This window comes from Bos indicus, chromosome 15 (genome assembly GCF_029378745.1).
Source record: "Bos indicus isolate NIAB-ARS_2022 breed Sahiwal x Tharparkar chromosome 15, NIAB-ARS_B.indTharparkar_mat_pri_1.0, whole genome shotgun sequence".
Classification (NCBI taxonomy): Eukaryota; Metazoa; Chordata; class Mammalia; order Artiodactyla; family Bovidae; genus Bos; species Bos indicus.
Window position 1 is genome coordinate 50,094,229 of NC_091774.1, and position 288,358 is coordinate 50,382,586.

General features: G+C 37.5%; 14 protein-coding genes, 2 long non-coding RNA genes and 5 pseudogenes across 16 annotated transcripts in view; 9 read left to right on the plus strand and 12 right to left on the minus strand.

The window, feature by feature from the left end:
* The window catches only part of LOC109568958 (olfactory receptor 51H1-like), a 1,429-nt gene extending 573 nt beyond the window's left edge, over positions 1 to 856 (minus strand). Inside the window, exon 1 of the mRNA XM_019974307.2 lies at positions 1 to 856. This exon is cut by the window's left edge and continues 573 nt beyond it. Coding sequence (XP_019829866.2) covers positions 1 to 828 — 828 coding nt within the window. The 5' untranslated portion in view covers positions 829 to 856.
* A 17,734-nt stretch (positions 857 to 18,590) lies between these two features.
* On the plus strand, positions 18,591 to 19,529 carry LOC109568959 (olfactory receptor 51L1-like; annotated as a pseudogene).
* A 13,241-nt stretch (positions 19,530 to 32,770) lies between these two features.
* Positions 32,771 to 33,718, plus strand: LOC109568960 (olfactory receptor 51G1-like). The gene has a single exon (XM_019974308.2). The coding sequence runs from the start codon at positions 32,771 to 32,773 to the stop codon at positions 33,716 to 33,718; it is 948 nt and encodes a 315-aa protein (XP_019829867.2).
* An 8,423-nt stretch (positions 33,719 to 42,141) lies between these two features.
* LOC109568961 (olfactory receptor 51G2-like) lies at positions 42,142 to 43,101 on the plus strand. Its single transcript, XM_019974310.2, has one exon. It carries the CDS (start codon positions 42,142 to 42,144, stop codon positions 43,099 to 43,101), a length of 960 nt encoding a protein of 319 aa, XP_019829869.2.
* Positions 43,102 to 45,552: 2,451 nt separating this feature from the next.
* Positions 45,553 to 148,147, minus strand: LOC139187164 (uncharacterized). Its single transcript, XR_011570781.1, has 3 exons — positions 148,068 to 148,147; positions 50,615 to 50,744; positions 45,553 to 45,997 (listed from the first exon to the last, which is right to left on the minus strand). It is a non-coding gene; the product is annotated as an uncharacterized lncRNA (long non-coding RNA).
* LOC109568964 (olfactory receptor 51L1-like) lies at positions 56,614 to 57,860 on the minus strand (annotated as a pseudogene).
* On the minus strand, positions 61,740 to 73,883 carry LOC109569402 (olfactory receptor 51G1-like; annotated as a pseudogene).
* Positions 103,412 to 104,605, minus strand: LOC109568944 (olfactory receptor 51L1-like). Its single transcript, XM_070803170.1, has one exon. The coding sequence runs from the start codon at positions 104,369 to 104,371 to the stop codon at positions 103,412 to 103,414; it is 960 nt and encodes a 319-aa protein (XP_070659271.1). The 5' UTR covers positions 104,372 to 104,605.
* LOC139187163 (olfactory receptor 51G2-like) lies at positions 116,663 to 117,983 on the minus strand. The gene has a single exon (XM_070803171.1). It carries the CDS (start codon positions 117,710 to 117,712, stop codon positions 116,753 to 116,755), a length of 960 nt encoding a protein of 319 aa, XP_070659272.1. The 5' UTR covers positions 117,713 to 117,983; the 3' UTR covers positions 116,663 to 116,752.
* LOC109568967 (olfactory receptor 51G1-like) lies at positions 125,015 to 126,218 on the minus strand (annotated as a pseudogene).
* On the plus strand, positions 141,729 to 142,673 carry LOC109568968 (olfactory receptor 52E8-like). The gene has a single exon (XM_019974316.2). The coding sequence runs from the start codon at positions 141,729 to 141,731 to the stop codon at positions 142,671 to 142,673; it is 945 nt and encodes a 314-aa protein (XP_019829875.2).
* Positions 148,148 to 148,288: 141 nt separating the features above from the next.
* On the plus strand, positions 148,289 to 150,063 carry LOC139187324 (uncharacterized). Its single transcript, XR_011570875.1, has 2 exons — positions 148,289 to 148,360; positions 149,742 to 150,063. It is a non-coding gene; the product is annotated as an uncharacterized lncRNA (long non-coding RNA).
* Positions 150,064 to 166,382: 16,319 nt separating this feature from the next.
* Positions 166,383 to 173,384, minus strand: LOC109569398 (olfactory receptor 52A1-like). The gene is made up of 2 exons (XM_019974746.2): positions 173,348 to 173,384; positions 166,383 to 167,350 (listed from the first exon to the last, which is right to left on the minus strand). Exons 1-2 carry the CDS (start codon positions 173,382 to 173,384, stop codon positions 166,383 to 166,385), a joined length of 1,005 nt encoding a protein of 334 aa, XP_019830305.2.
* Positions 173,385 to 182,285: 8,901 nt separating this feature from the next.
* LOC109569453 (olfactory receptor 52M1-like) lies at positions 182,286 to 183,281 on the plus strand. Its single transcript, XM_019974810.2, has one exon. It carries the CDS (start codon positions 182,286 to 182,288, stop codon positions 183,279 to 183,281), a length of 996 nt encoding a protein of 331 aa, XP_019830369.2.
* An 8,467-nt stretch (positions 183,282 to 191,748) lies between these two features.
* On the plus strand, positions 191,749 to 193,179 carry LOC109568970 (olfactory receptor 52D1-like). Its single transcript, XM_070803172.1, has one exon. It carries the CDS (start codon positions 191,795 to 191,797, stop codon positions 192,746 to 192,748), a length of 954 nt encoding a protein of 317 aa, XP_070659273.1. The 5' UTR covers positions 191,749 to 191,794; the 3' UTR covers positions 192,749 to 193,179.
* A 10,207-nt stretch (positions 193,180 to 203,386) lies between these two features.
* On the plus strand, positions 203,387 to 204,949 carry LOC109568971 (olfactory receptor 52K1-like). Its single transcript, XM_070803173.1, has one exon. The coding sequence runs from the start codon at positions 203,956 to 203,958 to the stop codon at positions 204,898 to 204,900; it is 945 nt and encodes a 314-aa protein (XP_070659274.1). The 5' UTR covers positions 203,387 to 203,955; the 3' UTR covers positions 204,901 to 204,949.
* A 9,291-nt stretch (positions 204,950 to 214,240) lies between these two features.
* LOC109569475 (olfactory receptor 52A1-like) lies at positions 214,241 to 215,188 on the minus strand. The gene has a single exon (XM_019974836.2). It carries the CDS (start codon positions 215,186 to 215,188, stop codon positions 214,241 to 214,243), a length of 948 nt encoding a protein of 315 aa, XP_019830395.2.
* A 12,416-nt stretch (positions 215,189 to 227,604) lies between these two features.
* Positions 227,605 to 228,555, minus strand: LOC109568918 (olfactory receptor 52A1-like). The gene has a single exon (XM_019974277.2). It carries the CDS (start codon positions 228,553 to 228,555, stop codon positions 227,605 to 227,607), a length of 951 nt encoding a protein of 316 aa, XP_019829836.2.
* A 19,513-nt stretch (positions 228,556 to 248,068) lies between these two features.
* LOC109568974 (olfactory receptor 52K2-like) lies at positions 248,069 to 249,100 on the plus strand. Its single transcript, XM_019974320.2, has one exon. The coding sequence runs from the start codon at positions 248,141 to 248,143 to the stop codon at positions 249,098 to 249,100; it is 960 nt and encodes a 319-aa protein (XP_019829879.2). The 5' UTR covers positions 248,069 to 248,140.
* Positions 249,101 to 263,459: 14,359 nt separating this feature from the next.
* LOC109568975 (olfactory receptor 52E4-like) lies at positions 263,460 to 264,436 on the minus strand (annotated as a pseudogene).
* Positions 264,437 to 284,449: 20,013 nt separating this feature from the next.
* On the minus strand, positions 284,450 to 285,388 carry LOC109569333 (olfactory receptor 52E4-like). Its single transcript, XM_019974672.2, has one exon. The coding sequence runs from the start codon at positions 285,386 to 285,388 to the stop codon at positions 284,450 to 284,452; it is 939 nt and encodes a 312-aa protein (XP_019830231.2).
* Positions 285,389 to 288,358: the final 2,970 nt, after the last annotated feature.

A 288,358-nucleotide genomic window follows, 5' to 3' on the forward strand; every position in this document is an offset into this window, starting at 1 on the left:
GGTGAATAGAATCGGGGAAGTGTTCTGGGTGTAGTGATGCAGCACTGCCAAGCTGATGAGGGGCAGGTAAAACACAAATACTGTGCATAGGTGACAGGCACAGGTATGCAGTGATTTCCAGTTTCTGTCTTGATTCCCCAGCTTTATAACAGTGGCCAAGATCTTCATGTATGAAACTAAGATGAAGACAACGTCTACTGCAAATGTGAAGAGTACAAACACCAATCCATAGACACCGCTAAAAATGATGTCCCCACAGGCCAAGTTCAGCATATCAGGGTAGTAGCAATAAGAGTGTGAGAGGATATTGGCCCCACAGAAAGGAAAGGTCCTGAGGAGGAAAGGCAGAGGGGCCACCAGGGTGGCACCGCGTATGACAGCAGCTCCACTAAGGCAGGCGACAGTAGAGTGCGTCAGGATCCTGGTGTAGTTCAGTGGAGCACAGATAGCTACCAAGCGGTCAAAAGCCATGGCTACCAGGACACCTGATTCTACTGAGGAGAGGGTGTGGATGAAGAACATCTGGGTTAAGCAGGTATCCAGGCTGATGGAGTGGACATTGAACCAGAAGATAGCCAAGACACTAGGCATTGTAGACAATGAAAGGCCTAGGTCAGTAAGGGCCAGCACAGCCAAAAAATAGAACTGAGGTTCATGAAGATTATGTTCTGCTTTAACCAGGATAAGCAGAAGAGCATTTCCCATAAGGGCTAGGAGATACAGGAGACAGAAGGGAATGGAAATCCATATTTGGGCAGCCTCCAGACCAGGTATACCAATGAAGGAGAAGGTGGGCCAATTAGAAACAGTGTGATTAAAAGACCACATGGAAAGGTGTAGGTCAGACTGAAGTCCAAGATGCTTCTCACCCTATAAAAGAGAGATTGTGTGTCAGGAAATCTGATTAAAAGCAAACTGATTGCCTATACATAGAGTTACAAAATTAAGACATGAAAAACTCAAAATTTGGTTTATAACTTCATAATTATTCCTCTTGATATTATGAATGGCAACTAAGCACATGAAAAAATGTTCAACATCTTTATTTATTTAGAAAATGTAAATGAGAAGTAAAATAAGATACCATTAGAATAGCTAGAATTAAAAATACCTGAAAATACTGTGTTGGTGAGCATATGGAACAACTGAAATTCTGATGGGATACAAATGGTACAGAGCCTCTTTGGATATCAGCTTGGCAGTTTCACATAAAGTCACACGCACTCTTATCAAACATTTAACAGTACCCAGCAATTTCACTTCTAAGAATTTGCCCAAGAGAAATAAAAACACATATCCATAGAAAGACTTGAACATAATCAAATAAGCTTTATTCATGATAGCAAAAAAAAAAAAAAAAAGAAAAAGGAAAGAAACCAAACATACACCCAGTGTTGAATTGATGCACATATTGCAAAGATCCATAAGCTTTAATTTGAAAAGGAAATAATTCCTGATAGAGGCAATAGCTTGAATGGGTCATTTGTGCTCTGTGAAAGAAGGCAAATACAAAACCCCACATACTGTATGATCTCATTTGTATGAAATTTTAGAAAAGCCAAAATCAGTGATAGTTGACCAGAGATTTTAGAGATGAAAAGGGAGTATAAAGAGACTGAGTACAAATAGGCAGGAAACAACTTTTTGGAAGATCAAAATGTTCCATATCATGGCTGATGTACTAATCACATGATTTTACATGTTATTGAAAACTCATCAAATTGTAGTTCATTAAAATGTATCTCTTTAGGGATATCTTCTGTAATTATTTCCTTTCAGTCAATTCAAAAAGGAAATGTCACTGTAGTTTGTGAAATAATTTGATCTCCATTACTAGAAATTGATTAATATCTGGAATGGGTATCAGGCTATTTCGTTTTATACATTCACCTATTTGATTCCCTCTGGTGATGGACAGGGAGGCCTGACGTGCTGCGATTCATGGGGTTGCGAAGAGTCAGACACGACTGAGCGACTGAACTGAACTGAACTGAACTGAAGTGGTCCATATACTACATAGAAAAAAACATTAATTCTATCCATTTTTGTGAGCAGTGACTTTCGTTTTTCCTCTATTTCAAAGGGCTCTAAATCTCTATATTTATTTTCTTCCTTAGAAACTTAGAGTATTTCTATGTTACTCTTTGGCTTACATTTATGCTTTTTCTCTTATGTTATGGTTCATATAAAATTTCTGAGCAATTTGAATATTCTAAAGTCTCCAATTAACTTTCAAATTTTCATACTCAATCCAGATACCTTTTCTGAACATGTGTTCAACCGATACAAAGACGTATCTAGCCAGTTGCTTCACAGGAAATTCAAATATATGCCCTAAGCATAAGAGTTAATTTAACCCTTTCCAACCCATACAACTTTTTCATGTATTTTATTCAAAAATACTATTGATGGACTATGCGCTCAGTCATGTCTGACATTTTTGTGACCTCATGGACTGTAGCCTGTCAGGCTCTTCTATCCATGGAATTTTCCAGGCAAGAACACTGGAGTGAGTTGCCATTTCCTTCTCCAGGGGATCTTCTTAACGGAGGGACAAACCCGCCTCTCTTGTGGCTCCTGTATTAAAGGTGGATTCTTTACCACTGTGCCACCTGGGAAGCCCTAGTATTGATGAGACTATCGTAAATGTAATGCCAGTTTATTTTACTGTTGGTAATGTAGCTGTGAAAAGCAAAGTCAGGAGCCAGACTGTCAAGTTCAATAGATGGCTCCATTCTAATCAGTCATTTGTCTTTGGCTGTTATCTTTCTGTGCTTCCTTCCCTCTTTGTGTAATGAGGATATCAGTATCTACTGTCCATAAGGTTCTAATGGGAAATGACTAAAAAAAAAAAAGCCTCACTATATAAAAGAAGCCACTTGCAATGTAGGACACCCAGGTTCCATCCCTGGGTCAGGAAGATCCTCTGGAGGGGGAAACGGCAACCTACTTCAGTATTCTTGCCTGGAAAAGTCCACAGTGAGAGGAGCCTGGTAAGATCCAGTCCATGGGGTCACAAAGAGTTGGACATGACTGAGCGAGTAACACTTTCAGTTTTTTCACTTCATATATGTAGATCTACATACATATATATGTATACATATAGATATATCTATACATAGGCTTCCCAGGTGGCACAAATGGTAAAGAACCTGCTTAAAAATGCAGGAGACTCAAGAGAGCCGGTTCAATCCCTGGGTCGGGAAGATCCCCTGGATAAGGGCAGGGTAACCTACTCCAGTATTCTTGCCTGAAGAATCTGCTGGACAAGGGAGCCTGGTGGGCTACAATCCATGAGGTCACAGAGAGTCAGACATGACTGAACACGCACAAGACAGATATAAATGCTGTTTAAAAAGTGAAAGTGAAGTCGCTTAGTCATGTCTGACTTTTTGTGACCCCACGGACTGTAGCCTGCCAGGCTCCTCCATCCATGGGATTTTCTATGCAAGAGTATTGGAGTGGGTTGCCATTTCCTTCTCCAGAGGATCTTCCCAACGCAGGGATAGAACCCAGGTCTCAACTCAAGGCTACTGTTATTAACTCTTAACATTGCTCTTTACCTTAAACAAACTAGTCATTTCTTATCTGAAAGCTCTACCCCTAGTATTTCTCCTTTAATACATTGTTCCTACAGTTTTCATAGTAAGTTTCTAAAATGTCAACAAGACTACATTGTACCCTTTTAAATATTTTCTCATAAGCAACAAAATAAACTTAATTTCCTTTGCTTCTTTATTATGAGGCACAATACGTTTACAAAACAGATGTGCAAGGTTCTCTAAGTTCATCACTAATATAAATGATATCCCTATGCTCTGTATTTTGTTGCAATAATTCTGAAGGTGCTGGGAGCCCTAGCCTTATGCATTATCATTCTGTGTCTTTATACCTTTGCTCAAGACAAGCCCTCTGGCTGGATCACTTGCTCCTCCCTCTCTCTTACATACCCAGTGAATTTCTATTTAGTCCTGAAAAATTAATCTCAGATACTGCGTCTTCTAGAAAGTATTTCTTATATTTCTACCCTATCAACTAATCTGCAAGTATTTGAGATCACATGCCTCTTTCTCTAGTGAGATTTTTTTCTGAAAATATTTTATGTATTATGATAAATTTTTTTTATAAATAAGTGACTTAGCAAAATGACTGACACAACTTGTTTGATTTCAATAATTCCAAGCTTTCTTTTTAATAAATTTATAATAAAGATGCTATATTAAATGTTGCTATGAGGATTAATTATATAAGACAGAGCACAAGCACACCGCATATTGCCTAAAAGTTAGTCAAAGCATTTGTTTTTGAGCTTTTACAGTATTCAGTTCAAAACAAATACATGTGTAAGTAAATTGTAGATATTATAAAATAAAATCCCATGCTGATTTGACAAGAAAATACTAATTGGTAAGAAATTGTAGTTTATCAAGCCAATGTTCCAGCTCAATATATAGCAGCTTAAACATGTGTTGGATAAAGTAAAAAAGCAGCAGGAGCAGCAAGAATGGCAGAATAAGACAGTGATACAGGTGGAAAGCAAAACGGAAGAAAAGAATGGAGAGAGGGTGAGAGGAAGGAAGGGAGGTGGTAGGAAGAAAGGTGGGAAACTTTTAGAAAAAATAATTAAGGAACATCTGATGCTCACTGCAGCGCTGAAACCAGAACACATTTACTAGATCCTAGTACTTGAATTTCCATAAGCAAACAAAGTACTTAATATATATAAAAAAGTGTACATCAAAATACTATATGAATGTTGAGTGTTTTATGTGCCGTGTGTTCATTTTTCTCTTCAAAGCCCAACTAGAAGCCAAGTTCTTACACAAAGTTTTAAAAAGTGCCACTTTGATTTTAAACATTCTACCTTATGCAAGTAAAAATGACTAATGCCCAGGTAGAAGCAGGTTAAAATCACGTAATGCATCTTGTTATAAAAATATCCTACATTTACACATAAACATATATATAAACATACTCATTCACATACATATGTCATGCATATATCTTTGTTATTAGCATAAAATCTTCTTGCTTTATCATAACCTGAGCTTCAAACAGCTAATAGAATATAATCCTTTTGATTTCAGCTTTTAGTCATGTTTTGTCTATTTTTTTTTTTTTTTTTTTTTTGGTTTCTTTACTTATTTTGGTCAAAGAAAAAACTTGGTTCTAAACCCATCTTTGTTACAGCTTCTGAAAGGGAAATTCTATTTTGCCTGCTTTCCCATTTATATCTTGTTCTGTCATGTTGTTATGTTATGTTTTACCTCCTTGTACCAATCATGCAGTTTTTAATGAGAAGCCCTGCTTGTGTCAGGTACTGTTCTAAACATTAGAGAGTCAAACATGTGTGAGAAATAAAGCAGTATTATGGAAGAAACTTAACTATTATGATTTAAAAATTAGCTTTATCATTTTTTTTCTCATATGATCCTGAGGGTAATTCAATCTTTCTGAGAACTTGTCCAAATATGTGCAATTATACCTATTTTAATGGGTACTTAGAAAGATTAAACATAAAACAGAAAAGAGCTTATAATAACGCCAACACAATTGGAAAACAAAGTTTACATAAAAGTTATTACAATATGTCAAGGTCTGATTTAGAGTTACACACCAAGTTTACATCTATATCTAGATCACTATATATATTTTAACTTGGGAATCTAGAGGAAGGCTTTTCTGATAAGTTGGCATATAGGAAGTCTGAAGAAGCATTAGTTGGGATAAGACCAGATATACTGTTTGTGTAAGAATGACACCATTAAAATTACAGAGATTTTAAAGAGAACTTGGATAAAAAATATTGTTGCTGTCAAATTTTATTACTGTTTCAAAATACTAGCAGAACAGTTCTTCACCTATGTCAATTCTTTATTTTTTTAATCTGGAAAATTAAGTTTGATTTTGAATGACTATTTTTCTAAAGCACAAATTCTCATTCAAATATCTTAGAACTTGTAAAAAAAAAAAAAAAGATGACAAATACTTCTAGTGAGCACAAGCTCAATTTAGAGTGGAAAAAAAAAATAACAAAACTGTTTTGTTTAATGAGGTCAGGTGGAGAGGACAAAGAAAAACCTGCAAAATTTGCAAAAGCATTTATGTTCTTCATGGTTCACAACCTAAAAACAAAACATGCTGATTTAGTTAAATCTAATGCATGTCTGCAAATTATATTTATGAGACTCTGGTCTCAGGACTCAGGGAAAGCTATCAAAACAAGAAAAACAGTTCTTAAAACTTGGAAATCTAAAAATGTAGCTTATGTAAACACATATGCACACGTAGCACTAACAAATATTCTTTAAATTGGTCATGACTATAGTAATTATTAATTAGGAGAAAACAAAAATAAAATTAAACCAATTATTTAACTTTAAAATTTACTGATTATCAAATGAAGGATTCTCCAAACAATTTAATCCCACACATCCTAACTCATCAACACTAGCCATTCCTGTTGGTCCCTTTATCCTGGAAAGCTGGTTGTTACTGTACTACTTTACTTGAATGGACATCCTCAAGTTTGTAATTGTAGCTGAAATTATTTATGTCTGAAGTACTTTACTTACTGTGCAATGAATGACTTTTTCACTCTTGGATGTACTTGGTGGCAAGACTCCCTGTAAGGCACAGAACCCCAGAGGATGTTCTGTATTAAGAAGGAGAGCCTTACATCTAGTACTGGGTTGTTGAACGGCACTTTACAAACCAAGAGAGGGTCTCCTAGGTGCCTAAACCTGTGCTAAAATTTAAAAAGCCCTGGGAATTCCCAACTTTCTGAGCCAGGGGCTTAAATTTATTTTCACCCCAAGGGATCTTTGAGAAACAAGAGACCATGTCTTAAATATTATACATCATAGAGCACCTTCTGTACTGGAGAAACACAAAGCTCTCATTTTATTGGAACCCACTGGGTCTGAGCCATTTCTTTCTATATTGTATAAAAAACAAATTGGAATGACAGCATACAAATAGAACTATATGATATTGACTGTTTCTGAAACAGTAAGCTCTTTAGTAAATAAAATAATAAATATCTAAAGAATATGCAATGAGAAAATGGCAGTCTCTTCAGCAAGTGGTGTTGGGGAAGTTGCACAGCTGCATACAAAGCAATGAAATTAGAACACATTGCCATATCATACACAAAAATAAATTCAAAATGGATTAGAGACTTAAATATAAGACATGACACCATAAAGCTCCTAGAAAAGAACATAGGCAAAGCATTCTGTGCTGTAAATTGTCCCAATGTTCTCTTAGATCAGTTTCCCATGGCAATAGATATACAAGTAAAAATAAACAAATAAAACCCAATCAAACTTACAAGCTTTTGCACAGCAGGGAAACCATAGGCAAAGTGAAAAGACAACCTATGGACGGGGAGAAAATACTTGTGAATGATGTGACAAACAAGGGCTTAAATCCCAAAATATAGAAATGGCTCATACAATTGAATAACAAAAAAACAAACAACCCAATCAAAAAATGAGCATAAAACCTAAATAGACATCTCTCCAAAGAAGACATAGAGGTGGTCAGTAGGTGCATGAAAATATACTCATCAACATAATTTGTTAAAGTGCAAATCAAAACTAAAATGAAGCACCACCACACCCCAGTCAGAATGGCCAACATTAAAAAGTCTACAAATAATAAATGCAGGAGAGTATAAAGGGAACCCTCTTACACTGTGGATGAGAATGTAAATTGGTGCAGTCATTATGGAAAACAATATGGAGGTTCCTCAAAAAACTGAAAATAGAGTTGCCATAACATCTAGCAATTCTACTCTTGAGTATATACCCAGACAAAACTATAATTTGAAAAGAAACATGTACCCCTATGTTTATAGCATCACTATTTAACTAAATGTACATTGATTGATGAATGGATAAAGATGTGATACCCACCCACACACAGAATATTACTCATCCTTAAGAAAGAATAAAATAATGCCATTTGCAGCAACATGGATAGACCTAAAGCTTATCATACTAAGCAAAGTAAGTCCGAAAGAGAAATACAAACACCACATGATATCACTTATATATGGAATCTAAAACATGACACAAATAAATATATCTAATAAACAGAAATAGACTCACAGACACGGAGAACAGACCTGTGGTTGCCAGTGGGGTGGGGTGGAGGAGGAAAGGATGAGGAGTTTGGGATTCACAGATGCAAATTATTATATATAGGATGGATAAACAATAAAATCCCACTGTAAAGCACAAGGAGCTATAATCAATATCATGTGGTAAATCATAATGGAAACAATATAAGTATATATATATATATATATATATGTGTGTGTGTGTGTGCATATATGTATATATATATATATATAAATATTTAACTAAATCATTTGGCTGTTCAGCAGAAACTAACACAACATTGTAAATCAACTATAGTTCAATAATATAAAAAATAATAATTGTCTAAAAGTATTCTGTACAAATATTCACTTGCACATTGTCAAAATTTAAAATATGCAGAGTTGATTCATGTAAGTTTGGGGCAAAAACACCAATTATTTTCCCCAGAAGTAACAAAACAAAACTCTCTAAATTTATTTTCCTGAGTAGATAATAAAATATATTAAAGTAATTTAGTACAGGACATCAGTTTGTATTCTACTAAATCTTGTTTTTTTCTTCTCTCAAGAACTTATTATAGATGTATTTCCTGACTATAAAAAAGTCCCTGTGAGTTTTAAAAAGATACTAAATATTAAATAACAAGAAAGTAATATAATCCATTAACTATTTTCCTGAATTTTAAATTGTTTCTAGTTCACCAATATGAATAATTATGCCATCTTGGTACATATGATTTGTGTGCACTTTTTGTATGTTTCTATGGGATAAAATGTTCAAATTAAATTGCTGGGCCAAAGTATATCTATTTTATAAATTCAATTCTTGTCAAATTGCCTTTCAAAAATGTTAGCTAATTTGAAAAATGTTAAAATATAGTATGTACAGAAGTATAAATATTTGTCTACTTTCTTTCATATTTGTCAAACCTTTAAATTCTCTATCATGAAAAAACTACAGTGTTATTCCCTTAATTTATATTGTTATACTGATTATTAGTGAAGGTAGGGATGTTTTGTATATATTGTATTGTGCATTGTGTGTGTGTATTGTGTGTGTATTGTGTATGTTGTATTTGTGCATTTTCTTTTGTAAATTGTCTGAACAGGCATTTCAAAAGATTAAAATGGATGCTTCACCTTAGCTCAGGTATACTTTTTAAAATAATTAATTAACTAATTTTTGGCTGTGCTGGGCCTTCGTGGCTGCTTGCAGATCTTCTCTAGTTGCAGCGAGCAGTGGTTACCCTCTTCGTTGTGGTGCATGAGCATCTCATTGAGATGCCTTCTCTTGTTGCAGAGCATGGGCTCCAAGCACACGGCCTTCAGCAGTCGCAGTATGCGTGCTTCAGTAGTTGCAGATCACGGGCTCTCTAGATGGTGGTGGTATACTGGCTTAGATGCTCTGAGGCATACGGAGTCTTCCCAGAACAGGGATTGAACCCGTGTCCCTGAATTGGCAGAGATTCCTCTCCACTGTACCACCAGGGAAGTCTAGGTCTTCTTTTATATTACAAAATAGGGGCATATCAATTATTTTGCAAAAAATGAGTCCATGTACTTATTTGATTAGGGAGCATGCTTAAATCCAGACTTCAAAACCAGGACGCCCTTCATAATATCCCTCACAATCATTTTATATCTTCATATCCTTGTCTTGATTCTGCCTCAATGGTAACAAAATATTTGCATTTAAGACTATCTGGGGAACACTGTATGATAAAACTCATAGTTATTATCTCTTTTAAGAACAGTTTATTGAGATATAAATGTAGTAAATCTCAGTATTTGTAGGTGCACAATTCTGACTCTTAACAAATATGTGCACTTTCACATAAACATCATTAAGTTCAAATATATATATTTTAATCACACCAAAAATGCCCCATGTGCTGCTTTGAGGAACCCATTCCCCCACAGACTCTTGGCTTTGGAAACTACTTCTTTCATTTCTGTCTCTACAGCTTTAGTGTTTTCAGAATATCATACAATGGAATTCTACAGTATATAGCTATTCTATTTTTATTTCTTCACTTAGCATTATGATCTTAAAATTCATCCATGTTGTTGCATGTTTAAGAAATTCACTGATTTTTTTTTTCCTACCCAATAACATGACAATATTAGCTACAAAATTATTTGTTTATTCATTTACCATTGATAGATATTTGTGTTGTTTTGAGTTGGGGCAATTATGAATATTTGAGTAATAGGTGTTTCAATGAATATGATTTGATTTGTTTTGGTTAAATACCAGTGAGTAAGGATACTATTTCTGACATACCATTTTGCATTCTTATTATAGATATGTAAGTGTGAGAGGTGCTCCAAATTCTTTTGAGATTTTACTTATAAAGTAAATCTGAGCACTGCAAAGAGGTAGTAGTTTTAATTTGTATCTCCTTAATGACTAACAATATTGAGTATCTTTTCATATTTTATTTTCTCTTGGTAACTTTGCTACTGAGCAAAGGGCTAATAGAAGTCAATACTACAGCACTATCTGTTGAGGAAAGAAAATACTTTATTGAGTGGCCAACCCCAAAGGAGACATGAGACAAGACTCATCAGAAGTCAAACTTTCATGATTTAGGGGAGGAGGATTGGTATGCAGAAGTATTGGCTGAGCAAGTTCTGATTAAGGGCTCTGGGACCTTGCATTTATGGTAAGGGGTGGTAAAGGGGCTCTGGCCCAGAATCTTCCTGGATAATGGACCCTTTGCTGCTGGAAGGGTTTCAGTGTTTATATTCAGGCCATGTCGCAGTTCTTTGACTCCTTGCAGAAGAAACTATGGTTCCAGGTGTTTGAGGTCAAAATTTTCTCCTCTTGCTCATCCTATGGCTGCATGACTTAAGGTTTTACTCTGTTGAGTCAGAAAAACAAGTCATCATCTTGTTAGAAACAGGATACAGCCAGCTTGGGGCTTGTTCTGCAGTTACACCTTTTCTTTGGTAAAGTTTTGTTTTTTTTGTTTGTTTGTTTTTCCCATTTTATGGTATTTATTTTCTAATTATTGATTTGTGACATTTTATTACATTGGATTGATCAAAAAGTGCCTTCAGATTTTAAGCAAAAAGACACATTTTTCATTTTCACCAAGAACTTTATTAAACAACATATTTACTGTTTTGTTCTACTATCTTCTGCCATTTTTCAGGCAACTTGATAATTCTATGTTCCCAAAACGTTTTATCTTTTTGAGTAGAGATCTGTTCCAGGTGCCTTTTCTAGTTTCCTGGGATTTGAAATTATTATTTTTTTTCACAATGAGAATTTTGTAAAGACCAAAATAAATGGAAATCCAAAGTTGCAATATCTGGTGAATATGAATGAATCAGAACTACCATTGTTTGGTTTTCTGGAAGGAGCTCATAATAGAGGACTCTCTTCCAATTCCGCCATATACACAATTCTTTGGATGAAGACTGGACTTTGATGTGGTAGATGGTGGTTCATTTTGCTTGTTCCACGATATCTTCTCTTCTACATTATTGTACGTGAACGTGAACGTGAAGTCACTCAGTCATGTCCGACTCTTTGCACCGCATGGACTGTAGCCTACCAGGCTCCTCTGTGCATGGGATTTTCCAGGCAATAGTACTGGAGTGGATTGCCATTTCTTTCTCCAAGGGATCGTCCCAACCCAGGGATCGAACCCGGGTCTCCTGCATCATAGACAGATGCTTTACTGTTGTATAATATCCGCCTTTCATCACCCATCACAATTTGTTTTAAAAATGGAATTTTTTTATGTTTAAGTAGAGAATTACATGCAGAAATATGGGCAAGAAGGTTTTCTCCACCTATGTGGAACCTAAACATCAAAGTGATGAACATAACCAAGCTAGAGCAAACACTTTTCTTTTTTCTTTTTTAAAATATTAATTTATTTATTTGGCTGTGTTGGGTTTTAGTTGTAACATATGGGATCTTCCTTGTGTTGCACGGACTCCCTAGTTGTGCTGTGTGGGCTCCAGAGTGAGTGGGTTCAGTGGTTGTGGCCCTTGGGTTTAGTTGCTCTGCAATATGTAGGGTCTTACTTCTCCGACTAGTGATCAAATCCACGTCTCCTGCATTGCAAGGTGGATTCTTAACCACTGGACCACCAGGGAAGTCCCCATTTTCTGTATTCTTAATAAAGAAACTTTGCAACAATGGAAAGCATTCTAATTCATTTAAGTATTAAAAGTTTACTTAAAAACAAATGTTCCTCATTTATAATAAAACAAATAATCTCATTTTCCAGGAACTAAATGCAAAGAAACTGGACCTCGCACACATGAGATTTAACCTACTATTACATCATGGAGATACCTAAACAAGTGACTCAAGAGTTATGGCTCTTGAACCAGAGTAGGAAGGCAAATATAAATTATATCCATAATTTGGTAACTGCACTAAGAGGGAACACTTAAAAAAAAACTTATTTATTTTTAATTGAAGGATAATTGCTTTACAGTATTGTGTTGGTTTCTACCAAACATCAATATGTATCAGCCATAGATTAACCCATGTCCCCCTCCCACTTAAATATCCCTCCCCCTCCCTCCTCATTACACCCGTCTAGCTGGTTACTGAGCCCCAGTTTGAGTAAGGGAACACTTTTTTTTAACAGTTTCATGAGTGTTTTAGAAGAAGGTGGTTCAGATATTTGTAGGGTTTGGAAATCTGGGCTCAAGATCTGAGATATTGCTTTTAATGTGGGAACTGAAAGGCAGTGGATAAAGTTTATGGCATAACAGCTTAGACTTGGTGAATAGGATGTGCTCTGGAAGGAAAAGGTCATCTTGATAAATTAATTAGCTGTTGTCTAAGTGATCTAAGCTGTTTTTCTTTCTTTTTTTTTTTTTTTAAAGTTGTTCTTCTATGTGAGAAATCTATTATTCTCAACTAATTTTCACTTGTCCAGAAAAGCATATTAAGTATTTGAATAAATTTATATTCAGGAATTCAACAAAATGAATGATGATGTTATTTATCGTTTTACATCTTTATCTTTTGGGGCAAGAATTTGCTTGAACAAATAAGAAAGTTGACACAAGTATTCTAAGTTCATAATCTGGATACAATCTATGTGGGTGTGGGTGTACTCAGTTCTGTTTATCATTTCACTGATAGGAACAGAAGTTTTACATTTAGTAGAGATGGAGTTGGATGGTATATGTTGTCTAGTCCAATTCCAAGATTTTGTATATTTTTAGTTATTCTCAACAGTTCCCAAGAGGTTAAATCTATTGATGAATTCTGTAAGGCTATTTCATACAGTCACTGTTCACTGCAATGTCTCAAATATAGTCATATTATTAATACATTAAGACACACAAGTGTTCAGTACATATTGTGAACAGTATATTCCTGAATTTGTAAGTGTCAATATAAAATTTAATATCTTCTCTGTGCTAGGCCTTGATATATCTGATAAATGGGCAAAATAATAAAATATAGGAATAAGAAATATTTCTTTTTTTGGAGGTGATCAAACTCTATAAATTTGAACATCTCTTCAAAGAATTTGTCCTCGCATTTTAGGAAGAATTTATATGGAAAATCTCTGCCTTGTACCCAGGTTTTTTCTTTAACTTACACTTTTTCCAAAGGTCATGGGTCTTTAACAATTTTGAGTAGAAAGGAAATTACTTATTTATATTACTCTAAGACATGAAGAAAATTTAATGAGTTAAGAGTTTATGAATATAATGCATATTTCAATATGGCTACTTTAATTAGACAAACAGCAACAAAAGTACCTTTAAAAATGGCAAGCTGTTTCTTCTTTTTGGATGATACACATTTCTTAGTGGTTTCGATACTTTATTTTACATACATTGCTGCTGCTGCTGCTGCTGCTAAGTTGCTTCAGTCGTGTCCGACTCTGTGCGACCCCATAGACGGCAGCCCACCAGGCTCCTCTGTCCATGGGATTCTCCAGGCAAGAACACTGGAATGGGTTGCCATTTCCTCCTCCAATGCATGAAAGGGAAAAGTCAAAGTGAAGTCGCTAGTCGTGTCTGACTCTTAGCGACCCCATGGACTGCAGCCCACCAGGCTCCTCCGTCCATGGGATTTTCCAGGCAAGAGTACTGGAGTGGGGTGCCATTGCCTTTTCTTTACATACGTTAGTGGCTTCAATTCCACAGTGTTCGTATGGCCATAAAAAGCCTCAGCTTGAGAAGAACCAATGGAGACAACTAATCAGCCTACATTTTCACTGATTTCCTTATAATTATTTCTCCTCCACAAAAGAGAAAAATAAATACTCTTCAATCAGGGAGGAGATACTTTACGAATAACATTCAGACCTACACCAATGATAACATCAATGTTATTTTAAAGTGTATTTTGATAGAAGGGAAAAAATGCTCTGGATCATAAATGAACTTTGAAACACAGACCGCCTACATATTTACTGTCTGATATGAGGTAAATAAATTAATTTATTTTAATTTTTGTTTCTTCAAATATAGCAATAATTTGGTTGATGTGAGGAGAAAGGGTGAATTTATATGTGAAAAAGTAAATGACAAAAAACACATGAAAATAGCTTTTAAATCCCTGGTGTGACTCATCATAAGGACGGTCTACTGCTATAGTTACAATATTCCTAGCTGAATCCGTGAAAATTTAAACACTACTGTCACTGAACTGTGGTTTTGCTAGCCTAACAGGTTATTTTTATTTTAAACAACATAACAAAACTCCCTTAACATTCAGTTGTGTGTTTGTGCTTGTGAAAAATGAGTTGTGTGTATATGAATAGGGTGTGGAATAATGACAGGAAAGTATATATAGTTTATTATTTCATAAGTCTAAGGCAATTTCTATATATATTCAATTTGGTTTCATATCTTAAAACATATAATATGAATTCAAAAATATGTGGTGTACTTTGGACTGTAGCCCACCAGGCTCCTCTGTCCATGTGACTTTTCAGGCAAAATACTGGAATGGGTTGCCATTTTTCTCCTGTAGGGAATCTTCCTGACTCAGAGATAGAAACTGCATCTCCCGTGTCTCCTGAATTGCAGAGCGATTCTTTACTTGCTACGTTATTGGGGAAAGGAGAGTTCAAATGCCTGTAATTCAGTTACCTTTTGAGAAATCTCAAAATATATGATAGAAAATATTAATAACTCCAAAAAATAGATATTACAATTAAAAAATAACTTTCAAGTAAACTGAGATGACACCAAAACTTAATGAATGATTTTCAATTTACTTGATTTTAAAAACAACCCAGTACTGGGGCCGTTTGTGGAACATTCCCTGCTAGCCATGAAAGGTAGACTTTAAATCAAGAAGGGGACTTCCCAGGAGATTACTATCCTCAGGGGATAGCTGCATCGATAATAAAGAAGTTCAAACTCGGTCACAGGGATTCTTAATTTGAATTTGGAAGCGAAAGCTGCCCCTATTGGACAATATCAAACACCCTGCCTTGAGATGCCAGGTAAGATAGGAAACATTATTTACTTGGATTTGGGGTGGGGGGGGGGAAACTAAGACTAAAGATATTTTGAATAAATTAGTGAGTAGAGAAAAATCCAGCCTGCTATACAAGGAATTACAAAGGCCTAGAGGTGTTTCTTTCTGTGAAAATATCCCTAAATTATTTCCTTCAAGAACATGAGGTATTAGGACAATAATATTGAACCAAATAAAAGGAAGCAGGTTTAGAGTAGTCCTGAATAGGGGAAGTACAGAATTATCTAGATCCATGTCATCAGTGAACCTGGTATTTGGCCTTATCCCAGAACACCAACACCCTTCTACTGGAATATCGATCCAAAAAGTGCTTAAAGATTCATGGATAAGAAAAGGCATTGAAAAGACATCTGGCACCAGATCTTTAACACTGGAAAGCACAGTGAGTGATCTGAGCAGAATGTGCTCTTATCCAACAAAGGGTGAGCTTCCTAGAGCCTCTCTCACCTTTTCTACTTATTGTAACAAAAGTCAAGATTAAAAAAAAAAAAAGCTAATAAGGATTTTGAGGTTAATTCTAATTGTCTTATTTTCTAAAGATAAATGTGTAGAATTTTAGTGGATACCTTATTATTTCTGAAAGTCTCATTCAAATTGACTCAGATTGACATTTTTGAAAAAATGACCAGCCTATCAGGTAAGGCAGGGACAGGTAGACAGGACCCTTATGTTTCTTGTCCCCAGTGTTAGAGCAAGCAGTGAGACTTAAACAAACAAGAACAAAAAAATTTTGTTTGTTTTGTTATTTTTCCTAAAGATCTTACCCTCACCAAAGATTAGACTTGTGAGGAAGTTTCAATAGGAACAGCTGGGAAATACTCAGGCCACCACAGTGAAAGTCTGTACGCTCCATGCTGGGAACAAAGATTTCAAATTGTTTATCCCTACAAAGACTCAGGAGTAATATGAAGAATGACATTAGTGAGTGAGAATAGGTGAGACTTGGAACAGTTTGTATAAGCAAAATTTGTAAGGTTTGTTATTTAATTTCATAAACACAGAATGTGGTGAGGGATGGTCTCAGAAAAATATGTGTACTTTGCTGTCTGTGGGAAGGGCATTCAGTGTGTCCACAATAGATTTTATCTGGATAAATAAGTTTGGGTAAAAAGACCATGAAAAAGGTCTCATCTCTGACATATGGCATATTACATTTGAATGTTAAACAGATTTCTTGCTTAATCAATAAATATTACTAACTGTGCTTTATTGTATCTTTGCTATAATCTCAAATACAGTAGAAAGCCAGGCATGTAGAAAAAATCATTATTGAATTTTGGGTAAATAACCATACTCATGTTGAATTGGATCAACAAAATATGCATTCTACACATTCTATAAAATTTATTGGTACTAAAAATGAGCTATTTGCTAACACAAGTATACAATAGCTGTGCAAAATGTCTCTGATGATGTTTAGTTACTATGCCATATTCAACTCTTTGTCACCCCATCAACTGTAGACCACCACGCTCCTAAGTCCATGGAATTTTCCAGTCAAGAATACTGGAGTAGGTTGCCATTTCCTTCTCCAGGGTATCTTCCCAACCCAGGGACTGAACTCGAGTCTCATGCGTTGCAGGCAGAAGTCCCTAGATCTTATTAATTAAAAGAAAGTTTTTATATCTCTAAAAAGAAGGTGAAAATGATTTAAAAAATAATCTGCTAGAGATTTTACCTTCTTTAAACAAACAATTGTTATTCAATATATTAAATTATAATTTTTTATGATCAATTGACAAAATATGTTTATATTTAACAATAAATTATCATAAAATGGTTATTCATAAACTATGTAAAGAAGGATCATTTTTAAAACTTTTGATTAATCACAAAATAATTTTAAAAATATAACTAAAATATTTAAGAAAAATGAAATAAAAACACACCCAAATATGATAATATTAGTATTATACACTAATAATACTGTGCACTAATAATAACAACTGTTATTATTGGATACTAAAATAATGTTATTAAATTCAAGAAGCAAATTTTGTCAGATTAATGTAAAAGTTTCCAAATGTTCAGCTTAAATCTCAACACTGTTCTCATTGCAGAAGAATTAGGATATAAAATGCATCCATGAACTTCAATTTGACTTGCTGTTGCTTAGTTGCTAACTCCTGTCCAACTCTTTGCAATCCCATGAGCTCTAGCCCACCAGGCTTCTCTGGCCATGGGATTTGCCAGGCAAGAATACTGGAGTGGGTTTTCATTTCCTCCTTCAAGAGATCTTCCCAACCCAGGGATCAAACCCACGTGTCCTCCATTGGCAGGTGGATTATTTATCAGTGAGCCACGAGGGAAGCCCCCTGAGTTTGAGTAGCACTATCTAATATGTTGGAGAAGGAAATGGCAGCCCATTCCAGTATTCTTTCCTAGAGAGTCCTGTGGACAGAGGAGTCTGGTGGATTGCTGTCTATGGGGTCGCACAGAGTCGGACACGACTGAAGCAACTTAGTATGCATGCATGCATTGGAGAAGGAAATGGCAACCCACTCCAGTATTCTTGCCTGGAGAATCCCAGGGATGGAGGAGCCTGGTGGGCTGCCATCTATTAGGTCACACAGAGTCAGACACGACTGAAGTGACTTAGCAGAAGCAGCATCATCAAATATGTATCATGGCTGATGAAGGCAGTAAGAAATATCCTAGAATGATATACTACTGTAATTAAAATTACATAAAAAATTTGCATAAAAGAAATTTATTTAAAGGACATTCTTTTTGACATATCACTTTAAAATGCCATTATATCAATTAAATGGTTTAGGTACATTAAGTATCAAGTGTATTTTTCTCATTTTTATTCAATAAATTACAATATCTGTGGAAATTTATCGAAACAAAGTCTCACTTTCTAGTCCAAAGCCTCAAATGCTCTATCTTGGGAAACATCATTTACTTTCATAGTAGACACATATCAGGGCCAGCTTAAAAGAAGCAGTATTATAAATAGTCAAATGTTCAAGTAAAATTTTAACATCTGTGGAGGCAATGCATTTCATTTTAGGAAAGACATGCAGTTCTGGCATCAACCGCACCAGCTCCACATTCTCCACCTTCCTGGTGACAGGCATACCTGGGCTGGAAGCTGTTCACATCTGGATCTCCATACCTTTCTGTGCCGTGTTCTTGGTAATCCTGGTGGGCAATGTGACCATCATGACAATTATCTGGAAGGAACATGCCCTCCAAGTGCCTTTGTACCGCTTCCTAGTCATGCTAGCTGCCTCCGATCTAGGTCTGTCCCTCTTCACCTTCCCCACAATGCTGAGGATCTTCTGGCTGGATGCTAGAGAACTCACCTTATCTGCTTGCTTCACCCAAATGTTTTTTATTCACACTATGCAGGATTTTGAGTCAGTTATCATACTGGCAATGGCCTTTGACCACTATGTGGCCATTTCTCATCCATTGCACTATTCTTCCATTCTCACCAGGACTGTAATTGCCAGGATGGGTTTGGCCATTGTAGGGCGAGCCATGATGCCCAAGTGCCCCTTCCTATCCTCTTGAGGAGGCTGTACTTCTGTCATTTTAATGTACTTTCTCATTCCTACTGCCTGTATTCTGATATCCTAAAGCTTTCTTGCTCCAGCACTAGGATCAATAGCGTTGTTGGACTCTTTATGGTGCTTTCCAACATGGGCATTGATTTTCTCCTTTCTTACCTGTTGATTCTGAAAACCACCCTGAGTATTTTATCCCATGATTGCTACCTCAAAACTCTCAACACCTGTATTTCCCACCTCTCTGCTGTAGCCCTCTTCTTCACACTGTGATCTGCTTGTCTATGCTTTACCAATTTGGCCCAAGACTTTCTCAAACATCTTTGTACTCATGGCCAACATGCATTTTCTCATTCCTCCTGTGATGAACCTCAAACATCTTTGTAACTCATGGCAAACATGTATTTTCTTATTCCTCCTTTGATGAACCAATTAATTAGGTGAAAATCAAGCAGATCCAAGATAAAATATTAAAACTCCTCATCAAAAAAAGACCTGAAGAATCCTGAGCAAAATTTATAACATGAATTTTGGAAAAGATATATGAGTAAATAATCATTATCCCAACTCTTCCAGCTGAAGTGACTTTTCTTCATTGCTATATACATAAGAAGGCAAGTAAAAGGCCTGAATGTGTTTTATTTTCACAACCTACACTGGCCATGATTCTCCCTTTCAGCACCAGCCTTCGGTTTAATTTATCATGATAATTTTCTGTGCCCAATTACTGTATGAATTGATGATTACTTTCACTTCAAATATTGGCAGTTGTTTACAGTTTTTTTGTGTGTTTTTCTTCAGTTCTATAAAAGACACATTTTTTTTCCATTATCCCTTGTCCCATGCTTCTTTATCATTATAATATAATAACAGTTCCATTAAATACTTCAGTACTTCAGATTTTCTACACATGTAAAATTCTCTCTTTCTTGAATTTTCACTATTCATGATAATTAAGTTTGAGACATTTCATAAAGTGACACTGATTGATTAGATCAGGTAAGTAGAAGCTTAGGATGTAGTGTAGTTATATGAAGTGAAATTGGGATGTTAACTCTGGTGGGGACAAAATGGCAAGGTAAAATTAACACAATAACTCAAATAACAGAAAATTGTTTCAAAATGATAATAAAGTCAATTACACAAAAATTGTAGTCTCTTTCTTTTTGATCAAAAACAAAAAAAAATATTCTTGATTGTACAGTAAGATTTGTCACATTAGATGTGGCCTGATTATTTCCATAGTTGCATCGAGTATTAATTTATTGTATGTATCTTTTAAAACTGCTTTAATGGAAGTTATCAGAAGTAATTTTAGTTTGGACTTTTGAAATCCTCTTTATAGGCTATACTGATGCTAGGAAACCAAGATAAGAATTTGTCATCAGGTTCTACCTACAATATAAGTAAAATTGGGAAAATTACTCTTTTCTTGCAATCCCCCAAATACCCTAAGATTTCAATGTTTGAGAGACAGTAAAATTCCTTAACTCACAGGTTAGGCTAGAAACTGTATGTTGAGACACCTGCCAACTAATTTAAGATACCTTAGCAAGCATTGGCTACCTAATGTTATCCTTGGTTTCTTAAAAGCTTCTTTCATATCTGATTAAATGAGAATCATTTCAAACATGATATTTTAGCAAGGGGGTGATTTCATTACCAATATTTCCAGTTCAGTTCAGTTCAGTTCAGTCGTTCAGCCATGTCCGACTTTTTGTGACCCCATGAATCACAGCACTCCAGGCCTCCCTGTCCATCAACAACTCCCGGAATCCACCCAAACTCATGTCCAATGAGTCGGTAATGCCATCCAACCATCTCATCCTCTGTCGCCCCCTTCTCCTTCTGCCCTCAATCTTATATCATAGTAAATAAAAAAGAAGAAGCTAATGGAGGTGATGGAATTCCAGCTGAGCTATTTCAAATTCTAAAAGATGATGTTGTTAAAGTGCTATACTCTATATCTTAGCAGATTTGGAAAACTCAGCAGTGGGTACAGGACTGGAAAAGGTCAGTTTTCATTCCAATTCTAAAGAAAGGCAATGTCAAAGAATTTTCAAACTCATTTCTTGTGCTAGCAAGGTCATTTTCGAAATTCTAAAGCTAGGCTTCAACAAGACATGAACCGAGAACTTCCAGATATAGAAGCTGGATTTATAAAAGGCAGAGGAACTAGAGATCAAATTGCTAACATCTGTTGGATCATAGGGGGAAAAAAAAAGGAATTACAGAAAAAAAAAAATCTATTATTGTTTCATTGGCTACGCAAAAGTCTTGACAGTGTTCAGTTCAGTTCAGTCGCTCAGTCGTGTCCAGCTCTTTGCAACCCCATGAATCGCAGCATGCCAGGCCTCCCTGTCCATCACCAACTCCCGGAGTTCACCCAAACCCATGTCCATTGAGTCGGTGATGCCATCCAACCATCTCATCTTCTGTCACCCCCTTCTCCTCCCACCATCAATCTTTCCCAGCATCAGGGTCTTTTCCTGTGAGTCAGCTCTTCGCATTAGGTGGCCAAAGTACTGGAGTTTCAGCTTCAACATCAGTCCTACCAATGAACGTCCAGGACTGATCTCCTTTAGGATGGACTGGTTGGATCTCCTTGCAGTCCAAGGGACTCTCAAGAGTCTTCTCCAACACCACAGTTCAAAAGCATCCATTCTTAGGCACTCAGCTTTTTTTATAGTCCAACTCTCACATCCATATGTGACCACTGGAAAAACCATACCTTTGACTAGACAGACCTTTGTTGACAAAGTAATGTCTCTGCTTTTTAATTTTTTTTATTTTTTAACTTTACAATATTGTATTGGTTTTGCCATATATTGAAATGAATCAGCCACAGGTATACCTGTGTTCCCCATCCTGAACCCTCCTCCCTCCTCCCTCCCCATACCATCCCTCTGGGTCGTCCCAGTGCACTAGCCCCAAGCATCCAGTATCATGCATCGAACCTGGACTGGCGACTCATTTCATATATGATATTATACATGTTTCAATGCCATTCTCCCAAGTCATCCCACCCTCTCCCTCTCCCACAGAGTCCAAAAGACTGTTCTATACATCAGTGTCTCTTTTGCTGTCTCGTATACAGGGTTATTGTTACCATCTTTCAAAATTCCATATATATGCGTTAGTATACTGTATTGGTGTTTTTCCTTCTGGCTTACTTCACTCTGTATAATAGGCTCCAGTTTCATCCACCTCATTATAACTGATTCAAATGTATTCTTTTTAATGGCTCAGTAATACTCCATTGTGTATATGTACCACAGCTTTCTTATCCATTCATCTGCTGATGGACATCTAGGTTGCTTCCATGTCCTGGCTATTATAAACAGTGCTGCGATGAACATTAGGGTACACGTGTCTCTTTCAATTCTGGTTTCCTCAGTGTATATGCCCAGCAGTGGGATTGCTGGATCATAAGGCAGTTCTATTTCCAGTTTTTTAAGGAATCTCCAGAGTGTTCTCCATAGTGGCTGTCTCTGCTTTTTAATATGCTATCTAGGTTGGTCATAAGTTTCCTTCCAAGGAGTAAGCGTCTTTTAATTCCATGGCTGCAGTCACCATCTGCAGTGATTTGGAGCCCCCAAAAATAAAGTCTGACACTGGTTTCCACTATTTCCCCATCTATTCGCCATGAAGTGATGGGACCAGATGCCATGATCTTCGTTTTCTGAATGTTGAGCTTTAAGTCAACTTTTTCACTCTCCTCTTTCACTTTCATCAAGAGGCTTTTTAGTTCCTCTTCACTTTCTGCCATAAGGGTGGTGTCGTCTGCATGTCTGAGGTTATTGATATTTCTCCCAGCAATCTTGATTCCAGCTTGTGCTTCTTCCAGCCCAGCATTTCTCATGATGTACTCTGCACATAAGTTAAATAAGCAGGGTGACAATATACAGCTTTGACGTATTCCTTTTCCTATTTGGAATCAGTCTGTTGTTCCATGTCCAGTTCTAACTGTTGCTTCCTAACCTGCATATAGGTTTCTCAAGAGGCAGGTCAGGTGGTCTGGTATTCCCATCTCTTTAAGAATTTTCCACAGTTTATTGTGATCCATACAAAGGCTTTGGCATAGTCAATAAAGCAGAAATAGATGTTCTTCTGAAACTCTCTTGCTTTTTCAAAGATCCAGTGGATGTTGGCAATTTGATCTCTTGTTCCTCTGCTTTCTCTAAAATCAGCTTGAACATCTGAAAGTTCATGGTTCACTTTTTGCTGCAGCCTGGTTGGAGAATTTTAAGCATTACTTTACTGCATGTGAGATCACAACAAACTGGAAAATTCTTCAAGAGGTGGGAACTCCAGACTACCTTACCTGTACCCTGAGAAACCTATATACAGGATAAGAAACAACAGTTAGAACTGGACCCAGAGAGATGGTATGGGGAGGGAGGAGGGAGGAGGGTTCAGGATGGGGAACACATGTATACCTGTGGAGGATTCATTTCTATATTTGGCAAAACCAATACAATATTGTAAAGTTTAAAAATAAAATAAAATTATAAAAAAAATAAAAAGAACTGGACATGGAACAACAGACTGGTTCCAAATTGGAAAAGGAGTACATCAAAGCTATACATTGTCACCCTGATTATTTAATTTCTATGCAGAGTACATCACATGAAATGCTAGGCTGGATGAAGCACAAGCAAGAATCAAGATTGCTGCCAAAGACATCAATAAATCAGACAGGCAGATGAGACCACTTTAATGGCAGAAAGTGAAGAGGAACTAAAGAGCCTCTTGATGAGAGTGAAGGAGGAGAGTGAAAAAGCTTGTTCAAAACTTAAACAGAGGTCAGGGCATCTGGTCCCTTCACGTCATGGCAAACAGATGGGGAAAAAGTGGAAACAGTGATAGATTTTACTTTCTTGGGCTCCAAAATCACTGCAAACAGTGAGTAGAGCCATGAAATTAAAAAAAAAAAAAAGTCTACAAATAATAAATGTTGGAGAGGGTGTGGAGAAAAGGGAACCCTCTTACACTGTTGGTGGGAATGCAAACTAGTACAGCCACTATGGAGAACAGTGTGGAGATTCCTTAAAAAACTGGAAATAGAACTGCCTTATGATCCAGCAATCCCACTGCTGGGCATACACACTGAGGAAACCAGAAGGGAAAAAGACTCGTGTACCCCAATGTTCATCGCAGCACTGTTTCTAATAGCCAGGACATGGAAGCAACCTAGATGTCCATCAGCAGATGAATGGATAAGAAAGCAGTGGTACATATACACAATGGAGTATTACTCAGCCATTAAAAAGAATTCATTTGAATCAGTTCTAATGAGGTGGATGAAACTGGAGCCTATTATACAGAGTGAAGTAAGCCAGAAGGAAAAACACCAATACAGTATACTAATGCATATATATGGAATTTAGAAAGATGATAACAATAATCCGGTGTACGAGACAGCAAAAGAGACACTGATGTATGGAACAGTCTTATGGACTCTGTGGGAGAGGGAGAGGGTGGGAAGATTTGGGAGAATGGCATTGAAACATGTAAAACATCATGTATGAAATGAGAGGCCAGTCCAGGTTCGATGCACAATACTGGATGCTTGGGGCTAGTGCACGGGGACGATCCAGAGGGATGGTATGGGGAGGGAGGAGGGAGGAGGGTTCAGGATGGGGAACACATGTATACCTGTGATGGATTCATTTTGATATTTGGCAAAACTAATACAATTATGTAAAGTTTAAAAATAAAATAAAATTAGAAAAAATAAAAAAAAAATTAAAAAAATTAAATTAAATTAAAAAAAAAAAACAAAAACACTTGCTTTGTGGAAGAAAAGCTATGACAAACCTAGACAGCATATTAAAAAGCAGAGACATCACTTCACAGACAAAGGTGCATATAGTCAAAGCTATGGTTTTTCCAGTAGTCATGTACAAATGTGAGAGGACTATAAAGAAGCTGAGCACCAACGAATTGATACTTTTGAACTGTGGTGCTGGAGAAAATTCTTGAAAGTCCCTTGGACTGCAAGGAGATCAAACCAATCAATCCTAAGGAAATCAGCCATGAATATTCATTGGAAGGACTGATGCTAAAGTTGAGGCTCCAATACTTTAGCCACCTGGTACAAAGAGCCGACTCATTGAAAAAGACCTTGAGGCTGAAAAATATTGAGGGCAGGAGGAGAAGGGGGCAACAGAGAATGAGATGTTTGGATGGCATCACCGACTCAAGGACAGGAGTTTGAGCAACTCTGGGAGATAGTGAAGGACAAAGAAGCCTGGTGTGCTGCAGTCCACAGGGTCATAAAGTGTCAGACGTGACTTAGCAACTGAACAACAACAACAACAACACAAAGAAGACAGACACCTACTGAACCTTCACAAATAATCACTGCCCTGAAAATAAGATATTCACTGGTCAATATTTGACAAGATTGACTGTTGACTTGTTCTTAGATATCTGTGCTTTCTCAGCAACTCCAACACCTCTCTATGCTGGTTATTCTCTGGTTTCTCTGGATAAATCTACTCATTGCATTTTCTGGTCAGTCTCCAAATACAAATGTTGCCTTTTTCAATTCCAAGCACCTCTTTCTACTAAGCTACACACAAATTGACACCTGACTTTGGTATAATTATATGTGTCTGCTATACAGAAATCTTAAATTCCACAAGCCCAAGATAAAATTTATTCTCTGCTGCTCCATCCTCAACTGCTACTTCCTCTTGCTCCAACTTTAGAGTCCTCCATTTAGGTGAATGGCATGTCTGTTCTCTTCTTCACTCCAGTCAAACTATATGAACTATTGGCCCTAGATGATCCTCATTTTCCCATAATTTCCAATCACTTACTAATATTTTAGATTTACTTTCTTAATATTTTTCCATAAATCTTCACTTCTACATTTCCATTGCTCATGCCTCAATTTTGATAGGGAACAGTTGCCTCAATTTAGATATTGAACCATTCCACTGGTTGGTTTCCTTGTCTGCATACTCAAACCACTCCAAACAGAACTGAAAAATCTAAGTATGATTATGCTGCACATGTATTTAAGCTATTCCATCATTCCTCTTCCCTTGCAGGTTTCTCTTTGCTCACAACTACCACTATTACTCATTGATAATTTTCTAGCTCAAAATGTTCATTTCTGATTATATATTCTATGTTATGAAATAAATAACCTTCCTATTTACCCTTCTCATGATCTCTAGCAAGGTACTATAATTGTTCCTGCTATACTCTCTTCTTTAAATATGTTCCTTATTATTTAGGGGTCCACAAGGGAGCCTGGTGGGCTGCCATCTATGGGGTCGCACAGAGTTGGACACGACTGAAGCAACTTAGCAGTAGCAGCAACAGCAGCAATAGATAGCATTCAAAAGCAGAGACATTACTTTGCCAACAAAGGTCTGTCTAGTCAAGGCTATGGTTTTTCCTGTGGTCATGTATGGGTGTGAGAATTGGACTGTGAAGAAGGCTGAGTGCCGAAGAATTGATGTTTTTGAACTGTGGTGTTGGAGAAGACTCTTGAGAGTCCCTTGGACTGCAAGGAGATCCAACCAGTCCATTCTGAAGGAGATCAGCCCTGGGATTTCTTTGGAAGGAATGATGCTAAAGCTGAAACTCCAGTATTTTGGCCACCTCATGCGAAGAGTTGACTTGTTGGAAAAGACTCTGATGCTGGGAGGGATTGGGGGCAGGAGGAGAAGGGGATGACCGAGGATGAGATGGATGGATGGCATCACTGACTTGATGGATATGAGTCTGAGTGAACTCCAGGAGTTGGTGATGGACAGGGAGGTCTGGTGTGATGAGATTCATGCGGTTGCAAAGAGTCAGACACGACTGAGTGACTGAACTGAACTGAACTGAATAGTATTCATCTAGCTTTGAATTGATGTCATGTTAATTCATAGTCCTTGACCAAACTCTGAGAACTAATCCTCTGAAATGTTCATATGGTTATTGAGTAATACATCATTATCTATGCCCAAAGTAGTAACCCAGGATGCACCAGATTGGCAGCATGTTTAAGATAAACATAGAATTTATTATGTACACTTGTTGCTTAGTGGGGTCATATAACCAGAAAGTTTTAAGACATCTCTCACTCCAGGCTTATCTAGATAGAGACATTTCTCATATGTCTCTGAGATTTGCTGCTAGACTGATCCTTCAAAAAACAGGAACACTGAGAAGACTCTTATGTGACCTCTCTAGGCTTCCCTGGTGGTAGTAGTGATCAAGAAACCACCTGCCAATGCAGGAGACATAAGAGATGCAAGTTCAATCCCTGGGTCAAGAAGATCCCCTGGAGGAGAGCATGGCAATCCACTCCAGTATTCTTGCCTGAGAATCCCACGGGCAGGGGATCCTGGGAGGCTACACTCTATAGGGTTGCAGAGAGTCAGACAGGGCTGAAGCAACTGAGTACTCATGCATGGATCCTTTCTAGCCTTCACCAAAGTATATCTTTTTCCCGGCGTCCTACAGAGTGTCCCTTGCTACATTAAATCTCAGCCACAAGACCAGCTTTATGGTGAGTTAAACAAGTGCTTTCAGTGAACCACTGAACTAGGGACTGGGTGTGGGACTCTTGAGATGGCCCCTCTATATCATGTCCAATTTGGTCTATACATTACTTACCAAACCACTTCTATATAGCTCCACACATTCTGTGACCAGGATCTGTATCTTATATCTCTCTCCTTTAAAACAAAACCCAGACCCCATTTCAAATGCTCCTGGTGAATCCTTTTAATCTCTTCCACCATCATAATCATTTCTTGGGAAAAATAAAGGACTCACTTTTAGGAAGGAGGGAAGAGGATAGGGAACTCTCAATGGAAAAGTAAACTGTATATTATTGTATCAAAGATCAAGCAGTATTAAATGAACTTATCTTGGAGGATATCTATTAAGATTACCACTTAAGGAAGTAATGCTCTAGATATTCAACTCTCACCCTTCTGGATATTTATAACTTAAGAAAATATTATCTGGAGTTGGAGGAGGATGGTTGGAGGATATAAAGGATTGTATGTACTACAGATCTAAAATGTATATGCTAAGTTGCTTCAGTAGCATCCAACTCTTGCCCAGACTGTAGCTTGTCAGCCTCCTCTGTCCATGTGATTCTCCAGGCATGAATCCTGGATGGAGTGGGTTGCCATACCCTCCTCCTTAAGGAGATCTTCCTGACCTAGGTATCAAACCCACATTGTTTATATCTCCTGTATTGGCAGGTAGGATCTTTACCACTTGTACCACCTGGATCTAAATATGATGTCAGATATTTCTGGGGCCAGAAAGCTATGATCTGTATAATGACTTTCATCTGTATGGAGTTAAGAAAGTAAGCCTGAAGCAGAGCTGGCTGTGTGTTCTAATCTTATACCATACATCCTTTGGAGAGCTGGCAAAGATTCACAAAAATTAGCAATGGACAGTTCTGTCTGCCACATGCACGTGTGATGCTTCTCTGAGAACCTATACCACAGGGACTGAATGTAAGCCTCCAGAGAGAGCCAGAATCAGTGCTTTATAAACCTGCTCACTTGAAACTATGCTCAAGGCAGGAGCCATACAAGGTCCCAGCTGCACTTGATTTGCAGAAGTTGTGTCCCTGCACTGGGGTCAGGTGAGTGATCAATAACTTTGAGCTGCTGCTGCTGCTGCTGCTAAGTCGCTTCAGTTGTGTCTAACTCTGTGCGATACCATAGAGGGCAGCGCACCAGGCTCCCTCCATCCCTGGGATTCTCCAGGCAAGAACACTGGAGTGGGTTGCCATTTCCTTCTCTAGTGCATGAAAGTGAAAAGTGAAAGTAAAGCCGTTCAGTCGTGTCCGACTCTAGCTACCCCATGGACTGCAGCCTACCAGGCTTCTCTGTCCATGGGATTTTCCAGGCTAGCTTAGCTCAAATCACAGTGTATGTATATTGGGAATGGCAGTCAAGAGAAGTCATGGGCTATCCTAAATATGGTTGCAAACTCGATTGTGAACATTTCTGAGGCAGGAGGGACATTTGTTGGAGGTATATCTTTTTCTCATATATGATACATTCTATATCTGGGAAACCATTCCTGGCCCCTTTTTCCTCACTCAATTCTTGCCATTTAGTTTAAGATCAACTGCAAGTCCATAATTAATGTAAGGCAAAAGTAATACCTAAAAGAAAAGAAAAGGAAGGCAAGGAGGCAGGGAGGGGGGCTTTCCAGGTGGCTCAGTGAGTAAAGAATCTGCCTGTAATACAGGAGATGCAGAAGATGTGGGTTTGATCCTGAATTGGGAAGATCCCCTGGCAGAGGGCATGGCAACCCATTCCAGTATTTTGCCTGGAGAATCCTCATGGACAGAGAAGCCTGGTGGGCTACAGTCCACAGGGTCCAAAAAGTCGGACATGACTGAAGCTACTGAGCACACATGAGGAAGAAGGAAGGAGGCAAAGAAGAAAAACTGGAAATATGTTTTGTAATTCTCACACTACATTATAATAGAGGCAACATAAAGTATTTATCAATGAAGCCCTCATGATGAAGAGCTATGTAGAGGTCTTCTCTTAAAAGAAATAGTTTAAAGAACTGATAATATTAAATCTATACTATAAGATTTTTAAAAAGCACAACAGCTCTGCATTTATGCTTTGAAGAACTGATATAATTTAGTTTATGTAGCATTTCTCAGGGCAGTGCTAGAAACTCCAGGACTCTGTGCAGCTTTAGTGCTCTGAAGCAGCACTAACACTTTTAAAGATCTGTATAGGCAGAAAGCCACTTCACATATTGGCAATGTAGCAACATTTTTCAGAAAGTTGTACATTCAAAAATAAAAAAAAGACTTTTGAAATTCGACTTACACTATTTTCTGTAACTATTAGACACAGATCAATAAAATGTCATAACCCTTTGGTTTAAAATGATGAGATACTTAAAGAAGAAACTATGGGTTATCCAGAGAGAAGCATGCATTGGTTTGTATTTCAAGCTCTGACCTTTGTCCAGATGTGCTCTGTCTTCCATTGCCTGGTAACTCCTATCATTTTAGCATTTCTTTGTGAGAAAGTCCAGACATTTTTAGTGTATCTCTCTTCTCCACGTGTAAATGAATTCTGAAACTGTATGACTGTTGTTGTTGCTCTGTGTGTGTGTGTGTGTGTGTGTGTGTGTGTGTGTGTATGTGCTCAGTTGCTTGATTGTGTCTGACTCTTTGGGGCCACATGGACTATAGACTGCCAGGCTCCTCTGTCCATGGAATTCTCCAGACAAGAATATTGAAATGGGTAGACTATCCCTCCTCCAGGGGATCTTCCCAACCCAGGAATTGAACTGGGGTCTCCTGTGTTGCAGGCACATTCTTTTCCAGCTGAGCTACCAGGGAAGCCCTTGTATAACTATACTTCCTCAGAATTTGCTTCATATATACCACTACCTCTCTGCAAAGCCCAGCTATACAGCAGACCCATAATAATTACTGAATTATGCTGGAAAAAATTAGTTCATACCACTAACCAAATGCAGTACCCACTGCTGTTTTTCTTTTATACATTCCCTTCTCTGGTAATTCTCTGCATTCCTAGTGTACCTGTGATTTTAAACACACTGTGATTAAAAGCGTGTGTAGCACAGGGAATTCTACTCAATGCACTGTGGTGTCCTCAATGGGAAGCAAATCCAAAAGGCAGGGAGATATTCATATATTTATATGTATGGCTTTTTCATTTTGCTATACAGTAGAAGCTAACACAACATTGTAAAGTAACTATACTGAAATAAAATTTAATTAATAATAAAATAAGTAAAATTTGTCAAAGCAGGTGGATGGATACTAAGTCCACTCATTGCCCATCTCTCCCTCTGTAACCACAACTCAGAAAAATTGTATTAGGACAATATAGATAAATCACAGCACTCACCCACCCTCAGATTTCAGTAGTTTACCCATTAAAAAAAAAGATTAAAAAAAAAAACAAAACAGCTTTCCTTTTTCTATTACAGATCCTTTCTCAAATATAATAACACAACACCTGCCATCTTTGCTTTTCTTACAGGTGTTTCTCCTTCTTCTTCTCTTTCTTTTTCTTCCTCTTCATCCACTACTTGTCCTACCATCAGTGCCAATATGATTTTACTATTCAATTGCCATGACTTGTTTTGGTTTTGACAACATTGCTCAGCTTTCACACAATATCTTTTCTGGATTTTCCATAGACTAAGAGTTAACATGTAAAATGGGGACTGCAGGTATTCTTCATGACTTTATAGAGCAGCATTATAGTTGGTTTATGAAAAAGAATTAGACTATAATGGAGATTAACTGTTCATAATTGCCACATACATAAGACTGCTCAAGGAGATGTTGACAAAGAGAAGCATCATTCAATGTGAACAAAGTCTCATTTGAACTCCATAAACTGAGATTCCACACTTTATTCTGTTCTTTAATAATCATCTGTGAGGGAATCAGGATCATTAAAAAGGTGAGTCATGGAGAGCAGGATGCAGATAGAGAGTTGGAATCTTTTATGTGTCTCATAGTCAGTGCCCTCATGAATTAGTTTATGGATGTGTTCTCTGTTGACCCATGGGTTAGTGGACCTTCAAAAACATTAGCTATACATCATCTGTCAGTATATTATTTAAACTGAGTATGTAGCAGGAACTCAGTAATTGTGCATGGCATTGAGATTATACTATATTTCTAATGACAAATATTATTTAGTTTTGACCTTCCTTCTCCCACAGATCTGTACCAGATATTCAAATATTTTTCAGAGATCTGTAACTAGGATTAAGAAGGGACATAAATGCAGGAAAAATACAGATAAAACTCAAACTCTTCTTGGTATTTGTCAAAGGTATTAGTTCTGATGTCCTGTCAGAGCAAAAAATAGATCTGGTTATATCAGGAGTTCAAAGTTACTGTTAACATTCTTATATACTTTATTTTCTAACTACCAAGAAGTCATTAAATACAATTATCCAAATCTAGGTTTCTTTAGAACCCTATTGCTGCTGCTGCTGCTAAGTCGCTTCAGTCATGTCCGACTCTGTGCAACCCCATAGACGGCAGCCCACCAGGCTCCCCCGTCCCTGGGATTCTCCAGGCAAGAACACTGGAGTGGGTTGCCATTTCCTTCTCCAATGCATGAAAGTGAGAAGTGAAAGTGAAGTCACTCAGTCGTGTCCGACTCAGTGACCCCATGGACTGCAGCCTACCAGGCTCCTCTGTCCATAGGATTTTCCAGGGAAAAGTACTGGAGTGGGGTGCCATTGCCTTCTCTGTAGAACCCTATTATTATGGTACAAAAACTGATTTAGATTATGTACAAGGACACTGCACTCTCAATACAGAGTTTCACTTTGCCTTTTTTATCCATTAAAATATCTGCATATGAGAAAGAAATTTTCTATAAACAAAAGGCCTAATTTGCTTCTGTAAACTAGTCTCTTTGGACAAACTAGTCTCAAGCTCTCTTTTGACAAACCACCCAAAAGAGAGTGTAGCATTATACCCTAGGGTAATGTGTAAAGGAACAGGATTCAGTATTGTGAGGAGAAAAGAAGAGCAATATTTATATGAAGGCATGGGTCAGGGGTGCCATATGGGATGAGATGATAGAGAATGCTATAAAATAGTAACTTTTTGCTGTCTCCATAACTTTTAAAGGGCAAAAATCTCTCAGAGATATGGCAGTTCCTATCAACAATAGTGCCAGCAATTTCTTCTTCATACTGATGGATTTCCCAGGACTGGAGACTGCTCATTGCTGGACAGCTATTCCTGTCTGCTTCATCTATGTTCTCTTTCTGCTGGGCAACACCACCATACTGTACATTGTCAAGTCTGTTCCCAGCCTCCACACTCCCATGTACCTCTTCCTCTCCATGCTCTCAGTGGCTGACCTGGGCCTCGCAGTTTCCACACTCCCTTCCATGGCAGCTGTTTTTCTCCTGGGCCAGAGGAAGGTGGGAGCTGCAACCTGCTTTGTGCAACTCTTCTTCATCCACACATGCTCAGTAATTGAGTCAGCTGTGCTGTTGGCCATGGCTTTTGACCGCTGTGTGGCTATCCGAGAGCCCTTACGCTATGCCACCATCCTGACAGCCAAGTGCATCGGGGCCACTGGGCTGGCCAGTGTGACCCGTAGTGCTGCCCTCCACCTGCCCCTGCCTGTACTCCTTGGAAGACTGCAATTCCCACCTGTGAATGCACTGTCACATTCCTACTGTGTTCACCCTGATGTTCTGAGGCTGGCCAGTTCCAGCACAGTTGTGAACAGTGGCCTTGGGCTCTTTGTGATGCTCTCCACATTGGGGCTGGATGCGGTCTTCATTCTCCTCTCCTATGTGATGATTTTGAAGACAGTATTGAGCATTGCTTCCAATGCTGGACGACTGAAAGCCCTCAATACTTGCATTTCCCATATTTGTGCTGTACTATTATTTTACACCCCACTGATCAGCCTGTCTGTGATCCATCGCTTTGGGAAAAAGAAGCTGCCAGTTCAGATATACATGCTTCTCTCCTATTTGCACTTTCTTGTACCTCCAATGCTCAACCCAATTGTCTACACTGTCAAAACCAAAGAGATTCGAGCACGCATTCTGAAGATGCTCCAACCCAGTAAACTCTGAGCCTCAGGGTTGAAATCCTGGTTATGATTACCAGCTTGCTGACTGAAGATTTCTCAGAGAGGAGGCAGAGAATTCTTTTCATACAATCTATCAATTAATTAGTCAGAAACACTGACCAAAATACTTTTTGGTGTTTTTCCAGCCTGCTTAATAGTGCCTGCTTAATGAAAAACAAACTAACCAACAGATGTGTTTCTTGTTTGACAAAGTCATTATCACTCTGCAGACTACTCAGATTATTGCAGAGGAAACCGACAGCCTCCTGAGAATATCATTTTCATGTAAAAGCAAGCAAATTAGAAGAGTAGGATTCCAAATGACATCTAATGATGCCTTCCAACTAAAAACCTAGAACCATACAAAATTAAGCTCGAGAGCCTCGCTTTGTTGTACTGTCTGAGAATTTGACAAATATGTGAAATCAAAATATATTTTTCTTATGATTTGCATACTAACTCGAGATGTGGGTTACACTGGTTAATGTAAACCAAGTAGAATATTTCAAAAAATTGAAGTGCATTTTGAATAAATAAATACATTATTATAATAAAATTAAATGTATTACAATGTGAATATTATGCAGATAAGTGTTTTTTTAAGCTTCATGAGGTATAAAAAGCATATACAGACTCCAGTATTCTTCAGCCCTCTGAATGTAATTAAAGCACTGCTCTTCACTTTCTAATAAAGACATGGGATATTCTGAGACTTCACAAACTATCGTGTTATAGTCTTTGAATGATGAATACCATGTACAACTGAATTTTCTCTGAATTTTAAGGAGGATTTAAAAGGTAAGCAGAGTTGTCATCCTGCAAGGCCATTTTTATGAGAATTGACTAGGCTTTCATAGACAAGTCAAAGCTAGAAAAACTGGTTTGCTTTGGTGTCATGGTTTCTTTCTTTCAAAAGTAAATCTTGAGTTAACTTCTTTGATAGAACTGCTCTATCAGTTACAAACTGATTATATTATATTATTACAAACATAATCTGTACTAGTGATATAGGGAAGAGCAAATTCTGACTCTATATTGCATCTGTTTCTTTCATTTTAATATTTGCTTACCATTGCTTTTGTTCACTAAAATGATATTGTCTGTACATAATGGTCTGCCATAGGGAACCCTGCCCCTCTATCTGAATGTTAAACCAAAATGCCTTTGTTCAGGACCCTGTCCACATGTAGATATCTACAGGAAGGAAGACATTAACACATCACTTCCCTGAGACTGGCCATTCCAGCAGATATTTGTAAGATTAATGACCTTCTCCTTTTACTTCCTCACCTTCCCCCTCCCACATCTGTGTTATATGAAAGAATCTGGCATCCAGACCCCAATAAGATGTTATTTTTAGACAGTAGTCTGCCATGTTTTACAGCAGCCAGCTTCCTATATAAGGTTGTATTCCTTGCCTCAACACCTAGTCTCTTGGATTTATTGATTCTTTATGTGGTGAGCTTCCCTGATAGCTTAGTTGGTAAAGAATCCTCCTGCAATCCAGGAGACCCTGGTTCAATCCGTGGGTTGGGAAGAACCCCTGGAAAAGGGATAGGCTACCCACTTCAGTATTCTTGGGCTTCCCTTGTGGCTCAGCTGGTAAAGAATACACCTGCAATGCAGGAGACCTTGGTTCATCCCTGGGTTGGGAAGATCCCCTGAAGAAGGGAAAGGGTATCCACTCTAGTAATCTGGGCCAGAGGATTCCACGGACTAACTGTATAGTTCATGGGGTCCCAAAGAGTTGGACAAGATTAAGCAACTTTCACTTTCATATGTGGTAAGCAGAGGGAGCTTGGGTTTGGTAACACTAGGTAACATTAGGTCAAGCAAGTCTGTCACTCACAGGCTAATACTTTCCTCCATTAGGAAGAGAACTGCTCTAAATTTGCATTCAATTTCCCTGTCTGAGCTTGTAAAATACAGTCAGGCAGAAAGCCCAGATGGATATGAATTTCACATCTTGTTTCCTTTATCACAAGAAATCAAAGATCTTCCTGCTTGTTTTTCAAGGTTTGGTATATTTTACATATCTTGCCCAGAGTTAGAGTTATTTATTTATTAGTTGGAATATGTTTAATACCTATTATTTCTTTATAACATATAACATGAAGGTGGAAATATAAGTGGAAAATTTTTCAAGCCTCTATTTTTCTGCATTCATACTCAGGGATTTGACAAGTAAGTGTGTCTACAAAAATTAAGCTTTCATTTTATTTTGCCTATACAGTGAAACAAAGAACTTTACAAAACATTATTTCATAGTAGCATTAGTTGTCTTGGTTTTCAATGCTGTGGCTAAATTTCTAATTTCTATTTAACTACAGAGACATTTCCTCAAAGTTAGAAAGTCTTTCATTTTATTGAACTTTAAAATTTCTGTGGCAACAATACAAAGTTTCTTTGCTGCATTTGTATGACCATCATTATCATATAATTTATTTAATGTTGAATACATGCTTTTAAAATAACTTACTAGTGATTTGTATGTTATTATATTAAAAACTCATTGTAATATTATAAAATAATAATCATATTAAAATAGATAATTATTTGAATATTTGAATAACAACAAGCAATGTTTTAAATTTTTTAATGGAGTACCTGGTTTAATACTCAAAACTATGGTGAATTAGCTCTTTTCACTATTCCAATTTCATGGATAAGGAAACTGAGTCAATGAGAGATTAAATAACATACCCAAGTATTCTGAGCTATTAAGGGACAGAGTTAAGATTCAATCCTAGACAGTTTAACGCTAGGGCCATTGATGTTAATCATATATCCGTTACTTCCCAATGGTAGTAATATTATATTTTAGGGACATGAGAAATGAGCCCCAAAAGAGCCTGCACATTAGACAATTACCAGTAAAGACTTTTTTCAACTCAGGCCTTTCTGATGTTGAAGCTTATACTCTCAAAAAGGCCAATTGCTTTTTAACTGTAATATATAGGGACTCGGTAACTGAAAAATTCAGCCTTGGCAGGTCCGAAGAACTTTCAATCACAACAGAGTCTTTGGCCCATTGCAAAACTTGTTTGGCAGTGACATGGTTAAAGGTAGTGCTTCCCCAAAGCCCAGAGTGTTTAGCAAGGGAGAAAATTCAGGAATGTACCCAGGAGAGGGGTGGGAAAGGTTCTCAGATCTTATCTCCTTCTGGGTAAGTAAACAATCTGTGGGGTTTGGAGGGGAAAGAAGGAGTAAAACCAATTTGCCAAGTTTCCTTATTAGTGCTAGTTTAAGGACTTGTTAATATGTTTTGAATTAAGACCCTGAAAAAGGATATTATACTGAAGATTTAGAGGAAGAAAAGGGGCTCTTCATCTTCAGATACTATCTAGGAGCTATTGGGTATGTTTTCTAAAGAATTTCTCAAAAGTTTAAAAATAAAATAAAACTTAAAAAAAAAAGAAATAATAAACAATCTATAATAGGAAAAAAAAAGTGTTGTCATAACAGATAGAACTAATTAAATAGCAAGTAGGAGCTGGCAACTTATTTTCAAAAGCCTCCACTGTCTTAAATACAGGTTGATATGTGTATACCTGAATTTCTAGGAAGATGGATTCTATGCTTCTTAAGGTAGATAAGCTAAAGTGAGGAAAAGTTTAAGGAACAGATTGGTATAGGGATTGCTGGTTTGTGAAGACAGTTTGAAAAGATGGTCTGTTTCTCCTTACAAGATGGAAGTGAACAAAAAGATGTGAATTGATAGGCCTAAGGTGATCAAGATTAATTGCAATTTTGTCTAAATCTCTAAAGAATCAGCATTGAAAAAGTGCCTTGGATTTTGAGTATGGTAAGTAAATTTTCTAAATTAAAGGATGGACAAATATTCACAGTTATTATTTACTTTCTAAATACTTTATAGAATACTAGGAACTCTTCTATCCACTGTCTTAGTTTATCTTCAAGTAAAACTATCAGATTGACAAAGCGAAATTAGCATAGTATATGTGAGTGTGTGTATGCAGTGTGAGAGGAGAATCCTTTATGAACATGAAGCCTATTCTTTGATTATTACTATCATGGCAGAATATTCTCTCTCAATGCTGTTGATCTGAATCCTAATGTGCCTAAGGATTCTATGGTCATTCCCTGTGGCTCAGCTGGTAAAGAATCTGCCTGAGATACAGGAGACCCAGTCCCTGGGATGGGAAAAGTCCCCTGGAGAAGGGAGAGGCTATCCACTCCAGTATTCTGGCCTGGAGAATTCCATGAACTGTATAGTCCATGGGGTCGCAAAGAGTCAGACATGACTGAGCAAGACTTTCACTTTAATGTGCCTGCAGAAGAAAGTAAATATTGGTGTTAGAAAATCCAGTGTGGCTTCCCACTTTGTACCTTGATGCCACAGGTTTTCTCCTAGTTGGAAATCTGTGGACAAAACAAAAGGAGGCATTCCCATGAGGAAGAAGCTCACAGTGCATCCTTAACTCTTGTGGAAGCAGCTCTTGTTTAAGTTCAAGTTTTGTCCAAGTTGCTTTGTTTGTTTATTTATTTAGTATTTTATTGCTGGAGCCTGAACCAGAGGCAGGTACCCAGACTTTTATTCTGCTTCTTACAATGAAATCCCTTCACTCAGAAAATACTTTTTTAAAAAATATTAAAACAAGAAAAATCATCACATACACGTGAATACACACACAAAAAAAACAAAACTTTCCCTCTCCTAAGCAGTCAGTTTAGTACAAAACATAAAAAAATAATAATACACACTACATATATGAGCATCTCAGTGTCTTCTTTCAGAACTCCATTTTCTCAAAGACTAAGTAAGTGAAATAATGCCAGGAACCCTGAATCTGCTTATTTTAGAGGCATTCATTGTACTTTTACCTATACATGTAAAACCTGTGAGTGAAGCAAAGGGTCTTTCAATCTGTTAAAGAAATGTTAAAGATTCTTCTCTAACTTTGAAGAAACCCCAGGGTGAAGATAAGATGGAATTCAGTAATTGTCTAGAAATTTCATAAATCTGTATGTAAAAAGGATAAAAAAGCATGTCCAACTTTCTACAGCAGCAGACTTTAGTGGACAGATTACTTTAATAACAATGCGATACTTTTCAAACAGATTCTTTACCCAGTGAGCCATCAGGGAAGTCCTGAAAAAAAATTTTTTTTTCAAATAGTATTCTTATTTACTATAATCTCTACAGGTTTCTTTAATCTTTAATGCTCTATGGTAAACTCATTTGGTAGAAAGAAAATGAAAGTGAAGTTGCTCAGAGGCGTCTGACTCTTTGCGACCCCATGGACTGTAGCCTACCAGGTTCCACCATCCATGGGATTTTCCAGGCAAGAATACTAGAGTGGGTTCCCATTTCCTTCTCCAGGATATCTTCCCAACCCAGGGATTGAACCCCGGTCTCCCACATGGTAGTCATTGTAGGCAGATGCTTTACGGTCTGAGCCACCAGGGAAGATCCAAACTCATTTGGTACATCCTACTAAAACACTCTGTTTGTGACTGTCTTTGTTGATCCCATCTCAGAATTTGGCACTAAGATGCAAGGTTTCTTTCTTTGTCTAAGAGTGTTCCTTTTCTCTTAACTCATGACTTTTGATTCTCCCCCACTTTTTTGTTTTAATGAGACTTCAAGAGCACTGCACTTATCTGTTTACTAAGCAATAGTATTCCCAAGAATGTACCACAGTGACCCTCAGACTTCGGTTTGCATCAGAATTACCTGGAGAATTGGTTAAAGCACCTTAATTCTGGGCTTCTTCCTGAGAAACCATCATTCAGTAGGCGAGGGTGGGACCTAATAGTTTGTACTTATTACAATTTCTCATGCTGCTGATACCACTAGCCCAGGGTCCACACTTTCAGAGCCACTTGCTATATATTCAGCACAGAAGTGAATACCACCCTGATCCCTGAAGCCCCAGCAAATGGAATACAGTTTTCTTAAGTGATGGTATTGGCTCTAGAAGGTTCACATAACTCTCTTATTTCTTATTGCAATTATATCTATCGTAGATATCTACCTCTCTTCCTTGGTACATCTGTATAGGACAGGAAAGACTGGCATGCTGCAATCCACAGGGCCACAAAGAGTAGGACGTGACTGAGCGACTGAACAACAACAACAAAAAAACCCAAAGACTTAATCACATACACAAAAATCTCCAACTTTCTTGCTCCTTTTCATCCTTCTGCTTTCTTCAATTGCCCACTCCTCAGAGAACTTTGACCTAAACTGGCAGTCTAAAATAACACCCCCTTCTCTTTCCACATTGTTTTATTTTCTTCACATATTTGAAATAATATTGACTCACGCATCTCTTTTTATTGAGATCTTATTATTTTTTTCATCATTCTATTTCCTGGATCTTGAACATTGCCTCAGACAGTTTAATTACTGACTGAAAATGCAGGCATCTAATCTGATGGTAAGAAAGTAGATTACAATAGACAAACCTGAAGCGGCCATTATGAAGGAATTTAAAAAAAAAACAGGAATTCATGAGAGTTTTTAGTTTACTTTGATTTAAAGATAAGGTTTGTGAGTACCTCAAGTCTGTTTGACGGGCATTTGTCTTCCGAACAACAATATTCAGAGTAAAAACCACTGAGTCAGAGAGACTCACTTCCAGTCCTGGATCCTCCTTTCACTTATTTATTTTTAAAATAGTTCTATTTATTCCTTTATGGCTGTGTTGGGCCTTTGTTGCTGCATGGGCTTTCTCTAGTTGCAGCAAACTGGGACTACTCTCCAGTTGCAGTATGCAGGCTTCTCACCACAGCAACTTCTCTTGTTGTAGAGCATGGGCTCTAGAGCAGGCTGGCTTCAGTAGCTGCAGTATGTGGGCTCAGTAATTGTGACTCCTGGTCTCTAGAGTACAGGCTCAGTAGTTGTGGTGCACGGGCTTAGTTGCTCCATAGCATGTGGGAACTTCCTGGACCAGGAATCAAACCCATGTCCCCTGCATTGGCAGATGGACTCTTTACCCCTGAGCCATGAGGAAAGCCTCCCTCCTTTTATTATCTATGTAAACTTAGGAAAGTTAAGTATTTGAATTCTTCATGATTAAGTTGCTTTGTCTGGAAAAACTGATTTGCTACATTCTGAAGTTTGAATTGCTTTAAAATGGTATATATGAAAATGTTCTATAAAGTACTTAAGTGAAATAAAAAGGTAATGAACTATACATTTTTACCTGCAGAAGAAAAAGTGAAAGAATTCACAAATATGCAGACCTCCTTTTCAAAGAGAGAGTAATACTGGATTGCACTTCCCCTGGCATATAAAATGAAATGTGATACAGAAAAAATATCAATACCATCTGAAAAAAAGTCTCTGAGTATAAGATTTAGTAAGATTCCTCAAAATTAAATTACCCTTTTCATTGTGATTCTTTAATGTTTTGTATTTCTGGAAAACTATAGTAATCTCCCTTTGTTTATGATTAGGAAGGAAAGTGAAAAAACTTTCAAATTGAGTTCTCTTTCACTGTATTCTCAAAAATGGAACTCATAATGGGCAAAGTATCGGAAGGTGGTTGAGATGGCATGGAGTGACACAGTGGCCAAAATTCAAGGCAGAGAACAATGAGAAAACAAAAGACCTACTCTCAGATTTTTATCCTCCTCCAGAAATTACTTTTTAAGTGGAGCTAAATCCTGATTCCTTGGCAAACAAATGTCTTTTTCTAGTTTCTATAATTTCATAAATATAATGCTGAATAGTTACTGATGATATTTAAAGTGTCTGTTCAATATGCAATGAGTTAGGAATCATTCTATTTATATGTTATGCTTGTTCATATAAGACATTGAATCATAGACATTAGACAATGAATAATATTTGGATAAATGTCCATAACTTGGCAGTTTAGATTGTATGTAGAAAGGCTTCATTTGTGTGCTCACATGGGTGTGTTAATGTGTTAAAGGGAACCATGTTTTAGTATGTATGAAGGTATCTCTCTGCAAAATTCTCATGTTCACCTTATTCAAGAAGTACTTACTGAAAAGTATGTGAAGGAGATCCTGACAGGGAGTGAGGAAAACTGAACTGTGCTTTTAGATCAGACACACTGACTACATTGGAACCTGGATTTAATTTCCCAGTATGTATAATGTAGAGTTAGAATCAATATGGTCTAACTCCCTTTCAAGAATCATGATTCAAACTCTGATTTAGGGTTAAATTTTGTTGTGTGGCTCCAGAGCCAATCTTACTACATATGCATGATTTCTTCTAATAATTCAAACTCACTTTTTTTTTTTTTTAAGTGTTTCTGATCTATGAACTAGGGGGAATACTTGGAAAAATTAAAAGGCTGTAATTATCAGAGGATTATTTTGGAGTGTCTTTTCAATATATTAATTTACAGAACAGGTTCTGACCCAGTAATCTTTTAATTCTAGGGCATGTGATTGTACTTTTGGAGTTCCACCCCTCAGGTCACCATGGCAGACTCCAACCACACTGGCACCTCCTTCTTCCTCACAGGCCTGCCAGGCCTTGAGGCTGGGCACACGTGGCTCTCCATTCCTCTGTGTGCCATGTATGTGGCTGCTCTGGCAGGAAACAGCCTGATCCTGTGGGTGGTGAGGTCAGACCCCTCCCTACACCAGCCCATGTACTACTTCCTGTCCATGTTGGCTATGACCGACCTGGGGCTGTCTGCCTCCACCCTGCCCACCATGCTCTCCATCTACATGCTGGGAGTCAGGGAGGTGGCCCTGGATGTGTGTCTGGCCCAGCTCTTCTTCATCCACACCTTCTCAATCATGGAGTCCTCTGTGCTGCTGGCCATGGCTTTTGACCGTTTTGTAGCCATCAGCAAGCCCCTGCACTACGGTACCATCCTCACGAGTCCCAGGATTGCCAGGCTGGGCCTGGTCATTGTGGTACGCAGCATCGGTCTCCACATCCCAGCCCCCATCATGCTGAAGCAGCTGCCTTACTGCAGGACTCGCCTGCTGTCCCACTCCTACTGCCTGCACCCGGATGTCATGAAGCTGGCCTGTGCTGACACCCACACCAACAGCGTCTATGGTCTCTTTGTGGTGCTGTCCACACTGGGGGTAGACTCTGTGCTCATTGTCCTGTCCTATGGGCTCATCCTCCAGACAGTGCTGTCCATTGCATCCAAGGCCGAGCGCCTCAAAGCCCTCAACACTTGTGTCTCCCACATCTGTGCTGTGCTGCTCTTCTACACACCTATGATTGGCCTGTCCATGATCCACAGATTTGGCAGACGAGCTTCCCCTTCCAGCCATGTGCTGCTCTCTTATCTGCACTTTCTCACACCTCCATTGCTCAACCCAGTGGTTTATACCATTAAGACCAGGCAGATCCGACTGAAGATGCTGCACCTTTTCCGCTCAGACAGGACCGGCATCAGAGATGTTCAGGATCGTTAAGTCTTTGGTAGAGAGAGAAAAAGCATGCAAGACTCCATCATAGTTTTCTAATGAGCCACTGAACATAAAGTAAGTCCCATAATGAAAAGAAGAAGACAGGGATGAGACACACAACGTCTTCCACAGAAAGTTCTCAGTCATGGGAAGAAATAACCACATCAGTGACTTATTTTTCATTAAACAAAGTTCAGCCTCTGCTTTAGAAGAAAAGTTCATAAAATTTAAGGCTCAAGGGGAGAATTGCCATTCTAAATGGAAAAGGAACTCTAAAGAATTACTTGCAAACTTTACAAATGTATTTAAAAAAAAAAAAGGACATAAAAAAGCTTTTCCTGGGAGTTTAGGAGAATTTGGGGCAAATAGGGTTATCAGTATGTTTGGAATTCAGTGATAATAGAAGTATTTTGGAAAATCTTCATTAAATATAATCTTCATGAGGAAATGAATTCTTTATCTATTGTTGACAATTACATCCCCTTTCTTTAACATAGCACTTGCTATTTATTAGGTGTTTGGCTGTATTTATTGAATTAAAGGATAAATGAATGCCTGGGTTATATTTTTGAGGAAGACTGGCAAGAATGAAGTATTCATAAGGCAATAAATGTAATTCTAGATACGTGAAAATCAAGCATAGGAGTACTTCTTAGTTTTCCTTTTAGGGCATTTCAGGATTTTGCTGTTTCCCTCTATTTTTCAATATTAATTTCAAAGATGGTCTCAATATTCTGCTTTTAAACAGCAAATATGTTTGGCCAGAGTTATAATCCCATTTTTTGAAAAATGAGAATGAAAGCAAGAAGATTGTTCCTTCAGAAGGCTCATAATATATAATTTTAATAGGCTTTGATCAAACATTTTAAAAGCAAAAGTATTCATACTAATGATTATATGATAAATGTTGCTATGGTACTTTCTCCTGAAGTGTTTTTTGGTGCTTTTAGGACCTCATTAATAATCTAATAGGTAAATATCCTCTTAATCATGAAAAAAATATTCTCAGAAACTAGTTTTTTATGATCAAGAAATTAGGGAATGAGAGAGACCAGGAGAACATTCATGGTTCAAATTGTTGTTAATTATAACTGCAAATCATCTAATAATAAAGGTATTTTCATGTCATGAACCATGAAATTTCAGCTTATTAGTCACTATTTGAACTGAAAATGGGAAGCAGAGAAGTGAGATTCACCTGAGAAGTGGTATTACTTTGCCACTTTTTATGATATACTGTGATAATAGTCATTCTGTAATTGACGTACACAATACACTCACTGCACTCAATATGCCAAAAATTTGGAAAACTCAGCAGTGGCCACAGGACTGGAAAAGGTCAGTTTTTATTCCAATCCCAAAGAATGGAAATGACAAAGAATGTTCATACTGCACCGTTGCACTCATCTCACATGCTAGCAAAGTAATGCTCAAAATTCTCCAACCGAGGCTTCAACAGTACGTGAACCAAGAACTCCCAGATGTTCAAGCTGGATTTAGAAAGGGCAGAGGGACCAGAGATCAAATTGTCAACATCCATTAAGTCACAGAACAAGAAGAAAACAAGAGAATTCCAGAAAAATATCTACTTTTGCTTCATTAACTACACTAAAGGCTTTGACAGTGTGGATCACAGCAAACTGTGGAAAATTCTTAAGGAGATGAAAATACTAGACCACCTTACCTGCCTCCTGAGAAACCTGTATGCAGGTCAAGAAGAAACAATTAGAACCAGATATGAAACAATAGACTGGCTCCAAATTGGGAAAGGAGTACTTCAAAGCTCTATATTGTCACCTAGTTTATTTAACTTATATGCAGAGTATATCATGTGAAATGCCAGGCTGGATGAAGCACAAGCTGCAATCAAGACTGCTGGGAGAAATATCAATAACCTCAGATATGCAGATGATACCATCCTTATGGCAGAAAGTGAAGAGGAACTAAAAAGTCTTTTTTTTTTTTTAATTTTTAAATTATTATTATTATTTTTTTACTTTACAATATTGTATTGGTTTTGCCATACATCAACATGAATCCACCACGGGTGTACACATGTTCCACATCCTGAACCCTCCTCCCACCTCCCTCCCCATACCATCCCTCTGGGTCATCCCAGTGCACCAGCCCCAAGCTTCCTGTATCCTGCATCAAACCTGGACTGGTGATTCATTTCTATATGGAAAATTCTTTTTTTTTTTTTTTACCTTGGGCAAGTTATTTATTTATTTATTTATTTTTTTAAATTTTTTATTCCTTTATTTCTCATGTGTTCCCCATCCTGAACCCTCCTCCCTCCTCCCTCCCCATACCATCCCTCTGGGTCGTCCCAGTGCACCAGCCCCAAGCATCCAGCATCGTGCATTGAACCTGGACTGGCATCTTGTTTCATACATGACATTTCACATGTTTCAATGCCATTCTCCCAAATCTTCCCACCCTCTCCCTCTCCCACAGAGTCCATAAGCCTGTTCTATACATCAGTGTCTCTTTTGCTGTCTCGTATACAGGGTTATCGTTACCATCTTTCTAAATTCCATATATATGCGTTAGTATACTGTATTGGTGTTTTTCCTTCTGGCTTACTTCACTCTGTATAACAGGCTCCAGTTTCATCCACCTCATTAGAACTGATTCAAATGTATTCTTTTTAATGGCTGAGTAATACTCCATTGTGTATATGTACCACTGCTTTCTTATCCATTCATCTGCTGATGGACATCTAGGTTGCTTCCATGTCCTGGCTATTAGAAACAGTGCTGCGATGAACATTGGGGTACACGTGTCTCTTTCCCTTCTGGTTTCCTCAGTGTGTATGCCCAGCAGTGGAATTGCTGGATCATAAGGCAGTTCTATTTCCAGTTTTTTAAGGAATCTCCACACTGTTCTCCATAGTGGCTGCCTTTTGATGAAAATGAAAAAGGAGAGTGAAAAGCTGGGTTAAAACTCAACATTCAAAAAATGAAGATCATGGCATCTGGTCCCATCAATTAGTGGCAAAAATAGATGAGGAAACAATGAAAACAGTGACGGACTTTACATTCTTGGGCTCCAAAATCACTGCAGATGACTACAGCCATGAAATTAAAAGACACTTCTCCTTGGAAGAAAAGCTATGACTAACCTAGACAGCATATTACAAAGCAGAAGCATTACTTTGCCAACAAAGGTCCATATAGCCTAAGCTATGGTTTTTCCAGTAGTCATGTATGGATGTGAGAGTTGGACCATAAAGAAAGCTGAGCACCAAAGAATTGATGTTTTTGAACTGTGGTGTTGGAGAAGACTCTTGAGAGTCCCTTGGACTGCAAAGGGATCAAATCAGTCAATCCTAAAGGAAATCAGTCCTGAATATTCATTGGAAAGACTGATGCTGAAGCTGAAGCTCCAATATTTTGGCCACTTGATGTGAAGAACTGACTCATTGGAAAAGACCCTGATGCTAGGAAAGATTGAAGGCAGGAGGAGAAGGGAATGACAGGATAGATTGTTAGATGTATCCCCAACTCGATGGACATAAGTTTGAGCAAGCTCTGGGAGTTGGCAATGGATTGGAAGCCTGGTGTGCTGCAGTCCATGGGGTCGCAACAGGTCGGAGACAACTGAGCGACTGAACTGAAATGAACTGAACTGAACTGAATTGATGTACTCGGGCTTCCCAGATGGCACAGTGGTAAAGAATCTGCCTGCCAATCCAAGAGATGCAAGAGACATGAGTTCAATCCCTAGGTTGGGAAGATCTCATGGAGTAGGAAATGGAAATCCACTACAGCATTCTTGCCTGAAAAATCCCATGGATTTAGAAACCTGGTGGACTGCAGTCCATGGGGCTGCTGAGAGTTGGCCATGAGAGCATGCATGCAACTGATTTACTAGAGTATGCAAATTATTAATTCTATACCCACATCTAAATAACAAAAACAGTAGGTGTATATGGTACAGATATTTAGATTCCCTTCAAACATACTTTTGCAAAAAAATTTTAGTCAGTTCTCTCCAGGTGGAATAAGACATAGTATGTATTCTCAGGACTTCCAAATGCAAGATCAAAGGAGCAAAGGGAACTCAAGACACATTGACAAGAGCTGCCCAAGCTAAACTGTAAGGAATTAGCCAATGTGTTTTGAATTGTCCTTTGAGAAGCTGTGACACAGAGTACTCTTCATAGGAAATTGTATAGAGGAAGAGAGTAGGTAGGAGCTGTAGGGGAGCCCTTGACAGAGGATTTATCTCTTTAACATTTATCTTTCCTCAGTATGAGACAAACTCTCTATCTTCCCAATATACAAAATATTTTCTCTGCAAATTTTTTATGCTTTTTTTTCCCAGGTGCCATAGGCACAGGGCAGGTCTGAAATTTCATCTTGTAAGATCCATTGGTTATTCTTATTCATAAACTATTAGAAGTTTGAGAATAATAACTATATGAAGGAGAAAGAAGTTATATAAGATGATTATAAAAAATACATGTTTGTTGGAAAAATTAAGAAGCTATATTTTAAACCTCAACTAAGAATTTTCTACGTCCTAATTACCCCCAGTTGTGCTTAAATGGAAAGAGAAAGCATTTAACATAAATTTAAAAAAAATTTTTTTTTTAGTTACAGTGGCTTTATCTTTAAGCCACAGAAAGGTATGAGAGAAACTAAAGTGTATATGGGAATGGAAGAAGTCAATATTAAAGGGCTGCAATACTGTATGATTCCAACCAACTACACGACATTTGGGAAACAAAAAGCTATAGACACAGAAAAAGATCAGTGGTTGTCAGAAGGGTTAGAGGGAAGGAGAAATAAATAGGTGGAATACAGGGAATCTGTAGAGCAATGAAACTATGGTGTATGATGCTGTAATGGTAGATGCATGTCGTTTGTCAAAGCTCAAAAGATGTACAATAAAAGACTGAAGTCCTAAACTATGGACTGTACTTAATAAAGTGCCAATATTGCCTCATCAATTGTAACAAATATATTACACTAATGCAAAAGGTTAATATTAAGACACAATTGGGTGGGTAGGGTTAAGGGGATATATAAACTATGCACCTTCTCATTTTTTCTTTAAATATAAATCTGCTCTATAATGCAAAAGTGAAGTAGCTCAGTTGTGTCCAACTCTTTGCAACCCTGTGGACTGTAGCCTACCAGGCTCCTCCCTCCATGGGATTCTCCAGGCAAGAATACTGGAGTGGGTTGCCATTTCCTTCTCCAGGGAATCTTGCCGACCCAGGGATCGAACCCAGGTCTCCTGCATTGCAGGCAGATGCTTTAACCACTGAGCCACCAGGGAAGCCCACTCTATAATGTAATATATGTTAATTTTTAAAAGCTTCATTTCAAAAGTGAGAGTCCTCCAAATATTATCACATTTTTCTCTCATTGAAACTTTAACATATTTCAATAAAGGACAATTGGTAATATACTGACATATTTTAAAATAGTCTCAATAGTTTGTCACAATAGATGGTCATGTTTAAAAGAAGTCACGATACAGGAAAATTCTTTATATTTTATAGTATGGGCTTCCCTGGTGGCTCAGATGGTAAAGAATCTGCCTGCAATGCAAGAGACCTAGGTTTTATCCCTGGGTCAGAAAGATCCCCTGGAGAAGGGAATGGCTATGTACTGCAGTATTCTTGCCTGGAATACTCCATGGACAGAGGAGCCTGGGAGGCTACAGTCCATGCGGTCACAAAGAGAAGGACATGACTAACTAACACTAACAAGTTTGCAAAATGAGCTGGAAAAAAGTGCAGAATTGTTGCTAACAAGCTGTTCTGGGATGGAAAACTATCAAATGAAATTTAAAACTGGAAAATCCAATTATGAAATAAGAAAGATAAATTTAGTCAGCTAATCCAAATGTTGACTGCAGGTCTCTGTTATAAAAGCAGTTGCTCAGCATGTAAAATACCCAAAAGACTTCTCAGCCCAGAGGTTATTCCCTGGGCTGTTTTTCATGGACATCTGTGTACAATACAGATGCATCTATAAACATATATCTTTCTACACCCCTATTAGCTAGACATGACTTTTTGCCTATAACCTGGGAACATCACTGTGGGAATTCAAGATCTTCCTTTTTAGGGTCTAAGGGTTTAGAAAAACCATGTATCTAAAAGGTAAATTAGAACAGTTTCAAGCTTATAACTCTGGGTTCTGCAGGCCTGAATTTTAAAGCAGGCTTTCCATACTCATCATGTATGTAATGTGACCTTGAGAAAATCCTTCAAAGACTAAATTCCTTTCTATGTAAAACTGTGATGCTAAAATGACTACTTTATATGGTAGTTGTGACTGTTAAATTGGATAATTCATTTAAAGTGGTTAGAATAGAATTTAGGAAAATGCTGAGCACATTTTAGGGACTGATAAATACTTGCAATTATTATTTTTACCATTACTATTTTATTGTCCATTCCTGTGCTGATATCTGATATGTCTTCCATGTAAACCCGCTGACATTTTCCATGTGCCTGCTGTACAGCAAAGTCAGGCCATACTTGGGGACATTCAGATACATGAAACAAGACTTCAGTTTAGCAACATTAATAATATTGTGGCTATACCTCCATATTTTTAATGAACAGACATTCAAAAACCTCTCAGAGTTTTCAGTAAAAGTACTTTTACTTATTCTATGGGTTTGCTTCTTGATAAGGAATTTTGTTTTTTTCTTCCTACTGGAATTTCATGAAAGGGGTGAAAGAGAGAGAGAGAAGGATCAATTTGTGTTGATAATTTGGTAACGTGCCTTAATTCTTTGGTAAGTATTGGGATAATTTGAAAAGGACTTCAGTTAACTTAAGGGAGTGCAGCTAGATATCTTGAAATGCAGAGTAGTTTTCCATTTGCTAGACGGTGTGACAATCTCACATGAAAAGTAAAGATTGTGAATTCCAAATTTTGTATTGTTCTTTTTAGATGAAATAATATTTATTATTCAAAACTTTGAAACATGCTAAGTTTCAGTCAAATATTGTGAATTTATATATATGTTGCCTTTACCAAAAATATTAATTTTGACTGCAAACATGACTGACTAAATTTATGTTTTAAATGGGCTTGAAACATGGATAGTTTTTAATTTGAGGGTTTTTTTTCCAGAAAATATTTTATATTTTTTGATATATTGAAAAGAATTGCTGCTATTGAGAAAAAGTTGCTGAAATTTGATCTTATTATTTTGTTAGTGAATATAAAAATTGCATTCACTCTGTTCTTTCAAAAATGTTTTCAGTAATAGATAGTGAATAACATTGGGCCTTGACATTTTTCAGGGACTTTCTTGTTCTGAATGAGAACATTCTGTAATATTCTGAATTTTGTGTTCATTGATTCTATTTCATGATCCCTGAGAATTAGTCTTAAATTATGGTATGTTTAATATTATAATTTTTGTACAACAGTTTAAATGTCATGTTAATTTGAACATTGTCTTCAAGAGTTTAGATGAGGGGCAGATGAGTAAAGGTTTTTTTTCTTTATTGTAAAAAAATAGACCAAAGAAAATATCTTACCCCCTCAGGACTGAAACAAGAATTAAACCTTTTATGCTGCCTCCAATTCTATGTCAGACCACCGTTCCATCTCCTCCCAGTCAATCTGTCCACTGAACAATGGAATATTAATTCTCTCCAATCTTCATTTCTACCAAAACAAAGGAGAGAGGAAAATTACCTTTTCAGTTTTAAAAATTTATTATCAAATTAGAGAGAAACACTATATACATAGAACTCTTAAAGATTCAAAAGACATGTGCATAAATCATATAGTTATAACCACTGGCATTACAAAAAATAAAAATTTTATCTCAACATTTCTGATTCACAAATTTTTCAGAGATAAAAAGATTTCCCATAAAAAGGGAGCAATTTGCCAATGATCATTCAGTTATTCAGTAACTTTTCTTAGACCACGTTCTTCTAGTTTACAGTACTAAAATTAGTACTTAAGACTTGACTTAGTTGAAGGAAAAAGTGCTCTTTTTTACTGTTATTTACTCTGGCTCTTTTCCTTGTTTTTCACGTAATAGATTTTGGCCACTTCTTTAGAACAACATCAAACTATACATCCGCTCCCTTCACTGCCTTCTTGCTGACTGGTGTCCCAGGATTAGAAGACTTCCAAATTTGGATTTCCATCCCTTTCAGCTTCATGTACCTTTTGGCTGTAACAGGCAATGGCCTGGTTATGGCGATGGTGATCTGGGACAGAAGCCTCCATGAACCCATGTATCTCTTCTTGGCCATGCTAGCTCTCAATGATGTTCTACTTTGTACTGTCACGGTGCCCAAAATGCTTCTTATCTTTTGGCAGGGCCCTTCCATATCAACATTCCCTGCCTGTCTCACACAGATGTTTTTTGTTCATGCTCTGTTTCTCTCTGAATCTGCTGTCCTACTGGCCATGGCTTTTGACCGCTATGTGGCTATCTGTGCACCACTCCATTATAGCACCCTACTTACAGGCTCTCTCATGAGCAAAATGGTCCTGGCTCTGGTGGCTCGAAGTGTGGCTGTGGTCACCCCTGGCATCCTACTTATTCTCCGCCTGCACTTCTGCCGGAGCAACATCATTCACCATACTTACTGTGAGAACATGGGCATTGCCAAATTGGCTTGCAATAGCATTGTCCCTAATAGCATTTATGGGCTCACTGCTGCTCTCCTCACCACAGGACTGGACTTTGTCCTTATCTCCCTGTCCTACTGGTTAATCTTGAGAACAGTCTTCCGACTGCCTTCTAGGGAAGCCCGGACAAAGGCCTTTGGAACTTGTGGAGCCCATACATGTGTCATCCTGATATTCTACACTCTGGCCTTCTTTTCCTTCTTTACCCATCGCTTTGGACACCATGTACCCAGGCATGTCCTTATCCTCCTGGCAAATCTGTACTTACTGGTGCCGCCTACCATGAACCCCATTGTTTATGGGGTAAAGACAAAAGAGATAAGGATGCGACTGCTAGGACTCTGTGCCCAACCTAAATGATCCAAGAGTAATAAAGCAACAAGGAACAGGGGAGTCCAGGACTGAGAAACAGGGTTAAATATCAAGTCTAAATAAATCTGGACAGATTTACTCCTGCAACATCTATGCAATGAATAATCTTTAAAAATTTGTATTTCTAAATGGTATTTTCCTAATATTGGGTAAAAAGGAAGCTAACAAGGTACTGCTCAAGTACCACCAAGAATTATCTGAACATTTAGGTAACGTGCCACTGTAGCTACATACATGTAAATATCCTTTGGATAACAAATAATGCCTCTTCCACTTCAATTTTCTATGGATAGGACAAAATGTAAACTCTATATATTCACATTTTTTTTTTTATTCTAGTCTTACCATAACATCCACGGGGCCCAGAATATACACATAATTAATAAACATTTATTGAATGGATAAGTATCTTAATTAATAAAAATGCTAATGATTTTATGTAACAAACCCCCAATATACCTTATGCAGTATATATACCTACAATTTAAATATTTCATTTCCTTTCCTATCAAAAAACTTTCCTTTTGCTTCCACAAAATATGAATTTCTTATCTCTTTCAATACCTTAGTGTATTAAAGATTCTTTTGGTGACAAACAATAGAAATTACCTTTGGTTAGATAAAGAAAACAAAAAGCAGGATATTTCATGGTAACATTCCATGGATGTCATGAGAGCCAAGGATAATTTGAATATCTATATCTCAGGTAGGATTAAAGTCAGCCTTCTATAAGACCTCACCAGCAGGAATGGATGACCTCTTTATTGAATCTGGTGACACTATCTGGTCTTAGCTACAATATCTGTAGGATAAGATGCATAATTTCCCTATATTGGGTCAGATTATTCAACCTGGACCAAACAGTTATATCCCTTATTCTGATTTAATGGGGATGAAATTGTGTCAGGGCAATTCTGAAGAAAAGGAAAGTATGACAAGTGGTCTGGATTCTGTTCACTGGATTCATGTGGTGTGTTTATATTTAGCACATGCAATTGTCCTAGTTTAGCTCTTCCTACACTAAATATTCTTGCTAGCTGCATTCCATTGTATTAGGACAAACTTTATCATCTGTGAACTCGCATAACATAATTACTGCAAAGTAACTCCTTATCTCCACTAGAAAACATTCATCTCTTGATTTATACAGGAGCTAAAATATTTCTCTGGCATCAAACAGTAAAAAAGTGCATTGTGAGCATAATAGAAATATATACATGGTCAAATGCTTGAAGCATTTTGACTGTCTTGAAAATATTTATATTGTTATAATTCTTTTTATAAATATATATGGCTGTTTCTAGGTATTCTGTGTAATCACATACTTATCCATGTTATAGGTTTTTTTTAAGGAAATTATGTTTTAATATTTATTCAATTGAATGAGTGAATGACTCATTCATGTTAATGAGTCATTGCATTAGCTATGCATTAGCATTCATAGCAAATGAATGCTAATGAAGCATGCTAATGAAATATTTTGCAGCAACATTTTATATAGAAAAAAAAGCTAAATACTTTTAGATGGTAAACTGGATACTGATATCCTCTGCTCTGATTTTTTGCTTTGCTATCATGTTTTGCTACAAAGGGCTTTCTGCAGCATAAAGATGATCAATGCAAAGTCCAAATATTAACATTTGACACAATGAAAACAATATCATTGCATTTTTGCCTAATGATAGGGGATTGGAACACAATGATAAATTATTATTTGGCCTTCTAGATATCTTATAGATTCTTCAGGTAGGCAGAGAATGCTTTTAGAAGGCAAATAAATACTCATGACTTTATCAAACAATAAAAAGCAAAGACATCACTTTGCCAACAAAGGTCCATATAATCAAAGCCATGGTTTTTCCAGTAGTCATGTATGGATGTAAGAGTTGGACCTTAAAGAAGACTGAACACTGAAGAATTGATCTTTTCAAATTTAGTGCTGGAGAAGATTCTTGAGAGTCCCTTGGGCAGCAAGGAGATCAAATCAGTCAATCCTAAGGGAAATCAACCCTGAATAACTCATTGGAAGGACTGATGCTGAAGCTGAAGCTCCAATACATTGGCCACCTGATTTAACAGCCAACTCATTGGAAAAGACCCTGATGCTAGGAATGATCGAAATCAGAAGGAGAAAAGGACAGCAAGGGTGAGATGGTTGGATGTTTTCACCTTTTCAATGAACATGAACTTTCACAAACTCCTGGAGATGGTGAGGAACAGGAAGGCCTGGTGTGCTGTAGTCCATGGGGTCACAAAGAGTCAGATACAACTTAGCGACTGAACATTCTATATATTACAATATGAGTAAGAGTGTCTCAATTTATAAACCCATGTACAAATAAGATAGATGCTTAGATCATATTATTGTGAATTTAGGGAAGAACAAGAGGCCTTCCTCTTTCAATAGCACTATCTATTTGCTGGGATTTCAGCTTTCATTAAATTATTAAAAACAAGATAGTATTTCTGTTCTCAATTCATTATACAAACTTGCGATCATAGAATAATAAAAAATGCTATTCATTCATTTGTTTATTCAATCACTCATGTCTTCACTGACTATATTTCACTGGAAGAGTTATCTTAATTTTGAGACTATGTGTTTTCTGAATGTTTTTAGTAAAGTATATTTTATGAATATAATGTAACTTATAGTACATATTAAGAAACATTAGAGGTAATAATACATAAAGTCAAAAGTTGGCTTGCATATTTAGATATTCATTTGTATATTTTTCTTTGTGAGTGAAATGAAAAGTCTAACATTCAACAGTTTAAATATATTTCTGTTAGCCAAAAAAATGATAATTTTTTTTCATTTTTTGGAGCAGAAGCATTATAATAGGTGTGTTCAGCAAGCAGACACTAAAAATATATTTTGAATTTGAAGGTTTTATAGAATGGCTATAGTTAAATGCTATTTATATGACATACAGCAGATGATAATGTTCACATTTTCTTCTAAAATTTATTTCTATTAATTTTATTTTTCTTATCTACTTCAGGAAATATTAACGGAGTCTGATGTTCATATATCTTGCTTTATTTTTACTTGATATCCCTTTGGTCAAAGTGAATATGCTGAAGGAGAAGGGTAATTAGAAATAGAATTAAGAAATAGGATAAGGAGGGATGGGAACAGACATAATTGAATTTAAACTAGGCAAAAGAAATGTCATGTGAAGACATCCGTCACATGCTTGACATTTGAAATATAATTTTAAGTTAATAATACCTCTTTTGTTATATGAAATGTGGGCTCATGACAGGTGAAATCTTTCTCTCCAAGACTTTTTTAAAAATCTTGGAGAACTAGTTCTTCTACATCCAATGATTGATTCATTTATTAATCAATTATGCATTCAATAATTATTAAGTGCATAATTTAACCAACCTAGTGTTCATTCTCACAAGTAGCAAGCTACATGAGACACAGTTCCTATAGTAGATAAAGATCTGAGAAAACATATTACTTATTATTAAAACCAATATACATACTGAAAGTTATAAAGCATTCTTAAATCTTTTTTTTCCTGCTTAATTTATTTGTCTTTGAAAAAGTGTAGACATGTGAATTAAGAAATTTCAATGAGAAGTATAAGTTTTTTATACAACTCTATGCATACATGAAAGTAGATCATTTGAGTTATATGAAAATAGTTTGTATGCTAAAAGAGTCCTGGATAAAAAGATTTATATTTTGTTTCTTGCTATCACAAATGTAAGTGGTTATACCTTAGTGACTTAGAATTTTCACATTTGAATATTATATCCTAAATTATTCTTAGATACATTTAATCCAATGGATTATAAACCCTGACTTCACAAGACATTATCTCAGGGATTTCAAAAGGTTCTGAGTTGCAACTTTCTGAAAGATTAAAATCATTTCTGAAAATTAAGTAAAAACAAACAGACTATGAAGGTTGACTGTTTCTATTCCTGGTGAAACTAAATTTCCTCAGAAAAGACTTAACACGTGTATAAAATTTTAAAATATGCTACTAATGCACCATGAAGATAGATAAAAGGCTGTGAGCTCTAATAAGCTCTTATATCAACATATGATTTTTTCAATCTTTAATATAGGAAACTTCAGCAGATTTATAAACACTTATGAGAAAGGTAATATAATAATCGTGGGCAAATACAGTATGTCAAGAAGCAAAAAAAAAAAAAAAAAAAAAGATTTAGAATACTCAGGGAAAATGTCATGGATGGGTAACCTTGAATCACAGTTAGGATTAGAAATGAGAGACAATAGATGGAAATGATTTCCAAAACTTCACTCCATCCAACAATTTCATACTTAAAGGAGATTTATGAAGCACATGCCAAGTCAGGCTTTATAATACCAGTGGACATCAATTCTCTCCTTTAGATCAACGGTCAGTTCTATTTCTCTTTATAAAGTAATCTTTTATTGGTAACTCTGGTGCCAACATGGAGTGTAGACATTCACTTATATATTTTCACACTTAAGGTTGATGCCATCATTGACTTGAGGACATGTCTACATCACAGAAGAACTGATTCTTAGGGGGAAAAGCAGGTGGAGAATTCCTTGGTGGATCTTCTTGGTCTTCACACTATAGATGACTGGGTTGAGCACAGGTGGAACTAGCAGGTAGATATGAGCCATGAAGATGTGGATGAGAGGGGATGAGTGTTTGGCAAAACGATGGACAATAGAGAGCCCAATCATAGGCACATAAAGAATAAGTACAGCACAGATGTGGGATGCACATGTGTTGAGGGCCTTAAATCTCCCCTCCTGAGATGAAATTTTTAATACTGAGTCAAGGATGAAAACATAAGACACAAAAATACCTAAAGAGTCCATTCCCCACAGCAAAGATCAGAACTAACCCATAAATAACATTAAACTTAGTGTCAGTACAAGCAAGGCAGATCATGTCCTGATGTAGACAGTAAGAATGAGAAAGGACGTGAGAGTGGCAGAAGGGAAAGAAAGCTAGCCGGGATAGAAGTGGAATCATGGCAAAGGCACTTCTAAGCAGGGCTACAATTCCAATTTTAGTGATAAGTGTAGGAGTGAGAATGGTGGCATATCTTAGTGGGTGGCAGATGGCCACATATAGGTCAAGAGCCATGGCCAAGAGCACAGATGATTCAGTGAAGGAGAAAGTGTGAATGAAAACATTTGGACCACACAGGTACTGAACTGGATCTCCCTGGAAATGGACAACAGCACCCTGAAGAGTGATATCATTGTGGGCAAGGACATGCCCATGTCAGTGATAGAAAGCATGGCCAAGAAGTAGTACATGGGCTCATGGAGCCTGGGGTCTGTCCAGACAACATGTAGGATAGTACAGTTACCCATGATTCCAAGAAGGTAGAGGAGACAGAATGGGATGGAAATCCAGTGGTGAAATTCCTCATATCCAGGGATATCTGTGAGAAAGAAGGTGGACGACAGGATATTGCTGGAGTTTGCAGTTTCCATAGGGCTTACTGTTAAACCACAATCCCGATTCACAATCACACTCCAGAGGGGAAACAAATGATAAGATCAGCACCTGTGTCACAAAAACAAAACAAAGCTTCAGTCTGTCCTATAATCTCTCCTAGATTCACCCTCACAGTTTTGCTTTGTTTTTATTCATTTCACTGCTGACTGTCATCAATTACGGAAAACATTCAGTTTTATAACTATAAGGACTTTCCCTTCTCCTCACATGAAGAACTATTAACAAGCTGTCTAAATATACACAATTTCCTTCTAAAGACACTGCCCGCAGAGCAGCACACACAAAACCATTGTAGATTACATTATTAATTTTATACTTTTCTTTTTTTTTAATTTTATTTTTAAACTTTACATAATTGTATTAGTTTTGCCAAATATCAAAATGAATCCGCCACAGGTATACATGTGTTCCCCATCCTGAACCCTCCTCCCTCCTCCCTCCCCATACCATCCCTCTGGGTCATCCCAGTGCACTAGCCCCAAGCATCCAGTATCGTGCATTGAACCTGGACTGGCATCTCGTTTCATACATGATATTTTACATGTTTCAATGCCATTCTCCCAAATCTTCCCACCCTCTCCCTCTCCCACAGAGTCCATAAGATTGTTCCATACATCAGTGTCTCTTTTGCTGTCTCATACACCGGGTTATTGTTATCATCTTTCTAAATTCCATATATATGCGTTAGTACACTGTATTGGTGTTTTTCCTTCTGGCTTACTTCACTCTGTATAATAGGCTCCAGTTTCAGCCACCTCATTAGAACTGATTCAAATGAATTCTTTTTAATGGCTGAGTAATACTCCATTGTGTATATGTACCACTGCTTTCTTATCCATTCATCTGCTGATGGACATCTAGGTTGCTTCCATGTCCTGGCTATTAGAAACAGTGCTGCGATGAACATTGGGGTACACGTGTCTCTTTCCCTTCTGGTTTCCTCAGTGTGTATGCCCAGCAGTGGGATTGCTGGATCATAAGGCAGTTCTATTTCCAGTTTTTTAAGGAATCTCCACACTGTTCTCCATAGTGGCTGTACTAGTTTGCATTCCCACCAACAGTGTAAGAGGGTTCCCTTTTCTCCACACCCTCTCCAGCATTTATTATTTGTAGACTTTTGGATCGCAGCCATTCTGACTGGTGTGAAATGGTACCTCATAGTGGTCTTGATTTGCATTTCTCTGATAATGAGTGATGGTGAGCATCTTTTCATGTGTTTGTTAGCCATCTGTATGTCTTCTTTGGAGAAATGTCTATTTAGTTCTTTGGCCCATTTTTTGATTGGGTCATTTATTTTTCTGGAGTTGAGCTGTAGGAGTTGCTTGTATATTTTTGAGATTAGTTGTTTGTCAATTGCTTCATTTGCTATTATTTTCTCCCATTCTGTAGGCTGTCTTTTCACCTTGCTGATAGTTTCCTTTGATGTGCAGAAGCTTTTAAGGTTAATTAGGTCCCATTGGTTTATTTTTGCTTTTATTTTCGATATTCTGGGAGGTGGGTCATAGAGAATCCTGCTGTGATGTATGTCGGAGAGTGTTTTGCCTATGTTCTCCTCTAGAAGTTTTATAGTTTCTGGTCTTATGTTTAGATCTTTAACCCATTTTGAGTTTATTTTTGTGTATGGTGTTAGAAAGTGGTCTAGTTTCATTCTTTTACAAGTGGTTGACCAGTTTTCCCAGCACCACTTGTTAAAGAGATTGTCTTTAATCCATTGTATATTCTAGCCTCCTTTGTCAAAGATAAGGTATCCATATGTGCGTGGATTTATCTCTGGGCTTTCTATTTTGTTCCATTGATCTATATTTCTGTCTTTGTGCCAGTACCATACTGTCTTGATAACAGTGGCTTTGTAGTATAGCCTGAAGTCAGGTAGGTTGATTCCTCCAGTTTCATTCTTCTTTCTCAAGATCGCTTTGGCTATTCAAGGTTTTTTGTATTTCCATACAAATTGTGAAATTATTTGTTCTAGCTCTGTGAAGAACACTGTTGGTAGCTTGATAGGGATTGCATTGAATCTATAAATTGCTTTGGGTAGTATACTCATTTTCACTATATTGATTCTTCCAATCCATGAACATGGTATATTTCTCCATCTATTAGTGTCCTCTTTGATTTCTTTCACCAGTGTTTTATAGTTTTCTATATATATAGGTCTTTAGTTTCTTTAGGTAGATATATTCCTAAGTATTTTATTCTTTCTGTTGCAATGGTGAATGGAATTGTTTCCTTAATTTCTCTTTCTATTTTCTCATTATTAGTGTATAGGAAAGCAAGGGATTTCTGTGTATTGATTTTATATCCTGCAACTTTACTATAGTCATTGATTAGTTCTAGTAATTTTCTGGTGGAGTCTTTAGAGTTTTCTATGTAGAGGATCATGTCATCTGCAAATAGTGAGAGTTTTACTTCTTCTTTTCCAATTTGGATTCCTTTTACTTCTTTTTCTGCTATGATTGCTGTGGCCAAAACTATGTTGAATAGTAATGGTGAAAGTGGGCACCCTTGTCTTGTTCCTGACTTTAGAGGAAATGCTTTCAATTTTTCACCATTGAGGATAATGTTTGCTGTGGGTTTGTCATATATAGCTTTTATTATGTTGAGGTATGTTCCTTCTATTCCTGCTTTATGGAGAGTTTTTATCATAAATGGGTGTTGAATTTTGTCAAAGGCTTTCTCTGCATCTATTGAGATAATCATATGGTTTTTAATTTTCAATTTGTTAATGTGGTGTATTACATTGATTGATTTGCGGATATTGAAGAATCCTTGCATCCCTGGGATAAAGCCCACTTGGTCATGGTGTATGATCTTTTTAATGTGTTGTTGGATTCTGATTGCTAGAATTTTGTGAAGGATTTTTGCATCTATGTTCATCAGTGATATTGGCCTGTAGTTTTCTTTTTTTGTGGGATCTTTGTCAGGTTTTGGTATTAGGGTGATGGTGGCCTCATAGAATGAGTTTGGAAGTTTACCTTCCTCTGCAATTTTCCGGAAGAGTTTGAGCAGGATAGGTGTTAGCTCTTCTCTAAATTTTTGGTAGAATTCAGCTATGAAGCCATCTGGACCTGGGCTTTTGTTTGCTGGAAGATTTTTGATTACAGTTTCAATTTCGGTGCTTGTGATGGGTCTGTTAAGATTTTCTATTTCTTCCTGGTCGAGTTTTGGAAAGTTGTACTTTTCTAAGAATTTGTCCATTTCTTCCATGTTGTCCATTTTATTGGCATATAATTGTTGATAGTAGTCTCTTATCATCCTTTGTATTTCTGTGTTGTCTGCTGTGATCTCTCCATTTTCATTTCTAATTTTATTGATTTGATTTTTCTCCCTTTGTTTCTTGATGAGTCTGGCTAATGGTTTGTCTATTTTATTTATCCTTTCAAAGAACCAGCTTTTGGTTTTGTTGATTTTTGCTATGGTCTCTTTTGTTTCTTTTGCATTTATTTCTGCTCTAATTTTTAAGATTTCTTTCCTTCTACTAACTCTGGGGTTCTTCATTTCTTCCTTTTCTAGTTGCTTTAGTTGTAGAGTTAGGTTATTTATTTGACTTTTTTCTTGTTTCTTGAGGTGTGCCTGTATTGCTATGAAGTTTCCCCTTAGGACTGCTTTTACCGTGTCCCACAGGTTTTGGGTTGTTGTGTTTTCATTTTCATTCCTTTCTATGCAAATTTTGATTTTTTTTTTTATTTCTTCTGTGATTTGTTGGTTATTCAGCAGCGTGTTGTTCAGCCTCCATATGTTGGAAGTTTTAATCATTTTTCTCCTGTAATTGAGATCTAATCTTACTGCATTGTGGTCAGAAAAGATGCTTGGAATGATTTCTATTTTTTTGAATTTACCAAGGCTAGCTTTATGGCCCAGGATGTGATCTATCCTGGACAAGGTTCCATGTGTGCTTGGAACAATCTTGCCCAGAGTTACTGGTCTTATGTGCTATGCTGTGCTTAGTCGCTCAGTCGTATCTGACTCTGGGACTGCATGAACTGTAGCCCTCCAGGCTCCTCTATCCACAGGGATTCTCCAGGCAAGAATAATAGAGTGGGTTACCATGCCAAAAGGGATCTTTCCAACCCAGGGATCAAACCCAAGTCCCTCACATAGCAGACAGATTCTTTACCATCTGAGCCACGAGGGAAGTCCACTGGTGTTATTTTAGCTGTGTAAAAAAAAAAAAAAAAAAAAATTACTTTCTACAATACTCCAGTATTCTTGCCTGGAGAATCCTGTGGACAGAGGAGCCTGGCAGGCTACAGTCCATGGGGTCACAAGAGTCGAACATGACTTAAAGACTAAAGAGAGAGAGAGAGACAATGACTTGTATAAATGTCTTCGTCTGAGCTTGATAGATTTTTCAGCAATACTTGAATATGCAAGGCATCAGTACAGTATTCAGGCAAGATTGGTCAGGATGGTGCTTATTCTTACTAAACATAAGTTTGACTACATGATTGATACCCCAGGGATGGTATCCACGTATGCATGCTAACTGGCTTTAGTCAGGTCCAAATTTTTGGGGCCCTATGGACTGGGATCAGGCAAGCTCCTCTGTCCATGGGATTTTCCAGGCAAGAATACTGGAGACAGTTGTCATTTCCTGTCCAGGGGATCTTCTTTACCCAGATACAGAACCCACCTCTCTTAAGTCTCCTGCACTGGCCGATGGGTTCTTTATCACTAGTGCCACCTAGGGATTATATCTACATAGAGTCAACTCTAACATCAATATGTTCTGGGATGAGCATCCCCCTGAGGTAAATACAGGTTAAGATGATTTAGAAGAATATGTGGATTTTAAAACTTTTAATTATAAAATATATAATATATGGAATGTTAAGCAAACTATAATTGATTCTGAATCTGATTTAAAAGATTCTGAACATTCTTCCTCTTATGTTACAGAACTGATTAATCATTTAGAGACTAGTTTTTTTTTTTCCTGTAAAAAATTACAAAACAATAGTTATAGGGATTGTTGAGAGATTGGAAACTTATCCATCAAATCAAAAATAAGAGAAAACAACAACAACAACAAAAATAAAATGCACAAAAAAGTGCCTACTGGCATCTGACCTTCACACTAAAACTTTTATGCTCAAATGAGAAAATATATCTTCCCCCACTAGATTCCAGGATTCCTTCTGTGGTCAAGAAAGAAATCTCTGTATTAAGAAAGGTGAGCCACTTCTCAAAACCCACTCGCTCATCAACTGCCCAGCCTCCATGCTCACCAAAATATTGGTTTAAGAATTTAAAGTCTATGGGACAAATTACCTTCCACTGTAAACTAATAAATCAGCATCTTCTGTCTTGGAAAGTCTTCTTTGATGTTCTGGGAAATGAAATCCCCTCAGTCTCCTCTAGTTCCATGTAAATACCCTTGATTACAGAAGATATTCCCCAAATTGTTTAATAATTTTCTAAGAAATGCAAGATCCATAATCAAGACATCCGATAAGTAAATTCTAGAAACAAATTCAATCTTCCTGACTGTTCATATTACACTTAAGTTCTACCCACTTACTGTATGAACTGATATTTCTTATGGTCCTGCTATTAACTTCTCAAATTCCTGTCTATCTCCTCACCTTCCTGTCTAAAATTGCACTGGTTATTACTTTCAATGCTCAGATTTTCCAATATTATCCCTTCTCTTTGTTGATTCTTTTCCAATTTCTATTCTATAATCAAAATTTTAAAATCTGGTTTTTATCTCACTGCTTAGTCAATTCAGACCATTTTTTGTTCTTTTATAAATGTTCTCTCCCTTTGACATAAAGTAGTAAACATGAAGTTTCATTGAAAACTGGAAGATACCTGATCTAGAGGTCATCTTTCATCATATCACTGACTTTTTTCTGAGGTTTTAAAGAGACAGAGATCTAACATCTCCCTTATGTAGAGTCTGTTTCTCTGGTTCTGCAATCACATTAACTTAAGTTATATTCTGGTTTCAAAGCTTACTCATTTTAATTTAGACAAAATGACTCTTTTTCCTCTGTACCAAAGTTGCCTCCTCTGTAAACTGAAGATACTAATAGTTTGATGGGATATGCTAAGGTGAAGGAGATATTGTGTGTGAAATACTTGGTACAGAGTCTTTTCTGTGATGATGATAGTGATGAAAATGAGAACAATGATGATGACATCAACAATGATGATGATAACAATAACAGCAACAACGACTGAAGTATAATGAGAGGAGGAAGACAAGGGGAGACTATTAATTACTCTCCTCTAGAGGAAACACCATGAGTGGCCATCTTACAAGTGACCTAGATGCTCTGAGAAGTAGAAAATGAACTATATCAGTTTAATCTCCTTCTCCTCCACTAAAATTTCAGTATAGCAAGAAATATGAATTGCTCCTTAGTATTTTTTTCTACCCAGAAATTCCTCTGATCATCATGATGAAACTACATATATACATTTCATTTTAATCAGTGCCAATATTTGGGGGTGGTAAGAAGAGTCCAAAATAGAATGAGAAATCTCACCAAGAGTAAGAATGAGATTTTGGGGACTTCAGTGACCTGGAGCCTGAGTGAACTGGAATCTTCAGTCAACTGGAATATGAGCAGTCACATTAGCATTCTGTTATCACAACATAAATATTCATTACTCTCCATATTCACTAGTATCTGGTTCATCTATTATTTCACAGCCCCCATGTTTTAGCTCCTGTTTGATTTGACAATCCAATACCTCTTTGTCCTGATACTGCAATTTCAAATTCATTCACATAGCTTTTGATATCTTCTACATCCCCAGAGAAGGAGGTGGAGTTAGGTAATAAATTTAAAAATCTGTAAATTTTGAGGTTTAGAACATAATTAATAGAGTGAGTGAAGTCACTTAGTCATGTCCAACTCTTTGCGACCCCATGGACTGTAGCCTACCACGCTCCTCTGTCCATGGGATTTTCCAGGCAAGAGTACTGGAGTGGGTTGCCATTTCCTTCTCCAGAGGATCTTCCCGACCCAGGGATAGAAACTGGGTCTCCCACATTGTAGGCAGACACTTTACTGTCTGAGCCACCAGGGAAATTCTAAATTACAAACTTTTTTTTAATTTAAAGTTTTTAATTAATAGTTAATATCATGTTAAAAATCACTGATACATGGTATTAGAAGGGACCTGAAATGTTATCTGCTGTAATCCCACTCTTATTCTGGATTCCTCTTCTATTATGTCTGGTAATATTCCTTTATGCTGTGTAAACAGTCATGCGCACTGACAGACAGGGGACTACTTGCCATGAAAGTCTAGGGTATATTCACTTCAGTTCAGTTCAGTTCAGTCGTGTCTGACTCTTTGCAACCCCATGAATCGCAGCACACCAGGCCTCCCTGTCCATCACAAACTCCTGGAGTTCACTCAGACTCAGGCAAGTTCTATCTGAAAAACCTATGTCTGGCTTGAATCCTCTGTCTATGGGTATGGACAATAAAGATCTGGAGAAAGTACGTACTCTAATCACCTGAGAACCTCTTCCTTCTCAAACCATTCCCCTGGTCCTTCTTCTCACACTTTGGGTGTCTGCCTGGCTCTCTCTGATCTCTCAAGCCCCCTCTGTATTTTCCTATTACCTCCCAGTTTTACTTCTCCCAATCCTCACCTAATGATAGAATAGTTGCTCTTGTCATGAGTGACTGCTCTAATTCTCAAGGAAAGAAGGATGAGTTCATAAGTGTTTCTCCAGTCCTTAGGGGTGTGAGTCCCCATGAGAAATTCAAGACTGCACCTGTAACCCTGTTTGTGCCACCCTTGTAGTTTTTGGCCCTTTTCCAAATCCTCTGTTTTCTATTCCTTAAATCAGTCCTGAATATTCATCGGAAGGATTGATGCTGAAGCTGAAGCTCCAATACTTTGGCCACCTGATGTGAAAAACTGAGTCATTGGAAAAGACCCTATGATAGGAAAGATTGAAGGCAGGAGGAGAAAGGGATGGTAGAGAATGAGATGGCTTGATGCCATTGCCAACTCGATGGACATGAATTTGAGCCAGTTCCAGGAGTTGCTGATGATCAGGGAAGCCTGATGTGCACAGTCCATGGGGATGCAAAGAGTTGGACATGACTGAGCAACTAACACACACATAGCCTTCTTGCCTTTGCATTCCCAAGCTGCATTATCAGTGCAGTTCACTTGCTCAGTCGTGTCTGACTCTTTGTGATCCCTGGGACTGTAGCCTGCCAGGCTTCTCTGGCCATGGAATTCTATAGGCAAGAATACTGAAGTAGATTGCCATTCTCTTCTCCAGAGGAACTTCCCAACCCAGGAATAGAACCCTGGTATCCTACATCGTAGGCAGATTCTTTACCATTTGAGCTACAGGCAAAGAACCATGAAGGTTATAGAGAGTCTCAAATATTGATCGCCTCAATATCTGGAACAAATGTGGTAGTGCAACATGTGATGAAATAGTAGCTTGTATCCAGAATATAGCTGGCTAATAAAGATGTTGGGCTTCCCAGGTGGCTCAGTGGTAAAGAATCCACTGGACAATACAGGAGATGCAGGTTTGATTTCTGGGTTGGGGAGATCCCCTGGAGTAGGAAATGACAACCCACTTGTATTCTTGCCTAGAAAATTCCATGGACAGAGGAGCCTCGAGGGCTACAGCATACAGAGTCACAAAGAGTCGGATAAAATGAGTCACTGACAGGCATGCATGCATGTGATAAAGAATGTTAGCTATGGAGTAGCCAATGAGAAGAACTTATTAAGGACTTAAACTGTTGTGGGACATAGAATCTACAACTTAAAGGCTGGGAATGACTCTAGTTCAGTTCTGTTACCAAATACTAGATAAAAATGAAACACTTATGTGAGTCACCTCCCTCAAAACTATTACAATACAAAATATGTGAGAAATGTCTATTAACTTCCACTCAATTTTGCTGTACTCTTAAAATTACGATAAAAAAATAAAGTGTATTTGAAAGATCATAAACAATAAAGTCAATGCGATCACTCAAATCTTGATTCTCTGGAATGGTACTTTCTTCACCGTGTCATTGAGCTCTTCCTGCTGAATAGATTATATACATTGGATCAGACTATGAAGAGAAGCTTTCACTCAATGAATAAGGTTCCCTATGTCTGTCAACAATATTCTAAATGTCTATTGGTAATTATACCATGCAGCAGGGTTGGTATGTGGACTACTCAGGGTGAATAAAACTGTGTCCACCAACAATACTGACATTTAAATGCTTAGTACAGGAACTCTTTTAAAAATGTGTTCTACTTTTAATCTTTGCAATTCTGGTCTTGAGACTGGTAATATTGGTTTAATTATAAGTCTTAACACTATCACTGATTCACTCAACTAAGATATTGTAGATTGCACATATTTCATGGCTTAGTAATCTTCCAGTATTTAAGATACCCATTGAGAACTGACTCTCTCAGGAATTGAAAATAGAAGTAATTATGTAAATAGAAGCAACAGCTTTCATATGAAAAATTACTTATTAAGAAATTCACCATCTACTAATAGTCCATGAAAATACTGGCTATTTCTGTCATCACTAGAAACCCTTTGCAACTCCAAATTAACACAGCTCTTTTTTAAATTACCAGAAAACAATTTGAATTTACCTGATTTCATTGACACCAGATGCCTTATACTTTTCCTATACTTACTTTTTAAATATGAACTTAAATCACTTTGACGTCATCTAAGCTTGATATGATCAAATATCCCAAATTCAGAGGATTATTAGTTGGTGCAACCATATTACTTTATCATGAGGTCTATATATTTCTCATGTATAAAATAGAGGGAAATAAACAATTTCAACCTCTCATTGTTGAATTCTTTGGCAACCTAGGTGTAAGCTCAATTATAAATGATTCATTCTGATGATGAGAAGGTAATGGACAAATGTTCACATTAACGATTATATAGAGAGCATGGCAACGGCACCCCACTCCAGTACTCTTGCCTGGAAAATCCCATGAATGGAGGAGCCAGGTGGGCTGCAGTCCATGGGATCTCTAAGAGTCAGACACGACTGAGCGACTTCACTTTCACTTTTCACTTTCATGCATTGGAGAAGGAAACGGCAACCTACTCCAGTGTTTTTGCCTGGAATATCCCAGGGATGGGGCAGCCTGGTGGGCTGCCGTCTATGGGGTTGCACAGAGTCAGACACGACTGAAGTGACTTAGCAGAGAGCACTACCTAGACCACAAAGCCTGAGAGTAGATACAACTATGAAAGGAAGACTGGTTGCTCTGATTACAGGAAGAAGGGCAACCTTAAGCTCTCTTCCAGATCTGCTATGTTCTGTCTCCTGACCACAGTGAGTTGATCAACAGGCCACTTTGCCCTCTGACTTCTGGTTTGATTTGATCAACAACAGAAATGGCACAAAACAGGAATACAGAAAAACATACAGCTGGAGGGTTTACTCCCTTGATTCCCCACCAACCCTCACTATGGCTTCCTCATGGTGGCTGCGTCTGTCTACAGAAAGGGAAAACTCATGCTGAGTGTCCTTCTCTATATCCTTCCTGCCCCTTCCATATTTTGGTAAATACCTTTTTTTTTTTTCTTGACACTTTAGGACTAGTGTTTGCAGCAAATTACCTTCTGTAATACTATAATACATACATCATCTATATAAGACATACAAATAAATATTTCTTTTTGGTTTTCATAAATCCTGCACACATATTTTCAGTAACCCCCTGATGCTTTTATCAAAGTCTTTATGCAGTTTGAGAATGACTTTTCTTCCCCTGCTGCTGCTGCTAAGGCGCTTCAGTCATGTCCAACTCTGTGTGACCCCATAGACGGCAGCCCACCAGGCTCCCCCGTCCCTAGGATTCTCCAGGCAAGAACACTGGAGTGGGTTGCCATTGCCTTCTCCAATGCATGAAAGTAAAAAGTGAAAGTGAAGTCACTCAGTCCCGTCTGACTCCTAGCGACCCCATGGACTGCAGCCTACCAGACTGCTCTATCCATGGCATTTTCCAGGCAAGAGTACTGGAGTGGGCTGCGATTGCCTTCTCTGTTTCTTCCCCTAATAGAACCTTAATTAATACAAAGGAGAAATTTGTACCTTATATATATGTGTATGCCTTCTGTCAATTTCTATCTCTGTCTCTGGTTTATCATCATGACTATCCACAAGCTTATTATATAGTCAAGATTTAATATGTGCAATTATCATTTTTTAATAAGAAGCTTAATGTTCATTTCTTGGTTAATCAGACCAAAAAGTTGCTTTTTCTTCCAAAATTGGGGGATTCAACTCAAGAACATCAGCTTCCCAAGTGTAAGAGAGAAAGCTTCAGGTAAATCTTTGCATATTTAGTTTTTCTACATATAACAAAGAGAAAAAACTGTGACTAATGAAGAGTAAGGAGAGGACAGAGTGCAAGTAAGCCTAGATATGAAGGAGAAAAGAAGACTCTTTTAGAAAGGGATGTTAAACAAATTCCTTAATAGGCAAAGAAAATATGACAGGTTTGCCCTGGAGCTCAGCCTGCACATAGTTAGGATGAAGAAATAATGCTACCATCACGTGCAAATCTTAACAGCACTTTTTAAAAATTCTTTTTGGTATTCTCCAGTGTTCAGTGACTCATTTTGGTAAAAAAAAATCTGTCCTTTTATCTGATTTAATTTTAAGGTATATTTTGGCAGAATTTTTTCTGTTTTCAATTCATTTGGAACTGCAGAGTTTGTTGTCTATTGTAATTCTTCTTCTTGAGTTTATGTTACTTTTTAAAATAATTTTTGAAAACTATGGTTCTGTATAGTTTGATTTTTAAAGTTACTTTCTGTATTTTTCTGCTTTTCAATTATCTAGCCATTGTTGTTCAGTCTCACAGTTGTGTTTGACTCTTTTTGACCCCATGGACTGCAGGCTTCCCTGGCCTTCACTATCTCTTGGAATTTGCTCAAACTCATGTCCATTGAGTTGGTGATGCTATCCAACCATGTCATCTTTTGTCACCCTCTTCTCCTCCTATCTTCAATTTTTCCCAGCATCAGGGTCTATTCTAATGAGTCAGTTTTTTGCATCAGGTGGCCAAAAGTATTGGAGCTTCAGCTTCAGCATCAGTTCTTCCAATGAATATTCCAGCCATACCCTTGCATAAAATATTTAATTTTTTTTTTTTTGCTTCCCATAATTTAACAAAGCAGGGGTGTTGGGGTGCTTTAAAATAGTGTTTGTACAAAAATTATTAGTTAGCATTCTCTTTAAAATTCTCCAATTGCCTGGATCCATTTTGATTCTTTCATTAAAATGTGTACTTTAAGCTTAGCTGTTGAAAATGTCTTTCTTCTTATTTTCCAGGCAATTGTGAGAGACAGCAAAGGGTGGTGGGCAGTTACAATTCATGGTGATCTGGAGGGAATCTCTCTTGCTTTATTTTTGTTCAAGTTTCTGCAAATGTTAGTTCAGTTCAGTTCAGTCACTCAGTCGTTCCCGGCTCTTTGTGTCCCCATGAACCACAGCACGCCAGGCCTCCTTGTCCATCACCAACACCCGGAGTCCACCCAAACCCATGTCTATCGAGTTGGTGATGCCATCCAATCATTTCATCCTCTGTTGTCCCTTTCTCCTCCTGCCCTCAATCTTTCCCAGCATCAGGGTCTTTTCCAATGAGTCAGCTCTTCACATCAGGTGGCCAAAGTATTGGAGTTTCAGCTTCAACATCAGTCCTTCCAATGAACACCCAGGACTGATTTCTTTAGAATGGACTGGTTGGATCTCCTTGCAGGCCAAGGGACTCTCAAGAGTCTTCTCCAACACCACAGTTCAAAAGCATCAATTCTTCTGCGCTCAGGTTTCTTTATATTCCAACTCTCACATCCATACACGACTACTGGAAAAACCATAGGCTTGACTAGACTGAACTTTGATGACAAAGTAATGTCTCTGCTTTTTAATATGTTGTCTAGGTTGGTCATAACGTTCCTTCCAAGGAGTAAGCATTTTTTAATTTCATGGCTGCAATCACCATATGCAGTGGTTTTGGAGCCCCCCTAAAATAAAGTCTGACACTGTTTCCACTGTTTCCCCATCTATTTCCCATGAAGTGATGGAACCAAATGCCATGATCTTAGTTTTCTGAATGTTGAGCTTTAGGCCACCATTTTCACTCTCATCTTTCACTTTCATCAAGAGGCTCTTTAGTTCTTCTTCACTTTCTGCCATAAGGGTGGTGTCATCTGCATATCTGAGGTTATTGACATTTCTCTCAGCAATCTTGATTCCAGTTTGTGCTTCCTCCAGCCCAGTGTTTATCGTGATGTACTCTACATATAAGTTAAATAAGCAGGGTGACAATATACAGCTTTGACGTACTCCTTTTCCTATTTGGAACCAGTCTGCCCATGTTCAATTCAGTCAGTCGCTCAGTCGTGTCCGACTCTTTGCGATCCCATGAATCGCAGCTCGCCAGGCCTCCCTGTCTATCACCAACTCTCGGAGTTCACTCAGACTCACATCCATCGAGTCACTGATGGCCATCCAACCATTTCATCCTCTGTCATCCCCTTCTCTTCCTGCCCCCAATCCCTCCCAGCATCAGAGTCTTTTCCAATGAGTCAACTCTTCGCATAAGGTGGCCAAAGTACTGGAGTTTCAGCTTTAGCAACATTCCTTCCAAAGAAATCCCAGGGCTGATCTCCTTCAGAATGGACTGGTTGGATCTCCTTGCAGTCCAAGGGACTCTCAAGAGTCTTCTCCAACACCACAGTTCAAAAGCATCAATTCTTTGGCGCTCAGCCTTCTTCACAGCCCAACTCTCACATCCATACATGACCACAGGAAAAACCATAGCCTTGACTAGACGAACCTTTGTTGGCAAAGTAATGTCTCTGCTTTTGAATATGCTATCTAGGTTGGTCATAACTTTCCTTCCAAGAAGTAAGCATCTTTTAATTTCATGGCTGCAGTCACCATCTGCAGTGATTTTGGAACCCCCCCAAAAATAAAGTCTGACACTGTTTCCATTGTTTCCCCATCTATTTCCCATGAAGTGATGGGACCAGATGCCCTGATCTTCGTTTTCTGAATGTTGAGCTTTAAGCCAACTTTTTCACTCTCCTCTTTCACTTTCATCATGAGGCTTTTAAGTTCCTCTTCTCTTTCTGCCATAGGGTGGTGTCATCTGCATATCTGAGGTTATTGATATTTCTCCCGGCAATCTTGATTCCATCTTGTGTTTCTTCCAGTCCAGCATTTCTCGTGATGTACTCTTCATATAAGTTAAATAAGCAGGGTGACAATATACAGCCTTGATGTACTCCTTTTCCTATTTGGAACCAGTCTCTTGTTCCATGTCCAGTTCTAACTGTTGTTTCCTGACCTGCATACAGATTTTTAAAGAGGCAGATCAGGTGGTATTAGACTTAATAGGAGTGTACATTAACCAAAGGATTTTTACTTTTTTTCTACCCCATTTCATGAGTAGAGAGCCCCTTTTGTGTAAAGTCTGGATTTGTCTTGTGAGTTTTCTCCACTGATGAAAAGTATGTCTAGCTTTTTTACTGTCTAGCTTTTTTTCTGAAAATCATTTGAGTAGATGTAAAGGAGATAAATGCAATATTTTCATTTATCACATCTCTAAAATAAAATATTCATTTGATTATTATGTGAATTAAAATATGGAGAATGAAGTCTAATTTGCCTCAATGGAAACAAAATGTACCTAGCTATCAACACCTACTGTACTCTATATTATCTCTTTTTCCTTTGAATAGTTAACTTGTCTTAGTTTTAACATGGAAACTTGATTTTATCTTAAAATCTAAATGGAAAATATCACCATAAAATAGCTGAATGAAATAAATTCCCTCTTACTAAATCTCCTGACACAAAGATTTTGAGATGATATAAAGCAAGGACGTAATGATAGAAATAAGTACACTTATTTTTCTTGAGGTGACATGTAAAAAGTATTGACTATCATGGAACTATATGTACAAAATGTGTCTAAGAATTTCTGACAGGTTATCTTCAGGATGAAGAATATGAATGTAAAGGTTGAAAGGGGATCATATGTCTTCTAAGTGTGAGCAAGCCTGATCGTTTTGGATAATAATATCCCTAAGAAGCATTTGGAGAAGGCAATGGCACCCCATTCCAGTACTCTTGCCTGGAAAATCCCATAGATGGAGGAGCCTGGAAGGCTGCAGTCCATGGGGTCGCTGACGGTCGGACACGACTGAGTGACTTCACTTTCACTTTTCACTTTCATGCATTGGTGAAGGAAAAGGCAACCCACTCCTGTGTTCTTGACTGGAGAATCCCAGGGACAGGGGAGCCTGGTGGGCTGCCGTGTATGGGGTCACACAGAGTCGGACATGACTGAAGGGACTTAGCAGCAGCAGCAGCAGCGGCAGTAGGAAGCCTTGGCAAATCTGTTTTTTCTTGATGCTATAAATAATTGGGTTGAGAATTGGTGGAACTAACAGGTAAATATCTGCCATGGTAATATGAATAACGGGAGAGGAATGTTTTACAAAACGATGCACTAAGGACAACCCTATCATTGGCACATATAGAATGAGCACAGCACAAATATGGGAGACACATGTACTGTGGGCTTTGAGTTTCCCTCCCTGGGATGCAATGTGCAACATGGAGCAGAGGATGAGAGCATAAGATAAAAAGATTCCTAGAGAATCTACACCCCAATAAAATGCAACAACAAACAAGCCATACAAAACATTGAATGAGATGTCAGAACAGGCCAATAGGATGACATCTTGATGTTAGCAGAAGGCGTGGGAGATAACATGGGAGTGACAGAAAGAAAATGCGGGGATACGAACAAGAACAACAGGGAGGACAGTGGAACATCTGATTACAATGAAGACCCCTATGTAGACAATGTGTCGTGGGGTAAGTTTGCTGGAATACCTCAAAGGATCGCAGATGGCAACATAGCCGTCAAAAGCCATGGCTAGGAGCACAGCTGATTCCATTAGAGAAAAAGTGTGAATAAAATACATCTGGGCTTCACAAGTATTCATCTCAATCTCTTTAGCATCAAACCAGAAGGTTCTCAGTACTGTGGGCAGGGTGGAGATGCACATGCCCATGTCCGTGAGGGACAGCATGGCCAGGAAGTAGTACATGGGCTCATGGAGACTCTTGTCAGTGTGGATGATGTGAAGAACTGTACAGTTGCCCACTATTCCAATCAGATAGAACACACAAAAGGGGATAGAAATAAAGTGTTGAACATCCTTGCAGCCAGGAATCCCAGAGAGGTAGAATGAAGCCAACTGTTCAATACTTGAATTAGAGCTTGTCATGAGACTGTCCCACAGAGCCATTTTTCTACCACAAAAATGTGAACTCCTAAAAGGAATAACACACAATCCTAAAGCATTCATTTTCTCTGACAAGGATACTAGGTTGAAACATTTTATAATGTATGACATAAAAAGTTAAAGCAATGAATGAGTGGATTTATTTTAACCAATAGATAAAGCCCACAGGAATAATCAAGTAACACTATAAGATATGAACTGTCCAGCAAGTGTGCATAGTTGAAAGAGGCACACAGACTGGCCCTCAAACTGGTTTAAATGGGAATCAGATCCAAAATCTTCCAAGGGTAAATAGGGTTGACCTAATTTACAGTCTCGGAGAAGGCAATGGCACCCCACTCCAGTACTCTTGCCTGGAAAATCCCATGGACAGAGGAGCCTGGAAGGGTGCGGTCCACAGGGTCGCTGAGGGTTGGATGGGACTGAGCGACTTCACTTTCACTTTTCACTTTCAGGCATTGGAGAAGGAAATGGCAACCCACTCCAGTGTTCTTGCCTGGAGAATCCCAGGGACGGGGGAGCCTGGTGGGCTGTCGCCTATGGGGTCACACAGAGTCGGACACGACTGAAGCGACTTAGCAGCAGCAGCAGCAGCAATTTACAGTCTAGAGTATTTGGAATTTGGTTTCTCTTTCATATTCTCTACCAAGGTTTCTTTATGTACTCACCCTGAAATGATCACTCAGGTGGTAATGAATCTGCCTGCAGTGTGGGAGATCCTGGTTCAATCTCTGGGTCAGGATGTCAGGGAAATCCCTTGGAGAATGCAATGGCAACCACTCCAGTATTCTTGCCTGGAGAATTCCATGGACAGAGGTACAGTCCATTGGGTTGCAAAGACTAACAGTAATACCCTGCAATGAAGCAAGAGTTTTATTTAAGTGAATTTCCATTATTTGTTCCATTGATAATAATTGATATGAGAGTTATGTTAGTTTGTTGATCGATCCCTTTTATTGTCACTGGAATTCACAAGTTTTCTGATGTTGCCATCTATGGACATGGTCTTTGGCCATCTCTGAAAACTACAAGAAAAATATCAACCATCACAGTCTCATCATCCCTAGATATTAGAATGAAATTAACTCACCCACAGACTGCGATTCAGTGGTCCACTATAATTGCAATAACATAATTCATTCTCTTGATGTTTTTGTTTTGCTCCTCTGCTCATTGTTTTAATGTACTTCATTGAAAAAGATAACAAGCCTTGTCCCACAATATTGTATAGACAATTAAATTATTTATAAAAATGCTTACCACAGTCCCCCTTAATTTTGAATTTTTACATTATGGTAATCATATTTGTACCATAAAGTATCTCAGTGATGTGAACAGAAAGAAATATTATAGATATGTAAATGGAGGCTTAGAGACTCGAATGGTTTGCCCAATACTCCATAAGTACAATAATAGCTTTAATGGATATCAGTTTTAGGGTTCTGCTCATGTGGATGGTGATTTCCCAGAACAGTGGCTAACCCATCTACATGGTTGCTGCAGTTATGTGACTGGCTTGGTCAATGTTTGAAGATTCAGTCATATGCCTGACATCATGTGCTATTCCTAATGCCACAATGATATTAAAATAAACAACAACAACAAATCAGTTCCCTCAGACATTTAAATCCATCACTACTTAACTAGTCTATATGTTTACTGCCAGGCTGTCTGTCACAACAGCCATATAGCATCTTAGGTATATTACCAAATCCCCTGAAATTTCATCATCTGGGCTTTTTTCTGCATGATTCAATGGCTCTTTCATGAGTAGTTCAGTTCAGTTCAGTCACTCAATCACGTCCGACTCTTTGTGACCTCATGGACTGCAGTGTGTCAGGCTTCCCTTTCCATCACCAAATTCTGGAGCCTACTCAAACTCATGTCCACTGAATTGGTGATGCCATCTGACCATCTCATGCTCTGTCGTCCCCTTCTCCTCCTGCCTTCAATCTTTCCCAGCATCAGGGTCTTTTCCAAAGAGTCAGTTCTTCACATCAGGAGGCCAAAGTATTGTAGTTTCAGCTTCAGCATTAGTCCTTCCAATGGATACTCAGGATGATCTCCTTTAGGATGGACTGGTTGGATCTCCTTGCTGTCCAAGGGACTCTCAAGAGTCTTCTCCAACACCACAGTTCAAAAGCATCAATTCTTTGGTGCTCAGCTTCCTTTATAGTCCAACTCTCACTTCCATATATGACTACTGGAAAAAAACACAACTTTGACTAGATAGACCTTTGTTGGCAAAGTAATATCTCTTGTTTTTGATATGCTGTCTAGTTTCGTCATCACTTTTCTTCCAAGGGACAAGTGTCTTTTAATTTCATGAGTAGAGATTTCTCTTATTAACACAGATCTTTTCATAGCTTAAGAAAAACAGACACTATTATTCAATTCTTTAAGTTTCATTCATGAAAAATATTCAGGTCCTAATATCTAAGAGAACTTTTAGAATCTTAAAATGATTTGTGTATTTATTATCTTTTTTAAGCCACTAAATATTTATATGAGATCAACATGCATTGCCCTTTGTTATTCAAATCCACTAACATGTCCTCTTGTTTTGATGCCCAAAATATTTTAACTTATTCACTTTTGCTGTTTACCACTGTCATGATTTCTCTTCTAAACTATTTTATTAGCCACTTATCTCATCTAATACTTTCCACTTTTGTGTCACTCCCCTCAAACCAAATCTCCTTAGAGCAGTGAATTTTTAAAGACATAAACAAGTTAGTTCATTTCTGTGTTTAAAATATATTAAATGACCTACTGATCTCTGAATGAAAGGGAAGCCATTTCAGTACTTATAAGCTCCTTCTTCCCTGTGTATGGAAAAAGAGAGGTGGATTATACACGTGATTTTTCCCTTGCTCCCTTCCCTGTCCATCTTTGTGCTCTCATTCTCAAATCCCCTAGATTGCCTCTTACACATTGTACTACTTCTGACCACATTGCCACTCCTGTTCACTAAAATGCAGACCTTCTTTCCTTCTTTCAATTTGTATAATCAAGTTTCTTTCCTCATCACTCTATCCAAATACTCTTTTCCAAAGTATTTAAAATAACAAAACACATTTCATCTAATATTATTGCATCACATGATATATTTTTTCCCTGTAAAATTCACTATTTTTTTCACTTCATTCAAATTCTCTATCTCCAACTATCCAAAGCCAATCTTTTACTTTTGACCCACAGTTTCTTCCCTTCTTTCCACTGAGAAATTGGGAGTGATTTTCCCTCCCAGATCTGCCCTCCTCCCCCATAATCGACTTACTCCTATCTGTAGGCCACTTGTGTTTCTCTGTCACTTGATTAACTTTCACCACTTTGCTTTCTTGCTTATAGTTAAAGTGCTCAATTTGGAAATAGTGTTTTCTAAGGAATATAGAATGTTTCCAGCTTATACATCTGTGATAAAAGAAGCTCGTCATTTTTCCTGGTATTATTGGTCTCTGGAAGCCTGAGGGAATCACAGACACTAGTGGTACATTAAGGAGTAGGGAGCTGTGAGCCTAAGGGAGGGATATTGTTCAGGATGAGACATCAGGAATTTCCACAGGAGCAGAGAAAGCCTAAGGGAGCAACAAGTGGACAAATGCAAGTAAACTCTGACTCTACCTCTAATGGCTGCTGAGTTTAGATACACAATGGGAGGTTGGAGGGTTCCAGCTGAAAAACACTTTGGTGGAAAAAAAGAACTATGAATACTAAAACTACACAATAAAATAAAGGGACTTCAGAACTAAAATAGATATTAGTTCTGGAGAGGTGCTAGAGATTACCCAGGTCCTAGAGAATACCCAGACCATATGGGATCTTCCCTAGATGTATGGGTGAGTCACAAATAGATAAGTTTTCAGAGGGACTAACATAGGTGAAAATAACCTCAAATTCTGATTTTATTAAAGAGAAATGAGATTATCAGTGCCAATTACCATCTACCAGAAGTGTATACATATCCTGCAAACTTATATAATATTATATGACATTATCCTAGACTTAAATTATTTCTAGTTTATTTTCACACAAAATATTTGGCTATAGCATAACCAAGCAGAAAAATAAACAAGTATATGTGTTATAAGATTAATATTAAAAATAATAATAATACAAGGATAAACATAGAGGATCCAAAAATAAAAAATTTTAGATAGGCTTTAAAATAATTAAGTCACAAGCATGGAAATTGAAACTGTAATCAGAAAACTTCCAGCAAACAAAAGCCCAGGTTCAGATGGCTTCACAGCTGAATTCTACCAAAAATTTAGAGAAGAGCTAACACCTATCCTACTCCAACTCTTCCAGAAAATTGCAGAGGAAGGTAAACTTCCAAACTCATTCTATGAGGCCACCATCACCCTAATACCAAAACCTGACGAAGATGCCACATAAAAGGAAAACTACAGGCCAATATCACTGATGAACATAGATGCAAAAATCCTTAACAAAATTCTAGCAATCAGAATCCAACAACACATTAAAAAGGTCATACATCATGACCAAGTGGGCTTTATCCCAGGGATGCAAGGATTCTTCACTATCCACAAATCAATCAATGTAATACAACACATTAAGAAATTGAAAAATGAAAGCCAGATGATTATCTCAATAGATGCAGAGAAAGCCTTTGACAAAATTCAACGTCAATTTATGATAAAAAAAAAACCCTCAAGAAAGCAGGAATAGAAGGAACATACCTCAACATAATAAAAGCTATATATGACAAACACACAGCAAACATTATCCTCAATGGTGAAAATTTGAAAGCATTTCCACTAAAGTCAGGGACAAGACAAGGGTGCCCACTCTCATCACTACTATTCAACATAGTTTTGGAAGTTTTGGCCACAGCAATCAGAGCAGAAAAAGAAATAAAAGGAATCCAAATTGGAAAAGAAGAAGTAAAACTCTCACTGTTTGCAGATGACATGATCCTCTACATAGAAAACCCTAAAGACTCCATAAGAAAATTACTAGAGCTAATCAATGAATATAGTAAAGTTTCAGGATATAAAATCAACAGACAGAACTCCCTTGAGTTCCTATACACTAACATTGAGAAAATAGAAAGATAAATTAAGGAAACAATTCCATTCACCATTGCAACGAAAAGAATAAAATACTTAGGAATATATCTACCTAAAGAAACTAAAGACCTATATATAGAAAACTATAAAACACTGGTGAAAGAAATCAAAGAGGACACTAATAGATGGAGAAATATACCATGTTCATGGATTGGAAGAATCAATATAGTGAAAATGAGTATACTATGCAAAGCAATTTATAGATTCAATGCAATCCCTATCAAGCTACCAACAGTATTCTTCACAGAGCTAGAACAAATAATTTCACAATTTGTATGGAAATACAAAAAACCTCGAATAGCCAAAGCGATCTTGAGAAAGAAGAATGGATCTGGAGGAATCAACCTACCTGACTTCAGGCTCTACTACAAAGCCACAGTTATCAAGACAGTATGGTACTGGCACAAAGACAGAAATATTGATCAATGGAATAAAATAGAAAGCCCAGAGATAAATCCACGCACATATGGACACCTTATCTTTGACAAAGGAGGCAAGAATATATAATGGATTAAAGACAATCTCTTGAACAAGTGGTGCTGGGAAATCTGGTCAACCACTTGTAAAAGAATGAAACTGGACCACTTTCTAACACCATACACAAAAATAAACTCAAAATGGATTAAAGATCTAAACGTAAGACCAGAAACTATAAAACTCCTAGAGGAGAACATAGGCAAAACACTCTCCGACATACATCACAGCAGGATCCTCTATGACCCACCTCCAAGAATATTGGAAATAAAAGCAAAAATAAACAAATGGGACCTAATTAACCTTAAAAGCTTCTGCACATCAAAGGAAACTATTAGCAAGGTGAAAAGACAGCCTTCAGAATGGGAGAAAATAATAGCAAATGAAGCAACTGACAAACAACTAATCTCAAAAATATACAAGCAACTCCTACAGCTCAACTCCAGAAAAATAAACGACCCAATCAAAAAATGGGCCAAAGAACTAAATAGACATTTCTCCAAAGAAGACATACAGATGGCTAACAAACACATGAAAAGATGCTCAACATCACTCATTATCAGAGAAATGCAAATCAAAACCACTATGAGGTACCATTTCACACCAGTCAGAATGGCTGCGATCCAAAAGTCTACAAATAATAAATGCTGGAGAGGGTGTGGAGAAAAGGGAACCCTCTTACACTGTTGGTGGGAATGCAAACTAGTACAGCCACTATGGAGAACAGTGTGGAGATTCCTTTAAAAACTGGAAATAGAACTGCCTTATGATCCAGCAATCCCACTGCTGGGCATACACACTGAGGAAACCAGAAGGGAAAGAGACACGTGTACCCCAATGTTCATCGCAGCACTGTTTATAATAGCCAAGACATGGAAGCAACCTAGATGTCCATCAGCAGATGAATGGATAAGAAAGCTGTGGTACATATACACAATGGAGTATTACTCTGCCATTAAAAAGAATACATTTGAATCAGTTCTAATGAGGTGGATGAAACTGGAGCCTATTATACAGAGTGAAGTAAGCCAGAAGGAAAAATACAAATACAGTATACTAACGCATATATATGGAATTTAGAAAGATGGTAACAATAACCCGGTGTACGAGACAGGAAAAGAGACACTGATGTATAGAACAGTCTTATGGACTCTGTGGGAGAGGGAGAGGGTGGGAAGATATGGGAGAATGGCAATGAAACATGTAAAATATCATGTAGGAAACGAGTTGCCAGTCCAGGTTCGATGCACGATGCTGGATGCTTGGGGCTGGTGCACTGGGACGGCCCAGAGGGATGGTATGGGGAGGGAGGAGGGAGGAGGGTTCGGGATGGGGAACACATGTATACCTGTGGCAGATTCATTTTGATATTTGGCAAAACTAATACAATTATGTAAAGTTTAAAAATAAAATAAAATTAAAAATAAATAAATAAAATAAAATAATCAAGAAAATAGCTACATTCAATAAAGATTTATGACTGAAAAAAAAAAAATCTAAATGAAGACCAGAAACTATAAAACTCCTAGAGAAGAACATAGGCAAAACACTCTCTGATGTAAATCAGAGCATGATTTTCTATGTCCCACCTCCAAGAATATTGAAAACAAAAGCAAAAATAAACAAACGAGACTGAATTAAACTTATAAGCTTTTGCACAACAAGGAAACTATAAGCAAGGTGAAAAGACAGCCTTCAGAATGGGAGAAAATAATAGCAAATGAAGCAACTGACAATTAATCTCAAAAATGTACAAGCAACTCTTGCAGCTCAATTCTAAATAAACACCCAGTCAAAAAATGGGCCAAAGAACTAAACAGACATTCTCCAAAGAAGACATACAGATGGCTAACACATGAAAAGATGCTAAACATCACTCATTATCAGAGAAAAGCAAATCAAAACCGCAATGAGGTACCATTTCACACCAGTCAGAATGGCTGCAATCCAAAAGCCTATAAGCAATAACTGCTGGAGAGGGTATGGAGAAAAGGGAACCCTCTTACACTGTTAGTGGGAATGAAAACTAGTACAGCCACTAGGGAGAACACTGTGGAGATTCCTTAAAAAACTGAAAATAGAACTGCCATATGGCCCAGAAATCCCACTGCTGGGCATACACACTGAGGAAACCAGAATTGAAAGAGACACCTGTACCCCAATGTTCATCGCAGCACTGTTTAAAATAGCCAGGACATGGAAGCAACGTAGATGTCCAACAGCAGACGGATGGATAAGAGAGCTGTGGTTCTAATGAAGTGGATGAAACTGGAGCCTATTATACAGAGTGAAGTAAGCCAGAAAGAAAAACACCAATACAGTATACTAATGCATATATATGGACTTTAGAATGATGGTAACAATAACCATCAGGAGTACTTCAAGGCTGTATATTGTCACCGTGCTTATTTAACTTATATGTAGAGTACATCTTAAGAAACGCTGGGCTGGAAGAAGCACAAGATGAAATCAAGATTGCCGGGAGAAATATCAATAACCTCAGATATACAGATGACACTACCCTTATGGCAGAAAGTGAAGAGGAACTAAAAAGCCTCTTGATGAAAGTGAAAGAGGAGACTGAAAAAGTTGGTTTAAAGCTCAACATTCAGAAAACGAAGATCATGGCATCTGGTCCCATCAATTCATGGCAAATAGATAGGGAAACAGTGGAAATAGTGTCATACTTTATTTTTGGGGGCTCCAAAATCAGTGCAGATGGTGATTGCAGCCATGAAATTAAAAGACGCTTACTCCTTGGCAGGAAAGTTATGACCAACCTAGATAGAATATTCAAGAGCAGAGACATTACTTTGCCAACAAAGGTCCATCTAGTCAAGGCTATGGTTTTCCCAGAAGTCATGTATGGATGTGAGAGTTGGACTGTGAAGAAGGCCGAGTGCCGAAGAATTGATGCTTTTGAACTGTGGTGTTGGAGAAGACTCTTGAGAGTCCCTTGGACTGCAAGGAGATCCAACCAGTCCATTCTGAAGGAGATCAGCCCTCAATTTCTTTGGAGGGAATGATGCTAAAGCTGAAACTGCAGTACTTTGGCCACCTCATGCGAAGAGTTGACTCATTGGAAAAGACTCTGATGCTGGGAGGGATTGCGGGCAGGAGGAGAAGGGGATGACAGAGGATGAGATGGCTGGATGGCACCACTGACTCGATGGACGTGAGTCTGAGTGAACTCCGGGAGTTGGTGATGGACAGGGAGGCCTGGCGTGCTGCGATTCATGGGGTCACAGAGAGTCGGACACGACTGAGTGACTGAACTGAACTGAACGATAACCCTGTAAGCTAGATAGCATAAGCGACAGAGATGTATAAAACAGTCTTTTGAACTCTCTGGGAGAGGGTGAGGGTGGGATGATTTGGGAGAACGGCATTGAAACATACATGTTATCATATGTGAAATGGATTGCCAGTCCAGGTTTGATGCATGATGCAGAATGCTCAGGGCTGGTGCACTGGGATGACCCAGAGGGATGGTATGGGGAGGGAGGTGGGAGGGGGGGTTCAGGATGGGTAACATGAGTACACCCGTGGCGGATTCATGTCGGTGTATGGCAAAACCAATGCAATATTGTAAAGTAATTAGCCTCCAATTAAAATAAATAAATTTATATTAAAATTTTTGATAAAATAATTACAAATAAACATACTGAAAAAAAAAAACCATGATTTCAATATTCAGGAAGAAACTGGAATATTTTTTAAAAATTCAAATGAAAATGGTATAATTGAAAATTAAAAGCACAGATTAACAAATGAAGTCTTCAATGGTATCAATGCTCTGAGGGAGCTATAAAATTGAAAAGGTAAGTAAATGCCCAAATCACAGATTCTTATGTAGTAAATTCTAGATTTAAGTTCAGGCAATGGTGTTCAGGATGAGACAGCAGGATTTTCCACAAGAACAGAAGAACGCCTAACAGAGACAAAAGTGGAAAAATTACAGGAAATCCTGACCCTACCTCTTCTGGCCGCTGAGTTTATATATACAATGGGAGACAGGAGGGTTCCAACTGAATAAATACTTGGTGGAATAAAATAACTATGAATACTAAGACTATAAAATAAAATAAGGGGACTACAGAACTAAAAAGTAAACAGAATTGGCAGTTCCTGGAGATTATGCCGGTCCTAGAGAATACCTGCTTCCAATGCAGGAGACACAGGAGATGACGGTTAAATCCCTTGGTCAGGAAGATTACCTGGAGAAGGGAATGACAACCCACTCCAGTACTTTTGCCTGAGAAATGTCATGGATAGAGGAGACTGGCAGGCTACAGTCCATGAAGTTGCAAAGAATTGGGCACGACTGAGTAGGCAGGTATGTATGTCAACTATATCGGAAAATAACTAGAAGGAAAAAACTTTGCTATTATGTCATTTGAGATCCATACATGAGGGGACACTGCCATCTGGTGCTTGTAAGCAGGAAGGAACCCTTAAAATTTTGCAATTATCAAACCAGTACCCCTTTATCACTATGTAAACCAATGGAAATTATTCTGTTCCCTTTCTAAGTGAGGTATTTACGCAAGAATGGTTATTACTCTTCTCTGACTTAGATGACACCTGAAAGGGAAAGTGTTAGTTGTTCGGTTGTGTCTGACTCTTCGATATGCCATGAACAGTAGGATTTCCCAGGCAAGACTATTGGAGTAGGTTGCCATTTCCTCCTCCAGGGGATCTTCCCAACCTCGGAATCCTTTTGTTTAAAATCACTATTAAGATAACATCTCTATAACATCTCTTAACTTTCTTCTCTCAATTTTATACATTCATATATGATACTTGATAACATCTTAGTGCATTAGCATCTCTATGTTATTATCATTTATGTATTAATCATTATACTAGTACTTATCATACCCATCCTGATTCCTTATTTGTTTAACACTAGATATTTTTTGGACAGCTACTATCTAGTAGCTTTCTACTTTGCAAATTTTGTAAATGTAACACAATTTTATTGTCAATAATAGCAACATTGATTATTTATTTCCTATGTCTTCTCCACTAAGTTTTAAAACTGCTTTATTGAGATTGATTATATTTTTGCACTCCAAGATTTAGAAGCTCTATACAGTCAGCAAGAACAAGACCTGGAGCTGACTGTGGCTCGGATCATCAGCTACTTATTGCAAAAATCAGGCTTAAATTGAAGAAAGTAGAGAAAACCACGAGGTCATTCAAGTATGACCTATATAAAATCCTTTATGATTATACAGTAGAAGTGATGAATAGATTTAAAGGATTAGATCTGGTAGACAGAGTGCCTGAAGAACAATGGACAGCATTTCAAAGCACTGTATAGGAGGCAGTGACCAAAAGCACATGAAATAAAAGGAAATGCAAGAAGGCAAAGTGATTGTCTGAGGAGGCTTTACAAACAGTTGAGAAAAGAGAAGTGAAAAGCAGGGAAGAAAGAGAAAGATATACTCAAATGAATGCAGAGTTACAGAGAATAGAAAGAAGAGAGGCCTTCTTAGAAGGCCTTCTTAAGTGAACAATGCAAAGAAATAGAGGAAAACAATAGACTGGGAAAGACTAGAGATCTCCTCAAGAAAACTGGGGATATCAAAGCAAAATTTCATGCATGATAAAGATCATGGCATCTGATCCCATCACTTCATGGCAAATAGAAGGGGAAAAAGTGGAAGTTGTACAGATTTTATTTGGGGGGGCTCCAAAATCACTGTGGACAGTGACTATAGCTATTATATTGAAAGACACTTGCTCCTTCTATAACATCACTGACTCAAAGGACATGAATCTGAGAAAACTCCAAGAGACAGTGGAGGACAGAGGAGCCTGGCGATCCTCATGGGATCACAAAAAGTCAGACACTACTGGACAACAAAATTGAGATACCTATGCCACAAAATACATCCATTTTAATTGTACATTTTGATGCATTTTACTTTATTGAAAGACTTATTCAACTATTGCTGCTGCTAAGTCATTTCAGTCGTGTCCGACTGTGCGACTCCATAGACGGCAGCCCACCAGGCTCCTCTGTCCCTGGGATTCTCCAGGTAAAAATACTGCAGTAGGTTGCCATTTCCTTCTCCAGTGCATGCATGCATGCTAAGTCGCTTCAGTCATGTCTGACTGTATGCGACCCCATAGGCAGTAGCCCACCAGGCTCCTCTGTCCATAGGATTCTCTAGGCAAGAATACTGGAGTGGGTTGCCATTTCCTTCTCCTCTGTCTTGCCTACTGTCCATTATATCATAATGCATATTTACTTGTTTACAAAAATCACACACAAGTGAGCTGATGGGGGCAGTAGCCCTGGAGGCAACACTTCTAGAGAAGAATTTGGCACCATGTGTCCAAAGTCTTAAAAAATGCAGACATTTGACCCAGAGTTCACTTCTTAGGAATTTAACTTAAAGAAATAATTAAGAATCTATGTAAATATTCAACTATTACCACACTAATTTTAAGATATTTCCATCATTCCCAAAATGAACCACTTGTCCATTAGCAGTAACTTTCCATTCTCATCCTCAAGCCTAGGTAACCACTTATCCACTTTCTGACTCCATATATTACCTTTACTGGATATTTCATATAAATAAAAACATATAATAGCTGGTCTTTGGTCTCTAGTTTCTTTTACCTACTGTAATGTATTTGAAGTTCATCCATGTTATAATATATGTTAATACTTTGTTCTTTTTTATATCAACAAGAAGCATTTAATTTTGGGGGTAGACCACATCTTATTTATCCATTCACCAGTTGATGGACAATGGGTCACTTCCCCACTGGGACAATTATGAATAATACTCCTAGTAAAATTAATACACAAGTCCATGTGAATGTGTCTTTTAATTTCTCTTGGTTAGATACCTAGAGGTGGAATTGTGAACTGTGTGATCACTCTGTTTAATATTTTAAAAAACTGTCAATGTATTTTTCCAAGTTGGCTTCACTCTTCTATATTCATAGCAGCAATGAGTATTTCAGTTTTTTTCATAGTTACCAATACTTTTCTGTCTTCATGATTATAGGCATTCTAATGGGTATGAAGTAGTATCTCACTGTTATTTATATTTGTATTTTTCCAATGACCTGTGATGGTGATGGACAGGGAGGCCTGACGTGCTGCGATTCATGGGGTCACAAAGAGTCGGACACGACTGAGCGACTGAACTGACTGATTCAATGACCTATGATGTAAAGAGTCTCCATTGGATCATTTGTTATTTTGCATTCTTTGGGAAGTTTGGATTAACAAATTTTAATGCCATTTATTTATAATGATTTTTAAAGATGTGAGTGAAATTTAACAACACTTTAGGAATTTTTAAAAACGTAATGTTCCCTGGTCTTTGTATTTCTCAGTTTGTAAAGCAAGTTTCCAGCCATTTCCTTCCCCATGATCCTCCCGTCAGCTAATTGACAAAGGCAGAGCGGATACTGGTTGTTGCATGGTAGAGATGAATTAATGAAGGGCGGGCAAGAGACACTGCTGCAGAGGACGAGCCGGGTGCAGGAAGACATTAACGCTCCAGTTGCTAGATGGTATGAAAGATGGAAATTTCTGGGGCAAGTCTAAGGTAAAGGGATTGGGAGGTTGTGACAATGACTACCTATTTATGTCATGATTTTAACAGCCAGCATAGCCAGCATTATGCTGTTTCCTGTTGAATACCAGCCCCATTTCCATGGAATATAGATTGAAAATACTTATGGACATAGGGAGACAGGAAAAGAGGTGAGATGTATGGAGAGAGTAACATGGAAACTTACATTACCATAGATAAAATAGATAGCCAATGGGAATTTGCTCTATGTCTCAGGGAACTCAAACATGGGCTCTGTATCAACCTAGAGGGGTGGGATGGGGAGGGGGATGAGAGGAAAGTTCAAAAGGAAGAGGATATATTTATACCTATGGCTGATTCATGTTGAGGTTTGACAGAAAACAACAAAATCCTGTAAAGCAATTATCCTTCAATTAAAAAATAAATAAATTTTTTAAAAAAGAAAAAAAACGTATTGTGTATAAATCATGCCATATTTTCTCTTAGCACAGCACAAGATATTCTGAGGAAGGATGGACATGGTTTAAACTTTCATGTCCAAAAGGGCATAAAAAGTCGTAGTCATGGTAGCAACTCTTCAGCTCTCAGCAGGGAAATAGTATACGTATTGAATACTTACTGTATTCCTATATAGAGCTGTAGGGGGAAAACTGCTTCAGGGATAGCTTCTTATGTCTTTGGAAATAGAAAGTAGAGAAATAAATATCAAATACTGATGAGTTACATATAAAAGTCAATTCTATAAAGGATATAAATTGTAACAGTTTTAATTAGCCTTGAAGGTTAGTCAGGGAGAGTCTCTCAGATGTATGATGGAACAGACCACTCAGATGTATGATGGAACAGACCACCATGTATCATTATGTCTGAGATATGAAAGGAAATCTTAAAGTTGGTGAAAGAAATAAAAGAAATGAGGGAAGTGAAGGAGGAAGGGGGGAAGAAAAGTAGTGTCTGTAGATGAAAATGCAGCCCAGCAGACACACTGACAGCAGCCTTAGAGATTCTGAGTAGAGAACCCAGCTAAGACTGCCTGCAATCCTCAAAATAATGGATCTGGATGAACTTGATATTCAGGATCATCTCAGAAATAATCACATTTGAGCTGGTTTGTAGACAAGATCACATTGTACATAGTTCCAAGGGTCAAGACTCAGATATTTGTGAGTGGTCTAGATATCTTAGAGAGGCGAAACTAACCAACTGCCCAGCCAATTACTTCCTCATAATAGATAAAATGCAGCCTTCTGTTGTCCTCACTTAGTGGCCTAGCTGACATTATATTATCTAGCTGCAAGGATTAATGAATCCGGTGATTAAAAACATGGCTTGCTAGGATATTAAGGATAATAAGAAAAAAAAACCAGTTATATTTTGTTAACAAATTACAATGCATCTGCATACTTTGCTAAATGTTTCACTTTTGTCATATTGTGAGTATAGCCCCAAAGTGGATATGGTTTATTATACCCCATTTACAGAAGATAAAATTAAGCCTCAGAGGACTATCCATTCTCAGACCTAGAGCTATGATTAGAGTACTTGCCTCTTACATTCTTGGAGAAGGAAATGGCAACTCACTCCAGTATTCTCACCAGGAAAGTCCCATGGACAGAGGGGCCTGGTGGGCTACAGTCCATAGGGTCACAAAGAGTAGGACACAACTGAGCAGATACACACACTCTTTCATTCCAAAACACAGTCTCTTCATAGAACACCATGAGGAAACAGGCTGAAACTAATAATGAAACTTCTATTAAAGGGCAATAAGTTGAGATCAGTTCCCAAACCAGATAGGTGCAATCTCTCCTTCTCCTACTTATCTATCTACAAAGAAAATTCCTTACACAATATTTTTTAAAGAAATGAAGACCAGATATTTTTCTCTAGATAAATGGATAAATTCTGGTATACCGATACAGTGGAATGTCATTCAGGAATAAAAATAAGTGAGTTAATCAAGCCATAAAAGATATGGGAGAAATTTAAGTGTATATTGCTAAGTGGAAGAAGCCTATATGAAAAGCCCACAGTACAGTATGATTCCAATCAACTACAGAACATTGTGGGGGGAAAAAAGCTATAGAGAATGAAAAAGATCAGTGGTTGTCAGAGGGGTTAAAGGGAAGGAAGGATAAGTAGATAGAACACAGGGGATCCGTAGGACAGTGAAACTATTTTGTATGATGCTGTAATGGCAGATGCATGTCATTATACATTTGTCAAGACTCAAAGAATATATAACACAAAGAGTGAATCCTAATGTATAAACTATGGATTGTAGTTAATAAAGTGTCTATATTGGCTCTTCAATTGTAACAAATGTATCACACTAATGTAAGAGGTTAAGATTAAGACAGAGCTGGGTGGATAGGGTATGGGGGACATACATAAACTGCAGATTCTCATATTTTCTGAAAATCTAAAACTGCTCTAAAAGGTAATATATATGAATTTTTGAAAGCTTCATTTGAAAAATGAGAGTTCTTCAAATATTCTATCATACTTTCACCTCAGTGAAATGTTAACACATGCTGATAAAGAACAAGTGGTAATGTACAGACATATATTTTGTCTTTGTTGTGAAAGTAATGAAAGTGAAAGTCGCTCAGTCATTATCCGACTCTTTGCAACCACACGGACTATATGTAATCCATGAAATTTTCCAGGCCAGAATACTGGAGTGGGTAGCCATTCTCTTCTCCAGGGGTCTTCCCAATCCAGGGATCAAACACAGGTCTCCTACATTGCAGGAGGATGCTTTACCAGCTGAGCCACCAGAGAAACCCTCGCGCCTAACTTTTTGCAACTCCATGGACAATACCATGGAATTCCCCAGGCCAGAATACTGGAGTGGGTAGCCATTCCTTTCTCCAGGGGATCTTCCCAACCCAGGGATGGAATCCAGATCTCCTGCATTGAAGGTGGATTCTTTACCAGCTGAGCCACCAGGGAAGCCCCAGGGAAGCTTAGGTTGCAGAGAAGTCAAGCAATAGGAAACCCTCTGAGTGTGTGTGTGTGTGTGTGTGTGTGTGTGTTGTTGTTGTTGTTTTTGTATTATTTCAGGCTTGAATATTAAGCTGGCAAAATGGCAGAGCTGTTGCTCAGAAGTGGCTCTGGGGTAGAAATTATCAAATGCAGTTTAAAACTGGAAAACCTAATTTCCCAAGTATGAAAGGAAAGCTTAGTCAGCTAATCCAAATACTAACTGTGGGTTTCAGTTATAAAAGGAGTCACTCAGCATGTAAAATACCCAAAAGACTTCTCAGCCCAGAGGTTATTCCCTGGTCTGTTTTCATGGATATCTATGCACAATACAGATAAACCTATAAATATATTTATTTTTCTGTATCCTTATAAGCTAGACATTTCTTTTTGTCTATGACCTGTCAATACCACTGTGAATATACAAAGAGTATATTTAACACTGTCTTTTTTTATGTTCCAATCATTTAGAAAAACCATGCATCTGAAAGGTAAATTAGAACAGTTTCGTGGTTATAACTGTGAATTCTGTCATTAGGATCCCGGGATTTTATAGCAGGCTTTACATACTCATTAGTGATGTGACCTTGAGAAAGTCCTCCAATGTCTGAGTTCCGTTCAATGTAAAACTGGGATACCAATAATAACTAGTTTATCAGGCATTTGTGATCATTTAATTAGACAATCCATGTAAAGTGGTTAGAACAGATTTTAGGGAACACTTAGCACATAATAAGGCTGGATACAAATTTGAAATTATTATTTTTACCAGATCTGTTGTACTGTCCATTCCTATGCTGGTATCTGATATGTCTTGCATGTAAACACGCTGATATTTTCTGTGTGTGTTATACAGCAAAGCCAGGCACTACTAGGACATAGCCACAAAAAAGAAGGAAAGCTTCAGTCTAGTGAAGTTAATAAAATTATGGATATACCTCCACAGTTTTAATGAAACAACCATTCAAAATATCCTTTCTTGGAGTTTTCATTAAAAGCTCCTTTACCTAATCTGTGTGTTTGCCTCTTGATGAGAAGTTTTGTTTTTTCTTCCTCACCTGAATTTCATGAAAGGAGGGAGAGAGAGAGAGAGAGAGAGAGGAGGATAAATTTATGTTGATAATTTGGTAATGTGCCCTACGTCCTTCATAAGGATTCAGGTAATGTGAAAAGGATTTCAGTTAACTCAAGAGAGGATTGTCAGGTATCTTGAAATGCAGGGTAGTTTTCCATCTGCTAAATGGTGTGACAGCCTCACATGAGAGTGAAGCATGGGTAGATCCCAGATTTTTGTTGTTGTTCTTCTTCTTTTTAGATGGAATATTGTTTATTATCCATCACTTTAAACATGCTAAGAGTTGCAGTCAGAAAGTGTTGATTTATGTATATGATGCTTTTACCAAATGTACCGCTTTGGGCTACAAACATGACCAACTGAATTTATGTTCTATGGATCTGAATAATGGATAATTTCAAATGAGGGATTTTTGAAAATCTACTTTATAATTTTTGATATATTAAGAGCAAGAACTGCTACTACTAAAGAAAAGTAGCTGAAATTATGTCTTAATCTTTTATTTGTGAATAAAAGATTGCAGTCACTCTACTGTTTGGAAATTTCTTTCAATAATGCTACTACTGCTGCTAAGTCACTTCAGTCGTGTCTGACTCTGTGTGACTCCATAGACGGCAGCCCACCAGGCTCGCCCGTCCTTGGGATTCTCCAGGCAAAAACACTGGAGTGGGTTGCCATTTCCTTCTCCAATGCATGAAAGGGAAAAGTGAAAGTGAAGTCGTTCAGTCGTGTCCAACTCTTCGCAATCCCATGGACTGCAGCCCACCAGGCTCCTCCATCCATGGGATTTTCCAGGCAAGACTACTGCAGTGGGTTGCCACTGCCTTCTAGGTACTGAATAACAGTGTGCTTTGACTTTTTTCAGTGATCTACTTGCTCTAGTAAGATCATTCAGTACTTTGTTTGTGTTCTCTGAACCATTTCTTGTATCTTGAGAGCTAGTGTTATGATGGTATAGATAACACTACAACTTTTGCACAGCAGTTTAAATGGCATGTTAATATGAACATTATCATCAAGAGTTAAGATGAAGGACACATGAGTAAATCTTCTTTTTTTTTTTTTAATTGTGGGAAAACTTAAACCAAGGGAAATACCTCATACCCTCAGGATGGAAAATAAGAATTCAACCTTTCATGCTGCCTTCAATTCTTTCTTTATCAGTCTACCATCCAACCCATCTCCTCCCATTAAATTTGTCCACTGAAGAATAGAATATTAATTCTCTCCAATCTTCTATTCAGTGTCACCAAGACAAAGGAGAGAGAAAAATTACCTTTTCAGTATTTAAGAATTTATTACCAAATTAGAGGGAAACACTATATACACAGAACTGTTAAAGGTTCAAATGACATGCATAAATTGTATAGTTATAACAACTGGCATTACAAAAATTCAACTCAACTCTTTTTTGATTCACAAATTTTTTTCACAGATAAAAAATGTTCCATAAAAAGGAACTGGTTTGCCCATGATCATTCTTTTTTTTTTTTTTTTTCATTACTTTGCTTTCGTCCATTATCATGCCAAAATTAATGGTTCAGATTTGACTAAGCTGAAGGAATAAATGCTCTTTTTTGCAGTTATTTACTCTGGCTCTTTTCCTTCTATTTTTCACATAAAAGACTTAGGCCACTTCTCTACAACAACATCAACATACATCCCCTCCCCTCACTGCCTTCTTGCTGACTGGCGTCCCAGGATTAGAAGACTTCCAAATTTGGATTTCCATCCCTTTCAGCTTCATGTACCATTTGGCTGTGACAGGCAATGGCCTGGTTATGGTGATGGTGATCTGGGACAGAAGCCTCCATGAACCCATGTATCTCTTCCTGGCCATACTAGCTCTCAATCATGTTCTACTTTGTACCGTCACAGTGCCCAAAATGCTCCTTATCTTTTGTCAGGGCCCTTCCATATCAACATTCTCTGCCTGTCTCACGCAGATGTTTTATGTTCATGCTCTGTTTCTCTCTGAATCTGCTGTCCTACTGGCCATGGCTTTTGACCGCTATGTGGCTATCTGTGCACCACTCCATTATAGCACCCTACTTACAGGCTCTCTCATGAGCAAAATGGTCCTGGCTCTGGTGGCTTGAAGTGGTCTGGCTGTGGTCAGCCCTGGCGTCCTACTTATTCTCCGCCTGGACTTCTGCCAGAGCAACATCATTCACCACACTTATTGTGAGAACATGGGCATTGCCAAATTGGCTTGCAATAGCATTGTCCCTAATAGCATTTATGGGCTCACTGCTGCTCTCCTCACCACAGGACTGGACTTTGTCCTTATCTTCCTGTCCTACTGGTTAATCTTGAGAACAGTCTTGCAACTGCCTTCTAGGGAAGCCCGGACAAAGGCCTTTGGAACTTGTGGAGCTCATACATGTGTCATCCTGATATTCTACACTCTGGCCTTCTTTTCCTTCTTTACCCATCGCTTTGGACACCATGTACCCAAGCATGTCCTTATCCTCCTGGCAAATCTGTACTAACTGGTGCTACCTACCATGAACCCCATTGTTTATGGGGTAAAGACAAAAGGTTGTACACAGAAATCCCTTGCATTCCTATACACTAATAATGAGAAAACAGAAAGAGAAATTAAGGAAACAATTCCATTCACCATTGCAACGAAAAGAATAAAATACTTAGGAATATATCTACCTAAAGAAACTAAAGACCTATATATAGAAAACTATAAAACACTGGTGAAAGAAATCAAAGAGGACACTAATAGATGGAGAAATATACCATGTTCATGGATTGGAAGAATCAATATTGTGAAAATGAGTATACTACCCAAAGCAATTTATAGATTCAATGCAATCCCTATCAAGCTACCAACAGTATTCTTCACAGAGCTAGAACAAATAATTTCACAATTTGTATGGAAATACAAAAAACCTCGAATAGCCAAAGCGATCTTGAGAAAGAAGAATGGATCTGGAGGAATCAACCTACCTGCCTTCAGGCTATACTACAAAGCCACAGTCATCAAGACAGTATGGTACTGGCACAAAGACAGAAATATAGATCAATGGAACAAAATAGAAAGCCCAGAGATAAATCCACGCACATATGGACACCTTATCTTTGACAAAGGAGGCAAGAATATACAATGGATTAAAGACAATCTCTTGAACAAGTGGTGCTGGGAAATCTGGTCAACCACTTGTAAAAGAATGAAACTAGAACACTTTCTAACACCATATACAAAAATAAACTCAAAATGGATTAAAGATCTCAACGTAAGACCAGAAACTATAAAACTCCTAGAGGAGAACATAGGCAGAACACTCTCTGACATACATCACAGCAGGATCCTCTATGACCCACCTCCCACAATATTGGAAATAAAAGCAAAAATAAACAAATGGGACCTAATTAACCTTAAAAGCTTCTGCACATCAAAGGAAACTATTAGCAAGGTGAAAAGACAGCCTTCAGAATGGGAGAAAATAATAGCAAATGAAGCAACCGACAAACAACTAATCTCAAAAATATACAAGCAACACCTACAAGCTCAACTCCAGAAAAATAAATGACCCAATCAAAAAATGGGCCAAAGATCTAAATAGACATTTCTCCAAAGAAGACATACAGATGGCTAACAAACACATGAAAAGATGCTCACCATCACTCATTATCAGAGAAATGCAAATCAAGACCACTATGAGGTACCATTTCACACCAGTCAGAATGGCTGCGATCCAAAAGTCTACAAATAATAAATGCTGGAGAGGGTGTGGAGAAAAGGGAACCCTCTTACACTGTTGGTGGGAATGCAAACTAGTACAGCCACTATGGAGAATAGTGTGGAGATTCCTTTAAAAACTGGAAATAGAACTGCCTTATGATCCCACTGCTGGGCATACACACTGAGGAAACCAGAAGGGAAAGAGACACGTGTACCCCAATGTTCATCGCAGCACTGTTTATAATAGCCAGGACATGGAAGCAACCTAGATGTCCATCAGCAGATGAATGGATAAGAAAGCTGTGGTACATATACACAATGGAGTATTACTCAGCCATTAAAAAAAATACATTTGAATCAGTTCTAATGAGGTGGCTGAAACTGGAGCCTATTATACAGAGTGAAGTAAGCCAGAAGGAAAAACACCAATACAGTATATTAACACAAATATATGGAATTTAGAAAGATGGTAACGATAACCCTGTATACGAGACAGCAAAAGAGACACTGATGTATAGAACAGTCTTATGGACTCTGAAAAAAAATAAAAAATAAAATAAAAAAAAAAGGTTGTGAGTGCTATGACTCTGTGCCCAACCTAAATCATCCAAGCGTAATAAAGCAACAAGGAACAGGGGAGTAAAGGATTGAGATACAGGTTTAAATGTCAAGTATAAATCAATTTGGACAGATTTATTCCTGCAACACCTACACAATGAATAAAGCTTTAAAAATGTGTATTTCTAAATGTCATCTTCCTGATATTGGGTAAAGAGGAAGCTAACAAGGAACTGCTCAAGTACCACTGAGAATTATTTCAACATACAAGGCAAACCATTCAATATCACAGTAATCCAAGTCTATGCCCCAACCACTAATGCTGAAGAAGCTGAAGTTGAACGGTTCTATGAAGACCTACAAGACCTTTTAGAACTAACACCCAAAAATAATGTCCTTTTCATTATAGGGGACTGGAATGCAAAAGTAGGAAATCAAGAATCACCTGGAGTAACAGGCAAATTTGGCCTTGGAATACAGAATGAAGCAGAGCAAAGACTAATAGAGTCTCACCAAGAAAATGCACTGGTCATAGCAAACACCCTCTTCCAACAACACAAGAGAAGACTCTACACATGGACATCACCAGATGGTCAACACTGAAATCAGATTGATTATATTCTTTGCAGCCAAAGATGGAGAAGGTCTATACAGTCAGCAAAAACAAGACCAGGAGCTGACTGTGGCTCAGATCATGAACTCCTTATTACCAAATTCAGACTTAAATTGAAAAAAGTAGGGAAAACGACTAGACCATTCAGGTATGACCTAAATCAAATCCCTTATGATTATACTGTAGAAGTGAGAAATAGATTTAAGCGCCTAGATCTGATAGAGTGCCTGATGAACTATGGAATGAGGTTCATGACATTGTACAGGAGACAGGGATCAAGACCATCCCCATGGAAAAGAAATGCAAAAAAGCAAAATGACTGTCTGGGGAGTCCTTAACAAATAGCTGTGAAAAGAAGAGAAGTGAAAAGCAAAGGAGAAAAGGAAAGATATAAGGATCTGAATGCAGAATTCCAAAGAATAGCAAAAAGAGATAAGAAAGCTTTCCTCAGTGATCAATGCAAAGGAATAGAGGAAAACAACAGAATGGGAAAGACTAGAGATCTCTTCAAGAAAATTAGGGGTACCAAGGGGATATTTCATGCAAAGATGGGCTCTATAAAGGACAGAAATGGTATGGACCTAACAGAAGTAGAAGATATTAAGAAGAGGTGGCAAGAACACCCAGAAGAACTGTACAAAAAAGATCTTCATGACCCAGATAATCACAATGGTGTGATTACTGACCTAGAGCCAGACATCCTGGAATGTGAAGTCAAGTCGGCCTTAGAAAGCATCACTACAAACAAAGCTAGTGGAAGTGATGGAATTCCAGTGGAGCTATTCCAAATCCTGAAAGATGATGCTGTGAAAGTGCTACACTCAATATGCCAGCAAATTTGGAAAACTCAGCAGTGGCCACAGGACTGGAAAAGGTCAGTTTTCATTCCAATCCCAAAGAAAGGCAATTCCAAAGAATGCTCAAGCTACCGCACAATTGCACTCACATGCTAGTAAAGTAATACTCAAAATTCTCCAAGCCAGGCTTCAGCAATATGTGAATTGTGAACTTCCTGATGTTCAAGCTGGTTTTAGAAAAGGCAGAGGAACCAGAGATCAAATTGCCAACATCCGCTGGATCATGGAAAAAGCAAGAGAGTTCCAGAAAAACATCTATTTCTGCTTTATTGGCTATGCCAAAGCCTTTGACTGTGTGGATCACAAGAAACTGTGGAAAATTCTGAAAGAGATGGGAATACCAGACCACCTGACCTGCATCTTGAGAAATCTGTATGCAGGTTAGGAAGCAACAGTTAGAACTGGACATGGAACAGACTGGTTCCAAATAGGAAAAGAGTGTGTTAAGGCTGTATATTATCATCCTGCTTATTTAACTTATATGCAGAGTACATCATGAGAAACACTGGACTGGAAGAAACAAAAGCTGGAATCAAGATTGCCGGGAGAAATATCAATAAGCTTGGATATGCAGATGACACCACCCTTATGGCAGAAAGTGAAGAGGAACTACAAAGCCTCTTGATGAAAGTGAAAGAGGAGAGTGAAATAGTTGGCTTAAAGCTCAACATTCAGAAAACAAAGATCATAGCATCTGGTCCCATCACTTCATGGGAAATAGATGGGGAAACAGTGGAAACAGTGTCAGACTTTATTTTTCTGGGCTCCAAAATCACTGCAGATGGTGACTGCAGCCATGAAATTAAAAGACTCTTACTCCTTGGAAGAAAAGTTATGACCAACCTAGATAGCATATTCAAAAGCAGAGACATTACTTTGCCAACAAAGGCCCATCTAGTCAAGGCTATGGTTTTTCCTGCGGTCATGTATGGATGTGAGAGTTGGACTGTGAAGAAGGCTGAGCACCGAAGAATGGATGCTTTTGAACTGTGGTGTTGGAGAAGACTCTTGAGAGTCCTTTGGACTTCAAGGAGATCCAACCAGTCCATTCTGAAGGAGATCAACTCTGGGATTTCTTTGGAGGGAATGATGCTGAAGCTGAAACTCCAGTACTTGGGCCACCTCATGTGAAGAGTTGATTCATTGGAAAAGACTCTGATGCTGGGAGGGATTGGGGGCAGAAGGAGGAAGGGATGACAGAGGATGAGATGGGTGGATGGCATCACTGACTCGATGGACGTGAGTCTGAGTGAACTCCGGGAGTTGGTGATGGACAGGGAGGCCTGGCGTGCTGCGATTCATGGGGTCGTGAAGAGTTGGACATGACTGAGCGACTGAACTGAACTGAATGAACTAAGGTAATGTGCCACTGTATTTGCATATGGCATTTAAATATTCTTTTGGTAATAAACCATATCTCTTCTACTTCAATTTGCTATATGCAGGACAACATATAAACTGTTTGTACTCAGAAACTAGTTCTGATTCCATTCTTACCATAACATCTGTAGGGCCCAAAATACGAAAGAAAGAAAGTGAAAGTGGCTCAGTCGTGTCGGACTCTTTGTGACCCCGTGGACTATACAGTCTATGGAATTCTCCAGGCCAGAATACTTGAATGGGTAGCCTTTCTCTTCTCCAGGGTATCTTTCCTACCTAGGGATTGAAACCGGGTCTCCTGCATTGCAGGCAGATTCTTTATCAGCTGAGCCACAAGGGAAGACCCCAAAATATACAAATAATTGATAAATATTTGTTGAATGGATACATATCTCAATTAATTAAAAATAAATTCTAGTGATTTTATGTAACAACCCCCGATATATCTTTATGTATTATGTATGACATACAATTAAAACATTCATTTCCTTTCCTCTCAAAAAAATTTCCTTTAGCGTCCACAAGTATGACTTTCTTATCTCTTCAGGACCTTGGTGTATTAAAGATTCTTTTGGTGACAAACAATAGAAATTACCTTTTGTTAGTTAAAGGAATCAAAAAGCAGGATATGTCACGGTAACATTCTGTGGGATATTATGACAGCCAAGGATAATTGAATTTCTATTTCTCAGGTAGGACTAAAGTCAGGCTGCAATTAGACCTCACCAGCAGGAATGGATAGCTTCTTAATTGAATTTGGGCTTCCCTGGTACCTTAGCTGGTAAATAATCCTCCTGCAATACAGGAGAACCCATTTGATTCCTGGGTTGGGAAGATTCCCTGAAGGGGGACATGGAAACCCACTCCAGTATTCTTGCCTGGACAATACCCATGGACAGAGGAGCAAAGAGGCCTACAGTCCATGGGGCCGCAAGGAGTCGGACATGACTGAGCAACTAAGCACACATACCTGGTCTTAGTTACAATGACTGTGGGACAAAACATATGATTTCTGTATATAGGATCAATTGCTAAACTTGGATCAAACTGTTGTATTTCTTATTCTGATTTAATGGGGGTGAAATTGTGTCAGGGTAATTCTGAAAAAAAGGGAAGTATAAGTGGTCTGAATTCTGTTCACTGGATTCATTTGGCATGTTTATATTAGCACATGCAATCGTCCTAGTTTAGCTCTTCCTACACTAAACATTCTATTGTATTCCATAGTATTGGGACAAACTTTATCATCTATGAACTCTCATACCATAATTATTGCAATGTAATTCCTTATCTCCCCTAAGAAATATTCACCTCTTGATTTACAAAGGAGATAAAATACTTCTCTGGCATCAAATAGTAAAGACATGCATCATGAACATAATAGAAACATATACATGGTCAAGTGGTTGAAGTAATTTGACTGTCTTGAAAATATTTATATTGTTTATATTTATATAAATATAAATATTTATATAAATATAAATATTTATATAAAAAGCTGTTTATATAAGCTTTTTATAAATTATCTATATAATCATGTAATTATCCATACTGTAGGTTTTTTTAAATTGTTTTAATAGTTATTCAATGGAAATATTAAATGACTAAGTGTGCTAATGAAATATTTTGCAGCAATATTTTATATAGAGGAAAATGCTAAACACTTAGATGGTGAAATTGGTACTGACCTCCTCTGCTCTGACGTTTTGCTTGCTATCATGTTTTGCCACAAAGTGTTTTCTGCAGCACGTTGTTGTTCAGTCACTCAGTCGTGTCTGACTCTTTGCAACTCCATGGACTGCAGTATGCCAGGCTTCCCTGTCCTTCACCACCTTCTGAGTTTGCTCAATCTCATGTCCATTGAATCACTGATGCCACCCAACCATCTCACCCTCTGTTATCCCCTTCTCCTGACTTCAATCTTTCCCAGCAGCAGGGTCTTTTCCAATGAGTCAGCTCTTTGCATCAGGTGGCCAAAGTATCGGAGCTTCAGCATCAGTCCTTCCAATGAATATTCAGTGATGATTTCCTTTAGGATGGACTGGTTGGATCTCCTTGCAGTCCAAGGGCCTCTCAAGAGTCTTCCCAACACCACAGTTTGAAAGCATCAGTTCTTTAGTACTCAGCCTTCTTTATGGCAAGAATACACAGAAGGACTATACAAAAAAGATCTTAATGACCCAGATAACCATGATGGTGTGATCACTCAGCATAAAGATGACCAATGCATAGCACAAAGGTTAATGTTTGATATAATGAAAATAATTGCATTGCATTTTTGCTTAATAATAGGGGATTGGAACACAAAGATAAATTATTATTTGGCCTTCTGGATATATACACATTTTTCAGGTAGGCAGACAAGGCTTTTAGAAGGCAAATAAATAATTATGACTTCATCAAACAACATAAAAAGCAAAGCCATCACTTTGCTGATAAAGGTTCATGAGATGTGATGGTTGGATAGCATCACCCATTCGATGGACATGAACTTAGATCAACCCCGGGAGATGGTGAGGCATAGGGAGGCCTGGTGTGCTGCAGTCCATGGGGTCACAAAAAGTCAGACAAGACTTAGTGACTGAACATTACTATATTTTACAATATGAGTAAGAGTGTCTCTTAATTTATAAGTCCAAGTACAAATGAGATAGACACTTAAATCATATTATTGTGAATTTGGGGAAGGACAAGAGGCCTTCCTCTTTCAATAACACTATCTACTTGCTAGGACTCTAGCTTTTGTTAAATTTTTGAAAACAAGATAGTGCTTCTGTTCTCAGTTCATAATACAAACTTGATATCCATTCATTTGTATATTCAATCACTCATGTCTTCAATGACTATATTTTATAGGGAGAGTTATCTTAATTTTGATAATGTGTTTTTTTTAGTGTGTTTAGTAAAGTATACTTTATGAATATGTGTGTCGACTGCTCAGTCATTTCTGACTCTTTGCAACCCCATGGACTATAGCCTGCCAGGATCCTCTGTCCATGGGATTTTGCTGGCAAGAATACTGGAGTGGGTTGCCATTCCCTTTTCTAGAGGATCTTCCCAACCCAGGGATCAAACCTGGATCTCCTGCATTGAAGGCAGATTCTTTACCATCTGAGCTACAAGGGAAGCCCCATTTATGAATATAAAGTACCTCTAATAATATATCTTAAGAAATATATAGAAGATAGCAATTTGTAAACTCAAAAATTGGCCTGTATATTTACATACTCATTTGTATACTTTTGTATTTACATGCAATGCAAAATCTAAGATTCAATGGTTTAAATATATTTGTTAGCTAAAAAAATGATAAAACTTTTCATTTTTCAGAGCAGAAGCATTATGATAGATGTATTCAGCAAGCAGACACTAAAAATATATTTTGAATTTGAAGATTTTATAGAATTGCTATAGTTAAGTGAAGTCGCTCAGTTGTGTCCAACTCTTTGCGACCCTGTAGACTGTAGCCTATCCAGCTCCTCTATCCATGGGATTCTCCAGGCAAGGATACTGGAGTGGGTTGCCATTTCCTTCTCCAGGGATCTTCCTGACCCAGGGATCGAACCCTGGTCTTCCGCATTGCAGACAGACGCTTTACCATCTGAGCCACCAGGGAAGCCTGATATACTTATATGGTATACAGCAAATGATAATGTTCACATTGTCTTCCAATATTTATTTCTATTAATTTTATCTTATTTATTTACTGTAGGAAATATTATCTAAATTTGATGTTCATATATCTTGCTTTATTTTTACTTGATATCTGAAAGTGCTGAAGGAGAAGAGTATTTAGAAGTAGAGTCAAGAAATAGGATAAGAGGGATGGGAACAGATATAACTGAATTAAAACTAGGGAACAGAAATAAGTCATGGGAAGTCTTAGATGTCCTTCACAGGTTTGACATTTGAAATGGTAATCTCAAGTTAATAATACCTTTTTTGTCATGTGAAATGTGGGCTTATGACAGGTGAAATCTCTTTCTCCAAGATTTTTTTTTTTTAATCAAATAAAACTAGTCGTTCTTTATCCAGTGATTGATTCATTCCTTTTCACTTATGCACTCAATAATTATTAAGTGCATAATTTAAATAAAGATAGTGTTGGTTCTCACAGGTAGCAAGCTGCATGAGACACAGTTCCTAGTGTAGATAGAATAAGATTTGTGAAAATTTATTATGTATTATTAAGATCAGTATACATAAAGTTATAAAGCATCCTTAAAGGCTTTTTTCTTTTTCACTTATTTGTCTTTGAACAAGTGTAGACATGTGAATTAAGAAATTTCAACTAGAATTGCAAGTTTCTTATACAATTCTATGCATAGCCATGCACTAGATCATTTGAATAATATGAAAAGACAGTTTATATGCCAAAAAATTGTAGAAAAAGATTTATATTTTATGACTCTTACTGTCATAAACATAAGTAGCTACACTTCAGTCAGTTAGATGTTTTATGTTTGAATACTATATCCTAAATTATTGTTAGATACACTTAATCCAGTGGATTATAATTACTGGCTTCATAAGACATCTCAGGGATTTCAAAAACTACTGAACTTCAGCTTTCTATAAGATTAAAATTATTTCATAAAATTAAGTAAAAAATGAAGGTTGCCCATTTCTATACCTCGAGAAATTCAACTTCCTGAGAAAATACAGAGCATGTGTATAAAATTTTAAAAGATGCTTCTGATGCACCATGAAGATAGATAAAATGCTTTGAGCTCTAATATACTTTTATATCAAGATATGGTCATTACCATCTTTAATAAAGGTAACTTCAGCAGACTTACAAACACACTTATAAGAAGAAAGATAATGTAAGATTCCCAGACAAATGCAGTATGTCAAAAAGCACAGAAATATGGGTTTAGAATGATCAAGGAAAATTTTATGGACAGGAAAGCATGAATCAGGGTTAGGATTAGAAATGAGAGACAATAGATTTACATGGTATCTAACACATTGCATTCCAACATATTCATGCCTAGAGGAGATTTAGGAAACATGTGTTAAGTCAGTCTGTATAATCCCAGTGGACACCAACTCTCTAATTTAGGACATCTGCAGGATGTAATGTCAATTTTATTTGTGTCATTTTCAGTAATATTTTATTGGAAATTCTGGTGCCAACATAGCATGTAGAAAAATCGCTATATATTTACAAACTTAATATTTATGCCATCATTGTCTTGAGGACAAACCTACATCACAGAAGAACTGATTTTTAGGGGGAAAAGAAGACACAGAACTCCTTGGCGGATCTGCTTTGTCTTCACACTATAGATGACTGGGTTGAGCACAGGTGGAACTAGCAGGTAGATATGAGCCATGAAGATGTGGATGAGAGGGGATGAGTGTTTGGCAAAACGATGGACAATAGAGAGCCCAATCATAGGCACATAAAGAATAAGTACAGCACAGATGTGGGATGCACATGTGTTGAGGGCCTTAAACCTCCCCTCCTGAGATGAAATTTTTAATACTGAGTGAAGGATGAAAACATAAGACACAAAAATACCCAGAGAGTCCATTTCCCACAGCAAAGTGATCAGAACTAACCCATAAATAACATTAAACTTAGTGTCAGCACAAGCAAGGCGGATCACGTCCTGGTGCAGACAGTAAGAATGAGAAAGTGTGTGAGAATGGCAGAAGGGAAAGAAGGCCAGCTGGGCGAGAAGTGGAATCACAGGAAGGGCACTTCTAAGCAGGGCTGCAATTCTAATTTTAGTGATACGTGTAGGAGTGAGAATGGTAGCATATTGCAGTGGGTGGCAGATGGCCACATATTGGTCAAGGGCCATGGCCAAGAGCACAGATGATTCAGTGAAGGAGAAAGTGTGAATGAAAAACATTTGGACTACACAAGTGTTGAACTGGATCTCCCTGGATATGGACCACAGCACCCTGAAGAGCGATATCATTGTGGGCAAGGACATGCCCATGTCAGTGAGAGAAAGCATGGCCAAGAAGTAGTACATGGGCTCATGGAGCCTGGGGTCTGTCCAGACAATATGTAGGATAGTGGAGTTGCCCACGATTCCAAGAAGGTAGAGGAGACAGAATGGGATGGAAATCCAGTGGTGAAATTGCTCATATCCAGGGATACCTGTGAGATAGAAGGTGGAGGACAGGATGTTGCTAGAATTTGCAGTTTCCATAGGGCTTACTGTTAAACCACAATGTATATTCACAATCACACTCCAGAGGGGGAACAAATGATAAGATCAGCACCTGTGTCACAAAAACAAAACAAAACTTCAGTCTGTCCTATAATCACTCCTAGATTTACCCTCACAGTTTTGCTTTGTTTTTCTTCATTTCATTGCTCAATGTCATCAGTTAAGAAAAACATCCACTTTTATAACCATAACAACTTTCCCTTCTCCTCAGATGCAGAACTATTAACATGCTGTTTGAGCATGCACAAACTCCTTCTAAAAACACTATCCCCCAGAGCAGCACACACAAACCCACTGTAGATTACATTATTAATTAATACTTTTCTTTAGAACAATCTTGACCAGAGTTACTGGTCTTATATTAGTCTGCTTTGAAAAAAAGAAAAAAGACTCCTGCAATGACTTACATGAATGTCTTTGTCTGAGCTTGATAGCTTTTTCAGCAATACTAGAGTATCATGCAAGGCATCTCTACAGTATTCAGGCAAGATTTGGTCAGGATGTTTTTTATTCTTACTAAATTTATCTCAGACTATATAACTAATACCACAGTGATGGCATTCACATATGCATGCTAAGTTGTTTCAGGCATGTCCTACTTTTTGTGACCCTATGGACTGGGACCTGCCAGTGTCATCTGTCTAGGTGATTTCCCAGGCAAGAATACTGGAGTGGGTTGTCATATCCTCCTCCAGAAGATCTTCTTGACCCAGAGATCGAACCCACAACTCTTAGGTCTCCTAATTTGGCAGGCAGGTTCTGTAACACTAGTGCCACTTAGGTGATGGATAACAAGGGAATGGTAGCCACATAGAATCAACTCTGATATGAATATGTTCCTGGATTAGCATCTCCTTGAGACAAATATAGCTTAAGATGATTTAGTAGAATGTGTAGAATTTAAAATTTATAATTATAAAATAAATAATTTTATATGTGATGTTAAGCAAACTATAATTGATTTTGAATCTGATTTAAAAGATTCAGAACATTCTTCCTGTTATGTTTCAGAACTAATTAATCATTTAGAGACTGATTCATTCTACTGAAACTACAAAACAAAAGATATAGGGGTTTTTGAGAAAGTAGAAATGTATCCTTCAAAGCAAAAACAAGAGAGAAAACAAAACAAAAAAAAAAGTAAAATGCACAAAAAATGTCTACTGGCATCTGACCTCCACACTAAAGCTCCTCTGCTCAAATGAGAAAATATATCTTCCCCCTCTAGATTCCAGGATTTCTTCTGTGGTCAAGAAAGACATTATTAAGAAAGGTGAGCCATTTCTTAAACTCCACTTGCTCATCAACTGCCCAGCCTCCATGCTCACCAAAATATTGGTTTAGGAATTTAAACTCTATGGGACAAATTACCTTCCACTGTAAACTAATAAATCAGTATCTTCTGTCTTGGAAAGTCTTCTTTGACGTTCTGTGACATGAAATCCCCTAAGTCTCCTCTAGTTCCATGTAATATCCTTGATTACAGAAGATATTTCCCCCAATTGTTTAATAATTTTTTTAAAAAACACAAGATCCATAATCAAGACATCAAATAAGTAAATTCCAGAAACAAATTCAGTCTTCCTGACTGTTCATATTACACTTAGTTCTATTGACATACTGTATGAACTGATACTTCTTATGGCCCTGCTATTTAACTTCTCAAATTCCTGTCTATCTCCTCACCTTTCTGTCCAAAATGTCACTGATTATTACTTTCAATGCTCAGAGTGCCCAATATTATTATTTCTTTTTGATGATTCTTTTCTAATTTCTATTCTATAATCAAAATTTTAAAATCTGGTTCTTTTTATCTTACTGCTTAGTCAATTCAAACCATTTTTCCAATTTTATAAATGTTCTCTCCCATGGCCAAGAAGAAGTAAACATGAAGTTTCATTGAAAACTGGAAGATACGTGAACTAAAGGTCATTTTTCATCATATCACTGACCTTCTTCTGAAGTTGAAAGGAGACTTATATCTAACATCTCTCTTATGTAGAATCTATTTCTCTGGCTCTGCAATCACATTAACTTGTTATATTCTGGTTTCATAGCTTACTCACTTTAATTTAGACCAAATGACTTCTTTTTCTCTCTCTCTTCTGTAGAGGAGTTGTCTCTACTATAAACTGAAGATAATAATAATTTGATGGGATGTGCTAAGGTGAAGGAGATAATGTGTGTAAACTTGTTGGCATAGAGCCTTTTCTATGATGATGATAGTGATGAAAATGAGAACAATGATGATGACAACAATAACATTAACACCAATGACTGTTTGATGTATAATGAGAGGAGGAAGACAAGGGGAGACTATGGAGTATCCTCCTCTAGAGGAAACACCATGAATGGCTATGTTAAAAGTGACCTAGATGGTCTGAGAAGTAGAAAGTGAACTATATCAGTTTCATTTCCTTTTTATCAACTAAATATTTAGTATAGCCAGAGATATGAATTGCTCCTTAATATTTTTCTACCCAGAAATTCCTCTGATCAATATGATGACACTACATATACACTTTCCATTTTATTCAGCACCAATTTTGGGGGATAAAAATGTCCAAAATAGAATGAGAAATCTCACCAAGAGTTAAAATGAGATCTTTGGGATTTCAGTGAAATAGGAATCTGAGCAATCACATTAGTATTCTGATGTTACTGCAACATATGTATTCATTATTCTCCATATTCACTAGTATCTGGTCCATCTATTTTTTTCACAGCCCCCATGTTGCAGTACCTGTTTGATTAGATAATCCAATATCCACTGGTCCTGATGCTCTAGTTTCAAATTCTTTCACATTGCCTTTTGATACCTTCTACATCCCCAGAGTAGGACAGTAGAGTCTGGAATTAGTTAATAAATTCAACAATATGAAGGTCTTAAGGTTTAGAAAATAATTAATAATTAATATCATGTTAAAAATCACTGATACATGGGATTAGAAGGGACCTGAAATCTTATCTGCTGTAATCCCACTCTTATATTCTGGATTCCTCTTCTGTTATGTCTGGTAATATTCCTTTACGCTGTGTAAACAGTCACGTGCACTGACAGACAGGGGACTACTTGCCATGAAAGTCTAGGGTATATTAGGCAAGTTCTCTCTGAAAAACCTATGTTTGGCTTGAATCCTCTGTCTATGGGTATGGACAATAAAGATTTGGAGAAAGTATGCACTCTAATAACCTGAGAACCTCTTCCTTCTCAAACCATTCCCCTGGTCCTTCTTCTCACACTTTGGGTGTCTGCCCTGCTCTCTTTGATCTCTCAAGCCCCCTCTGTATTTTCCTATTACCTCCCAGTTTTACTTCTCCCAATCCTCACCTAATGATAGAATAGTTCCTCTTGTCATGAGTGACTGCTCTAATTCTCAAGGAAAGAAGGATGAGTTCATAAGTGTTCCTCCAGTCCTTAGAGATGTGAGTCCCCATGAGAAATGCAGGACCATGCCTGTAACCCTGTCTGCACCACTATTTTACTTTAGGGCCCTTCCCCAAATTCTGTGTTTTCCATTTCCTATAATGCATTTTGGGAATGCAAAGGCAGGAGGTTATAGAAAGCTCCAAATATTTATCACCTCAATGTCTGGAACAAATGTGGTAGTGTGACATGTAATGAAATACTATCTTGCATCCAGAATATGGCAAGGTAATAAAGATGCTGGGCTTCCCAAGTGGCTCAGTGATAAGGAATCTGCCTGCTAATGCAGGAGGCACAGGAAATGTAGGTTTGTTGCTGGGTCAGGGAGATCCCCTAGTTAGGAAATGGCAACCCACTTGTCATTCTTGCCTAGAAAATTCCATGGACAGAGGAGACTGGTGGGCTACAGCGCATTTAGTCACAAAGAATTGAGAGAATCAATTTCTAGGTAGGTTGATAAGAAGTCCAGGGTCCCTGAGGAGGAGAGAGGGGTCTGGGGCTTTCAAAGAGGAAATAGGGGTCTGGAGTTCTCAAGTAGGAAAAAAGGACAAACATTTTTTTCTACATTGTTTTGTTTTAGTCAATAGAACAATGTAGCTTGCTCGAGGACATGTTTTTCCTTCTTAAGATCCTTCTGACTAAGCCTGTCATTTAAAAAATGTATATTGTGGGATTGGGTCTGATAAGATCTTTTTCCTAATTCTGTTATATTAAAGTGCAAATTGTGGAATTGGGTCTGGTAAGACTGTGGAATTGGGTCTGGTAAGACCTTTACAACCTTGAGACATTCTTTTGATTTACTGTAATAACCAATTGAAAAAGTATATAACTCCCTTGCTAAGACTATCAAGGGGGGCACTCTACGTCCCCTTTCTGATGTCTGTGTGAGAAGCTTTCTCTGTTCCCTTTTATAGTTTAATAAAATTCTGCTACACAAAAGCTCTTCAATGATCAAACCTGGTCCCTGGTCGCAAAGCTAAATCTTCTTTGAAGATCAGGAGTCCTTCACCCTGAGCTATCAGAGTCAGATAAGCCTGAGTGACTGACAGACACGCCTGGACTCAATAAAGACTGTTAGCTATGGAGTAGCCAATCAAAGGGACTTATTAAGGACTTAAACTGTGAGGAACATAGAGTCTATAACCTAAGGGCTGGGAATGACTCAAGTTCAGTTCTGTCACTGTGCTTAGTTACTCACTTGTGTCCAACTCTTTGTGACTGTAGCCCACCAGGCTCCTCTGTCACGGGGATTCTCCAGGCAAGAATACTAGAGTGGGTTGCCATGCCCTCCTCCAGGGAATCTTCCCAACCAAGGGATTGAATCCAGGTATCCTGCATTGAAGGTGGATTCTTTACTGTCTGAGCCACAAGGGAAGCATGCCACCTGGCTAGCCTATCCAACCACCACAAAACAGGACATTTCATTGAAATATTCTGCAAATGTCATGACAGCCAAAGGTAATCTGAATGTCTACAACTTAGGTAGGAAAAGGAACCAGGCTGCCATAGGACCTCAACAGCAGGAAAGGATGAACTTTTTTAGATTTGGTGACCCTATCTGGTCTCAGCTACAATCATTCTTGGACAAGGAGTTTAACTGCTCTATATTGGGTCAGAGTGCTAATTTGAATCAATATATTTTATTCCTTCTTCTGATTTAATGGGGGTGAAATTATGTCAGGACAAATTCCAAAGAAAAGGAAATTTGTGGTAATGATCAGGATTATGTTCACTGGATTCATCTGGCACTTTTATGTAAGCACATGCATTTTGTAACTTAACTTTTCTCATTCCAAACATTCTTGCAAATTGCATTCTATGGTTCATGGGACAAGATTTATCATTTATAAACTTAGTTGTCATAATTCTTATAATGTACTTTCTTATATCCACTATAAAACATATTTACCTCTTCTTCATTTATAAAAGAGCTAAAATATTTCTCTGGCATTAGACAGTAAAAAAAATACATGATGAATATAATAGAAACCTATATATGGTCAAGTTGTTGAATTAAATGAATTGGGTGTCTTAAAAATATCTGTACTATTATTCTCTTTATAAATGCACATGGCTTTTTCTCGACTTTCTGGGTAATGAGGTGGTTATCCACACTGTACTTTTTTAAAGGATAATGCTTTTATGGTTTAAGTTATTCAAATGACTGAATGACTAAGTGTGCTAATGATGTATTTTGGAACAATGCATGTATAAAAGAAAACACTAAACACTTAAATAGTGAAGGGTGTTATTCTCTATTCTGATTTTGTGCTTTGTTAATTTTTTTGTGTTTTGCCACAAAGGGCTTTCTGCAAATAAAGATGATCAATGCATAATCCAAAGAATAACATTTGACATCATGAAAATAATTGTATTGCATTTTTCCTAGTGATAGGAGACTGGAAAAAATGAATTATTATTTGGTCTTCTGGATATCTTACAGATTTTTCAGATAGGTAGACAATACTTTTAGAGGACAAGCAAATACTCATGGCTTAATGAAGCAAAACAATATGTGTAAGAGTGCCTCAGCGTGTAAGTCTATATAAAAGTGGGTTAGATGCTTATACCATATTATCATAATTCTAGGCAAGAGTAGGAGGGCTTTCACTTTAAGAGAGATAGCTACTTGCTGGAAGGCTGGACTGGACAAATAATGCTTCCCTTCTCAGTTCATAATATAACTGTGGCATCTATTCATTCGTTCAGTCATTCATTCATTTGTATAGTCAAAACTCACCTCTGATTCAACAATTGTACTCCTGGGCAAACACCTGGAGAAAACATGGTTTGAAAGGATACCTGAATCCCAATGTTCACTGCAGCACTATTAACAATTGCAACAACGTGAAAGCAACATAAATGTCCATAGACAGATGAATGGATAAAGATGTTGTACATACATAAAATGGAATATTATTCAGCCATTAAAATAACAAAATAATGCCATTTGCAGCAACATAGATGGACCTGGAGATTATCATTCCAAATGAGGTAAATCAGACAAAGGCAAATATATGATATTGCTTACATGCAGAATAAAAAAAATACAAATGAACTTATTTACAAAACAGAAACAGACACACAGACTTAGAGAACAAACTCATTGTTATAAGTTGGGGGAGAAAGGGAGTTTGGGATTGACATGTATACATGGCTATTTTGAAAATAGATAACCCAGTATAACACAGGGACCTCTGGTCAATATTCTATAGAAACCTAATAGAAAAAGAATTAAAAAAAGAATAGATACATGTGTCTGTATAACTGAATTACTTTGCTGCAACATTATTAATCAAATATACTCCAATAAAAATACAAATTAAAAAATGAGAAGAATAAAATACTTAGGAATAAATTTACTTAAATAAACAAAAGACTTATATATTGGAAAAACTATAAAACACTGATGAAAGAAATCAAAGACACAAATAGATGAAGAAATATACCATGTTTATGGATTGGAAGAATCAATATCGTGAAAATGAGTATACTACCCAAAGCAATCTATAGATTCAATGCAATCCTTATCAAGCTACCAAAGGTGTTTTTCACAGAACTAGAACAAATAATTTCACAATTTGTATGGAAACATAAAATACCTCAAATAGCCAAAGAGAAAGAAGAATGGAACTGGAGGAATCAACCTTCCTGACTTCAGACTATACTAAAAAGCTACAGTCATCAAGACAATATGGTACTGGCACAAAGAGAGAAATATAGATCAGTGGAACAAAATAGAAAGCCCAGAGATAAGTCCACACAGCTATGGACACCTTATCTTTGACAAAGAAGGCAAAAATACACAATAGAGAAATTGTATATTTTATACATTATGTAAAATTAAAGAGATTATTAAATTATTATATTATATTATATAGATTATTATTATATAATCTCTTTAACAAGTGGTGCTGGGAAAACTGGTCAAGCACCTGTAAAAGAATCATACACAAAAATAAACTCAAAATGGATTAAAGATCTAAATGTAAGACTAGAAACTATAAAACTCCTAGAGGAAAACATAGGCAAAACACTCTCTAACATAAGTCACAGAAGATCCTTTATGATCCACCTCCCAGATATTGGAAATAAAAGCAAAAATAAACAAATGGCACCTAATTAAAATTAAAAGCTTCTGCATAACAAAGGAAAATATAAGCAAAGTGAAAAGGCAGCCTTCAGAATGGGAGAAAATAATAGCAAATGAAGCAACTGACAAAGAATTAATTTCCAAAAGATATAAGCAACTCATGCAGCTCAAAACAAGAAAAATAAATGACCCAATCAAAAAATGGGCCAAAGAACTAAACAGACTTTTCTCCAAAGGAGACATACAGATGGCTAAGAAACACATGAAAAGATGTTCAACATCACTCATTATCAGAGAAATGCAAATTAAAACCACAATGAAGGACTGTCTCACCCTGGTCAGAATGACAGCCATCAAAATTTCTACAAGCAATAAGTGCTGGAGAGGGTGTGGAGAAAAGGGAACCCTCTTACATTGTTGGTGGGAATGCAAACTAATACAGCCACTATGGAGAACAGTGTGGAGATTCCTTAAAGAACTGGAAATAGAACTGCCATATGACTCAGCAATCCTACTGCTGGGCATACACACAAGGAAACCAAAATTGAAAGAGACACATGTACCTCAATGTTCAACACAGCACTGTTTACAATAGCTAAGACACGGAAGCAACCTAGATGTCTATCCACAGATGAATGGATAAGGAAGCTGTGGTACATATACACAATGGAATAGTACTCAGCTATAAAAATGAAGAAATTTGAGTCAGTTCTAATGAGGTGGATGAAACTGGACCCTATTATACAAAGTGTCATGTCCGACTCTTTGCGACTCCAAGGATTGTACAGTCCATGGAATTCTCCAGGCCAGAACACTGGAGTGGGTAACCCTTCCCTTCTCCAGGGGATCTCCCCAACCCAGGGATCGAACCCACGTCTCCCACAGTGCAGGCGGATTCTTTACCAGCTGAACCATAAGGGAAGACCATACAGAGTGAAGTAAGCCAGAAAGAGAAACACCAATACAGTATATTAACACGTATATATGGAATTTAGAAAGACAGTAATGGTGACCCCATATGCAAGACAGCAAAAGAGATACAGATGTAAAGACAGGCTTTTGGACTGTGTGGGAGAAGGTAAGGGTGGGACGACATGAGAGAATAGCATTGAAACATTTATATCAACCATAAGTAAAATAGATGACCAGTGTAAGTTCAATGCATAAAGCAGGTCACTCAAAGCTGGTGCTCTGGGACAACCCAAAGGATAGGGTGGGAGGGAGTGGGAGGGGGATTCAGGATGGGGGGACACATGTTTACCCATGGCTGATTCATGTCAATGTATGGCAAAAACCACCACAATATTGTAAAGTAACTGTCCTCCAGTTAAAATAAATTAATTAATTTAAAAATAAAAATAAAAAATAAATAACACTTCTACACCAACTAAATTCTTCTAGGAAGAATTATCCTAATTTTGAGAATAGGTATTTCTAAATGTTTTTTGTAAAATATATTTCATGAAAATCATGTAACTAATGATACACTGTAAGAGTTAGAATATGCTCAGTTGCTCAGTCATATCTGACTTTTTGAGACCCCATGAACTGTAGCCGGCCATGCTGCTCTGTCCATGGGATTTTCCAGGCAAGAATATCAGAGTGGGTTGCCATTTCCTTCTCCAAGAGTTAGTATAGAGTGTGATATTTTGTAAATTCAAAACTTAGACTATCTATGTAGATGTTCATTTAGAATAATTTTACTGGCATGCAAAATGCAAAATTTAAGATGCAATGGTTTGAATATATGTTAAGGAAAAAACTTAAAATGTTTCATTTTTTGGAGCAGAAGCATTAGGAAAGATATGATCAGCATATGTTTTTAAAAATGTAAAATTAAAAAAAAATAAGATATTAAAAATACATTTTGTATCTGAAGGTATCATATGAAGGATGACTATAAATATTTAAATGTCACTTGTACATCTAAAATTAATGTTCACATTTCTCATTTTTTATTTTTCATATTAATTTTATTTTACTTATTTACTATAGGGAATATTATCTGACGTTCACGTATCTTTATTTTTATTTGTTGATGTTTCAGACAAGGTGAATGTGCTAAAGGAGAGGGGTAATTAGAAGTAAAATAAAGAATTAAGATAAAGAGGGATAGGAACAGACATAACTGAATTGAAACCAGGGAAAAGATATAAGCTAATGGAAATTCTAAGTGTATTCCATATGCCTGACATCTGAAATCATAATTTAAAGTTAGTAAGATTTGTTTTATTATAGGAAATATGGGTTCATGAGAGGTCAAATTTTTCACTCCAAGTTTTTTTTTAAAATCCAATCCAAATGAGTCAGTCTTTATTCAATGGTTGATTCACTTCTATGTAACTTATGCATTAAATAATTATTAAGTGACTCTTTTACACTAAACATAATGTTGATTTTCACAGGTAGCAAAATCCTTGAGACACAGTTCCTACAGTAACAGAATAAGATTTGTGAAAATATACTACCTATCATTAAGACCAATATAAAAACTGGGAGTTACAAAGCATTCTTAAAGTTTTATTTTTTGCTTCATTTCTTTCTTCTCTTTCAGTAAGTACAGACATTTGAACTAAGACATTTCAATTAAACTTGCAAGTTTGTTAATACAACTCTATGCACAGCTATGCATTCAATAATTTCAGAGAAATGTGAAGACAGTTTATATATTGAAAAGAGTTCTAGATAAAAATTGAGATTTGTATTACCTGTTTCCTACTACTATAAACTTACAAGTATCTACACCTCAGTGAGTTAGACTTTTTTATGTTTAAATACTATATCTTAAATTATTATTAGATACATGTAATCCAGTAGATTATATAATCACTGGCATCACATGACATTATTTCAGGGACATAAAAAATCACTGAGTTTGGCTTTCTGAAAGAGTAAGATTAATTCTAAAAATTAAATAGAACTATGAAAGTTGTCCCTTTCTATTCCTGATGAAACTAAATGTCCTCAGAAAGAACAGAACACGTGAGTAAAATTTTAAAAGATGATGCTGATGGACCATAAAGTTCGAAAATTTCCTTTTTGAAACCTAATATGTTCTTACATCAAGGTAAAGTTTTTTTCCATTTTTAAGAAAGTTAGCATAAGTAGATTTACAAACACACTTACATAATGAGAAAGGTAATATAAGATTATCTGACAAATATAGTATATCAAGAAGCAAAGAAATATGGGTTTAGAATAATCAAGGAAAACTTCATGGACAATCAGCATTGAATCAGGATAGGATTACAAATGAGAAACCACAGATGGAAGTGATTTCCAACACACTCCGCTTCAACATGTTCATCAGATTAGATCAGATCAGTCGCTCACTTGTGTCCGACTCTTTGCAACCCCATGAATTGCAGCACGCCAGGCCTCCCTGTCCCTCACCAACTCCCGGAGTTCACTCAGACTCACGTCCATCGAGTCAGTGATGCCATCCAGCCATCTCATCCTCTGTCGTCCCCTTCTCCTCTTGCCCCCAATCCCTCCCAGCATCAGACTCTTTTCCAATGAGTCAACTCTTCACATGAGGTGACCAAATTACTGGAGTTTCACTTTAGCATCATTCCTTCCAAAGAAATCCCAGGGCTGATCTCCTTCAGAATGGACTGGTTGGATCTCCTTGCAGTCCAAGGGACTCTCAAGAGTCTTCTCCAACACCACAGTTCAAAAGCATCAATTCTTCGGCGCTCAGCCTTCTTCACAGCCCAACTCTCACATCCATACATGACCACAGGAAAAACCATAGCATGACTAGATGAACTTTTGTTGGCAAAGTAATGTCTCTGCTTTTGAATATGCTATCTAGGTTGGTCATAACTTTCCTTCCAAGGAGTAAGCGTCTTTTAATTTCATGGCTGAAGTCACCATCTGTAGTGATTTTGGAGCCCAGAAAAATAAAGTCTGACACTGTTTCCTCATCTATTTCCCATGAAGTGTTGGGACTGGATGCCATGATCTTTGTTTTCTGAATGTTGAGCTTTAAGCCAACTTTTTCACTCTCCACTTGCACTTTCATCAAGAGGCTTTGTAGTTCCTCTTCACTTTCTGCCATAAGGGTGGTGTCATCTGCCTATCTGAGGTTATTGATATTTCTCCCAGCAACCTTGATTCCAGCTTGTGCTTCTTCCAGTCCAGCGTTTCTCATGATGTACTCTGCATATAAGTTAAATAAACAGGGTGACAATATACAGCCTTGATGAACTCCTTTTCCTATTTGGAACCAGTCTGTTGTTCCATGTCCAGTTCTAACTGTTGCTTCCTGACCTGCATACAAATTTCTCAAGAGGTAGATCAGGTGGTCTGGTATTCCCATCTCTTTCAGAATTTTCCACAGTTTATTGTGATCCACACAGTCAAAGGCTTTGGCACAGTCAATAAAGCAGAAATAGATGTTTTTCTGGAACTGTCTTGCTTTGTCATGATCCAGCAGATGTTGGCAATTTGATCTCTGGTTCCTCTGCCTTTTCTAAAACCAGCTTGAACATCAGGAAGTTCACGGTTCACATACTGCTGAAGCCTGGCTTGGAGAATTTTGAGCATTCCTTTACTAGCGTGTGAGATGAGTGCAATTGTGTGGTAGTTTGAGCATTCTTTGGTATTGCCTTTCTCTAGAGGGAATTTAGGAAGTTCGTGTTGTCAGTCTATTATAAATCCAGTAGACACCAACTCTCTCCTTTAGGATTTTTCACAATGTACTGTCAGAGCTATTTCAGCTTTTTTTTTTTTTTTTAAGTAATCTTTTATTGGTAACTCTGTGCCAACATAGAGAGCAGACAAATCACTATATATTTACAAACTTAATATTCATGTCATCACTGTGTTGAGGACATGTCTACATCACAGAAGAACTGAGTTTTAGCGGGGAAAGCAGGTTGCGAATTCCTTGGTGGATCTGCTTGGTCTTCACACTATAGATGACTGGGTTGAGCACAGGTGGAACTAGCAGGTATATATGAGCCATGAAGATGTGGATGAGAGGGGATGAGTGTTTGGCAAAACGATGGACAATAGAGAGACCAATCATAGGCACATAAAGAATAAGTACAGCACAGATGTGGGATGCACATGTGTTGAGGGCCTTAAATCTCCCCTCCTGAGATGAAATTTTTAATACTGAGTGAAGGATGAAAACATAAGACACAAAAATACCCAGAGAGTCCATTCCCCACAGCAAAGTGATCAGAACCATTCCATATATAACGTTAAACTTGGTGTCAGCACAAGCAAGGCGGATCATGTCCTGGTGCAGACAGTAAGAATGAGAAAGTGTGTGAGAATGGCAAAAGGGAAAGAAGGCCAGCCGGGCGAGAAGTGGAATCACAGGAAGGGCACTTCTAAGCAGGGCTGCAATTCCAATTTTAGTGATGAGTGTAGGAGTGAGAATGGTGGCATATCTTAGTGGGTGGCAGATGGCCACATATCGGTCAAGGGCCATGGCCAAGAGCACAGATGATTCAGTGAAAGAGAAAGTGTGAATGAAAAACATTTGGACTACACAAGTGTTGAACTGGATCTCCCTGGATATGGACCACAGCACCCTGAAGAGCGATATCATTGTGGGCAAGGACATGCCCATGTCAGTGAGAGAAAGCATGGCCAAGAAGTAGTACATGGGTTCATGGAGCCTGGGGTCTGTCCGGACAATATGTAGGATAGTGCAGTTGCCCATGATTCCAACAAGGTAGAGGAGACAGAATGGGATGGAAATCCAGTGGTGAAATTCCTCATATCCAGGGATACCTGTGAGATAGAAGGTGGAGGACAGGATATTGCTAGAATTTGCAGTTTCCATAGGGCTTACTGTTAAACCACAATCCCAATTCACAATCACACTCCAGAGGGGGAACAAATGAGAAGATCAGCACCTGTGTCACAAAAACAAAACAAAACTTCAGTCTGTCCTATAATCACTCCTAGATTTACCCTCACAGTTTTGCTTTGTCATTCTTAATTTCTTTGCTCAGTGTTGTCCGTTAAATAAAACATCCACTTTTATAACCACAGGGATCTTCCCTTCTTCTTCTCAAATGCAAATATATTATGTTCTATGAATATGGGTAATCTCCTTCTAAAGACACTACCCAGAGCTGTACACACAAAACCCATTCTAGACTACTACTTTAATTTCATACTTTTCTTCAGGAAGATCCTCAACCAGAGTCACTGGTCATACATTAGAACATTTTCTTTAAAAAAAAAAAAAAAAATGACCTTGGCAGTGACTTACATGAAATGGCTTTCCTGTATTAGCTTGATAGATTTTCCAGTAATACTAGAACACCATGCAAAGCATATTACAGAATTCAGGTAAGTATTGATCAGCATGGTTTTTGCTCTTACTAACCTATCTCTGGCTATATAAGTGATGCCACACGGTTGGTACCCAGTGAAAATCAACTCTAATATCAATTTAGTCTCAGGTTAGTATCCCCAAGAGCTAAACATAAGTTAGGATAGACAGAAGAATGTATGATTTTTTAAAAGTATAAATATGTAATTTTTTATGTAATATAAGCAAAGAACAATTGACTGACTCTGCATTTAAAGATTCCAAACTTTCTTCCTACTATGTTTAGGAACTGATTTATTATATATAGAGAGGTTCTATCTGCAAAAAAAAAAAAAAAAAAAAGGCAAAATAATAGATATATAGGGATTGGGGAAAGATTTGAGTAGAAAATCATGATTCATAGCCAAATCAAGAGAAAACAAAATAACAAAAAGATTGAATGACCAAAAAAAAAGCCTACTGTGCCTAATCTTGACACTAAATATTTTATACTTGGATGAATGAGTTAATATATTTTCACCTGTTAGATTCCAGTACTTCTTCTGTAGTCAATAACAATGCCTCTGAAGTAAGAAGATGACCTTCACTTGCCCTTCTCTTGACAAGCATCCATGCTTACCAAAATTCTAATCCATGGGACAGATTGCCTCTAACTGTAAATTAATAAATTGTCATCATGCTATCTTGGAAAGTCTACTTTGGCTTTTAGGAGATCAAATCCTCTCAGTCTCCTCTTGCTGTTGTTATTTTAGTTGTTAAGTCAGGTCCGACTCTTTTGTGACCTCATGGACTATGGCATATCAGGCTCTGTCCATGGGATTTTCCAGGCAAGAATACTGGAGTGGGTTGCCGTGTTCCCCTTCAGGGGAATTTCCTGACCTAGGGATCGAACCTGTGTCTCCTGCATTGGTAAGAGGATGCTTTACCATTGAGTCACCTGAAAAGACCGCAGTCTCCTCTAGTTACATGTAAATAAACCCTGACGGCAAAAGATTATTTCCTTGGATGTTTAATAACTTTCTAGGAAATGAAAGATTCATAAGCAAGACACCAAATATGTATATCACAGAAACAATTTCAGGCTTTTAAACTCTTATTACAATTAAGCTGTACACACACACATAGTATGAACTGATACCTCTTACAGCCCTGCAATTTAACTCCCCAAATTCCTATCTACTTCATCTTCCTGTCTACACCTGCACTAATTATTACCTTTAATGCCCAGATTTTCCAATATTATCCCTTCTTTTGTTGATCTTTTCCCAATTTCTACATCATAATCCAAATTTAGAAATCTGGTTTTCATTTCACTGCCTACTCGATTCAGACACTTTTTCTGATTTCACAAGGTTTCTCTGAATCATCAAAAAGGAGTAAACATGAAGTTTAATTGAAAACTGGGAAGATACCTGATCTAGAGTACGTCTTTTGTCGTCTTACTGACTCTTCACTGAGATTTTAAGGAGACAGTTATTCAACATCTTCCTTATTTAGAATCTGTTTCTCTCCTTCTGCAATCACTTTAACCTAAGCTGTATTCTAGTTTCAATGCTGTGTTCAGTTTAATTTTGACCAAATCACCTTTTCTTCTCTCTGTACCAAAACTGCCTCCTCTCTCATCTGAAGAAAGTAACAATTTGAAAGGATGTGCTAAGGTAAAAGATATATTGTGTGTAAAATACTTAGCAAAGAGCCTTCTGGATGATGATGATAATGACAACAATGATGATGACAACAGTAACACCAACAAGAATTGTTTAAAGTATAATGGGAGGAGGAATATATGGGGAGACTATGAAGTATCCTCCTTTAGAGGAAACCATCATGAACAACCATCTCACAAGTGACTTAGGTGGCCTGAGAAGTAGAAAGTGAATTGTATCAGTTTCATTTCCTTCTCATTCAGTAAATTTCAGTATAGGCAGTATGGCCAATTCATTAATGAATTGCTTCTTAATTATTTTTTTTCTATCCAGAAACTCCTCTGATCATTATGACACCACATACACTTCTCATTTTATTCAGTGCCAGATTTGAAAAAAGCAACAACAAAAACTGAGTCCAGGATAGAATGAGAAGTCTCATCAAAAGTAAGCATGAGATCTTTGGGATTTCAGTGAATTAGGACTTTGAGATATTAGCATTCTGAAATTACCACGACATAAATATCCATTGTATTCCATATTCACTATAATCTGGTCTGTTATTTCACAACCCCCTTCAGGTAGCACCTGTTCATTTTGATAATCCAATTCCTATTGTTCCTGATCTTACAATTTTAAATGCATTCACATTGCCTTATGGTATCTTCCACATCTCCAGAAGAGGAGGATGGAGTTTGTGGAGTTAGTTTATAAACTCAGAAATCTGAAGGTCTTAATGTGAATTTAGACCATAATTAATTTCATATTTAAAATAACTGGTAATAAGCAACTTCACTTTCACTTTTCACTTTCATGCATTGGAGAAGGAAATGGCAACCCACTCCAGTGTTCTTGCCTGGAGAATCTCAGGGACGGGGGAGCCTGGTTGGCTGCCGTCTATGGGGTCGCACAGTCGGACATGACTGAAGTGACTTAGCAGCAGCAGCAGCAGGATTAGAAGGGACCTCAAAGGTTATCTGGTGTAATCCCACTCATATTCTGGAATTCCTCTTTGTTATGTCTGATAATAGTCCTTCACCCTGTGTAAGCAATCATGTCCACCAACACAAAGCAGACTACATGTCATGCAAGTCTAGGGTATATTAGGCAAGTCCTATCTGAAAACTCTGAGTCTGGCTTGAATGCTTTGTACAGGGTATGAATAATAAAGATATCTGGAGAAAGGATATCCTCTAATAAACTAAGAATCTTTTTCTTCTTGAACCATTCCCTTGGTGTTTCTTCTCACACTTTGGGTGTCTGCCCTTCTCTCTCTTGTCTCTCAAGCCCCACTTTGTGTTTTTCTATTACTTCCCACTCTTACTTTTCCCAGTCCTTACCTACTTGGTAGAATAGTTCCTCTTTGCATGAGAGATTGTTTTAATTCTCAAAACAAGAAGAATGAGTTAATAAGTCTTCCTCTAATCCTTAGAGATATGAGTCTCCCTGAGAAATGCAAGACTGTGCCTGTAACCTTGTCACTGTCACTATTTTAGTTTATAGCCCTACCCCCAATCCTCCCTTTACCATTCCAGATATTGCAGTTTAGAAATTCAAAGGCAAGAAGGCTACAGAGAGTCTCAAGTATTTATCACTTCAATGTCTGGAACAAAGTAGGTAGTGCAACATGAGATGAAATACTAATTTGTATCCAGAATACGGTAGAGTAGTAAAGGTTGTTAGCCATGGTGTAGCCAATGAGAACTTATTCAGGACATAGAGGTGGAAATGGCTCTAAGTTGGTACTGTTACCACATACTAGATAAAAATGAAACTTACTTGTGTGAGTAGTTTCCTTCAAAACTATTGTAATAAAGAATATATGGGAAATCTCCTTAGCTTTCACTCAAATTTGCTGTAACCTTAAAACCACAATGAAAAAAGAAACCCATTTTAAAGATCATAAACAATAATGCCAAGTGTGATTCTCTGTGCCATAGTTTTTACTGATGGATTGTATAAATTTGATTTGATTATGTATAGATGCTTTCATTCAATGAATGAAGGGCCATATGTCTGTCAACAATTTTAACTTCTAAATATCTACTGGTGATTAAGCTATGTAGCAGAGTTGGCATATGGATTACTGAGTGATAAGAAATCTCCTCTCAGGGTGAATAAAACTGTCTTAAAAAATACTAATTTCTAACTCTTTAGTACGGGAATTTCTTTTAAAAATGTGTTTTACTGTTAATCTTTTTTGACTCTGGTTTTAAACCTTGTAATACTAATTTAAATCTTAACAAATCTATCATTGGTTCACTCAAATAAGATATTGCTGATTACACATGTCATAGCTTGCTAATCTTCCTGTACTGTTATATTTAAGATACTAATTGACAATTAGCTTTTTCAGGAGTTGAAAAATACAAGTAATTACTACAACAGAAGTAATAGTTCTCATAAATAATATTTACTCAGTTATTAAAATAAATTCACCATCCAATAACAGTCCATGAAAATAAGAGGCTATTTCTATCCCACCTCTAGAAAAACCTTCACACTTCCATCTTCCAATATCTTGTTGTGAAATTACCAGAGAAATGATTTGAACTTACTTCCTTCACTGGCATGGGATGCCTCAGAAATATCCTTACACTTAGCTTTTTGTAATATTAACTTAAATCATTGGAGAAGGAAATGGCAACCCACTACAGTATTATTGTCTGGAAAATCCCATGGACAGAGGAGCCTGGGTGGGCTAAAGTTCATGGAGTTGCAAACAGTCAGACACAACTGAACAACTGAGCACAATTTAAATCACTTTGACATCATCCAAGTTGGATATATTCAAAGATCTCAGATTTAGAGGATTGTTATTAGTCAGTGAAACCATACTCCTTTACTATATGGTCTGTATATTTGTCATGTAAAAAACATAGGAACAAATTTTTTAAAAAAGCAATTTCATCTCTCATTGTTAAATTCTTTGACAACCAAGATCATAAGCTCAATTTTGAATGATTCACTCTAATGGCAAGAAAATAATTTACAAATATTCATATTTACAGCTACAAGATAAAGCACTACAGAGACCACAAAACCTGAACTATACATGCGTAGTTGAGAGCAGATACAAATATGAAAGGCAGACTGCTTGCCAAAGGGCATCCTTAGGCTGTTTTCCAGATCTGCTCTGCTCTGTCTTGACCACAGTGAGCTGAATCAACAGGTCCCTTTGCTCTCTGACTTCTGGTTTGACTTGATTGCTAACGGAAATGCAGGAAGCAAGATACAGTTGGAATGTTTACCCCTTTGACTCCCCAACAACCCTCACTGTGGCTTCCTCATGGTGGCTGCATCTTTCTACAGAAAGGGAAAGCTCATGCTGGGTGTCCTTCTCCACATGCTGTCCTTCCCATGTCCTGGTAAAAAATTTTCTTCCCTTGCCACTTCAGGACTAACACTGGCATCTAATTCCCTTCTGTAGTACTATCTACGTCAATGATATATTTATAAAATATGTATAAAAATATTTCTTCTTGGTTTTACCAAATCTTGTCCACATATTTTCAATAACCCCTGATGCCTGTATCAAAGTCTTCATATTATCCAGTTTGAGAACAATTTTATTTTTTTCCTGACAGAACCTTAATTAAGACAAAGGAGAGGTGTCTACCTCATATACATATGTGTACCTCTGATACTTTCTATCTCTGTCTTTGTGTTTATCACCATCACTATCACAATTGGCCAACTTAATATATGTTGAAGCTCTAATATGTGTAATTTTTTCCCAATTTTTACAGGAAGCCCAATGTTTATTTTTTGGTTAATCAAATGAAAAAATCTTTTTTCTCCCACAATGGGGAATTCACCTCAGAAATGATAGTTGCTCAAGTGTAAGAGAGAAAGCGTCAGGTAAACCTTTGTATATTTAGTTTTTCAACACAGTTGAACACAGTTCAGTAGATCCCTTTGCTATAAAATCTACATTCATATCTGATTTATTGTTAACATAATTTTCACAGATTTTTTTTTTCTGTTTTCAATTCACTTGGAACTGCAGAGTTTGTTCTCTATTTTTATTTTTATTCTGTTCCCTAAGCTGGTTTACTTTCTAAACGAATTTTTAAAACTATGATTCCTAATAGTTTTAATTTTTAAAATCATCTTATGTATTCTTTCTTTTCAGAGTATCTAGAAATAATTCTGAAAAAATGTGTTTATTATGTTTTTCAGCTTCCCTTTATTTAACCAAGGTGGGGGGGTGGGTCTTTGAGGGTGATTTAAAATAGTATTTGTACAAAACAAATGTGTTCTCTTTGAGCCCTCTTTCTAACTACCTTAGATCCATTTCTATTCTCCCATTAGAATATATACTTTAATCTTGGGTGTTGAAAACTTGTTTCCTCTTATATCCTAGGGAATTGGGTAAGACAGCAAGATCCTCAGACGATTACAGTTTATGGTGATGGGGGGAAAGGTTCTCTCTTGCTCTATTTTTGTTTAAAGCTCTATACATGAGATATTACACCTAATAGGAGTGTATGCTGATCAAGGGATTTTGATGTTTTCACTACATTTCATGAATACAGATTCCCTCTATTGTAGAGTTTGGATTTCTCTTCTGGTTTTCTCCATTAGATAAAACTAACTTTATTCATAGCCCAGATTTTTTTCTGACAATCATTTCAATAGAAGTAAAGGAAATAAAAAAATGCCCAGAGTGATGGTACGGGAAGGGAGGAGTGAGGGGGATTCGGGATGGGGAACACGTGTATACCTTTGGCAGATTCGTGTTGATGTATGGCAAAACTAATATAATACTGTAAAGTAATTAACCTCCAATTAAAATAAATAAATTTATATTAAAAAATAAAATAATAGCAAAAAAAAAAAGAAATGCAAAAGTTTCATTTATGCCATCTCTAAATTTAAATATCCACTTGCTTACAATTTGACTCAAAATATGGAGTGTGAAGTCTACTTTGACATAATGGAAAGAAAATGTAATGAGTTATCAACATCAGTTCTGCTGTGTATTATGTCTTTTACCATTGAATTGTTCAGTGAATTTCTCTATTTTAGTTATAACATAGAAAATTGTACTTCCCTTCAAACTTGAATGGAAAATATCTTCTTAAAATATGTGAATGAAATTATTCCCTCTTACTACTTCTCCTGACACAAGGGTTTTGAGATGATTTAAAGCTAGGAAATAATGATAGAAACTGAAATATTTTTCTTGAAGGGACATGTGGAATTTGTGAACTATCATGGAATTATTATATACCAAATGTGTCCAAGAATTTCTAACAGGTTACTCTTTAGGATGAAGGCAATGGATGTAAAAGTTGAAATATCAGAGAATCTAAGTTTGAGCAAGCCCTATCCTTTTGGATAATAATATCCCTAGGAAGCCTTGGCAAATCTGCTTTGTCTTGATGCTATAAATAATTGGGTTGAGAACTGGTGGAACTAACAGGTAAATATCTGCCATGGTAATATGAATAATGGGAAAGGAATGTTTTGCAAAACGATGCACTAAGGACAACCCTATCATTGGCACATATAGAATGAGCACAGCACAAATATGGGAGACACATGTACTGAGGGCTTTGAGTTTCCCTCCCCGGGATGCAATGCACAACACAGAGCAGAGGATGAGAGCATAAGATAAAAAGATTCCTAGAGAATCTACACCCCAATAAAATGCAACAACAAACAAGCCATACAAAACATTGAATGAGATGTCAGAACAGGCCAATTGGATGACATCTTGATGTAAGCAGAAGGAGTGGGAGAGAACACGGGAGTGACAGAAAGAAAATGTGGGGATACGAACAAAAACAACAGGGAGGACAGTGGAGTATCTGATTACAATGAAGACCCCTATGCAGACAATGCGTTGTAGGGTAAGTTTGCTGGAATACCTCAAAGGATCACAGATGGCAACATAGCGGTCAAAAGCCATGGCTAGGAGCACAACTTATTCCATTAGAGAAAAAGTGTGAATAAAATACATCTGGGCTACACAAGTATTCATCTCAATCTCCTTAGCATCAAACCAGAAGGTTCTCAGTACTGTGGGCAGGGTGGAGATGCACGTGCCCATGTCCGTGAGGGACAGCATGGCCAGGAAGTAGTACATGGGCTCATGGAGACTCTTGTCAGTGTGGATGATGTGAAGAACTGTACAGTTGCCCACTATTCCAATCAGATAGAACACACAAAAGGGGATGGAAATAAAGTGTTGAACATCCTCACAGCCAGGAATCCCAGAGAGGTAGAATGAAGGTGCCTGTCCAATACTGGAATTAGTGCCTGTCGTTACATTGTTCCAAGAAGCCATTTTTCTACCATTAGAATATGAACTCCTAAAAGGAAGAAAAACATACAACATTGAGAAGATAGCAGGTCATGTTTTTACATTAGGTTTTTTTTTTTTTTTTTCTTAATGCTTGCTTTGTAGGGCATTATTCATACAGATTTGGAAATTACTTTGAATCATGTTAATATATTACTATTTAATCCTTAAAATGATTTGTGGTTATTATACTGTTATCTGTCAATCTTTTAGGCTGCTGATTCTGGATTTTGAATGATTCATGGAATGCCCTTTCCTCCCCTAAGTGTATAATATAGTTTCCTCCATTTTCTACTATTATTTTCTTAGGTTAGTTTATTTTTATTCACTTTCAGTTGTATCATTTACCTTTATTTTTGATTGTGATGTAAAGTAAGAATATTTTCCCAGACCCTGACCTCTCTATGTTAAGCATTCATTTAGCATTCATTTCACTCTGACAATGACACTTGGTGGAGGCATTTTAGAAGGAATGTCAGAAAAAGCTTAGGCAATAAATGAATGAAGTTTGTTTTATCCAATGGAAAAAATCACACAAGACTAATCAAGTCATATAGGATATAAAATTGATATTTCAAAAAAAAAAAAAAAAAACACTGCATATACAACAAGTATGGTTATCAATTAGAGAGGTACATAAATCAGCCCTCAAACTGATTTAAATGTGAACCAGAAGTTTCCAAGCATCTAAGGGTAAATAAGTGCCTACCAAATTGACACAGTCTCAGGGATTTGGAGTTCAGTTTCTCTTTCATATTCTCCACCAAGGCTTATTTATGTGTACCTACCCTGCATTAAGGCAAGAGTTTTAAGTAAATTTCTATCATTTGTTCCATGGGTATAATTGATTTGTGAACTATGTCAGTTTTGTTAATCCTGGAGCCTCCCTTCAATTGTCAGTGGAGTCCCAACTAGTTTGCTACTGTTTCCATCTGTGAACACAGTCTTCAGACATCACTGACAGCAAGGAAAACATCAGCCATCACAGCCTCATGATCCCTAAGATATTAGAATGAAGTTAACCCACCCTTAGGCTGTGATCCCATGGTCCACTATAAGGGCAGTAATCTAGTGTCCTGCTTTTTTTTTTTTTTTTTTCCTGCTTCTTTGCTCATTTTCCCTCATGATTCAATCTTTCTTTCATAAGAGTAAGTTGGCTATTAATGGAGATCTCCTCATAGAAAAGGTAAAACAGATGTTATTATCCAATTCCTTAAAAGTATTCATGAGTCACAATCACATCATAATAAATAAGAGTACTTCTAGACTCATATTTATATATTTATTATCATATTTGAACCTTGGAATATGAGATCAACAGAGACTTGGTTATATATGAGTAACCTGAAGTTCAGAAATACCATTGATCAAACTAAAGACTAATTTTGTTTAGAATCCAAGCCCCTGATTCTAAAACATTACTAAAATATTTTAACTCTATGTTCAGAAAGTAGCCCCAGTTCTGTCCTATAATGACCTTCCATAGCACACTAGGAAGTATGTATTCTTGCCACCTTTTAAAAGGCCCTTCCTCCTTAGACTGCAGGATATTTTTACCAGGTTTCCCTGAGTAATCCTGGGAATTACTTATCTTTTTCTGCATTGCTTCCAAGTTTTACCTGAAAATGCACAGTCTTCTCACTTTCCTTTAGAGTTTTAACCAAACAGTGGCTTAGAAGAAAACTGAGAGAGATAAGTCTTAAAACAAAGAACTTTTGCTGGACAGAGAATGGCAAAACAGAAATCAGACTGATTATATTCTTTGCAGCCAAAGATGGAGAAGCTCTATAGTCAGCACAAGACTGGGAGCTAACTGTGGCTCAGATCATGAACTCCTTATTGCCAAATTCAGACTTAAATTGAAGAAAGTAGGGAAAACCACTAGATCATTCAGGTATGATCTAAATCAAATATCTTACAGTTATATAGTGGAAGTGAGAAATAGATTCAAAGGATTAGATCTGATAGACAGAGTGCCTGAAGAACTATGATGGAGGTTCGTGACACTTGTACATGGAGGCAGTAATCAAGACCATCCCCAAGAAAAATAAATGCAAAAAGGCTAAATGGTTGTCTGAGGAGACCTTACAAATAGCTGAGAAAAGAAGATACGCTAAAGGCAAAGGAGAAAAGGAAAGATATAAGCATCTGAATGCAAAGTTCCAAAGAATAGCAAGGAGGGATTAAAAAAAAGCCTTCCTCAATGATCAATGCAAAGAAATAGAGGAAAACAATAGAATGGGAAAGACTAGAGATCTCTTCAAGAAAATGAGAGATACCAAGACAATATTTCATGCAAAGATGGACACAATAAAGGACAGAAAGGGTATGGACCTAACAGAAGCAGAAGATATTAAGAAGAGGTGGCAAGAATACACAGAAGAACTATACAAAAAAGATACTCATGAGCCAGATAACCATGATGGTGTGATCACTCACCTAAAGCCAGACATCCTAGAATATGAAGTCAGGTGGGCCTTAGGAAGCATCGCTACAAACAAAGCTAGTGGAGGTGATAGAATTCCAGTTGAGCTATTTCAAATCCTGAAAGATGATGCTGTGAAAGTGCTGCACTCAATATGCCAGCAAATTTGGAAAACTCAGCAATGGCCACAGGACTGGAAAAGGTCAGTTTTCATTCCAATCCCAAAGAAAGGCAATGCCAAAGAATGCTCAAATTACCACTCAAATTACTGCACACGCTAGCAAAATAATGCTCAAAATTCTCCAAGCCAGGCTTCAACAGTATATGAACCATGAACTTCCAGATGTTCAAGCTGGATTTATAAAAGGCAGAGGAACCAGAGATCAGATTGCCAAAATTTGTTGGATCATCAAGAAAGCAAGAGAGTTCCAGAAAAAATTCTACTTCTGCTTTGTTGACTATGCCAAAGCCTTTGACTGTGTGTATCACAACAAACTGTGGGAAATTCTTAAAGAGATAGGAATACCAGACCACCTTACTTGCATCCTGAGAAATCTGTATGTAGGTCAAGAAGCAACAGTTAGAACTGAACATGGAACAACAGACTGGTTCCAAATTGGGAAAGGAGTATGTCAAGGCTGGATACTGTCACCCTTCTTATTTAACTTATATTCAGAGTACATCATGCGAAATGCCAGGCTGGATGAAGCACAAGCTGGAATCAAGATTGCTAGGAGAAATATCAGTAACCTCAGATAGGAAGATGATACCACCCCTATGGCAGAAATTTAAGAACTAAAGAGCCTCTTGATGACAGTGAAAGAGAAGAGTGAAAAGTTGGCTTAAAACTCAAAATTCAGAAAACTAAGATCATGGCATTCAGTCCCATCACTTCATGGCAAATAGATGGGGAAACAGTGGAAACAGCATCAGACTTTATTTCTGGGGGCTCCGAAATCACTGTAGATGGTAACTGCAGCCATGAAATTAAAAGACACTTGCTCCTTGGAAGAAAAACTATGACCAACCTAGATAGCATATTTAAAAACAGAGGCATTAATTTGCCAACAAAGGTCTGTCTAGTCAAAGCTATGGTTTTTTCAGTAGTCATGTATGGCTGTGAGAGTTGGACTATAAAGAATGCTGAGTGCCAAAGAATTAATACTTTTGAACTGTGGTATTGGAGAAGACTCTTGAGAGTCCTTTGAACTGCAAGGAGGTTTAACCAGTCTATCCTAAAGGAAACAGTCCTGAATATTCATTGGATGGACTGAAGCCAAACTTGAAACTCCAATACTTTGGCCACCTGATGTAAAGAACAGACTCACTGGATCAGACTCTGATGCTGGGAAAGACTGAAGGCAGCAGGAGAAGTTGATAGCAGAGGATGAGATGGTTGGACTTCAACTCAATGGACATGAGTTTGAGCAAGCTCTGGGAGTTGTTGTTGGACAGGGAAGCCTGGCATGCTGCAGTCCATGGGATCACAAGAGTCAGACACGAATGAGTGACTGAAATGTACTGAACTGAACTGCAACAAGAATGCTACCTTATGAAGTTGTGGTCTACAAAATATACACTCTTATTACTCTAGCATCCTGCCCAAAATCCTCCCCAAATGCAACAGTTCTAGTCAAATTAATCAATAATCCCTAGTCACCAAATCCAAAAAATGTTCCTGTTCTCATTATAACTCTCAGCAGTATGCGAAACTGTTGACCATGTTCTCCTCTGAAAATATTTTACATATATATTATTTTTGAAAACATGCTTGCTTTATTTCCTCTTACCCTACAAAAAGTCCTGGGTGTTCTTTGGAAGGAATGATGCTAAAACTGAAACTCCAGTACTTTGGCCACCTCATGCGAAGAGTTGACTCATTGGAAAAGACTTTGATTCAGGGAGGGATTGGGGGCAGGAGGAGAAGGGGACGACAGAGGATGAGATGGCTGGATGGCATCACTGACTGGATGGACGTGAGTTTGAGTGAACTCTGGGAGTTGGTGATGGACAGGGAGGCCTGGTGTGCTGCGATTCATGGGGTCACAAAGAGTCGGACATGAAAAAGCGACTGAACTGAACTGAACCCTACTAACTGATCTATTTTATTTCACTGCAAGGAGATTCAACCAGTCCATTCTGAAGGAGATCAGCCCTGGGATTTCTTTGGAAGGAATGATGCTAAAGCTGAAACTCCAGTACTTTGGCCACCTCATGCGAAGAGTTGACTCATTTGTAAAGACTCTGATGCTGGGAGGGATTGGGGGCAAGAGGAGAAGGGGACGACAGAGGATGAGATGGCTGGATGGCATCACTGACTCGATGGACGTGAGTCTCAGTGAACTCCAGGAGTTGGTGATGGACAGGGAGGCCTGGCGTGCTGTGATTAATGGGCTCGCAGAGTCGGACAGGACTGAGCGACTGATCTGATCTGATCTGATTTCTTTAAAACTTCATTGGTTCCTACTCCAGTGCCAGATTTCTAAATACTAAAAGTACCCCAGTTCCTTTTGTTTTTATTTGTAATATACAGCTACACTTTTTCCTAAAATATTCTGTTCAGTAATTGCTTTTAAAAACTACCCACTGGTAACTTCACCACACATCTCTATCCTTAACTCTCTACTGATCTCCAGAGTGATATCAAATAGTCTATCAGATGTCTCTGTTTTATGTCTAAAAGACACAAGAAAGATCACATGGCCAAGAAGGAACTCTTGGCAATAGCCTTAATATTTCCGTCGTAGTAAATGTAACTCATGCTACACAATTGATCAAATGTAAAAACTAGGCTTTGTCCTTGATTATTAAAATCCATGTCCTCTCATTTCAAGGTCCAGAGTACTTTAACCTATTCACTTCTGTTGCTTACCTCAACATTCCTCTTCTATTTTGTTGGCCACTTAACTAATCTCATTTCTTCCATTCTTATGTCATTCCCTCAAATCAAATTTTCTTAGAGCCAATGAATTCTTAAAGACACAGGCAAGTCAGTTCATTTCTGTGGTTAAAATGTATTAATTGCTGCCTACTTATCTCTGAAGAAAAGGGAAGCCATTGTCATTATTTATAAGATCCTTCTTCCTTGTGTATAGAAAAAGGGAGGTGGATTATACATGGGATTTTGCCTAGACTCTCCTTTCAGTTCATTATGCACTCTCATGCTCAAATGCCCTAGGTTGCCTCTTACACAGTTTACTAGTTTTGACTTCATTTCCACTCTCATTCCCAAATTCCATTCTTTCCTTCTTTCTTTTTGTATAAAATAACCCAAGGCCCTTTCTCAGGACTGTATTCAAATATGCTGTTCTGCTTATCTAAATACCCAAACACATCTCATCTCACATTACTGCATCACGTTATACAATTTTTTCCCTACAAAATTCATTACTTTTTCACCTCACTCAAATTCCCTGTCTCCAACTACCCATAACCAATCTCTTTCCCTGAGCCACAGTTATCCGCTTCTTTCCATCAACAAAAGTGATAGCTATTTTGCCTTCCAGCTTTGCCCTTCTGCCCCATAACAGACTTACTCCTGTCTGTTGGCCACTTCTGTTTATTCGTCAGTTAAACAACTTTCAATGCTTTGGTTTTTTGCCCATATTAAAGTGCTGAAGTTGGAGACAGAGTTTTCTAAGGGGTATAGAACGTTTCCACTTACACATCTGTGATGAAAGAAGCTTTTCATTTTTCCTGGTTATATGGGGTCCCTGAAAGCCTGAGGGAACCAGAGCCACTAATGGTACATTAAGGAGTAAGGGCCTGTGAGCCTAAGGGATGGATGTTGTTCAGGATGAGACAGCGGGAATTTCCACAGGAACAGAGAAAGCCTAGGGAGGCACAAGTGGACGAATGCAAGGAAACTCTGACTCTACCTCTGATGGCTGCTGAATTTAGATACACAATGGGAGGTTGAAGGGTTCCAGCTGAAAACTCCTTAGTGGAATAAAATAACTAAGAATAGTAAGACTACACAATAAAATAAAGGGACTAAGGAACTAAAATAGATATTAGAGCTGGGTGGCTTCTAACACCCGGCGTATATGGGATCTTCCCTAGATGGACGGGTGAATCACAAATAGATATGTTCTTAGAGGGACTAAAATAGGTGTCAGTAACCTCAAATTCTGATTTTATTAATGAGATATGAGATTATTAATGCCAATAACCATCTGCCAGAAGTGTATACAAATGCTGTAAACTTGTGTAATATTACGTGTCATTAACCTAGGCTTAAATTATTTCTAGTTTAATTTTACAGAAAATATTTGGCTGTAGCATAACCAAGCAGAAAAGGAAACACAGATATGTAACATAAGACTAATATTAAAAAATAATAATACAAGAATAAACAGAGAGGATTCAAAAATATAATTTTTAGATAGGCTTTAAATAACTGTGAATAAACATATTCAAGAAAACAGAAAGTAAGATATAAATATTCAGGAAGAAACTGGAATATTGCTTAAATTTCAAATGAAAATTGTATAATTGAAGAAAGATAATTATAATTGAAGACAAAATGTTCTTTTTTATAAGCATTAGGTATCATTACTTAACTCATCTTAAACATTTTAGTGGTATAAATATATGTTTACTAGTAATTTTCTGTCAAATGGATACTAAAATAAACATATATTTGAATCTTTTGAAACAAAACAAATATACATAAATTAATTATATATATATATATAAAATTAGCTGTTGCTGCTGCTGCTCGGAGAAGGCAATGGCACCCCACTCTAGTACTCTTGCCTGGAAAATCCCATGGACGGAGGAGCCTGGTGGGCTGCAGTTCATGGGGTCGCAGAGTCAGACACGACTGGATGACTTCACTTTCACTTTTCACTTTCATGCCTTGGAGAAGGAAATGGCAACCCACTCCAGTGTTCTTGCCTGGAGAATCCCAGGGACAGAGGAGTCTAGTGGGCTGCTGTCTATGGGGTCACACAGAGTTGGACTGCTGCTAAGTCACTTCAGTCATGTCCGACTCTGTGCAACCCCATAGACAGCAGCCCACCAGGTTCCCCCGTCCCTGGGGTTCTCTACATATTATAATTATTAATCAATACATATACGGACTGTAGTCCACCAGGCTCCTCTGTCCATGGGATTCTCCAGGCAAGATTATTGGAGTGGGTTGCCATGACCTCCTCCAGGGGATCATCCTGATCCAGGGATCGAACCCAGATCTCCTAAGTCTCCTGCATTGGCAGGCAAATTCTTTACCAATGGCACCCCTCTCCAGTGCTCTTGCCTGGAAAATCCCACGGATGGAGGAGCCTGGTGGGCTGCTGTCCATGGAGTCGCTAAGAGTCAGACACGACTGAGCGACTTCACTTGCATTTTTCACTTTCATGCATTGGAGAAGGAAATGGAAACCCACTCCAGTGTTCTTGCCTGGAGAATCCCAGGGACGGTGGAGCCTGGTGGGCTGCTGTTTATGGGGTTGCACACAGTTAGACATGACTGAAGTGACTCAGCAGCAGCAGCAGCAGCAGCACCACCTGGGAAGCACATAACTAGTTACAATTATACAACATATTGTATAATTACTTACATATATAGATATATAGATATATATAAGTAATATACATATTTATATAATATATAAGTAACATTATATATATTACATATAATATACTATATATACTATATATATCAATTATTAATACATAATCACTGCAGATGGTGACTGCGGCCATGAAATTAAAAGACACTTACTCCTTAGAAGACAAGTTATGACCAACCTAGATAGCATATTGAAAAGCAGACACATTACTTTGCCAACAAGGTTGCATCTAGTCAAGGCTATGGTTTTTCCTGTGGTCATGTATGGATGTGAGAGTTGGTCTGTGAAGAAGGCTGAGTGCCGAAGAATTGATGCTTTTGAACTGTGGTTGTGGAGAAGACTCTTGAGAGTCCCTTGGACTGCAAGACGATCCAACCAGTCCATTCTGAAGGAGATCAGCCCTGGGATTTCTTTGGAAGGAATTATGCTAAAGCTGAAACTCCAGTACTTTGGCCACCTCATGCAAAGAGTTGACTCATTGGAAGACTCTGATGCTGGGAGGGATTGGGGGCAGGAGGAGAAGGGGACGACAGAGGATGAGATGGCTGGATGGCATCACTGACTTGATGGACGTGAGTCTGAGTGAACTCCGGGAGTTGGTGATGGACAGGGAAGTCTGGCGTGCTGACATTCATGGGGTCACAGACTCGAACATGACAGAGTGACTGAACTGAACTGATACATATATTTTTGAAATCTATACTTGAGACAAAACATAAACACACTTTTAAAAAAATAATAAAAGCAACCCCTTTAGCAGGGAGAATACTGGCTTCCTAAATAAATGGAGGAAAACAACAGAATGGGAAAGACTAGAGATCTCTTCAAGAAAATTAGAGATACCAAGGGAACATTTCATGCAAAGATGGGCTCAATAAAGGACAGAAATGGTATGGACCTAACAGAAGCAGAAGATATTAAGAAGAGGTGGCATGAATACACAGAAGAACTGTACAAAACAGATCTTCATAACCCAGATAATCATGATGGTGTGATCACTGACCTAGAGCCAGACATCCTGGAATGTGAAGTCAAGTGGACCTTAGAAAGCATCACTACCAACAAAGCTAGTGGAGGTGATGGAATTCCAGTTCAGCTATTTCAAATCCTGAAAGATGATGCTGTGAAAGTGTTGCACTCAATATGCCAGCAAATTTGGAAAATTCAGCAGTAGCCACAGGACTGGAAAAGGTCAGTTTTCATTCCAATCCCAAAGAAAGGCAATGCCAAGGAATGCTCAAACTACCACACAATTGCACTCATCTTACACACTAGTAAGGTAAGGTAAGTCACTTCAGTCGTGTCCAACTCTGTGCAACCCCATAGACAGCAGCCCACCAGGCTCCCCCGTAATCTGGGATTCTCCAGGCAAGAACACTGGAGTAGGTTGCCATTTCCTTCTCCAATGCATGAAAGTGAAAAGTGAAAGTGAAGTCCCTCAGTCCTGTCTGACTCTTAGCGACCCCATGGACCGCAGCCTATCAGGCTCCTCGCTAGTAAAGTAATGCTCAAAATTCTCCAAGCCAGGCTTCAGCAATACATGAACTGTGAACTTCCTGATGTTCAAGCTGGTTTTAGAAAAGGCAGAGGAACCAGAGATCAAATTGCCAACATCCGCTGGATCATGGAAAAAGCAAGAGAGTTCCAGAAAAACATCTATTTCTGCTTTATTGACTATGCCAAAGCCTTTAACTGTGTGGCTGACAATAAACTGTGGAAAATTCTGAAAGAGATGGGAATCCCAGACCACCTGATCTGCCTCTTGAGAAATGTATATGCAGGTCAGGAAGCAACAGTTAGAACTGGAAGTGGAACAACAGACGGGTTCCAAATAGGAAAAGGAGTACGTCAAGGCTATGTATTGCCACCCTGCTTATTTAACTTCTATGCAGAGTACATCATGAGAAATGCTGGGCTGGAAAAAACACAAGCTGGAATCAAGATTGCCAGGAGAAATATCAATAACCTCAGATATGCAGATGACACCACCCTTATAGCAGAAAGTGAAGAGGAACTCAAAAGCCTCTTGATGAAAGTGAAAGTGGAGTGTGAAAAAGTTGGCTTAAAGCTCAACATTCAGAAAATGAAGATCATGGCATCTGGTCCCATCACTTCATGGGAAAGAGATGGGGAAACAATGGAAAGAGTTTCAGAGTTTATTTTTTTGGGCTCCAAAATCAGTGCAGATGGTGACTGCAGCCATAAAATTAAAAGACGCTTACTCCTTGGAAGGAAAGTTATGACCAACGTAGATAGCATATTCAAAAGCAGAGACATTACTTTGCCAACAAAGGTCCGTCTATTTAAGGCTATGGTTTTTCCTGTGATCATGTATGGATGTGAGAGTTGGTCTGTGAAGAAGGCTGAGCACCGAAGAACTGATGCTTTTGAACTGTGGTGTTGGAGAAGACTCTTGAGAGTCCCTTGGACTGTAAGGAGATCCAACCAGTCCATTCTGAAGGAGATCAGCCCTGGGGTTTCTTTGGAAGGAATGATGCTAAAGCTGAAACTCCAGGACTTGGCCACCTCATGTGAAGAGTTGACTCATTGGAAAAGACTCTGATGCTGGGAGGGATTGGGGGCAGGAGGAGAAGGGGATGACAGAGGATGAGATGGCTGGACGGCATCACTGACTCAATGGACATGGGTCTCAGTGAACTCCAGGAGTTGGTGATGGACAGGGAGGCCTGGCATGCTGCAATTCATGGGGTCACAAAGAGTCGGACATGACTGAGCAACTGAACTGAACTGAAATATATCCACATCCAAGTCCTAGGAACTTAATGTTACTTCACATGGTAAAGGGGTATTTAAGTTACTGATGTCTAATAATCACCTGATCTTAAAATATGGAGAATGCTCTAGCTTATCTAGGCAGGTCCAATGTAATCATAAGGGTCCTTAAAAGTGGAAGTGGGAAGCAGCAGAGAAATCAGTGTTTTAGTGATACATGGTGATAAAAACTTAATTATCCATTGTCAGCCTTGAAGATGCAAGGAGACTCTGATCTAAGGATTAGGAGCAGATTCTAAAAGCTTGAAAGTCAATAAAATTTATTCTATCCTAAAACCTCTGGGAAAGAATGAAATCTTTAGTCCAGTGACATATGTGTTGAATTTCTAACATACAGAATTAAAAATTTTATGCTGTTTTAAGCCATTAAATCTGTGGTAACTTACTATGGTGGCCATAGGAAACTTAATTCTGATAGGATTCTAAAGAGTATTTGGGAAGAAAAAAGACAATTAGTAGAACTGATCTAGTCACTATTTATGAAACTGCACATAAAAATATAATTTTACTTTCAAACACACACCCCTAAAAACTGGCAGGTAACAGATCATAAAATAATTATGAAATTACTAATTAATAATCATCAGAAAATGGAAAAATTTGAATAGTTGGAGGAGTGAAGTAGAATCGCCAAAAATACATATATCAAGAAAGGTAGAAAAAGGTAAATAATAAATGAGAGGAGAAAATATTTTACAAATGAGTAATAATTACTAGAATTAAGGAAACACAAAAAAATCCAAACTTATACGACACATGGTATAGAAAAGTAAATAGATTTTTTTAAAACTTCAATGTTAAAGAAACTTACTGCTATCAAACTCAAGATAAAAATTCTAAGCTTTGTAGACAGCAAATTCATGTTGGAAAATAACTTTTTATTTCCTGAAATATTATGTTCCCTTATTTGTCTATTGTTGATTTTAATTACTACACCAAATATTCCTAAAATGAAGGACCTTGTCTGCTTTATTACATTTCTAGTCTCTATACTATTACTATGTCCTAGTACATGTAAAAGAGTTGATTTGATGACTAAAATAGTTGTTTTTATGAATAAATTCAGGAATGTGAAAAATTTCCATATGTATGATAATGGAGCTAGAGATCATAGTTTCTTAGCACAGCAATGTTCAGAGCAGTAGATGCACATGGTTTTGTGAATTTTTTATTATTTGTATCATACTACATGAAGAATTAATCTTGATAATTTTTCCTAGTTAGTAAAACAATAAAATAATACATATATTCAGGAACTGGAGAATGGTTAAGTAAACTATGCAACAAAATTCAATGACATATTTTGTGACCATTATAATTACAATTATGAAAACTCTATCATTTCTTTAAAAAAAGATCTCTGTTCCATTATATTTTCTCAGAGGAAATTAGGAATACATGTACTCAAATAAGTCATAAATTATTACATAAAGCCAATGTTGTCAAAAACTTGAAAGAATTTTGTGAAACAAGCATATCTTTAAGTATTTGTGACCAATCAATATATCCCTAAAGAAATTACTTATACAGTGAGACATAATCCACTGAAAAAATTATCTATTTATTCCTATCTTCCTGGCTCTTGTCAAAGTGGTGTGAGAATAACCCAATCCCCTGCTCAAGAAGCTCAACTCTGGTATATCTTAGACTCCACAGGGAATCCATGCACACGTGGGCCTCTTTCTTGGCTCCTGGGAGCCTGTGATCCTAGAACTATTAATATAATTGAGGTTAGTTGAGAAGAAGTAGATTTGAATTATGACAAACCTGTTCTGATGATATAGGACAGATGGGGTGAAGGATAATACAACCACCTCAGCATCTTTTTTCATTACTAGAGTTGTGGAGCAAGAGGCCCTGGTTTTTTCCATCAAGGCCAAAGGGATCATAAAACAGAGTGATATTAAAATTAGTTTAAAATTAATGATTTAGAATAGTAGGTTGTGAGAAAATAATTGAGTGATGATTAGTATCTTCTATAAATAAACATCCTCATTGAATTGACAAGATGTTATAAAATATTTTTCATTACATCTCTCTCCTTATTTCTGTCAATTCATGGTTTGAATCAAAGCTGATATTCCTTCACCACTAGATCTTACTCCTCTAGGATTTTCCTTTTCTCCAAGAATTTGGACTTTCTATCTGATCATATCTCTAGGAAAGGCATGGCATTCAGTTGAGGTTCTCTAAGGATAAGTAATGCCACTGAAAAGAGGAGACCTAAGAGTAACTGCTCCTTGACCTGTTCAATCAAACTCCAGGGCGAAGTACCCACATCAGCATTTGGTATGTACAACAAACTCAAGATAAGCCATGTTATCGAATCTATTTATCTGGGAGATAAGACTGAAGAAATTTAGGCTGTGCTGCAGAGAGAGGTACCTGGGAGGACAGAAATTGCGTAAGTATTACTTTCTTCTCAGATTCTGCAACAGGGATGCTACTTGCACATGAAGTCTAAGTATATATTATTATTGCTGAAGTGGAAGCAGGAGCTTTGTGATCCACTGAGAAAAGTCAGTTCCTACAGTGGCAATGTGACAAAGAAAAAAAAAAAAAAAAATTCTAAGCAAGTATGTATGGGCCTGCTCTTACTTTTTTTTTTTTCCTCACTTGTTTGCTATATCCCACTCTTTATATTTTTCTCTTTCTTCTCATCATTTATTTCTTCCTGTTTACTCGAAATTATTACTGGTGTTATTTTAAAATTTCTAATTCAAGGTTTTGTTATTTGATTTTATCATTTATATAACAAAAACAATGCAGACCAGGAATTTATTACAAATTTTAGAATTGGAATTATGCCATACAGATGGCATGTTTTCATATCTTATAATCACATAAGGGGGTGTTGCTCTGAACTTGATTTACTCTTTAAATGAAGAGCTATTCTGAAGAGGAAACTTAGCTGCACAATAATGTACGTGTTTTGCCTATCCTTTACATGCTAATATCTACTTTCTAAACTTTTATTTGCTGAAGTAAAGCTATTATTCAAAGTAAATCTTAAACCATATGTATTAAGACAATTTACAGCTTCATTAGCAAATAATTTTAGATTTCCCTTATTGTCTTTTCTCTTATTCAATTTCAAATGAGAAAGCTCCTCAGTGGTTGCCAACTCCAAAACTGAGAGATATGTTTATTTCTGCCCCCATGCCATCTTCTAGATGTTAGGACTTCTAGTCCTTTTTAGCTCCCTGGCCTACATTTGAATTAGGCAAACAGCACTGTTATGAAAAGTTATACATCTATATATTTCCTAACAGAAGTGTACTTATCTGCTTAATTATCTCTCTAGTCATCTTGGAATATGAGTGATAAAATATGCACTTATTATTTTGCAGGCTCTACTCCCTGTATTTTCAGCTGGTTTTCCTTGTTTTGATTTGTATCTCTCCATGGGCAAATGTGCTGCCACTGTTGCTCTTATATAGCTGGTGTCCTCAGAATTAACAGTGGTACTTGTCAGCACGACACAATTTAGCTATATATTGCTAAATTCCGATAGCTCCAGAACTCTGAAGTTTGAACTCATCAGATGGAAAGGATGGAGAAAAGAGGCGATGTTTGAAGGAGAAATGAGATATTGGTTGAAAGAGGATGATTATTACCTGGTTCAAAATAGTTACCTTCCATAGGAGGAGGGTGGCTCTTAATTTTAACATAATCTGAGGAGACAGATGCAGAATCTGTCCTAATTTAGAACCTTCTGCTATCACTTTTAGAGTTCTCATTCTGTGGAAAAAGAGTCTAGAATATGTGCAATTAAAATTATTCATCAAAGCATGCTAATTGATGTGGCACCGTGGACAGTCAAGTGAAATTTAGGACAGAGTCTTGTGTTCTCTTCATTCTGTAATGTCACTGCCATTTCAAGGGACAATTGACACTTGAATATGAGTTTGAACTGCACAAGTCCACTTGCACACTGTTCTTTTCAATAAATACATGTACTGCTACTACATGATCCAGGGTTGGTTTCATGTACAGACGTGGAACTGAGGATACAGATGGCTGACTAAGGGATTTGAGCATCTGAGGATTTTACTGTCCATGGTGGGTCCTGGCACCAATCTTCCATGCATACTGAGGGAACACTGTATTTCACAAATGAAAGTATTAGTCACTTAGTCATGTCCAGCTCTTTGTGACTCCATGGACTACAGCCCAGCAGGCTCCCCTGTCCATGGAATTTCCCAGGCAAGAATACTGGAGTGGGTTGTCATTTCCTTTTGCAGGAGATCTTCCTGACCCAGGGATCAAACCCAGGTCTCTTGTATTGCAAGAGGATTCTTTTCCATCCGATCCACCAAGGAAGGCCCATTTCACAAATAGTCTTGAACAAATTAATTTTCAAGAGGGTTAATACAGTTAAGGTTACCGTCATCTGATTGTGAATTTACTTATGTTACAATTTTTTCTTTATCTTAAAGGTCCAGAGTGCTTCAGAACCAAGACTAAACATCTTATCTGTGAATCCTCTGACTCACAGAAGTAGAATAAATATCTCTACCTCTTTGTTCATAAACCTTTTACCGCATTGATCACATGGGAAATTAATCACTGGTTTATATCAGTTTCTCCCCATTAGAATGTTAATTTGAAATTAGGAATTACGTCCTATTTATCATTTTATTTTTAGAATATAAAAATTTTTCAAGATTTATATTAATTAATAAATGCAGTTATCAGTAAATAAATGGTCATATGAATATGAAAGTATAGACATATTCTGCAACTGAACACAGCCCGTATTTTTCATCATGTCACTGCCAAACAACATCAGCTTTCATCCCAGTACCTTTCTTCTCATTGGCATTCCAGGGATGGAGGCCATCCACACTTGGATATCAATGCCCTTCTGCCTTATTTATTTAACTGCTCTCCTGGGAAATTTCTCCATTCTCTTTATTATCAGAACAGACTCCAACCTGCATGAGCCCATGTACTTCTTCCTCTGTATGCTCTCTGTGGCCGACTTGATCCTTTCCACTACTGCTATGCCCAAAATCCTCAGCATTTTTTGGTTCCATGACAGGGAGATCTATTTTGAAGCCTGCCTTGTTCAAGTATTTCTCATTCACTCACTATGCAGCATGGCCTCAGGGTTTATCTTGGCCATGGCCTTTGACAGGTACGTGGCAATCTGCAATCCTCTGAGACATTCCATTATCCTGACATACAGAGTCATCCAGAACTTGGGGCTGGCTATCGTCTTCCGTGGAGTCGTGCTTTTCTGTCCTCAACCCTTTATGCTTTGGTGGCTTCCCTACTGCAGAACTAATGTCATCCCTCATACCTACTGTGAATTTATGGCTCTGATCAAGCTGTCTTGTGCAGAGACCAGGATCTGCAGAACATACAGCCTAACTGCTGCCTTCCTCACTGGAGGTTTAGATTTCCTATTAATCCTCTGTTCCTATGTTGTCATCCTTTACACTGTCTTCCATCTTCCATCCAAAGCTGCTCGGCTCAAGACCCTGGGCACTTGTGGATCCCATGTGTGTGTGATCCTGGTGGCCTATACTCCAGCCTTTTTCTCCTTCCTTACTCACAGATTTGGACATAATGTAGCTCCTCATATTCACATCTTTGTGGCTAACATCTATATCCTTGTTCCACCCATGGTGAACCCAATGATCTATGGCATAAGAACCAAGAGGATCAGAGAACGATTCCTCCAGGTTTTGACTTCTCACAAATTCTAAAACAATCAACTTTTTGTAACAATTTTCTAATATTTATGAAGAAAAGAGATATTAACCCTCTTTCTAGAAGACTGAATCTCTACATCTTCTATTTGTAATATAAAGTATTAGTTAGCACTGACTAGACTTACTCTTAAAAAACTTGCTTTAGATGATAGCTGACATAGATGATTTATTTTTAATATATTTGCTTGGTAATGAAATGTCTCCACAATTACGTCATCTTATTCACTATGTTCACTCATATAAGATTACTCTGTTGTTCAGTCTTATTAGCTTTATTAGAAGTGTTGTTATTGACTTACTACCTCTGACTTTCATTAAGCTGCCATGCATTTGTAGGTTTCAGTGAATGGGGCTATCTATATCTCTGCAACAGTAACACTGAACTTATTTTAACTTCATAACATTGGAAATTGAGATGGTTTTTAGCAAAACGTCTTCGGAGAAAGCAGATGCAAATTTTAAAAACTGTCATGATATGTCTTCCAGAGGCCTTCCTGTAATCTCTTTGTAACATATTCTTACATGTTTAACTTATTTAATTATGTTGCTACAATCCTTTGAAACTTTCTAAGTAATATACATTCCCACAAATACTCCTCCAGAATGCTTAATGATTTTATAATTGCCCCACCATTTTTCCTATTTTTGTTTCTTCAGTTTCAAGTCGATTCAGTATATTCTTTGAAAATGTCTATAGCTCTCTCTCCCATTAATTGATTATCTTCCATACACTAATCTTATTTGCTACCAAACTATACTGTAAAATAGAGAAATATTCTCTCTTGGCATTTCCTCATAAATAATCTTTCTTGCTACTATTGACTCATATTTGTATAGAATATTGTGTAGGATTATTCATTAACGGTCTGTAAGTCATCATGGGTACACCAAGTCATTATGAGTATATATTACAATTATGTTTCCATTAAGATCTAAACTCTTCCTGATTATTATTCAAATAGTTTTGTCATCAGGACACAGTAGTATATTTTATCAATCTCTTCTCAGTCTGAGTACCTCTCTCAGTTACAGTTATTCAAAATCATGCCACTTTTTCTCTTTGATTTTTAATTAATTCTTTCTAAGCAAGTGGGTTATTAGGTATTGGGTACTACCTGACCCATTTCTATTGACTGTCCTATGATTTCACACTTTCTCCCTCAAAATGAAAGTGTAACTCTGTGCTACTATTTCTGATTATCTAAACTTATGTTATTGTTGTCCATTTCAAATTGTCTTATTTAATATGGAAAAGACCAGAATATCTAAAATTCTGAGAGGTAATAAAAGGTAGCATTTAAAACAACTGGCTCTCAAGCCATACTGCTCAGCTGACTCCAACAAACACTTACTAGCTGTGTTGATCCTCATCAACTTATGCCACCTGTCTGCCTCAGTTTTCTGTATGGTAAAATGGAGAAAATTGATAATAGCTACTTCAGAATATAATTCTAACACTTAAAAGAATGCCTGTTGTAATTTGGTTCCACTGGGGTTAATTTATCAAGAGCTTAAAATTTAAGCCTAGAATTAAGAAACATTATCCAGCAAGAATGTTTAAATTGGAATCCAGTAAATTGGAAATAATTTTACCATTTGTGATCTATTTTCATTAATTTCGAAACCAAATGATTAGAATTTGGCAGTGAATAAAAAATAGATTCAAAGAAAAGGAAAAGGGTCCAATTAGAAAAGCTGGGCTCATAAGTTCTTAGAACCATCATCATAGTTATGCTTATATTGAACTTACACAGGTCTACATAAAAAGAAAATGGGGCTTTCACTCATGGGTCAGCTCTTATAGGTAGTTTTTATTTGTGTGAATTTTATTTAATATTGAAGGACTATCTTCACTTATTTCTACATCAATGACAACACATATTCTGGAGTAGTCAGGAAGCTAAGCTACCAGTCACACTGTAGTTCAGACAGGTGCTTAATTGAAGAAGATTCATTCAGTGAATGAATACTTGAATTCTACTATGGCCCAGACATGTAAGCAGTAACACACAAGATTAATATGCAGCACACAGGCCCCTTGAATTATATAATGTGTATCTTGGAAGGAAAGGGCATTTGATAAGGTGCTTAAAATAAGTGATTTAACACACAGTGAGAAAATAATTTCACATTATGGAAAAATAATATAAAAAATATAATTAGTGCTCTGCAAGAACAGAAGAGGGTTCTTCTCTAGAGGGTGTATTATATTCCCTCTCAGAATAAAATATAGTGAAATAAATAAATTAATTAATTAAATAAATAAATACTATAAATAAATAAATAAAATAAAAGATAGTGAAAACATTTTTTGAAAAGGTGGGAAAAAATTCATGCAAAGGAAAAAGTAAAAAGACCTGAAGGTAGAGAATAGGTTAAGGACAATTAGAAGAACTGTGCTTGGGGAACAAAATGGACAAAGGAAAGAGTCATAACATATGCATTTGGAGAAGGCTACAAAAACCAAAACCATTAATCATAATTCTTCAGAGCACAGAATTGTGTGACCATCCTGGGGACCACTGATGACATGGAAAAATGACAATGAAATTAGAACATCATTATCCATTAACTTAAGGTAAAGCTGGAAAGTCAGAGGACATCCTTGAAAGAAGGTGACTGACTTTCATTACCATACTTGGAAAGCTGAGAATGCTTAGGAATAGTGAAGCTCCAGGGAAGGTGAAATTCTCAAACCTAGTAAGTTTTCTATGCCACTTCAGGGCCATGTTTGGGAAAGAGTGGGACAGCGAGTCATAGAATGAAGATATCTGAGCTGACACACCTAAAAATTTTGAAACTTTTGCTTAAAAAATAAAAGAAAATGACAATATCAATAATCGGGGGAGGCACATTAAAAGTTGGTTGGGGAAATCTTATTGATATAGGAGCAATCCCCTATGATATAACATTTTTTGTAAGAACCTTTGAAATGATACTATTATGTGGCTAGTTTGATTCTTGGAAATTTTATTTTACTAACTGAAATAAAGATGCTAGAAATGCCATCATCTCACATAACACAGAAATGTATAAAAACACTCAGAGAAAATGCCAATAAACCAGTAGCCAATTATATGTTATGAAAGGCAGTAGAGAGGATTTATCAAGTGAATCCAGAAGTAATACACTGATGAGAGAGGGACTGCCACCACTGAGAATCTAGTGATGACTGGCCTCTATAGCCTGTAATAAGGGAGGCATGTACTATTAAGGACTGTATGCCTGCTCAGTTGTATCTGACTCTTTGTGACCCAGTGGTCTGTAGCCCACCAGGCTTCTCTTGTCCATGGAATTTTCCAGGCAACAATACTGGAGTGGATTGCCATTTCCTTCTCCAGGGGAATCTTTCTGACTCAGGGATTAAACCCATTGCCCTGCATTGGCAAGTGGGTTCTTTAGAAGCTGAGTCACCAGGGAAGCCCTTACGTACTATTATAGAACTAGGAAATACAAGATAAAATAATATCACCTTAATAGAACTTAGTCACATGAAACAAGGTGGTAAGTTTTTCTTTGTAGTGAAAGTGAAGGGCACAGTAATGGTCAAGGGTCCTGATGCAGAAAGAAATATGGAGATGGTTAATATAATATGGCATTCCTGGAGGCAGATAAATGTCATCTAAAAAAAAAAAAAAAGGTATTCTTCAATATATACAACCAAAAGAAACCAAAGATAGGTCATCAGGAGGCTGAGGGCAACTACTTCAGTGGAAATGTCACAATACTTTGCTCAGTTTTCAACTTGAGACAATTTCCAGATCCAGAATCCAGATGGAGACTACAAGAGAAGCTGTGTTTCCAAGAGCAAGAATATTGCAATAGTATTGCAAGTTTTCTTTGAAATGAATCTCCTAGTCCTTCTACAAAGGAGTCCAGTCTTATTACAAAAGATATCTGTAGCTGACATGATACCACAAACTCAAAGTATCATTATACCCCCTAATTACAATGAGAAAAAAAAAAAACAGGGAAAAGGCTAAAATGGAGGCCTGTTTCAACTTTGATTCACAGAGGAATCAAAATCCAATCACATTCACAAAATCCAGTAATCATTTACTCCCTTCTCAAAACTATAATTTAAAAGGACATATGTAGCAGATAGCAGAAACTCCACATTCATTTCTTGAACAATGGGTGAAACTGTACAAGAGAAGATTAAGTGAGAGACTTTCTAGTGGTCCTTCTGCAGATAGTAAATAAAAATAACATTGTTTCTTGTGAGGAAAGGTAGAGAACAAATTACTCATTGCAAACATAAATGTTGAAGAATGATTACCCTATTCATATCCTCATTTAATTCACCAATCTGGCCCCCACACAAGTCTAACATAGTCAAAAGTTTTGTCTCTATTTAAACAAACCATGAAGGTGGAGAGGGAGTTAATGGACTACTGAAAACACAACCAATGAATGGCACCAATTGCACTACTGTGCCGCAAGTTTTTTTTTTTTTTTTTTTTTTTCTTCTTCTGTTTGTTTGTTTTTGGCTAGATTCCTCAGGTATATAACAGATGGACATTGATCTGGCAGATTCATTATTTTCCAATTCTATTAGGAAGAAAGTTAAACAGTTCACATACATGGGGGGAAAAGAACAAATGTGGCAGAAAAACTCAGGCATGCCCAGGACTTGTTAATTCTCCTACTGTTCTGATACAGTTCAAAGGACCCTGAACAATCAATAGATTCTGGAGAATATAAAACTAGTTTATTTTAATGAAATAGTTGAACCATTAATGGAAATTTTATTGGAGGCCTTGGTAAGACACATTTGTTTCAAACAGTGGGAAATAAACCTTATGAATATTAAATAGCCTACCTCATCAGTGAATTTTTAAAAAGCCTATTTATTGCTCTGAGATATTTTTTTAAAAGACATGTTTTAAAATAAAGGATGAATGTTGGCATCTCACACCTCCCATCGCCAAAATAAAGCACAATTTCTGGTACACCTTTTCATCTACTACGAACAACTTGTACCATGCTTGGGATTGTATCTTCAAAGCATTTATGAAGTGACAGGAAAGACTTTAAGCTTTGTGCTAGTTCCAAAGCAGGAAAGTTATGAAGCAGGCCTTGGCTGCATCATACAGAGCCCAACAGTTTGTGATACATACAACCTGGCAGTCTCTACCGGATTAAAACATTTGTGGTGGAAAGATATCCTGTGGAATTTATGGTCAGCTCTAATAAGGTACAGGCACTGCAGACCTCTAGGGTTGTTGAGTAAAGCCATGGCATAGCGGCAGAATTTTTACCCCCAAAAACAGGGGGCTTCTCTCTTGCCTGTGGCGAATACAGGTTATTGCCCTTCCCTTGCGCGCAATACAGAGTTCCCAAAATCCAGGAAAAGAATAATAATAATAGTAATAATACTATTTCTACCTCTGTCAGGCAAATTGCTGAGATGAACCTGGAGCAGGAGCACCCAGAGCAAGCAGGCTTCCATTTCTCACCAATTGCGTAAGCCCAGGACTCTGAGTGGGTGGAGTCGGGTGCTAGGGCTAACGCGATTGACTAACGGAAATGGTCCTCTCCACCAATGAGGAGGTGCGGCAGGATAGAGGGGCGGGGCCTGGCGGTAGCGCGCCTGGGAAGTCTCTGGCCGTCGAGGCAACGAAAGAAAGGTCTTGAAAGTTGTTAGCTGCGGTGGAAGCGCGGCTGGATGCTGCAGGCAGGTGAGAGCAGTGCTAAGGGAGGGAGAAGCAGAGTAGGATCCATTCCGTCCACTCTGTAAGCCAACTCTTTCTTGGCTTTTGGGGCCCTAACGCACCCCTCCATACCCGCAGCTTGGATCCAGCCCTGCACTGTCACCCCTGGCTCTTCGCCCTTTTATTCTTGAGCACCCCCTTTTCTGGCTCACTCTCTTCCTCCATGCCTGCCCTTCTCCGTTGGCACTCTCTCGTCCTCGCCGCTGTCCCTCCACCCACCTTTCTGTACCAGCCGCCTCTCTTTCCTCAGCTCTCCTTTCTGGTCGTCTTTCTTAGAACCCTTTTCTTGCATCTGTAGTATCATTGGCTATTATCTGAGGTCACGGAGGAGGGGGCACACAAGGGGTGAGGGTCAGACGGTGAATTTTGAATCTCCTAGAAGTGAACGCTGGATTTTCTGCAAAGCAGCCATTCGCTGAACCATTTCCCCTCACCTGTGGCCCTTTGTAATTTCTACAGGCTGTGGGCGGTCCCATTTAACTAAAAGCTAAGACTTTCAGTTAAACTTTCTCTTGGCAAAGTTACTGTGTTCATGAAGGGGGTAAATAAGGACATAGTTATGCTACTAGTATGATCCAAGAGCATGTAGAGGACTAAATCTTTTTAAAGTGTTTGATAGAAAATAGGGTCAAGGAAGACAAGCAGAAAGTCTCTGCCCCAAAGTCCATTGTTAGTGTGTCAACCACAATCTCATCTCTGTCCATGGGAAAAATCTGGTCCTCATTGAAGCCAACCTGAGGATACAGGGAGGGGATTGAGCTACAGGAGCTCCGTGCCTGAGGCCTGTGATCTCCATCTCTGTTCATAGCCTTTCTCCGATATTCACAGCCTAGCAAGGGCCTGGTCTGCTGCTGCTGCTAAGTCGCTTCAGTCTGTCCCTCTCTTTGAGACGCCGTAGACAGCAGCCCACCAGGCTCCTCTGTCCCTGGGATTCTCCAGGCAAGAATACCTGAGAGGGTTGCAATTTCCACCTCCAAAGCATGCATGCATGCTAAGTTGCTTCAGTCATGCCTGACTCTGTGCAACCCCATAGATGGCAGCCCACCAGGCTCCTCAGTCCACAGGATTCTCTAGGCAAGAATACTGGAGTGGGTTGCTATTTCCTTCTCTGGGCCTAGTCTAGGATGCAGTATATATTGTGGCAGTATTCTCCAGTCTGCAAAGAACAGCATTGCCCTTCTTGCTCCTTACATAGAACCTGAGTATTTCTTCCTCTGTGTTGCAAGATTTTATATAATATCAGTATGCATCAGGTTTTAGTGAGTTCTACTGAAGAAACTTATGGTTCAGTTCAGTTCAATTCAGTCGCTCAGTCGTGTCTGACTCTTTGCGACCCCATGAATTGCAGCACACTAGGACTCCCTGTCCATCACCAACTCCCGGAGTTCAATCAAACTCATGTCCATCGAGTCGGTGATGCCATCCAGCCATCTCATCCTCTGTAGTCCCCTTCTCCTCCTGAGGAACTGTGGTGTTGGAGAAGACTCTTGAGAGTCCCTTGGACTGCAAGGAGATCAGCCCTGGGTGTTCTTTGGAAGGAATGATGCTAAAGCTGAAACTCCAGTACTTTGGCCACCTCATGCGAAGAGTTGACTCACTGGAAAAACTTATGGGACTGTGTGAAAATATGTATTGAACAGTTTAACATATATATTGCACTCATATGTTTCTTGCTGTGATGCTGTTTTTTTTTTTTAATATCATTTTTTAGTAGTAGGGAAGCAAAGTTTCTACCCTATATTTTCCATTACTAATTTCTCCTTGAAATCCTTCACTAATTTTTTTCCCCTTTCTTTGCTCCACCTCCCACCCACTCCCCCATCATAATGAGTCTGACTGAGAGTCTTAAGAAGATATTTCATACTTGGCATTATGAAAAAGAATCTCCCTTCCCATGTGCTTCATTTTGGAAATAGACACTATTTTATGATTTATTTGGAGAAACTTCTAAACCAATTTGGAAAAGAATCCTTAGCTAACTAGGAGTTACTGTAACATGAAATTAACACAGATTTTTCTTTTTTGTTATTTTACTTGACCTTGTTAGGTACCAGAGGTACAGAGCACTTGACCATGGAATGAAATGTGATTCTGTGTCCAGACTACAAATTATTACCTAAATTCTATCATATCAACTAAGTCATATGGCCCATCACAGTTCATTGTAAGATGGAAATTCTACCTTTTGGACCAGGTACAAACAGGGCCAGAGGACACAAGTAATCACCATAAACCAGTTTCCCACTTGCCCCTGTCACCTATCACTTTTGTACCATCACTTCTCCAAGTCACATCTGTTGTCTCAGGATGATTTATTGTGACCAGCTGAAGGAAAAGAAAACAAGTCAAATTTGACTTCTGAGTGCATATATCAGTACAACCTTGAAATGGACTGCCTCTGTACTAAAGCACCACTCTATTAGGATCAAGAGTGACCCTGAGAGATAATAATAAAGGGAAATACACCTGGCATTTGGAACCTCTGACTACAGCAAGTGCACACAATAGTTATAGCTTCAAGTGGTATTCCTGGTCATACATTTTGTGTTAAAAAAGTGCCCTGAGGTAAAAAATGTCTACAGACTCCTAGGAAGTTTGAAAAAATAATTAGTTAGAAGGCTGGATGGAGAAATAATGGGACCTTGGCAAAAGAAAATCTGGGAAAGAAATGTGTGGTTAACTCAAATCAGAGGGCACAAGTGTAAAGATGTTTACATTTACCGTTAATATTCAGCAGAGAGCACTGAGCACAGAAGGAACATGGCACAACCATTAGAATGGATTGACTGGCAGTCATCATCTGTCACTGGTCACCTCCAGTGCTAGAACAAATGCCAAATGTGTGCAGTAGACTTGGGAGTAGAGATGGAGGTTTTGCATGGTCTCAATTCCTTGGGTTCCCACATACAAAGGCTACTCTTGCTACTGCTACTGCAGAGTGTCCTACCTTCCAGACAGAGCTGATACAATTCCATCCTTTGAGAAGACCATCCAGACATTTAATACCACATTAGTTACACTGTACCTCTTTCATTCTGAAAGGATCTACAATTCATCATGATTGGAACTGACATATATTCAGCCAGTTTTCTTTATGAGATTACCTTCTCTGCTTGCAGGACCTCAGTCAGCAAAGCTAACTGAGTGTTCACAAAATAATTTATATGCAAGAAAAGGACCTTATAAACTATCACATCAAACAAAGTTTACAGTAATGGGGTGAAGCTGTGGGCACATGGCCATGGCATCCACTGGTCTTCTTACATACCACAGGACACAGAAGTTGTATGCCTAACTAAGTGATGAAACAGGTTTTGAAGGTGCTTCTGAGTTGCTGATTTGGAGATAATACCAGCAAAGATTGGATGTCTTTATGCAAGAGATAGCAAATGCCCTAAGTGAGTGGGTCGATATCCGTAGTGCCACTGGATCAGGTAGGAGAGTTTCTCCAAACCATTTATTGAAAAGTGTTGAGGATTTTTTCCCCAGGACTTGGAAGCGACGAACCTGAAAGAATGACACTCAGACAGTCTCTTGCAAGGACTGACAAATTTATTTCTGCAGTCAAGCTTTTTTATAGAAGCAGGAACAAAGAGCTTAAAGTATGCGGCCAGCAGAGCGCATACAGAGTTAACACATAATCAGTAGAAACATTTCAAGGACAGCGCACTCTAAATGACTCATGGGCTTCTCCCACAACCTGCTCTCACAAGTAACATCACTATTTATTATTAACTCTTGGCGCCGAGCATAACCAAAGGCAGAAGATGTCTTTCTGTCTGTAGTGTAAAGCCGAGTACTTCTGGCCCTTCGCCATTTTCCCAAGGACTTTCTCCTTTTACAGCTATTTTGCACTATGCTTCCCAGCATATCCTCCTTTTGTTTTTAAATTAAGCACGGCGGTGGCTAGTTGGACTCCGTTGTGGGAGGCACGGAGTCTTGAGTAGAGACTTCTGTGTCCTATAATCAAGGACAAAAAGAGCAGGTTGATTAATACATATATAAAAACATTGCTTCCTGAAAGCCAAGCTCTAGGGTTTAGAGACGATAGGGTTTTGGTTAAACTATCATAGAATTGAGTACTATACAATTCCCTAGGTACCCTAACTTGAAAATTAGCAACTTGTTGTTTCAACAAATTGATGTCTAAACTTGAGTTATTTGTGAGATCCTGCAAATGCGCCTTAACCTCATTCCAAGGATGTTCAGTGCTATTATAGGGCATGTTAGTCAGACAAAAAGAAGTAAAATTCCAGTGACAGCCTATACGTGTTCGGAAAGTCAGTTGCTGCATTTGATCTCCTAAGTAGGTAACCACATTGTAACTCATTAATCCGTGTTTGTAATTGCTGATCTATTTGAGCTTGTCAAGTCCACAGATCATGAGAGTCTTTGTGCCAAGCAGTGATAAAATCATGATTTCATATAGAATTATGTAAAGCCATACCAGACAAAGTTCCTACAGTCACAATGGAGATAAGGCTTAAGATGCCTGCAATAATCCACCCAAGGATGTGCTTAGATCGCCTAAACCCAGTTTTCAACAGTACAGAAAGAAATACAGAATCAGTCCAAGGCTCAGTTAAATTTACGGGAAGCCATAACTCAGATCTTTGTTTAACTAGTGCAATGCTAGCATTGTGATATGAAATGGTGTGATTAAGGCAGGTATACAATGCACACGCAGTACAATTGACAATCTTGGCTGATAAGTCAATATCAAAATGCCCTACAATAAACAAGTACAGAAGGTGAACACACGATTGAATATAGCCAGTACTATTGTATAGGAAGGTGTAATTAGAAGGATGAAACACACCCATAGTCCCATAAACATTAGCAAAGTGCTCTAAAGCTGCTGGAATTTTCCAAGTGTGCCATTGCTTTGGCCCCACAATGGGGACAACAATCCTAGGTCATGGGGGTGATAAAGCCCCCGTTATACCAATTCAGCAATATGTCCTTATCAGTCCAGAAACTTGTCTTAGATTTATGAAAGCCTCCAATGCTTGATCTATTAAACCAGGAGCAATTATGATGTTCCTCCTGCTTTTCAGAACAGTTTACATTGCCAGAAACAGCATATCTGGAGTCATAGGAGTTCCAGTACTCTTCAGTGTCTGCTCAGCCTGACGAGTCATGTTTTCACTTGAGCCCATGTCAGGTAAGGATTCAGATGATGGTGTTTCCTCATTGGCTCCTCCAGGGTCATTGACGAGACCCTTCACGTCAACTTTGTCACTTCCCAAGGGAGTCCAGTCTTGGTGTCCTTCTCAGTAGCGGACATGGCGAAGGGGAACCCAGATTTCCTCTCCATCTGCAATGACAAGGCCATAACCCTTGCCTAGGAGTCATAAGATTCCTGGCAGCCACTGATTAAATTGCTTATACCATATTGGTGTATTGATTTCTAATTTGCTGTTTTTGTCTTCTGCAAAATGTCTATCTGGATGAGTATCAGAATTATTTTTTGTTAAGTTTAAAAAATTCAGGGAATAAAGAGTTAAAGATAATAGTAATTGAGGGTTCATAGGATAAGAAGTGTATCTCCTCTTCCATATTCCCCCTTTCTGTTTTAGTAAATGAGTTTTTAGGGTGCAGTGGGCTCTTTCGATAATGGCTTGCCCCTGAAGATTATAGAGTATTTCTGTAATATGTGTGACGTTCCATTCTGATAAAAATGAACAAAACGAATGCGAGGTGAATGCAGGTCCATTGTCTGTTTTCAAGACAAAAGGAATCCCCATAACGGGGAAGGTGAGTAAGAGTGCAGAAATGGCATGTTTGCTGGATTCTGAAGAGACAGGTACTGTCCAGATAAAGTTGGAAAATGTATCTATTGAGACAAAAAGTAAAGAAAATTTTCTTTAAGGAGCAGTGAGTGAAATCAGATTGCTAAAGGGAATTAGGTTGTTGCCCCTGGAGATTAAGTCCTGAAATCATAGTTCGTAAGTGCAGAGGGGTGTTGTCATCACAGGTTTTAATAATATGCCATGTTTCAGTGAGAGGAATATGGTATTTAGAGTGCAATCTGTTAGCATTGGTATGAATACTAGCATGTTCATCATTGGCAGATGTAAAAATGGGAGCTATGAGTCTGTCAACAGAATCATTTCTTGCGACCAGAGGGCCAGGTAAACCTGAATGAGCACGTATATGTGCAATAAAGAAAGGTTCTATATGTGAGCGAATTAAAGCTTGAGTCTGTGAAAAGAGAGTATATAATTCTTCATCTAGGTTGTATAAAAAGGCAGTAACAAAATCAGGAAAAAGGGAATCAAGGTATTTGGAATCAGTATATACTGATTGAAGTTGAAGGATAATGGTTGAAGCGACAAAAGAGCATATAAAGCATACAACTCAACTCTTTGTATTGAAGAATAGGTAGTGAGTAATTTCTCTTTGATATCAGGGCTGACAATCCTTGCTATGCCTTTCTTGTTGCCATCAATGAAATAGGTGGGTGCATTGATAATAGGCTGGGATACAATGATATTAGTTACAATGAATTTAGTACATTGTAGAAAGTCCTATAATTTTCCTTTCGGTAAATGAAATGAGATAACATTCTGAAAATCACTTAATGCCATTTGCATGGTCAGGTTATACTGTAAGGCAATTTGCAATTCCTTTTTTGTCAAGGGAACATGTATTGCATATGGATCAAATCCAGTCAAAGTTTGTACATGGCTTCTTCCTGACACAATTAAGTGCCCTATTTTCTCAATATATGATACAGTTTTTTTTAGACTGTTTAGTGCGTAAATATACCCATTCTATTGGGCTATGTTGAGCTATAATTGCCGTGGGCGAATGTTCTGTGGGGAATATATATAAAGAAACTGGTTGATCATAATCTAGCCGAGTTGAAAAAGATTGTTGAATGCGTTTCTCCACTAAGGCCAGTTCTTCTTTGGCCTCTTTTGTTAGCTGCATAGGGCTATTAGAGTCAGGGGATCCCTCTAAAATTTTAAATAGATTTTGTAAGGCATAGGTGGGGATGCCGACAGATGGCCACAGCCAATTAATATCTCCTAGCAATTTTTGAAAATCATTCAGCATGTGTAGAGATTGCACAGAAATTTGAGTTTTTTGAGGTTTGATTTTTAGATTCTTCCATAACATGTCCTAAATAATTAAAGGGTGCTTTCCACTGAATTTTATCTGGTGCTGCAAGCAGGCCATGATTTTGAAGAGTAGTAGTAACTTCATTATATAACAGTTGCAAACAGAATTCAGATTCCATAGAAAGAAGTATATCATCCATGTAATGAATTATAAACTCAGTAGGATACTTATCTCTAATGGGTTGTAATAAAACAGATATGAGATATTGGCAAATGGTAGGGGAGTTCATCATTCCCTGAGGTAGCACCTTCCATTGGAATCTTTTAACAGGAGCCATGTGATTTATAGAAGGAACTGAAAAGGCAAAATGTTTTCTATCTTTAGGGTGCAAAGGTATAGTAAAAAAGCAGTCTTGTAAGTCAATAATAACTATAGACCATCCTTTTGGTACCATAGAAGGAGAGGGCAGTCTGGGTTGTAAGGGCCCCGTAGGTAACATGGTATTATTAACATTTCTTAAATCTATCAACATTTGTCATTTTCCTGACTTCTTTTTTATTACAAAAACAGGGAAATTCCACGGGGAAAATGAAGGTTCTATATGAGCTTTTTGTAATTGTTCATTAACTAATTGCTGCCAATTTTTCTTTAGTTAGGGGCCATTGAGGTGTCCATACTGGGGTATCAGATTCCCAATCGAGGGGCAGCAGTGTTAACTCAATGGCCCCCATTAAAAGATTCATTTAAAGAAATTGTGGCTTTCGTTTGTTCAAGAAAATCTTGTCCTCATAAATTGATTGGGATATTAGTAATATATGGTTTAAGATAAGCTACAATTTGATCAGGGTCATACACTTGTAAATAGGATGCATTGACAAAAGTGTGTGGCATCAGCTTTATTTACTCCTAATAGTCTAGAAAGAGCCATAACCTTACCCCAGTAGAGGGGCCATTCTGCAGCTCTAATGATTGAAATGTCAGCTCCGGTATCTAACATGCCTGTGAAAAAATTTTCCCCGTATGCGTAAAGTAAGCATGGGTTTCTGATATTCCTTTAATAAGGTGGATAGTGCAGCAGTAAAGTTGGTACTGCCAAAGCCTCCCTGCCAAACTTTATCAGATGCCTTCATTGGTTTGACATATGGTGAAAGTAATAATTGTGCAAAATGTTCCCTTTTTTGTAAGTATACATTTCCCATTGTCAAACATTTACCATAATATGTATTTCCGCTTCATAATCTTCGTCCGTAACACTGGTCAATACCATTAAACCTCTCATTGTGCAGCTACTACGTCCCAAAATCAGTCCCACTGTCTCAGGTGGAATTGGGCCATAATGTCCAGTGGGAATTTTGTGGGGGTTGTATAATTCTATTAGTTCCATATCATAAGGACTAGGTATATTAATGCAAGCACTCTTAGATGTAGCTGCTTGTAGCGTCATAACACTAGGTCCTCCTTTTGTAGTGGGGCTAGAGGATGGCCCCTTTATTAGTTTCCCTGTTGTTTGTATTGTGCATCGGGGTTCAAGGTGTTTCCATCCTTATCAAATTTAGAATGACATTCATTCAGCCAATGGAACTCCCTTTTACATCTTGGACATACTCCTGGGGGTCTCTTCTTATTAGAAGTAGTAGTATTTTTTCCGGCCTAAGGTTGGCAGGCAACACTGTTTTTTCATATGGCTGAGCTTCCCACAGTTAAAATATTTGGCATTAGCAGTTTTTTGTACATTAAAGGTTTCTAATGCCACAAATTTTGTTCTATGGGACATAGATCCGATATCCTTATATGCTTTCAAATATTCCATAAGAGAGCCAGTCTCTCGAATTGGTCTAAGCATGGATTGACATTCCTCATTAGCATTTTCAAAAGCAAGTTGTTTTAAAATAATATTTTGTAAAGTCACATCCTTAATAGATTTCTCAATTGCATCCTTTAGTTTTCCTATAAACTGAGAATATTCCTCTTCATGTCCTTGAATAATCTTAACAAATGAACCATCAGAGTTAGTGCTATCAACTTTTGTTTATGCCCTGCAGGCAGTTTCTTTAATGAAAAGTAACATCTCAAGGGTAACATTAGCTAATTGTGCCATTATATTGGCCATAGTCCCTGTTCCAGTCAGTATATCATAGGTTAAATTGGCAGGGTTACCATGAGATTGCTGGTCAATCATCAGCTGTTGGGCCTCATCACCAACATTTGCCACTGCAGTAATTGTTGAGGATTTAAAACCATCTTTGCTACTTGAAAAAAAATCATATGGCATCCAACAGTCAGCCCATCTTTGAGAAATTCTATACAGTAAGGAGAAGTAGGTCCATACAGAGTGCATGCTTTCTTAAAGCTAGACAACATGCCAAAATCTAGATTAGCCCAAATATTTTGGGCAGGTTGATTAAATTGCATTGGGAAAGCGAAAGTGCAAGCAGGCATCTCCTGAGGAGGAGTGAAATGATTAGTACGAGCAAAGTTAGCAATTGCTGTTACAGGCGGAGCAGAAGGAAAAACCTTAGATTTGGGCTGTCCATTGAATGAAATGACCTCCATTCTAAGTGGCTTCAGTTTTGACATATCCTGTATATATATGTCTCTAAGTTGTTTTTCTAAGGATTATGTGTGATTGAACATAACGTTCTTATATTTCAAAGCACATTGCATATGTTGTTCCTTAAGCTCATATTCATGTAAAGATTGAATAGTTTTTACTTCCAAATCAATGTTATGTCCTTCAATTTGTTCTATGATAGCCTGTATGAGTGACCAGATAACCCTTGCCGATATGCTTGCAAAACATTATTTTTAACCCTTTTCTATATGTCTAGATTGAGTGTCCCCTCTTCTGGGAACCATGAATTGTTCCAGTAAAATATGATAGCAGTCGTTCAACTGATCTCTTGAAACATTAACACTGTTTTGTTTCAAAAAATGATGCATTATAGAAATGAAAGGAATTTTACTGCTATGTTGTCCCATCCTGCTTACCTCTTTCTGCAGGAACTCGTCGCTTTGTTCAGCCTTTCTCTCAAGTCCCTGTTCGTGGCGCCACTTGTTGGGGATTTTTTCCCCAGGACTTGGAAGCGATGAACCTGAAAGAATGACACTCGGACAGTCTCTTGCAAGGACTGACAAGTTTATTTCTGCAGTCAAGCTTTTTTATAGAAGCAGGAACAAAGAGCTTAAAGTATGCAGCCAGCAGAGCGCATACAGAGTTAACACATAATCAGTAGAAACATTTCAAGGACAGCGTGCTCTAAATGACTCATGGGCTTCTCCCACAACCTGCTCTCACAAGTAACATCCCTATTTATTATTAACTCTTGGCGCCGAGCATAACCAAAGGCAGGAGATGTCTTTCTGTCTGTAGTGCAAAGCCGAGTACTTCTGGCCCTTCACCATTTTCCCAAGGACTTTCTCCTTTTACGGCTATTTTGCACTACGCTTCCCAACAAAAAGATAATGCTTTCCACATTGTATGTTGTTCTTGATTCTCTTCTCATACATCAGTTGCCTATACATGGGTGGGTTTATTGCTGGGCTCTCTTTCATGTGTCTGTATTTCTGATTTGTGCCAGTACTATACTGTTCTGATTATTGTAGCTCTGTAATATATTTGAAATCAGGAAGTATGATCCTTCCAGTTTTGTTCTTCCTGCTCTAGAGTGCTTTGATATTTTTCCATCTACTTGGTTACATATATTCCTTACTATTCTATTGTTTTTGATGCTATTGCTTTTATATATAATTTTATATAAATTATAAAATATTAGGAAATTGTGCACTTCCATATAAATTTAAGGATTATTTATTTCTATTTCTGTGAAAATTCCACTGGAAATCTGAAAGGCAAGATTGCATTTAACTTGGAGATCACTTTGAGTATTATGGATCTTTTAACAGTGTTATTTCTTCCATTCTATCAGCATGGGATATTTTTTTCCACTTATTTGTATCTTCTTCAGTTTCTTTCATCATTGCTTTATAATTTTCAATGTACCTACCTTTCATCTACTTGGTTACATATATTCCTTACTATTTTATTGTTTTTGATGCTATTGCTTTTATATATAATTTTACTTATTTTTGGCTGTGTTGGGTCTTCATTGCTACCCAGACTTTTCTGTAGTTGCAGAGAGTGGGGGCTACTCTCTAGTTGTGATGTATGGGCTTCTCATTGTGGTGGCTTCTCTTGCTGTGTAGCATTGGCTCTAGGGCTTACAGGCTTCAGTAGTTGCAGCTCATAGGCTCAGTGGCTGAGGCTTCTGGGCTGTAGAGCACTGGCTCAATAGTTGTGGTACACAGGCTTAGTTGTGCCATGGCATGTGGGATCTTTCTGAATCAGGGATTGAACCTGTGTCTCCTGCCTTGACAGATGGATTCTTTACTACTGAGCCACTAAGGAATTTGCTGACACTGTTGTTCATGGGGTTGATTTTTAATATCTTTTTTGGATAGTTAGTTTGTACCTTTTGGAAATGTAACTTATTTTTGTATATTGATTTAACATCCTCTGATTGAACTGACTTCATTTATTATTAGTCTTATAGTTTTTTAGTGGCTACTTTATGGTGTTCTATATGTAGAGTGTCTTTGAGGAGACACAGGAATTGGAGAGCAAGTGATCTACAATAATGTGTTCCAGTGCTTGGTGAATATGAGCCTCTTGAATATCTGGGGAATAATGTTACAGGCAAAACAAAATGAAACAAAAGCACAAAATGAAAAGACTCTGAAGTTGCACATACCTTGCATTTTTTGTTATCTGTAAGAAAGCTGAGGTAACTAGAAAGAAATATACAATGGAGGGATCACTTGTAAGAAGCATATTCTAAGACATAAAAGGGGTCTAGAGGATGTGTGCCCTTGAAACAGATGTAAGAGTTAGTCTGTTACTTTGAATAAAATGAGAAACCCAGGGTAGTTTTCAAATAGGTAAAGTTTGAACTGTATTTTCAGAGGATAATTCTGATTATTATTTTGATCTTTTGCTAAAGAGGGAAATGGTTGAGAAAGGGGATCATTTATCATTACTGTATCAAGTAACATGAACTAAGTAATATTATATTAAAATTAATTCCTCAACTCACATGGACTTATAATAATAACAACAAAAATATATTTCTCACTCATTTTTCAGTTTTGTTGCTTCAGTCTGGAACTTATTGTGAAGGTAATGCAATTATAATTAACTACTGCTATTGTGTCATAGAGAAAAAGAGACTCTGAAACTAAATTATGGCTTATAAATCTTCATTCATAAATAACACAGTTAAATCTTATATTGGCCAATGCAAATCACATGATGAAAACTAATGTCACTAAGATTGAAAAATAACAGTCCAACAGTAAGAGGCTCTATCAGGCAGGTTCAGTGAATATTTTGAACTAATAATATACTACATTGTTATTACAAATATCCAAGAAATAAATAATAGTTTGCAAGAATATTATTAGATAAATATGTGTTCTGGATATTTTGGTAGAAAAGTGAATAGAAATTGTTGATTTGAATGGGATATATGAAAGAAAGAGTTACAGAGAAGAATTTGGGAAATGTTATCATAAGCAATTGTAAGGATGTATTTACTCTTAGTGATATGGGAAACACTGGAGAAAAATAGTTTTGGATATGTTAATTGAAGATGAATGCCAAATATTCCAAGGCTAATACCCAATGGACCGTTTAATGTGCAAATCGGAGGTTCACATTAGTTGGAGAAAAGCGTGGGGTGAGGGGACAGTGAGGCTGGGATGATGAGTGGTGATGTGGGGAAAACAGTAGAAAATAAAAGAGAAAATGGTATTGTATTGTACCATGACCATGTATAGCTTGTACTAAGAATTCTGGGTTATTGTTGAATGAAATGGAAAATAATTAGATGATTTTGAGCAAGGTAATGGCAGCATTTAAGTTAAATCTTAATGGGGTTTCTCTGACTGCTATTTATAGAATCAGTTAAAGTTTGTAGGAGTTGAGGAAAACTGAGAGATAAAGACAAATTAGTAGGATATTGCAGCAATTCAGAAGAGATGATAATGGTTTGGATAAGGTTGGTTGAAATTAATTTGCAAAATTAGATTTAGACATGTCTTGGAGACACAGGTAACAAAATTTCTGAACAGGTGGCATATGAAAGATAATATAATGATTGGAGTCAAGGGTAATACTTTAAGTAAAATAAAATGTAGATATCTTCTTAGAAAAGCAGAATGTCTCAGGCTTCTCCCACATTTTCTTATTATTCTATGGAGATTATCCCTATATTACTTACTATCTGAACATTTCTTAGAGAATATTCAAATTTCGTCTGCAACTATTCATGTCCAGACAAGCCCACATATTGCTTTCTCCACTGCTGCTGTTGCTTTGACTGGTCTAGTTTCCTGGAAACCAAGGCAAAAGTAAAAATGTAGTTGACTGAAAACTGAGAATAAATAATATGAGCAAAAGTATTTGAAATAAAAAGACTGTGTAACAACCAAAAATAAATGTTCTTTTTAAGTGGACATACAATTGTTAAGAAAAATTAGCACATAATTCAAAGTATTGATATGTTCTCTGACCTAATGCAGTTAAACTCATTGCCAATGACAAAATTGTATGATATCAAGAAAAAGATAATACTAAAATATTTGAAAATTAAAGAGTATCTAAGTAATACATAGCTCAAAGGAGTGTCAAAAAGAATTAGGAAATATTTCAAATGTAATGAAATAAAAGTACAAGAAACCAGAATTTCTATGGTAGGTAAGCTAGTTCTTAATGGCAAGTGATAGCATTAATTTTTACATTGGAAAAAATAACAATGTCTAAATTATGTTTCCATCTTAAAAATATGGAAAACAGAGGCCAAAATAAATAAAAAACAATATAAGGAAAGAAATACTAAAAATAAAAACTGAGACGACCCAGAGGGATGGTACAGGGAGGGAGGAGGGTTCAGGATGGGGAACATGGGGATTCATGTTGATGAATATTGGCAAAACCAATACAATATTGTAAAGTTAAAAAATAAAATAAAAAATTAAAAAAAAACTGAATTAAAAACAAAAGATTTTAAAAAATTAATGTAACCAAAGCCTGGTTCTTTTATAAATCTGTAACTTAAGTGACACAGAGAAATCACCAACTTCAAAAACTAAAAAATAAAGAAGGCATATCAATACTGACCTTATAGATAGCAAAATGAGATAATGGAATACTGCAAACAATTCTATGCACGTAAATGTGACAATGTAGATGAAACAGATGAATTTGTTAAAGGAACAAACTATCAAAATACACTCAAGAATAAATAAATAATCTGTTTTTTCCTACATCTATATCTTAGTGAATTTCATTAAATATTTAAGGAAGAAATAACACCAGTTACTTTCAACATCATCTAGAAGCTAAGAGGGAAAGGAAACAACTTTCAGACTTGTTTTATGAGGCCAAACTTGCTCATAATGACAACCAGATGAAAATTGTACAAGAAAAGAAGCTATAGATCAATACTCATGAATATAGATGTTAAAATCTTCAACTATACATTAGTAAATCGAATCCTACAAAATAAAGACAAATAATATGTCACTAAACATAGGACTTATCTCAAGAATGCAAGCATGATTGAATACTCAAACAGTGAAGCCCACCACATTAAAATATGTAACAAAGTCATATAATTTTATTGACACACACAAAAATAATTTGAAAATATTTTAATATGCAATCATTAAAAAAAAAAACAACTTTAGCTAACTAGAAATAGAAGCAAACTTTCTCAAGTTGATAAAGAACAATATAAGTGATGATTGAAGATTAAGTAGTGTCTATTACCAGAAACAAAGTAAGGATGATCATTTTGACCACTTCTGTCCAATATCATATTTGAAGTCTTTGTATATTCATTAAGGGTAGAAAAAAAAGACATTTAGATTGGAAAGAAATAAAATTATCCCTTTTTGCAAGTGACATGCTATTTACATAGAAAATACCAAGGAATTTAAGGAAATCTTCTGGAAATAATGTTTATCAAGATCCATGTACAAAATTCAGTCAACGAAAAACTGCAACTAAAATTTAAAAATAAGCATCATTTATAATGGCCTTCCCAGGTGGCACTAATGGTAAAGAACCCAGCTGGCAATACAGGAGACTTAAGAGATGCAGGTTCGATCCTTGGGTCAGGAAGATCCCCTGGAGGAGGGCATGGCAATCCACTCCAGTATTCTGGCCTGAAGAATCCCATGGACAGAGAAGCCTGGTGGGCTACAGTCCATAGGGTTGCACAGAGTCTGACATGACTGAAACGACTTAGCATGGATGCATGTCATTTATAATAGCTCAAAAAATAGATCAAAATATATGTAAAACTTATATACTCAAAGCTACAAAACACTACTTAAAGAAATTTTTAAAAGACCTAAATAAATGGAGACATAACTATAGTCTTGTGTTTGAAGAATATAGTTATGTTATCAATTTTCACCAGAGTAATCAATGGAGTCAGTGCAATTTATATATCTTCTTGTATCTTTCTCCTTTAACTAGTAGTGCTTTTAGATGAATATAGAAAGCTTAATTTTAACATAGTCCAATGGCCTATTTAATACTCTTTAAGAAAACTTTGCTTACCCTAATATAATACGGACACATTCCCTCCCATATTTTCTTCTTGTAGGTTTATTATTTGGTCTTTCTATTAAAATCTAAAATAAATCTGCAGTCTGTTCTTTGTATGTGGTATTGTTGTTAGAACTAAACTTTAGAGTAATAAATAATGAATATTCAATTTAACAGCATATATTAAAAGGAAAGAACATTATTCTCTATTGCACCGTGTGATATATTTGTCATATTTAGACAACTGTCCATTCTAGACCTCTTATTTATTGCATTGGTCATTTTTTAAAAAATCTTTGTATCAATACCACTTTGTCATAATTAGTATAAATTTTTGTTTTAACATAGTGTGGTCTACTAGCAGTAGAGATGCATAATTTTAATCAGTTCTCTGAGGACCTGGAGCTAAGTTACATTGTAGGTGTCCAGCTACATATAAGTACCCTATACTGAGAAGACAGAATGTATACTTCGATAAAAATCTGTTAAGGGCATGACATAATTTGTATTAGTTCTTGTTAATTGTACAAGTAATTTGGGACTTTTTGAGAGGCAAGTCTTGTGCTACCTCTATTTCAGAAGTATAAGGAAGATATATTTTACATTCAGGATTGTGAAAAAAATATTCATGAGGGATCCTAGAACATTCTGGATAACATTATCTTCAATTGGTTCCTGTTATTGTTGTAAAGTAAATTGCATTTCACAGGGATATTTGAAAACACAATGTTTTTTAATACTTTGAGCATTAACCAGAGTTATAGGTTGACCTAACAATATGGCTGGCTTAGAGAAAGAGATTAGATGAATCAATTCAGATTAAGAACATTCCCAGGATGGCTAGAAGTGTAAAGGTTGTGTCTGTGTTCAAGGCCTTGTTGTGACAGTACAAGTTAAAGAGGTAACTGCACTATGGGGTTGAAGCAGCTGATTATCTGAATAGTGCAGGAATGCCAGCTTTGTGTCCATGGATCAGGAAGAGTGCCTTGCTAGCACAGAACAGTACTGTACACTGTGGTATAAAGTAACCTTAGGTATGCAACTGATTAAACTGGTGAACTGAGAAAGATGGCACAATTTCCATTACCATGTCTGGGTTATTGCTCACATTTAAGGATCCAAATCCAGAAGAACAATTTATGAAAGTTGGAGTGAAATTATATCTGTATTGGAAGAAAGATTTCTCTTCCCCACTTCTGGACATGAAATGAGCCTACCCATGAATGTAGCCATATCTGAACTGATATGAATGATAATACCACTGGGGTAAATGATGATTACAGGCCAAACTAAGCCATGCCACCTGACTGACCATGAGTGAGAATACCTGCAAGCCCATATACGAAAAGGTCAGCAGGCTTTGACTCCTATCATTATTAGGACTGTGTGACTCTTTCCCAGGAGACGCAACAATTTAGACACACATCTAGATGCCAAACACAGGGCTAGGCAGAACTATAGGAAATGAAACTGAGCTGTGGGTTGATTGTCTCTTACTCTGGGAAAGCTCCAACTCATGGAGAATCACCTAGGAATTTCTCTGTGCTTGCTTGAAGACTGGAGTTTTGGTAGGGCAGCCAGATTTCAAGGCTAGCTTACAATGGTTAAGGTGGCAGTTTCATTTGAGGGATGCTCTAGGGGTAGCAGAAATGATGTCAATAGCACCAGTAGAAAGTCTGTGGTAGCAACTGTGCACCTGGACAAAAGCTCCTTCAGCTATGACTGTTGCACTAGGATATCTACCCTAGACTGTAACCAACATTCTCTGTTCTCATCTAGTAGGATATATTAGGAATGTAGGTAGACTCAAGAAGCTACTCCAAATGAGGGACTCTGATTTGGTATTTTTAAAGTTTAAGCCAGGAAGATATGAATGACAGTTTGTTTTTAGTTACTGGAATATTACAGCACTTTAAGACAAAATGCCAAAATTCTGGGCTGCAGCAGAGACAATGGTTTAAGATGTAACTGTAGTTTAAAATACAAATATTGCAAAAGGTAAATATTGAAAAATATTAATGAATTGTCCTATCAATAAATAACATAATTACAAATTAAATGAAAATTAAAAGAAAGCAATAAAAATGAAATTAGAAACAAAATTATTAAATAGAACTAATATCAGTATTAACCTGAAGAGATTTTATTTTATTCTATCTGTAGTTTGTGAAATAAATGTCTAAAAGTTTGAGTATGATGAAGTGAAGTCTTTAACAATGAATACACAGAGTTTAGCCAATGTCATCTCTATCTTTAGGAAATGAAAATATTCTTCCTATGATCTTAATATTTGATGGATCACCGTTATTATCAGTGATTCAGGAAAAATATCCATGCCACATGCTTGCGAATTGCCTTGTTTTTCACACCATAGACAATAGGGTTGAGTGCAGGTGGCACAAGGAGGTAGACGGTAGACAGAAGAATGTGGGTAGAGGGCACAACATGTCCAAACCGATGGCTGAAGAAGGAGAAAAAGGCAAGAATATAAAACTCAAGGAAAACAAAAATGTGAGCTGTACACGTGTTGAACGCTTTAAGCCGTGCCTCCTTTTGGTGTAGACAAAAAACAGCCTGGAAAATAAGGATATAGGAAATGAGGATGAAAATCATGTCAAATCCTAGAATTGTGAAACCTACGAAAAGATCACATGTTTTATTGACATGAGTGTCCTCTGCAGCCAGCTTGACCACAGCCATGTGCTCACAGTAAGAGTGGGCAATTACAATGGATTGGAAAAAATGCAGTCTTTTGAGTAGAATGGGTAAAATGCCAACGAGCACTGCTGCTCGGATTGCCACAGCCAGCACCATACTAACCAGGAGGAAAGGTGTAAGGGTGGTTGTGTGCCTCAAAGGATCACAGATGGCAACATAGCGATCAAAGGCCATTGCCAACAGGATTCCAGATTCCATGCCCTGCAAGGCATGGATGAAGAACAGCTGGGCTAAGCAAGCATCAAAGGCCGTGGAATAAAAGCCAAACCAGAAGATAGCCAACATTTTCAGAGCAATGGCTACACAGAGTCCTATGTCAGTGGCTGCCAACACTGCCAAGAAGATGTACATGGGCTGGTGCAGACTGAGTTCTGTAGGGATAATGATCAGTAAAATGATGTTTCCCAGAAGAGCCACTAAGCACACAGCAAAGAAGGAAAACCCAATCCAAAACTGCACATGCTCCAGTCCAGGGATACCAATCAGTGTCACTGTTTTGGGGTCCATATATGACATGTTCATGGATTCCACGGATGTTAGTGATTGATCTCTTTTCACCACTGATTATCATACCTACAGAAGAGAATGAATGAGAAGTGAAACAGGACACTGACCTCACTATCATTAAGACATATCGGACATTAAAGAAATAAACTTAGTGCTTTAGATGACAATCAGGCCAGAATATTGAGAGGTTCTATGCAGGATGACAGAATGGCAGTAGAAAGCCATCCTACAAAACCTTTACTAAAGACAACAGGGAAAAGTCTCAGGATTTCTAACCTACCATTTATGTAAGTAGAAACTATGACTCAGAACACTCTTCTTGCATTTTCCTTGACCTAGAGTCTGGGCTGTTTGCAAAACTGTCAGGCTTTCTTTCTTTATCTCTAGATACCAACCCAATTTTGCTGTAAGTGAAAATTCTCCGTAGGATTCTTAAGGATCCAGAAAGTACTGTTTCTATCGCCCATGATCATTAGTCCACAATCCTATTGGGAATCTCCACCCTTAAGCAGTCTACTCCTGGTCCCAGAGAGCATGCTATTTATCCCCAAGTCATTGGCATTAGTTCTCAATTGTAGATCGGTAGGAGTGAGTTTAGCTATCTTACATTCACTTATTCCAATATCAAGATGCTGAACAAGTCACTATTTGGCAGGGCATTAAGCATGCCCCTTAGAGGAGACTTGGAGAAGGTGATCTATTTTTAAAGGCTTCTGGGGTTGTTGGTTCTATAAATTATCCTTCATTTATGTTTAAGGAGAACTGTTGCATGGAATAGGGAAGGTGAAATACAGAGGATATTTTTACAGGGAGGCTTTAGGAAATTAAAAAAAAAAAAAAAAGAATAGAGAGAAATATTTCAAGAAGGGTAATAGCTAAAAATAGGGTAGAATTGAGTCAAAAGCAGAACTAAGATAGTTTACATGTAACATATAGCTGGATTCATGATATTATGCTTTTCCCCCACAAGTTAAAGTTCAGTAGATAACTAGTCGTATATCCTTCTGCTTTATGCAGTGGGGATCCGACTTTTCTTTTTAATAGCTTTACACTGTACTGTGATCCCAAATTGTACTATGACTCTCTATACTGTGGTTCATTAGCTGTGGCTTGGATTCTGAAGCACTTTTCAATATAATGACCAACTCTTAGTACCTCCCTAGTTTTATACTCTTTTCTGTATTTGACTTGGGTTCCCTTTTATAAGAACTTAATCTTAAATTTAAGAAATTTATTTTTATTTCCTATTAATGTCTATTTCATTAATCATTCTGTAATTTTTGGACCACTTCGCATTTTACTACTTTCTGTCCATGCCTAAAAACTGATTGAAACTACTCCCACAAAGAGGTTTCCTCTGATCTGGTCATATTCATATACCATGGAAAAGGAAGCCATTTATGAATATAAGTGGAAGTCTCTATTTTTGTTTGTCTATGATGTCAGTCTCTTGAATAGATCATATAAGTAGCTGTTTCATAGCCACTTAAAGCACATGTACAACCCACTCCAGTGTTCTTGCCTGGAGAATCCCAGGGACGGGGGAGCCTGGTGGGCTGCCGTCTACTGGGTTGCACAGAGTTGGACACGACTGAAGCGACTTAGCAGCAGCAGCAGCATAGAGGTATAAAAGGGATTTTTGGTGTAATAATTCTCATATGAATGAAAAAAGAATGATGGAGTTACACTGAGATCTCTTTGCTTGTGATCCTGCACCAATATGAATGCTATATACTGTACTGATATTAATACTATAGTCATAATAGTCATAAGATATGGATTAAAGCAATAAATGTTATGACAAATAATTTTCTTTTATATTTCTATGTAGTATTTGGAAGGATGTAGTGGGAGAAATGATGAAATGTGTGGAAGATGTTGCTAATAATTATGTGTGAGTTGTGAGAAATGATAAAAGCTAAGAGAAAAGGCAATCTCAGAATCCAAATAAATCAGTATCTCATGAATTCAAAAATTGCCTGAATTGTAAAGGCAAAAATAAATAGTCACACCCACTTGATGACAATGCTTTTATCAGATTAGTTGTCTAATTATCAGTAATTGGATCACAGAGAGTCTGACAGGATTGAGAGACTAAGCACAGCATAGCACAGTTAACACTGGTAGGCTGCAGTCCATGAGGTTGCTAAGAGTCAGACACGACTAAGCAACTTCACTTTCACTTTTCACTTTCATGCATTGGAGAAGGCAATGGCACCCCACTCCAGTACTCTTGCCTAGAAATTCCCATGGACAGAGGAGCCTGGTAGGCTGCAGTCCATGAGGTTGTGAAGAGTCAGACACGACTGAGCAACTTCACTTTCACTTTTCACTTTCATGCATTGGAGAAGGCAATGGCACCCCACTCCAGTATTCTTGCCTGGAGAATCCCAGGGATGGGGGAGCCTGGTGGGCTGCCATCTATGGGATCACACAGAGTCAGACATGACTGAAGCCACTTAGCAGCTTTTTGTTTGTTTGTTTTAATTTATTTGTTTAATTGGAAGCTAACTACTTTACAATATTGTAGTGGGTTTTGCCATACATTCACATGAATCAGCCATGGGTATACATGTGTCCCCCATCCTGAACCACCTCCCATCTCCCTCCCCATCCCATCCCTCAGGGTCATCCCAGTGCACCATAGTTTTTAAATAATCCAGTCACATACAGGATCATCTAATTCTTACTTATTGAGAAGAAGAGGAAGAAAAGGTGCTAATAGATGATCTCCAATAGAATCAATAAGCCAGAAAGGAGATTGGGATATCTTTTGCCCAGTCACAAAGAAGACTAATATTTTGTATAAATTGATAAGATACTAAACCTTTTCAAGGCTTGCAATTTTCCCATATTGTCTTACTTTCCATATCACTCAAACATATACCATATCTCTACAGACATAGATGGTCTGTTGCTCATAATTATTCTTTTTAGTTTTCAGGAAGCCGAAGAACATTAGAGTCAACAGGCCTCCAGGTGACTTGAATCCAGAATCATGGGAACCATTTTTCATACACAATAAATTACTTGAGGACTATAAATAACAAAATGAGACCAAATTATCTGGAAAATTATTTCAAATCTAAATTATATTAATCTAGCTCCCCCACTCTCTTTTTGTTGATGAAAAATTCTAAACACAGAGAACAGAAATGACATTGTGATGGAAAGAAAAATGAATGACCAAGGCAGCATTTTAAAATGTTAGTCTATTTCCCTCTAGCAGAAGCAGTAGGCTGAGCGTGAGTGAGCACACTGCCCAGCAGGTCATCCCTGGGCTCTTTTCTGTCCCATTTACTCTAAGGGCTTAGAATTCTAAAGGCTTAAAGTACTCTTTGGAATTACAGTTTTAGGTATACAAAGCTTTGGTATGTGCTGATAACCCTCTGAATCTCTTAGATATATTTTTAAAAAACATTAAAGTTATTCATTATTTTTTAATTTAATTTTATTTTTTAACTTTACAATATTGTATTGGTTTTGCCATATATCAACATGAATCCACCACAGGTATACATTATTATAAAGGAGACTTACTGAGTAGCCAGGTTTTAAATATGTTTTATTCAAAGCTAACTATACTAATTGAATGTCACAGAAGAGTTTGATAGTTGTTGAGAGGTAAGGATGGTTGGATGGCATTACTGACTCAATGGACATGAGTTTGAGTAAGCTCCAGGAATTGGTGATAGACAGGGAAGCCTGGCATACTGCAGTCCATGGGGTCATAGAGTGAGACAGGACTGAGCAACTGAACTGAACTGAAGAGGTAAGGATCTAAGAAGACTGTCAGTAATGGGTTTTCCCTCTCAGAGGTTGCAAATGTAGACTGTTTCCTGACCCAGAGCTTTAGTAGTTCACTCACTTACTTCAAAAATCATTAATTAACTAAGATGGCAATGAGAAGATGCCTTTCTGTAGCAAGCATGCAGATTGTGGGGGTTTAAGTGACAGTGACCAAAATATGAGGGTGTCCACCTAGGTAGTTTTCTTCTGAGTGAGGCTCAACTGTCTGCACTCACTTTCAATCCTCACATGATGCCATCACATTTTTGTTTATTTACTTATTTATGTTTTTATTTGGGGTATTATGCTGTCAGTAGTTGTCCAGCCTCAGAATTATTTATCCAGCTTCAGTACACAAACGAAATCAATTTGAAATATGAGGAGAAGAAAATGCTTTCATGCACTGTTGTCATGTTCATTACTTTTACTATTCTTTTTGTCTTCATAGTTTCCTCAGGAATTTATACTAAAGGCTGACATCTCTCCCTTCTTCCCATCTCATTATCTTACCTTCTTTTCTCTACTTTCTGATTTTCATTTTACTCCTTTATAATTGCTCGTCTTTCACTTCTTTCTTCTGTCTTTCCTTCCTTTCTCCCACTTTCTCTATTTTTTTCTCACTTTCTTTTTCTTTGCCTGTCGCACTGTTTTCTCAGAGTAAGGTTTTAATCAGTTGTCCACTCCTTCTGGAATATTTGCCTCCCCATTCTCTCCTTTCTCCAATATGCATTTATTAGTTTGAGATTTTCCATTAAAAATATAATCTCCTTTAGGCGAAAAGCATTTCAGAAATGTTATTCATTGTATATATTTACGTGTATATTTATTCATTTATTTAATATTGTCTCAATCTACAAAGAATTTGAAGCCATTCATATACATAGAATGGTAAAATATTCATTTTTAAAGCATAAAGCAAGAAAGACAGAGAGTTCTCATTTTATAGCTACATTATTGAATAGTAGTATATATATGTATAAATGTAGGTACATATACATGTATTCTTTGTATGTCCCATATCAATATGGTTTAATCTTTTTTGTCTCTATTAGAATTTTACTTTCAAAGAAATACAAACTTCCCTCATGACCCAACAATTCTACTACATAGTATTTACTAAAAAGTAACACATATAAGTCCACGGTAAGTCTTATATAGTAATTTTTGTAGTAGTCTTTTTCAGACTAACCCCAATGACTGAAATGTCCATCAAAAGGATAATGATTCTGTTTCTCAGTATGATGAACTTTTAATATATGTTTACTTTAATATATGTTTAATATATGATTACTACTATGTAATCATCACCTTATTTTGGGGTACTGAAATTTTTCAGTATCTCGGAGACTCCCTTAGGCCACATTCCAATCATCATCTAAACCTGTCTTCATTTCAAGCAACTATTAATATTTCTTGTTTTTATTACCACAGATAAGTTTTACTGTGTCTTAGATTTTATTTGAATTGTAAACTGTAAATTGAAGCTTACTGAGTGAAAAACATAATGAAGAAATACAAGCAAAGGGATGGATATAGAAAAAGAATAGTCTTGAAACAAAGGTCATACATACATTTCATGTCATTACAGTTCATTGTGATAGGGAATATTGTGGGAGATGGAGAAGTTAGTTTGTGTATACATGCATACGTATAAAAATGCATATATATATATAAACACATTCATATATATATATGTACACTTATACACACACACATATATATAATCTTCCTTCTCTAGCTGTATTTCTCACAATATTCCTCATCTATTTTGAATGGTAAAGTATTTAATATGTGGATTTGAAGGAAAAAATGTTTTAGGAAAGAATTAATTTAGTTAAAATTGATTAATCAGAGTTGAAAGTGAAGTCATTTAAGCAAGAATTAATGTCAACGTTTTCTTGGATCAGTAGGATACACTGGAATCCTCTTTTTATTTCTTCATGTTTCTGTTGGTATTTTGCCTTCTTACTACTTATCTCTGGCCCATATAGTCCATGTAATACTCTTTAAAACTTGTAAGTCACTACAGGAGAAGGCAATGGCACCCCATCCAGTACTCTTGCCTGGAGAATCCCAGAGACGGGGGAGCCTGGTGGGCTGCCGTCTATGGGGTCGCACAGAGTCGGACACGACTGAAGCAACTTAGCGGCAGCAAGTCACTTGAATGTATACATTCAAGTATACATGAATGTATACTTAGTTTGGCTATACCTTTTTCCTGTGTCTGGATTGATGTTCCTTTCGGCAGAAACCTTTTTTACCTGGGGCTTGGAGCTGTGATGAGTAAGGAGCCACCATGTTCAGCTCTGCAGTATGAACACAAACAGTTGTTTCAAGCTGCGTTGCACAACAGAGAGTTATTTGTTTTAATGAAGCAGCCTCCCTTTATATATATGTGCATATATACACAAATTTACTTATCCTTTAAACACAATCTTTTAGAAGATAGTGAACCCTTTGTTTTGAGCCAAACACTTGAGGCTCCCTTCAGATCAGATCAATCGCTCAGTCATGTCCGACTCTTTGTGACCCCATAATTGCAGCACACCAGGCCTCCCTGTCCATCACCAACTCCCGAAGTTCACTCAGACTCACATCCATCAAGTCAGTGATGCCACCCAGCCATCTCATCCTCTGTCGTCCCCTTCTCCTCTTGCCCCCAATCCCTCCAAGTATCAGAGTCTTTTCCAATGAGTAAACTCTTTGCATGAGGTGGCCAAAGTACTGCAGTTTCAACTTTAGCAACATTCCTTCCAAAGAAAACCCAGGGCTGATCTCCTTCAGAATGGACTGGTTGGATTTCCTTGCAGTCCAAGGGACTCTCAAGAGTCTTCTCCAACACCACAGTTCAAAAGCATCAATTCTTCGGCACTCAGCCTTCTTCACAGTCCAACTCTCACATCCATACATGACCACAGGAAAAACCATAGCCTTGACTAGACGAACCTTTGTTGGCAAAGTAATGTCTCTGCTTTTGAATATGCTATCTAGGTTGGTCATAACTTTCCTTCCAAGGAGGAAGTGGCTTTTAATTTCATGGCTGCAGTCATAATCTGCAGTGATTTTGGAGCCCAGAAAAATAAAGTCTGCCACTGTTTCCACTGTTTCCCCATCTATTTCCCATGAAGTGATGGGACCAGATGCCACGATCTTTGTTTTCTGAATGTTGAGCTTTAAGCCAACTTTTTCACTCTCCACTTGCACTTTCATCAAGAAGCTTTTGAGTTCCTCTTCACTTTCTGCCATAAGGGTGGTGTCATCTGCATATCTGAGGTTATTGATAATCCTCCCGGCAATCTTGATTCCAGCTTGTGTTTCTTCCAGTCCAGTGTTTCTCATGAAGTACTCTGCATAGAAGTTAAATAAGCAGGGTGACAATATACAGCCTTGACATACTCCTTTTCCTATTTGGAACCAGTCTGTTGTTCCATGTCCAGTTCTAACTGTTGCTTCCTGACCTGCATACAAATTTCTCAAGAGGCAGGTCAGGTGGTCTGGTATTCCCATCTCTTTCAGGATTTTCCACAGTTTATTGTGATCCACATGGTCAAAGGCTTTGGCATAGTCAATAAAGCAGAAATAGATGTTTTTCTGGAACTCTCTTGCTTTTTCCATGATCTAGCAGATGTTGGCAATTTGATCTCTGGTTCCTCTGCCTTTTCTAAATCCAGCTTGAACATCAGGAAGTTCACGGTTCACATATTGCTGAAGCCAGGCTCAGAGAATTTTAAGCATGACTTCACTAGCCTGTGAGATGAGTGCAATTGTGCAATAGTTTGAGCATTCTTTGGCATTGCCTTTCTTTGGGATTGGAATAAAAACTGACCTTTTCCAGTCCTGTGGCCACTGCTGAGGTTTCCAAATTTGCTGGCATATTCAGTGCAGCACTTTCACAGCATCATCTTTCAGGATTTGGAATAGCTCAATTGGAATTCTATCACCTCCACTAGCTTTGTTCGTAGTGATGCTTTCTAAGGCCCACTTGACTTCACATTCGAGGATGTCTGGCTCTAGGTCAGTGATCACACCATCGTGATTATCTGGGTTATGAAGATCTTTTTTGTACAGTTCTTCTGTGTATTCTTGCCACATCTTCTTAATATCTTCTGCTTCTGTTAGGTCCATACCATTTCTGTCCTTTATCGAGCCCATCTTTGCATGAAATGTTCCTTTGGTATCTCTGATTTTCTTAAAGAGATCTCTAGTCTTTCCCATTCTGTTGTTTTCATCTATTTCTTTGCATTGATCACTGAAGAAGGCTTTCTTATCTCTCCTTGCTATTCTTTGGAACTCTGCATTCATATGCTTATATCTTTCCTTTTCTCCTTTGCTATTCGCTTCTCTTCTTTTCACAGCTATTTGTAAGGCCTCCCCAGACAGCCATTTTGCTTTTTTGCATTTCTTTTCCATGGGGATGGTCTTGATCCCTGTCTTCTGTACAATGTCACAAACCTCATTCCATAGCTCACCAGGCACTCTATCTATCAGATCTAGGCCCTTAAATCTATTTCTCACTTCCACTGTATAATCATAAGGGATTTGATTTACATCATACCTGAATGGTCTAGTGGTTTTCCCTACTTTCTTCAATTTAAGTCTGAATTTGGCAATAAGGAGTTCATGGTCTGAACCACAGTCAGCTCCTGGTCTTGTTTTTGCTGACTGTATAGAGCTTCTCCATCTGTGGCTGCAAAGAATATAATCAATCTGATTTCGGCTCCTTTAGATATATCTTTTCTCTCTATGTGATTGGAAAATGGATGGTTCCAAAATTGGCAAATAATTAAATAAATAAATGAAAATCCTTCATTTCCATGTTGGGAAGAATATATATTGACATAAACACTCAATGAATAAATGCATGTGTGTGTATGTGTTTGTGTGTGTGTGTGTGCGTGTGTGTGTGTGTATGTCTGAATACTTAACCTCAACTTTTGTCTATAGTGTAATGTAAACCACTTTTGTCTTTTTAAAGAGTGTGAAATGAGTCATCATTAAAAAGTTGGGCACTGAGGGAAATTATTAGTAAAGTTCAGGGTAATATGGGATGGAGTCTTCCAGTACAAAGCAGATAAGTGAGTTTAGAAGCTGTGATGGAGAGCCAGTTGAAGAAAAATTAGGATGGCAAGAATAAAGTGTAGAGTGTATGACTACTTCTGATACTAGTGAATAGTTTAGTATTCTGGTTTATTAATTGTAACTCTTAGAAGTAATAAATTTAGTTGCACAACACAAAATCAGTATAAGAAATCATTTTGTTTTTGTACAAAATCAGTAAACAATTCTAAAAGAAAATTGAGAAAACAATTCTGTTCAGAATACCAACAAAAAGAATAAAATAGTTATGAACAAACATAAACAAAGAGGCAAAACACTTGAACACTGAAAATTATAAAGCTATTGAGAAAAAAATGAAAGAAGATCCAGGTAATTGGAAAGACATTACGTTCATGGATTACAAGAATTGGTATTGTTAAAATTTCCAAACTGTCTAAAGTGATCTACAGATTCAGTGTAATCCCTATTGAAAATTTAATGGCATTCAAACAGAAATAGAAAAAAAATCTGAAATTCATATGGAATCATAAAAGATCTCAAATAGTCAAAGCAATATTGAGTAAGAACAAAGATGGAGGCATCTCACTTCCTGATTTCAAAATATATTACAAAGCTATAGTAATCAAATGGAGAAGGCAATGGCAACCCACTCTAGTACTCTTGCCTGGAAACTCCCATGGATGGAGGAGCCTGGTAGGCTGCAGTCCATGGGGTCACTAAGAGTCAGACATGACAGAGTGACTTCACTTTCACTTTTCACTTTCATGCATTGGAGAAGGAAATAGCAATCCACTCCAGAGTTCTTGCCTGGAGAATCCCAGGGATGGGGGAGCCTGGTGGGCTGCTGTCTATGGTTTCTCACAGAGTCGGACACAACTGAAGCGACTTAGCAGCAGCAGCAGCAGCATAGTAGTCAAAACAGTATGGAACTGGCATAAAGTCAGAGAAAGCAGATCAATGAAACAGATAACACAGCCTAGAAATAAACCTATACAGTCTACAAGGGTGCCAGAACACAATGGAAAAAGGATATTCTCTTCAATAAATGGTTGGGAAAACTGGACACCCACATGCAGAAGAATGAAATTAGAGCTCTATCTGGCATCATACAAAAAATGAAGTAAAATGGATTAAAGTCCTGAAACCATAAAACTCCTAGAAGAAAATGGAGGGGAAAGGCTTCTTCACATTTGTGTGGGCAATGATGTTTTAGATATGGCATCAAAAATTAGCCAGCAAAGCAAAAATAATCAAATGGGTTTGTGTGGAACTAAAAAAATTCTGTCCTGTTAAAAGGAAACAATCAACAGAATAAACAATAATCTATGGAATAGGAAGAAATATTTGCAAGCCATGGAGTTGTTTAGGGGTTAGGATCCAAAATATATGAGGAATTCATATATTTCATGTAACTCAATGCAGCAACAATAAAGTAACTCCATTAGAAATTAGGCAAGTGACCTGAAGAGATGTTTCTCAAAAGAAGACATGAATGGCTAATATTTATATGAAAAAGGTGTTCAACATCACTAATCATAAGGGAAATGCAAATCAAAGTCACAATGGATATCACCTATTATGAAGGTTAGTGTGAAAAAAAGACAATAGTAACAAACTTTAGACAGACTGTGAAGAAACAGAAATCCCTGTACTCTGTTTGTGAGAATATAAATTAGTGCAGTAATGATGGGACACAGTATGGAGTTTCCTCAAAAATTTAAACAAAGCAAAACACAGAAGTGCCATATTATTCAGTAACTGCACTTTTAGGAATATATCCAAAGGAAATCGAGTCACTCACTTCTGTTTCAAGTTGTAATTAAACTGAGTTAATCAAAGGAATAAACAATATGTCATTTGCCTTTTTGACCTTTTTCAGGATTTCAGGTCCTGTTATGTGGTTGACATTAAATAATATCATATTTTTGAAGAATGGCTACATGTGTCACTAAAATCGGAGGAAATATAGAAATAAACTGCTAGCTCTCAAATTATGTAGATTATCAATTACTTCAAGTACACAAAATAGTCTTCCTTCTGGCACTAATTCCATAGGGACCCCTTTGTGACAAATGTAATTCTTGCTTATCCTCTGAGAATATTATATTGAGGCTGCTACATATAAAAGCTAGGTCTTTGAGTTTCTTGTTGGCTCTAAATCAGTTTCTTGTATAAGCGACTTAGGGTTGTCATGAAAGTAGAGAAGGGTGGAGAAAAGGGTGATCTCAGTATAACTTTATAAGACATGAGATTCTGTAAAACACACCATCTTATTTTATGAATGACCTAAATTCAAAGAAGGAGAAATAGTCTTTGAGCAGAGGAAATACACACTTATTCTCAATGGATGAAATTTTGAAAGAACCAGATGTTAGGAGACATAGATCTTTTCTAAGGATATCATAGAAGTAAGGATTATCTCTCTTTTTAAAATTATTTTATGTTGCATAATTTATTCAAAGAAATAAAACATGGGTAACAAGAAAATGGATACCTTGTGTCATCTGGACTCACAGGTTGGTATCTTCAAGCAGATGTCATCCTAGTGATCATATCATGCATGCTTGTAGACAAAAGCACTTTGATAACTGATGTGTGTATCCTCAGTGTGTGTACTTTTCATCTTTTGCAGTGTTCTATTTTGTGTTTATGCATAAAACATATATGAATAAGTCAAAGACACTGTTGTAAACATTGGATAATAAAATTCTCTGTAGGTTATACAATATATGTATTCATGTACTTTATTGCCCATAGAATCTCATCTGTTGTGTACTCATTGAATCCAAATTACATAAAATTTTAAGTTCATTGTGTTATGACTGCTCTTCCTGATGGAACTTTGTGCTCTTATTTTTTTGATATCTATACCTGTATCTATACCTATGTCTATGTTTTGTATATATTTATATATACACACACGTGCCTATAGATGTGTGTGTATATACATGTATATACATACATATATATGTATGTGTATACATATATGTATACATACATATACATATATATACATGATACATACATATATATATACACATGATATGTGTGTATATACATATATACCATGTATTTCAAATATATATATATCAGTTCCCAAGACCAGAAGTAATATGTTATTTAGATACCATTCTAGGTACCACTTAAGGAGACTTTCCTTTAGGCACATCTGATCTGGTCTGATTGCTATTATTGCTATAGAATTCATATCCCACTCGATAGTTTACTGCATTACAACTTGCTTCTTTATGGTGTTCTTTATAAGGTAAATCGTTCAAAAAGCCACATATGTGCAGTTCAAGAGTTTTTCACTAGAATAAAGTCTTGGTAAATGTAGATGCCTAGAAAACAATTCTTCAGTTAGTGGAATTTGGACCACTTAGGTGCGTTTACATGATTTTGGTAAGCATATTAAGGGATAATTATTTGCTTCTTTATGAGTTCGCATTATCTTCAGAAGAACTTGTTTGAGAACATAAGAACTTGATTGAGAAATCATATTTCTCCTCAAGAGCTGTTGGTTGTACAACTCAGGGTAGCTGCCTTGATGGGAGATGGGGGAGAACAGATAACTAGTAACCAAGGGTTTCTCTACAACAAAATAATTTGTAATGATATAAAGAGTCCTTCTTTTCCTTAACCTTCTTAGCCCCCATCTCCACACCCATCACCTTTATCTGGAGGAGATCCCAAAGGCTTCTTTGCCATGTAGGCTTAGCCCTCCACTAGAACTATGAGAAGCATAAAGCAGTATGATGTATTCAATAACTGATATTTTGGACATCATTAGGTCAATTTACAGAGAGCTTCCCAGGTGGCTCAGTGGTAAAGAATCCCCCCTCAAGGCAAGAGACACGGGAGATGCAAGTTTGATCCCTGGGTTGGAAGATCCCCTGGAAGAGGAAATGACAACCCACTCAAGTATTCTTGCCTGGAGAATTCCATGAACAGACAGTCCAGGGGGTCGCAAAGAGTCAGACACAACTGAGTGAGTGAGCATGCACACAGGCAGGTCAATTTACCAATCAAGTATGAACAGCTCTGCTTGTATTAGAATGTGGGTTTCTGGAGAATAAATGAAGGAGCACAAAAGAGCCTATCTCTACAGTGAAAAAGCCTGTTTGAAATATTGAGTACGGGAAAATATTGAAAAGCATTAACCTTAATAGACATTCATATATATACATATACATATATATTTCATGTATATATGTGTGCATATATATTTATAGGCTTCCCAGGTGGCTCTAGTAAAGAACCAGCCTGTCCATGCAGGAGACTTAAGAAACCTGACTTTTATCTCTGGGGTTGGGAATATCCCCTGGAAGAGGGTGTGGCAACCCACCCCAGTATTCTTGCCTGGAGAATCCCATGGACAGAGTAGCCTGGCAGGCTGCAATCCATAGGGTGGCACAGAGTTGGACATGACTGAAGTGACTTAGCACACACATGCACATATATGTATATATTCACATATGTATGTATATGTATAGTCCTTGTTTATATTTTTGTCCAAAGAACATATAATAATGTCTTTATTTAAAGGGTATACAGTAGAAAAAAACAGGAAAAAACTGACATCATAATATACTGTGCTTCATATTAGACACATAGGCAGTGTGACAAATGAGATCCAGAGGCATGGGATATATTATTGTCATTTAAGAAGCCAACCCAAAGGTGTCAAGATCATTCTCTCATTTGGAAATACTCCAACTGATATCACATTTTTACTGCATGCAGCCTTGTGAATTTTTAGTTATCCAGATTTAATGTGTAACTCCAGAAGCTTGATTGCCTGCATTTTAACTTTCTTTATCTTAAAACAGGAGGTGGAGATATTGTTTATTTCTACTACTTAAATCACCTAGACTGTGGGTTATGCAGTCTTCTAGTGAAACAAGAATTTTCAATAACTCCCAAAAAGTTTTACAGTGTCTCCACTTAATCAATTACAGCCGTGGAAAGTCTTCTCACTTGAGAGAAATACTGATTGAGAGATTAAGGGAGACTTTTCTAAGTCTTGCTCCAAACAACATAGTTTCTGTTTATCACTGACATAAAATCAGCTTGAAGAGGGAAGTCAAAACCCAAGATGGCTTTGGAAGATACTTCTGCATTCTGAGGAATAATATCTTGTATTATTCACCTTGGGGAATCTAAGCATGCTCTTCTTAGACTCCACTTTATCAAGTCATAAATCCATAGTTTAAATATTAACTGTGCACTTTTCACATTGTGATACTGCATTTGGAAAAGTGTGAATATGTTAGCAATATAATTTTCAGGCAACTATCACAGGAAGGAGTGGAAAGGAAATATAAATCCTATGGAACTGGTGGTATGGAGAACTTACGAGTGACAGATGAAAATACACCAAGTCAGGTTATCTACAACAAATTTGGAACCATATAATCATTGGAAAATTAAATATCTTTCATAAATGTTTTACAGAGGAAACTGAAGCAGATAATTTTAGAATATTCTCAACACAGTCACTTATAAAATTGATGTTTTGCTAAAATGAACAGTGGGGAAGTGAAGATTAAGTCATTGATGTGGAAAAATTGCCTTCATCGCCTCCTGCTTTCTCCTTTGATTTTTAAGTTCCCACCACTGACACTCATGTCTGTTTGCTCCTGCTTCACAGTAATTTTTCTTGCTATTTCCATTCCAAGAATGTCTGATATCCTAGATAGAGTGTGAGCTCCAAAATTTAGATATCAGCTTACATAACATTTTTATCACCATCCTATTGTGATGATTTTCTTGTAGAGTGTAATCTCCTTGAGAAGAATATCTGATGTGTGTTACTTTATTCCCAGTGCCTAGGACATGGCTTGTTACACAGTAACTGGTTAACAAATAGTTGTTGAATTAAATAAATGTAGAAACTTTTTGTTGGAAATAAATGGATAAGATGACCTATATGCACCTATGGTAATATGCAGTGACACATGAATGATCTTTATGTATTTGCAAACACAGTATTTGGTATGATATTACACATTTTATTTCTCTGATCCTAGTGAATTAAAATTCATGTCATTATGAATTTGAATTGTTTTACAAACAGATCATTAAGGGTCATCCTCAACTAAATCTCCCATATTTCCACCTTCTGGTTGTGATCATCTTGGCATGGCAACTTTGTCTTCGGAAGAACTGATAAAAATCAAAGAAAAAACCATCATGCCTCCTCTCAACACTTCTCATCCCTCTCCTGTCACCTTCTCGCTGATGGGCATCCCAGGACTGGAGCACCTGCATGTCTGGATTGGGATTCCCTTCTGCTCTATGTATGTGGTGGCGGTGGTGGGGAATGTCACCATTCTGGCTGTGGTGAGGGCAGAGCGAAGCCTCCATGAGCCTATGTTCCTCTTTTTATGCATGCTCTCAGTCACTGACCTGGTCCTCTCCACGTCTACACTGCCTCGCATGCTCTGTCTCTTCTGGCTTGGAGCCCATGACATTGCCTTTGATGCCTGCCTGACCCAAATGTTCTTCATTCACAGCTTCACTACCATGGAATCAGGCTTTTTCCTGACCATGGCCATTGACCGTTATGTGGCCATTTGTCATCCACTGCGCCACACCACCATACTGACCCACACTCGCATCACTATAATGGGTATTATTGTGGTGATTCGGGGAGTTGCTTTCTTTTCTCCACACCCCATTCTGCTCAAACAGCTGCCTTACTGCAGAACACGAATCATTGCCCACACCTACTGTGAGTTCATGGCCGTGCTGAAGCTGGCGTGTGTGGACACAGGAGCCACCTCACGTTACAGCCTCAGTGTGGCTTCTATCATTGGCTCATGTGATGCGATTCTTACTGCTGTATCCTATGTCTTCATCCTCCAGTCTGTATTCCGCTTGCCATCTCGAGAAGCTGGCTTTAAGGCTTTGGGCACATGTGGATCCCATGTTTGTGTTATTCTTGTCTTTTACTCCACAACTGGTTTTTCCATTTTCACTCACCGTTTTGGGAAAAATATACCTGCACATATCCACATTTTTATTGCAAATATGTATCTTTTGGCGCCCCCTTTTCTCAACCCCATTGTGTATGGAGTAAGGACCAAGAAAATACGGGAGCATGTTATTAAGGCACTAAGTGTAAAAGTTGCTTGATTTTAGTTGGATCAATGAAGTACATACTTCAAGATACATAGAACTGCAAGAGATGATGTAGGAAAAATAAGTAAACACTTTCACTCCCGTAAGCTGATTTTCACTTACCACCTGAAAGCTGTTATTTACCAGATGTGTAGAATATCTATGGATTCTAACTCAACATATTACTGTAACTTTTTTATTTAGTAATATTAGTGATGAAGTTGTTAATCTCATCCTAAATATGTACCTTTTGGAGGTAGGTACAATAGGGAATGAAAAGTAGATAGAAGGATAGAAAACTTCAGTAGATACTTCTCCCTGCACACCCCCTCCAAAAAAGGAAAAATTATCTAAGATCTACATGCTGAATTTTATAGACTAGGCATTTTGAAGAAATCTTGAGTCCTATATATATGGCTGTGAATATTTAGAACCAGTAATAAGTGTTGTATCTATGACCTGATTGAATGAAATGAAAGGCTTGAGAAAAATGAATAGTACTAATAATACCCAAAAACTAAATAAATTTAATTAAGAAGACATGAGTACTCCCCTCAAGGGAAACAAGCAGAAACAAAAATAATAAACTCATGAACATGAATTTTTGTGAAGGTGTCAACATTGATGTTAGAGCTTCAGTGGCTTTTTAGAGAAAGTATGATTGAGCCAGGAATATTAAAAAAAAAACAATATCTTGAATTCTACTGACTGCTAGAATGTAGTTCATATATTACAGATTTGATATTTAGTAGCTATAATTTTCAAACTGCCACATTACCAAGAAGAGAAAATAACCAGGTGCATGGGTAAGAGTACAAATCCCGTACACTATTGTTTTGCTTAGTAATAACTCAGTGCTTCCAATAGAAGGTAGATAAAGTGATTTTAGGGCTTCTCAGGTGGCACTAGTGGTAAAGAACCCACTTGCCAATGCAGGAAATGTAAGAGATGCAGGTTTGATCCCTGGGTCAGGAAGATCCCCTGAGGAGGGCATGGCAACCCACTCCAGTGTTCTTACCTGGGGAATCCCATGGACAGAGTAGCCTGGCGGGCTACAGCCCATAGGGTCATAAAGAGTTGGGCACAACTGAAGTGACTTAGCACAGCACAACACAAGGTGATTTTAGCAGATGAGAAGTTCTATAGGGATGGTAGTCTCTGGACACTGCTCTGGAGGTTGTCTAAGAAATATATCAACTCTATGCCTTACAGAGAAGCTTTTAGTTGGAGAGCTATTTTGATCCTTTGGCTGGACTTCGTAAAATGTCAGCAGATTCCTTAGACTCACCAAAATTTCTATATCCACTTCCCCTAATATTGATCAGAATTTCATAGATCATATAAAAACATTCTAAATAAATTTAGAAGATATTTTCAATCTTAGAAACTCAATTTTACAATTTGTGATGTTTAAAATTTATGTCAGTCAGTTGTTCCAAATAACACAGTGATTAAGATTCCTGTTCAGGAAATATTGATAATCATCAGTATGTTTTTTAATCAAAATTAGCAATCATGGTTATAGGATTTCACCACATGTGAATTTCACTGTGGGTAGAATTAACAGAAGAGATCATAGAAAAAGAGAAAAGTGTGAACAGAAAATGATGACTGTGTAGAGGGGAGGGGAAAGGACATTCAACTGGTGGTGGGGTTTGAACAAAAATTTGAGAAATGTGAAAAAGCCTTGGTGCATATGAGAAAGAATCGTGGTAGTGGTGCTACAACATCATAGATCATCAGTATTTCAGGATTTAAGGCACTAGACTTTATCTTATTGTATGAGTCCAATCTCTACAATTTTCTTTCTGGGCTTGGCAGTTCTTATTCTACAGGTCTGAAATAGTAGAACCATTAGAATTTCTCAACATTCTTTCCTCAGATAAAACAGAGATCCTGTTACTTCTCATGAGAAATGTGGATAGACCTCTTAGTTTGAAACAAAGAACAATGAGGAAAACACATAATCCAATAGTTCTTATAGGTTCAGTATATTTCCCACAGATAAAAGGTTATGTGTATATGGCTATATCTGTATATCTATATCTTTATCTCCCCTTAACGGCATAAAACTTAGAAATACAAACAAGAGATATACTTTAATCTTGGAATTCTTCCATTTATTTCTCAAGTACTGGTATACCAAGATATATAACCAATTATTTTGCCTCTGTTAAAGAAAAAACATGAATATATGCCTTTATTCCATCTCTTAGAGCTTCAAAGAATTTATAAATATGTAAAACCAGTGCTTTTTTAGTGTACTGAAGTGCTCTATTTTAGTCATAATGATATATTAATCTGTTCATCAGACATATCACACATGCGGAGAACTTATTTTAATATAGATAATATTCTAAGTGACAGTCATACCCTCCCAACCCACACACACCTGGAAATTTTGCCCTTTCTTTTGATAAGACATGGCTAGTCATCCATATTGCTCTGAATCCTATACATATCTTCCTCAGTTTCTCGTGGGTTTACATCCTGATAAATCCATCATAAGTTAAAAATAACAGAGGTAAAAAATGCATACAATACACCTAACCTACTGAATGTCATAGCTTAGCCTCACTTAACCTGAAATGTGCTCAGAACACCTACATTAGCCTACAAATGGGCAAATGCATTTAACACAAAGGCTATTTTATAACAAAGTGTTGAATATCTTATGTAATTTATTGAATACTGAAAGTGAAAAACAGGATGGTTGTGTGGATGTACAGTGCTTGTAAACAAGTTTGCCCTCATGATCACGTGGTTGATGGAACTGTAACTCACTGCACTGCCCAGCAGCAGGAGGGTATCTTACTACATATGGCTAGCTTTGGAAAAAATCAAAATTTAATATTCACTGTACTGTTTCTACTGAATGTATATTGGTTTGCACTATTGTAAAGTCAAACAAAAATTGTAAGTCAAGCTACTGAGTTGCAGATCGTCTATATATAAGAGGTCAAGGTTCAGTACATTCATTAGGATACTCTGCTTTTTATCCCATGACTAAAATTAATTTCTAGTTTTATACATTGGGATTTTTAACAGTCTTAAGCTCAGAGTGGGCTTCCCAGGTGGCACAGTGGTAAAAAAAAAAATCTGCCTGCCAATGCAGGAGACTCAAAAGATGTGGGTTCAATCCCTGGGTCAGGAAAGATCCCCTAGAGAAGGAAATAGCAACCCATTCCAGTATTCTTGCCTAGGAAATCCCATGGACAGAGGAGCCTGGTGGGCTACAGTCCATGGGGGTGCAAAGAGTTGAACATGACTGAGCATGCAATGATCTCTCTTAAGCTCAGAGTAGAGAAGGATAAATAACTCCTTTGATGTTAGCTCTTAATAGAATCAATTTTCATCCAACCACCTTTCTACTCCCTAGAAACTCAGGACAGGAGGTTTCCATTGTTTTCCTTTCCATCTGCCTAGTCTTGTTTTCCTACCTTTTGGTTCAGGTTGAGAAATGTGTGCTTGTGTTCATCATCAAGACAGACCCTACTTGGTATAAACCCACATATCTCTTCCTGGCCATGCTCTCTGTGTATGACCTGAAGTCTAGCACTGTAATCCTTCCCTGAATTATCACTCTCTTCCAGGTCAGTGACAGAGATCAATTTAAAAACTTACCTGACTTAGATATCATGCATCTACTATGAGGCCACAGAAAGACAATGATGTTACCCATGAGAAAGCATAACAACAACAACAAAAAAAGCAAAAGCAAAATAGTTGAGTTGCAAGACAGGGAAGGATATATTGCACAAGTGGAGAAGTTGACAGTCCATTCATAGTAGCAGCAAGTCAGTAGTAATACATGAGCTCAGAGGCAGATAGATAGACATGTTGGTAAACATGTTGATGGGATCTTCTCTTGCTTATTTTTTCTCAGTGAAAGTGGAATCTAGTTTATCATCTAAGAGTGAAGTTAGGGGAAGTGTGACAGAGGTTTGGATTAAAAGAATACAGGAAATAATTTTGAGGTGACAGAAATTAAAAGACTTCAAAATTAAATGTATTATTAGGGGCCCACTTGATATAGTGAATATGAATTCAAAATAAGACCAGTCACTTGGTTGTAGATGATATTTTTCTCTAGCCATCTTTTTAGAAAAGTGCAAGCTTGAGATCTCTGTTATAAAAATAAGCCAAAGATTGCTTCTGTATATGGGCCTCTCTGATCTAGAGACCATTCATATCAGAGGCTATTAGATTGGTGTCCCCGTGGTTATTTAGATCACAACCTGTGTGATTGTATGCTGAACATCTGGACTGGCGTCTGTCATTTAAAAATATTTACCAATATGATGAATGAGAAAGTGGAAAAATACAAATTGCAGTAGAAATATAACAGATAAACATAATTTAGTATAAAAGAATAGTAGTCCTTATTGAAGCAGTGACATTCCATCATAACCTTAAAATGAATAGGAAATGAAAAAGCCTAGGGAAGTATCAGACATAGAAGCAAAAACATGAATCAGAATCTTAAAGGAGACAGTGAAAGATAGTCTGGACTGGTCGAGACTCAGGGAAACTTAAAGATGAGCTGTGTAGCGGAAAGTGATGCCAAGAACCAACAAGACTATAAAGGTTCTTGTTGGTCCTTTGGGATGTTATCAGTTATAATCCATGGAATTTATAGACTTTAATTCAGGCATACTTCAGTTTTAAATCTTGGTCATATAGTGATTAAGTTAATAAGATGTGGAACTAGAGATATCTGGATTCAGTTCCTAAAATCGCCCTTCATTTGCTATAAAAATTTTACTTAAATCATTTAATCTAATGGTCTCACTACTTCCTTGACTTTTTAGTGGTAATTTCCTATTTACAAAAGTTGTTTTGAAGATCAGTGAAAGAAGGGTTTTTTAGCATTAAACATAGGCGCAGAAAGTGATGACCTCTCAGTATATGAACATAATACTTTCTTATTGTTCTGAGGTTTCCTAATATTTTCCCACAAATATATTTCATATCAAAGCACTCAGAAAACCTTTGGGAAATAATAATATCCTTATGTGTTACCTTATGGGATAGTTAATATTAATTAATTTAAGTCTTGTAGTTTGAGAAAAGGCCCCATATCCTGGAGGACCACTGATTCCCCTGCCACCTACACTGTTAAATCCAGTGGGATTTGATGCTGGGTATAATCCAGCTGATATTCAATGACCACACTTCTTAGCACCTGCTCTCATGCAAGATGGCTGTCTAGATTACTCTGAGTTTCTAATTTGGGTGAGTTGATAGAGATACAGGACAGTAAAAGAGAGAAGGTGGCTACATTCAAACATCTGCATTTAAATTATGAGACCCTTCCTCAAAGAGGTAATGTCCATCTCTTCAAAAATACTCTTAGTAAAGTTAAGAGTAAATCTTGTAGACATGTAAAACACTAAAAAGGTGTAGTGAACTCTGTTGATTATCTAAAGTATATGGAGCATATATATGGTCATAGACACCTCAAATAAGAGTTAAAGTAGCATTTAACTCCTTGACCAGGATAAGCTTTGAGGTCAGATTCAACTCTCAGCAAGGAAGAGCCATGTTCCTCCCAGTCAGCATTAGATGTTGATCAGTCATGGCGAATGTCTGTGGGAGGAAGAATATTACTTTTGACCTAGATACTACTGCAAGAACAGTGGTTTGCAAAAGGAAGTTAATAAAAAGGAGGGGGAGGAACATTACAAACAGAGAAGTATGTGAAAAAGGCACAATTTCACAAAGAAGCATGTTGTATTTGGGGAATAGTTAGAAGTTAGTTGTTACCCCTATAGGAGGTACAGAAATAATATCTTAAAATGTTCTGTGTAAGATAATGTGCTAATCTGTTAACATGCATTAACAGCATTTATTTTCTCCACTTTACAGTTGCGGAAACCGAGAAAAAGATGTAATCAGTGTATGTGCTGTGCTGTGTGCTTAGTTGCTCAGTTGTATCTGATTCTTTGTGACCCCATGGACGGTAGCCCACCAGGCTCCGCTGTCCATGGGGATTCTCCAGGCAGGAATGCTGGAGTGGATTGCCATTGCCTCCTCCAAGGGATCTTCCCAACCCAGGGATCAAACCCAGGTCTCCCACATTGCAGGTGGATTTTTTACCATCTGAGCCACCAGGGAAGCCCATAATCAGTATATAGAGCACAACTAAAAGTTTTTATGGAAATACATGCATTTAATAAAAGGGCATAGGAAGAACCTGTGATAGTGAAAATAATCAGATGGAAGGGAAAAAAAAGATGAAAACAAGTTATACCATTACTTATGATGTGATACATTTCAAGATTTATTGAACTTTATTTCTTCTAAGTCAAAGATCATGGTCATTTAAAGTATTAAATAAATGATCATTTACAGAGCTCAGGTCAGGCTGGAAAACTTTTCAGAAGACACTGGGAATATTTCTAATACAATATATAGTCAGTTTAACAAGGTCTACATTCCTCCCAAAATGCTGGGTAATGTAAGTCATATTCCAGTTTTGATGACACTTGATCAGACTATAAATTACAATGAAGTAAATAGGACTCAATATTTGTAATTACATTTACCTCAACAGATCCATTTCTAATTTATGGATATTATGTAGAGTATATTAGAATGGTTAAACACAATTTTCTAGGATGATAAAAAGAATGTTGTTGTTGGTCTATTCTTATTTCAAATTAGATTTCAATTGCTTCATTGTAGATGTAGAATAAATACCTTTAAAATTGGTAGACAATAATCATTTAATTCAGGGTGTGAATATTGATAGATGCTTAATAATAATAAAGGAGACACAATGGTTATTTAAAGTAATATCTAAAATAATACTCTATAGATTATCAAGTTTAAATGAAAAAGGCAAATGTTGAAACACTCACTCAAAAGTGTCTTAACAAATATGACTTTAAAATTATGAAAATTCTTTGTTGGTTATATTTTACTATTACTTAACATCTGTGACAGCAAATACTGATTTGGGTGTAATGGAAATAGTGTGAACTTTGCAGTCATGCAGTTATGTTAGCACTCTGATGTCTCAGCCATTCTTTCGGTGAGGCCATTGCATTATCCATAACACTCTGGGGTACTATGTTTTAATTGATAAAATTTGAAAAATGATATTTAGTTCACATTGTTTTTCCAGCTACAAATGAACATATACAAAGATTCCAGGAAAATATATATATATATTTTTTCATGTTAGGATGACTAAGTCTTACTTTCTTTCCTTACTTCATTTAAACAATGATAGTAACTGAAATCATGCTAATAATGTATGAATCAAAACTGGTACCAAGTACATGGATCTTTGTAATGATCTGTATGTTCAGACAGAAGTGATCAAAGTAAGAAACAAGGCATATTGGGGGATGTACTGTGAAGAAAGCTGAGTGCCGAAGAATTGATGCTTTTGAACTGTGGTGTTGGAAAAGACTCTTGAGAGTCCCTTGGACTGCAAGGACATCCAACCAGTCCATCCTAAAGGAGATCAGTCCTGGATGTTCTTTGGAAGGAATGATGCTGAAGCTGAAACTCCAGTACTTTGGCCACCTCATGCGAAGAGTTCACTCATTGGAAAATACTCTGATGCTAGGAGGGATTGGGGGCAGGAGTAGAAGGGGATGACAGAGGATGAGATGGCTGGATGGCATTACCAACTCGATGGCCATGAGTTTGAGTGAACTCCGGGAGTTGGTGATGGACAGGGAGGCCTGGCATGCTGCAATTCATGGGGTCACAAAGAGTCAGACACGACTGAGCAACTGAACTGAACTGAACTGGACTGAAGAGAAGAATTAAGGTAGAAAGTTAGGATTTTTGAAAATTAAAGTTAAAATAAGCAGGTATGTCAATTAGGACTATTTCACTGAAAAGGAGAGAACTTAATAAAGGTATGACTGTTAAAGCTCACATTTTGTGAAGACTTTTATGCACAAGATAGATAAATCTGTAGAGCTCCATGGAAAAGGCAGTACTGTTTCACACCTCCTGAGGATACGTTCTGTAACAGTACTAGGAACATGTGTAATAACTAGGAAATGAGTAATCATACCTGAGCGTATGTACTCTCAGAAAGTACTTCAGACATGTCCTAGAATATTATATCTCAGAATGATATTAAGAAGAAAATTGGGTTAGATGAGATCTTAGATCCTTTCCATTTATAAAGCCTGATATTGTTTATCAAAAGATAATTTGACTTAAGTTGAAACCAAATTGTGAATTTAAAAAGTAGTATTGAATTTTACTATACTTAGATTGTTAACAGATTTAGAGTTTGTTTTGTTCTTAAATGTGTGAGATTCATGACTTGATTTAGGGTTAGTATTTTGTGTCTGGTTGCAAGGTTTTTATTTTAGTAATTAGTGTTACTAAATTTTTTCACCCTGAAGTGTAACCTTGGATGTTTTCTAATGTGATGCTTTGGGATCTTCCAGGCTTGTTTTTCGTTTGTTGCCAGATTTGGTTGTGATGATCTTGGCACAAAGCTTTTTGCATAAAAAGGAGGATTCTATCAGCAAGAGACAGAAAGCAGCAGAGCAATGGGACCAGCCAATAAATCCCAAACATCTGCAGACACTTTCTTGCTGATGGGCATCCCAGGACTAGAGCACCTGCATGTCTGGATTGGGATTCCCTTCTGCTCCATGTATGTGGTGGCGGTGGTGGGGAACATGACCATTCTGGCCGTGGTGAGGACAGAGCGAAGCCTCCACGAGCCTATGTTTCTCTTTCTGTGCATGCTCTCAGTCACTGACCTGGTCCTCTCCACGTCTACACTGCCTCGCATGCTCTGTCTCTTCTGGCTTGGAGCCCAGGACATTGCCTTTGATGCCTGCCTGACCCAAATGTTCTTCATTCATAGTTTTACTGCTATGGAATCAGGCTTCTTTTTGTCCATGGCCATTGACCGTTATGTGGCCATTTGCCATCCACTGCGCCACACCACCATTCTCACCCACACTCGCATCGCTAAAATGGGAGCTTCTGTGGTACTGCGGGGAGTGGCCTTCTTTTCCCCACATCCTGTCCTGCTCAGACAGCTGCCCTACTGCAGGACTCGAATCATTGCCCACACCTACTGTGAGTTCATGGCTGTGGTGAAGCTGGCGTGTGTGGACACAGGGCCCACCAAGCGTTACAGCCTCAGTGTGGCCTCTTTCATTGGTTCCTGTGATGGGTTATTCATTGCTGTGTCTTATGTCCTAATCCTTCGTGCAGTCTTTCATCTTCCATCGCGGGAAGCAAGTCTTAAAGCCCTAGGTACTTGTGGCTCCCATGTCTGTGTCATTCTCGTTTTCTACTCCACAGCTGTCTTTACCTTCCTCACTCACCGTTTTGGCCACAGTGTGGCCCCCCATATTCATATCTTCATTGCCAATATATACCTTCTGGTACCACCTTTTCTTAACCCCATTGTTTATGGTATAAGGACCAAGAAAATTCAAGACCGTGTTCTTAGTTCTCTAAGAGTAAAGGTTGCTCGATTATACTGAAATTGTTTGCACAGATGGTGTAAGAATAAGGAGAGAAGAATATAAATGATTTATCCCTTTTTCATAACTGACATGATGCCTTTTCCACTGGTATCAGACATCTTATCAGATTTTAATGGGGAAGAATGACCATACATGATAGAAATTTCTCAATTCTAATTAAACTAGCACACTTAATATATTCTGTGTGCCTTTGAATTTTTGGGAGCTTACTTATAACCTGATAACTTAAAGGGACTCTTTTCTTTTTATGTTGCTAGTGATCGTTTATGGTGTTAACTGGGGTAGCAGTTTATTTTCAAATAGGGAATGATTTTAAAAGGAAGGAAATCCATTAAAACCTCAGAGGATTCCACATAAAGTATCAGTTCAGTTCAGTTCAGTTGCTCAGTCGTGTCCAGCTCTTTGCAACCCCATGAATCGCAGCACGCCAGGCCTCCCTGTCCATCACCAACTCCTGAAGTTCACTCAGACTCACTTCCATTGAGTCAGTGATGCCATCTGGCCATCTCATCCTCTGTTGTCCCCTTCTCCTCCTGCCCCCAATCCCTCCCAGCATCAGTCTTTTCCAATGACTGTAAATATCCATAGAAGAGGCAATATATCAGGGTTGATGTCCTCTGAATACAACAATTGTGTTTTATTCCTACAAACTGACAAACTGGACAAGCTGTCAAGTAGAAATGTGGAAAAGTTCAACATTGCTATAAATAATCAAGTCCACAGGTCTGTAAGCATTGTATTGCTCATAGAGTATTCTCTCTCCACCAAGAGTAACATGTGTCTGCAATTATTTTGTTACCTGAACCAACATGGGATTTCTAAACCTTTATCCTGAAAACAAAATCGCTTTATGTTTGATGTTACATACTTGGGAGTTTGCCCAGGGCATTGGCAGCCCACTGAGCTAGATTCAGGTATGCTGGTATTTATATGTAACAAGTCCTTGTTCAGAGACGAAGTCTATTATTACAAATAACTCAATTTAAATTTGTAGTGATTATGCTACTGCTGATATTGAAAATGAAATTATTAAAAGGAATATAAATATTTTACTGGAAAAAATCAAATATTTGTTACTTTTCATTCCTTCACTTCTTGGCTTACAAAAAAAATGGAAATTACTCTAGAGGTGTAACTGAGCAGTACCTTGTGGGGCCTTCTGGGGTAGACCCTTCCCCCATATCCTCTACTTTAGATCCTCTCAGAAGTACCTAGATAACAGTATCTAATGCACATTTACTGAGTTGCTTTGCTGATGTTAAAACCCCCACCAAATGGAAGAAATTAACTACTTGACGACCACAGGCATTAGCCTCCAGACCTACCAGAGCCTGAGGACTGATAATGTTAACCCTTGTGACACTGCCCTGTTACCTCACCATCAGGTAATTAGAGAATTGCTCATGAGCTAACCAAAATCCCTGCAGCTCCTCTCCCTCACCTTGCCTTTAAAAATGGTCTGCAGAAACCACTGGGGAGTTTTGGACGTTAACTATCCCAGACTCCTGTTTGGTGCCCTACAATAAGTGCTTTCTTCACCACAACCTGGTGTCTGTAGATTGGCTTTACTGCTTGTGTGTAAGCGGACTAGAGTTTGGTTTGGTAACAGAGGTACTTAGAGTTACATGCTGAACTTCCTTGACCTGGTTTCTCTGTGTGATTTACTACTCCTAAAGTATTATTTGTACTTTTTTTCTTTTCTCACTATTTGCCATCTCTTTAGTCTCAGAGCTTCATAGAGGTTAACATCTAAGTTCTCCATTCCTCCTTGACTCTATTAAATGCCATTGTTTAAGCTTTTATCATTTCTATTATAACATTTCAACAGTTTCCACTGATATCTTCAAGGAACTAACTTTTGATTACTATGTTCAGTACATTCTCTACATTGAGACCATAGTTATCCTCCTAACAATTTAAAACAAGCGAGTAATTGTGTCAGACCCATGGAAGCTCCAGGATGGCAAAGCAGAGCTTTATGAATTACCTTTTCTACTGTTTCTCTTATCCTTCTTATATATCATGTATACTCTTTATACTGTTCATTAAAATTCTCACTTTTATTCAAACAGTAGTTTTCGTCATATCTTTGTGTTTTTGTTTACAATGTTCTTCTCTGTTCCGTCCTCTTTCTTACCTGGAGAGGATTCAGTTATCCTTCAAGATACAGCTTGTGTTTAAAGTCCTCAGAAAGATTGTTTCCTTGACTCAAACTAAACAGAAATTCTTCCTGTCATTATTGTAAAAAATGAAATGATATGTTGTACTTTTGCCACTTCAACTTACAGTATAGTTAGAGGTTAAATGCATTGACTCTAGAATGAGAGGGCCTGGGTTCATGTTTCAGCTTTACCATTTGCTGTCTTCGTGTACCCAGACACTTTGATAAAACTTTCTGGGCTTTGTTTTCATAATAAAACAGGGATCATGACATTGTCTTTTCCATAAAGTTTTAAGGATTGAATGAGAGAAAGCATGTAAGATACACTAAATAGTACCACACAGTAAGCTTTTAATAAACATACATTAGTTAACATTGTGGATTATACAGACATGTATAATTTTTGTATATTGAATGCCTGACTTTGTGAGACATATATGTCTCATTTAAATATATGTATACACACACACACACACACACACACACACACACACACACACACACACACATATGCTTCCCTAATGGCTTAGTGGTAAAAATACAGGAGATGTGGGTTCACTTCCTGGATCAGGAAGATTGCTTGGAGAAGGAAATGGTAACCCACTCCAGTATTCTTGCCTGGGAAATCCCATGGACAGGAGCCTGGTGGGCTACAGTTCATAGGGTTGTAAAAGAGTCTGACACAATTTAGCAACTAAAACAACTGCAATAAAAATATATATATAATATATTATTAATATTTTATTAATATTTATATAATGTTAATATATATTTACATGTTTGCACACACATATATGTAATTCAAATTATATAATTATCACCATAATCATCAGAATGTTAGTCTGATTTCACAAATGAGTAATTTAGACTTAGAGAGATTAAGTAATTTTCTCAACATCACCTGTTGATAAAGTGGTGAAGTATATATTTTTTAAAAAATGAAAGTAGTTAATCCCATGGTTAAAGACTATCCTTTATTTACTTTTGTCTCTAACACCTCTCAGTGTCCTATGAACATGTGTGTTCAATGAATGCTTCTTTATCAATGAAGCCATAAGGTGTGGAATTCACTTGTCATGTTTCAGAGCTCCTATTTTGTAATAGTTATAATTAAAGTACTGAATTAAAAATATAAAGATAAGTTTTAATGATATTTTTGTAAAATAATGGAGAAAAATTCAATGACAAAGGAATCTCTCCCAGGCTTAAGAGAATCTCTAGGGAAATTTAATCTTTAAGAATGTTTGTGATTATGTTGGATGTTTCCAGAAAGTAAATTTTAAAGTCTTGACCTTCAAGTTGTATTTTTTTAATTAAATTTTGTAGTATAATGGATCATTGAATCTAATTAAAAAACATTTCCTGACAAGGTAATATATTTCCTATATGTTAAACAAGATTGTTTATGTGTTAGATTGGGAAATATGAACTAAGCATTTAGCTTTTATCGGTTATCTATCAATGGCTCTCAAATTGCAGATGATCAACAATAATTGAAGAGGAAAGGAACAGGCCGAACTGACTCTATCTTGAAAAAGAAGGAAATTCCATTTTGCACTTTCAGTGAACTTTGGACTACATGCCTAGTAGCCATGGGGATGGCATACCTATGGCCAGTCTGGCCTCCTGGACTGATCAACACCAGATTCCATACCAAGATTTCCTGTCACCAAAAAGAATGTAATAATCTCCTATATAGTCAATCACCTTTGTAATCTTTATGGCTCCCATTGGTGTAGGCTACAATATATAACCAGCTGACCCTTCTGATTATGAATCATGGCTGTAACCTGATTGAATCTCCCTTTAACACTTTCCAGCCTAGGTTTAAGGAATTTGGGAATGTGGGCTTGTGCAGTACACTTAAGCTATATAAGATTTTCACAAAAGTCAGTCAGGGTCCCTGGCTAAAGAGGAAACTCTGCCTTGGACCCACCGGTGTAATAAACTGTACTCCACTATCCACACTGTCCTTCTGAGTGAGTTTGTTTCCTGGGGCGTGTGTCTATAAGATAATAACAACCACACAATTATACAGCCAGGATCCCTGCATTAAATTCTAGTCAATGGGGAGAAGATATACAGCTTATTCATATATTCATACAACAAAAGAATATTTATGGAGTGGCTAAAATGTGCCAGGTTGTGATAGATTCTAATGAGAGGTGAGCAAAAAAGAAATCCATGTGTCAGGGAGTTTATATTCTGGTTGAGGTGACATGACTTAAGTAGGTAATGTTCAAATGCATGGCTACATTGGATACCAAGTGCTATCAAGTAGAAACATGGATTTTTATAAAGGCAACTAACATCAGTTTTGTTCTGGTCTAGGGGAATCAAGGAAAGTTTCCTTTAACAAGACATTTATGTGAGTGTTGAATGGGAGATAACTAGCTGAGGGAAGCAAGAGAAAATGTTGGGGTGGTGTTAGAGAGAGAACAGTATATGTGAACATGTGTGGATTTAAGGTAGACTTTAAGATAAATATTTAGATAGGCAAAGTCATCTTACATTTGAAGAACTGAAGGAGGTCCATTCATGGGATGCAGTACAGAGTGGAATGAAGAGTGCTGAGGACAGCTAAGAGAGTTGCATGAGAGCATGGTGTAGGCATGCTAAGAATTCACAATTTTATCCTAAAAACAAAAGGAAGACAATGGAAATTTTATGCACAGGAGTGACATAATCAGGTTTGTATTTTAAAATGATTATTGTGGCTGCAATGAAGAAAATGGGTTAAGACAGAGTAGAAGGAATGACTAGAGAAAAACTTTTAGGAGGTTATAAAGTTTTCGAGGACAATATGATGATAACTTGATCCATGTTGATGGTCATTGCCGGGGTCCAGCCCCAGCTGATCCAGGGTATTCGAAGGAGAGATGGCTTCGGCGACTATTTATTTATTTATTCATCAAAGATGTAAAGAGTAATAGAATGAGGATAGCTCAGTAGGAAAATTCAGTGGAGAAAAGAAGCTGAGTAGCTTGGTTTATGCAGAAAATCAATATAACCCGTGACACCAGGTTAGCTCTGACCATGGAGGCTGCAGGAGCCCTCTCGAATAGCAGAAGGTGCCCCACCTTAGAAACCTTCTCGAGAGGGTCTTAGAAGCCCAGGCAAATAAATGGTCACAGAGGATATCCGCACTCCAGATGGAGACTCAGCTGGAAATTGAGGGGAAGAATGACATGGGGAGACCAAGCTTTGGTGAGCGAGGCCCGTAGCTTTATTTTCAACAGGGGCTTATATACCCTAAGTTACACATAGAGGATAATAGGGGATGCAAAGTCAGCAGTCTTTGATCCTTATCAAAAACCAGGGTTTCTTTCCTGCAAATCTATCGTATACAAATGGTTTAGGTGATTTACATCATCTTCTGGCCAGAAGGCCTATTAACATTTTATGACTCTTGATATAGACTTATCAACCGTAAGACTTATTTTCTCTAAGAGTAATTATTTTAAGGTTTGGTGCCATCTTCCAAAGATAAAATTGCATTCCTATAGGGTGGATGTGTAATGGGTTTACAACAAAGGAAAGAATTTATTACCTTAAGGGTCTAAAGTTACTAACACCAAGGCCACTACTTATTTTTTCTACATACCAACTATATTAATTAATACACATTCAAGGATACAATTCAGGAGATGTGAAAACTTGGCAACAAGCATTGGCTCATCAGTGAAATCTTTTACTAGTTTTATTCTGACAGTTTCTAACTCTCTGAGAGGCTCTAAGCTATTTGAATATCTTAAGCTTCCCATGCCTCGAGGCTGGGAGACTGTAAACAATTGTATGCATAGCTGTAGGAGTCTGGGTAAAATTGTCAGGCGAGTTAGAGAGCCATCTGAGGGGTTTGGATTTAAACACTCCTAGTTGCCCAGGAACTTTATTAATTGGAGCTGTAAGTTAACTCTTTGACAGAGAGAGCAAGATGGTGGTGGGGGACAGCCCCCAGTAAAGTCAGAGGTGAGAGCACAAAGCAATAAAGTAGGCAGACTCTGGTTTTTGGGGGGTAGATGCTCGAGAATATCCAGGGGGACTCCTGAGGCTTGATCCTGCCTTTGCGTATGCCGAGCCTCCTTCCTCATGACCTTTGTCACGAGTGGAATGCCTCACCAGCTCCCGGCAGGTCATCATGATGAAAAGAATTAAATTGATTTGAGTACCCTGAATATACATTAGGACTTGGCTTGATGAACATTTTGACAAGCTCACACATTTTATGACCGTTGCTTACCCTAAGCCTAAAGTTTGGAGTGGATGATTGATGAAGAACCTTTGTGTATTTATGTGTCTTTGTGTGTGTGTGTGTGGTGCATTAACTGATTTAAAAAATATTTGAAGACTTATACAATTTGCCAGGCAGTGGGGAAATAGTGAACAAACAGCGCCCCAGTCATTGTCTCCAGGATATTTACATTTGACTACATCCTGCAAAAAAATAGTTGTTAGCAATTTCTTCCGCTTTTATATTTACTCTCAAGTTGAGCTTTTGACGTCTGCCAAGAGTTTTCCTGAAACTCAGTCTCTCCTAAACCTAGAATTATGCATTTTTTTAAATAAAGCTCATCTCTTTCTTCTACTTGAATCTCACTTCTCTGTTATTTTTCTTTTTACGTGTCTCATTTACCAAACAATGGTCTTAATTTAGTCAATTAAATATTTTATTTACTGCATACTTTTTTGCCAGCTTTTTATGGATCTTTTTTGTATCTAGGGAATCAAAACTTCTAATTTCACTTTCAGTTTTGTCTGTGGAGGTCCCAGTGCCACTGGAAATTAAAATGATTTAAACTGTTGGTTTTGAAGCAAGCCATAGCAGTTTATATATAATTATAGTTGCATTTGGCCCTGCCTGTTGTTGCCCCAGGTGTTCTTTAATTTTCATTCTAAATAATTCTTCAATCCTTACTCCTCACTGGGCTTCCTAAACCATACCATACCACATGCCACAACACACCAGCAATTAGTTTTACAGTGCTTCTGAACGATTCTTATCCATCTGTACTCTCCTCACTAATTAGCTCTAGGATTTGTTCTCCAGAATAGCAAAGTTGAATAATGTCCCTTGCTTAACAGAGAGGCCAATAAGGACTCAGGAGGGCCAGGACAAACCAGCATAAATCTGCCTCTAGCTCAGACAGTCTTGTTCTGGACATCAACAGATCTTCCTCACACCTCAAGAGGACAGTGGCTTTGCTGGTCCCAGTCCCCCTATGACCAAATTCTCAATCATCTACAGGTACTATGCTAGGAAAAGAGAGAAAAACGGGGCGGGAAAAGAGTACAAAATCCTGAGATGCACAAAGTCATATAGGATAAAGAGATTCTCAAATCTTTTCATCTAAATACCATAGTCACTAACCCTTGTACAGTTAAGATTGAGATCTGTAATCTTTAGATTGCCCAATGACATTCATTAGAAAATAATAAGTAGTATCTTCCTAATTTTTAAATCTAAATTTATGCTTCCTTTACTCAGATTAATATTTATATAGTTGTTGCTGGCAGTACTTAAAGCTCAAATAATATCCTAATGCCACCACCACATGGATAATTTTTATTTATACTATTCCTGATAGATGAGCATTTAAATTCTACCTGAAAACTCCTGCTGAAAGTGAGCTTCTAATTTCACAGGGCTGTCTTTTCTTTTGAGTTTGTGGTAGGTTTCTTTCTCCTACTGAACTAAAACGCACCTTTAAAAATATTTTAGCCTTCTTTATTTGGCCAGGTATCTATGTCTGGTGACACCAAATATATATTTTTCCCCATAGCAGGCAATGAATCAAAAAATCATGGGGGACTATACTCAGTATTTTATAGTAATCTATAAGGAACTCACTTATAAGGAACAGGAATATGTAAAAATGGAAATATATATATATATATAAAACTGAATCACTTTGCTGTACACCTGAAACTAAACAATATAAATCAACTATACTTCAATTTTATTTATTTTTTTAAGATTAAATGAACTGATACTTTTATCTTTATTTTTTTTTTTTGGTCTGTAAAGTTGTTTATTTTTATTTTATTTTAGTTTTAAACTTTACATAATTGTATTAGTTTTGCCAAATATCAAAATGAATCCGCCACAGGTATACATGTGTTCCCCATCCTGAACCCTCCTCCCTCCTCCCTCCCCATACCATCCCTCTGGGTCATCCCAGTGCACTAGCCCCAAGCATCCAGTATCGTGCATCGAACCTGGACTGGCAACTCGTTTCTTACATGATATTTTACATGTTTCAATGTCATTCTCCCAAATCTTCCCACCCTCTCCCTCTCCCACAGAGTCCATAAGACTGTTCTATACATCAGTGTCTCTTTTGCTGTCTCGTACACCGGGTTATTGTTACCATCTTTCTAAATTCCATATATATGCGTTAGTATACTGTATTTATGTTTTTCCTTCTGGCTTACTTCACTCTGTATAATAGCTATACTTCAATTTTAAAAAAGACAAACTCTTTAATATAATTTTGCTTAGAAAATGTATGTTTCAATTTTTTTCTCTGTGTATTTTTAAAACCACCAATGCACTTTCAAAAGATGTTTTTCAATAACACTGAGTAGAGACATAGAATGCACAGTTCTTATTTTGAACACATTGAACCTGACAGATTTATGAAAAGTTGTTAGAGGAGGCTACTTTGGGGCAGTTCTAAGAAATGTTTAATGCTGACCTCAGTGGCCATGAGCAAAATGAAAACTTTCAAATTACCTTCTCTTGGATGCTGATAAATTGACATGGTGCTTAAAGTACACCGTCTTTTCTATTATCACTGCCAGGTTTCTGGTTTTCTAGTGTACTCAAGCCCTCAGATGAGGTCTCCTATTGTATTAGAGATGGATTGCTGAGATCAGGAAGAAATGACTTTCTGGTAAGGATCCATAAAGTACTGATTAAAGGTTATTTATGGAAACACACGATGGTAGAAAAGTACAGAGGTTGAATGTAAGTTTATGGCCCTTCCAACCTTTTCTAAAACGCTTTTTTAGAAAGATGGCTTGGAAATGGGATTTTACAGGCTGCCAAATTATTTGTACTTTGTTAGAACCTAGTGATAATAGCTATGGTAAAATAATACACATCTAAGGGGGAAAAAGATTAAGGATAAAATTACATATTTTATCAGGGCCATCATGTAGTCCTTCTTATGGTATCCGTTCAAGACTAGTTATTATCCTTATAATAGTTATTATCCTCATAAACACAAAGCAAAAAGGACTTTATTTTTGGCACATCTCACTTAATCTTTGTACTTTATTAAAAAAGAAGAAAATTGCATTTGTAGAGCACAGAAACATTAAAAGAATTAGGCCAGAAACATTGTACATTTTATACAATTTATGATTTAATGATGTACTTAATTCTCACAGAAGTTTTGCAAGGTAAAGCTCATCTCATTTTTGAGATGAGGAAAGAGGCTCACAGCCTTGGACACTTTATGGTCAAGTCACATAGAATTAGTGGCAGGGTTGAAATTGTATCACAGCTGCGTTATCTAAAGACCGTATTATTTTTACTATACCAAGTTACCTGCTAGGAGACCTGCCTGTCATTTGGCTGTGGCTTGCCTTTTACCAAAGGTGGTTGATACATGAAATACTTAGATCTTCATAAATCAATTTATGATGTATAAAAGCTGTGTACTTTTTGCCACTGTGTTTTGGGATCCTAAGTATTTAGAGTAAAGTAATTGGCAAAAAGACAAATAATCGAAGTTTGTGAAAACAAAAAAAGGACACAGTGTTAATATTACTGTATGTTTTTATTGTGGTATAGTTGTTCTACCATGTTGTGTTGGCTTCTACTGTGCCTCAGTGTGTATCAGCTATATGTGTACATGGGCTTCCCTGATAGCTCAGTTAGTAAAGAATTGACCTGCAGTGCAGGAGACCTCAGTTCAATTCCTGGGTCGGAAAGATCTGCTGCAGAAGGAATAGGCTACCCACTCCAGTATGCTGGCTTGGAGAATTTCATGGACTGTATATATACATATATCCCTTCCTCTAGAGCCTCCGTCCCACTCCCCCTTGCCATGTACTTTTATTTTTTAAAGCAACTTTGTATTATGTTTTCTCATCTCTGTATTTTAAGCATCTGTTGAAGCTTCTATTTTTTCTGTGATTGCCTTTTATAAATATTATATAATTGGAATATTTCTAATAAAATGTGAAGTCCAGACCTTAATAGTGAAATTTAGTATTTTATGGTCTTTAACCTATAGCTGTCATCAAATAATTTGTAAATATGTATTTCTATTTGTTATGTATATTAACATATTTAACAAATATAATCTTATTTATATAGAAATATGTTACCATTAACTTCTAAATTATGGTTGCTATACAAAAACACATGAATATATATATATAAAATTTTAATATGAAATTATTATCTATTGAGGTATTTTTGACTCTACCTTTGTCCTTCAAAATATCAGTTATTCCTCCAGAAAACCATATTTTTCACATGTAAGATCAGCAAATTTCCTAGGTTATTGGTCAAAATAAAGAAAAAAAAACACTCCAGAGAAGAATTCTGAAGCACGAAGCCCAGTCTCAAGAAATGAGGACCTTCGGATGATGATATTCAACTTCGTGAGTGAAAACCATGCTTTCTAGCTCATCCACATCCCCATGTCATGCCTGTAATGAATATATTGGGTCTCCTTTCAGGTCCTGTTCTCTGAGGGGAAAAAAAAAAAACTCTCCTACAAGTTTATATACATTGAATATTAAACAGGATCAAGTCAACAGGAGAATTTACACAGCAGAGTTGGTATGTTTTTATTGAGAATTTTTCCCTGAGACTGCTTCTCTCTCCTGCAGAGAAAGTAACTGAGAATTATCTCCTTCCTTAACTCCATTAGCTGCAACATTTATTTGTTCACTAGTTGGTAAATTTTGCTAATCGCCATAAACTACTATAGTACCCAGCATTTTAGCTTCAAATGATGCAGTGATTTCAAAATGTCCCTCCTTTCTTTCTCTCTAGGAATTAGACCTTGAGGAGGTCTGGAGAGGGATGTCCTCTTGCAACAACTCCATCCCTCAGCCCTTGATATTTGTCCTGGCTGGAATTCCTGGCCTGGAATCTTCCCATGTCTGGTTCTCTGTGCCTTTTTTCTTGGTGTTTGTTGTTGCTGTCATTGGCAATGCCACCATTTTATGTATCATCAGGGTGGAGAAGAGTCTTCACGAGCCCATGTTTCTCCTCTTGGCCATGCTGTCAGTTGTTGACCTGTCTCTTGTCAGTGTCACTGTGCCCCGCATGCTGGGCATCTTCTGGATGAATGCCAAGGAAATCAGCTTTAATGCCTGCCTCACACAGATGTTTTTCATCCCATCATTTTATGTCATGGAGTCTGGGGTCCTTCTGGCTATGGCTTTTGACAGATTTGTGGCTATCTGGCACCCTCTGAGATATACAACTGTCCTTAGTAACAGCCTGCTTGCGAAGATGGCACTGACTGTCCTGGCAAGGGCAGTGGCAGTGCTGACCCCAGCACCCATCCTGGTGAAAAGACTGGAAAGCTTCCAAACTCACATCATTGCGTACTCATACTGTGCCTACATGGCTGTGGTGCACATAGCCTGTGGAGACCTCTCTGACCACATTGTCTATGGCCTTATGGTTATTGTAGCATCTGTGGGATTTGATCTGTTTTTTATCATTCTGTCATATGGGCTGATCCTTCATGCTGTCTTTCGGATACCCTCTTGGGAGGCACGGGGCAAAGCTTTCAGCACATGTGGCTCTCATCTTTGTGTCATTGCTCTCTTTTATTCCCCTGTTATCTTTTCTGTCTTGGCCCAGATTTTATGCTATCATATGGCTCCCCACCTACAGATTATCATTGACAATCTCTACTTCTTGGTGCCTCCCATGATTAACCCTTTGATTTATGGGGCTCGGACCAAGCAAATGCGGGAGTGGGTGCTACGAATCTTCCATTGTGAAGGAGATTGATGTTGGTACCTATGGAGCTGGAAATCATGTTACGTTGTAGGTAGAGATAATTCCTGTCAGAATTGGGCTTAGTGAGGAAAAGTATAAACCAAGGCAAGAGAAGGACTTGGTCAGTGTGGGAATGTAGCAGGGGCATGTCATTTCCATCAAGATGTAGTTGTTATGAAAACTTCATGACAAGCAATCCTTCCTAAATGCTTATGTGTAATAAAACAGGAGAACATTTTGTAATTAATTTTATTGTTTATCTACTTCCATCACATAACATAAATTGGAAATTTTTTTTCAAATGAGGTAAACTGAATTTAGGCATGTATCTTAAAACCTATGGATAAAAACAATTATCCAAAGTTTTTGTTGATATAATGATTTTTCTTCCACATTTATGTTTCAGATATTTCACCAACAGAATTATATATTATTGAAAATAACCCTAATTGAAATAAACATGTATAAGTATCCATGACCATATCAATAAATACTGAGCCCCTTTTTTTGTCTGAAAGGTTTTAATAGAGAAGTGTAATCCTTAGAGAGTTACTCAGTGTCAGAACATAGCACCAATATACAGTAGATTGGACTTGATAGGTAAGATTTTACAAATGGAAAAAAAAAAAAAAAAGACAGCCTTAGTTTTTTTTTAGTAACCTCCATTTCCATACTGTTTTTCATAGTGTTCCACCAATTTACAATCCCACCAGCAGTGTATGAGGGTTATCTTTTCTTCATATCCTCACCAACACTTATTATCTCTTGCCTTTTTGATAATAGACATTCTGATTGGTATGAGGTAGTGTCTCTCATTATGGTTTTGACTCATATTCCCCATAGAATTAGTGATGCTGAACATCTTTTCATGTGCGTGTTGGCCATCTGCCATGTGGTCCAGCCATTCCAGGTATTTATCATAGAAATATGAAAATGCTAATTAAAAGCTGCATATGCATCACATGTTCATCACAGCATTATTTACAATAACCAAGACATGGAAGCAGCCTAAGTGTCTATCAACAGATGAATGGATAAAGATATGGTGTGTATATATATACATATATATGCATACACATGTACACACACACCTATAATCAAACACTTTTCAGTTAAAAAAAAAGGTGAAATCCTTTTATTTGTGACAACATGGATGGATCTTGAAGGTATTATGCTCAGCGAAATAAGGCAAAGAAAAAAAGAAAAATATATTGTTTCATTCATATGAGGAATATAGATGAATAAATGAGTAAATAAAATGAAAACAAAATCAAACAGAAATACAGAGAACAGAGTAGTGGTAACCAGAAGGAAGAAGGGTGGGTGAAGGGTAAAATGGGCAAAGGTCAACTGTATGATGACGTGCAGAAAATAAGTATTAAGTGGTGAGCACACTGTAGTGTATACAGAACATGAAATATAATATTGTACATGCACATCTTATATAGTGTTATAAACCAACTTTTAAAGAACTCAAAGAAGCTATTTTTTTCTCTAGCTTCACTTTTTTCCTTCCACCTATCCAACCTCACAAGTTTTCACAAACCAGAACACCCAGATCTATGACTTAAACTCTGAATTATAGCTGTGTTCCAGAAAACATTGCAACAATGTTGTGAACCACTCTTCTCTTCATATGTACCTTAAAAGTAAGTCTTTCCAAAATAATTCCTTATCTCCTTGTCAGCTAGATTGTTCCTCTGTAGCCTTCACTTCTTTTGTTCTTTTGACCCGAGTTAAATACACAACCTTTGAATTACTTATTTCCTACCTTTTATCCAACCAATGACCAATATTTCTTTGCATATCTCCTTTGTCTTTTTTCTGTCTTATATTTTCATTACTTTCAATCTCTGTGCTACAAAATTCTAACTAACCTGCGTATATTCAATTTCTCTCATATTCAAAATTTTCATTGACTCTGCACCCACCTGGAGTCATCTTTTTCAAACAGATGTCTCATTTTGTCCAGTTAAAATCTTCAACAGCCTGTTGCTTAAGATAATGGCTTAACTCCATAGCATAGCATTCAAGTTCTACATGACTTGGTTTCAAACTCCATGCCAGGTGCTCTACTTTGACTAAATCACTGAACAGGCATCAGTCTAGCCAGACCTGACTCTTTATTTGTAAAGAAATAACACATTACTGCTGTTTTAGCTCATTCTCTAGCTACTTAGAAAGCATTTTCCTTGATCTTAGTCAAAATTCTTCCCACCTCAAGAGACTTTCTTCAGTTTGTTTTCCTTAATGCTTATCGTCAAACAATATGGCCTGTCTGTACTGCCAGTTTCTTTGGCGTTCAGTCATCTGTGATCTGTTCTATAGTTCAGTTTTAGTCTGCACTCTTTACCTTTATTTTTAATTAATTTATTTAATTGAAGGATAATTGCTTTACAATATTGTGATGGTTTTTGCCATATGTCAACAGGAATCAGCCACAGGTATATATATGTCCCTCCCATCCTGAACTCACCTCCCTCCCCACCCTATCCCTCTTACACTGACATTTCTTTAAGGGCAATGGCATGCCCAGAAATTGAACTTTTCACCTCATGCAAACCAGTTCTAAACCCTTGTCTTAGCTTTTTAAAAAACATTATTAAACACCAATTCATAAGCCAAGGGACCTATACATGCAAATCATACCCATCTTCATACCTCTAATGTTTATAATATAGACACCCTCAAATCTGTTTAGAACAAATATCACATAGATGATATTTACTCACATAAGTATATACAAATAGACATGCTATTTCCTTCATATACAGCCTTGCAATCATCTTATTTGTTTATAAACTCTTTTTTTCTGGAATATGATAACATATATATATTTGTATTCACCTATACACCTCACCTGAGATATGCATACATTCACAGGAACTTCTGTATGCACATATATCTGATGTACACACCAATTACATCATCAGTAGATATGCAAAATCGCTATTAACTGCCTATCAAAGGTTTGATGTTATGGTCCCAAACATTTTTAGCATTGTCTCCAATGATTATTTTCAGTGCTTCCCACATCAATCTCATACATGTAGTCTACTCTCAGTTTTTGAATTTTTTTTTCCTATAGAGATTCCAAGGTAGTCAATACACCTTCACTTTATGTATACAGGAATTAATAGGAATTGATGAGAGAGCCAGGACACACCAACACATCTGTTCCTTTCCCAGACAACACACCTTATTCTGCACAACAGCAATTTTCTCCTCTCTCAATTTAAGAAATTAGGTTCTTGTCTGGCCCATGCTCCACTGTGAAAAAACTCAATCCATTCCAGGTAGTATACCAGAAAAAAAAAGTGGATTGGGAACAGGTATGGAATGGTAATTTATATAGAAGAAAGAAGCACTTTTCTCTAACTAAATACCCCTCAAACCGTTCATTTACAAAAAATAATTATAACCATTGTTGGAATCTGCCAATAATAACATTCTGTAGAATGTGATATATTTCCACTCTGTATATTATGACAGACAGTGTCTTTAGAATTAATAAAAGTAAATTAATTGCTGGCAATCGTTTCTGATACTTTTGACTCAACCCAGCTAGTGGTAATACTTAAAGCTTCTTTGTTTTTCTTATATGGAGAGTTTAGTTCAGTTCAGTTCAGTCACTTAATCGTGTCTGACTCTTTGCGACCCCATGAATCGTAGCATGCCAGGCCTCCCTGTCCATCACCAACTCCTAGAGTTGACCCAAACTCATGTCCATGGAGTCAGTGATGCTATCCAGCCATCTCATCTTCTGTAATCCCCTTCTCCTTCTTCCCTCAATCCCTCACAGCATCAGGGTCTTTTCCAGTGAGTCAACTCTTCGCATGAGGTGGCCAAAGTATTGGAGTTTCAGCTTTAGCATCAGTCCTTCCAATGAATATTCAGAATTGATTTCCTTTAGGATGGACTGGTTGGATCTCCTTGCAGTCCAAGGGACTCTCAAGAGTCTTCTCCAACATCACAGTTCAAAAGCATCAATTCTTCGGCACTCAGCTTTCTTCACAGTCCAACTCTCACATCCATACATGACCACTGGATAAACCATAGCCTTGACTAGACGAACCTTTGTTGGCAAAGTTAATGTCTCTGCTTTTGAATATGCTATCTAGGTTGGTCATAACTTTCTTTCCAAGGAATAAGCGTCTTTTAATTTCATGGCTGCAATCACCATCTGCAGTGATTTTGGAGCCCCCCAAAATAGTCTGACACTGTTTCCACTGTTTCCCCATCTATTTCCCATGAAGTGATGGGACCAGATGCCATGACCTTCGTTTTCTGAATGTTGAGCTTTAAGCCAACTTTTTAACTCTCCTCTTTCACTTTCATTAAGAGGCTTTTGAGTTCCTCTTCACTTTCTGCCATAAGGGTGGTGTCATCTGCATATCTGAGGTTATTGATATTTCTCCCCGCAATCTTTGATTCCAGCTTGTGCTTCTTCCAGCCCAGCATTTCTCATGAAGTACTCTGCATAGAAATTAAATAAGTAGGGCACAATATACAGCCTTGACATACTCCTTTTCCTATGTGGAACCAGTTGGAGATTGTTAAATAAATATCCCATGTTTCTGGTCCCCCATGGGAACAATTTGTAGGTGTGTTTCTTACATTTTACAGTACTCCTAGCAGGAAAAAGCTCTGGTAATCTACAGCAGTAATCTCAGTCATGATTACTTTATTAGCTTCTTCTCTTCACTGTCTTACTTGCTTCCTCTCTCGCAAGATTTTTCATGTATCAATCCCCAGTTATACAACATACACTAAAATTCTAGCTTTGGTTTGCTTTGGGGAGAACTCTTGATAGGGCCATTCTAATGTCATACTTACCTGTTTATTGTTTGAGCCCATCATGAGGTAATAAAACTTTGATCTTTTATTCCTTCTCTAAGAAATAGTACAGGTCATTACCTTGATCAATATGAATAACTTCAGATATGCAGATGACACCACACTTATGGCAGAAAGTGAAGAAGAACTAAAGAACCTCTTGATGAAAGTGAAAGATGAGAGTGAAAAACTTGTCTTGAAACTCAACATTCAGAAAACTAAGATCATGGCATCTGGTCCCATCACTTCATGGCAAATAGATGGGGAAACAGTGGAAACAATGACAGACTTTATCCTTTTGGGCTCCAAAATCACTGCAGATGGTGACTTCAGCCATGAAATTAAAGACGCTTGTTCCTTGGAAGAAAAGTTATGACCAACATAGACAACATATTAAAAAACAAAGAAATTACTTTGCCAACATAGGTCCATCTCGTCAAAGCTATGGTTTTTCCAGTAGTTATGTATGGATAGGAGAGTTGGGCTATAAAGAAAGCTGAGCACCAAAGAATTTATGCTTTTGAACTGTGGTGTTAGAGAAGACTCTTGAGAGTCCCTTGGACTGCAAGGAGATCCAACCAGTCCATCCTAAAGGAAATCAGTTATGAATATACATTGGAAGGATGATGCTGAAGCTGAAACTCCAATATTTTGGCCACTGATACAAAGAACTGAATCATTGGAAAAGACCCTAATGCTGGGAAAGATTGAAGACGGGAGCAGAAGGGGATGACAGAGGATGAGATGGTCAGATGGTATCACTGACTCAATGGACATGAGTTTGAGTAAACTCCAGGAGTTAGTGATGGACAGGGAGCCCTGGTGTGCTGCAGTCCATGGGGTCACAAAGAGTCAGACATGAGTGAGCAACTGAACTGAACTTCCTTGGTCATCAAGGGGAAGGAGACAAACAGCTGTGGTCGATGACAAACCTGAGCTAAGACTTATTGGTGTTCATGTGGTGGCATGTATGCTCTCAAGCTGTAGACACTGGACAGGAAGGTCTGATGTGAAAATGAGACTAAGGGAGAGATGGCTTAAACATCAGAGTATTAGGTTTTTTTGTAATATTTTTTGAGCTGTATGGATAAAAAGAGTGGGGAAAAAAGAACCTGTTCCATGTGCATCATCAGAGTACTGGCTCAGATTAGTGGACAGTATCTCAAAATTTGTCAGGGTCTCCTAATGACCTTTTGTAAAAAAAATAAGTTCATAGTGAGTTGCAACAATACAGACAGAAAATGAACTCCTTCTAAAGCCATGACAAGCAATGCTAGTCAATAGGAACTTTGAAAAGAGGAATTGCTCACCTACCCAATACAAAAGACTGTGTTTGGGCTATTAAATGGTGTCAAGGATCATATTACTTGGATATTAATACATAACTTCATAATGCAGAATGATTTGTATAATTTTAATCACTCCTGAGGGGCTTCCCTAGTAGCTCAGCTGGTAAAGAATCCACCTGCATTGCGGGAGACCTGGGTTTGATCCCTGGGTTGGGAAGATCCCCTGGAGAAGGGAATGGCTACCCACTTCAGTATTCTGGCCTGAAGAACTGGTGAAGGCATATTTGATTCTGCTTTTCATGAATCAAATGCTCAAGGAAGTTAGATTCACACATATCTGCACATACTCCTACATAACTACCTGAGTTATAGTGTTTTAAAAACTAAGTTAAGAGCTAGAACAAATAATTTCACAATTTGTATGGAAATACAAAAAACCTCGAATAGCCAAAGCGATCTTGAGAAAGAAAAATGGAACTGGAGGAATCAACCTACCTGACTTCAGGCTCTACTACAAAGCCACAGTTATCAAGACAGTATGGTACTGGCACAAAGACAGAAATATAGATGAATGGAACAAAATAGAAAGCCCAGAGATAAATCCACGCACATATGGACACCTTATCTTTGACAAAGGAGGCAAGAATATACAATGGATTAAAGACAATCTCTTTAACAAGTGGTGCTGGGAAATCTGGTCAACCACTTGAAAAGAATGAAACTAGAACACTTTCTAACACCATATACAAAAATAAACTCAAAATGGATTAAAGATCTCAACGTAAGACCAGAAACTATAAAACTCCTAGAGGAGAACATAGGCAAAACACTCTCTGACATACATCACAGCAGGATCCTCTATGACCCACCTCCCAGAATATTGGAAATAAAAGCAAAAATAAACAAATGGGACCTAATTAAACTTAAAAGCTTCTGCACATCAAAGGAAACTATTAGCAAGGTGAAAAGACAGCCTTCAGAATGGGAGAAAATAATAGCAAATGAAGCAACTGACAAACAACTAATCTCAAAAATATACAAGCAACTCCTACAGCTCAACTCCAGAAAAATAAATGACCCAATCAAAAAATGGGCCAAAGATCTAAATAGACATTTCTCCAAAGAAGACATACAGATGGCTAACAAACACATGAAAAGATGCTCAACATCACTCATTATCAGAGAAATGCAAATCAAAACCACTATGAGATACCATTTCACACCAGTCAGAATGGCTGTGATCCAAAAGTCTACAAATAATAAATGCTGGAGAGGGTGTGGAGAAAAGGGAACCCTCTTACACTGCTGGTTGGAATGCAAACTAGTACAGCCACTATGGAGAACAGTGTGGAGATTCCTTAAAAAACTGGAAATAGAACTGCCTTATGATCCAGCAATCCCACTGCTGGGCATACACACTGAGGAAACCAGAAGGGAAAGAGACACGTGTACCCCAATGTTCATCGCAGCACTGCTTATAATAGCCAGGACATGGAAACAACCTAGATGCCCATCAGCAGATGAATGGATAAGAAAGCAGTGGTACATATACACAATGGAGTATTACTCAGCCATTAAAAAGAATACATTTGAATCAGTTCTAATGAGGTGGATGAAACTGGAGCCTATTATACAGAGTGAAGTAAGCCAGAAGGACAAACACCAATACAGTATACTAACACATATATATGGAATTTAGAAAGATGGTAACGATAACCCTGTATACGAGACAGCAAAAGAGACACTGATGTATAGAACAGGCTTATGGACTCTGTGGGAGAGGGAGAGGGTGGGAAGATTTGGGAGAATGGCATTGAAACATGTGAAATGTCATGTATGAAACGAGATGCCAGTCCAGGTTCAATGCACGATGCTGGATGCTTGGGGCTGGTGCACTGGGACAACCCAGAGGGATGATATGGGGAGGGAGGAGGGAGGAGGGTTCAGGATGGGGAACACATGAAAAAAATAAATAAATAATAATAATTCCCATAAGTTTTACAATAAAATATCAGAATGTTAAAAAAAAAAACTAAGTTATGTTTAACACAATTTCATCATTTTATTTTATTTTTTTTTTTTTATTCTTCCAATTTTATTTTATTTTTAAACTTTACATAATTGTATTAGTTTTGCCAAATATCAAAATGAATCCACCACAGGTATACATGTGTTCCCCATCCTGAACCCTCCTCCCTCCTCCCTCCCCATACCATCCCTCTGGGCCGTCCCAGTGCACCAGCCCCAAGCATCCAGCATCGTGCATCGAACCTGGACTGGCAACTCGTTTCCTACATGATATTTTACATGTTTCATTGCCATTCTCCCAAATCTTCCCACCCTCTCCCTCTCCCACAGAGTCCATAAGACTGTTCTATACATCAGTGTCTCTTTTGCTGTCTCGTACACCGGGTTATTGTTACCATCTTTCTAAATTCCATATATATGCGTTAGTATACTGTATTTATGTTTTTCCTTCTGGCTTACTTCACTCTGTATAATAGGCTCCAGTTTCATCCACCTCATTAGAACTGATTCAAATGTATTCTTTTTAATGGCTGAGTAATACTCCATTGTGTATATGTACCACAGCTTTCTTATCCATTCATCTGCTGATGGACATCTAGGTTGCTTCCATGTCTTGGCTATTATGAACAGTGCTGCGTTCATCATTTTAAATGAAACATTATTCAAATCTCACATTTGCCATGACTGTCTATATGAGATCCTCTCTGATTCCCTAAAAAAATATAAAGTAGTTGCTTCTCACATGTGAACTGAAATCTTTTGTTCTTGTCTTAACATAACTTAAGTAAAATTAAATTAGATTTATTCTTTTTAAATAATGGATATATCTGGGTCAATCTTGCACATCCAAGTGATAAACTGCCTGTTGATATTACAGGAAGATACAAGGAATCTTATGTCTTGTTTCCTTGTAAACAATAAAAGAAAGGGAAAAAAAGAGAAAAGAATGATGGAAGGAAGGCAAAAAGATAAAGGAAGAAAGGAAGGGAGAGATGAAGGGTTGATAAGAAGTTATGAGATACATATATTTTTTTCACCTAAGTTTATCTCATAGTCTGATTGTTCCTGTTTTGGGAATATGCATTCTTTAGTGGAGATCATTATGATGTAAAAATCTCATCAAAATAGACATGGTACAAGAAGTCTTCATCTTAAACCTAAAAATATATTTTTTCCTGTGTAATATTATTTTTGGATTACTACCGGGAGTCATGCTTCATAATACAAATCTGAGCAACTCGTTTGCGGATCTCCATGGTCTTCACACCATAGACAATGGGGTTTAGGGCAGGGGGAACAAGCAGATAGATGGTAGATAAGAATATATGAGTATAGGGTGATACATGTCCAAAACGGTGGCTGAAGAAGGAAAAAAAAGCAAGGATATAAAACTCTAGGAAGATGATAATATGGGAAGTGCAGGTATTGAATGCTTTGAGTCGTGCCTCTTTCTGAGGAAGATGAGAAACAGCTCGAAAAATAAGAATGTAGGAAATGAAGACAAAAATCAGGTCAAAACCCAGAATTGCAAAGGCCACAAAAAGCCCATATGATCTGTTAATGTGTGCATCTTCCACAGCCAACTTGACCACAGCCATGTGCTCACAGTAGGAATGGTCAATAACCACCGATTGGAAAATTTGCAGTCGTTTTAGTAGAATGGGTAAAATCCCAACAAGCACTGTTGTCCGAATCGCCACCATCAGTACCATCTGGACTAGAAAGAGAGGTGTGAGGATGGATGCATGCCTCAAAGGATCACAGATGGCAATATAGCGGTCAAAGGCCATGGCTAACAGTATGCCAGATTCCATGCCCTGCAAAGCGTGGATGAAGAAGAGTTGGGTGAGGCAAGCATCAAAAGCCATGGAATAGGAGCCAAACCAGAAGATAGCTAACATTTTGGGAGCAATGGCTACACAGAGTCCTAGGTCAGTGGCTGCCAACACTGCCAAGAGGATGTACATGGGTTGGTGAAGACTGCGTTCTGTTGCAATAATGATTATTAAAACAATGTTCCCCAGCAGAGCCACCAGGCACACACTAAAGAAGGGAAATCCAATCCAAAACTGTACATGCTCCAGTCCAGGGATCCCAATCAGGATCACTGTCTTCGGGTTCAGATATGACATGTTAGTAGATCCCATAAGGCTCATGAATCCTTTCCTCACCACTGATCCTGATACCTCTTCACAGACAAATTATGGATGGGAAGGAAGAAGGGGATTCTCTTTGTCATTCCTTGTAGATCATGAAAAAAATGGATGGAAATATGGACACATGGCATTAAATATTTGGAAATCAGCTTAAATCAGCATGATAATAGAATTCTTAAATACCTTTTCCAAATGCCAGTATGGATATTTACGCAAAAGGAAGATGAGTCCAGTGTTTCTCACCTAGAAATTGTAGAAGTCAAAATTATGATTCTAAAGGCATTGACCTTACTATTTTTTAAAGTGGTCTCAGATTGTGCCACAGATGACAACATTAATTTTTTTGTCTATATCGACTTCTAAACCCCAGACATCTTTCAGATTAGGTGAAATTCCTCTGTGACAATTGAAGTCGTAGACTAGCTCCTCAAACTCATAGCCCCATCTACTTTGTTTGAAACTAGAATCTCCAGAAAGTGGCAGTTTTTCCCAGGTTTCACATTTACTCTGGTTTAGGAAGTAAAATTGGAGAAGGCAATGGCAACCCACTCCAGTACTCTTGCCTGAAGAATCCCATGGACAGAGGAGCCTGGAAGGCTGCAGTCCATGGGGTCACTGAGGGTCGGACACGACTGAGTGACTTCACTTTCACTTTTCACTTCCATGCACTGGAGAAGGAAATGGCAACCCACTCCAGTGTTCTTTCCTGGAGAATCCCAGGGACGGCAGAGCCTGGTGGGCTGCCGTCTCTGGGGTCGCACAGAGTCAGTCAGACACAACTGAAGCGACTTAGCAGCCACAGTACCAGGAAGTAAAATATCTACTCACAAACCTTGGAATTGACTCTCAGGTGAGACAGTGAGGAGGTTTGTTCTCTCCAGAAAAAAATGATTGCCCCATGTGCAGGTTCTTATCCAGGTTTTGGAATTTATATGGAAGTGGTGTCCTTTTATCAGTAGTGGAGGAAAACTTGAGTTACTGAAAAAATTCTGGCCCATTAGCTTCAAAATGGATGTGTAAGCAGACTGGGATAGAAGACAACGTAAATCCTTACAGATCTTAAAGAAAACAAAGTTGAGACGATAAATGAAAAGTCAGTTGAATAAAAGGCACCATAAATTAGGATATGATGGTAACATATAAAAATTGACCTATTGGGTAACCCCTATAGCTTAAATATTTTAGTTATGATCATCTGTTTCAGATACAAAAGGACAGAGTTGCCTGTGGGCCACTCTACTGTTTATAATGGAGCTCAGCCTAACCTAGATGTTTTCTGTCATTTTAGTATTTTCTGTTGGCAATGAAAATCATTTCTGATATTTTTGATCAAATTACCTTGCTTCACACCCAACCCAAACTTCTGGTATTTTTATAATTTCCCTCTTCTCTTTCTTTAGAAATCTACTCAAAAAACTTAAAGCGACTTTATATACTCTTTTTTCTTTTTCATTAATTATTATACAAACTTAAAATCATCCACAAGTTTTATTCTGTGTATGATTTTTGTCATAGGCAAATACACTGAATAGAGAATACCACTCTGAATGGGATTTTATATATTTTTATTTGATAGGAAACTAGAGGGATTACTGCTGTAATATACAAATATATTTATTTATACTTCATAAGTATAAGAATGTAACATGTGGTTTTTTATATATTATATACATACAATTTTATGTTTTATGTTTATGCATATTATGTTTTGACATCTTAAAAAAAACCTTTCCAGTTGGGGAGAGGCTGTCTCTGTCTGTCTGGGTGATAGCAAAATGCCTAGCCAGCAGCAAATCTTGGGTCTGCAAACTAACTAATCCATACTTCCTTTCTCTGGCCCACAAACTCCAGGAGGCAGTATTTTTCTGCCTTGAACATCCAGGGGCAACAGAGATCATCTCTATATTCAAAACCCACAAAAAATTTTTCAAAGCAGCGAATCCTAACCTGTTCACCCTTCCCTGTCATGACTTCCCCATGGAAATCCCAATTAAAGCCTTGTTCTAAGCACCCAAGTTCTTCCCTGCCCCCTACTTGCTTCTCCTGTCTTTTGCCTCCCACTTACTCTGATTACTCTCCATTTGGCTCTGCAAGACCTGCTATGCCTCTTGTCTCTATTAGGACCTATTAATATAATAACTTGGAGAAGGCAATGGCACCCCACTCCAATACTGTTCCCTGGAAAATCCCATGGACGGAGGACCCTGGTAGGCTGCAGTCCATGGGGTTGCTATGAGTCAGACACGACTGAGCGACTTCACTTTCACTTTCTACTTTCATGCATTGGAGAAGGAAATGGCAACCCACTCCAGTGTTCTTGCCTGGAGAATCCCATGGATGGAGAAGCCTGGTGGGCTGCAGTCCATGGGGTTGCACAGAGTCGGACATGACTGAAGCAACTTAGCAGCAGTAGCAGCAGCAGTATAATAACTATTGCTTTCCTGAGCCTCTTTTCTCTTGTGGCCACACCTGGTTGATTATCTCATAAAAATATAAAATATAATATGTAAAACATGGTATAGAAATTCAGAAATATGACATAGTATCTAAAATGCTGATTCTAACATTTACCTCAAGAGGAATCTTATCTAGTTCTTTAAGTTCACTCAACTATAAACAGAAATAATGTGCGTGAGTGCTAAGCACTTCAGTCATATCCAACTCTTTGTAACCCATGGACTGTAGCCACCAGGCTCCTCTGTCCATGGGATTCTCAAGGCAAGAATACTGGAGTGGGTTGCCATGCCTTTCTCCAGGGGATCTTCCTGATCTAGGGACTGAACATGCATCTCTTAGGTCTCCTGCATTGGCAGGTGGGTTCTTTACCATTACCGCCTTGGGAAGCCCAAATAGAAATAATAATATTGCTTAATTCATTGAATTAGTGGGAAGGCTAAATGAATTTATATATAATAATTCAACACCGAAGGGGGAGAAAATAAACACTTAGTCTCTGGTAGTTCATGCTGTCAGAACCTGTAGAGAACTTCTGTGTGACAGAGACAATTTACTGATTCTTGAGGAAGTGTAAAATTAAAATACACAAACAAGGAAACATTATAAATAAAGAATTGACTAAAATTTCGTGAGACAATAAATTTTCTGGAGCTGAATAACCTTCCTCAAGTCAGTCAATAAGATTGGACATTTATGTAAGCAAGTAAAATGATCACAGTTACAATAGAAAAATTACTTCCCATTGATGTATAGAACTTGGTGGAGTCAATAAATTTCACATATTTAAATTGATGTTTCCACTTCACTGGAGAAATAATCGTATCCTCCTTTAAATTATTCCAAGTAGATGGAAAACACATGATTAGGAAAACCAGTTTTCTAAAAAAGTTTATATTAAAAATGCTTCTAGGACAGCAAAGGCGTGCATTCTATGCAATTTTCTCTCTATGATAATCAAAGCAGACAATGTTCATTCCTAATCTCTAAATGAAAGAGAAAGAAAAAGGAATAGGAAGATACCTTCAATGAAAGTAGTATAAAGTCTAAGAAACAAGAGTCAAAAATATGAGACTTTAATACACCCAGATAAAGAGAAGACTGTATTTCAGGGGAAAGGATATGAGCTGTAGTTACAATGAGAAGACCAGACATCAAAGCTATTAAAGGCAACAGGATGCCTCTATCTTTCACCATCTCTTCACATCTTATAAACTTTCCTGCTTAAATTGAAAATATACATGCATGCACACACACACACACAGACAACTTTCCAAACCATAAACTGTATCGTCTTATTTTAATAAAACAAGCAGTGTTAGAGTGCTTGTAGGTAAACATTGGTTGAGGAGTGTGAAACCGTATTTTGATGTTGTCCTGACACTAAGTAACTGGGACGTGTCAGTTCTGAGTTTTCCTCACATGTAGTTAAGAGGCTGATACTATATTACTGTTTCATCTCTTATGTCTCTAAATGACATGAATCTCTTTCATCTTTCCTATCAATGATTAAAAAACAAATGGACAAAACAACTTGGATCAGAGTGGGGGAAAAGTGGAATGCCAAAAGAAAGTTTGTTACTGAGAGAGATAGTATTAAGATCACCTGATTCTCTCTTTTCCACTTCCTTTTAAAATTTGCTAAAATTGAAAACAATTTTAGCAAATTGTTTTAGATTCCAATTCATGGAGAAGAAACTCACCAGGAAAAACAGATAGCTGGCTAGTATGTAAATCAGTGGAACAGCTCTTTTCTGACAGGCTTTGAACTTGGAAATGTATTAATAGCTATCCGCTCACCCAATGAGAATTGTGGCTAACGGAGAATCACCTGAGAATTTCTGTGTGCCCATCTGAGTGCCCAGAGTTTCTGGAGAGTAGCTAAACTTCAATAACAGCTTCAGTAATGGTAGTGGAGTTCAATCTAGGCGATGTTCTAGGGGCTACAAGGGTAACGTCAATGCAACAGCACACACAATATGTTAATATCCATGCACCCACACCACAGCATCTTTGGCTACAACTGTTGCACAACTATACCCAGTATTAGAATGTAACCAGAGTTCTTTGCTGTCACCTAATAAGAACTATTGGGAATACAGATTCACAAAACTTCCAAAATGAGAGACCCTAATGTGGCGATTTAAAAGTTCCAGGTGCAAGATATGCATCACACTTTACTATTTTATGACTGAAATATGACTGTGTTATAAGACTTGATAAAACCCTGATTTTAATAATGGTATCAGTACATGTTACTTATTCTAAAAGTGATAAAAAATGATATTGTTCTATGATTTGATGTATTAAATTCTTTTTTAATACTCCTTGGGAACTTGCTTGTGATACTTGATATTAAAATCTGCTGAGGACTTAGATGAATTATTTGGGCAAAGCAACAGCTTGATTGTTAAGGTTATAGAGAGGATATCAGTGACCTTCTAAATGATACAAATGCTTTTCATCAAATACATGATCTGTTATTATTTATAAGATTATGACCAAAGGTCATAAGATGTAAGAAGGAATTTTCCTTAGGTTAACTTTATAAATCTAATCTTTTAGAGAATTCTATAGATGGACCCTCAGCTGCATTGAAAGAAAGTAAAAAATGTGAGAGAGAAAAAAAAGGAAGGTATGGAGGAAGGAAGGAGAAAAGACAAAAGGGGAAAAACACAATCCTGATTGGTAAATTACACTGGGAGTAGACCTTCTCTAAAGAAATTTTAGTTATGTGGTAAACAGGGACCTTGGGCTTTTCTTGTTTAGTATCTGTAGTAACTCAACTCCTCCTTCCTTTCCCTGAAAGCTATTCTCATGCAATCTGCAAAAATATATTGGATATTGTGGATTATAGAGTGTCAAAACTACAGTGAATCTGTATTTACCATACTATTCTTTCTTCTTGTAGAGCATTTACTTTAGAAAACTTTTAACCGTTAAATTATTTTCCTTCTCTTTTGAGATGTAAGTTATTTAAAAGTGAGAGTTTGACAGCATAGAAATGTCTTTCTCAAGGACCTGGTAACCATCCCCTTTGAAATATATTCCTCAAGGAAGGCAGTGCATCTCACACGTAGTCTATGGGGAGGTAGGAACCTAACCTTGGTATGTCTGTGCTCTAAACTGTAAAACAGCCTCTAGTCATGGAGACAACAGAAGATTTACTTTTTGTAATCAATACCCAATTAATAAATGCAGTTCCCTTGCAGTTCCCCAACCCCATATTTTCAAATTCTCTCACCTTGGATTTCAAGGCTATTGAGTATTCACTTTTGGTCTGTACTTCCTCTCCCTATTTCTGGCAATAGTATCAGAACAAAATGAACTTCTGTTTGTCTATTCCATCTTCTGGGATTTTTTAAAACAGATATTAAAGAGAATTTTAGGGGATTATCTATGTAGGTAAGGACACTTTGAGCACTGCACTCACTGAAGACATGACCCTGCTTGTATTCTCTGTTTATAGTTGCACATGCCCACCACTTTATTAATGCCATGCAGCCTGTGCTGCAATTAAGAATTGTCTTAATTCAGCTCTAAATTCACTTTTCCTTGTTTGTGAAAATGTGCCATGGCTTCCTCATCCCACCCCCACCCTCACCCTCACCCTCACCCTCACCCCTCCCCCGCCCCCGCCCCCGCCTTTTTTTTCCTTTTTACCAGCCGGTACAATGATAAACTTTGTCAGTTGAGGGCACTAGTGAGGCACTGTGGGAGAAGAGAATTTTGCTTCTAGATTCAGAGTCAGATATGACTGAGCGACCAACACACACACAAATTCAGATATCCTGGCAGATGGAGATTTAGTTCTTAACTCTAATCCTTTGAGTTTCCCTGCTGCTTCAGACGGTAAAGAATTTGCCTGCAATGCAGGAGACCCAGGTTTGATCCCTGGGTAGCAAAGATCCCCTGGAGAAGGGAATGATAACCCACTCTAGTATTCTTGCCTGGAGAATTCCATGGACACAGGACCCTGGCAGGCTACAGTCCATATGATTACAAAGAGTTGGACATGACTGAGCCACTAACAACATCTTATGTACTCATTTCAAAGACATAGTTTGGTTGCCATCTCTAGTCTCCAACAGGCTCCTGCAACTCTTGCCAACTGTTCCAGGGCCTGGGTTCTACAGTGTATGAAGTAAGCAGCACCTAGCAGCTGGCAGCTTCCTCAGGAACCCATGAGCAGCTTTTCCTGGCACCCTCTAGAAGATAGATATCTGGCAAGTTCCACTGGATCAGCATCACAGGAACATTCAGTGATCCAAGTCTGTGCCTTCTCTAATGAGGTCTGAATTTCAGATCAGAAAAGGGAGGCTCCCCTCTTAGGTACTCTATCTCAGTCCTTCCTAGGGGTAGTGGCAGTCTTATATCTGCTGTTTCTACATCCTTTAGAATTCTCTTCCTTTCTTACTAGCCTGTCCCTCATTAGTTCAATCCCCAGTTAAAGTGAATAATTATTTAAATTAAACTTTCTCTGTCAAACACTGTGTGGTTTTTTGCTTACGATCGGGCTCAGAAAGATACATAGACAAAGCTGCACTGTGAGGAGGTAGAATTTGATATGTGTGTGCATCTTTTATGGCTAATTTGGAACATTTACAAAATGGTGTTAAATTATATTAGTAGTTGAATTCAAGTCACTGCCACTTGATATTTGCAATGAATTAAATCCTTCAAATTTGCAAATTTGTCCTGTTTAAGTATCACCTCACTCTGTATTTATTCAAGTGACTGTGGTTAGTACAGCATGATATTCTCTTTCCAAATTGATTTCTAGAGTATTTAAGTTTTTATAATGAAATGGTCAGTATAGTTTTTCGCTTATTGTCTGTATTGTTAACTCATATTTATTATGTTATTGCATTGCTTGATCAAAAATTGAAAAATACAAAAAAAAAACATGAATCACTTTTAGAATTAGGCTGCTTTTCAGGATTTAAATACACATTTGCCTGGAAACTCATGGATAATTTTCGTCATCAGTTCAGTTCAGTCACTCAGTCGTGTCTGACCCTGGACTGCAGCATGCTAGGCTTCCCTGGCTCAAACTCATATCCATCGAGCTGGTGATGCCATCCAACCATCTCATCCTCTGTCATCCCCTTCTCCTCCTCCGTTCAATCTTTCCCAGCATAAGGATCTTTTCCAATGAATCAGTTCTTTGAATCAGGTGGCCAAATTATTGGAGTTTCAGCTGTAGCATCAGTCCTTTCGATGAATATTCAGGACTGATTTCCATTAGGGTTGACTGGTTTGATCTCCTTGCAGTCCAAGGGACTCTCAATAATCTTCTCCAACACCACAGTTCAAAAGCATCAATTCTTTGGCTCTCAGCTTTCTTTATAGTTCAACTCTCACATCCATACATGATTCCTGGAAAAACCATTGCTTTGACTAGATGGACTTTTGTCAGCAAAGTAATGTCTCTGCTTTTTAATATGCTGTCTAGTTTGGTCATAGCTCTTCTTTTTTTTTTAAATTTTTTCTTTTTTTAATATAAATTTATTTATTTTAATTGGATGCTAATTACTTTACTATATTGTATTGGTTTTGCCATACATCAACATGTATCCGCCATGGTGTCTTTTAATTTCATGGCTGCAGTCACCATCTTCAGTGCTTTTGGAGCCAAAAAAGATAAAGTCTGTCACTGTTTCCACTGTTTACCCATCTATTCGCCATGAAGTGATGGGACCAGATGCCATGATCTTAGTTTTCTGAATGCTGAGTTTTAAGAAAACTTTTAATCAAAAAGTGTGATTTTTGTCATATATAGCACAAAGAATTGCAACATTGAAAAGATTTATAAAACCCAGTAGTAGCTTCCTTAAGCTGATTTGGGATAGATAGTTATACTGAAGGGTTTGATTATTATTAAAATGGATATAAGGATATGCATTTGGTATTTCTTCATTAATGGTTTGCTATGTAACTGAATAATCTTTTATAAACATCAGTTAAAGACAAGGACTAAGAATTACATCATGGAAAATGATGGAGTAAGAAACTCAGAGAATCAAGCTACTCTACTCAAACAACTATGAACTTTCAAAAACTGACAGAATAAACATTTTTTAGAATTCAAGATCTAATCAAAATATGACAACCACCAGGGACCTGCTTAATGAGGAGGGGAGAAAAGCAGCTGAATTTTGGAAGAAAGTTTTATGGCATTTTTGGTCATTCACTTACCATCTTCCATTTCACAGTTCAGCAGTAGCTGTGGGAATGGGGGCCCAAATTTCTGGTGTATCTTGCAAGTGCCAGGAGATAATATAATACTTCTAAAAACACTGTAAGTGTGCATTTTGACCTATCTGTTGGTTCACTGAAAAACCAGCACAGAGCATCACTTTTTTCCCCAGCCACTTAGACTAGAGTAGCTTTGTGGGAGGAAGAGGGGCTTGTCAAAAAGATTTAAAGACAAACACTGCCTTATGTCCACCTAGAGTAAAGGACAGGAGTTAAGACAAATAGCAGACAGTTCCAACACCCCACAAGGATATGAAGGAAAATGTTTCTTGGAGTTATATGGGCAGGCTCACAAGGACCACTGTATATATCATGGAATGTGGTAGGTAATACATGTTCAGGACTGGATACTCACTCTGTGTGGCTGGACTTAGACTATCGAAGCTGAATAAAAATATAACAAGAATAAAATTTCAGACCAATATCCTTAATTAATATAGATGCAAAATTTCTCAGCAAAATACTAGCTAACTGAATCCAGTAGCATAATAAAAGATACACCATGACCAAGCTGGGATATATTTCAGGAATGCAAGTGTGGCTCAACAACAACAAAAATCAGTATGAAACACCACATTAATGGAACAAAAGAAGCAAGCAAACAAACAGAAAAACTACACAAAAATCAAAAACACATGGCCATCCTAGCTTGTGCAGAAAAACATTTAACAAAGTCTAACACCCTCTCATGATAAAAGTGCTCAGAAAACTAGAAGTAGAGGGAAAATTCTATGGCTAACTTTATGCACAATGATAAAACACTGAAAAATTTTCCCCTAAGATAAGGATACATGAAAAGGCATTCACCATCACTAATCACTAGTGAAATGCAAATCAAAACCACAATTATCATTATCTCACATCTGTTAGAAGAGCTATTATCAAAAAGTCTAAAGATTACAAATGTTCGTGAGGATGTGGAGAAAAGGGAACCCTTGTGCACTGTTGGTGAGAATGTAAGTTGGTATTGCCATTATGAAAAAAAGTATGGTGGTATTTTTAAAAAAATTAAAAATAGAGCTACCATATAATTCAGCAGTCCTTCTTCTGGGTACATATCCCAAGGAAATAATATCTGTATCTCATGAAGCTATCTATACTCCCATGTTTATTGTGTCATTATTCATAGTAACCAGGATATGGAAGTAACCTAAGTGTCTATTCAAAGATAAATGTGTATATAAAAATATGATACCTAACTATGTATTATGCCTTAAAAAAAGAAGGAAATCCTGCCATTTGTTACAACATAAATGTAGCTGGAGTACTTTACTCTAAGTGAAATAAGCCAGATTCAGAAAGACAAATATGATCTCATTTATATATTGAATGTTTAAAAACAAATCAAACCCATAGACTCATAGTAACAGAGAAAAGAATGATGGTCACCAGAGGCTGTACCAAAGTGGGAAAAGAGAGCTTTTGATCAAAGGGTATAAACTTGCAGTTGTAAGACGAATACATTTGAAAAACCTAATGCACAACATGGTGAACTATAGTCAATAATAGTGTGTTGTGCACTTAATTGTTAATAAGGTAACTCTTCAGTGTTCTCCCCTCACACACACAAAGTAACTGTATGAGAAGATGGATATGTTACTTTTCTTGTGGTAATATTTTCAGTGTGTGTGTGTATGTGTATGATTTTTAAATTGCATGTGTTTGTGTATTTAACATCTATTCTATATATACAATTTTTTTCAAAAATAATTAAGAAAAATTATGAATATTCAGTTGTTTTACAGATATAAAATTTCATATCTTTACAGATACTCAGGTTTTATATGTTTTGCTTTACAATTTTTGTAATTTATATCTTTCAAGAATTGGGCTTATTTTGTTTACATAGTCAAATTCATTGGTAATAATTTATTTTCAATATTTCATTATAATATTTTAATGTATACAGCATGTAAAAATAAGACTTTGTTCTTTCCTTGTGTTGGTGATTTATATTCTCTCTCTCTGGCTTTTTTCCTGTAATTTGCTTCATGTTTTATTAATTCATTTTCTATCATAATCATTTCCATCTTTCAACTTATTTATGTTTAATTTGTTCTTGTTTTTCTCACTTTTCAATAATTATATAATGCATATTCATCTCAGCATATACAAAATAGACCTTAAACTGGGCCATAATTCAAGTCTTAACACATTTCAAATGTTTAATATTGTGAAAAGCATATTCTCTGAATACAATATAGCTAAATTAAGACTTAAGCATATTATTCAAGGTTTAAATATTTGGAAATCATGCAGCTCATATCTTCACATGCTAACAAGATTATGCTCAAAATTCTTCAAGCTAGATTTCAGCAGTGAATCAAGAACTTCTGCATGTAAAAACTGGACTTATAAAAGGCAGAGGAACCAGATATCAAATTGCCAGCATCCATCATTTCATACAAAAATCAGGGCAATTCAGGAAAAAAAGAGAGAGAGAGAGAGAAATCTACTTCTGCTTCATTGACTACATTAAAGACTTTGTGTGGATGACAACAAACTGTGAAAAATTCTTAAAGAGATGGGAATACCAGACCACCTTACCTGTCTCCCGAGAAACCTGTATGCAGGACAAGAGGCAACAGTTAGAACCTTGTATGGAACAACAGGCTGGTTCAAAATTGGGAAAGGAGTATGTCAAGGCTGTATATTGTCACTGTATATTATATATTGTACATCATGAGAAATGCCAGGCTGGATGACTCACAAAACAAAATCAAGATTGCCAGGAGAACTATCAGTAACCTCAGATATGCAAATGATGCTACTTAAATGGCAGAAAGAGAAGAAGAACTAAAGAGCCTCTCGAAGGTGAAAGAAGAGAGTGAAAAAACTGGCTTAAAACTCAACATGCCAAAAACTAAAATCATGGTATCTAATCCCATCACTTCATGGCAAATTGTTGGAGAAAAAGTGGAAATGGTGGAAGATTTTATTTTTTTGGACTCCAAAATCACTGTGAATGGTCACAAAATTAAAAGATGCTTGCTCCTTGGAAGAAAAGCTATAACAAACCTAGACAGCTATCAAAAAGTTGAGATATCATTTTGTGACAATGTTCCAAACAGTCTAAGCTATTGTTTTTCTAGTATTCATGTACAAATGTGAGAGTTGGACCATAAAGAAGGCTGAGAACTAAAGAATTGATGCTTTCCAGCTGTGGTGCTGGAGAAGACTCTTGAGAGTCCCTTGAACAGCAGGGAGATCAAACCAGTCAATCCTAAAGGAAATCAGCTCTGAATATTCACTGGAGGACTGGTGCCAAAGTTGAAGCTCCAGTACTTTGGCCACCTGGTTTGAAGAGCTGACTCATTGGAAAAGACCCTGATGCTGGGAAAGATTTAAGGCAGAAGAAGGGGATGACAGAGGATAAAATGGTTGGATGGTATTCCAGTACCAAAAGTTCGAAAACTAAAATCAAAGAATGATCTCTTATGAAGAACTAAATTAACTACAAATTAAAAATAAGGAAAGGAAAAGAAAAGATTATATTAGAAGAGAAATATATTAGAGATAAATAATATCAGTGTTAACCTGAACACTTTTTATGTCAACTTAGCTGTCTTGGAAATAAATGCTTTGAAGTTAGAGCATGATGATATAAAACCCCAACAGTTAACAAGAAGAGTCTGAACTCTTTCCCTTTGTAGGAAATAAAAATATTCTCTACATGTCCAGAGGCATTTGATAGATCACTGCTGGGATCCATGATTCAGAAGCAAAACCTGTGCCACATGCTTACAAATTACCTTATTTTTTACCCCATAGACAATAGGGTTCAGTGCAGGTGGTACAAGAAGGTAGATGGTAGACAGAAGAATATGAGTAGAAGGGACAACGTGTCCAAAACGATGGCTGAAGAAGGAGAAGAAGGCAAGAATATAAAACTCAAGGAAAACAAAAATGTGAGCTGTGCATGTGTTGAATGCTTTGAGCCGTGCCTCCTTTTGGTGTAGACGTAAAACAGCCTGGAAAATAAGGGTATAGGAAATGAGGATGAAAATCATATCAAATCCCAGAATTGTAAAACCTACGAAAAGACCACATGTATTATTGACACGGATGTCTTCTGCAGCCAGCTTAACTACAGCCATGTGCTCACAGTAGGAGTGGGCAATTACAGTGGAATGGAAACGGTGCAGTCTTTTGATTAGAATGGGTAAGAGACCCACCAACACTGTAGCTCGAATTGCCACTATCACCACCATGCGACCCAGAACTGAAGGTGTGAGAATGGATGTGTGCCTCAGAGGATCACAGATGGCAATATAGCGGTCCAATGCCATGGCCAACAGAATACCAGACTCCATGCACTGCAAGGCATGAATGAAGAACAGCTGGGCTAAGCAAGTGTCAAAGGCCATGGAGTAAGACCTGAACCAGAAGATAGCCAACATCTTGGGAGCAATGGCTGCACAGAGTCCTATGTCAGTGGCTGCCAACACTGCCAGGAAGATGTACATGGGCTGGTGTAGGCTGCGTTCCATAGGGATTATGATCAGTAAAATGATGTTTCCCAAAAGAGCCACCAGGCACACAGCAAAAAAAGGAAACCCAATCCAAAACTGCATATGCTGTAGTCCAGGAATTCCAATCAAGATTACAGTTCTGGGGTTCAAATATGACATGTTAATGGATGCCATAGAGGTTGGTATTCTGTCTTCTCACCACTGATTATGATAAGTGCAGAAGAAAACTTGGATAGGAAGTCAGAATTGTTCAGGCTTCACTTTCATTCAATCTTTATCATTCAACCATACCGAGCATTCGTTCAGTGCTTTGGATAGCAGTTTGGACAGAATTTTTTGAGGTTCTATAATACATACACATGACAGAAGCAAGCAATCATACAGCAGCTTTATCAGAACTGGAAAATGCAAGGTTCAGTATTCTTGATATAGCTCTTAGCTCTTGTGGAAATGAAAATTATGAAATGGAGATCACCAGTCTTTGGCATCTTCCTTGAGTTCTCATCTTGTTTGCCTGAAAAGTCAGCATTCAGAGTTCCTTCTTTATCTTCTTCCAAATGCCATCCTATTTTCACAGCAGTTGGTTATTCTTCTGGGTGGCTTGGAGTCCCAGAATAAATCTTGTTTCTGTTGTCCTGTGAGTGTTAGTACTTAATCCTATGGGAACCTTCAGTATTAGCCACCCTGCTTCTGGTCCCAGTGAGTGAGGTGTTTATTCCTAGAGTTGGTTCTCAAATGGAATTTGTCAGAATAGATTTCACCTTCCTTAAATTATCTCATTCAATAAATATCAAGCAAACTACTGTTTTTGGGGACACTAAATGTGACCTGGTAGGCAAATTTGAAGACAATGGTCTTCTCTCAGACACAGACAGGTAAAGTTGGTTCTCTAAGTAAATTAAGGCTCATTTATGTTTAGGGTTGATCTGTTGAGCAGAATAAGGAAGAATAGAAGTGTGGAATAGGCTGTTTTTTGTTGTTATATTACATAATATTATTTTTTTATTATACATTATATATACATGCAGGATCTGGCTAGTTTAGACACACTCTGAAATTAGATTAGCAAAATAATGGTTTGTTCCTGAGGTTCAGGGTCAGTGGATCCCTAAATTTCTTGAGCTCTAAAATCACATATCCTACTTTACATATTAGACTTCCTGGAGTGCTGCAGCCCATGGGGTTGCAAAGAGTTAGACAGGACTGAGTTACTGAACAACAACAATATATTAATGACTATAAGGGACAAAAATAGTAGGAGATCCTTGATTATGATTCTTTATAGAGCTGGCTGCTGCTAAATGTAGCAACATTCTCTATCTTATGAGACCATTGTTTAGAACTTGTATCTCATGACTGATACTTGAAGGAGAGGAAAGGGGATTTGATTTACCTACTGGTTCCCATTTGCAATTTGTAGAAGGATCACCTCAAATTATACTTTCTGATTAATGGTGTTGATAGTTATTACCCTGGGAATGTGGTTTGAAGGATGGCATAATTTGAAGCTCTACAAGGTTGTGCTTGAATGAATTTATCCAGTCTACCAGGGATTGATCATGTCAGATCAGTTGGAACAAGTGACATATGAGGAACAGTGGTTCTGGAGGATGCTAAAGAAGCACAAAATATAGTTTTATTTTCTAGGTTTAAAAAAATTCTGAACTTTTAATATATTTGTGGGTTATTTTAGTCTCCAAACCTAAGTTCTCTGAGTGTCTTAAATTGAGACACTTGACTGCCAAGTATTGGCAATTTTGTCTTTAAATTTATATATGAAAAGATATAGAGAAATTAAGCAAACATTTACCTTTACAGGTAATAAATTACAGGTAAATGTACCTTTACAGGTACCTTTGAGCTTCCCTGGTGGCTCAGACAGTAAAGAGTCTGCCTGAAGTGCAGGAGATCTGGCTTCGATCCCTGGGTTGCGAAGATCCCCTGGAGAAGGAAATGGCAACCCACTCCAGTACTCTTGCCTGGAAAATCCCATGAACGGAGGAGCCTGGCAGGCTACAGTCCATGGGGTCGCAAAGAGTCAGACACAACTAAGCGACGTCACTTTACCTTTACAGAAACTTTTAAGCAATTGCATTATAGTAGTGATAATAATAATATTAATAACTGATCATAGTTGTAGTAATTTAATTACAGTATCTATTATGCATATATAAAATTTGAAGTAAAGATCTGATCCATACAGTGTGTGCTAGGAATTAAATTTATTAATTTAATTGATGAGCCAAGCCAAAATCTATGGAAAAAAGAGAAAACTCTTTTCTGTATGTGAAACTTTATGTGGGAATTACACATCTTTTCCAGGTATCAAATTTTATGAAATGATATATTTTTCTATGATTTAAAAAAAAAAGAAATATTTTCAGTGACTATTTTACTGGTAAAAGTATGCTCATTCATAAATTCTCAAGAGTATTATTTTATATGGAAAAACTAGTTATTCAGTCTATTCAATAAGCTTTCCTCATTCAACAAATATTGAAGAACTTTCTTATTATAAATTAGGCATTAACTATAGCTGCTAGCAAGATAAACACGAACAAAAGAAACCTCAACAACATTATACCAGAATTTTATAAAGTTGAGCTTTGAAATTTATGTGATGGATGAGGTAAGATCTTTGGCCCAAAGAAATATAAAAAGTTATGGCACAAATATGATCTTACATACATTTATTTATGTTATTTTAAACGTACTGAACACTAAAAAATGCTTATACCATTTTTAGGTTGTATATGGACATATAGCATATTCTAAAACCTAAACATACCTTTACTTTTTTTTTTCTGTGTGTGCTTATGTACTCATAAATTAGATCAGTGTGACATAATCCAATGGGAACCTTCAGAATTAGCCACACTGTTTCTGGTCCCAGTGAGTGAGTTGTTTATTCCTAGAGTTGATTTTCAAATGGAATTTGTCAGAATAGATTTCATTTTTCCTAAATTATCTCATTCAATAAACATCAAAGAAGAAGACCGTGATCACATATCTCTCATGTGGTTATTTTTCCACTACATAGAAGGACAGCTTCATTTGTCAACATTATGAGACTTTGGCTCTGTCATTGTGGGCCCAGGAAGTTCTGTTAGACTGCTGAGTTTAGAAATCCTCTTCAAAACTTTGATCTTCTTGTATATGTGGACATCAATACACTCATATAACACTGTGACTTCTTCAGAAGAATGCATGTTAAGAACCTTGTATTTTTTTTAACAACTCTTGAAGTCTTGAGAAAATTAAAGTGCATAACATGGCCACTGGTCCAATTATGAGTTTGCTACAGTTGGTCAGGGAGGTAAACCTAGTTCTGACCCCACAGACAAGGCTTTAAGTAATTCAGACGTGTTGCATGATTAGATTCATATAATGTCTATGAAAGATTTACCTTGGTACTTTTATGCTTTATGAGATATCTGGAACAAAGAAATATAACATTATTTCCATTTCTTTGAGCTTGATTAGAATAGTTAGCTGAGTCAGTCTTTTTTTGTTAGATTTTTTATTATTTTAGTAATCTGTGCTGTGTGTTGGATTATTTTGTATTTTCCCCCCAAGAATGATGTTCTTGAAAGATTATTTTTACATGTACTCTCCATATATTTTGCTCTAATTTTGTTTTCTATGTTATCAGAAGTTTTTATGGAATCTACATAGCTAAGAGCTGAGTTTATAGGGAAGGGCTATAGTACATTTTCAGTACTTTCCTATTGAATAAGACTCTGTCACTTATTACTGTAGTCAGTGACTCTGTAGTCACTGAGTACAGAGTAAAGAATAAACTAGAATATACTTTGTCATCCAAGACCTCATTCTTGGTCAGTAGTCTGTAGAGCAGAGTCATGAGGTATGCATAGAATTCCCTTATAAAAATCCATTCAAGCCTTCTCCTTTACCTGTGAACAAACATTCTCGTTAAGCCTCACTTAGATTCCTTGGTTGGAGAAGGCAACGGCACCCCATTCCAGCACTCTTGCCTGGAAAATCCTATGAATGGAGGAGCCTGGTGGGCTGCAGTCCATGGGGTCACTAAGAGTCGGACATGACTGAGCAACTTCACTTACACTTTTCACTTTCATGCATTGGAGAAGGAAATGGCAGCCCACTTCAGTGTTCTTGCCTGGACAATCCCAGGGTCGGGGGAACCTGGTGGGCTGCCATCTATGGGGTCGCACAGAGTCAGACACGACTGTTAGCAGCAGCAGCAGATTCCTTGGTCAATATATAACCTATCTCCAGTAGGAATGGGAACAAAAGAGTCACTCCCATGCCTACCCCCAGCAAATAAGTTTGAAACTACTGGCCCACAATCTCTTAAGGGAAAACTCTGAAAATAAACCCACATCTCCACTGGCCATCGGTTTTAGGACTGTAATCTCAAAGTCTTCTAGAAAAGGGTTGGAATTCTGCTCCAGAAAGGAGGAAGTAGAAGAGAAGCAGACACAAGAGAAACACTCCTGCTTCTGTATGCACTTCCAGGGTTCTTAGAGGTTTTAAAGTATTTTTCTGTTTCATAAAATTTTTAAAACATTCTATGAACATTAACACACTTCTTGGATTTCCTACTTCATGCTATTTCACACACCAATAGCATGTTTCTGTAAATGGCATTTCTTTATTGTGGGTGCTCCATACCAACTACATAAATTTGCTCAACTTTTCTTTTCATAGATTTGTGTTTTCAAGTTTTTCATTTATTATTGTAAAATAGACATAGCATAAAATTTACTGTGTTAACCATTTTTGACTACCCCACATCCGAGGTCAGGAGTGGTGGCTGAGATGACCACAATGAAGCGTGGCTGAGATGGACCACGCAGAAGCATGGTCGAGAGGAGTTATCCCTCATCCAAGGTCAGGGGTGGCGACTGAGAGTGCCAGGCTGCGACGGTGCAGAAGCAGCCAAGACAAGCTACCCCACATCCGAGGTCAGGAGTGGCGGCTGAGATGAGCTACACCACTACCGAGGTCAGGAGCAGTGGCCAAGATGACCTACCCCATGCCCGAGGTCAGGGGTGGCGGCACAAGAGGGGCTACCACATGCCCGAGGTCAGAGGCGGCAGCCAAGAGGAGCAACACCACGTCCAAGTGGGGAAGCTGCACGGGTGAGGGGGGCTGAGAGGAGCTACTCCACGTTCAAGGTCAGGAGGGACAGCCGTGAGGAGATATCCCTCGTCCAAGATAAGGAGCAGTGGCTACGCTTTGCTGGAGCAGCTGTGAAGAGATACCCCCATGTCCAAGGTAAGAGAAGCCCAAGTAAGATGGTAGGTGTTGGGAGAGGGCATCAGAAGGCAGATACACTGAAACCATAATCACAGAAAACTAGCCAATCTGATCACACGGACCACAGCCTTGTCTAACTCAATGAAACTAAGCCATGCCGTGTGGAGCCACAGAAGACGGATGGGTCATGGTGGAGAGGTCTAACAGAATGTGGTTCACTGGAGAAGAGAATGGCAAACCACTTTAGTATTCTTGCCTTGAGAACCCCATAAACAGTTCAGTTCAGTTCAGTCGCTCAGTTGTGTCTGACTCTGTGACCCCATGAATCAGAGCACGCCAGGCCTCCCTGTCCATCACCAACTCCCAGAGTTCACTCAAACTCATGTCCATCGAGTCGGTGATGCCATCCAGCCATCTCATCCTCTGTCATCCCCTTCTCCTCCTGCCCCCAATCTCTCCCAGCTTCAGGGTCTTTTCCAATGAATCAACTCTTCGCATGAGGTGGCGAAAGTACTGGAGTTTCAGCTTTAGCATCAGTCCTTCCAATGAATACACAGAACTGATCTCCTTTAGGATGGACTGGTTGGATCTCCTTGCAGTCCAAGGGACTCTCAAGAGTCTTCTCCAACACCACAGTTCAAAAGCATCGATTCTTTGATGCTCAGCCATCTTCACAGTCCAACTCTCACATCCATACATGACCACTGGAAAAACCATAGCTTTGACTAGATGGACCTTTGTTGGCAAAGTAATGTTTCTGCTTTTTAATATGCTCTCTAGGTTATAAGCAAGCAAAATGATAGGATACGGAAAGAGGAACTCCCCAGGTCGATAAGTGCCCAATATTCTACTCGAGATCAGTGGAGAAATAACTCTAGAAAGAATGAAGGGATGCAGCCAAAGCAAAAACAATACCCAGCTGTGGATGTGTCTGGTGATAGAAGCAAGGCCCGATGCTGTAAAGAGCAATATTGCATAGGAACCTGGCATGTTAGGTCCATGAATCAAGGCAAATTGGAAGTGGTCAAACAGGAGATGGCAAGAGTGAACTTCAGCATTCTAGGAATCAGCTAACTAAAATGGACTGGAATGGGTGAATTTAACTCATATGACTATTATATCTACTACTGTGGGCAGGAATCCTTGAGAAGAAATGGAGTAGCTATCATGGTCAACAAAAGAGTCTGAAATGCAGTACTTGGATGCAATCTCAAAAGTGACAGAATGATCTCTGTTCGTTTCCAAGGCAAACCATCCAGTATCACGGTAATCCAAGCTTATGCCCCAACCAGTAACGCTGAAGAAGCTGAAGTTGAACAGTTCTATGAAGACCTACAAGACCTTTTAAAACTGCACCCAAAAAAGATGTCCTTTTCATTATGGGAGACTGGAATGCAAAAGTAGGAAGTCAAGAAACACCTGGAGTAACACACAAATTTGGCCTTGGAGGACGAAATGAAGCAGGGCAAAGGCTAATAGAGTTTTGCCAAGAGAACACACAGGTCATAGCAAACACTCTCTTCCTACAACACAGGAGAAGACTCTACACATGGACATCACCAGATGGTCAGCACTGAAATCAGATTGATTATATATTCCTTGCAGCCAAAGATGGAGAAGCTCTATACAGTCAACAAAAACAAGACAAGGAACTGACTGTGGCTCAGATCATGAACTCCTTATTGTCAAATTCAGACTTAAATTGAAGAAAGTAGGGGAAACCACTAGACCATTCAGGTGTGACCTAAATCAAATCCCTTATGATTATACAATGGAAGTGAGAAATAGATTTAAAGGACAAGATATGATAGAGTGCCTGATGAACTATGGACAGAGGTTGGTGACATTGTACAGGAGACAGGGATCAAGAACATCCCCAAGAAAAAGAAAAGCAAAAAAGCAAAATGACTGTCTGAGGAGGTCTTACAAATAGCTGTGAAAAGAAGAGAAGCTAAAAGGAAAGGTGAAAAAGAAAAATATAAGCATCTGAATGCAGAGTTCCAAAGAATAGCAAAGAGAGATAAGAAGGCCTTCCTCAGTGGTCAATACAAACAAATAGAGGAAAACTACAGAATGGGAAAGACTAGAGTCTCTTCAAGAAAGTTAGAGATACCAAAGGAACATTTCCTGCAAAGATGGGCTTGATAAAGGACAGAAATGATATATGCCTAACAGAAAAAGAAGATATTAAGAAGAGATGGCAAGAATACACAGAAGAACTGTACAAAAAAGATCTTCATGACCTAGATAATCACAATGGTGTGATCACTCACCTAAGCCAGACATCCTGGAATGTGAAGTCAAGTGGGCCTTAGAAAGCATCACTACGAACTACGAACAAAGCTAGTGGAGATGATGGCATTCCAGTGGAGCTATTTCAAATCCTGAAAGATGATGTTGTGAAAGTGCTGCACTCAATATGCCAGCAAATTTGGAAAACTCAGCAGTGACCACAGGACTGGAAAAGGTCAGTTTTCATTCCAATCCCAAAGAAAGGCATTGCCAAAGATGCTAAAACTACCGCACAATTGCACTCACCTCTGCTGCTGCTAAGTTGCTTCAGTCGTGTCCGACTCTGTGCGACCCCATAGATGGCAGCCCACCAGGCTCCCCCATTCCCTGGGATTCTCCAGGCAAGAACACTGGAGTGGGTTGCCATTTCCTTCTCCAGTTCGTGAAAGTGAAAAGTGAAAGTGAAGTCGCTTAGTCGTGTCCAACTCCTAGGGACCCCATGGACTGTAGCCTACCAGGCTTCTCCATCCATGGGATTTTCCAGGCAAGAGTACTGGAGGCACTCATCTCACACGCTAGTAAAGTAATACTCAAAATTCTCCAAGCCAGGCTTCAGCAATACATGAACCGCAAACTTCCAGATGTTCAAGCTGGTTTTAGAAAAGGCAGAGGAACCAGAGATCAAATTGCCAACATCTGCTGGATCATCAAAAAAGCAAGAAAGTTCCAGAAAAACATCTACTTCTGTTTTGTTGACTATGTGTCAACAAAAGCCTTTGACTGTGTGGATCACAATAAACTGTGGAAAATTCTGGAAGATATAGGAATACCAGACCACCTGACCTCCCTCTTGAGAAACCTATTTGCAGGCCAGGACATAACAATTGGAACTCGACATGTAACAGATTCGTTCTGAGAGGGTAACAGGCAGGAAGGCCAGGGGTCTCCAAATAGAGGAAATAGCCTGCAAGTGTCAGACATTTTTATCTCTCTTAAGCGGCAGGAGGAAACAAACTAGCAATATTTTTTCCTTCTCTATACAAATTTAAAGGGAGGTTTCTCTTAAAATATTGTGTTGCCATAATGACACCCGGCTTCACCTGAAGTTAGCTATTCTCGAGTCTAGAGATAACCAATGCCTTTTTCTTATGGAAATGTTTGTCTTAAGCTATGCTAATGTACTATGCCTTTACCCCAAACTCTGTCTCCAAGTCGGTTCTGCCTCTTGGCCCAGAACCTACTTGACAAACCAGTATGGATATTGTTCCCCTAATCTATGTAAATGAAACTACTTGTATGGTGGTCTGCCCTTCTTCAAGATTCAAGTTAATCATTTTATGGCCCAGGATAAACCATTTGGTGCCAAGATTATCCCAAAATGCATCTTATGGGTGAGGGGCCTGGTGCCATTCTGAATTTTAAGACACTCCTTTCTTTCATTAACAGACTGCTAGTGACTATATAACATCCAGCTAAAGACTAGCAGAGGGGTACTCTTTCTGCCCCCTTCTGATGCCTATGTCAGAAGCTTTCTCTATCTCCTTTATACTTTAATAAAACTTTATTACACAAAAGCTCTGAGCGATCAAGCCTCGTCTCTGGCTCCGGATTGAATCCTTCTCCTCCGGGGGCCAAGAATCCTGGTGTATTCGTGTGATTCAACAACAACCTTTCAGTTCCAGATAGGAAAAGGAGTACATCAAGGGTGTATATTGTCACCCTTCTTATTTAACTTACATGCAGAGTACATCATGAGAAATGCTGGACTGGAAGAAGCACAAGCTTGAATCAAGATTTCCAGGAGGTATATCAATAACCTCAGATATGCAAATGACACTACCCTTATGGCAGAAAGTGAAGAGGAACTGAAGAGCCTCTTAATGAAAGTGAAAGAGGAGAGTGAAAAAGTCGGCTTAAAACCAACATTCTGAAAACAAAGACCATGGTATCTGGTCCCATCACTTCATGGGAAATAGATGAGGAAACAGTGGAAACAGTGTCAGACTTTATTTTGTGGGGCTCCAAAGTCACTTCAAATGGTAATTGCAGCCATGAAATTAAAAGACGCTTATTCCTTGGAAGGAAAGTTATGACCAACCTAGATAACATATTAAAAAGCAGAAACATTACTTTGCCAACAAAGGTCTGTCTGGTCAAGGCTATGGTTTTTCCAGTCTTCATGTATGGATGTGAGAGTTGGACTGTAAAGAAAGCTGAGTGCCGAAGAATTGATGCTTTTGAACTGTGGTGTTGGAGAAGACTCTTGAGAGTCCCTTGGCCTGCAAGGAGATCCAACCAGTCCATTCTAAAGGAGGTCAGTCCTGGGTGTTCATTGGAAGGCATGATGCTAAAGCTGAAACTCCAATACTTTGGCCACCTCACACAAAGAGTTGACTCATTGGAAAAGACTCATGCTGGGAGGGATTGGGGGCAAGAGGAGAAGGGGACGACAGAGGATGAAATGGCTGAATGGCATCACCGACTCAATGGCCATGAGTTTGAGTGAACTCTGGGAGTTGGTGATGGACAGGGAGGCCTGGCGTGCTGCAATTCATGGGGTCACAAAGAGTCAGACATGACTGAGCGACTGAACTGAACTGAACCGAACCATTTTTGAATGTACACTTCCGTGGCACTAAGTCTATAACAATTATTATTCAATCATCATTACCATCTGTCTACAGAGTTCTCCCCCCGCCCCCCATCATCCTGAGCTAAAATTCTGTATCTATGGTCCTCATGCTTCAGCCCCTGGCTGCCACCATTGTATTTATTGTCCCTGTGAATTGGACTAATCTAAGTTCTTCATAATATGTAGAATCATATAATATTTGCCCATTGGTGGTTGACCTATTTCACTTAACATGTTTTAATATGTGTCAGAATTCCTTCCTTTTTAAGGTTAAATAATACTCCATTATATGTATATATCACATTTTATTTATCCATTCATTTATGGACTGGACCCTGAGTTGCCCCCACATTTTGACTTCTGCTATGAATATACATGCACATATATATGTTCTGTACCTTATTTTCAATTCCTTTGGATACAAACCCAGAAGTTGAATTGTTGGATCATATGGTAATTATATATTTAAATTTCAGTGTATTACCATACTGTTTCTATAATAATTGGACAGTTTTATTTTCCCATTAGCAATCCACCAGCCTTCCAAATTCTCTAGTTCTTACATTGTTCTTTTTCTGCCCTTTTCTTTTTAATTTTTTTTTCCTTTTCTTCCTTTTCTTCTTCCTCCTTCTTTCCTTTTATAGCCAGTTTAGCAGGTGTGAAGAGATATCTGATTATGATATTTATTTCTATTTCCCTAATGATTAAAGATCTTGAACTTCTTTGTGTGGTTATTAGTAACTTGTATATCATACTTTAAGACCTTTACAATATCCAGTCTTCCAATCAATGAACCTGGGTTATCTTCTGATTTATTGGTATCTCCTTTAATTTCTCTCAGCAAAGATTTGCAGAGTTTAGTGTACAGATTTTTCACTTCCTTGCTTAAGTTTACCCCTAAGCACTTTATTCTTTTTGCTCTTATCTCCAAACTATTTTCACCATGTACTTTACTGCACTATTTTGGATATTTTTTTTTCACTGTAAATCTAATTGTCTTCTTAGTTTCCTTTTGAGAACATTGTTAATGTATAGAAATGTATCTGATTTTTTCTCCTGTATCTTTACTGATTTTTTTTTTCTCTCTCTTTGTGAGATTTTCAGTGTTTTCAACATAATAAGATCAGGTCATCTGACAAAAGTGATATTTTCACTTCCTTTCAGATTTTAATCCCTTTTTATTTCTTTTTCAAGTCTAACTTATGTAGAAAGGACTTCCAGTACCATGTTGAATATAAAGGTTGTATTTTTTGGCCATGCCATTTGGCTTGTGAGATCTTATTTCCCTCACCAGGGATTGAGCCCTTGTCCTTGGAAGGCAGTTAAAATGCAGAGTCTTAACCGCTGGACTACCAGGGAATCCCTCTTTTTTTTCTTTTTCTTTTCCTCTGTCTTTATCCGGATTTTAGAGGACAAGCTTTCAGTTTTTTTCACCTTTGAACATGATATTATCTGAGTTTTCCCAGGTATGGCCTTTATTACTTCCCTATCTGCAGCTTCCTATTTCTAGTTTGTTGAGTGTTTTATCACGAAAGAGTGTTGAATTGTAGGAAAAAAAAAATTCTGCGTCAGTTGATATGATCAGGTGTGTGTTCAGTTCCTTTATTCTGTTAATGAGTTCTATGGCTTTGATTTTCATACGTTGAACCATCCTTGCACTCCAGGAATAAATGTCACTAGATCATGGTGTATAATCCTTTACATGCTAATGAATTTGGTTTGTTAGTGCTTTGTTGAGGATTTTTGTATTGATATTTGTAGCACATATTGCTCTGTAGTTCTTTTATTATAGTGTCTATTCTGCTTTTCATACCAAAATAATGCTGTTCTTAATCCAAAAATGAGTTTGGATGTATTCCTTCATCTTCAATCTTTAAAAGTATTGAGGAAGACTGCTGTTAATTCTTGTTAAATACTTAGTAAAATTCATCAGAGAGGCCATCTTGTCCTAGGCATTTTCAGTAGGGAGGTTTTTGATCACAGATTGAATTTCCTTACTAGCTATAGGTTAATTTATATAGTCTATTTACTCATGATTCAAGTCTTCTGATTTTGAATTTATAAAATTATTTCTATTTAATATAGATTACCTATTTTTTATTTTTTATTCCTATAAAATTACATGTTATATCCCCTCTTTCATTGCTGATTTTAGTTATTCTAATTATCTCTATTTTTTTTCTTTTCTTTTTTTTTAATCAGTGCAGCTATGTTCATACGTTTTGTTCATTTTCTCAAAAAACCTAAAACATGGTTTCCATTGATTTTTATTTATTGTTTTTCTACTCTCTTTTCCCCCACATCTCCTCTAAATTTATTATTTCTACCTTCTAATAAATTCAGGTTTAGTCCGTTCTTCTTTTTCTCAGTTCATTTCAGAAACTCAATTTTGTCTGTCTGAAATCCCATAGACTGCAGCATGCCAGGCTTCCCTGTCCATCACCTTCTCTTGGAGCTTGTTCAAACTCATGTCCATCTTTTTCTGCTGCTGCTGCTACTAAGTTGCTTCAGTCGTGTCCGACTCTGTGCGACCCCATAGACGGCAGCCCACCAGGCTCCCCCGTCCCTGGGATTCTCTAGGCAAGAACACTGGAGTGGGTTGCCATTTCCTTCTCCAATGCATGAAAGTGAAAAGTGAAAGGGAAGTTGCTCAGTCATATCTGACTCTTCACGACCCCATGGACTGCAGCCTCCCAGGCTCCTCCATCCATGGGATTTTCCAGGCAAGCGTACTGGAGTGGGGTGCCATTGCCTTCTCCAGTCCATTTTTTCTAGTTTGTTATAATAAAAACTTTGGTTCTTTTAATGAGTTTATAGATATACATTTTTCTATTAGCATTGGTTTTGCTGCATCATATATATTTGCACTGTTGTGTTTTCATTTTATTCTTCTCAATATTTGCTAGTTGTTCTTATTTTATCCTTTAACTCACTGATTGTTTGAGTATGTTGTTTCATTTTCATATGTCTGTGGAGTTTCTAGTTTTTATTTTGCTACTGATTTCTAGCTTTATTTTTATTGAAAATATGTTTCATGTGTTTTCAGTCTTTTTAGGTTTAGTAAGAATTATTTTGTGTATGATCTGTACTAGAAAATGTTCCATTCGCACTTGAGAGAGATGTGTATTCTGCTATTGTTGATTGGAATGGTCTGTATATGTCTCTTAGGTCCAATTAATCCATCAGATCAGATCAGATCAGTTGCTCAGTCGTGTCCGACTCTTTGCAACCCCATGAATCGCAGCACGCCAGGCCTCCCTGTTCATCACCAACTCCCGGAGTTCACTCAGACTCACATGCATCGAGTCAGTGATGCCATCCAGCCATCTCATCCTCTGTCGTTCCCTTCTCCTCCTGCCCCCAATCCCTCCCAGCATCAGAGTCTTTTCCAATGAGTCAACTTTTTGCATGAGGTGGCCAAAGTACTGGACTTTCAGCTTTAGCATCATTCCTTCCAAAGAAATCCCAGGGCTGATCTCCTTCAGAATGGACTGGTTGGATCTCCCTGCAGTCCAAGGGACTCTCAAGAGTCTTCTCCAACACCACAGTTCAAAAGCATCAATTCTGTGGCTCTCAGCCTTCTTCACAGTCCCACTCTCACATCCATACATGACCACAGGAAAAACCAAAGCCTTGACTAGATGAACCCTTGTTGGCAAGTAATGTCTCTGCTTTTGAATATGCTATCTAGGTTGGTCATAACTTTCCTTCCAAGGAGTAAGCATCTTTTAATTTCATGGCTGCAGTCACCATCTGTAGTGATTTTGGAGCCCAGAAAAATAAAGTCTGACACTGTTTCCCCACCTATTTCCCATGAAGTGGTGAGACCGGATGCCATGATCTTCGTTTTCTGAATGTTGAGTTTTAAGCCAACTTTTTCACTCTCCACTTTCACTTTCATCAAGAGGCTTTGAGTTCCTCTTCACTTTCTGCCATAAGGGTGGTGTCATCTGCATATGTGACGTTATTGATATTTCTCCCAGCAATCTTGATTCCAGTTTCTGTTTCTTGCAGTCCAGGGTTTCTCATGATGTACTCTGCATAGAAGTTAAATAAACAGGGTGACAATACACAGCCTTGATGAACTCCTTTTCCTATTTGGAACCAGTCTGTTGTTCCATGTCCAGTTCTAACTGTTGCTTCCTGATCTGCATACAGATTTCTCAAGAGGCAGGTCAGGTGGTCTGGTATTCCCATCTCTTTCAGAATTTTCCACAGTTTATTGTGATCCACACAGTCAAAGGCTTTGGCATAGTCAATAAAGCAGAAATAGATGTTTTTCTGGAACTCTCTTGCTTTTTCTATGATCCAGCAGATGTTGGCAATTTGATCTCTGGTTCCTCTGCCTTTTCTAAAACCAGCTTGAACATCAGGAAGTTCACGGTTCACATAATCCATAGTGTTGTACAAATCCTATTTTTCCTTAGTGATCTTATGTCTAGTTGTTTAAATCATCTTTGAAACTGGGATATTGAAGTTTCTTATGATTATTGTAGAGCTGTCTTTCTTTCCTCTCTTCAATTCAGTAATTTTTTTTTTTAATTTTTGTAGGAGCTCTGATCTGTGGGTGCATATATGTTTATAATTGTTTTATCTTTTTGGTGAAATGAGCTCTTTTCACTAGATAATCAATGTCTCCTATAAAACTTTTTGACAAAGTATTTTGTCTGATATTAATATACTGTCTTTACTTTCTTTTGTTTAAATTTGAGTGGAAAATATTTTATTATTATTATTATTTTGCCGTGCCACATGGTATGTGGGATCTTAGTTTCCTGACCAGGGATTGAACCCACACCCCTGAATTGGAAGTACAGTCTTAACCACTGGATTGGCAGGGAAATCTCTCTTCTCCCCATTTTTTTCTTTCAATCTATATATGGTATATGTGACAGAATGTAGAGCATATTTTTATATGTGTATTTGCCATCAATATATCTTCTTCCATGTAGAGTCTGTTAAAATCTTTGTACATTTTTAATTGATTTGTTTGTGTTTTCATAGTTAATAAATTATTAGATTTCTTTGCATATTTTAATAACATTTTTTATGTAGGATTTTTGAAAATATTTTATTCCAATCTGTGCTTTGTTTTTCATTCTTGACAGTGTCTTTCATAGACCAGAAATTTTTAATTTTAGTGAACTCCAATTCATCAGTGATGTCTTTCATGCACATGTTTGATATCATATCTAAAGGTCATCAACATACCAATGTCCCCTAGATATTTTCTTTTATTCTTCAGAAATTTTATAATTTTGCACTTTACATTTAGGCCCCTGATTAACTTTGAGCTAGATTTTGTGTGTGTGTGAAAATTGTAATGTCTATGTTTAGATCTGCGTGAAAGAGTTGAGCTCTCCCACTTTTGTAAATATATTAAATATATTCTTATAAGAATTTGAAAAAATACTATATGTGCTCCATTTTATTTTACTTATCAAAGATCAATTGATTGTATTTATGGGAGTTTATTTCTGACCTTGCTCTTTTGTTTCATTGGTCTACTTGCTGTGTGTTTGCTACTTCCACACTCTTTTTCATTATTGTAGCTTGTATTGTAGTGAGTCTTGAAGTTGAATAGTGTTGGTCCTCCAGTTTTGTTTTTCTCCTTAATTATTGTGTTGCTTTTACTAGGTCTTTTCCCTCTGCATATAAACTGTAAAATTAGTTTTTTCTATATCCACAAAATAACTTTCTGGGATATTGATTGGGATTACATTGCATCTATACATCAAGTTCGGAGAAGGCAATGGCAACCCACTCCAGTACTCTTGCCTGGAAAATCCCATGGATGGAGGAGCCTGGTAGGCTGCAGTCCATGTGGTCACTAAGAGTCAGACACGACTTTTGTTTTAGTGTCATATCCAAAATTATTGTCACATCCAGAGATATAGAGTCTCCCAGAGGAAGCTAAGACAATGGAAGTCTCTGACAGAATCTGGAATCATAGAGTAGATGCAGTTGAGGAAATTGAGAAATAGGGAGAAGTATTTTGGCTTTTCCCTCCTTTCCCGAATATCTCCCTGCCCATCAACTCTTTGAACAAACTTAGAGTAAATATAAATTATCTGTGTGTCTGGGACACATAGCTGGTAAAGTTCACCTATTGCAGGGAGGAAGCCAATTCTAACTCCATGTTAGAGACTGTTTCTTAGACTTGCTTTTCCTTGCTTTAATCATGCCTAAGGCAATGGCACCCCACTCCAGTACTCTTGCCTGGAAAATCCCATGAACAGAGGATCCTGGTAGGCTGCAGTCCATGGGGTTGCTGAGAGTCAGACACGACTGAGCGACTTCACTTTCACTTTCACTTTCCACTTTCATGCATTGGAGAAGGAAATGGCAACCCACTCCAGTACTCTTGCCTGGAAAATCCCATGAACAGAGGATCCTGGTAGGCTGCAGTCCATGGGGTTGCTGAGAGTCAGACACGACTGAGCGACTTCACTTTCACTTTCACTTTCCACTTTCATGCATTGGAGAAGGAAATGGCAACCCACTCCAGTGTTCTTGCCTGGAGAATCCCAGGGACGGAGGGAGCCTGGTGCGCTGCCCTCTATGGGGTCGCACAGAGTCAGACATGACTGAAGCGACTTAGCAGCAGTAGCAATAGCTTGCCTCAGAGAACCCTGCCCATATACCTGACTATAAACTAAAGTGCCTTTGTTCAGTTCATAGAGAGCTTATCTGTCCCTGCCCTGTGAATATAAGAGATGAGCACACTCCTTCCAAAGGTTGGCCATTCCCTCAGAGATATTTTGTAAGACTAAAGACCCTTTACTTCCCAGCAGCCTCTGCCTCTCCATTCTGTCTTTTGACTTTATTTCTGTGTTGCTTTCTCTCTGACTTTACAAAAGAACCTGGCATCCGGACCCTGAGGAGATGGTTATTTTCAGACGCTAGCCTACCATTTTTTCAGTCAGCTGGCTCCTCCTTGTCTCACCACCTTGTCTCTCAGATTCATTGGCCTGTTGTACAGAAAGCAGAGCTAGCTTGGACTCAGTAACACACTGCTCCTGATATTTACAGAACAGAAGAGAAGGATGCAGAGGAACATCTGTAGGAAAGCATATCAAATCTTTGCATAACATTCCAACCAAAACTGAAATAGGGATGCTCCTGTACATGAAAATAATGCATATCTTTTACTTGATCAAATAAATAAGTCTAGGGGGATGCAGGAATAGGAACATGGCTAAGTGATGTCATGGAGTTCTAATTGTTTTTCAGAGGTAAATCTGATTCAGGTGAATTACTTAAGAATACCTGGAGGTATGTGGGGATATTATAGTGATTACCCTGATTAATTCATAAACTTGTTCCTCTATATCTTCAACTTCTTCTAGCTCTCATCACATAGGCTTTAAGAAAGCATTTAGTTCACTGCACTTGCGTATGCTTTAGGTACAATAAATTATCCTATTAGTCCTGTAGTAGAGGCCATATTCTGTTGATTTTTAAGCTCAGAGCTCAGGTAACAAGGAGACCACAAAACTGAGTCCCTCCAAGAGACCAAATTGTGCTTGGAGACACTTGGAGAGATTAGTGAAACTGCCTACAACCAGACAACATTCTCAGGAGAGGCTCTTTATAGGATATTCCTGTAGCCCTCAGGTCCCCCAGGATAGGAAGTTTAGTGGCACCTGCTGTAGATATAGTAAATATGCTTGGGCTCAGTCTGAGTAGTGAGATCATCTGGTTAGAGATAGGATAATCTGGTTATGGGCAGGAGAGTTGTGACTGAGGTGGAAAGAACAAGTTAAGTGCTTCTACCAGAAGAGAATGCTGGAACCTAGGTTAAAGGTTCTAGGTTAAGTCCTAAGTCCTAGAACCAGTGTGCTTCTCTGAAAGATGGCTGAACTTCTTATTAACAAAAGTAATGTAGAAGGAAATTAAGTTTAATATTTAACCCGTGATAATTTTTGTTAACCTAGCCCTAGTATTTAATCCTGAACTATATTGGTCAAAACCTCATTGTTTTAATGAAACTTTTTTATTCAGAATAAGTAGATGCCTATTATATGAGCTCATGATAATACTGATACTGGAACCAAAATAATGATTTACCAATTTAAAAATTAGTATTGTTAGAATACCTTTCCAAAATAATCATTCAAGCTTTCAAGATGCATGCTTTCTGGTCAGCTAATATCTGGGAGCCAAAAGTTGTATTTACAATTTTACTTGGTATATGTGGAATCTAAAAGAAGGGTACAAATGAGCCTACCTACAAAATAAAAATAGAGTTACATATATAGGAAAAAGAATAGTTACCAGGGAGTCGGGGAGTGAGAGGGATAAATTGGGAGATTGGGATTGATATATACCCACTACTGTATATAAAATAAGTAACTAAAAGGACCCACTGTATAGCACAGAGAACTCTACTCTATACTCTGTAATAGCCTATATGGGAAAAGAATTTTAAAAGGAGTGTGTGTGTGTGTGTGTGTGTGTATGTATGCTGCTGCTGCTACTGCTAAGTCGCTTCAGCCATGTCCGACTCTGTGTGACCCCATATATGGCAGCCCACCAGGCTCCCCATCCCTGGGATTCTCCAGGCAAGAACACTGGAGTGAGTTGCCATTTCCTTCTCCAATGCATGAAAGTGAAAAGTGAAAGTGAAGCCGCTCAGTTGTATCTGACTCTTCGAGACCCCATGGACTGCAGCCTACCAGGCTCCTCCATCCATGGGATTTCCCAGGCAAGAGTAGTGGAGTGGGTTGCCATTTCCTTCTCCAGTGTGTGTGTGTGTGCGTGTGTATAAAATTCCCTTTGTTATACAGCAGAAACTAACACAACATTGTAAATCAGCTATACTCCAATATATTTTTTTTAATTAAAAGTTAAAGAAGTAACAATTTTACTTGGAAAGCAAAAATCAGCTTCATGTGTATTGTATGACTGAAGAATATATTATACATCTTCTGGAAGAATTTGACTTGATCATTTACAGTAGAGCACAAATATCTAGTAACCTGAACACCCATGTTTTCTAGACATAGTCATTTTCTCTATTGGCTTATCTTTGTAAAATAATTTTTTCTAACCATTCAGTTTGGATGATTTTATGAAATCATGAAATTTATCAACTCAGTGACTTGCTTTTCAATATAAGATCATTTTTATTCACACCACTTCATTGCCTCCAGTTGTCCTTTAGTATTTCTCAAGTCTCCGTTTCCTTTTATCTATAAGCCCTATCATTGGGAATGTGGTAAGAGAAGTTAAATATACAAATGTCTGAATTCATCCACGATGGCTGGACTTTTACTTTTTTTGAGTGTTTAAAATGGTAGAAAGTTATATCTCCATTTTTACCAATATATCAGTTATTAACTCTATAGTGCTATACTATGATTAAAATGTATCTAGCTAACTGGACACTTCTGAAAAAAAAGTCAAGGGAGATCGAAAAAAGGAAAGAGAATACCTTTGTACAATTTTTTTGTCTGCCCCAAAGCACAGTTCCATGCATTTGATGAATTGAAATATTGCATTACTGAAGAAATCCTTCAATAGCCAGATGTATGTTACTGGATGTCAGTGTCTTTTCCAACACATAACAATGAGAAGAATTGGTCTTCATGTTTTTGTAATCTTTGTGATTTTTAATTTGGATAGGATCGTGGCATACTCATTTTTTGGATAATGCTAGACTACAACAGGAGCAACCTTCAACTTACCACCTTCCTGCTACTTGGCATTCCAGGGTTGGAGGATGCCCATCTATGGATCTCCATCCCCTTCTGTCTGGTCTACCTACTGTCACTGATGGGAAATGTTGCTCTTTTATTAATTATCAAGACAGATCGCAAACTGCATGAACCTATGTACCTCTTTCTATGCATGCTGTCAGTTGCTGATTTGATGCTTACTTCTTCTACACTTCCCAAGATACTCAGTCTCTTCTGGTTCAATGACAGAGAGATCTACTTTGAAGCCTGCCTTACTCAAATGTATTTTATCCATTCTGTATCTACTATGGAATCTGGGTTTATCTTGGCCATGGCTTTTGACCGATTTGTAGCTATCTGCCACCCCCTAAGACATTCCACTATCTTAACACCCACAGTGATTGTAGGCTTGGGTTTGCTTATTGTCTTCAGAGGAGCTGTACTTCTCAGTCCACACCCCTTTCTACTAAGATGGCTTTCCTACTGCAAAACTAATGTCATCTCCCATACTTACTGTGAGTTTATGGCCCTGATAAAGCTGGTTTGCTCTGAGACCAAGAGTCGTAGAGCCTACAGCCTAATTGTGGCATTCCTGACAGGAGGATTGGATTTCATACTGATCATCTGTTCTTATGTCCTTATTCTTTTCACAGTGTTTAATCTCCCATCCAAAGCTGCCCGCCTCAAGACCTTGAGTACCTGTGTCTCTCATGTATGGGTCATTTTGGTGTTTTATACACCAGCTTTTTTCTCTTTTCTCACTCATAGGTTTGGTCACCACATTGCTCCACCTGTCCACATTTTTATAGCCAATATATACTTTCTCATTTCACCCATGATGAATCCTATTATTTATGGTGTTAAAACCAAAAGAATCAGGGACGGATTCCTTAAATTCTTAACAATCAAATGTGTTCAACTTTGCAGTTTGTGAGTCCCCAGATCATCAACAGAGATAAGGGTTTTATTAAACAGGAAATGTTGCAAATGAATCAGCATTACCTTGAAGTGAAAAACTTTTCAGCTAAATCTTGGATTCATACAAGCTAGAAAGTTTGGTAAGTATATTGATTTCAGTGAGATTAGCAAATATCAAAGATACATAGAAAGTAAAAAAACTAGAGCAAAATGTTTAATTTTTATTATTTTTCTTTCCAAGCTAGTATTTGGTATAGTCTTTGGGACTTGTTAAGCCATGCCAGTTTATATCAAAATAATTTTAATTTTAATCAGGTCCAATATATCTTCTTTTCTTGTATGTATCAGGGTTTTGGTGTCATATCTAAGAAATTTATTGGCTAACTTTGGGTTGTAAAGATTTTCTTCTAAAATTTTTTCAAAAACCTTATGTTGTCTAAGGTGTAAGAATTAGAGTGAGGTTTATCTGTGCTAGAGGAATAAACCTCAGTCTAAATTCCCCTTTAGTTAACAAAAGTTTTCTAATGTCTACTCTATCCTCCTTAATCAAATATAGTTACATTTAAAAGAATACATAATACCCAAGTAGTAATATAAGTGTAAAACTAGCAACATATATACTTGTGTATGACAGCACTAGGTGATATAATAAGTAGCCCTTTTACCTATGTATAGAATAACTGTAAATATGAAAATTATAAATATCAGTGAATTTTGGTATATTTCACTGATTACTCAGATACCATGAGAAATGTTATTGTTGCTGTTGGTGTAATTTTCAAAAATATTTAATAACTTCTGATAATAGTCTTAACAAACAATATATACCATCCTTTTGAATAGTTATATTTCTATAATATCAAGTACATATTTGCTTGTTAAAACCATACAAAGTAATTTCTGATTATTAGTAAAGCAAAGTGAAAAAAATCTACATTCATAACAGCAAATACAAGCAAGGTGAAATTCTGTATTCAGAATATTATATAGGCTTTTTTTATTTTATTTTATTTTTAAACTTTACAGTATTGTATTAGTTTTGCCAAACATCGAAATGAATCCGCCACAGGTATACCCGTGCTCCCCATCCTGAACCCTCCTCCCTCCTCCATCCCCATACCCTCCCTCTGGGTCGTCCCAGTGCACCAGCTCCAAGCATCCAGTATCGTGCATCGAACCTGGACTGGCGACTCGTTCCATACATGATATTATACATGTTTCAATGCCATTCTCCCAAATCTTCCCACCCTCTCCCTCTCCCACAGAGTCCATAAGACTGATCTATACAAAAGTGTCTCTTTTGCTGTCTCATACACCGGGTTATTGTTACCATCTTTCTAAATTCCATATATATGCGTTAGTATACTGTATTGGTGTTTTTCCTTCTGGCTTACTTCACTCTGTATAATCGACTCCAGTTTCATCCATCTCATTAGAACTGATTCAAATGTATTCTTTTTAATGGCTGAGTAATACTCCATTGTGTATATGTACCACCGCTTTCTTATCCATTCATCTGCTGATGGACATCTAGGTTGCTTCCATGTCCTGGCTATTATGAACAGTGCTGCAATGAACATTGGGGTACACGTGTCTCTTTCCCTTCTGGTTTCCTCAGTGTGTATGCCCAGCAGTGGGATTGCTGGATCATAAGGCAGTTCTATTTCCAGTTTTTAAAGGAATCTCCACACTGTTCTCCATAGTGGCTGTACTAGTTTGCATTCCCACCAACAGTGTAAGAGGGTTCCCTTTTCTCCACACCCTCTCCAGCATTTATTGCTTGTAGACTTTTGGATCGCAGCCATTCTGACTGGCATGAAATGGTATCTCATAGTGGTTTTAATATCCAGTTGCATATCTGAAATTTCTCTCATATACAGGATATTTTGTGGAGGGTAGGAGGTTGGGAGGAATTATTCTATGTATTGGAGGTTTCTTTCTGGTTTATAGTCACTAAATCCAGTAATGTCTCTTAAATACTTTGATGACAATAACAAAACACAAAGAGAAATTTCCAAGATAGTCCCTAAAGATCACTATCACCTCTGTTAGGTATCAATCACTGATAGAATTGTAGTGCTAGTTATAGTATCTGAGTCATAGTAAGCACATCACAAATATTGGCTACTCTTGTTACTAGTATAGTTATTGAAAATAGAGTGGGTAATGTATAATAAGAGAATCCCCAGTGACAAACATTTTTGTTATCTTATTTATTATGAGGCCTGAAATAAAACATATTTTCTTTTTAACTAATAGGGAGAAAATTACATTCTCTAACCAGTTCTACTCAAGTAGTAAATTTAAGATACAGTGGAAAACTCAACAGATGACATTCCAAATTTGAACCTGAGTAATTAAGTACCAAACCAAAAAATAAACCCATAGAATTAGCTGAAGTAGTTAAAATGCCATGTTCTCTGGGCCACCATACATTTAACTTCTGTATGTCTCTGTACTTGTTTTAACACTGCAGTGGATAGCTTCTGGGCATGAGAAAAGCAGTACTAGAAGTAGTTCTGACCTTTGTGCCCAAGTCTCAGAGGTTTTTGATTGTACTTAGAATGATATAGTTAAAAATTTTAACTCTCACCTATACAAATAGGTGTGTATGATGTGTAAGATCCCTTTTAGTCTAAGTCTGATATGGTTTACAAAAATGTACACAATATATTTTCTAAGCACAAGACAAACTCTTGTTTTGATTTCATTTTCTCCCTTTATGGACAATGAAATTCAAGATGCAATTAAGGAATAACTGTCATATGTAAATGATAATGTTGTTGTTGTCATTATAAACTATATTTCATGTTGAAAATAGAGTGGCTTTATGACATAACCATCATCAGTCCGGTTCAGTTCAGTTTCTCAGTCATGTCTGACTCTTTGCACCCTAATGGATTACTGCACGCCAGACTTCCCGGTCCATCACCAACTCCCGGAGCTTGCTCAAACTCATGCCCCTCGGGTCAGTGATGCCATCCAACCATCTCATTCTCTGTTGTCCCCTTCTCCTCCTATCTTCAAAAGTACTAGTTTTTTGGCACTCAGCTTTATTTATGGGCCAACTCTCACATCCATACATGACTACTGGAAAAACCATAGCTTTAACTATATGGACTGCCCTCAGTCTTTCCCAACATCAGGGTCTTTTCAAATGAGTCAGCTCTTCACGTCAGGTGGCCAAAGTATTGGAGTTTCAGCTTCAACATCAGTCCTTCCAATGAACAGCCAGGACTGATATCCTTTAGGATGCACTGGTTGGATCTCCTTGCAGTCCAAGGGACTCTCAAGAGTCTTCTCCAACACCACAGTTTAAAACCATCAATTCTTCAGCGCTCAGCTTTCTTCACAGCCCAACTCTCACATCCATACATGACTACTGGAAAAACCATAGCTTTGACTATATGGACTTTTGTCAGCAAAGTAACATCTCTTCTTTTTAATATGTTGTCTAGGATTGTCATAGCTTTTCTTCCAAGGAAAAATAGGTGTATATATATAAATAGGTACTTAGAATAGAAATTCACAATAACAAGGCTTTGGATATATGATGATTGTATATATCTACACATGTATATCTTTTAAAATTGCTCTCAAAAATGATTATTAGTTTTCTCTATGTAAGTCTTATCTCTATATGTATTTTGTATAATATGTCTTGATGAATACTTTATACTTAAGCTATTTTAAATGACATGAGACTGCAATAACCCTTTGAGTGAAATTGACAACTGTCATCTAGATGAAAATAGTATTGGCATAAAAATAGGTAGTTGAAGGACAATTTCCAAAATATTGACGCATGAATCAAAACATGATGAATTTCATGCAACCAGAATCTTACTATTTAACAAACCTGTACATAGATGTTACTGTTGACATAGAGAACAACATTGTCATCACATATTCAGGAATTCCATTACATTTTTTACTTAGTCCCACTCTTCTTCACTCACCTTCAGTGACAAAAAGCAGAATAATCAATTGCAAGTCAAAACACAAATTACAGGAACAAGATGGCAGAGTAGGTGGATGTGAAGTACCTATCTCTCCACGGATACATCAGGACTACACCTTCAGACACGGAAGTGCATACCGAACACCAGCTGAGAGTGGACAGTAGTACCTGACCAGTGGAAAATAATATATCAGATCAGATCAGTCGCTCAGTCATGTCCAACTCTTTGCAACCCCATGAATCGCAGCACACCAGGCCTCCCTGTATATCACCAACTCCCAGAGTTCACTGAGACTCACGTCCATCGAGTCAGTGATGCCATCCAGCCATCTCATCCTCTGTCATCCCCTTCTCCTCTTGCCCCCAATCCCTCCCAGCATCAGAGTCTTTTCCAAAGAGTCAGCTCTTCTCATGAGATGGCCAAAGTACTGGAGTTTCATCTTTAGCATCATTCCTTCCAAAGAAATCCCAGGGCTGATCTCCTTCAGAATGGACTGGTTGGATCTCCTTGCAGTCCAAGGGACTCTCAAGAATCTTCTCCAACACCACAGTTCAAAAGCATCAATTCTTCAGTACTCAGCCTTCTTCACAGTCCAACTCTCACATCCATACATGACTACAGGAAAAACCATAGTCTTGACTAGATGAACCTTTTTGGCAAAGTAATGTCTCTGCTTTTGAATATGCTATCTAGGTTGGTCATAACTTTCCTTCCAAGGAGTAAGCGTCTTTTAATTTCATGGCTGCAGTCATCATCTGCAGTGATATTGGAGCCCAGAAAAATAAAGTCTGACACTGTTTCCACTATTTCCCCATCTATTTCCCATGAAGTGATGGGACCAGATACCATGATCTTCGTTTTGTGAATGTTGAGCTTTAAGCCAACTTTTTCACTCTCCACGTTCACTTTCATCAAGAGGCTTTAAAATAATATATAGAACCATACAAAACTTGGTAGGACAAAGTAATTAGGGGGAGAAACAGGACTGTTAGTAGGATTGGACCTGACCTCAGCGGATGGGGGAACTGAAGCAGGGGTCTGATCCTCACATCAGGGCAATTGTCTGAGTCAGAGGAGAAACATTTAAGACAGAAACAGCTCACATGTGGCAGCTTAAGTGAAAATCAGACAGTCCTTGCTGCAGCCATACATATTCCCTCGGACAGGGACAGTGATGCATGTCCCCAGAAAGCACAGTGGCTGGGAGCTGGAGTTTAGGGATTATGGAACAATCCCAGGGTGAGGGCTGCTATTGACTGCAGAGAGATGAATCAAAGGGATGTGAGGGTGGAGATTATGGTGGGAAATGCCTGTTTAAGAAAGCTAGGCAGCCATGGGTGCAAGGCAATAATGCTGAGTCTCACAGAGCGGATGTAGCCATCACCATAGCCTCTCTCTCTACACACAAGCATCAGCAGCTGAACAATAGAGAGGCTGGTCCATCAAACATGATATGCACTGAACTACAGAGTAGGACCCCACCCAGAGTGCTCCTTTATGTGCCTGACGTGCTGAACAACAGAGAAGGACCCCAGGCAAGGGAGCCCTCTAAGTGCCTGAATGGGCAGAACTACAGAGAAAGTCTGGCCAAAGAGGCCATGTAATTGCCAGCTACAAGAGGCTTGAAGAAAGACTCTGATAGGGCCATAACTCCTGTGGCACAGCAGTCCATGTCCCTGCAAATTTGGCACTGCCAGGGTCCCCACCAGCCAAGCAGCTGCGCCACCTTCATTCTCAACTCTCACTGGGGCAGAACTGCCACAGGCAATAAAAGTCTTAAGTATATCCATGCAGGGAGGGGGTTTTCCAGACAAGAGTACTGGAGTGTATTGGCCAGTGCTGGTTGCCATACCCTTCTAGAACACTGTATTTCCTGCTGTCCTAGCCATCAACTCTCCTGAGTACCTTGTGCCTCCAGAACCCCTGCAAGCCAAGCAGCTGCACCACGACCATCCCTGGCTCTCACAGGGGCAGACCCAAGTCCTCCAGGGCAGCCTCATGAGCAAAACCCCAGTGGACAACCCACATGAACAAGTGGAAATAAACCACAACTAAAACCCAGAGGCAGTGTGGCTAAGCAAGAAGACCCAAAACCTTCCCACCAGCTGTACAAGCTACAGATTAAATCCACATGATAGACTAGGCAGACTCTGTGTCTGTGGAATATATAAAAGGACACTGAGAGCTCCCACAAAAGAAAGTGCACTAATTATGATAGCTGTAGACATTGGAGGCAAGAACACACTGGAGCAGGACCTATTTAGAATCTGAGCTGCCTCCATAGCAGGTCCAGAGATCAACAGTGTTGGAGGGCATCCTAGGGAGGTAAGATGGACTGTAACTCCCAGCAGTGCCAGCACTGACTCAAGAAAAGCATTTATTATTCTTAGGTTTTGACTTGTTCTATAGAGTCTTTAGAATTTTTTTTTTCTTTCTTTCTCCGCCCCCCACCATTGAAGTTGTTAATTTTATTGGCACTATGAAATCTAATTAAGCTTTAGGATTTTTTTTTTTTAATCAGTCACACTTTTTATTGTTGATATAAACCTCTGCCTCTATGCTGGGCTTCTGCAGTTCTGTGGAGTTTTCCTTTTTTTTTTTCCCTTTTCTCTTTAAATTTTAACATTTAAAACGTATTTTTTTTTCTAAATTCTTTCCTTTGTTTGCTTTTCCTACTGTTCTTTTCCCCTTGCAGTTAATCTTTAATGTATATAATTCTTCTTTATCTAACTATAACTTTGCATATCTATTATTTATTTCTTTTCTTTCTTTCCTTTCCTCTCAACATATTTGTCAGTTTTATTTTCATTGCTTTATTCCCAATTGGTACCTTGCTTTAGTTTTGTTTTCCAGTTTGTGCTTTAGTTAATTTTGTTCTGATAGATATAATTTTTGGTTTCCTTTGTACTCTGGGTCAATCTATTGTACTTTATTTTTCTTGGACTGTATGAATATGTATATGTGTATATTCAGTCACATTTTTTTATTGTTGTTATAAACCTCTGCCTCGACTTGGACTTTTGCAGTTCTGTGTAGTTTTTTTATTATTTTTTTTTCTTTTACCTTTCTTCTTCCATTTTTTTTTCTTTTCTCTTTTTATGGTTTTAATTTTTAACTTAAAAAAAAGCCTATTATTTTTTTCTACATTTATTATTTTGTTTGCCTTTCGTATACTTTTTTTCCCTTTGCAGTTAATCTTTAATGTATATAAATCTTCTTCATTTACCACTATTTAACTTTGCATATCTATTATTTATTTCTTTTCTTTCCTCTCAACATATTTGTTAGTTTTGTTTTTGTATTCATTGTTTTTTTCCCCCACTTGGCAACTTGCTTTAGTTTTGTTTTCCAATTTATGTTTTACTTAGTTTTGTTCTTAACTGATTAATATAATTTTTTATTTCCTTTGTTTCCTGGATAAGTCTACTATACTTTATTTTTGTTGGACTGTTTTGACTTCACTCATGGGTGTAAATGTATATATTCCATTATTTTAATTATTCCTGATTTTGTAACTGTCATTTGTCTGGGGTTCATCCTTGGCTTCTCATTTTTGGATATTAGTTTTATCTCATTTAATGCCATAAGAAACCACTTATGTAATCTTCATTCCTGACTGGAGATCAAGCCCTGGGCCTCTGGAGTGGGAGCACTGACTCCAAGACCCCAGATTACCAGAGAACTAACCCTAGGGAGTATCAAATAGTGAGAACTCACACAAAGGAAGCCACGTGAATACAAGACCAGACATCACCAAACCACCAGTAGCACCCTGTGCAAGAATCCTCATTTAAACAATAAACAAAACAAAAATACTAACCGAATCATCAGCAGACAGGATTACCACCTCACTCAGCCTTGCCCATCAGAGGAAAAACAAAAAAAAAGTAGAAAAAAAAATCAGCACAAATCTCATCATATATGAAGTTTACACAAAAAAACTGGATCAACCTTCAGTTCAGCTCTGTTCAGTTGCTCAATCATGTCCAACTCTTTTCGACCCAATGAATTGCAGCACACCAGGCCTCCCTGTCCATTACCATCTCCTGGAGTTCACTCAGACTCACGTCCATCGAGTCAGTGATGCCATCCAGCCATCTCATCCTCTGTCGTCCCCTTCATCTCCTGCCCCCAATCCCTCCCAGCATCAGAGTCTTTTCCAATGAGTCAACTCTTCGCATGAGGTGGCCAAAGTACTGCAGTTTCAGCTTTAGCATCATTCCTTCCAAAGAACACCCACGGCTGATCTCCTTCAGGATGGACTGGTTGGATCGCCTTGCAGTCCAAGAGACTCTCAAGAGTCTTCTCCAACACCACAGTTCAAAAGCATAAATTCTTTGGCACTCAGATTTCTTCACAGTCTAACTCTCACATCCATACATGACCACTGGAAAAACCATAGCCCTGACTAGACGGATATTTGTAGTCAATGTAATGTCTCTGCTTTGCAATATGCTATGTAGGTAGGTCATAACTTTTCTTCCAAAAAGTAAGTGTCTTTTAATTTCATGGCTGCAGTCACCATCTGCAGTGATTTTGGAGCCCCCCAAAATAAGGTCTGACACTGTTTCCTCATCCATTTGCCATGAAGTGATGGGACCAGATGCCATGATCTTCATTTACTGAATGTTGAGCTTTAAGGCAACATTTTCACTCTCCTCTTTCACTTTCAGAGGCTTTTGAGTTCCTCTTCACTTTCTGCCATAAGAGTGGTGTCATCTGCATATCTAAGGTTATTGATATTTCTCCCGGCAATCTTGATTCCAGCTTGTGTTTCTTCCAGCCCAGCGTTTCTCATGATGTATTCTGCCTATAAGTTAAATAAGCAGGGTGACAATATACAGCCTTGAAGAACTCCTTTTCCTATTTGGAAACAGTCCATTGTTCCATGTCCAGTTCTAACTGTTGCTTCCTGACCTGCATACAAATTTCTCAAGAGGCAGATCAGGTGGTCTGGTATTCCATCTCTTTCAGAATTTTCCACAGTTTATTGTGATCCACACAGTCAAAGGCGTTGGCACAGTCAATAAAGCAGAAGTAGATGTTTTTCTGGAACTCTTTTGCTTTTTCCATGATCCAGCAGATGTTGGCAATTTGATCTCTGGTTCCTCTGCCTTTTCTAAAGCCAGTTTGAACATCTGGAAGTTCATGGTTCACGTATTGCTGAAGCCTGGCTTGGAGAATTTTGAGCATTACTTTACTAGTGTGTGAGATGAGTGCAATTGTGCGGTAGTTTGAGCATTCTTTGGCATTGCTTTTCTTTGGGATTGGAATGAAAATTGACTTTTTCCAGTCCTGTGGCCACTGCTGAGTTTTCCAAATTTGCTGCCATATTGAGTGCAGCACTTTCACAGCATCATCTTTCAGGATTTGAAACACCTCAACTGGAATGCCATCACCTCCACTAGCTTTGTTCATAGTGATGCTTTCTAAGGCCCACTTGACTTCACATTCAGGATGTCTGGCTCTAGGTGAGTGATCATACCATAGTGATTATATTGGTCGTGAAGATCTGTTTTGTACAGTTCTTCTGTGTATTTTTGCCACCTCTTCTTAATATTTTCTGCTTCTGTAGGTCCATACCATTTCTGTCCCTTATCGAGTCCATCTTTGTAGGAACTTGAAGAGATCTCTAGTCTTTCCTATTATGTTGCTTTCCTCTATTTTTTTTTTTTTTTTTTTGCTTTCATCGCTGAAGAAGGCTTTCTTATCTCTTCTTACTATTCCTAGGAAATCTGCATTCAGATGCTTATATCTTTCCTTTTCTCCTTTGCTTTTGGCTTCTCTTCTTTTCACAGCTATTTGTGAGGCCTCCCCAGACAGCCATCATGCTTTTTTGCATTTCTTTCCATGGAGATGGTCTTGATCCCTGTCTCCTGTACAATGTCACGAACCTGCATCCATAATTCATCAAGCACTCTATCTATCAGAACTAGTCCCTTAAATCTATTTCTCACTTCTACTGTATAATCATAAGGGATTTGATTTAGGTCATACCTGAATGGTCTAGTGGTTTTCCCTACTTTTTTCAATTTAAGTCTGAATTTTGCAATAAGGAGCTCATGATCTGAGCCACAGTCAGCTCCCGGTCTTGTTTTTGCTGACTGTAGAGAGTTTCTCCATCTTTGGCTGCAAAGAATATAATCAATCTGAATTCAGTGTTGACCATCTGGTGATGTCCATGTGTAGAGTCTTCTCTTGTGTTGTTGGAAGAGAGTGTTTGCTATGACCAGTGTGTTCTTTTGGCAAAACTCTATTAGCCTTTGTCCTGCTTCATTCGGTATTCCAAGGCCAAATTTGCCTGTTACTCCAGGTGTTTCTTGACTTCCTACTTTTGCATTCCAGTCCCCTATAATGAAAAGGACATCTTTTTTGGGTGTTAGTTCTAAAAGGTCTTATAGGTCTTCATAGAACCGTTCAACTTCAGCTTCTTCAGTGTGAGTGGTTGGGGCATAGACTTGGATTACTGTGATATTGAATGGTTTGCCTTGGAAACAAACAGAGATCATTCTGTCATTTTTGAGATTGCATCCAAGTACTGCATTTCGGACTCTTTTGTTGACCATGATGGCTACTCCATTTCTTCTAAGGGATTCCTGCCCACAGTAGTAGATATAATGGTCATCTGAGTTAAATTTCCCATTCCAGTCCATTTTAGTTCACTGACTCCTAGAATGTTGACGTTCACTCTTTCCATCTCTTGTTTGACCACTTTCAATTTGCCTTGATTCATGGACCTGACATTCCAGGTTCCTATGCAATATTGCTCTTTACAGCATCAGACCTTGCTTCTATCACCAGTCACATCCACAACTGGGTACTGTTTTTTCTTTGGCTTCATCCCTTCATTCTTTCTGAAGTTATTTCTCCACTGATCTCCAGTAGCATATTGGGCACCTACTGACCTGGGGAGTTCCTCTTTCAGTATCCTATCATTTTGCCTTTTCGTACTATTCATGGGGTTCTCAAGACAAGAATACTGAAGTGGTTTGCCATTCCCTTCTCCAGTGGACCACATTCTGTCAGATCTCTCCACCATGCCCTCCCATCTTGGGTGGCCCTACAGGGCATGGCTTAGTTTCATTGAGTTAGACAAGGCTGTGGTTCTAGTGTGATTAGATTGACTAGTTTTCTGTGATTATGGTTTCAGTGTGTCTGCCCTCTGATGCCCTCTTGTAACACCTACCGTTACTTGGGTTTCACTTACCTTGGACATGGGGTATCTCTTCACGGCTGCTCCAGCAAAGCGCAACCGCTGCTCCTTACCTAATATTCTCCAGGGTAGACCCCATCTTGGATCACAAATCAAACCTCACTAAATTTAAGAAAATTGAAATCATATCAAGCATCTGCTTTGACCACAATGGTATGAGACTAGATATCACGTACAAGAAAAAAGCTATAAGAAACGCAAACACATGGAAATTAAGCATCACGTTTCTAAATAACCAACAAGTTACTGTAGAAATCAAGAGGGAAATCAAAAAATTTCTGGAAACAAATGACAATGAAAACATGACAACTCAAAAACTGTGGGATGCAGCAAAAGCATTTCTAAGAGGGAAGTTTATAGCAATACAATCCTACCTCAAGAAATAAGAAAAACATCAAATAGACAACCTAACTTTACATCTAACAAATTGGAAGAAGAACAATGACAACAACAAAAAAAAAATAGTAGAAGAAAAGAAATCATAAAGATCCGAGCAGCAATAAATGAAAAAGAAATGAAACAACACTAAACATGAATAAAAGTAAAAATTGGTTCTTTAAGATAAACAACATTGAAAAGCCTTTAGCCAGACTCATCAAGAAAGAGAGAGAGAACAATCAAATTAACAAAATTACAAATGAAACAGGAGAGGTTACAACAGACAATGCAGAAATACAAAGGATTATAAGAAACTATTATGAACAACCATATGGCAATAAAATGGATAACATGGAAGAAATGGACAGATTCTTACAAAAATTCAACCTTGCAAGACTGAACCAGGGATAAATAGAAATCATGAACAACCCAACTACAAGCACAGAAATTGAAGCTGTGATCAAAAATCTAACCCCCCCCCCCCCCAACCAACAACAACAAAAAAGCCCGGGACCAAATGGCTTCACAGGAGGATTCTATCAAACATTTAGAGAAGAGTGAATGCCTATCCTTCTAAAACTCTTTCAAAGAATTGCAGAGGAAGGAACAATTCCAAACTCATTCTCCAAGGCCACCATCACCCTGATACCAAAACCAGATGAGACAACACACAAAAAGAAAACTACAGGGCAACATCACTGAAGAACATAGATGCAAAAATCCTCAACAAAATTTTAGCAAGCAGAATTCAGAAACACATCAAAAAACTCATACATCATAATCGAGTTGGGTTTATCCCAGGGATGCAAGAATTCTTTAATATATGCAAATCAATCAATGTGGTATGCCATATTAAAAAATTGAAAGATAAAAATAATATGGTAATCTCAATAGATGCAGAAAAAGCCCTTGACAAAATTCAGTACCCATTTATGATGAAAACTCTTCAAAAAATGGGCATAAAAGGAACCCACCTCTACATAGTAGACACAGTAAAGGCCATATATGATAAGCCTACAGCAAACATTACTCTCAATGGTGAAAAACTGAAAACAGTCCACCTAAGATAGGAAAAAGACAAGGGTGTCCACTTTCACCACTATTACTCAGCATAGTTTTGGAAGTCCTACGTACAGCAATCAGAGAAGAAAAAGAAAGAAAAGGAATCCAGATCAGAAAGAAGTAAGGCTCTCACTATTTGAAGATGACATGATACTGTACATAGAAAACCTTAAAGATAGAATCAGAAAATTACTAGAGCTGATCAGTGAATTTAGCAAAGTTGCAGGATACAAAATAAATACAAAGAAATCACTTACATTTCTATATACTAACAATGAAACATCAGAAATGAAATTAAGGAACCAATTCCATTCACCATTGCAACAAAAAGAATTAAATATCCAGGAATAAACTTACCTTAGGAGACAAAAGAACTGTACACATAAAATTATAAGACACTAATGAGAGAAATCAAAGATGACATAAACAGATGGAGAGATATTCCATGTTCCTGGGTAGGAAGAATCAGTATTTTGAAAATGACTATACTACCAAATGCAATCTACAGATTTTCAATGTGATCCCTATCAACTTACCAATGGCATTTTTCACAGAACTAGAACAAAAATGTCACAATTCATACGGAAACACAAAGACCCCAAAATAGCCAAAGCAGTCTTAAGAAAGAAGAATGGAGCTGGAGGAATCAACCTTCCTGACTTCAGATTATATTACAAAGCTACAGTCATCAAGTCAGTATGGTACTGGCACAAAAGCAGAAATATAGACCAATGGAACAAGATAGAAAGTTCAGAAATAAACCCATGCACCTATGAGTACCTTATTTTTGACAAAGGAGGTAAGAATATGCAATGGAGCAAAGCCAGCCTCTTCAATAAATGATGCGGGGAAAACTGGACAGCTACATGCAAAAGAATGAAAGTAGAACACTTCCTAACACCATACACAAAGATAAACTCAAAATGGATTACAGACCTAAATGAGAGACCAGAAACTACAAAGGTCTTAGAAGAAAACATAGGCAGAACACTTGATGACATAAAACAAAGCAAGATCCTCTGTGACCCACCACCTAGAGTAATGGAAATAAAAACAAAAGTAAACAAGTGGGACCTGATTAAACTTAAAGGCTTTTGCACTCCAAGGAAACTATAAGCAAGGTGAATAGACAGCCCTTGGAATGGGGGAAAATAATAGTAAATGAGGTGGATGAACCTAGAGCCTATTATACAGAGTAAAGTAAGTCAGAAAAAGATAAATATCATATTCTAAAGTATATATATACAGAATCTAGAAAAATTGTTCTGAAGAATTTATTTACTGGGCAGCAGTGGAGAAACAGACATAGAGAATAGAATTATGGACATGGGGAGAGGGGAGGAGAGGATGAGATGTATGAAAAGAGTAACATGGAAACTTACATTATCATATGTAAAATAGATAGTCAAGGCGAATTTTCTGTATGACTCAGAAAACTCAAACAGGGGCACTGTATCAACCCAGAAGGGTGGGATGGGGAGGGAGATGGGAGGCAGGTTCAAAAGGGAACAGATATATGTATATGTATACCTATGACTGATTCATGTTGAGGTTTGACAGAAAACAACAAAATTCTGTAAGGCAATTATCTTTCAATAAAAAAATAAATTTAAATTTATAAATTATATATAAAATATATAAATTATGAAAAGGAAATACTTGAGTTATACACTTAGAAGATTCTAATAAAGGCCAAAGTAATTCCTTACTAACCTTTTCGTAATTTCAGTTGGTACCCTGAGAGAAGTACAAGATAAAAGTTAGCCTGCTAGAAGTTTTCCACTCTCTAATATATTAGGTCCCTCTTTCTTGACAAATATTCTCACAACTCTGTTCCAAATTTTCTTCGTCCTGACCCTGTAAATGACTGGATTTAAATAAGGAGGAACAACTACATACAAATTGGCCAGGAGGATGTGAATGTAATGAGGAACATTTCTACCAAACTGGTGTGTCATAAAGGAGAAAAATGCTGGTGTGTAAAAGGCTAAGATGACACAGACATGTGAACACTTGTGCTGAGTGCTTTGAGTCTGGCATCCCTAGAAGGAAGGTGGAAAACAGTTTATAGGATCTGAACATAGGAGAGGGCAATGAGGAGCAAGTCAAAGATCAGGGTAGCAATGGTAAATAAGCCATAGATGATGTAGACTCTTATGTTAGCACAAGCTAGACAAGCAATTCCCATATGCTTACAGTAGGTATGAGGAATAATATAGTGTCCACAGAAGGGAAGTCTTTTAAGAAGAAGACAAAAGGGGATGGCAAGGAGGACTGGCCTCACCACTGCAACAGAGGCCATGATGGGTACCATTTTGTTGGTGAGGATAGTGGTATACCTCAGTGGATAACAGATGGCGACAAATCGGTCAATTGCCATGGCCAGGAGTACACCAGATTCCATGCCGATGTAGGTGTGGATAAAGAACATTTGGATGAGGCAGGCTTCAAACCTTACCTTCCTATGATTGAACCAGAAGATGGCCAGCATTTTGGGTATGGTAGAAGTGGACAGACCTAGATCAATAAAGGAGAGAAGAGCCAGGAAGTAGAACATGGGCTGATGAAGGCTCTGGTCTGTCTTGATTAGAAACAGGATTGTGACATTTCCTACAAGGGCTATGAGGTAAACAACAAAGAAAGGGAAAGCAATCCATGCATGGAAAACTTCCAGACCAGGTACACCCACCAGAAGGAAGGCAGAAGGATGTGAGGTGGTGTCATTAACAAAGGGCATTCTGCTGAAAATTCTTGGAGGATGGTCTGCTGTATTCTTCAGTATTTCTGGGGAGACATGAGGGTATATATGGTAGTTGTATGTCAATACCACAATACAATACCAATAGAGTTCTTAAAAACATAATGGAACAAATTTTAGTACAATTCTCTCACACACATTCCGTTCAGTTCAGTTCAGTTTAGTCACTCACTCATGTTTGACTCTTTGCAACCCCATGGACTGCAGCACGCCAAGCTTCCCTGTTCATCACCAACTCCTGGAGCCTACTCAAATTCATGTCCATTGAGTCAGTGATGCTGTCCAACCATCTCAACTTCTGTCATCCCCTTCTCCCACCTTCAGTCTTTACCAGCATCAGGGTCTTTTCCAAGGAGTCAGTTCTTAGCATCAGATAGTCAAAGTATTGGAGTTTCAGCTTCAGCATCAGTCCTTCCAATGGATACTCAGGATTGATGTCCTTTAGGATGGACTGGTTGGATCTCCTTGCAGTCCTAGGGACTCTCAAGAGTCTTCTCCAGCACCACAGTTTAAAAGCATCAATTATTTGGCACTCAGCTTTCTTTATAGTCCAACTCTCACATCCATATACGACTACTGGAAATATCATAGCCTTAACTAGACGGACCTTTGTTGGCAAAGTAATGTCTCTGCTTTTTAGTATGCTGTCTAGGTTATTCATAACTTTTATTCCAAGAAGCAAGCATCTTTCAATTATTATCTATTATTGCCGATCTCATTTATTATTCCATGGGTATCTTAGAAGTTAGAAACAGACTTTTCTGATGTTAGTGTAGTATTGTGATTCATGATTATATTGTAGCTCATTATGTTGTGAAAATTTCTTCTATATATGCTAGTATCAACTGAAAACACTTGTAGTAAATGGAACTTTTTAACATAATCAAATCACTTTGGTTACTTTGTTGCATATATACATGAAAGAAAACTCACCAAAATAATATGATAAAAATGTAGTAATTAGGATAAACAAATTTGCATATGATGATTAAGAAATTTCCAGTTGTGAGGGTCATCTGCCCATCATAGCTTTGCTCTCTAGGTTGGTACATTTCTGTTCATTTACTTTAATGACACTGTTCATGCCTAACATTTAATGAAATTGTGATTTTATGCCATGGTTAATGCATTAAATATTAATATTTTTCTACTTTTATAGATAAAAGTTATTATTCATCACAAAAAATAATTTAAAAACATGATCATTGTAAAGGAGATAGAAAATTGATTGATTAAATTCAGCATCCATGTATGTTAATTAAAAAAAATAAAAAACACTCAGCAAACTAGGCAAAAACTAAAACTTGCTTAATTAGGTGAAAGGAATCTATGAGAAAACTCCAGCTAATATCATACTCAATGGTAATACAGTGAAAGGTTTGTCCCTAGGATTTGGTGACCGGCAAGATGGTGATGGACAGGGAGGCCTGGCGTGCTGCAATTCATGGGGTCACAAAGAGTCAGACACAACTGAGTTAAAGATCTGATCTGATCTGAAGAATATAAAATAGCCTTGATTATGTTTAGTATTTTACTATAGATTCTAGTGAGGTCCATAGGAAGAAAAAAGAAATAAGATGATGTTAGTAAAATATAAGAAGTAAAGAAGTAAGATGATGGAATGAAAGATGTCAGCTTTCCTATTCACAAATGACATGAACATTTACAGAAAAAAATTATTAGATCCAGTCATTTATCTCAGTAACTTCTCTAGTATAACATTCAACACTTTTTTATATGTTCTCTTAGCAAACAGTTGGAAATTAAAATTTTAAAATAAATTTTCATAGAAATTCACAATACCACTTACAAAGGCATTGGAAACATAGAGTACTTAGTAGTAGGCACTTATAAAATACAACAGAAATGTTCCCCATTCAGTAGATTGTCTTTTTCTTTTGTCAATGTTTTCCTTTCCAACATTTTTTAGTTTATGGAGGTCCCATTTGTTTATTTTGCTTTCATTTCTTTTGCCTTAGGAGACAGATCCAAAAAATTGTAGCTATGATTTATGTCTGAGTGTTCTGCCTATATTCTCTGCTAGTGGTTTTATTGTTCTAGGTATTGCATGTTGGTCTTTAATTTTGCATTTACTTTTTTATATGATGTGACAAAATGTTCTAACCTCATTCTTTTTCATGTAGCTGTCCAGTTAGAGAAATGCAAATTAAAACCATAATGAAATATCACATCATCCCTGTCTGAATAGCTGTCAAGAAGTACACAAATAGCAAATGTTGACTACCATGCCTAGTAAAGGGAACTCAGGTGCATTGTTGAGGTGCTTGCAAATTGGTGCAGCCACTGTGGATAATAGCGTGAAAATACATCAAAAAATAAAAATAGAACTACCATGTGAACAGTAACTTCCCTCCTCTGTATATGTATATTAAAAAAATCAAAACACTAATTTGAAAAGATGCATGCATGTCAATGTTCATAGCAGTGTTACATGCAATAGCCATGGAATAGAAGCAACCCAAGTGCCCATCAACAAATGTATGTATAAATAAGATGTGGTAATAATGCACAATGGAATAATACTCAGCCATAAAAAGAATGAAATTCTGCCAATCGCAGCCATGTGCATACATATAGAGTATTTTATGCTTAGTGAAATAAGTCATTGAAAGACAAACACTCATGTTTTTAGTTATGTGTTGCAACTGAAAAAAAAATCCAAACAAATGTATATAATAAAACCAGAATAGACTTACTGATACAGAAAGCAAGCTGTTGATTACCAGTGGGGAGAGGGAAGGAGAGATAGGGTGTGCAATTAAGTAATATTTACTATTATGTATAAAATAGGTAAACAAGGGTATATTGTATAGAATAGGGAAATAAAGACATTATTTTGTAATAACTTTAAATGATGTATAAGCTAAAATATTATATCACTCTTGTATAATCTAAAAATATTGTATAACAGTTAAAAGTAATACAGTATTGTAAATCAATTATAAATTTAAGTTCTAAAAAATTCCTGACATTTAGGCAACTTAAAAAATTTAAAGTATAAACGTATGATTGATTAAAAAGACCAAACTATGTTAAGATCTCAATTCTTCCTATATTGGCAAATCAATTTAAAACATTTTTTAGTTTAAGCTTATTTTAAAATGGATCTTCACGACCAAGATAATCAGGATGGTATGATCACTCAACTAGAGCCAGACATCCTGGAATGTGAAGTCAAGGGTGCCTTAGCATCACTACAAACAAAGCAAGTGGAGGTGATGGCATTCCAGTGGAGCTATTTCAAATCCTGAAAGATGATGTTGTGAAAGTGCTGCACTCAATATGCCAGCAAATTTGGAAAACTCAGCAGTGGCCACAGACTGGAAAAGGTCAGTTTTCATTCCAATCCCAAAGAAAGGCAATGCCAAAGAAAGCTCAAACTACTGTACAATTGCACTCATCTCACACGCTAGTAAAATAATGCTTAAAATTCTCCAAGCTAGGCTTCAGCAATATGTGAACTGTGAACTTCCATATGTTCAAGCTGGTTTTAGAAAAGGCAGAGGAACCAGAGATCAATTGCCAACATCTGCTGGATCATGGAAAAAGCAAGAGAGTTCCAGAAAAACATCTATTTCTGCTTTATTGACTATGCCAAAGCCTTTGACCATGTGGATCACAATGAACTGTGGAAAATTCTGAAAGAGATGGGAATACCAGACCATCTGACCTGCCTCTTGAGAAATTTGTATGCAGGTCAGGAAGCAACAGTTAGAACTGGACATGGAACAACAGACTGGTGCCAAATAGGAAAAGGAGTTCGTCAAGGCTGTATATTGTCTCCCTGCTTATTTAACTTATATGCAGAGTACATCATGAGAAACGCTGGACTGGAAGAAGCACAAGCTGGAATCAAGATTGCCAGGAGAAATATCAATAATCTCAGATATGCATATGACACCATCCTTATGGCAGAAAGTGAAGAGGAACTAAAAAGCCTCTTGATGAAAGTGAAAGTGGAGAGTGAAAAAGCTGGCTTAAAGCTCAACATTCAGAAAACGAAGATCATGGCATCTGATCCCATCATTTCATGGGAAATAGATGGGGAAACAGTGGAAACAGTGTCAGACTTTATTTTTTGGGCTCCAAAATCACTGCAGATGGTGACTGCAGCCATGAAATTAAAAGATGCTTACTCCTTTGAAGAAAAGCTATGACCAGCCTAGACAGCATATTGAAAAGCAGAGATATTTCTTTGCCAACAAATGTCCGTCTAGTCAAGGCTTTGGTTTTTCCAGTGGTCATGTATGGATGTAAGAGTTGGGCTGTGAAGAAGGCTGAGCACCGAAGAATTGATGCTTTTGAACTGTGGTGTTGGAGAAGACTCTTGAGAGTCTCTTGGACTGCAAGGAGATCCAACCAGTCCATTCTGAAGGAGATCAGCCCTGGGATTTCTTTGGAGGGAATGATGCTAAAGCTGAAACTTCAGTACTTCGGCCACCTCATGCGAAGAGTTGACTCATTGGAAAAGATTCTGATGCTGGGAGGGATTGGGGGCAGGAGGAGAAGGGGACAACAGAGGATGAGATGGCTGGATGGCATCACTGACTCGATGGACTTGAGTTTTTGATGGACAGGGAGGCCTGGCGTGCTGCGATTCATGGGGTCACAAAGAGTCGGACACAACTGAGCGACTGAACTGAACTGAACTGAACTAAAATGGTTATAAGAACACTCGAAGTGCTTTGGTTAAAGAATAGCAAAACCAATGTTCTTATAGAATTACAAACTTATAAAACTATACTCAAGTCTTGGCCATTTACACAGTGATAGACACATAGGTCAATAAAGCATTATAAAAAGAATAGAAGTAATTACATTTTACAGGCTCATACATACATTTTCCTTACTTACAAACTGTATTTACACAAAGACTTGTTTTTTGGCAATTGTATACATTGATAACCCCAAAGTGGAAAATCATAACTACTCATCACCAGGAAAATAGACAAGTCAGATCTGAAGTGTTTACATAATGAAATTCTACTAAGCAACAAAGACGATTGACTGCTCAGGTATCCAATAGCATAGACGAATCTAAAATCATCCTAATTAGCAGTTACTAAAGAGTACTAATTAAATACTTTAATTTCTGTGAAGTTCTAGAGCATATAAAAAAAATAGGTGCTGACAATAGTTCTTCAGTGGCTGCACAGGGATTAAGAGCAATCAGGGACAGACTGGGAATGAAAATAATACATGAACTGCGTTAACTCTAAATATTCTGTTTTATATGGGATTTAGTTTTTATTAGTTACAGTCTCTTTCTTATTCATACTCAGTTTTTATCCACATGGTTACTATAATTACTTGCAACAAGACCATTGGTGAATGTAATTATTCTAAATAATGACAAATTTGATGAGAAGTAAACAGTCCAACAGCATGCTAGTGTTTTATTCTAGGATAGGTTCTTCAAATACCTCTGAGATTTCCTAAATTTAGTATTTATCTTTGAAGTGGTATAGAATTTTATGCCTTACTATGATTTCTCAAACATATGACTCAACACATTCAACCAAATTTAAAGGTAACTGTTATTGAATTCAAAACTATTTCAGGACAGCAGAGACCTAATGAATTGGAAAGAACCAGTTGAGATAGGCTTCAGGATATACTATAAATTTTTCTCCAACTTATGTATGTAAAATAACTATTTTTCTCCTTTATTTGACTGACTGTTTATGCTAACAAAGGGTCAAGTAAATAAATTCAGTTTTGTTCAGTTCAGTCACTCAGTCGTGTCTGACTCTTTGGCCACCTGATGCGAAGAACTGACTCATTGGAAAAGACCCTGATGCTGGAAAAGATTGAAGGTGGGAGGAGAAGGAGACAGAGGATGAGATGGTTGGATGGCATCACTGACTCGATAGACATGAGTTTGAGTAGGCTCCAGGGGTTGGTGATGGACAGGGAAACCTGGCATGCTGCAGTCCATGGGGTCGCGAAGAGTCAGACATGACTAAGCAACTGAACTGAACTGAACTGAGAGTGGAACCAGTCTTCCCCATGCCCACCTATTCTCAAAAGTTGTAAAGGTATGGATTAATTTGAAGGCCTCCTGATTTATATGGTTTTAGATCTTGAATAACAGATTGATCTTCTTACTAGACTGTTCTTGTCAACTGATATCCAGTTGGTGTTGGATTTATCTGTGGAAATGCTCATTCAGATCATATCTGCCTATTGTGGCCAGTTAAGATTCGGTTGGTTTGGTGTTCAGACACACTCCTTTTAACCCACTCAAACATAGCTTTATGTCTTCAAATTCCCACTTCCTAGTGATCTTAGAAAGTCATTCCCTAAGCCTCATATTTTTATCTGTAGAGTCTGAGATCATCATGGTATCAACTTCATATAGCTCTAGCACTAATGAAATAAAACATTGCATCTGTGATGTCTAAAAAAATGCCTTGACACTGGGTTTTTCATAACATTAGCTATTCCAAATTATTATTACACTGTAGTAAAACTCTTGATGCTAATATTGTATTTTCTAATAAAACACAAAGCTTACAAATAGTATAAACATGGTTCCTTCTGAGGAACTATGAAAACTGAATCCCACCACTGGTTGAAATTGAAAGGTAATTCCCTAATCTAATTAGTTTAGGAGCTGTGTTTTAAGGCATCTTCATAATATTCCATATATACACCACACTTAGGGAACAAATGGTAAAACTTTTAGGGCTCCATCTTTGACAGCCATTTATAAAAAATCTTCCTGGGATAAATTTACAAATACTGGATTTTCATCCTGGAACATGGAATATGTAAATTAGATTCAACTCAGTCAGAACAAAATGGGAGTCTGTAAGTCAGTTTCTCATTTTGAACTGTGAGAAACACTGTCATCTTTATAGATTCTGACTCAAGACCAGATTAATAAACAGAGACCAAGTATTAACATCTCTGTTTTTTTAGCACAGAGTACTAAGATCATCCCTAAGGCCTTACAACTAATAAAACAGTGACTATTTCAAAGAGGTCACTCTACTGATGGTCACTTTGATATCCATGGTTCTGGATTCTGATCATTTACCCAGACTCATATCTGCAGTGAAAGTACACAATACAATGTCTGAGTGGCTCCTTTTCTTTGTAACAGTAGCTGAAATAAAGAGGGCTGGGTATCTCATCTATGATATATCTGCAAGTGGTACTACCTGATGTGACCTCCAGAAACTCTCCGCAATGTCCACAGTGCTGCGCTGCCCCACTGCTCTGAGTCATTTTAGAGGAGAACCCCTCACCAGTATTAAACTTGGACTGTCTTCCCAAGAACAACATTCTGCCTTTTCTTGTGTGTCAGGCTGTCCTTCCTGCCCAGGATCTCTCAAGACAAACATTTTATGCAGAGGCTATTTCTCCCCTGAGGGGGACATACTAGGACAATTTCTCAGGGTAGGAGAGCATCTGTGACCTTAAGTCAAACTTTTTGAAGCGACTAGCTTCACACCTACATCTAGGGAGCCAGGAATCCATTTCATATTTTATCTTAGTCACACCCCTTTTATGTAGTTTATCATTTTCTCAAATTGTGTTTATAACTGATAGTTTATTTTGCTCAATCCCCTTCACCTAATTTGCTTCTCCTTCTGACTGAACTCCTCTCTGATAACCACTAGTTTTGTGTTTTGTTTTGCTTTATTTCTTTGATTCTGTTTTATTTGTGACTCTGCTTCTGTTTTATTTGTTTGCTTCATTTTTTAGATTCCCCATATAAGTAAAGACATTCACTAAGTATAATACTTGCAGGACTATCCATCTTGAGGCAAATGAGATTTCATTGTTTTCATGCCTGACAAATATTCCATTGTGTGTATATAGATGTGTTGTATAAACATCTTTATCCATTTTCTCATTATGTACAATCAGGTGGCTCTGGTTGCTTTAGTATCTTGGTTACTATATATCTTACTGTGAACTTTGGGGTACATATATCATTTTTAATTTATGTTTTTGTTTTCTTTGGATTAAATATCCAGGACTGGAACCGCTAGATGGTATGATAGTTCTATTTATAATTTCTGGAGGAAAACCCCATTCAGTTTTGTATGGAACCAGCTCCAATTTGCATTCACACTAACAGTGTACTAGGAAGTGTACTTGCTTCTCTCTGCTTTCTTACAAACAATTGCTATTTCTTGTCTTTCTGACCATGGCCATTCTGTGTGAACTAATTTCTCATTGTGGTTTTTATTTGCATTTCCTAATTAGTGATATCAAGCACCTTTTCATATTTTTGTTTGCCATCTGTAGCTCTTCTTTGGAAAAAATATCTATTCAACTTCTCTGTCCATTAAAATCAGATTGTTTCTTTGATACTTAGTTGTGTTTTACATATTTGGATATTAAAAATTTATTGAACATATTATCTGTGACAATCTTCTTCCATTTAGTAGATTGCATTTTCATTTTCTTGATGGTTTCTTTCAATGTACGAAAATGTAGATATTTGATTAGATCATTTGTTTATGTTTTATTTTGCTTCCCTTACCTGATATATCCAAAAAAACAAAAAAGTATTTCAACGATCATTGTCAAAGAGGATAATTACCATATTTTCTTCTTGGAGTTTTATGGTTTCTTTAGCCGTTTTGAGGCTTTGCTTTATTTCCTGCAAATATTGAACCATACTTATATCCCTAGAATAAGCCCCACTTAATCACGGTGTATGATCCCTTATATATTGTTGAATTTGATTTTCTTATATTTTGGTCAATATATTTATATTTATCAGAGAAATTGGTTTGTAATTTTCTTTTCTTTTCTTTTTTTTTTCTTTTACTGTATTTCTCAGGTTTTGGTATCAGAATAATGGCTTCACAGAATGACTTCGAGAGGGTTCCATCAGCTTCAGTTTTTTGAAATATTGTGAAAAGGATAAGTATTAGGTCTTCTTTATACATTTAGTAACTGAAGGCGCATTGTAGAATATCAGTTTTACCATTTGTAGTTAAAGGATTGTAGCAGTGCCTAACTTATTACAAAGCTGTGAGAATGAGATAAGATAATATGTGCAAATCTCTTAGCATTCTTCCATGTAAAATAAGGGTCCTTCATTGTTTTCAGCTATTAATATTAATGACGGTCACCAGATACATATTGCTATCTTTAGTAAGTTTTGGTAGACCGTATCTACCATAATAAAGTTCATGCCTAAAGTTTTCATGCTAAAGGACAAATAGAGCTGTATGATACATTAGAGGGATTTGGAAGAAAGATGTTATATATATATAACATTGAATTTAAAATTTAGTGATTTTTTTTTCTTTCTAATACATACAATTACAATAATAAAGTGAAGTCAAAATAGGGAAAATCAATTTTAAATATATATATCTTCTTTAGTAAACTAGGAAAATAACATTAGATATCTGTGATGGTTTCTATAAGTGTAGCCTTTTGTATCAGAGTTAAAAACTTTTGTATTCCTAAGTATAATTTTCAGTAGAGATGTATTTACATTTTTGAATTTTTATAGAACATATCTGTAGTGTTTATTCATGTAATAAAAATATAAAAACATTTAACATTAATTTTTCAAAAATATAAATTCATGTTTTTAATTATATTTTAAGCTTATAAAGGGCCTTTTAATGTTCATTGGACAATAGATTGTTAAAATCCTACATATAGATATGCATATATATGTGTATATGTATGTCTTTATAAAAGTCAGCTCTTAAAAAGATTTTTTTACTAATCTACTTAATGAAGTCATGCCAATCATTCACTAAAATATTGTTCTATACTATAAGATTCTGTGTAGCATGTTATTTAAAAGGTTAATGATGTGAATCCTCATGAGTGCTCTAGGTTCTTGAGAGAAAACATGGTATTATTTTTTCTAATAGTGTTTTCCAAGGCATCTAAGATAAATTCAGGTATATAGTAGACATTTAATAAATACTGAGTATCAAATTGTTAGTCACACACATAGGCAGAAACAAATGTACATATGTTGTATCTGTATTTTGCTTGCAATATATAATATACCCATACTTCTTATTTGTGTAGGAATTTTTATAAATATGTATGTGTGGTGTTTGCACATGTATATATGCATACATGTGATTTTGTGTGTATACATGTATGTATATTAAGGAATACATATATTTGAATATATGTCTATTTTATGTATAGACACACAAACATATATATGTATGTGTGTATGTGTATATGTTTATGCATATGCATATGTATATGTAAAGAGTGTTGCAATTATGTACAGATTATTTGTCCTTCATGTATTGTTTTCATGAATATTTAATTAGACTTAACCTCATTGAATTTACCTCCTGACTATAATTATTTTTTAGGGGTACTTTTCAATGATAGCAATGCTAGAAATGTAAAGAGAGACAGAGAGGGAACCGTGCATCCATGCATGTGAAGATTGACAGTATTACACGAATCCAGTTTTCTACTTTATTTCTGTGTTTCCCTCTCAGCTAAGTTCCCTATATAACTACATCCTTAATTCTAACTGAACTAGTGTTGTCAGAGGCATACAACTTGAGTAAATAAACTGTTTCTTTACTTTTAAAATTAATTTTCACTGGAGTATAGCTGCTTTACAATGTTGTGTTGCTTTCTGCTGTACAGCAAAGGGAATCACCTATATGTATACATATATCCACTCTTCATTGGATTTTTTTCCCATTTAGATCACCACAGATTGAGTACAGTTTCCTGTGCTATATAGTTGGTTCTCATCAGTTATCTGTTTTATACATAGTAGAACATATATGTCAATCCCAATTTCCCCATTTGCACCCCCCACAGTAATCATTACATCTGTGACTTTATTTCTGCTTTCCTGTTTCTTCAGAAAGTTACTCAATCTCACTCAAATCAAATTCTGTTATCAACTCACATCATGTGATACAGAAAATGTGGACTCTCTCAAGTAGTATTTATTATTTCCCAGATGGTAAAGAAGTATCCACTGCAAAGTTTGAGCCTCTGGGACTGCTTCCAAGTGAGGGTATAAAACCTGCAATATGGGGAATGATTCATCTCCAAATTCCTGGCTTTGATTCAACATAACACAATTAATCTGAAAGATAGTCAATTCATCCATATTTGCTCAAATCTAACAACTGAGAGAGGCAATGACTAGGGGCCTGTAGTACAGAAGTCTACTGGTACCAACTTTACAAACTGAAGTGTGTGCAGGTATATCGTCCAAACTTAAAATAATATATATGGAATATAGAAAGATGGTAACGACAACCCTGTATGCGAGACAGCAAAAGAGACACAGATGTATAGAACAGTCTTTTGGACTCTGTGGGAGAGGGACAGGGGGGATGATTTGGGAGAACGGCATTAAAACATGTATAATATCATATAAGAAACGATGTATAATATCATATAAGAAACGATGCAGGATACAGGAAGCTTGGGGCTGGTGCACTGGGATGACCCAGAGGGATGGTATGGGGAAGGATGTGGAAGGGGGATTCAGGATGGGGAACACGTCTATACCCATGGCAGATGCATGTTGATGTATGGCAAAACCAATACAATATTGTAAAGTAAAAAATAAATTAATTAATTAAACAAAAAGAAATAATACACTGACCACCACTTTAACAGTGAACATCGACCAAGATGTTGGAATAGATAGTTAATGATTTATTAATAGATTTGCTCTAAGTCATATTAATTATTCATCAAACCTCATTTATAAAACAAGAGTAAATAAGAATATCTGTCCTTATTGTTTCTGAGTACTCTGAAAATCCTTCATGATAAAAACTGTAGAAAACCTTTATTATAAGTTTTTTTCTTTTATCTTGATTTCCTTTTGTAGTAGAAGAAAGGTGAAGGTTTGGAGTGGAACTGGATTTTACTTTCTCCTCTGGCATATGCTGATTGTGTGACTTTGGAGGAATGTTTAGCTCATGTAAAATGTGAGTTTCTTTTTTAAATAAATTGAGAATGGTAATAATGAGCCCAGTAAGACTGTTTATAATACAAATCAGCCGTTGGGCACTGGTTAATGATTCATTATTTTCTGTGGTACATATTATGACCCAAAATAAAGCAACTGTTAACTATTTTCAATCATGATGATGGTTTGATTGATTTAGGACTCATTGGTCCTTCTTTCCCAAAACGTATTCTAACTAGGTATGGTAAGAAATTTATGTGTCCTAGTTATGGTAGCAATATATATTTGATAAAAAGGAAGAATGGTTTAATGGATATTCCATTGGGACATATTTATATATCTCTGTGAAAACGTGGACTGAAATGCCTGAGTCACATATTTCCAAGGATACTAATCAATCCAAGGAGCATACTCTTTTAGATGTGTCAATGTTTTTATTACTATCTTAGAGCTATCATGCATTTAAGTAACTAATAGATGCTGGTTCTCTTATGATCAAAGTTCATCTGAGAGACAAATTTCAGTAAGTATTATCATTCAGAGTATGGAAACCTTGTCATTCCTTCATGCATCCATGTATTCAGTTCAGTTCATTTCAGTTCAGTCGCTCAGTCGTGTCCGACTCTTTGCGACCCCATGAATCTCAGCATGCCAGGCCTCGCTGTCCATCACCAACTCCCGGAGTTCACTCAAACTCATGTCCATCGAGTCGGCGATGTTATCCAGCCGTCTCATCCTCTGTCATCCCCTTCTCCTCCTGCCCCCATCCCTCCCAGTATCAGAGTCTTTTCCAATGAGTCAACTCTTTGCATCAGGTGGCCAAAATATTGGAGTTTCAGCTTTAGCATCAGTCCTTCCAAAGAACATCCAGGGCTGATCTCCTTCAGAATGGACTGATTGAATTTCCGTGCAACCAAGGAACTTTCAAGAGTCTTCTTCAAGACCACAGTTCAAAAGCATCAATTCTTCGGTGCTCAGCTTTCTTCACAGTTCAACTCTCACATCCATACATGACCACTGGAAAAACCATAGCCTTGACTAGACAGTTCTTTGTTGGCAAAGTAATGTCTCTGCTTTTTAATGTGCTATCTAGGTTGGTCATAACTTTCCTTCCAAGGAGTAAGGATCTTTTAATTTCATGGCTGCAGTCACCATCTACAGTGATTTTGGAGCTCCCAAAAATAAAGTCTGCCACTGTTTCCACTGTTTCCCCATCTATTTGCCATGAAGTGATGGGACCAGATGCCATGATCTTAGTTTTCTATACGTTGAGCTTTAAGCCAACTTTTTCACTCTCCTCTTTCACTTTCATCAAGAGGCTTTTGAGTTCCTCTTCACTTTCTGCCATAAGGATGGTGTCATCTGCATATCTGAGGTTGTTGATATTTCTCCCACAATCTTGATTCCAGCTTGTGCTTCTTCCAGCCCAGTGTTTCTCATGAGGTACTCTGCATAGAAGGTAAATAAGCAGGGTGACAATTTACAGCCTTGACATACTCCTTTTCCTATTTGGAACCAGTCTGTTGCTCCATGTCCAGTTCTAACTGTTGCTTCCTGACCTGCATATAGGTTTCTCAAGAGGCAGGTCAGGTAGTCTGGTATTCCCATCTCTTTCAGAATTTTCCAGTTTATTGTGATCCACACAGTCAAAGGCTTTGGCATAATCAATAAAGCAGAAGTAGATGTTTTTCTGGAACTCTTGCTTTGTCATGATCCAGCAGATGTTGGCAATTTGATCTCTGGTTCATCTGCCTTTTCTAAAACCAGCTTGAACATCTGGAAGTTCATGGTTCACATACTACTGAAGTCTGACTTGGAGAATTTTGAGCATTACTTTACTAGCATGTGAGATGAGTGCAGTTGTGTGGTAGTTTGAGCATCCTTTGGCATTGCCTTTCTTTGGGATTGGAATGAAAACTGACCTTTTCCAGTCCTGTGTTACTTTCACACATATCTATTGAGATTTTACTTCATTGAATTTAACCTGAGACTATAATCATTTTGTCAGTGTAATTTCCAGTGACAGCAATGCTATAGATATTTCCCCTTTACTTTGTTAAGAGGTGAAGAAGCTGTATTATTTTTCAGAACTTTTGCCTAGCTAGGCTATAACAGAAAGAGAACACTTAGTATTAGGTAGAATGCTCTGGCAGTTCTGAGCTGAGAAGATAGTCTCTATTCCTAGTAGTCCTTGATGAGATTACTAGCTGACTGTGAGGAATGAAATACTTCTAATTTCAGAGATGGTCCACCAAGGAGGATTCAAAATATGAATAAATTTGCTTAATTGTATTTTTACACTCAGTACTTTGGCCACCTGATGTGAAGAACGGACTTGTTTGAAAAGATGCTGCTGCTGGGAAAGATCGAAGGCAGGAGGAGAAGAGGATGACAGAGGATGAGATGGTTGGATTGCATCACCGACTCAATGGACATGAGTTTGAGTAAACTCCCGGAGGTGGTGATGGACATGGAAACCTGGCGTGCTGCAGTCCATGGAGTCACAAAGAGTTGGACACCACTGAGCAACTGAACTAACTGACTAACATTTCCATCAATAGTCTATATAGTTTGGCAATCATTATCTTAATTGTTGGGACTGATGTGACATTCATCTTTTTGTCTTATGTACAGATACTCCATACTGCCTTCAGTCTCCCTTCTAAATATGCCAGATTGAAGGCCCTCAGCAATTGCAGGTCCCATGTTTGTGTCATCCTGACCTTCTACGTTACTGCTCCTGTCTCCTTCCTCACCCACCGCTTTAGTAACACATACCACATCACAGCCACATCCAGCTAACCAACATATACTTGTTGGTCCCTCCTATGATGAAGCCCATCGTTTTTGGTGTAAGGACTAAACAGATTCAAAATTGTGTTCTATAATTATTCATGACTAAAATCAGCTGACAATTCTAAGACTTTTTTGTACTTATCCCCATCCATCTATAATTCTTTGATATAAATTTCTTAGATTTTACCATCAGCAAGACTGGGAATTAGAGTTTCAATTTTTCCACTTAATGTCTCTGTAAGTGGATGTCATATACAATTTATCCAATGTGAACATCTATAAAACAGATATAATTGCTTTTGTATTTAGGTGCTCATATTCTGGGTGCATATATATCTCCAATTGTTATATCTTCTTTGATTGATCCCTTGATTGTTACTTTTGTCTCTTACTACAGTCTGTTTTAAGGCCTATTTTTTCTGATATAAGTATCACTACCTTGACTATCTTTTGATTTCCATTTGCATGTCATATCTTTTTCTATCCCTATCACTTTCAATCTTTCTGTATCTTTAGATTTAAGTGAATATCTTATAGGGAGCTATATACAGGTCTTATTTTTATATCGATTCAGCTACTCTATGGCTTTTGACATATATCTTACATGATCTCTTAATTTTGAATGAATTTTGACATTCCTGCATTTTTATTCCCCTCACCCAAAAATTACTTTTTGTTTCATCATATTTTACAATTTACTTTTGGGTTGTAGGACTGAGTCAATAGTCATCTGGCTGCAGAACCCTAGAGTGTCCTAGGTCTTGCATTGGCTTGATGGTGGGCAGAACCAGGTTCTGGGGTGGGCTATTTCAGGGCCAAGTATCAGCCCTGGATCTAGTACCTGGATCTGGTGAGTGGGGCTGAATCCTGGGGAGCTGACTGAGGAGACTGAGGTGTCTCAGAGCTGATTTTGGCCTACTAGTAAGTGAGGCCAGGACTCGCATCCCAGGGGTAATGCTAGATCACTGGCAGGCAGAGCTGTATCTCAACATTTCCCAATGCTGATGCCAGCTAGTTGTTGGGTATGGTAGATTCCAGGGCTGCTCCTGAGGGGAGCAAGGTGTCCTAGAGCTGGTGCTGGCCTGCTAGTGGTGGAGCCAGAGCTGGGGGACAAGTCCAAATCCGGGGGTGTTCCAAGCCTGAGGCTAGCCTTTTGGTGTGTTGGCTGGGTCCTGAGAAGGAAAGCTGTGAGGCTGCACTTTTCCTGGGGCTGGTGTCTGCTCATTGATAGGCAAGGTCAGGGCCCAAGGGACTTGGGGACTGGTGCTCATACACTAATAGGTGATACCAGATCTTGGTGTTGATGCCAGTTATCTGGTAGGTAGAGCTGAGACTAGGGGATCCTAGAGTTAGTGTGAATTCAGTAATGGGCAGAACTAGATTCCAAGGCCTCTGTTGAAGGGCTCCAACAGTCTTGATGTTGTGTTGAGCTTGCTGATGGGTAGGGCTGGGTCCAGGGATTCCTAGGGCTCATACCTGTCTACAACTTGACCTGAGTCCCTCTGACTGCATGGCCCAGGAGCCCCAGGGCTGGTACCAGCCCACTGGTAGCTGGGGCCAAGATCTAGTGTGGCTAACTGGTGAGAGAAAGTGGGTCCCAGGGTCTGGGACTACAGGATACAAAAACAGTCTTTTCATTAATCGTGTGGGAACATTGGACATCCACAGTGTAAAAAAAAAAAAAAAAGGATCTAGACATATATTTTACCTCCTTCACAAAAATGGCCTCAAAATGCATCATAGACCTAAATATAAAATGGAAAACCATAAAACTCCTATAATATAATGTAGGAGAAAACCTATATGAACTTGGATATGACAGTGACTTTTTAGAAATAACACTTAGACATGATTTATAAAAAAATAACTGATGAGCAGGACTTAATTACAGTTGAAATCTTATAATCTGAAAGACAACATTAGGAAAATGAGAAGAAAAGGCATAGACTAGAAAAAAAATATTTGCAAAAGACATATCTGAGAAAGGATTGTTATCCAAAATATACAAGGAATTCTTAACACTTAACACTAATAAACAACTTGATTTAAAAAAAAAAAAAAAAAAAAAAAGGGCCAAAGGCCTTAAGAGACACTTCACCAAAGAACAGACTTACAGATATGGGGAGAGGCAAGAGGGGGTGAGATGTATGGAGAGAGTAACATGGAAACTTACATTACAGTATGTACAATAGATAGCCAACAAGAACTTGCTGTATGGCTCAGGAAACAAACAGGCACTCTATCAACCTAGAAGGGTGAAATGGGGAGGGAGACAGGAGGGAGGTTCAAATGGGAGGGGATATATGTATATCTATGCCTGATTCATGTTGAGGGTAGACAGAAAACAACAACATTCTGTAAAGCAATTATCCTTCAATAAAAAAATAAATTAAGAAAAATGAAAAATAAAAAAGGATATACAGATGACAAATAAGTATATGCAAACATACTCCACAGCATATATTGTCAGTACAATGCAAATTAAAACAATAATGAGAGACTGAACATCTATTAAAAAGGTCAAAGTCTAGACACTGACAACACTAAATTCTGGCAAAGATGTGGAGCAAAAGGAACTCTTATTCATTGCTGGTAGGAAAGCAGCCACTTTGGAAGACAGTTTGACGGTTTCTTACAAAACTAAACATATTGTTACCACACATTCCAGCAGCCATGCTCTATGATATTTAGCCAACAGAGTTAAAAACAACATTCACAGAAAAACCTGCATGTAGGTGTGTATAGCAGATTTATTCAAAACTGCCAAAATTTGGAAGCAACCAAGATATCCTAGAGTAAGTGAATGGAAAAGTAAACTTTGGCACAAGAGACAGCGGAATATTATTCAGTACGAAAAATAAATGAACTGTCAAATCATGAAAAGCCTTGGAGGAAACTTAGATGCATATTGCTAAGTGAAATAAGCCTATTTATAAAGGTTATATACTTTGTGATTCCAGATAAATGATATTCTGGAAAAGGTAAAACCACGGAGGCAGTAGTGCTTCCCAGGTGGCGCTAGTGGTAAAGAACCTGCCTGCCAATGCAGGAGATATAAGAGAAGCAGGTTCAATCCCTGGGTCAGGAAGATCTCCCGGAAGAGGGCAAAGCAAGCCATTCTAGTATTCTTGCCTGGAGAATCCCACGGACAGAGGAGCCTGGTGGGTTACAGTCCATAGGGTCACAAAGAGTTGACATGATTGAGTGACTTAGCATGCACACTTGCGTGGAGGCAATAATCATATCTGTGGTTGTTGGAGATAGAAGTGGAGGGCAGGATCAATAGGATAGAGGATTTTTAAGGCAATAAAAATGTTCTGTATGATACTATAATGGTGAATCTATGTCATTATGTATATTTATCCAAATTGAGTGAATGCACAACACCAAGAATGAATGCTAAGATCGACTAAGGGCATTAGGTATTATGACGTGTCAACGTAGGTTCATCCATTGTAACAAATGTACAACTCTGATGGAAGTTGAATGGGGAAAGTTATGTGTAGGGGGTGTATATGGAAAATTTTTATACTTTACGCTTAATTTTACTGTGAACCTAAAACTGCTTTATAAAGATAAAAGCTTTTACAAACAGTAACTAGGACTGAAAATTTAGTTAATTGTCATTTGTTTTCCCAAAGTATCTGTGATGTTTACGTTATTAAAAGCAGTAGAGTACCTGTTTCTTCACCTCCTCTCATTATGGTCAGTCTTTTTTTTTTTCTTAGTTTTCCAATATCGTAGGGTGGTATTGTATCTTGTGAGATTTTAATTTATATTTTCTAATTACTTAATGACAATGAAATTGATTAATGCTTTTGTTTGAATCTTTTGGTGAAAATTTCATTAAAACATTTTGCCCACTTCTATTGAAAGGTTTGATTTCCTTTAAACTTTATGTATACTGGATGCAATCTATTATTAGATATTTAATTTGCAGCATCTTCTTGTCAGTCTCCACTTGTGTTTTTGTTCTTTTAACAGTGCTTTAGAAGAGCAGAAACATTAAAGTTTTATAAAGTTAGTTTATTTAAAAAATATTTAGATTTTGATCTTTACCATAATTTCTTTTAGAAGTTTTATGCTTTCATAATTTTACACTCTATCTGGATATTGATCTTTAATTTTTCTAAAACCTTTATAATTTAGGATTACTTCATTTTTTAATGTAGAATGTAAGGTACAGATGGAGTTGCATGCATGTGTACATCATTACACAATTATTTCAATCTATAATTCTACATTGAAATAACTTACACCTTAGCGTTTTGTTAAAAATCAATTAACCATGTCTATATGTGGCTCTGTTTGGGGGCTTCTTCTATATTGATCAATATATTGATCAATCATGCCAGTAGTATCCTAACTTTATTGATGTATATTCTTCAACTTTGTTACATAATTTTTCAAAGTTATTTTTGATTATTTTCACTTCTACACTTCCATATAAATTTTAGAACCAGACTTTCAATCACTACCCCCAAAAATCCCCCTAGAAATTCAATTGGAATATTATTAAATCTTTATATCAACTTGGGGAGAATAAAAATATTCACTGTATCAAGACATGGGTACATGACAATTGCTTGTATCTCCATTTATGTCTTTGTTAATCTTTTATAGCAATGATTATATGTTTTCTCTATGTAGGTCATATATGTGTATTTTTTTCTAAAATATGTCTCCTTTTTCAACTGTTTAAAATAATATTTAATTTCATTTCTAATGGGATGTCATTTTGTAAGAAACCCAAATGTTTATATTGTGACCTTGTTGTAGCCTCTAAACTCACTAAACTTATGTTTTATTTGTTCTAATGGTCTTGTACATTACATAAGATTTTTCTGCCTGGACAAACCATGCCATAAGAAATAGGGTTTATTTTCTCTTTCCAACATCAAAATTTTGTTTTTGTTTTTTAAATTACATTTGTTTGCTTTAATGCATTGACTAGAAAAACCAGTAGAGAGAAAGTATTCAGTTTTTCATCATTAAGGGTAATTTAACTTCAATAAATTTTATTATAACTTTTACTTGGCTCCACAATCTTCTCTCATCTATCAGTATATTTCTTGAAAGTTAAAGTGAAAATTATATAAAGGAAACTTTTAATATGAGGTTAGAGTAATAAATAAATATAATAAATAATTACTTCACTAAGGCTGAAGTAATGCCTTAGTGGCCTTTATATAATCTCAATTTAGGGACCCTGAGAAACATTCAAAATAAAGTTAGCCTGAAAGAACTTACCAAATTCTGAATATGTTGGGTCACTCTTTCTTGAAAAATATTCTCACAACCCGGCCCCAAATTTGCTTTGTTCTGACACCATAAATGACAGGATTTAAACAAGGAGGAACAACTACATACAAATTGGCCAGGAGGATATGAATGTAGAGAGGGACATTCCTACCAAATCGGTGTGTCATAAAGGAGAAAAATGCTGGTGTGTAAAAGGCTAAGATGACACAGACATGTGAACCACATGTGCTGAATGCTTTGAGTCTGGCATCCCTAGAAGGAAGGTGGAAAACAGTTTGTAGGATCTGAACATAGGAGAGGGAAATAAGGAGCAAGTCAAAGATCAGGGCAGCAATGGTAAATAAGCCATAGATAATGTTGACTCTTATGTTAGCACAAGCTAGATGAGCAATTCCCATATGCTCACAGTAGGTATGAGGAATAATATAGCGTCCACAGAAGGGAAGTCTTTTGAGAAGAGGACAAAAGGGGATGACAAGGAGGACTGGCCTCCCAACTACAACAGAGGCCATGATGGCTACCATTTTGTTGGTGAGGATAGTGGTATACCTCAGTGGATAACAGATGGCGACAAAGCGGTCAATTGCCATGGCCAGAAGTACAACAGATTCCATGCCTGTGTAGGTGTGGATAAAGAACATTTGGATGAGGCAGGCTTCAAAGCTTACCTTCCTACGGTTGAACCAGAAGATGGCCAGCATTTTGGGTATGGTAGAAGTGGACAGACCAAGATCAATAAAGGAGAGAAGAGCCAGGAAGTAGAACATGGGTTGATGAAGGCTCTGGTCTGTCTTGATTAGAAACAGGATTGTGACATTCCCTACAAGGGCTATCAGGTAAACAACAAAGAAAGGGAAAGCAATCCATATATGGAAATCTTCCAGACCAGGTACACCCAGCAGAAGGAAGGCAGAAGGATGCGAGGTGGTGTCATTAACAAAGGACATTCTGCTGAAAATTCTTGGAGGATGGTCTGCTGTCTTCTTCAGTATTTCTGGGAAGACATGAGGGAATATATATATGGTGGTAGGATGTCACTGTATATATTTATATAGTAGAATAACAATAAAATTATTGAGAACATAATGGAAGGAAATTAGGGCCCTATTAAATTAAACTCTCAAAGATATTCAAATTATTTTTGTCCTGTTTAAAATTCCACATGGATTTTATAAGTTGCACTTCTCTGATGTTAGTGTGGTATAATGATTCATAATCATCTCTGTGTGGATCACAACAAACTGTGGAAAATTCTTAAAGAGATGGGAATACCAGACCACCTGACCTGCCTCTTGAGAAACCTATATGCAGGTCAGGAAGCAACAGTTAGTAATGGTCATAGGACAACAGACTGGTTCCAAATTGGGAAATGAGTACGTCAAGGCTACATATTGTCAACCTGCTTATTTAGCTTATATGCAGAGTACATCATGAGAAATGCTGGGCTGGAGGAAGCACAAGCTGGAATCAAGATTCTCGGGAGAAATATAAATAACCTCAGATATGCAGATGACCCAACCCTTATGGCAGAAAGTGAAGAGGAACTCAAAAGCCTCTTGATGAAAGTGAAAGAGGAGAGTGAAAAAGTTGGCTTAAAGCTCAACATTCAGAAAACTAAGATCATAGCATCTGGTCCCATCACTTCATGGCAAATAGATGGGGAAACAGTGGCAGACTTTATTTTTTGGGGCTCCAAAATCACTGCAGATGGTGATTGCAGCCATGAAATTAAAAGACACTTACTCCTTGGAAGGAAAGTTATGACCAACCTAGACAGTATATTCAAAAGCAGAGACGTTACTTTGACAACAAAGGTCCATCTAGTCAAATCTATGGTTTTTCCAGTAGTCATGTATGGATGTGAGTTGAACTATAAAGAAAGCTGAGCACTGAAGAATTGATGCTTTTGAACTGCAGTGTTGGAGAAGACTCTTGAGAGTCCCTTGGACTGCAAGGAGATCCAACCAGTCCATCCTAAAGGAGATCAGTCCTGAATATTCGTTGGAAGAACTGATGTAGAAGCGGAAACTCCAATACTTTGGCCACCTGATGTGAAGAACTGACTCATTTGAAAAGACCCTGTTGCTGGGAAAGATTGAAGGTGGGAGGAGAAGGGGATGACAGAGGATGAGATGGTTGGATGGCATCACCAACTCAGTGGACATGAGTTTGGGTAAAGTCCGGGATTTGCTGATGGACAGGGAGGCCTGTCCTACTTCAGTCCATGGCGTCACAAAGAGTTGGACACAACTGAGCAACTGAATTGAACTGAACTGAACTTAACTGAATCATCTCTGAGGTCATTCTTTCATGGAATGCTCACCTACATATGCTAATATCAAGTGAAAATCCTTTCAATAATCGTAACTTGTATAATATTTTCAAGTTACCTTGGTTACCTAGTTGAGCAGTACAAAAAAGAAAAGCCTGCAAAATGTTATTTTTTAAAAAGTATAAGTATTGGATTGGGAATCTTTCCTTATAATGGTCAATAGTGTTATTTGCTCAGTCATGTCTGACTTTTGAGAACTCATGGACTATAGCCCACCAGGTTCCTCTGTCCATGGAATTCTTCTGCAGGTATACTGGAGTGGGTAGCCATTCCCTTCTTCCTGACCCTGGGATTGAATCCAGTCTCCTGCCATCTGAATCATCAGGGAAGCTCCATAATGGTCATTGTAGTCAATAAAACATCCACTTCTTAGGCTTATTTGCCTGTCATAGTCCCATCTCTCTAGGTGTTACTTTTTTTTATTTGGCTTAATAGACTGTGTTTAAATCTGTATTTTAGTGAAACTGTCTTTTATGGTGTGGTTGCAGAATTATTAGTATTTTTATACTTTTACAATAAAAAACTGTGATTCTACACATGTACACATGTAATCATCTTAATAGAGGTGGGGAAAATAATCATTTAATCCCATATCTATGTATTATATTAAAAGAAAAGTTTTCAATAGAATAGGCAAGGCATAAATCTTATTCAATTAGGCAAAAGGAATCGATGAAAATTCTGCAGCCAATATCATAATGAATGGTGGAACACTGAAATTTTTTCCCTAGGATTTGGAAAAAGCCAAGAATATCAACAAACATCAATTATATTTAATATATTACTGGAAGTAACAAGGTCAATATGTCAAGAAAAATGTACATAAACTGTTAATTTAGAACCAATAATTTAATTTATCAATTACTCAAGTATAAGAATATATTTTATACTTGTTTTAACAAAACATTGGGAATTGAAATTTTTAAAAATTAAAATTAAATTAATTAAATTTTGTAATTTTAAATTACAGTTTTATAAAACTGTCACCTTCAGTGACATCAGAAACAGGGAGAACTTAGCAATAAAGTAGTTAAAATTATAAAACATGACAGAAATTATAAAAGACTTAAAAATTTTTTTAACCTATAGTTTAAAAGACTGAAGTCTGTTATGATGTCATTTATTCCTAAATTCACCAGTAAGTTTAGAACAGCTTTGTTGAATTCCAAGAAATTTAAGCTTCATCTACTTATTTTAAGAATACCTTCATTGGGAAAAGAATAACAAAACTTGATGAAACATACTATAGAACTTCAAACTTATAAAACTATAGTAATCAAAACTTATAGCATTTGTGCAATGATAGATAACTACAAGGTAATGAAAAGAAATAAACACATTTTACAAGCTCAGTTATATTTTATCAAGTGAAAAATGTGGTAATTCAGTGAAAATAGAATAGTTGTTTCTTCCAGTAATCTGGTGCAATTGAATATACTTATGAGGCAAAAAATGAACTTTGTCTCCAACTTCACAACATAAGCAAAATTTTAATTATACTTCTAAAGTAGACCTAGGTTAAAAAAAAAAAAAACACAGAACTTAAATTCTATAAAATTTATAAAAAGGAGAATATCTTTGCAAC

Excerpts from the sequence above, each read along its gene's own strand:
- LOC109568961 (XM_019974310.2), top strand. The coding sequence starts at position 42,142 with ATGGCAGACTCCAACCACACTGGCACCTCCTTCTTCCTCACAGGCCTG.
- LOC109569453 (XM_019974810.2), top strand. The coding sequence starts at position 182,286 with ATGGCAACTTTGTCTTCGGAAGAACTGATAAAAATCAAAGAAAAAACC.
- LOC109568971 (XM_070803173.1), top strand. The coding sequence starts at position 203,956 with ATGTCCTCTTGCAACAACTCCATCCCTCAGCCCTTGATATTTGTCCTG.
- LOC109568960 (XM_019974308.2), top strand. The coding sequence starts at position 32,771 with ATGGCAGTTCCTATCAACAATAGTGCCAGCAATTTCTTCTTCATACTG.
- LOC109568944 (XM_070803170.1), bottom strand. The coding sequence starts at position 104,371 with ATGGAAACTGCAAATTCTAGCAACATCCTGTCCTCCACCTTCTATCTC.
- LOC109569333 (XM_019974672.2), bottom strand. The coding sequence starts at position 285,388 with ATGTCCTTTGTTAATGACACCACCTCGCATCCTTCTGCCTTCCTTCTG.
- LOC109569398 (XM_019974746.2), bottom strand. The coding sequence starts at position 173,384 with ATGGTGGCTCCTTACTCATCACAGCTCCAAGCCCCAG. Across the intron at positions 167,351-173,347 it reads ATCACAGCTCCAAGCCCCAG|TGGTGAAAAGAGATCAATCA; the intron begins GTAAAAAAGGTT and ends TATGATAATCAG.
- LOC109568974 (XM_019974320.2), top strand. The coding sequence starts at position 248,141 with ATGCTAGACTACAACAGGAGCAACCTTCAACTTACCACCTTCCTGCTA.
- LOC109568970 (XM_070803172.1), top strand. The coding sequence starts at position 191,795 with ATGGGACCAGCCAATAAATCCCAAACATCTGCAGACACTTTCTTGCTG.
- LOC109569475 (XM_019974836.2), bottom strand. The coding sequence starts at position 215,188 with ATGGGATCTACTAACATGTCATATCTGAACCCGAAGACAGTGATCCTG.
- LOC139187163 (XM_070803171.1), bottom strand. The coding sequence starts at position 117,712 with ATGGAAACTGCAAATTCTAGCAATATCCTGTCCTCCACCTTCTATCTC.
- LOC109568918 (XM_019974277.2), bottom strand. The coding sequence starts at position 228,555 with ATGGCATCCATTAACATGTCATATTTGAACCCCAGAACTGTAATCTTG.
- LOC109568968 (XM_019974316.2), top strand. The coding sequence starts at position 141,729 with ATGTCACTGCCAAACAACATCAGCTTTCATCCCAGTACCTTTCTTCTC.